The sequence below is a fragment of the Pleurodeles waltl genome, chromosome 7, assembly GCF_031143425.1.
Source record: "Pleurodeles waltl isolate 20211129_DDA chromosome 7, aPleWal1.hap1.20221129, whole genome shotgun sequence".
NCBI lineage: Eukaryota > Metazoa > Chordata > Amphibia > Caudata > Salamandridae > Pleurodeles > Pleurodeles waltl.
The window spans coordinates 1,547,341,489-1,547,629,846 of record NC_090446.1 but is presented as its reverse complement, the minus strand read 5'-3'; the positions used below and the strand labels follow the sequence as shown (position 1 = coordinate 1,547,629,846).

General features: G+C 50.2%; 1 protein-coding gene across 3 annotated transcripts; it reads right to left on the bottom strand.

The window, feature by feature from the left end:
* Positions 1–83,373: 83,373 nt before the first annotated feature.
* CBLC (Cbl proto-oncogene C) lies at positions 83,374–278,709 on the bottom strand. 3 transcript variants are annotated; one of them, XM_069201446.1, is made up of 13 exons: positions 278,263–278,709; positions 211,360–211,506; positions 207,805–207,961; positions 202,892–203,013; positions 199,000–199,137; positions 189,580–189,667; positions 173,128–173,259; positions 168,428–168,646; positions 152,151–152,264; positions 147,051–147,341; positions 140,806–140,879; positions 125,804–125,871; positions 83,374–89,934 (listed from the first exon to the last, which is right to left on the bottom strand). In XM_069201446.1, the coding sequence occupies exons 1-13, from the start codon at positions 278,601–278,603 to the stop codon at positions 89,756–89,758; spliced, it is 2,070 nt and encodes a 689-aa protein (XP_069057547.1). In that variant the 5' UTR covers positions 278,604–278,709; the 3' UTR covers positions 83,374–89,755. The 3 variants fall into 3 exon arrangements, with proteins under 3 accessions (XP_069057547.1, XP_069057549.1, XP_069057548.1); XM_069201448.1 differs by lacking the exon at positions 125,804–125,871; XM_069201447.1 differs by lacking the exon at positions 211,360–211,506.
* Positions 278,710–288,358: the final 9,649 nt, after the last annotated feature.

Below are 288,358 nucleotides of genomic sequence, written 5' to 3'. Positions count from 1 at the left end.
TGTGGCCGAGCAGTAGGTTTATCAGAAGGTAGTGTTAAGCATTTGTTGTACACACACACAGGCAATAAATGAGGAACACACACTCAAAGACTTAACTCCAGGCCGATCTCTTTTTATATAGAAAAATATTTTTTCAGAACCACAAGATTCAGAATTTAAGTAAGTACATACATTGTAAGGTACTTCACACAGGTAAGTATGGAACTTTGAATTAAAACAGTAATTGTAAGGAAATGCCTCCTTGGCATGGTTACCCCCTGACTTTTTGCCTTTGCTGGTGCCAAGTTATGATTTGAAAGTGTGCTGAGGCCTGCTAACCAGGCCCCAGCACCAGTGTTCTTTCCCTAAACTGTACCTTTGTCTCCACAATTGGCACAACCCTGGTACCCAGGTAAGTCCCTTGTAACTGGTACCCCTGGTACCAAGGGCCCTGATGCCAGGGAAGGTCTCTAAGGGCTGCAGCATATCTTATGCCACCCTAGGGACCCCTCAATCCGCACAAATACAATGCTTGCCAGCTTGTGTGTGCTGGAGGGGAGAAAATGACTAAGTCGACATGGCACTCCCCTCAGGGTGCCATGCCAACCTCACACTGCCTATGGCATAGATAAGTCACCCCTCTAGCAGGCCTTACAGCCCTAAGGCAGGGTGCACTATACCACAGGTGAGGGCATAGGTGCATGAGCACTATGCCCCTACAGTGTCTAAGCAAAACCTTAGACATTGTAAGTGCAGGGTAGCCTTAAGAGTATATGGTCTGGGAGTCTGTCAAACACGAACTCCACAGCACCATAATGGCTACACTGAAAACTGGAAGTTTGGTGTCAAACTTCTCAGCACAATAAATGCACGCTTATGCCAGTGTGCACTTTATTGTAAAAATACAACCAGAGGGCATCTTAGAGATGCCCCCTGAAAACATACCCGACTTCCAGTGTGGGCTGACTAGTTTTGCCAGCATGCCACACACCAGACATGTTGCTGGCCACATGGGGAGAGTGCCTTTGTCACTCTGTACCAGTAACAAAGCATGTACTGGGTGGAGGTGCTTCTCACCTCCCCCTGCAGGAACTGTAACACCTGGCAGTGAGCCTCAAAGGCTCACCCCCTTTGATACAGCGCCACAGGGCATCCCAGCTAGTGGAGATGCCCGCCCCTCCGGCCACTGCCCCCACTTTTGGCGGCAAGGCTGGAGGAGATAATGAGAAAAACAAGGAGGAATCACTGGCCAGTCAGGACAACCCCTAAGGTATCCTGAGCTGAGGTGACTCTGACTATAAGAAATCCTCCATCTTGCAGATGGAGGATTCCCCCAATAGGTTTAAGGATGTGCCCCCCTCCCCACAGGCAGGAGGCACAAAGAGGGTGTAGCCACCCTCAGGGCTAGTAGCCATTGGCTACTATCCTCCCAGACCTAAACACACCCCTAAATCGAGTATTTAGGGGCTCCCAGAACCGAGGAACACAGATTCCTGCAACCTGAAGACGAAGAAGGACTGTTGACCTGAAGCCCTGCAGAGAAGATGGAGACACCAACTGCTTTGGCCCCAGCCCTACCGGCCTGTCTCCCCACTTCAAGAAAAACTGCAACAGCGACGCGTCCCCCAGGGTCCAGTGACCTCTGAAGCCTCAGAGGACTACCCTGCATCTAAAAGGACCAAGAAGTTTCCAGAGACAGTGGCCCTGTTCAATCAAACTGCAACTTTGCAACAAAGAAGCAACTTTTAAAGACCACACGTTTCCCACCGGAAGCGTGAGACTTTCTACTCTGCACCCGATGCCCCCGGCTCGACCTGCAGCAAAACTAACTCTACAGGGAGGACTCCCCGGCGACTGCGAGCCCGTGAGTTGCCAGAGTTGACCCCCCTCTGCCCCCACAGCGACGCCTGCAGAGGGAATCCAGAGGCTCCCCCTGACCGCGACTGCCTGCTTCAAGGAACCTGACGCCTGGAAAACATACTGCACCCGCAGCCCCCAGTACCTGAAGGAACCAGACTCCAGTGCAGGAGCGACCCCCAGGCGACCCTCTTCCTAGCCCAGGTGGTGGCTACCCCGAGGAGCCCCCTCTGTGCCTGCCTGCATCGCTGAAGAGACCCCCGGGTCTCCCCATTGAAACCTATTGAAAACACGATGCCTGTTTGCACTCTGCACCCAGCCGCCCCTGTGCCTCTGAGGGTGTACTTTCTGTGCCTGCTTATATCCCCCCCGGTGCCCTACAAAACCCCCCCTGGTCTGCCCTCCGAAGTCGCGGGTACTTACCTGCTGGCAGACTGGAACCGGGGCACCCCTATTTCCATTGAAGCCTATGTGTTTTGGCCACCGCTTTGACCTCTGCACCTGACCGGCCCTGAGCTGCTGGTGTGGTAACTTTGAGGTTGCCTTGAACCCCCAACGGTGGGCTACCTTGGACACAACTGTGAACCCTGTAAGTGTTTTACTTACCTGTGAACTTAACATTTACTTACCTCCCCCAGGAGCTGTTGATTTTTGCAGTGTCCACTTTTAAAATAGTTTATTGCCATTTTTGCCAAAACTGTACATGCTATTGTGATTATTCAAAGTTCCTAATATACCTGAGTGAAATACTTTTCATTTAAAGTCTTGTTTGAAAATCTTGAACCTGTGGTTCTTAAAATAAACTAAGAAAATATATGTTTCTATATAAAAACCTTTTGGCCTGGAATTGTCTTTGAGTGTGTGTTCCTCATTTATTGCCTGTGTGTGTACAACAAATACTTAACACTACCCTCTGATAAGCCTACTGCTCGACCACACTACCACAAAATAGAGCATTCAAATTATCTCTTTTTGCCACTATCCTACCTCTAAGGGGAACCCTTGGACTGTGTGCACACTATTTCTTACTTTGAAATAGTATATACAGAACCAACTTCCTACAGTAATGTACACAGTTTTGGCAAAAATAGCAATAAGCTATTGTTGGAGGCTGGCCTGGCTTATAGTGGGTACCTGATGGTACTTACACCTTGTGCCAGGTCCAGTTATCCCTTATTAGTAGATTAGAGGTGTTCTAGCAGCTTAGGCTGATAGAGGTAGCTATAGCAAAGCAGCTTAGGCTGAACTAGGAGACATGCAAAGCTCCTACTATACCACTTATATCATATAGAACTATATCATAAGAAAACACAATACTAAGAGTTACTAAAAAAATAATGGTACTTTATTTTATTGACAATGTGCCAAAAGTATCTCAGAGGATATACTCCCTTAGGAGGTAAGTAAAATACACAAAATATACACACAAACCAAAATCAGTTAAGTAAACAGAAAAGTATTGCAAACACTGTAGAATACAATAGGATGCAATAGGACGCATTAGGCCTAGGGGCAACACAAACCATATACTCCAAAAGTGGAATGCAAACCACAAATGGACCCCAGGCCTAGTGTAGTGTGTAGAGGGTCACTGGGAGTGTACGAAAGCACTAAGGGTGTCCAAGATACCCCACCCCAAGACCCTGAAAAGTAGGAGTAAAGTTACCCTACTTCCCCAGAAACACACTAAAGTCGTGACAGGAGATTCTGCAAAGACCACAACTGACTACAAAGCACTGAAGACGGATTCCTGGACCTGAGGACCTGCAAAGGAAGTGGACCAAGTCCAAGAGTCACGCAAGTGTCCAGGGGGGGCAGGAGCCCACTAAACCCCGGATGAAGGTGCAAAAGGGCTGCCTCCGGGTGGAAGAAGCCAAAGATTCTGCAACAACAGAAGGAGCCAGAAACTTTTCCTTTGGTCAGAAGATGTCCCATTGTGTGCTGGAGGATGCAGAGTTGTTTCCACGCAGAAAGACTACAAACAAGCCTTGCTAGCTGCAAGAGTTGCAGTTAAAGATAATGAGTGCTCCCTGGGCCCAGGAAAGACCAGGAGGTGGCCCCTTGGAGGAGGAGACAGAGCGGGCGCCCAGCAACAGAGAGAGTCCATGCAGAAGCAGGCATCACCCACAGAAGCACTTGAACAGGTATTCAAGAAATCTGAGCACGGCAGTTGTCTCAACACAACAAAAGAGGGTCCCACGAAGCCGGTGGTCAACTCAGCGAGTTGAGCAATGGAGGATGGAGTGCTGGGGACCTGGGCTGTGCTGTGCACGAAGGAATCCTTGCAAAAGAGCACAGAAGCCCTAGCAGCTGCAGATCACGCAGTACATAGGATTACTGTCTGGCATAGGAAGGCAAGGACTTACCTCCACCAAATTTGGACAAAAGGACCACTGAACTGTCAGGGTCACTTGGATCCAGCTCCTGTGTTCCAGGGACCCTGCTCGTCAAGATGAGAGGGGACCCAGAGGACCGGTGATGCAGAAGTTTGGTGCCTGCGTTAGCAGGGGGAAGATTCCGTCAACCCACTGGAGATTTCTTCTTGGTTTTCAGTGCAGGGTGAAGGCAGACAGCCCTCAGAGCATGCACCACCAGGAAACAGTCAAGAAAGCCAGCAGGATTCGGTGCTACAATGTTACTGGTAATCGTCTTGCTACTTTGTTGCAGTTTTGCAGGCGTCCTGGAGCAGTCAGCAGTCGATCCTTGGCAGAAGTTGAAGAGGGAGATGCAGAGGAACTCTGGAGAGCTCTTGCATTCGTTATCTGAAGAGAAACGCACAGGAGAGACTCTAAATAGCCCTCAGAGGAGGATTGGCCACCTAACCAGGTAAGCACCTATCAGGAGGGGTCTCTGACGTCACCTGTTGGCACTGACCACTCAGAGGCCTCCACTGTGCCCTCACACCTCTGCATTCAAGATGGCAGAGGTCTGGGACACACTGGAGGAGCTCTTGGCACCACCCCTGTGGTGGTGAAGGACAGGGGAGTGGTCACTCCCCTTTCCTTTGTCCCGTTTCACACCAGAGCAGGGGCTGGGGGATCCCTGAACTGGTGTTGACTGGCTTATGCAAGGAGGGCACCATCTGTGCCCTTCAAAACATTTCCGGAGGCCAGGAGAGGCTACTCCTCTCAGGCACTTAACACCTAGAGTGTGAAGACTCACGCTTCGAGAGTGAGGCTGGAGTCTTCTTTAAAGATGGTTTCTTGGTTGTAGTTTTGGACAGAGCCACTGTCCTCTGGAGTTTCTTGGTCCTTTAGGTGCAGGGCAGTCCTCTGAGTCCTCAGAGGTCACTGGTCCCGCTGGATGTGTCGCTGTGCAGGTTGAGTCTGGAGACAGGCCGGTTACGCTGATGCCAAGTCAGTTGTTGTCTCCGTCATCTCCGAGGGGTTTTCAGGTCAGAAGTCCTTCTTCTTTCTTCAGGTTGCAGGAATCTGATTTCCTGGGTTCAGGGTTGCCCCTAAATACTAAATTTAGGGGTGTGTTTAGGTCTGGGGGCAGTAGCCAACGGCTACTGTCCAGGAGTGTGGCTACACCCTCTTTGTGCCTCCTCCCTGTGGGGAGGGGGGCACATCCCTAATCCTATTGGGGGAATCCTCCAAAACAAGATGGAGGATTTCCTAAGGCAGGGGTCATCTCAGCTCAGGGCACCTTAGGGGCTGTGCTGACTGGTGGGTGATTCCTCCTTGTTTTTCTCATTATCTCCTATGGACTTGCCACCAAAAGTGGGGGCTGTGTCCGGAGGGGCGGGCATCTCCACTGGCTGGAGTGCCCTGGGGCACTGTAACACCAGGCTTGAGCCTTTGAGGCTCACCTCTAGGTGTTACAGTTCCTGCAGGGGAGGAGAGAAGCACCTCCACCCAGTACAGGCCGCAGAGTGACAAAGGCACTCACCCCATGTGGCCAGAAACCCATCTGGATGTGGCAGGCTGGAAGAAACTGGTCAGCCTAACACTAGTATTTGGACTGTAATACAGGGGACTACTCTAAGATGCCCTCTGTGTGCATTTTTCAATAAATCCCACACTGGCAGTAACATGGATTTATTGTGCTTAGAAGTATGATACCAAACTTCCCAGAATTCAGTGTAGCCATTATGGAACTGTGGAGTTCGTGTTTGACAAACTCCCAGACCATATACTCTTTATGGCTACCCTGCACTTACAATGTCTACGATTTGGCTTAGACACTGTAGGGGCATAGTGCTCATGCAACTATTCCCTCACCTGTGGCATAGTGCACCCTGCCTTAGGGCTGTAAGGCCTGCTAGAGGGGTGACTTACCTATGCCACAGGCAGTGGGTTGTGGGCATGGGCATCATCCTGGACCCCACCCTCTCCATGACCCAGCAAATCAACGCCGTCACCTCCTCCTGTTTCAACACACTCCGCATGCTGCGAACAACCTTCAAATGGATTCCCATAGAGACCAGAAAGACGGTCACCCACGCACTCATCAGCAGCAGGCTGGACTACGGAAACGCCCTCTACGCAGGCACCACACTCAAACTCAAATGCAAACTCCAGAGAATCCAGAACACAGCCGCCCGCCTCATCCTGGACGTCCCTCGCCATGAACACATCTCGTCACACCTCAAATCCCTTCACTGGCTCCCCATCGACAAGAGGATCACCTTCAAAATCCTCATCCACACACACAAATGGAGGGCCACAACACCGGCCCAACCTACCTCAATGAGACAGTGAACTTCTACACTCCCAATCGCCACCTCCGCTCCGCCGACCTCGCTCTCGCCACAGTCCCCAGCATCCAACACGCCACCACAGGAGGGAGATTCTTCTCCTACCTCGCCCCCAAGGCCTGGAACTCCCTCCCCACCAACCTCCGCAAGACCTAGGACCTCCTGCTCTTCACAAAAAACCTCAAGACGTGGATGTTTGAACAGTGACCTTCCTTCTCCCCCTCCCCCCCAGCGCCTTGAGACCCTCACGGGTGAGTAGCGTGCACTATACAGTTTTGGATTGATTGATTGATTGATTGGCACTCTGAGGGGAGTGCCATGTTGACTTAGACATTTTCTCCCCACCAGCACACACAAGCTGTGAGGCAGTGTGCATGTGCTGAGTGAGGGGTCCCCAGGGTGGCATAATACATGCTGCAGCCCTTAGAGACCTTCCCTGGCCACAGGGCCCTTGGTACCAGGGGTACCAGTTACAAGGGACTTATCTGTGTGCCAGAGCTGTGCCAGTTGTGGAGACAAAGGTACAGTTTAGGGAAAGAACACTGGTGCAGGGGCCTAGTTAACAGGGTCCCAGCACACTTTCAATCATGACCTGCATCAACCAAAGACAAAAAGTCAGGGGGTAACCATGCCATGAGAGGCATTTTCCTACAATAAGTATCCCAACCACCGCTGTAGCTGTAACGCAGGGTTCATGATCGTGCCAAGGCCCCTGTAGCCAGTGAGTAATAGTAATTGTAATTAAGCAAGCAACGTGACTTATCATCACCTGTCCCTGCCGCTGTTTTTCCCCCTGCCCCACCTGCTCTTGCAGTGGTGGAACTTGAGCCACCACCCGACCCTGCTGCCGCTGCTTCTCCCTTGGCTCCATCTGCTCTTGCAGCGGAACTTGAGCCAGCGCCTGACCATGCTGCTGCCACTTCTCCCTCTGCTCCATCTGCTCTTGTATTGGTGGAACTTGAGCCACCGCCCGACCCTGCTGCTGCTGCTTCTCCTCCTGCTCCATCTGCTCTTGCAGTGGTGGAACTTGAGCCACAGCCCGACCCTGCCGCCGCTTCTCCCCCTGCTCCATCTGCTCTTGTAGCAGAACTTGAGCTACCCCCGTCCCTGCCGCTGCTTCTCCCCGTGCTCCATCTGGTGTTGTAGCAGCCCAACTTGAGCCACTGCCTGACCATGCTGCCTCATCTCCCACTTCTACATCTGCTCTTGCAGTGGCGGAACTTGAGCCACCACCCGACCCTGCTGCCGCTGCTTCTTCCCCTGCTCCATCTGCTCCTACAGCGGAACTTGAGCCACCACCCAACCCTGCCATCATTTCTCCCCCTGCTCCATCTGCTCCTACAACGGAACTTGAGCCACCACCCGACCCTGCCACCGCTTCTCCCCCTGCTCCATCCGCTCCTACAGCGGAACTTTAGCCACCGCTCAACCCTGCTGCCGACGCTTCTCTCCCTGCTCTATCTGCCCTTGTAGTGGTGGAACTTGAGCCACCACCCGACCCTGCTGCCGCTTCTCTCCCTGCTCCATCTGCTCCTAAAGCGGAACTTGAGCCACCACCCGAACCTGCCGCTGCTTATCCCCCTGCTCCATCTGCTGTTGTAGTGGCGGAGCTTGAGTCACCGCCTGACCATGCTGCTTCTTCTCCCCTTCTACATCTGCTCTTGCAGTGGCAGAACTTGAGCCACCACCCGACTCTGCCGCTGCTTCTTCTCCTTCTCCATTTGCTCTTGTAGCGGTGGAACTTGAGCCACCGCTCGACCCTGCTGCCGCTTCTCCACCTGCTCCATCTGCTCTTGTAGCCAAGGAACTTGAGCCACGGCCCGAACCTTCTGCTGCTTCTCTTCCTGCTCCATCTGCTCTTGTAGCAGTGAAACTTGAGCCACCACCCGACCCTGCCGCCGCTTCTCCCCCTGATCCATCCGGTCCTGCAGAGGAACTTGAGCCACTGCCCGACCATGACACCACTTCTCCCCCTGCTCCATCTGCTTTTGCAGTGGCGGAACATGAGCCACCGCCCGACCCGGCCTCCACTTCTTTCCCTGATCCATCTGGTCCTGCAGCGGAACTTGAGCCACTGCCCGACCATGACACCGCTTCTCCCCCTGCTCCATCTTCTCTTGTAGCAGTGAAACTTGAGCCACCACCCGACCATGACACCGCTTCTCGCCCTGCTCCATCTGCTCTTGCAGTGGCGGAACATGAGCCACCGCCCATCACTGCCACCGCTTTTCCTCCTGTTCCCTCTGGTCCTGAGGCGAAACTTGAGCCACCGCCCGACCCTGCCGCCGCTTCTCCCCCTCCTCCATCTGCTCTTGTACCGGTGGAACTTGAGCCACCGCCCGACCCTGCTGCCACTTCTCCTCCTGCTCCATCTGCTCTTGTAGTGGTGGAACTTGAACCACCACCCAATCCTGCTGCCGCTGCTTCTCCCCCTGCTCCATCTGCTGTTGTAGCGGTGGAACTTGAACCACTGCCTGACCATGCTGCTGGTTCTCCTCCTGCTCCATCTGCTCTTATAGTGGTGGAACTTGAGCCACCACTGACCCTGCCGCCACTTCTCCTCCTGCTTCTCTTGTAGAGGTGGAACTTGAGCCACCACCTGACCCTGCTGCCACATCTCCCCCTGCTCCACCTGCTCTTGTAGCGGTGGAACTTGCACCACCGCCCGACCCTGCCACTGTTCCCCCCTCTCTACTCCATCTGCTCTTGTAGCGGTGGAACTTGGGCCACCACCCGACCCTGCTGCCGCTGCTTCTCCCCCTGCTCCATCTGCTCCTATAGCGGAACTTGAGCCACCGCCCGACCCTGCTGCCGCTGCTTCTCCCCCTGCTCCATCTGCTCCTGTAGCGGAACTTGAGCCACCGCCCGACCCTGCTGCCGCGTCTCTGTAGGAAAGTAGCCTCTTTCTAGCCTTGTTACCCCCACTTTTGTCCTGTTTGTGAGTATATGTCAGGGTGTTTTCACTGTCTCACTGGAATCCTGCTAACCAGGGCCTAGTGCTCATAGTGAAAACCCTATGTTGTCAGTGTGTTTGTATTGTGTCACTGGGATCCTGCTAGCCAGGACCCCAGTGCTCATAAGTTTGTGGCCTATATGTGTTCCCTGTGTGATGCCTAACTGTATCACTGAGGCTCTGCTAACCAGAACCTCAGTGTTCATGCTCTCACTGCCTTTAAAATTGTCACTGCAGGCTAGTGACTAATTTTACCAATTCACATTGGCATACTGGTACACCTATATAATTCCCTTGTATATGGTACTGTGGTACCCAGGGTATTGGGGTTCCAGGAGATCCCTATGGGCTGCAGCATTTCTTTTGCCACCCATAGAGAGCTCTGACAATTCTTACACAGGCCTGCCACTGCAGCCTACGTGAAATAACGTCCACGTTATTTCACAGCCATTTACCACTGCACATAAGTAATTTATAAGTCACCTATATGTCTAACCTTCACCTGGTGAAGGTTGGGTGCCAAGTTACTTAGTGTGTGGGTATCCAGGCACTAGCCAACGTGCCCCCACATCGTTCAGGGCAAATTCCCCGGACTTTGTGAGTGCGGGGACACCATTACAAGTGTGCACTATACAAAGGTCACTACCTATGTATAGCGTCACAATGGTAACTCTGAACATGGCCATGTAACATGTCTAAGATCATGGAATTGTCACCCCAATACCATTGGTATTGGGGGGACAATTCCATGATCCCCCCAGGTACTGCCAAACTGCCTTTTCAGGGTTTGCACTGCAGCTGCTGCTGCTGCCAACCCCTCAGACAGGTTTCTGCCCCCCTGGGGCAACCCACAAGAAAGCCACCCGCAAGCACCACCAACTTATCTGACTCGCCAAACGCTCCCACTTCACAGAACGCCTAAACAACAACGCACACGACAGCAAGGAGCTCTTCTGCATCGTGAAGGAGCTCTCCAACCCCAGCGCCAACGTCAACGACGTCCCACCATCCCAGAAACTCTGCGACGCACTCTCCACCTTCTTTTACCAGAAAATCGCCGCCATCCACAACAGCCTCAACACCACACCTCCGCCAGACCCCACCCCCGACAACTCCTACGCCGACCGCCTCACCACCTGGACCCACGTAGATGACGCCGAAACCCAAAAGACCATGAACTCCATCCACTCAGGATCCTCCTCAGACCCCTGCCCACACCACGTCTACAACAAAGCCGACTCCACCATCGACCCCCAACTTCGTAAGATCATCAACCTATCCTTCGATACTGCGACCTTCCCGGACAGCTGGAAGCATGCCGACATCCAAGCCCTCCTCAAGAAACCCAAGGCTGACCTCAAAGACCTCAAAAACTTCCACCCGATCTCCCTCCTCCCCTTCCCAGCGAAGGTCATCGAGAAGATCATCAACGCCCAGCTCACCCACTACCTCGAGGACAACTCCATCCTAGACCCCTCCCAATCCGGATTCAGACGCAATCACAGCACTAAGACTGCACTCCTCGCCGCCACAGATGACATCAGACAGCAAATGGACAACGGCGAAACTTCAGCCCTCATCCTCCTAGACCTCTCCGCTGCCTTCGATACGGTCTGCCACCTCACCCTACTAACTCGTCTCCACGAAGCCGGAATACAAGACAAAGCCCTCAACTGGATCTCCTCATTCCTCTCCAGCAGAACTCAGAGAGTCCGACTCTCACCCTTCCACTCTGAAGCCACCAACCTCATCTGCGGCATCCTCCAAGGTTCCTCGCTAAGCCCAACGCTGTTCAACGTCTACATGGCACCCCTCGCACAACTGGCCCGTCAGCACAACCTCAGCATCCTCTCCTACGCCGACGACACCCAGCTCATCCTCTCCCTCACCAATGACCCACACACCGCCAAAGCCAACCTCCATGAGGGATTGAAATCCATCGCCGAGTGGATGAGAAACAGCCGCCTGAAATTAAACTCCGACAAGACGGAAGTCCTAATCCTCGGACGCACCCCATTGGCCTGGGACGACTCCTGGTGGCCCACCGTGCTGGGACCCCCCCTACTCCAGCCAACCACACACGCAACCTCGGCTTCATCCTCGACTCCGCCCTCAACATGTCCAAACAGGTCAACGCAATCTCCTCCTCCTGCTTCAACACTCTTCGCATGCTCCGTAGAATCTACAAGTGGATCCCGACGGAAACCAGAAAAACAGTGACCCAGGCCCTCATCAGTAGCAGACTTGACTACGGCAAATCACTCTACACAGGCATCCCAGCAAAAGACATCCAACGACTCCAACGCATCTAGAACGCATCCGCCCGCCTGATCCTCGACATACCCTGCCGATGCCACATCTCCCACCACCTGAAGGACCTCCACTGGCTCCCCGTGGACAAGAGGATCACCTTTAAACTCCTCACCCACGCGCACAAAGCACTACACAACGCCGGACCCGCCTACCTGAACAACAGACTAAACTTCTATGTCCCCTCCCGCCAACTCCGCTCTGCCAACCTCGCCCTCGCCATCGTTCCCCGATTCCAACGCAAGACCTCCGGCGGCAGATCCTTCTCCTACCTCGCCGCCAAGACCTGGAACTCCCTCCCAACCCCCCTGCGCCAGACCCAGGACCTCCTCACCTTCAGGAGACTCCTCAAGACCTGGCTCTTCGACCAATAGCAGCTGCCCCCCCCCCCCCTCAGCGCCTTGAAACCCTAACGGGTACATACCGCGCTTTATAAATTTAATGATTGATTGATTGATTGATGGGGTCTGGGCAGCCCCAGTCCAGGAAGGCAAAACAAAGGATTTCCTCTGAGAGAGGGTGTGACACCCTCTCTGTAGGAGGCTGGACTGGCTTGTAGTGAGTACCAAGGGGTACTTACACCTTGCACCAGGCCCAGGTATCCCTTATTAGTGTAGAGGGGTGTCTAGCAGCTTAGGCTGATAGAGAAGGTAGCTTAGCAGAGCAGCTTAGGCTGAACTAGGAGACGAGTGAAGCTCCTACAGTACCACTAGTGTCACCTCCATTTTGTGTTCCTCTGTGCATTCTCTCCTGTGTCCTGATACAGCCCAGTGTTCAAGGATTGCAAAGAGACCTAGGTAAGGAGCCCAAAGATATTTTCTAGTCAAATAGTATTAATTGTTTCAAAAAGTGTTTGTATTACTGTGGACTCTCTGTGTTTTCAGGCAGCCTGGCCTCTTTTAAAGTGGTGTTTGTTTCAAAATCGTTTTTGCTGTGACTGTGTGAATTTCCTTGCTAGTTTGTGGCTCCCCCCCCCCATTTCCCCCCCCCTCCCCTGCCCCCCTTTTTTCACCCCTATTCTTAGTAAAAAGACTACATAAATCTTTCAGAGTGTGGTTTTTAGGAGACTGTTTTTTAAATCTGTTTGTGTGATTTAAATTGTGCTTAAAAGCTGTCTGCCCCCCTGTATTTTTTGCCTTAAAAAAGCCCGATTTTTAGAGTGTGCGCCCAGAACTATTGCAGTGTTTGTCTCTTAAACAATCTCCCCCTTACCTGAAAAGTAGACTCTGCTAGCTTGAAAGTGTGGATTCAGCCTGTCTGTATCCAAGGAGATACTGAATAGAGCACCAGTAACCTCCCCCCAGGCCCCAGGGACTGGACTTTAGTTAACTTGCTCCCTTTTATAGGTTCCTCGTGGTTGTTGCATATGCTGTTATGATAGTTTTTTTTTTGGGGAGATGGTGTTTCATTGGTTGCTAGCTCCAGGGATGCATTTATGATTGGTGGATAGGGCTGGGATTCTGATTGGCTGTTGGTTCTAGGGCTGTGATTGGTGGATAGGGCTGGGACTCTGATTGGCTGTTGGTTCTAGGGCTGTGATTGGTGGATAGGGCTGGGACTCTGATTGGCTGTTGGTTCTAGGGCTGTGATTGGTGGATAGGGCTGGGACTCTGATTGGCTGTTGGTTCTAGGGCTGTGATTGGTGGATAGGGCTGGGATTCTGATTGGCTGTTGGTTCTAGGGCTGGGGCTGTGATTGGGGGTCAGGAAATAGGGCTGTGACTGGTGATTAGGGCTGGGTCCCATTAATTGGCTAAATCAGGGTTTAAAAAAATCGGATTGGCTAGGGTTAGGACCAGCCTCTTATTGACCAGTAGGGCTATAAAAGGCTAGGATTCAGGGCGTCTCAGCCCGGGCGTCGAGGCAAAGGGCGGAGAGGACAAGGGCAGCTGTCTGTTTGGGTCTGTTCGGGACAGGTAGGGACTAGGGACTAGGGCCAGAAATGCTGCCCAATTCATATTTCACCAGGAATGGTTTCTACCCCAACACATCCCTCAACATGCAAACACATTATCTGCAAAGACATCCAACTCATGCATCACAAACTGACCACAGACATATTGCATTGCCCCACCACCCAACACAATACCCTACATACAACACATATACACATACACCCCATAACTACTACAGTCAAACACCTTCATACTCACAGCAAACACTCCTCTGTCCCCTCCCACTAACACTACCTGCCACCGCCCACACAATACTAAACTACAACATACAATTCTCTCAGTCTCCCAGATACACACTCTCTACACATACAAACCAAAAACACTATCCGCTGTTCGCTTCACACACACCGCCTGAACTCATAGCAATGCCAAAACCCTGCCTTCAAACACATCATCTACACACACTCTTCCCCTCTGCTCACAAATTACACACAACCATACAATCCCCACATTTCACTCCACCACACATATTACCTCTTCCAGTCATCTCAACTAATACTTATCTCCCTGACACACATCCATCACCCCATATACACCTCATACATTCATCTCCAAAACACATCAACACCCCATCTAACACTCAAATTACACTTAACAGCACTAACTCACATACAAGTCCCTCACCAAAAACAACTACACCAATAGCCCCTCTCATTATTCCACAAAAACAATACCAACCACAAACATCAGCACATCAAAGCAACACAAACTTACATTACACTCATCATCATACCCACTCTCACCCCCAAGACTACACAAAGGATACAAATTCCACCCTATCTCCACCCCTACCCCCCCACTCTTCACAAACACCTACCACTAGCACCCCATCCCAGCAACCTTCATTCACTCGCCTCTCCTCCATTGCACAATTTAAAGCCTTACATCATGATCCACATGCTCCTCCACCACCCCTAACCCATACTCCATCCACACTAAACAAACGCAAACAAAATAAAAAACATGCCACTCATAGCAACCTCGCATCCCATTGTTTGTTTCATAATAAAACTACCCTACAAAAAACACTACACTCCTCATGGCTCTCTCAGCCACCAAGTTCACCACCCACACACACAGACCCAACAAAATGCCTCCTTAACCTGCTGGAAGAGGAACACTATGTTGAAAAGCAAGACTATTGTGAGCCTCAAACAGTTAACACAACTAGCAACACTCCTGCTTCAAGCTCACATTATATTACTTACCCTTCTACTAAACAAAACAACACTACCACTAACACACCCTATCTAAACTGCCAGCTCATAAATGCTCGATCACTCTCAAAAAACAAGCACCACATCTACGACCTGCTCACAGACACACAACCTGACTTACTATTCATTACGGAAACCTGGTTGGGAGATGACATGGCACCAGTATTGCACGAAGCCCTTCCTCCAGGCTATCAAACCATCACACAAAACCGTATAGGCAAGAGGGGAGGTGGACTAGCTATTATATTCAAACAGGCAATAAACCTCAGTAAAACAGACAACATCTCCATACAAGGTTGTGAAGCCCTCCTTACCAGATGCCACCCTACTCCAACTTCTACCTGTAACTTTCTCCTCCTTTACAGACCCCCACCTAACAACTCCACTTTCCCAGATGCCTTTCTTGACACAGTCTCAAACCTTATTACACTATACTCCAATCTATGCATTCTTGGGGATCTAAACATTTGGTTTGACAAACCCAATATGCCCCATCCAAAAGCTATCACCACTGGCCTACTCGCATTGAATCTACATCAGATTGTACACAATCCCACACACATCGCTGGTCACATCCTAGATGTAATTTTTGCTAAGCCTGAACTTGTTACTATTCATAGCATCACACCAACCACCTGGTCAGACCACCATCTGATAACTTTCCGACAGACAACTCCACAAATCAACACACCCCACAACCACTTACATACATACACCTATCGACCATGGAGAAAACTCAATTTGGATCACTTAGAAACACAACTAACAGCAAACACAGATCTAGATACAATCAATTCTGTACCTAAACTTTATGAGTGGCTACAGGAAGCTTTTGATGTCCTAATACCACTCAGAAAAACTAAACATGACAAAAGAAAAACAACACCTTGGAGAAACACAGAACTTAAAAAGATTAAAAAACAAATCAGAAAGTTGCAGCGGACCTGGATCAAAACAAACAACAGTCAAGACAAACTGCAGCTACACAAACTTAACAGGATATACAAATCATCAATCAAAAAAGCTAAAAAAAGATACTACTCAGACAGAATTCTAAATGCTCAATCTACAACCAAGGAATTTTACAAAATCCTCAATGAATTTCGAAAACCCACATGCATGGAAGGAAGTCATCCCACCACTCAAGATTTCACAAACAAATTGGCAACTCACTACACAACCAAGGCAGACACATTGGACTCCTATTTAAAACAGAAGAAAACCATCAGCACCAACCCCTTTACTAAAATACCCTTAAAGAATAAACCATCCCAACCTCTACAGTCCTTCAAACAAATATCCCAGGATGAATTTATGGATTTGGTCAAAGCAAGCAGACCTTCTGGTTGCCCTTCTGACCCTTGCCCACCACAGATCTTCAAGAACATCCTGCTATCTACTTCCGCTGCCACACCTGTAAGAAGAATCATCAACAACTCTTTAACTTCAGGAACTTTTCCTACAGACCTGAAAAAGGCATACATACGACCAATATTAAAGAAAACAAATCTAGACCCGCAAGACCCCAACAACTACAGACCTATCACAAATGGACCTTTCCTGGGCAAATTGATAGAAAGAGCAGCATTCGCCCAGATGTCACAATTCATTGAAGACAATTCTATACTTTCAGACTTCCAAACTGGATTCCGCCCAGGAAGAAGCACTGAATCGGCACTCATGGCAATCTGGGACGATCTTAAAAACACAGTTGACCGAAATGGAGTTGCTGCACTACTTCTCTTGGACCTCTCAGCTGCCTTTGATACGGTTGACCATGACACCCTAACTCAAAGACTCCACGAAGCCGGCATACAAGGGATTGCGCTCGACTGGATTACTTCCTATCTCCAAAAAAGAGCAAATATCATCCACTCACCCCCCTTCTCATCCGAACCCTACCTCACAAAAACAGGGGTCCCCCAAGGGTCAATCATCTCACCTTTGCTTTTTAACATCTACATGATATCTTTACCAGAACTGATCAATGATTTCCATCTCACATGCTACAACTATGCAGATGACACACAAATACTACTTCAATTAGAAGACCCCAAAAACATTGAAAACTCACAAATCTTCAGTTGCCTCAGAGCCGTTGATCAGTGGATGACCTGGAGCCATCTCAAACTAAATACCTCCAAAACTGAAATACTCACATGTGGTGACTGGAAACATTATGACCCTCTGTGCGTCTGGCCTGACGATCTCGGACCACCTCCTCAATTATCCAAGGAAGTGAAAAACCTAGGAATCACCATGGATTCCAAACTAACTATGAATACCCAAGTAGACAAATTAGCACGCACAAGCTTCATCACCTTAAAGACTTTACGACGCATTTTCCCTCACCTCGGATTTCCACACAAGGTGCAAGCTACTATCTCACTTGTATTATCCAAACTGGATTATGCCAATAGCCTCTACCATGGATCATCTCTATCTGTTATGAAAAAACTACAACGTATCCAGAATTCCGCAGCCAGGCTACTACTACATATAAAGCCGCAAGCCCACATCTCCCCTGCCTTGAGAGCACTACACTGGTTACCCGTTGCCAGAAGATGCACTTTCAAACTGCTTTGTATCACCCACAAAGCTATACATGGAACAGGACCGCTTTTCATCAGAATTTTTTTTACCAAATACATCCAACAAAGAACCATCCGCTCAAGACTGGCACCCCGCCTTAGAACACCACCATACAAGAAAAAGACCGTAGGTGGTACATCCTTCTCCGTCCAAGCAGCCAAACTATGGAATTCATTACCCCCAACTATAAGAGCCACAGATAACTTTCTTGTTTTCAGGAAACTACTCAAGAGTTGGCTCTTTCCTTCATAACCACCTTTTTCAAACAACTATGAACTGCATATGCCTATGTGGATAATTATTTTTTCAGATTATATGTATATTTCTATTTATTTATAGTTTCTTTGGAAACTAAAGCAAGGCTGTGCGCTCAGAGATCCCATATCAGAATAGATCTAGAATCCTTCCTGGAGGTGAACTGATGATGTACTGGAGCGTAAGCTGTATCTGACTGTGACGCGCGGTTTCTATCCTCCTCTCCTGGAGACACAGAGTAGAAGGTTCTCCCTTTATAAAGCACCTGTAAGCTCCGCCCGCTGAGCCACGCCTGTCCACCCTCGAAGTAGGTAAAGGAATTCCCGCCTTTTACCAGGATGATGGACAGCCTTCCAAAAACGACCCCAATGCGTTTTACCGCCGATTCAGGTGGTGCGTTGTTGATGCTCTGAAGCACGAGGACATCTCCACAAAGACGCACTAGTAACAATCACATTGCCAAAGGAACACAAGGTTGCTGGAGACGTTTACCCCGTGACCCATCACGTACCCTTAGGGTACAATATAAACGGGGCGTATATAAAACATGCTAGGTTACGCTTACTGACATACTCGTAGAAATACTCCAGTTGGGTAGGCCACGATGCTCATTTTTCAGAAACTAAACCTCAAAGGAAGCACTTCCAAATATAAACGTAGCAGGTGCCGCAGTTGAAGCTCAGCTTCTGGAAAGGACAAGCCACCCTAACTCTTGGGCTTGGCAAAGATAAAGCAAGGCTATGCGCTCAGAGATCCCATAGCAGAAATGATCTAGAATCCTTCCTGGAGGTGAACTGATGATGTACTGGAGCGTAATCTGTTTCTGACTGTGACGCGCGAGTTCTATCTTCCTCTCCTGGAGATACAGAGTAGAAGGTTCTCCCTTCATAAAGCACCTGTAAGCTCCGCCCGCTGAGCCACGCCCGTCCACCCTCGAAGTAGGTAAAGGAATCCCCGCCTCTTACCAGGATGATGGACAGCTCTCCAAAACGACCCCACTGCGTTTACCGCCGATTCCGGTGGTGCGTTGTTGATGCTCAGAAGCACGAGGACATCTCCACAAAGACGCACTAGTAACAAGCACATTGCCAAAGGCACACAAGGTTGCTGGAGACGTTTACCCCGTAGCCCATCACGTACCCTTAGTGTACAATATAAACGGGGCGTATAAAACATGCTAGGTAACGCTTACTGACATACTCGTAGAAAATACCCCGGTTGGGTAGGCCACGATGCTCTTTTTACAGAAACTAAACCTCAAAGGAAGCACTTCCAAATATAAACGTAGCAGGTGCCGCAGTTGAAGCTCAGTTTCCGGAGAGGACAAGCCACCGTAACTCTTAGGCTTGGCAAAGATAAAGCAAGCCTGTGCGCTCAGAGATCCCATAGCAGGAAAAGATCTAGAATCCTTCCTGGAGGTGAACTGATGATGTACTGGAGCATAAGCTGTATCTGACTATGATGCGCGGTTTCTATCTTCCTCTCCTGGAGACACAGAGTAGAAGGTTCTCCCTTCATAAAGCACCCGTAAGCTCCGCCCGCTGAGCAACGTCCCGTCCACCCTCGAAGTAAGTAAAGGAATTCCGCCTCTTACCAGGATGATGGACAGCTTTCCAAAACGACCCCACTCTGTTTACCACCGATTCCGGTGGTGCGTTGTTGATGCTCAGAAGCACGAAGACATCTCCACAAAGACGCACTAGTAAAAATCGCATTGCCAAAGGAAAACAAGGTTTCTGGAGATGTTTTTACCCCGTGACCCATCACGTACCCTTAGTATACAATATAAACGGGGCGTATAAAACATGCTAGGTAACGCTTACTGACATACTCGTAGAAAATACTCCGGTTGGGTAGGCCACGATGCTCATTTTACAGAAACTAAACCTCAAAGGAAGCACTTACAATTATAATCGTAGCAGGTGCCGCAGTTAAAGCTCAGCTTCTGGAGGTGAACTGATGATGTACTGGAGCGTAATCTATATCTGACTGTGACGCGCGGGTTCTATCTTCCTCTCCTGGAGACACAGATACAATAGTATACAATATAAACGGGGCGTATAAAACATGCTAGGTAATGCTTACTGACATACTCGTAGAAAATACTCCGGTTGGGTAGGCCACGATGCTCATTTTACAGAAACTAAACCTCAAAGGATGCACTTACAATTATAATCGTAGCAGGTGCCGCAGTCGAAGCTAAATTTCTGGAGGTGAACTGATGATGTACTGAAGCGTAATCCGTATCTGACTGTGACGCGCGGTTTCTATCTTCCTCTCCGGGAGACACAGAGTAGAAGGTTCCCCCTTTATAAAGCACCTGTAAGCTCCGCCCGCTGAGCCACGCCCGTCCACCCTCGAAGTAGGTAAAGGAATTCCCACCTCTTACCAGGATGATGGACAGCTTTCCAAAACGACCCCACTGCGTTTACTGCCGATTCCGGTGGTACGTTGTTAATGCTCAGAAGCACGAGGACATCTCCACAAAGACGCACTAGTAACTATCACATTGCCAAAGGCACACAAGGTTGCTGGAGACGTTTTACACCATGGCCCATCACGTACCCTTAGTGTACAATATAAACGGGGCGTATAAAACATGCTAGGTAACGCTTACTGGCATACTCATAGAAAATACCCCGGTTTTTGGTAGGCCACGATGCTCTTTTTACAGAAACTAAACCTCAAAGGAAGCACTTCCAAATATAAACGTAGCAGGTGCCGCAGTCGAAGCTCAGCTTCTGGAAAGGACAAGCCACCCTAACTCTTGAGCTTGGCAAAGATAAAGCAAGGCTATGTGCTCAGAGATCCCATAGGAGGAAAAGATCTACAATCCTTCCTTGAGGTGAACTGATGATGTACTGAAGCGTAGGCTGTACCTGACTGTGACGCGCGGGTTCTGTCTTCCTCTGCTGGAGACAGAGAGTAGAAGGTTCACCCTTTATAAAGCACCTGTAAGCTCCGCCCGCTGAGCCACGCCCCGTCCACCCTCGAAGTAGGTAAAGGAATTCCCGCCTCTTACCAGGATGATGGACAGCTTTCCAAAACGACCCCACCGCGTTTTCCGCCGATTCCGATGGTGCGTTGTTCGTGCTCAGAAGCACGGGGACATCTCCACAAAGACGTACTAGTAACAATCACATTGCCAAGGCCACAAGGTTGCTGGAGACGTTTTTACCCCGTGGCCCATCACGTACCCTTAGTGTACAATATAAACGGGGCGTATAAAACATGCTAGGTAACGCCTACTGACATACTCGTAGAAAATACCCCGGTTGGGTAGGCCACGATGCTCATTTTACAGAAACTAAACCTCAAAGGAAGCACTTCCAAATATAAACGTAGCAGGTGCCGCAGTTGAAGCTCAGCTTCTGGAAAGGACAAGCCACCATAACTCTTGGGCTTGGCAAAGATAAAGCAAGGCTGTGCGCTCAGAGATCCCATAGCAAAAAAAGATCTAGAATCCTTCCTGGAGGTTGATTTGATGATGTACTGGAGCGTAATCTGTATCTGACTGTGACGCGCGGTTTCTATCTTCCTCTCCTGGAGACACAGAGTAGAAGGTTTCTCCCTTCATAAAGCACCTGTAAGCTCCGCCCGCTGAGCCACTCCCGTCCACCCTCGAAGTAGGTAAAGGAATTCCCGCCTTTTACCAGGATGATGGACAGCTTTCCAAAACGACCCAATGCGTTTTTAACGCCGATTCCGGTGGTGCGTTGTTGATGCTCAGAAGAACGAAGACATCTCCACAAAGACGCACTAGTAACAATCGCATTGCCAAAGGAAAACAAGGTTTCTGGAGACGTTTACCCCGTGGCCCATCACGTACCCTTAGTGTACAATACAAACGGGGCGTATGAAACATGCTAGGTAACGCTTACTGACATACTCGTAGAAAATACTCCGGTTGAGTAGGCCACGATGCTCATTTTACAGAAACTAATCCTCAAAGGAAGTACTTACAATTATAATCGTAGCAGGTGCTGCAGTTGAAGCTTAGCTTCTGGAGGTGAACTGATGATGTACTGGAGCGTAATCTGTATCTGACTGTGACGCGCGGGTTCTATCTTCCTCTCCGGAGACACAGAGTAGAAGGTTCTCCCTTCATAAAGCACCTGTAAGCTCCGCCCGCTGAGCCACGCCCCGTCCACCCTCGAAGTAGGTAAAGGAATTCCCGCCTCTTACCAGGATGATGGTCATCTTTCCAAACGACCCCACTGCATTTACCGCCGATTCACGTGGTGCGTTATTGATGCTCAGAAGCACGAGGACATCTCCACAAAGACGCACTAGTAACAATAACATTGCCAAAGGCACACAAGGTTGCTGGAGACGTTTACCCCATGGCCCATCACGTACCCCTAGTGTACAATATAAACGCAGCAGATGCCGCAGTTGAAGCTCACCTTCTGGAAAGGACAAGCCACCCTAACTCTTGGACTTGGCAAAGATAAAGCAAGGCTGTGCACTCAGAGATCCCATAGCAGAAAAGATCTAGAATCCTTCCTGGAGGTGAACTGAGGATGTACTGGAGAGTAATCTGTATATGACTGAGACGCGCAGGTTCTATCTTCCTCTGCTGGAGACACAGAGTAGAAGGCTCTCCCTTTATAAAGCACCTATAAGCTCCGCCCGCTGAGCGACACCCCGTCCACCCTCGAAGTAGGTAAAGGAATTCCCACCTTTTACCAGGATGATGGATGGATGACTAAGTATTTTTTACCCATGATTCTAATTATGTATTATATGTGCATATGTGTGTTGTATTCATATGTGTGTGTGTATAAATATATATATATATGTATATGAAAGAAAAGATGTCCTGATCTGCGTGTTACGGCGCACTTAATTCTCCGGTGGTGCTGGTTTGAGGCAGGACAACCATATTTTCGAGGAACGGGATTCTCTTTCTGTTTTGGCGGGAGGGGGCCGCACTCTGTCGTTGTGCCACGGCGGCGGAGTGCGGTTTTCTCTTGCTGGGGCAGGGGGAGAGTCTTGTTTTTTGAATATATATATATATATGTGTATGTATGTGTATATGTTGTTTCTGTGCCTGGCATGTTTGTGGATCTTTGCGTGGCTCCTGGTTTTTTGGGTTGTTATACTAGATATCTATGAATTTCTGCTCTCTTTTATCACACTTATCTACTCATCACTCTTACGTCATGTCTCTATCAAACTATCCTCCATTCTCACTCGGACTCATCCCAAATCCCTTCGACCACTCTCATCTCCTAAAAATCTCTGCCTAAGCTCTTCCCTCCACCTCCACATCTAACTCACCAAACCTCACTGTACCTCTGTGACCTCCCACACAACCCTACTAAATTCTCCTGCATTCATCTCACCCTCCTACTATGCTCTCCCGAACCCTTCCACATCCTCCTTCCCCTCCGCTCCCCCTTTTATTCATCTCAAGCCTTTGGATTGAGTAAATGAAGGATAAACTCCCAATTAACACTTCTGGATTTCTTTCCTCCTCCACCCCTCCATTACTCCAGTCAACCTAACTAACAAACTCTCATATCCGCAACTCAAATTAACTCATAATAATACTAAAACCGTACTCCTTATTAAATTATACTAATCCATCACTAAGGTGGTCATTCTGACCTCGGCGGTAAAAGGCGCCTACCGCCGGTCAGAAATCCTCCATAATCCCGCCGCGGTCGCTGAAACCCGCCACGGTCATTCTGACCCGCAGAAGGCAAACCTCCGAAAATCCGACAGCCACAACAGACCGCCAGACCAGCGGTCGGCGGAAAAGTGGAGGTGACAAAACCTCCACCGTCACGCCAACAGAAATACGCCCATGCCATTACGACCCACGAATCCACGCGGCGGTCATTCAAACGCGGTATTCCATTGGCGGGACACACCGCCGCGGTCAGAATACACACAAACGAACAAAACTCAGCCACATTGGACGATTTGAATCCCACACACCTGATACACATACACACACCACTCCCACACACACAATACAATATAAAACACACACCCACATCACCCACAAACCCCTACGCCAAAAAATTCGGAAAGAAGGCCAGAGCGAGACACCACCATCCACAAACTAGCAGCCACAGCCACTCCACACCATCACCCACACACTATCCACACACAAAACAACACACACCACCACACTCAACACACTTAACTACACATACTCCACCCCACACATCATACACACCACCCCATGGCACCCCAAAGACACCCCCGCTTCTCAGACGAAGAACTCAGGGTCATGGTGGAGGAAATCGTTCGGGTAGAGCCCCAGCTGTTCGGCACACAGATACAATACACCAGCATTGCCCGGAGGACGGAGCTATGGCAGAGGATTGTCGACAGGGTCAACGCTGTGGGACAGCACCCCAGAAATCGGGAAGACATCAGGAAGCGATGGAACGACCTACGGGGGAAGGTGCGTTCCATGGTATCCAGGCACAACATCGCCGTGCAGAAGACTGGCGGAGGACCCCCACCTCAACCCCCACAATTTACATCATGGGAGGAGGAAGTCTTGAACATCCTGCATCCTGACGGCCTCGCAGGAGTCGGCGGAGGAATGGATACTGGTAAATTGAAGCTTCACTACTGCTTCCCCCCCACCTGCATGCCAAATCATACCCCAACCCTCACCCCCATCCTCGAACCCCACCCTCACCCCCACCCCCATCCTCACCCCCACCCTCACCCCCACCACCATCCTCACCCCCACCACCATCCTCACCCCCACCCTCACCCCCACCACCATCCTCACCCCCACCACCATCCTCACCCCCACCCCCAGCACACCTATTCCCTGCCAATGTCTCACCATCACAACCCACACATCCCAAAACCTAGGCCTGCATGCGTCCACTAAGCATGGACACCCATCACCAAAGCATGCCCAATGCATATACACATCCCCCCCACAAGCCACCCTCACCAAAGCCCCCACACACGAATGCCAGCACTTGGGGACACGGGAACCCACAGATACACCCATATGCCACACATTGAAACTATAACCATACCTCTATACCCCTGCAGGACCCGACCGTCAACACACCGCCGCGGAGGGCCCAGAATTCTCCACACCCCCCACCCAAGAGGCCGTCAGCGATGACAGCAGCTCTGTCGACCTGGACACCGATGACCAGCCCAGACCATCGGGGACCTCTGGACAGTCGGTTCCCCTCACACAGGCCCAGGCCACTACAGACCCCAACCCCTCTGGGAACACCAGCACAGCTCCCACCCAGCGGGCCCATGCCTCTGTCTCCAGGGCGCGTCAATCTGCGGTGTGTCTACCACTACAGGGCACCCAGGATAACCCACCACCCCAACAACAACAGGGACCTGGGGGCAGTGGTAGTGGGCACACCGGCCAGGGGGCAGAGGCCCAGGGAAACAGGGCAACTCGGAGGGCAGCTGTGCGACAGGGGGGGGACGGGCCCAGGGAACCCACTCTCCACGAGGCCCTCACCACCATCATGGGAGCATACAACCGCTCCCAGGAGACGATGGCGACGGTACTGGCCCGGTTCCAGGAGATCCAGGTACTGCAGGAGGAACACTATCGGGGGTACAGGGAGGACATCAGAGCCCTCACCTCCACCCTGGTTACCATGGTAGGGCTGCTGCAGGACCTCGTCAACACCAGGACGGACACTCAACAACACCCAAGGGCCCCTGCCACTAGCCTGGACCAAGAACAGCCAACCACCTCCGCCGGCGCTAGTGGACAGGAGGCCCCCGCACAGCAGCAGCCCACCAGACCCCCACCTCCTGCAGGAGAAGAACCACCCCGCAAGAGGGCCCTGAGATCTCGCAAGAAGACAGAGTAGGATGTCAAGACCCCCGCCAGCAATGGATACCACCTGATGTCATCCCACTGTCCCACATTGTCACCCTGTCCATCTTTGAACTGCCCATGCTCCATCTCTCCACAGGCCTCTGGACAATGCACCTGTGTGACTGTTACTCTGGACTCTGCCATGGACATTCCTTCACCATAGCCCCCACCCACTTGAAACCACCCATCCCATTTTGAGCACTTAAATAAACACCTATTTTGCACAAAACTATCTGGAGTCTGGCTGTGATTTCAATATATTGTAATTGACATGACAGTGCAAATATGTCCTTGTACATGGTGAAGTCAACAAACAGCTGCCACAAAGCTGTAGTCCATGGGGAAACGAAGCACAGGACTCGTAGTGGGGACCCCAGATCTGAAATAGGGAGGGAAAAGCCACAACTCAGTCATCATACACTGGGGCAAATAGACAGGCAGCAGAGATGCAGGAGAGTAGTTCACATTTACAAAATTATCTTTGAATTGTTACCTGTGTCCTATTGGAAGTACTGTTCAATGATTCTGTCCCTGTTGTCTGTTTCAGCCCCGTCGTCTTCCTCCTCGTCACTCTCCTCAGGTTCCACCGCTGCCACAACACCACCGTCTCGACCATCCTCCTGCAGGAAAGGCACCTGGCGGCGCAAAGCCAGGTTGTGAAGCATGCAGCAGGCCACGATGATGTGACACACCTTATAAGGTGAGTCCATTAGGGACCCACCTGTCATATGCAGGCACCGAAACCTGGCCTTTAGGAGGCCAAAGGTGCGTTCGATCACCCTCCTAGTACGCCCATGGGCCTCATTGTACCGTTCCTCTGCCCTGGTCCGGGGATTCCTTACTGGGGTCAGTAGCCACGACAGGTTGGGGTACCCAGAGTCCCCCACTAGCCATACACGGTGTCTCTCTAGCTGTTCCATCACGTAAGGGATGCTGCTATTCCTCAGGATGTAGGCGTCATGCACTGACCCAGGGAATTTGGCATTTACATGCGAGATGTACTGGTCAGCCAAACACACCACCTGGATGTTCATTGAATGGTAACTTTTTCTGTTCCTGTACACCTGCTCCCTGTCTCTTGGGGGAACCAAAGCCACATGGGTCCCATCAATGGCACCAATGACGTTGGGAATATGTCCAAGGGCATAGAAATCACCCTTCACTGTAGCCAATTCGCCCACCTCAGGGAAAATGATGTAGCTCCTCACGTATTTCATCAGGGCAGACAACACTCTGGATAACACCTTCGAAAACATGGGCTGAGACATCCCAGAAGCAATTCCCACTGTTGTCTGAAATGAACCACTTGCCAAGAAATGGAGTACTGACATGACCTGCACCAGAGGGGGAATCCCTGTGGGTTGGCGGATGGGGGACATCAGGTCGGGCTCCAGCTGGGCACACAGTTCATGGATAGTGGCACGGTTAAGACGGTAGGTCAGGATAATGTGGCGTTCTTCCATTGTCGACAGGTCCACCAGCGGTCGGTACACGGGAGGATTCATCCGTCTCCTCGCCAAACCCAGCGGACGGTGCCTAGGAAGGACAACATGGAGCACACAGTCAAGCAACCCACAGGTACGTACTCACAGCTAGCACAGTAAACGATTCTCTATGCAGTGAATGGCGTGTCTGAGTGGCTATGCAAGGCCTAGGCCTGTGTGACGCAGTTGAAATTGAGCCATGTGGGCCCTGGAAATGGCGGCTGCCTGACCTGTGAAGTGTGACAATGGGATGTGAGGTCAATGCGCTGGCGTGGCACACCGCGGCGGGCGGCGGGCGAAGACCGCGGCGCGAAGCCGCATTGGTTAACATTGAAGCCTATGGGTTTCAGGAGCCAATGGCGAAGGGCGCCGGCGGTGGCGGGACGCACCGCCGCGGTACGCACCGCCGCGGACGTGACCGCCATTTTCTATCTACTTATCCACTTGCGACTTGAACTTTCACAGGAGAGGACCTATACTGCAAGTGTTGCTGTGACCTCGGTCTGGAAGGGACAATGGCTGCTGCGACTGGGGAAAGGGCCCCTGCCTTCACTGGAGAGGAGTTGGAGAAACTTGTGGATGGGGTCCTCCCCCAGTATGCGCTACTCTACGGTCCTCCAGACCAACAAGTGAGTTTAATTCAATATGGATTTGGGGCCACTGGCTGGCTTGGGGGCCTGGCGGGGGGCCTGGCGGGGATGGGGGGCATGTTGGGCCTGGCGGGGGGCATGGCGGGGGGCATGGCGGGGATGGGGGGGGCATGTTGGGGCTGGCGGGGGGCCTGGCGGGGATGGGGGGGCATGTTGGGGCTGGCGGGGGGCCTGGCGGGGATGGGGGGGCATGTTGGGGCTGGTGGGGGGGCCTGGCGGGGGGCCTGGCGGGGATGGGGGGCATGTTGGGCCTGGCGGGGGGCCTGGCGGGGATGGGGGGCATGTTGGGCCTGGCGGGGGCATGGCGGGGGGCATGGCGGGGATGGGGGGGCATGTTGGGGCTGGCGGGGGGCCTGGCGGGGATGGGGGGGCATGTTGGGGCTGGCGGGGGGCCTGGCGGGGATGGGGGGGCATGTTGGGGCTGGCGGGGGGCCTGGCGAGGGGCCTGGCGGGGATGGGGGGCATGTTGGGCCTGGCGGGGGGCATGGCGGGGGGCATGGCGGGGGGCCTGGCGGGGATGGGGGGCATGTTGGGCCTGGCGGGGGGCATGGCGGGGGGCATGGCGGGGGGCCTGGTGGGGATGGGGGGGCATGTTGGGCCTGGCGGGGGGCATGGCGGGGGGCCTGGCGGGGATGGGGGGGCGTTGGGCCTGGCGGGGGGCCTGGCGGGGATGGGGGGCATGTTGGGCCTGGCGGGGGGCATGGCGGGGGGCATGGCGGGGGGCCTGGCGGGGATGGGGGGCATGTTGGGCCTGGCGGGGGGCATGGCGGGGGGCATGGCGGGGGGCCTGGCGGGGATGGGGGGCATGTTGGGCCTGGCGGGGGGCATGGCGGGGGGCCTGGCGGGGATGGGGGGCGTTGGGCCACTGGCAACGAAAATGCAGACAAACTTGAACGTGGTATTTCTCCCTCCCTGTACGTGTCACATAGGTCCGCGCCCATGAGAAGATCAGGATTTGGCGTGCCATCGCCAAGGAAGTCCGGACCCTGGGGGTCCACCATCGACGGGGCACCCACTGCCGCAAGAGGTGGGAGGACATCCGCCGCGGGACCAAGAAGACCGCCGAGTCTCTGCTGGGGATGGCCTCCCAACGTAGGCAGGGTGCCTGCCGTCAACTGACCCCCCTGATGTTCCGGATCCTGGCGGTGGCCTACCCTGATTTGGATGGGCGCGTGAGGGCAGCACAGCAGACACAAGGGGGTGAGTACAAGCATTATCTACTCTGTTGTCGCGCAGTGGAGGTGTCTGGGTGGGGGAGGAGGGCTGTGGGTCCCCCTAGGCCAGGGCGATATCTGTAGGCTGGGCACCCCCGTAAGCCCCTGTGTCCCCAGCCACCACCCTCAGTAGTTTGTCAGTACAGCCATCCCTGGGCCGTGTCATCCATGGGTGCAGTTGTCAACTCTAGGCGTGTAGGGCATGTTCCACGGAATGCGTAGCGGACCCCAAGTGCGCAACTTAGTGCAGGGGGCATCTGTGTCTGTCATGTCCGCTAACTGTACCGGAGATCCATGTACTCAATATCCCTTTATTTCTCTCTCCCCCCCCCTTTTTGTTTGTCTTTCTGTGCTTGTGTGTATCAGCATCATCAGGCGGAGGAGAAGTGGCATCGGGGCAGGAGGGACCTGCATCTCACATGGCCCAGGAGGGCCATGCCACAGAGTCAGACTGGACCAGTGAGACGGAGGGCGAGGGGAGCTCCACGACGGGGACGACTGGAGCCTGCAGCGACACGGACACGTCCTCGGAAGGGAGCTCCCTTGCGGGGGTGGCACCATCCGTGCCCCCCGCCATTACAGGTACAGCCGCCACCCAGCGCACCATCTCCGCCCTCCCAGCAGCCCCTCAGCGTTCGCCCCGTGCCCGCTCTGCCAGGAAGCCGGGCATCTCCTTCGCACCAGGCACCTCAGGCCCTGCCCCTGTTACCCCCGCTGCCCTCAGTGAGGAGGTCATTGACCTCCTCCGAACGCTCATTGTTGGGCAGACTACCCTTTTGAATGCCATCCAGGGGGTGGAGAGGGAGGTTCATCGCAGCAATGCGTACCTGGAGGGCATTCATTCGGGTCAGGCTGCCCATCAGCGATCGTTCCAGGCTCTGGCCTCAGCACTGACGGCAGCCATTGTCCCTGTCTCCTGCCTCCCTCTACTAACTCCCTCCTCCCAGTCTCCTGTTCCTCTGCCTGTCCCACCCACACCATCAGACCAGCCTGCACACACCTCAACACCCAAGAGAAGCTCATCCAAACATAAGCACCACAGATCACGCAGACATTCACACACGCAACATTCCGATGCAGACATGCCAACAGTCACTACCACCTCTGTGACCCCCACCTCCTCGTCTCCCTCCTCCCTCCCTGTGACGTCTACACTCACACCTCCATTCACCTCACCATCAGCCAGTGTTTCCATCACCAGCACACCCTCCACTCCAGTCCGCACACGTGCAGTCACCACCCCCACTGCCATTTACACGTCCCCTGTGTCCTCTCCCACTGTGTCTGTCACCCCCTCTTCCACACCACACAAACGCAGCCACCCACCCACCCAACAGCCATCCACCTCACGACAGCCTATCCCTCCTGCACCTGCACCCAAAGACAGCAAACGTGACTCACCTACAACCACATCCTCTCCCTCCACTCCCATTCCCACTGTACCTACCACTCTCCATTGTCCCAAGAAACTCTTCCTCGCCACTGCTAACTTCTTTCCTGACCCTGAGCCCCCCCCTCCTTCTCGTCGGGGTAAGAAGAGCACCTCAGCCACCACCAGCCCTGCAGCCCCCTTGACAAGGGTGCAGGGGTATTGGAGCCCACCAGCCCGCATGTCTGGATCTTCGCCCAGCAGCAAGGGGACAGCCAGCCCACCCCCTGGGAAGAGGAGCAGAAGGCGGAAGGGGCGCCGCAGGAGCCCGGCTTCTACATCCCCCCCGGACACCACCCAGAGACAGTCACCAGCCACAGCTCCAAAGGGAGGAAAGGGCCACAGACTCCCGACTAAGGAGGGCAAGGGCAGCAAGTCGGAGAGGTCAGGCAGCAGGCCTGCTGCCCAGGAGGAGCCCACCACCCCCATAGCCGCTGCCCAGGGAGGACCCAGCCCAGCTGGCCAGGAGGGCCCCACCACCCACAGCCCAGGTGGGCATTGAAGGAGCACCATCCCCGCTGCCCAGGAGGGCACCACCAGGCAATGAGCAGTTGGCCATAGACCGGCCGCCGTCTCAAGAACCGCTGAACTGGGCCCCGCCGTCTCAAGCACCGCTCCGCTGGGCCCCGCCGTCTCAAGAACCGCTGAACTGGGCCCCGCCGTCTCAAGAACCGCTGAACTGGGCCCCGCCGTCTCAAGAACCGCTGAACTGGGCCCCGCCATCTCAAGCACCGCTCCCCTGGGCCCCGCCGTCTCAAGAACCGCTGAACTGGGCCCCGCCGTCTCAAGAACCGCTGAACTGGGCCCCGCCGTCTCAAGCACCGCTCCGCTGGGCCCCGCCGTCTCAAGCACCGCTCCGCTGGGCCCCGCCGTCTCAAGAACCGCTCCGCTGGGCCCCGCCGTCTCAAGCACCGCTCCGCTGGGCCCCGCCGTCTCAAGAACCGCTGAACTGGGCCCTTCAAGGCAAGACCCGCTGAACTGGGCCCTTCAAGGCAAGAGGCGCTGAACTGGGCCCTTCCAGGCAAGAACCGCTGGCCCTTTGGCAGACGTGGCAGGGCAGGATCTATCTCGGGCAGGGCTGCAGGATGTCCTCTGGCCAACATGCCTCCTCCAGTGGCAGTGGGGTCTGTTATGGACTGTTTGGACTGTGGCTTTGCACTCCCCAGGATGGGCCAGTGGGCAGGCCACCCACTGTATGGACTGTATGGACTGTGGCTTTGCACTCCCCAGGATGGCCCAGTGGGCAGGCCACCCACTGTATGGACTGTATGGACTGTGGCTTTGCACTCCCCAGGATAGCCCAGTGGGCAGGCCACCCACTGTATGGACTGTATGGACTGTGGCTTTGCACTCCCCAGGATGGCCCAGTGGTCATGGAGTCCCCTCGTGGATCTGGCGTCGTGTACTCAAGTGGCTGAGGTGCCCCCCCTTCCCTTCCCCCTGAGGTGCCTGTCCTATTTTCTTTCTGATGCCCCTGCAGTGTTCTCTCCGTGGAGTTCTTGTCCTGGGACTGGGCCTTGCCCCTTTGCACAGGACCCCTGTGGTCCACGGACAGTGGTTGGACTACATTTAGTAGCTGTATATATTTTGTACATAGTTTATTTATTTATTGGGATTACTGGTGTCCATATTTCAATATATCTGCCCGTTTATGATCTCTTCTTTTGGTCTTTGCATTATTTCGGGGGGGGGGGGTTTGTGGGTTGTGACAGTGATCTGTGGGAATGCATTGATGTGTGTGTTGTAGTGGGTGTGGGTGGGTGGGTGTGTGCCGGTAATCTTTTCCCTCCCCTGTGTCGTAGGTGCAGTACTCACCGATGTCTTCCGCGCCGCCGGGCGTGCTCCTGGTATATGAGCAGGTATAGGAGTGCGGGGATGACCTGCAGCTCGGGTTCCATACTGCCGGAATCTCGCGTGGAGTGCGTAGAGGTGAGCGTTTTCCCGTTCGTAGTCTGTTTCCGCCGTGTTTTTATCGGCGGTGCTCCCGCCCCGGAAAAGGTGGCGGATTGGTGGGTCGTGATAGGGTGGGCGGTACATTGTCTGCCGCCTGGCTGTTGGCGGGGACCGCCGCGCTGTTTGTTTGTTCCGCCGTGGCGGGCGGAGTGTTAATGCGGCGGGCTGTGTTGGCGGTTCCCGCCAGGGTCAGAATTGCATATTTTGGACCGCCGGCCTGTTGGCGGCTTGGCCGCCGCATTATCACCGACCGCCAGGGTCAGAATGAGGGCCTAAGTCTTTTGGGTACCGGAGTAGCGTGCTACTCATCGAAAAAAGCGCTTCGACGCCTCGTCAGGGGTAGTAAGCGCTATATAAATACGATTACAATACAATACAATACAATATGCACAATATCATAAGAAAACACAATACACAGATATACTAAAAATAAAGGTACTTTATTTTTATGACAATATGCCAAAAGTATCTCAGTGAGTACCCTCAGTATGAGGATAGCAAATATACACAAGGTATATGTACACAATACCAAAATATGCAGTAATAGCAATAGAAAACAGTGCAAACAATGTATAGTCACAATAGAATGCAATGGGAGCACATAGGGATAGGGGCAACACAAACCATATACTCTAGAAGTGGAATGCAAACCACGAATGGACGCCAAACCTATGTGACCTTGTAGAGGGTCGTTGGGAATGTAAGAAAACAGTGAGGGTTAGAAAAATAGCCGACCCCAAGACCCTGAAAAGTGGGTGCCAAGTACACCTAAGTTCCCCAAAGAGCACAGAAGTTGTGATAGGGGAATTCTGCAGGAAAGACCAACACCAGCAATGCAACAACGATGGATTTCCAGACGAGAGTACCTGTGGAACAAGGGGACCAAGTCCAAAAGTCACGATCAAGTCGGGAGTGGGCAGATGCCCAGGAAATGCCAGCTGTGGATGCAAAGAAGCTGCCACCGGATGGTGGAAGCTGAGGATTCTGCATGAACGACAAGGGCTAGAAGCTTCCGCTTTGGAGGATGGATGTCCCATGTCGTGAAGAGTCGTACAGAAGTGTTTTCCCGCAGAAAGACCGCAAACAAGCCTTGCTAGCTGCAAGGGTTGCAGTTAGGGTTTTTGGATGCTGCTGTGGCCCAGGAGGGACCAGAATGTCGCCAATTGCATGAGGAGACAGAGGGGGCGCCCAGCAAGAGAAGGAGCCCAATCAGAAGCAAGCAGCACCCGCAGAAGTGCCAGAACAGGCACTACAAAGTGGAGTGAATTGGTGCTCACCCAAAGTTGCACAAGAGAGTCCCACGCCGCCGGAGGACAACTCAGGAGGTCGTGCAATACAGGTTAGAGTGCCGGCGACCCAGGCTTGGCTGTGCACGAAGGAAATCCTCGGTGAGTGCACAGGATCTGGAGTAACTGCAAAACATGCAGTTCCCAGCAATGCAGTCTGGCGTGGGGAGGCAAGGACTTACCTCCACCAAACTTGGACTGAAGAGTCACTGGACTGTGGGAGTCACTTGGACAGAGTTGCTGAGTTCAAGGGACCTCGCTCGTCGTGCTGAGAAGAGACCCAGAGGACCGGTGATGCAGTTCTTTGGTGCCTGCGGTTGCAGGGGGAAGATTCCGTCGACCCACAGGAGATTTCTTCGGAGCTTCTAGTGCAGAAAGGAGGCAGACTACCCCCACAGCATGCACCACCAGGAAAACAGTCGAGAAGGCGGCAGGATCAGCGTTACAAGGTCGCAGTAGTCGTCTTTGCTACTTTGTTGCAGTTTTGCAGGCTTCCAGCGCGGTCAGCAGTCGATTCCTTGGCAGAAGGTGAAGAGAGAGGTGCAGAGGAACTCTGATGAGCTCTTGCATTCGTTATCTAAGGAATTCCCCAAAGCAGAGACCCTAAATAGCCAGAAAAGAGGGTTTGGCTACTTAGGAGAGAGGATAGGCTAGCAACACCTGAAGGAGCCTATCAGAACGAGTCTCTGACGTCACCTGCTGGCCCTGGCCACTCAGAGCAGTCCAGTGTGCCAGCAGCACCTCTGTTTCTAAGATGGCAGAGGTCTGGAGCACACTGGAGGAGCTCTGGGCACCTCCCCTGTGACCTCTGCCATCTTGAAAACATAGGTGTTGGGGGCACACTGGACTGCTCTGAGTGGCCAGTGCCAGCAGGTGACGTCAGAGGCTCCTTCTGATAGGCTCTTACCTCTCTTGGTAGCCAGTCCTCCTAACTTGGTAGCTAAACCTCCTTTTCTGGATATTTAGGGTCTCTGGTTTGGGGAATTCTTCAGATAACGAGTGCAAGAGCTCACCAGAGTTCCTCTGCATCTCCCTCTTCACCTTCTACCAAAGGATTGACCGCTGACTGCTCCAGGACGCCTGCAAAATCGCAACAAAGTAGCAAGACGACTAGCAGCAACATTGTAGCGCCTAATCCTGCCAGCTTTCTCGACTGTTTCCAGGTGGTGCATGCTCTGGGGGTAGCCTGCCTTTACCCTGCACCAGAAGCTCCGAAGAAATCTCCCGTGGGTCGACGGAATCTTCCCCCTGCTAGCGCAGTCACTAAAAGTCTGCAACACTGGTCCTCTGGGTCCCCTCTCATCCTGACAAGCGTGGTCCCTGGAACACAGCAACTCTTTGCGGCGCCGTCAACATAACGAAGTGAGAAACGCGTGGAGACATTTGAGGCTTACCATGGTCCTCATGCTTTTCCTTTCTCGACTGCTATTTCAAATTTTAAGACATTAATATGTCTCTGGCACTTTGGAACATCGAGTGAATATCTTTACTATAGCCTTGATAAAGCCTACCCAGACGAAACACGTGTCGGCTGTTGCTTATTTGGGCTGCTGTCCATTTGAAAAAGTAATTCTGTTGTCATCATTTGATTCTGGCTCCAAGATGTCAGCTTGGGCCATATGCCATTGTTTCATCTAAAGACATTACGAGGAATAAACTGGAACATTACAACTTTCTGGGATGTGCCGTGGTTTTCCTTCTTTGCATATCATAACTGTAACCCTTTTTGGGGTGATAGTTTACGCACTCTGTGGCTGGGTGCATACCATTTCGAGCACTCCCCCTATCGTTTTACGTCATCATGGATTTTGCAAAAAAGCAATAGCTTATATTTGGAAAGTGCGCTCTCTCCTTTACACAGCCACCTTTTTGCTTGTATGTATTTATATACCAGCAACATTGTAGTGCCTAATCCTGCCGGCTTTCTCGACTGTTTCCAGGTGGTGCATGCTCTGGGGGTAGCCTGCCTTTACCCTGCACCAGAAGCTCTGAAGAAATTTCCCGTGGGTCGACGGAATCTTCCCCCTGCTAGCGCAGTCACTAAAAGACTGCAACACTGGTCCTCTGGGTCCCCTCTCATCCTGACGAGCGTGGTCCCTGGAACACAGCAACTCTGTCCAAGTGACTCCCATAGGCCAGTGACTCTTCAGTCCAAGTTTGGTGGAGGTAAGTGCTTGCCTCCCCACGCTAGACTGCAAAGCTGTGTACTGCGTGATTTGCAGCTGCTCCGGCTCCTGTGCACTCTTCCAGGATTTCCTTCGTGCACAACCAAGCCTGGGTCACCAGCACTCCATCCTGCAGGGCACAACCTTCTGAGTTGTCCTCCCTTTTGTGACTTTGTGTGGACTCCGATTCACTTTTCTTCCAAGTGCCTGTTGGGGTACTTCTGCGGGTCCTGCCTACTTCTGTGAGGGCTCTTGAGTTGCTGAGCGCCCCCTCGGTCTTCTCCTCCAAGTGGCGACATCCTGGTCCCTCCTGGGTCACAGCAGCACCCAAAGACCTCTACCACGACCCTTGCAGCTAGCAAGGCTTGTTTGTGGTCTTTCTGCATGGGATCACCTCTGCAAGCTTCATCGTGACGTGTGACATCCCTCTTCCAAAGAAGAAGTTCCTAGTCCTCTTCTTTCTTGCGGAACACCAAGCTTCTTCCATCAGTGGCAGCTTCCTTGCACCCTCAGCTGGCATTTCCTGGGCTCCTGCCCCCCCGACACTCTCGCGACTATTGGACTTGGTCCCGTTGTCTTACATGTACTCAGGTCCGGAAATCCACTGTTGTTGCACTGCTGGTGTTTGTTCTTCCTGCAGAATCCCCCTATTACGACTTCTGTGCTCTCTGGCTGTAGTAGGTGCACTTTACACCTACTTCTCAGGGTCTTGGGGTGGGCTATTTTTCTAACCCTCACTGTTTTCTTACAGTCCCAGCGACCCTCTACAACCTCACATAGGTTTGGGGTCCATTCGTGGTTCGCATTCCACTTTTGGAGTATATGGTTTGTGTTGCCCCTATACCTATGTGCTCTCATTGCAATCTATTGTGACTGTACATTGCTTGCATTACTTCCTTTTGCTATTACTGCATATTTTTGGTATTGTGTACATATATCTTGTGTATATTTGCTATCCTCATACTGAGGGTACTCACTGAGATACTTTTGGCATATTGTCATAAAAATAAAGTACGTTTATTTTTAGTATATCTGTGTATTGTGTTTTCTTATGAGATTGTGCATATGATATAAGTGGTATAGTAGGAGCTTTGCATGTCTCCTAGTTCAGCCTAAGCTGCTTTGCCATAGCTACCTTCTATCAGCCTAAGCTGCTAGAAACACCTCTTCCACACTAATAAGGGATAACTGGACCTGGAACAAGGTGTAAGTACCTCTGGTACCCACTATAAGCCAGGCCAGCCTCCTACAGTCTCCCCCTGCTCCATCTGCTCTTGTAGCGGAACTTGAGTCACCTTCACGTGCCACTCAAGGCTGCTATAAATCACTCAACATATGATGCCACACACCCTACTTCACTTTTTATTAGTTGTACCGCACATCGGCATACCTTGTGCCTCACCTGTAGTACCTTTTGCTGCTACACCTCACTACTTACATGTGATACCTCCCACTCCCACATCTCACTCACTTACATGTGGTATCTCATGCACCTACACCTCTCTCACTTACATGTGATACCTCATGCACCTACACCTCACTCACTTACATGTCGTACATCACACCCCTACACCTCACTCACTTACATATGGTACCTTATGCCCCCACACCTCACTCACTTACATGTGATACCTCATGCACCTACACCTCACTTACGTGGTAGTTCATGCCCCCACACCTCACTCACTTACATGTGATACCTCACGCAACTACACATCACTCACTTACGTGATACCTCAAGCACCTACAACTTACTCACTTACATTTGGTACCTCACGCACCTATACCTCACTCACTTACATGCGATACCTCACACACGTATACCTCATTCACTTACATGTGGTACCTCATGCCCCTACACCTCACTTACGTGTAGTACATCACACCCATACACCTCACTCACTTACATGTGATACTTCACGCCCCGATCTCACTCACTTACATGTGATATGTCATGCTCCTACACTTCACTCACTTACATGTGGTACCTCACGCACTTATACCTTACTCACTTACATGATACCTCACGCACCTATACATCACTCACTTACATGTGATACCTCATGCACCTAAACTTCACTCACTTAAATGTGATACCTCACGCACCTACACCTCACTCACATGTCGTACATCACACCCCTATACCTCACTCGCACGTGATACTTCACACTCCAACATCTCACTCACTTACATGTGATACCTCATGCACCTATTCTTCACCCACTCACATGTGGTACCTCATGCACTTACATCTCACTCAGTTACATGTGATACGTCATGCACCTACACCTCACTCACTTTCATGTGATACCTCACGCACCTGCACCTCACTCAGTTACATGTGTACCTCATGCCCCCACACCTCACTTAGGCCCTCATCATGACATTGGCGGTAACTGCCGCCTACCGCCACGGCAACGGCTGCCAACATACAGCCGCCGTGGGTACCAGCCGCCCACGCGTATTATGACTGTCGATGGTATTCCGGCAGAAGGCTGGCGGAATACTGCCGACGGTCATGGCGGCAGACGGTGGTATGGTGGCGCTGCTGACAGCAGCACGGCCACGGCAGCAAAACACCACCAACCGTATCAGGAGTAATGATGCGGCCTTGCGGTGTTTTGCTGACGGACGCTGCTGCTGCTGACAGCAGTGCCACGTCCCGTCTCCTGCCGGAGGACCCCCTCCATGTAGGTAAGTTGGGTTGTCTGACAGGAGAGGGGGTGGGAGGTGTTGTGTGCATGTGTGGGGGTGTTGTGTGTGGGGGTGTGTGAGAAAGTAGCCTCTTTCTAGCCTTGTTACTCCCACTTTTGGCCTGTTTGTGAGTGTATGTCAGGGTGTTTTCACTGTCTCACTGGGATCCTGCTAGCCAGGGCCCAGTGCTCATAGTGAAAACCCTATGTTTTCAGTATGTTTGTTATGTGTCACTGGGACCCTGCTAGTCAGGACCCCAGTGCTCATAAGTTTGTGTCCTATATGTATGTGTTCCCTGTGTGGTGCCTAACTGTCTCACTGAGGCTCTGCTAATCAGAACCTCAGTGGTTATGCTCTCTCATTTTCTTTCCAAATTGTCACTAACAGGCTAGTGACCAATTTCACCAATTCATATTGGCATACTGGAACACCCTTATAATTCCCTAGGATATGGTACTGAGGTACCCAGGGTATTGGGGTTCCAGGAGATCCCTATGGGCTGCAGCATTTCTTGTGCCACCCATAGGAAGATCTGACAATTCTTATACAGGCCTGCCAGTGCAGCATGAGTGAAATAACGTACACGTTATTTCACAGCCATTTACCACTGCACTTAAGTAACTTATAAGTCACCTATATGTCTAACCTTTACCTAGTAAAGGTTGGGTGCTAAGTTACTTAGTGTGTGGGCACCCTGGCACTAGCCAAGGTGCTCCCACATTGTTCAGGGCAAATTCCCCGGACTTTGTGAGTGCGGGGACACCATTACACGCGTGCACTATACATATGTCACGACATATGTATAGCGTCACAATGGTAACTCCGAACATGGCCATGTAACATGTCTAGGATCATGGGATTGTCACCCCAATGCCATTCTGGCATTGGGGATACAATTCCATGATCCCCCGAGTCTCTAGCTCAGACCCGGGTACTGCCAAACTACCTTTCCGGGGGTTTCACTGCAGCTGCTGCTGCTGCCAACCCCTCAGACAGGTTTCTGCCCTCCTGGGGTCCAGCCAGGCTTGGCCCAGGAAGGCAGAACAAAGGACTTCCTCAGAGAGAGGGTGTTACACCCTCTCCCTTTGGAATAAGGTGTCAGGGCTGGGGAGGAGTAGCCTCCCCCAGCCTCTGGAAATGCTTTGATGGGCACAGATGGTGCCCATCTCTGCATAAGCCAGTCTGCACCGGTTCAGGGATCCCTCAGCCCTGCTCTGGTGCGAAACTGGACAAAGGAAAGGGGAGTGACCACTCCCCTGACCTGCACCTCCCCTGGGAGGTGCCCAGAGCTCCTCCAGTGTGCTCCAGACCTCTGCCATCTTGGAAACAGAGGTGCTGCTGGCACACTGGACTGCTCTGAGTGGCCAGTGCCAGCAGGTGACATCAGACACTCCTTCTGATAGGCTCCTTCAGGTGTTGCTAGCCTATCCTCTCTCCTAAGTAGCCAAACCTCCTTTTCTGGCTATTTAGGGACTCTGCTTTGGGGAATTCCTTAGATAATGAATGCAAGAGCTCATCAGAGTTCCTCTGCATCTCTCTCTTCACCTTCTGCCAAGGAATCGACTGCTGACCGCGCTGGAAGCCTGCAAAACTGCAACAAAGTAGCAAAGACGACTACTGAGACCTTGTAACGCTGATCCTGCCGCCTTCTCAACTGTTTTCCTGGTAGTGCATGCTGTGGGGGTAGTCTGCCTCCTCTCTGCACTAGAAGCTCCGAAGAAATCTCCCGTGGGTCGACGGAATCTTCCCCCTGCAGCCGTAGGCAACAAAGAACTGCTTCACCGGTCCTCTGGGCCTCCTCTCAGCACGACGAGCGAGGTCCCTTGAACTCAGCAACTCTGTCCAAGTGACTCCCACAGTCCAGTGACTCTTCAGTCCAAGTTTGGTGGAGGTAAGTCCTTGCCTCCCCACGCTAGACTGCATTGTTGGGAACCACGTGTTTTGCAGCTACTCCGGCTCCTGTGCACTCTTCCAGGATTTCCTTTGTGCACAGCCAAGCCTGGGTCCCCGGCACTCTAACCTGCAGTGCACGACCTCCTGAGTTGTCCTCCGGCATCGTGGGACCCTCTTTCGTGACTTCGGGTGAGCTTCGGTTCACTCCACTTCGTAGTGCCTATTCTGGCACTTCTGCAGGTGCTGCTTGCTTCTGAGTGGGCTCCTTGTCTTGCAGGATGCCCCCTCTGTCTCCTCACGCAATTGGCGACATCCTGGTCCATCCTGGGCTACAGCAGCATCCAAAAACCCTATCCGCGACCCTTGCAGCTAGCAAGGCTTGTTTGCGGTCTTTCTGCACAGAAACACTTCTGCACGACTCTTCACGACGTGGGACATCCATCCTCCAAAGGGAAAGTTTCTAGCCCTTGTCGTTCTTGCAGAATCCACAGCTTCTACCATCCGGTGGCAGCTTCTTTGCACCCATAGCTGGCATTTCCTGGGCATCTGCCCACTCCCGACTTGATCATGACTCTTGGACTTGGTCCCCTTGTTCCACAGGTACCCTCGTCAGGAAATCTATCGTTGTTGCATTGCTGGTGTTGCTGTTTCTTGCAGAATTCCCCTATCACGACTTCTGTGCTCTTTGGGGAACTTAGGTGCACTTTGCACTCACTTTTCAGGGTCTGGGGGTGGGCTATTTTTCTAACCCTCACTGTTTTCTTACAGTCCCAGCGACCCTCTACAAGGTCACATAGGTTTGGGGTCCATTCGTGGTTCGCATTCCACTTCTAGAGTATATGGTTTGTGTTGCCCCTATCCCTATGTGCCCCCATTGCATCCTATTGTAACTATACATTGTTTGCACTGTTTCTATTGCTATTACTGCATATTTTGGTATTGTGTACATATATCTTGTGTATATTTGCTATCCTCATACTGAGGGTACTCACTGAGATACTTTGGCATATTGTCATAAAAATAAAGTACCTTTATTTTTAGTATATCTGTGTATTGTGTTTTATTATGATATTGTGCATATGACACTAGTAGTACTGTAGGAGCTTCACTCGTCTCCTAGTTCAGCCTAAGCTGCTCTGCTAAGCTACCATTATCTATCAGCCTAAGCTGCTAGACACCCTATACACTAATAAGGGATAACTGGGCCTGGTGCAAGGTGTAAGTACCCCTTGGTACTCACTACAAGCCAGTCCAGCCTCCTACAGGGTGTGTGTGTGTATGTTTTGGTATGCGAGCATGCAGGTGTGAGTTGCATTAAATGCGTTTGTGAATGACTGAATGTGAGGGTCTGTGTATGTTGTGTGTTGTGAATGCATGTGTCCAACAAAGTATGTTGGTGTGTGTTGCGGTGTGTGGGTATGTATGTGTGCATCCGTGTGTGGATGTGTGTATATGGGTGCAAGTGTGGGTGTGTAAATGTGCGGGGGCAGGAGAGGGAGGAAGAGGGTGGGGAAGGAGTCTGGGGAGGGGGGCGGGGGAGACCCCTATCAGTGCCAGGGAAGGGATTCCCTGGCACTGATAGTGCCTACCACCATGGTTTTCGTGGCGGTAAGATTGGCACGAAAACCATGGTGGTAGGCCGGGTCGTAATCCCGAGGGTGGGATTGTGACGGCCGCCAGGCTGGAGACTGAAGTCTCCAGCCCAGCGGCGTTACCACCCTTGCAGTCGGTGTGTTAAAGTGGCTGTTTGCGTTGGCGGTTATGGCCAGGGTCATACTCTCTTTTTTTTTACCGCCGGCCTGTGGGCGGTATTAACGCCGCTTTAACACCGACCGCCAGGGTCGTAATGAGGGCCTTAGTTAGATGTGGCACCTCACATACCCACACCTCACTCACTTAAATGTGATACGTCACTCCCCTACACCTCACTCAGTTACATGTTGTATTTCATGCACCTACAGCTCACTTTCATGTGTAATTCTTGCCTCTTAAGTCACTATAACTCACTCCTTCCATGTACTCACGCCATTCACCTCACTACTAACATGTAGTACCCTCTTGCCTCTTTAATTCATTATAACTCTCCCGTCCTCACCTCGCCTCGCCCCTCTTTTCCACTGCACTCCTCTCCCCATCTCTTCACCCCTTCCCCTCAGCTCCTTACCTCTCCTCTCCTCTTTCCTCCTCTCCTCATCTCTTCACCCCTTCCCCTCACCTCCTTACCTCTCCTCTCCTCTTTCCTCCTCTCCTCATCTCTTCACCCCTTCCCCTCAGCTCCTTACCTCTCCTCTCCTCTTTCCTCCTCTCCTCATCTCTTCACCCCTTCCCCTCAGCTCCTTACCTCTCCTCTCCTCTTTCCTCCTCTCCCCATCTCTTCACCCCTTCCCCTCAGCTCCTTACCTCTCCTCTCCTCTTTCCTCCTCTCCCCATCTCTTCACCCCTTCCCCTCAGCTCCTTACCTCTCCTCTCCTCTTTCCTCCTCTCCTCATCTCTTCACCCCTTCCCCTCACCTCCTTACCTCTCCTCTCCTCTTTCCTCCTCTCCTCATCTCTTCACCCCTTCCCCTCAGCTCCTTACCTCTCCTCTCCTCTTTCCTCCTCTCCCCATCTCTTCACCCCTTCCCCTCAGCTCCTTACCTCTCCTCTCCTCTTTCCTCCTCTCCTCATCTCTTCACCCCTTCCCCTCACCTCCTTACCTCTCCTCTCCTCTTTCCTCCTCTCCTCATCTCTTCACCCCTTCCCCTCAGCTCCTTACCTCTCCTCTCCTCTTTCCTCCTCTCCTCATCTCTTCACCCCTTCCCCTCAGCTCCTTACCTCTCCTCTCCTCTTTCCTCCTCTCCCCATCTCTTCACCCCTTCCCCTCAGCTCCTTACCTCTCCTCTCCTCTTTCCTCCTCTCCCCATCTCTTCACCCCTTCCCCTCAGCTCCTTACCTCTCCTCTCCTCTTTCCTCCTCTCCCCATCTCTTCACCCCTTCCCCTCAGCTCCTTACCTCTCCTCTCCTCTTTCCTCCTCTCCCCATCTCTTCACCCCTTCCCCTCACCTCCTTACCTCTCCTCTCCTCTTTCCTCCTCTCCTCATCTCTTCACCCCTTCCCCTCAGCTCCTTACCTCTCCTCTCCTCTTTCCTCCTCTCCCCATCTCTTCACCCCTTCCCCTCACCTCCTTACCTCTCCTCTCCTCTTTCCTCCTCTCCTCATCTCTTCACCCCTTCCCCTCACCTCCTTACCTCTCCTCTCCTCTTTCCTCCTCTCCTCATCTCTTCACCCCTTCCCCTCAGCTCCTTACCTCTCCTCTCCTCTTTCCTCCTCTCCCCATCTCTTCACCCCTTCCCCTCAGCTCCTTACCTCTCCTCTCCTCTTTCCTCCTCTCCTCATCTCTTCACCCCTTCCCCTCAGCTCCTTACCTCTCCTCTCCTCTTTCCTCCTCTCCCCATCTCTTCACCCCTTCCCCTCACCTCCTTACCTCTCCTCTCCTCTTTCCTCCTCTCCTCATCTCTTCACCCCTTCCCCTCAGCTCCTTACCTCTCCTCTCCTCTTTCCTCCTCTCCTCATCTCTTCACCCCTTCCCCTCAGCTCCTTACCTCTCCTCTCCTCTTTCCTCCTCTCCCCATCTCTTCACCCCTTCCCCTCAGCTCCTTACCTCTCCTCTCCTCTTTCCTCCTCTCCTCATCTCTTCACCCCTTCCCCTCACCTCCTTACCTCTCCTCTCCTCTTTCCTCCTCTCCTCATCTCTTCACCCCTTCCCCTCAGCTCCTTACCTCTCCTCTCCTCTTTCCTCCTCTCCTCATCTCTTCACCCCTTCCCCTCAGCTCCTTACCTCTCCTCTCCTCTTTCCTCCTCTCCTCATCTCTTCACCCCTTCCCCTCACCTCCTTACCGCTCCTTTCCCCTCCCTTTCACCTCCTCACCTCTCCTCTCCTCTCCCGTTACCTCCTTACCTCTCCTCTCCCCTCACCTTGTTACTCCTCCCTTCACATTGTTAGCCCTCCCCCCTTCCCTCTCCTCACCCCTCACCTCCACACCTGTTCGTCTCCTGATTTAGTGTGCCTCCTCCCTCCTCGCCGCCCTCCACCCTCTGCTGTCCTGCCCCCTCCCACCCCCCCGCCCTCACTTCCCCCGAGAGCATTAGCAGATAGCATTCCTCCGGTGCCTGGCCCGGCCTCCAGGCTGGGTGCTGCCCCCCCGCATGCTGTCCGCAGCTGGCAGGACGACAACGGGGGGCCTGTGCCGGCCTTAATCCTGCACAGCCGCCCGGGCGGAGCCCGCAGCTGCCCCTGGTGCCCGCGGCAGCTGTGCTTGTGGCATCAGGGGCAGCAGGCCTGGCTTGGCACGTGTCTGGGGGTCCTCCCATCTCTCCCCCCCTCTCCCCCCGAGGCATGGCTTGGCACGTGTCTGGGGGTCCTCCCCAACCCCCCCAGGCCTGGCTTGGCACGTGTCTGGGGGTCCTCCCCAACCCCCCCAGGCCTGGCTTGGCACGTGTCTGGGGGTCCTCCCCAACCCCCCCAGGCATGGCTTGGCACGTGTCTGGGGGTCCTCCCCCTCCCCCCCCCAGGCCTGGCTTGTCACGTGTCTGCACTCTGACGACCCCTTTATCGTCCCTGGCTCCCACTCTGGGGGTTCTGAGGTCCCCTTTATCATCCCTGGCTCGCGCTCTGGGGGTCCCTCCCCCCAGGCCTGAGTGGGCAAGTGTCTGGGGGTCCTCCCCCCCCCCCCCCAGGCCTGGCTTGGCACGGGTCTGCACTCTGACGACCCCTTTATCGTCCCTGGCTCCCACTCTGGGGGTTCTGAGGTCCCCTTTGTCATCCCTGGCTCGCGCTCTGGGGGTCCCCGCCCCCCACTGTGCTCTCTCATTCCTGTGACTATCGTCCCGGAGCTGCCGCGGCTCCGATTGCTCGTGTGTGACATTCTCATCCTTTCCCTGCACTTCTGAGCCACATTCAAGGCCAAGCGCGTGGCACTCAAGGGCGGGTTTAAGAAAGTGCTGAGACGTCCAGTGTAGCGCCACTTTCCTAGCCCCCCCTCCCAGCGCCACCATGTGTGCGCCGTGTGTAACATACGTGGTGCAGGGTAGGGGCAATAGCGTCAACACTTTTGGTGTTATAGAACTAGTTGCAGATCTAGCGCCACGAATGTTGGCACTAGTCTTGCAAAGCACACAGAGGCCCATTTTATGTGCCGCTCAGAGCAGGCATTAAAAAATGTTGTAAAACTATCCCCAAGAAATCTTTCAGACCCCATTGCGCCCGTGTTTTGGCCCCCTTAATGGGGGAACGCCCTCCTTGCATACACCATGCCTGGCGCAGGCATAATGTGGTGCACAGGGTTACAAGGTGGCGCAATGCATGCATTGTAAATATGGCACTGCGATTTCTGAAGCCTAACGCCGCATTAGCGTGAAAAGAAAATTACGCTAATGTGGCGCTAGAGCTTCTTAAATCTGGGCCTAAGAGTGACGCTTTCCCGAGAGCAGTCAAGCAATGAAGTCTAAGGACGGATAAACATCACATAGGATCCATGTTTAGGCTCCATTGAGTGTCATTTTCATGTTTATAGGGTGCTGGCGTGTGACATTTCCATACCTTCTGTGGTACACATTATCCCGGGCAGTGACGTCCACGCAATGTGGCAAATTTCAGCTGTTGTTACTCAAAATGTAATCTTGTGCTTTAGATTTGGCCCTGGAAGGGCCCAAGGCTCTGGAACTAGTTACAGGGGGTCACTTACTCAAGTCCCTTCTCTAACGTAAACAAGCATTTACCCTCAAAGATGTGCCCAGTCCCTGGCATAAAAAAATGCAACATACAGGTTTTTATGTTTACTTAAAATATCCCAACCAACGCTTGCACCTGCAGACAACACGCGTCATGCCCCTCATTTCAAAGCTGTTTTCTGCTGTTAGCTTGACTGAACCCACAAAGAGGACATGTGGGGCTCACCTCAGCTGCTAGGAGCTGGCAGTGCCGCGGGTGGTTGGAGAGCACCATCAGGTCATGCCAAGACAGGTGAACGGCCTTCCAACACTAGCCCGATATTGGGTGAGACTTTCAGCAAGTTGTGACATTTATCATCCAGAAAGGTGCATTCTGGGACTTGTAGTTTACCTGAACTGTGATGTGTACAGTTGACCAAAAAGTCAGAACTCCCTCAGGAAGTCAGAGAGGACAGATGAGACAAGAAGACACGAAATGCACTCTGTTATTGCAACAATCAGTCACTCAATCAGTCAGGTTCTTGTAAAGGGTGGCTAATCACCCGTAAGGGTCTCAAGGGTCGGGGGGGGTAGCAGCAGTTCAGTCGAAGAGCCAGGTCTCGAGGATGCTCCCCACGTTGTGCACTCACTCATCTGGGACCCCACTTGTGCATTCTACAGTATGTTTTCAGGCCTACCGACAGTCTCCAGTTAATGAGTCCATATTTGTAGTACACCTGAAGGGCAGGAGCACACGTGCACAGCTGTGCCACAAAGCCCAGCAGGTTATGCCCTCTGCTGAGATCACCCTAAGGCTCAGTGCCAGGCTGTCTCTTTGTAGTAAACGGAATAAACAAGCAACATCCTGCTAATGTCTGCTCCAGGGACAAAAACACACAATTACATGAAGTTTTGGATTAATTGCATGTCCTTTTATTAATGAGTTATAAAGAAAATGGCAGTATTGGCCACCACAAATCTCAAGGGGAGGGGTGGAGGAAGGGGGCACTGGCGGGTGGGGAATAAAATACTATATTATAAAAAGTTACCTGCTGCCGCCATCGCCCACCTCGATCCTCTTCCTGTGATTGTGCTGTGTCCCAGCAGTCCCTGTGACACCTGTAATCCTGGCACTGCTGTCAAGCTATACCTAGCATGAGAGCAGCATCATGATTGGTCTGAGGGCTTGTTCTGCCGTTCACAGAGTGCCCTGGGGTCTGTGCAGTTTCGCCAACCCAGTTTCTAAAAGAGCCGGTTTGGATAAACCTAAGTACGCATGTCAGTTGACCGGCCAAACTGACATGCGCACTTAGTGCACACTGACTCCAGTCCCCCAGCCCCGCTCCTCCCTGCACCTGCTGGCTGAGCCAGCAGCTGAAAATAATAAAATATTAGAATATTCTTTAAAGTTTCAGCTGCTGGCTCTGCCAGTGGTGCGACGCTCCTTCTCCATTGCAAAGGATCCGCTGCTGGAAATTGGCATATAAGACTGGAGCACTCTGGAGCTCTGTTGTCACAGTGATATCAAAGTACCGCGTGTGTTTCCATGAGTGTCGGGAACAGTAAAGTGATGACAATACAAGGAAGGTATATGGATTGGCTCTCTGGTGATGCTTTGTCAGCAGAGCTCAGGGTGCTTCAGTGTTACATCTCATTGAGCAGAACTGACCATGAGGTCTGGGGTGAGAGGTCGGGCTCTGTAGTCGCACACATACCTGGCAGCAAGGACACAAGACTTCACTGTCTCCAAATGTCCCGGCAGCAGCTGAATGCAAGTCAAGTTCAGCAGAGGATTAAGTTAACCCTTGTTAACACTCAGACATGCGTGACAATCCAGGCAAGTGCGGGAATGCAGGAAAGTTCCTAAATTTGCGTTAGTCTAACACCTGATGAGTGGCACTTGGCAGGACTGTTGGTTCTCACTCCTGCCGTGAGAGGCACATTGTAGGCTGCAGGACCTCAGGAGCACAGAAGCACAGGAGCACAAGACCTCCAGGCATCAACACCTCAGGGGCACAAGACCTCACTCAGGATCTCAAGTATCTCCAGACTTCGGACTTCAGGAGCACAGGTGCGCTGACCCTCTGGACCTCAGGGCCTCAGAGAACTCAAGACCACACGACCTCCAGGCCTCAACACCTCAGGACCTCAAGAGCACATGACCTCCAGGTCTCAACACCTCAGGACCTCAAGAGCACACGACCTCCAGGCCTCAACACCTCAGGAGCACAAGAGCACATGACCTCCAGGTCTCAACACCTCAGGACCTCAAGAGCACACGACCTCCAGGCCTCAACACCTCAGGAGCACAAGACCTCCAGGCCTCAACACTTCAGGAGCACAAGACCTCCAGGCCTCAACACTTCAGGAGCACAAGACCTCCAGGACTCAACACCTCAGGAGCACAAGACCTCCAGACCTCAACACCTCAGGAGCACAGGTGCGCTGACCCTCTGGACCTCAGGGCCTCAGAGAACTCAAGACCACACGACCTCCAGGCCTCAACACCTCAGGACCTCAAGAGCACATGACCTCTAGGCCTCAACACCTCAGGACCTCAAGAGCACATGACCTCCAGGCCTCAACACCTCAGGACCTCAAGAGCACACGACCTCCAGGCCTCAACACCTCAGGACCTCAAGAGCACACGACCTCCAGTCCTCAACACCTCAGGAGCACAAGACCTCCAGGCCTCAACACCTCAGGAGCACAGGTGCGCTGACCCTCTGGACCTCAGGGCCTCAGAGAACTCTAGACCACACGACCTCCAGGCCTCAACACCTCAGGACCTCAAGAGCACTTGACCTCCAGGCCTCAACACCTCAGGACCTCAAGAGCACATGACCTCCAGGCCTCAACACCTCAGGACCTCAAGAGCACACGACCTCCAGGCCTCAACACCTCAGGAGCACAAGACCTCCAGGCCTCAACACCCCAGGAGCACAAGACCTCCAGGCCTCAACACCTCAGGAGCACAAGACCTCCAGGCCTCAACACCTCAGGAGCACAGGTGCGCTGACCCTCAGGACCTCAGGGCCTCAGAGAACTCAAGACCACACGACCTCCAGGCCTCAACACATCAGGACCTCAAGAGCACATGACCTCCAGGCCTCAACACCTCAGGACCTCAAGAGCACATGACCTCCAGGCCTCAACACCTCAGGACCTCAAGAGCACACGACCTCCAGGCCTCAACACCTCAGGACCTCAAGAGCACACGACCTCCAGGCCTCAACACCTCAGGAGCACAGGTGCGCTGACCCTCTGGACCTCAGGGCCTCAGAGAACTCAAGACCACACGACCTCCAGGCCTCAACACCTCAGGACCTCAAGAGCACATGACCTCCAGGCCTCAACACCTCAGGACCTCAAGAGCACATGACCTCCAGGCCTCAACACCTCAGGACCTCAAGAGCACACGACCTCCAGGCCTCAACACCTCAGGAGCACAAGACCGCCAGGCCTCAACACCTCAGGAGCACAAGACCTCCAGGCCTCAACACCTCAGGAGCACAGGTGCGCTGACCCTCTGGACCTCAGGGCCTCAGAGAACTCAAGACCACACGACCTCCAGGCCTCAACACCTCAGCACCTCAAGAGCACATGACCTCCAGGCCTCAATACCTCAGGACCTCAAGAGCACATGACCTCCAGGCCTCAACACCTCAGGACCTCAAGAGCACACGACCTCCAGGCCTCAACACCTCAGGACCTCAAGAGCACATGACCTCCAGGCCTCAACACCTCAGGACCTCAAGAGCACATGACCTCCAGGCCTCAACACCTCAGGACCTCAAGAGCACAAGACCTCCAGGCCTCAACACCTCAGGAGCACAAGACCTCCAGGCCTCAACACCTCAGGAGCACAGGTGCGCTGACCCTCTGGACCTCAGGGCCTCAGAGAACTCAAGACCACACGACCTCCAGGCCTCAACACCTCAGGACCTCAAGAGCACATGACCTCCAGGCCTCAATACCTCAGGACCTCAAGAGCACATGACCTCCAGGCCTCAATACCTCAGGACCTCAAGAGCACATGACCTCCAGGCCTCAACACCTCAGGACCTCAAGAGCACACGACCTCCAGGCCTCAACACCTCAGGACCTCAAGAGCACATGACCTCCAGGCCTCAACACCTCAGGAGCACAAGACCTCCAGGCCTCAACACCTCAGGAGCACAGGTGCGCTGACCCTCTGGACCTCAGGGCCTCAGAGAACTCAAGACCACACAACCTCCAGGCCTCAACACCTCAGGAACTCAAGAGCACATGACCTCCAGGCCTCAACACCTCAGGACCTCAAGAGCACACGACCTCCAGGCCTCAACACCTCAGGACCTCAAGAGCACACGACCTCCAGGCCTCAACACCTCAGGAGCACAGGTGCGCTGACCCTCTGGACCTCAGGGACTCAGAGAACTCAAGACCACACGACCTCCAGGCCTCAACACCTCAGGACCTCAAGAGCACATGACCTCCAGGCCTCAACACCTCAGGACCTCAAGAGCACATGACCTCCAGGCCTCAACACCTCAGGACCTCAAGAGCACACGACCTCCAGGCCTCAACACCTCAGGAGCACAAGACCTCCAGGCCTCAACACCTCAGGAGCACAAGACCTCCAGGCCTCAACACCTCAGGAGCACAGGTGCGCTGACCCTCTGGACCTCAGGGCCTCAGAGAACTCAAGACCACACGGCCTCCAGGCCTCAACACCTCAGGACCTCAAGAGCACATGACCTCCAGGCCTCAACACCTCAGGACGTCAAGAGCACACGACCTCCAGGCCTCAACACCTCAGGAGCACAGGTGCGCTGACCCTCTGGACCTCAGGGCCTCAGAGAACTCAAGACCACACGACCTCCAGGCCTCAACACCTCAGGACCTCAAGAGCACATGACCTCCAGGCCTCAACACCTCAGGACCTCAAGAGCACATGACCTCCAGGCCTCAACACCTCAGGACCTCAAGAGCACACGACCTCCAGGCCTCAACACCTCAGGAGCACAAGACCTCCAGGCCTCAACACCTCAGGAGCACAAGACCTCCAGGCCTCAACACCTCAGGAGCACAGGTGCACTGACCCTCTGGACCTCAGGGCCTCAGAGAACTCAAGACCACACGACCTCCAGGCCTCAACACCTCAGGACCTCAAGAGCACATGACCTCCAGGCCTCAGTACCTCAGGACCTCAAGAGCACATGACCTCCAGGCCTCAACACCTCAGGACCTCAAGAGCACACGACCTCCAGGCCTCAACACCTCAGGACCTCAAGAGCACATGACCTCCAGGCCTCAACACCTCAGGACCTCAAGAGCACATGACCTCCAGGCCTCAATACCTCAGGACCTCAAGAGCACATGACCTCCAGGCCTCAACACCTCAGGACCTCAAGAGCACACGACCTCCAGGCCTCAACACCTCAGGACCTCAAGAGCACATGACCTCCAGGCCTCAATACCTCAGGACCTCAAGAGCACATGACCTCCAGGCCTCAACACCTCAGGACCTCAAGAGCACACGACCTCCAGGCCTCAACACCTCAGGACCTCAAGAGCACATGACCTCCAGGCCTCAACACCTCAGGAGCACAAGACCTCCAGGCCTCAACACCTCAGGAGCACAGGTGCGCTGACCCTCTGGACCTCAGGGCCTCAGAGAACTCAAGACCACACAACCTCCAGGCCTCAACACCTCAGGAACTCAAGAGCACATGACCTCCAGGCCTCAACACCTCAGGACCTCAAGAGCACACGACCTCCAGGCCTCAACACCTCAGGACCTCAAGAGCACACGACCTCCAGGCCTCAACACCTCAGGAGCACAGGTGCGCTGACCCTCTGGACCTCAGGGCCTCAGAGAACTCAAGACCACACGACCTCCAGGCCTCAACACCTCAGGACCTCAAGAGCACATGACCTCCAGGCCTCAACACCTCAGGACCTCAAGAGCACATGACCTCCAGGCCTCAACACCTCAGGACCTCAAGAGCACACGACCTCCAGGCCTCAACACCTCAGGAGCACAAGACCTCCAGGCCTCAACACCTCAGGAGCACAAGACCTCCAGGCCTCAACACCTCAGGAGCACAGGTGCGCTGACCCTCTGGACCTCAGGGCCTCAGAGAACTCAAGACCACACGGCCTCCAGGCCTCAACACCTCAGGACCTCAAGAGCACATGACCTCCAGGCCTCAACACCTCAGGACCTCAAGAGCACACGACCTCCAGGCCTCAACACCTCAGGAGCACAGGTGCGCTGACCCTCTGGACCTCAGGGCCTCAGAGAACTCAAGACCACACGACCTCCAGGCCTCAACACCTCAGGACCTCAAGAGCACATGACCTCCAGGCCTCAACACCTCAGGACCTCAAGAGCACATGACCTCCAGGCCTCAACACCTCAGGACCTCAAGAGCACACGACCTCCAGGCCTCAACACCTCAGGAGCACAAGACCTCCAGGCCTCAACACCTCAGGAGCACAAGACCTCCAGGCCTCAACACCTCAGGAGCACAGGTGCGCTGACCCTCTGGACCTCAGGGCCTCAGAGAACTCAAGACCACACGACCTCCAGGCCTCAACACCTCAGGACCTCAAGAGCACATGACCTCCAGGCCTCAGTACCTCAGGACCTCAAGAGCACATGACCTCCAGGCCTCAACACCTCAGGACCTCAAGAGCACACGACCTCCAGGCCTCAACACCTCAGGACCTCAAGAGCACATGACCTCCAGGCCTCAACACCTCAGGACCTCAAGAGCACATGACCTCCAGGCCTCAACACCTCAGGACCTCAAGAGCACAAGACCTCCAGGCCTCAACACCTCAGGAGCACAAGACCTCCAGGCCTCAACACCTCAGGAGCACAGGTGCGCTGACCCTCTGGACCTCAGGGCCTCAGAGAACTCAAGACCACACGACCTCCAGGCCTCAACACCTCAGGACCTCAAGAGCACATGACCTCCAGGCCTCAATACCTCAGGACCTCAAGAGCACATGACCTCCAGGCCTCAATACCTCAGGACCTCAAGAGCACATGACCTCCAGGCCTCAACACCTCAGGACCTCAAGAGCACACGACCTCCAGGCCTCAACACCTCAGGACCTCAAGAGCACATGACCTCCAGGCCTCAACACCTCAGGAGCACAAGACCTCCAGGCCTCAACACCTCAGGAGCACAGGTGCGCTGACCCTCTGGACCTCAGGGCCTCAGAGAACTCAAGACCACACGACCTCCAGGCCTCAACACCTCAGGACCTCAAGAGCACATGACCTCCAGGCCTCAACACCTCAGGACCTCAAGAGCACACGACCTCCAGGCCTCAACACCTCAGGACCTGAAGAGCACACAACCTCCAGGCCTCAACACCTCAGGAGCACAGGTGAGCTGACCCTCTGGACCTCAGGGCCTCAGAGAACTCAAGACCACACGACCTCCAGGCCTCAACACCTCAGGACCTCAAGAGCACATGACCTCCAGGCCTCAACACCTCAGGACCTCAAGAGCACATGACCTCCAGGCCTCAACACCTCAGGACCTCAAGAGCACACGACCTCCAGGCCTCAACTCCTCAGGAGCACAAGACCTCCAGGCCTCAACACCTCAGGAGCACAAGACCTCCAGGCCTCAACACCTCAGGAGCACAGGTGCGCTGACCCTCTGGACCTCAGGGCCTCAGAGAACTCAAGACCACACGACCTCCAGGCCTCAACACCTCAGGACCTCAAGAGCACATGACCTCCAGGCCTCAATACCTCAGGACCTCAAGAGCACATGACCTCCAGGCCTCAACACCTCAGGACCTCAAGAGCACACGACCTCCAGGCCTCAACACCTCAGGACCTCAAGAGCACATGACTTCCAGGCCTCAACACCTCAGGACCTCAAGAGCACATGACCTCCAGGCCTCAACACCTCAGGACCTCAAGAGCACACGACCTCCAGGCCTCAACACCTCAGGAGCACAAGACCTCCAGGCCTCAACACCTCAGGAGCACAGGTGCGCTGACCCTCTGGACCTCAGGGCCTCAGAGAACTCAAGACCACACGACCTCCAGGCCTCAACACCTCAGGACCTCAAGAGCACATGACCTCCAGGCCTCAACACCTCAGGACCTCAAGAGCACACGACCTCCAGGCCCCAACACCTCAGGACCTCAAGAGCACACGACCTCCAGGCCTCAACACCTCAGGACCTCAAGAGCACATGACCTCCAGGCCTCAACACCTCAGGACCTCAAGAGCACACGACCTCCAGGCCTCAACACCTCAGGACCTCAAGAGCACATGACCTCCAGGCCTCAACACCTCAGGACCTCAAGAGCACACGACCTCCAGGCCTCAACACCTCAGGAGCACAAGACCTCCAGGCCTCAACACCTCAGGAGCACAGGTGCGCTGACCCTCTGGACCTCAGGGCCTCAGAGAACTCAAGACCACACGACCTCCGGGCCTCAACACCTCAGGACCTCAAGAGCACATGACCTCCAGGCCTCAACACCTCAGGACCTCAAGAGCACACGACCTCCAGGCCTCAACACCTCAGGAGCACAGGTGTGCTGACCCTCTGGACCTCAGGGCCTCAGAGAACTCAAGACCACACGACCTCCAGGCCTCAACACCTGAGGACCTCAAGAAGACATGACCTCACTCAGTGCCTCAGGGACCTCCAGGCCTCAGCACCACAAGACCTCAGGAGCACTGATGCACTGAGCCCCTGTGCCTCAGTACCCCGAGGCTCAGCACTTCAGACCTCAGGACCATAAGACTTCAAGGCATCAACACCTCAAGACCTTAGGAGCTCTGCTCCTCAGGACCACACAACCTCAATCAGGGCCGCAGGGGACTACCAAGTGTCAACACCTCAAGACCTCAGGAGCACAGGTGCTTACAACCTCTAGTTCTAAAGAGCACATGACCTCAATCAGGGCCTGAGAAAACCAATAGGCGTCAACACCTCAGGACTAGGGGGGGCGGAACTCACAGAGTTTTACTCCACAGAATTCTCCGGAGTTACCTAAGAACTCTACGAAAGTCCACCGAGTTCCACCAGCGTCGAATTCTGATTTGTCACGCTCCTCGCGCTGATTTTTGGTGCTTGGAGCTTGTCCTACCCTGTAAAATCAGTGTGGATGGCACCACGCAGTGTGCCAGGGGGCATTCCTTCTTGCTGCTGCTCGAGTAGAACTTCTATTCGAGCCGCAGGTTTCACAATGCGCACAGCAAATTTCTCAACGCAAGCAGTAGCGACCTACCGTCGACGTTGAGAAATCTCGCTCAGAGAGGGACTGCCCCTCACTTTTTCTCACTCACCAACTTAACATTGGTGATTCACACATGGGAAAAACTCCACCGTGCAGTGTTCGGTGGAGTTTTTGCTGAACTCCGCACTCCGGAATGAGCAAAACGCTACAAACTCTTCCAGCGGAGCAAAGTTTACCACCCAGTCCTACTCTGGATCTAAGGGACCTCATGGGACCTCCGATCCTCAGCGCCTCCGATACGTAGAACTCTGGACCTCAGGGCCTCTGGATCCCAAGGGACCTCTGGGACCCAACATCTGAGGGCGTCAGGAGCACAAGTGCTCAGGGCCTCAGGATCTCAGCACCTTAGGCCTCAGGGCCTCAGGACCTCATAACCTTCAGACCATAGGAGCACATGACCTCTAGGCCTCAATGCCTCGGGACCTTATGGCCATTGTCCACAGGGCCTCAGGTTCCAGTAATCTGGGGCCTTTAGACCTGTAAGCTGCCATAAACTCAAGACCCCAGGGCCTCCAGACCACATGACCTCAGAACCTCTGGGCCCCAGAGCCTCAAGGTCTCTGAGCAAGTGCTTAATTTGAGATGGTGATTCCTGTGCTGGTCACCATCACTTTAATTGGCAATACCGGCACTTATGAGATTCTGCCACAAGGCGGCGGTGTTGTCTACTACAGAGAGGAGTACGATAACAGTTGTTTATTAATTTAATGTACAACAAAAATGGCTGCCGCCCAATCCACTCTCAGAGGTCTGGGGCCTGAAATGGTATGAATTGTCACGCTTGTGATAGTGTGAGGCAAGTGGTTGTGTCGGTGCCGCCACTGGAAGCGGTGGGAGCCTCGGTGGCCTCTTGATGAGGGTCCTGTCACTGACTCTTTTTACAAAATAACCACTGCTCTGAACCCTGGGGCTCCAGGACCCCAAGACCTCAGGGCCACTGAGGCCCTATCACCTCTGGCCCAAGCTTCCTGCACCGGGGAGGCCTACCTCCTAGGAGGGCTGCTCAGGTCTGATGTGTACAAATGACCTCGTGGGAAACGAGTCCTGTGCCCCTATGGTGGTAAATAGGACCCTCAAACCTCAGAGCCTTGGACTTTAAGTCCCTCCCCCCACACACCACACCATGCCCCAGGCCTCTTGTCACGCTTCAGCTGCGTGTGTGTGTCTGTCTCTCTCTGTCTCACATGTGCACACACACACACCCACATATGCACTCTCTCACACATGCACACACACACACACACACACACACACACATATGCACTCTCTCACATACACGCACTCACACACACACACACATATGCACTATCTCACATGCACACACACACAAACATACACATACACATATGCACTCACACACACGTGCACTCTCTCACACACACACACACACACACACACACATACACATATGCACTCTCACGCACACACACACATACACATATGCACTCTCACACACACACACACACACACACACATATGCACTCTCTCACACACACACACATATACACATATGCACTCTCTCACACATGCACACACACACACATATGCACTCTCTCACACATGCACACACACACATATGCACTCTCTCACATACACGCACACACACAATTGCACTCTCTCGCACACACGCACACACACACATACACATATGCACTCTCTCACACACACACACACACATACACATATGCACTCTCACACACACACATACACATATGCACTCTCTCATACCCACACACACACACACACACACATACACATATGCATTCTCTCACACACACGCACTCACACACACACACACATACACATATGCACTCTCACACACACACATACACATATCCACTCTCACACACACACACACATATGCACTCTCTCACACACACCCGCACACATACACACACACACATGCACTCTTTCACACACAAAACACACACACACATGCATACACAAATGCACTCTCTCACACACCCACACACACATACATATACGCACCCTCACACACACGCACACACACATACACATATGCACTCTCTCACACACACACACATATGCACTCTCTCACACACACACACATACACATATGCACTCTCTCACACACACACACATATGCACTCTCTCTCTCACACACACACACACACATATGCACTCTCGCTCTTTAACACACACACACATGCACCCTCTCACACACAACACAAACACACACCCACTCACACACATCCTCTCACACACACACACTGTCTCTCACACACACACACACACACACACACACACTGTCTCTCTCACACACACACACACACACACACACATACACCCTCTCTCACACACACACATACTCTCTCTCACACACACACGCTCTCTATATCTCTCTCTCTCACACACACATTCTCTCTTTCTCTGTCACACACTCACACATTCTCTCTCTCAGACATACATACTGTACACATTCTCCCTCCCTCACATACACACATGCACCCTCTCACACACACACATATTCTCTCTCACACACACACATGCAGTCTACCTCTCTCACTCTCTCACACACGCTCTTTCTCTCTCCCACACACACGCACTCTATATCTCTCTCACTCACACACACACACACACATTCTCTCTTTCTCTGTCCCACACCCACACAAACACACACACATTCTCTCTCCCTCACACATGCACAAACATTTGCTCTCTCCCCCACACATTCACATACACACAAGCACACGCATTCTCTCTCTCACACACACATACACACACACATACACATATGCACTCTCACACACACACATACACATATGCACTCTCTCACGCACTCACACACACACACACATACACATATGCACTCTCACAAACACACACACATACACATATGCACTCTCTCACACACACCCGCACACACACACACACACACACACACACATATGCACTCTCTCACACACAAAACACACACACACACGCATACACATATGCACTCTCTGACACACCCACACACACATACACATATGCACCCTCACACACACGCACACACATACACATATGCACTCTCTCACACACACACACATATGCACTCTCACACACACACACACATATGCACTCTCGCTCTTTAACACACACACATGCACCCTCTCACACACAACACAAACACACATCCTCTCACATACACACACTGTCTCACACACACACACACACACACACACACACACACATACACCCTTTCTCTCACACACACACATACTCTCTCTCACACAGACATGCACTCTATATCTCTCTCTCACACACACATTCTCTCTTTCTCTGTCACACACTCACACATTCTCTCTCTCACACATACATTCACATTCTCCCTCCCTCACATACACACATGCACCCTCTCACACACACACATATTCTCTCTCACACACACACATGCAGTCTACCTCTCTCACTCTCTCACACACGCTCTTTCTCTCTCCCACACACACGCACTCTATATCTCTCTCACTCACACACACACACACACACACACATTCTCTCTTTCTCTGTCCCACACCCACACAAACACACACACATTCTCTCTCCCTCACACATACACACACATTTGCTCTCTCCCACACATTCACATACACACAAGCACACGCATTCTCTCTCTCACACACACATACACACACACATTCTCTCTGTATCTCTGTCTCCCCCTCTTCATCACCCCCCCCCACCTCTTGTGCCTACTTGCTTGGAACTTTTCCAGCTGAACTGGTGAAGGTCGTCCTGACTATGCCTGAGGCTGCGTCGCCATCTGGTGGTTTTAGTGGGAACTCACTCCACTCCCGTTCACCGAAGGACGTCCGAATTCAACTTTAATAAATTATTACAGTCGAGGTCTAACATCCCAATGCCTGCTGCCAGAGCCAACTTCAGAGGAGAATGCCAGGTCACGGAGGAGAAAAGAAAACACAACTTTTTTGTCTTCTGCTTTGCGTTTTCAAAGCACTGCGCCATTTTTCTTTTTTTACAAAAACTGACTTTTATTAAACTGATGCTAATACCTTCCTGCAGCATATATGTCTCAGATTTTTGGATGTATTTAATTTTGCACCAGAAATTCTATTTGTATTTTTCATATTTGCAAACATGCTTTCTCTTTCATATAAAAAAACTATGCACCAAGGATTTAAGTGGTGTGTGAGAGGGGTGATAGTGTGACCATGTATTATAATGGATAAAATACTGCTGTACAAGATACAGGTGCAAGTCACCTTGGAGTTCCATAACCTTATGAGGGAACTTGGACTTCTGCCTTCTGCTCTATATGGTTATGAAAATCCTTGATGAATTGCAATATTCTCATAATGTACTGCGCAGTGGTACATTATCCTATATTTATTTTAATTTCCAGATTAAAACTCCTCCACTTTAGTTTAAGCACAGAAATAGGCCTGCAAGGCATAGTGAAAAGTGACATCATAGGACATTATCAAATTACTTGCTTTCCAAAATTTGAATATTTTTACCAACACAGATTGCAACAAATTGTTTTGTGTTTTTAAATGTAAAAATCAGTAAATGGAAAACGGGGAGCCTTCATTTTAAATAATTCAACATGCTTAATTGACCCAACAACTCACATGACTGTTGCAAAAGTAGCCGGAAAATAAAAAGTGAAAAGTTATCATTTTGCAGGTAGGTTCTTGTGAAATGTTGATTTTCTTTTCTTGGTTTTGTTTCTTTGGCAGACAACCAGAAACATAGGGTGCTGTCTTCTCTAAAGTGTCAGACCAAGAAGAGGAACTGATTCTAAAGAAACAAACATTTGCAAAGTCAGTATGTCTGGCCTTCTTGTTAACCTCTTAGGTGCTGCCCCCCGTGCTGAGCCCTTTTTTGGCTATTTGGGGTAGTTCCCACTTAGGCCTTCATACCTTTTTGTCCACATAAGCTATCCATGCCAAATTTGCGTCCTTTTTTTTCCAACGTCCAAGGGATTCTAAAGGTACCCAGAGTTTCTGGGTTCTCCTGGAGGAGACCAAGAAATTAGCCAAAATACACATAATTTTTATTTTATTTTTTTAAATGGGAAAAAAGGGCTGCCGAAGAAGGCTTGTGGTTTTTTCCCTGAAAATGGCATCAACAAAAGGTTTGTGGTGCTAAAATCACCATCTTCCCAGCTTTCAGGAACAGGTAGACTTGAATCAGAAAACCACATTTTCAACACAATTTTGGCATTTTACTGGGATATACCCCATTTTTACAATTTTTGGTGCTTTCAGCCTTCTTCCAGTTAGTGACAGGAATGGGTGTGAAACCAATACTGGATCCCAGAAGCATTTCTGAAAAGTAGACAAAATTCTGAATTCAGCAAGGGGTCATTTGTATAGATCCTAAAAGGTTTTCCTACAGAAAATAACAGCTGAAAAAAACAATATTGAAACTGAGCTGAAAAAAACAGCCATTTTTCTCAGCATTTTACTCTGTAACTTTTTCCTGCAATGTCAGATTTTTTAAAGCAATATACCATTACGTGTGCTGGACTCCTCAGGTTGCAGGGATATATATGGCTTGTAGGTTCATCAAGATCCCTAGGTACCCAGAGAACAATAAATGAGCTGCACCTTGCAATGGGTTTTCATTCTATATCGGGTATACAGCAATTAATTTGCTGAAATATAAAGAGTGAAAAATAGGTATCAAGAAAACATTTGTATTTCCAAATGGGCACGAGATAAGGTTTTGAGGAGCAGTGGTTATTTGCACATCTCTGAATTCCGGGGTGACCATACTAGCATGAGAATTACAGGGCATTTCTCAAATAGACGTCTTTTTTACACACTGTCTTACATTTGGAAGGGAAAAATGTAGAGAAAGACAAGGGGCAATAACACTTGTTCTGCTATTCTGTGTTCCCACAAGTCTCCCGATAAAAATGGTACCTCACTTGCGTGGGTAGGCCTAGCGCCCGCGACAGAAAATGCCCCAAAACACAACGTGGACGCATCACAATTTGACAAAGAAAACAGAGGTGTTTTTTGCAAAGTGCCTACCTGTGGATTTTGGCCTCTAGCTCAGCCGGCACCTGGGGAAACCGACCAAACTTGTGCATTTTTTAAAACTAGAGACCTAGGGGAATCCAAGAAGGGGTGACTTGAGGGGTTCTAACCAGGTTCTGTTACCCAGAATCCTTTGCAAACCTCAAAATGTGGCCAAAAAACACTTTTTCCTCACATTTCGGTGACAGAATGTTCTGGAATCTGAGAGGAGCCACAAATTTCCTTCCGCCCAGCGTTCCCCCAAGTCTCCCGATAAACATGATACCTCACTTGTGGGGTTAGGCCTAGCGCCCGCGACAGGAAATGGCCCAAAACACAACGTGGACACATCACATTTTGACAAAGAAAACAGAGCTGTTTTTTGGAAAGGGCCCCAACATCAAAATTTAGAAATATGGCCCCACAGGGGGTCGCCCTGCCTATGGGCGACCCCCTGTCAATGTCCTTATTTTTTTATTTTTTTTATTAGCCCCTGGGGGTGGCGCGATCCCCCTGGAGCCCCAACATTAAATTTTTTAAATATGGCCCCCGGGTGGGGGGGGCGTTATCCTAGGGGGCCGACCCCCCCAAGTGAAATCCCTGGCATCTAGTGGCGTTTCCTGGCCCCCAATCGCAGCTGTGCTGCGATCGGGGGTCAGGAAACACTTTCAGAAAGGCCTCGTATGAAAGGGGAGAGTCTCCCCTTTCATACGAGCCCTTCCCGAACGTGGGGAAGGCCGTTTGGGGGCGTTTTCCCCATCGGAGGAGGAAGCGGCCCTATGGCCGCTTCCTGCTCCGATGGGGAAAACTACAGTGTGACGTCAGCGCGCCTCGTGGTGCGCTGACGTCACAAAGGGGCAGGTGGGGAGCGGGGGGAGACACAGAAGCTCTTCGTGTCTCCCAGAAAAAAAAAAAAAAAGAAAATCAACGGGTGCAACGCTGTGAGAAAGTAGCCTCTTTCTAGCCTTGTTTCCCCCACTGTTTGTCCTGTTTGTGAGTATATGTCAGGGTGTTTTCACTGTCTCACTGGGATCCTGCTAGCCAGGGCCCAGTGCTCATAGTGAAAACCCTATGTTGTTAGTATGTATGTTATGTGTCACTGGAACCCTGCTAGCCAGGACCCCAGTGCTCATAAGTTTGTGGCCTATATGTGTTCCCTGTGTGATGCCTAACTGTCTCACTGAGGCTCTGCTAACCAGAACCTCAGTGGTTATGCTCTCTCTGCTTTCCAAATTTGTCACTAACAGGCTAGTGACTAAATTTACCAGTTCACATTGGCATACTGGTACACCCATATAATTCCCTAGTATATGGTACTGAGGTACCCAGGGTATTGGGGTTCCAGGAGATCCCTATGGGCTGCAGCATTTCTTTTTCCACCCATAGGGAGCTCTGACACTTCTTACACAGGCCTGCCACTGCAGCCTGAGTGAATTAACGTGCACGTTATTTCACAGCCATTTACCACTGCACTTAAGTAACTTATAAGTCACCTATATGTCTAACCTTCACTTGGTGAAGGTTGGGTGCAAAGTTACTTAGTGTGTGGGCACCCTGGCACTAGCCAAGGTGCCCCCACATCGTTCAGGGCAAATTCCCCAGACCTTGTGAGTGCGGGGACACCATTACACACGTGCACTATACATAGGTCACTACCTATGTATGGCGTCACAATGGTAACTCCGAACATGGCCATGTAACATGGCTAAGATCATGGAATTGTCACCCCAATGCCATTCTGGGTACTGCCCAACTGCCTTTCCGGGGTCTCCAATGCAGCTGCTGCTGCTGCCAACCCCTCAGACAGGTTTCTGTCCTCCTGGGGTCCAGGCAGCCCTGGCCCAGGAAGGCAGGACAAAGGATTTCCTCTGAGAGAGGGTGTCACACCCTCTCCCTTTGGAAATAGGTGTGAAGGCTGGGGAGGAGTAGCCTCCCCCAGCCTCTAGAAATGCTTTGATGGGCACAGATGGTGCCCATCTCTGCATAAGCCAGTCTACACCGGTTCAGGGATCCCCAGCCCTGCTGTGGCGTGAAACTGGACAAAGGAAAGGGGAGTGACCACTCCCCTGACCTGCACCTCCAAGGGGAGTGTGACGGGGTAAACCCGATCACCGCGAGACGGGAGGCCGGAGATGACGTATCGGACTCCTCTAACACGTCATCTCCGCGTCTCCCTGTTACCGGGGAGACGCGTCCCGATGGAGGCCGGCGTCAGGACGTTGCCAGGGAAACCTGGATAGGTTTACCAGCCACGGATTGGCCACGGAAAGACGTCGCCCATGAAAAGCCGGTGGAGCCGGCAAGAAGGGAGAGGAAGGAGGAGGAGGAAGGAAACGGAGACAAGGAGGAAGAAGACGGAGACGACGAAGAACGGAGGGAGACCGAGACAAGGGATCCGACGGCAAGCGCGACGAGAGACCAAGAGAGGGAACACCACCTGGAGGACGGAGAACTGGAGCCAGGAAGCCGTGTTGAAACCTACCTCAGGGAGGACCACCTCAACGCCCGCCACGGCCCCGGAGGGTCGTGGCTTACGAAGGTACGGTCCTTCTGGGCCAATAAAGGGTGCACGGCAGGGAAGGGGACTGGGGAAGGAAACTAGGGAAGGGGTAGAGGGTGAATGGGGAAAAGAGGTGGGAGGGCACAAAGAAGCACTAGGGACACAATAACACGCTAGTAAATTAGTAATAAGCACTTCCCTCTGTTCCACACAGACACCACCCCCTCCCCTTTGTTGTCTACCCCAGTCTGATAAATTTAATAAGAAAGACGTATCTCTTAACGTCCCACTTACCCTCGTTTTCCTTATTTCCTTTTCCGATATCCACATGGGACGTCCGAGAGACTGACAGTGCCTCCACCTAAAGAGAAGAAAAGGGAAAGACACATCATTTCCAAGAAGAACTTCACGAGAGATTAAGAGTAACAGCAGAACGAACTCACACTTGATTTATCCTTTTGTTTAGAGAACAATAAAACACTTACCTGAGCACCACAACTTCTTGTTTCAGTTGTCCTCATCTTGTTCGGTCTGTCACAGTGGTGTCAGAAGTGGGGTCCTTAGGGGCCCTACGACAACCGAACAGGGTACACAATGAGTGACAACCCTTCCCTCGAGGATATGATCAAACAGCTAGCAGAAGGACAAAGACATTTGCAGCTGGTATGGGAGGCTCACCAACGGGAAGCAAAAGAGGACAGAGAGGCTTTACAATCGGCCTTGAAAAGCCAGGCCACCATTCTTGCAAATAACCAGCTGGTACACGAAACGGCCATGACAAAATTAACCGAGACCATTGCCGCTAGTAAAGTCCACCCGAACGTTCCCAGCTCAGTATTGCAGAAATATCAAGAGGGAGAAGACCCGGAGTCTTTCTTTACTAACTTTGAAAGGGTGGCGTCGTCAGCTCAATGGCCTGAAGAACGCTGGGGACAATATGTTGCTCCGTTACTAACTGGCCTCTTACAAGCAGCCTATCAGGCTGCTAATCCCGGAGGTCTCACACCCTACAAGGATATAAAATCCAGTATTTTGGAACGTGTCGGGCATGATACTGAATACTACCGGATGAAATTCCGCAAGGTCAAGTGGGGACCAAATGAGGACCCCCGGACATTTTATTTCCGGGTCAAAGATTTGGCCTTAAAATGGTTGGGGCCTATTGGCGATAGCCGTGAAGAAGTGATACAAATAATTATACTGGAACAATACTTGGATGCTCTACCCTTAGCCACAAAACACTGGATACGACAGCATCCAAAAGTAGACACTAACACAGCAATTGATTTGGCCTGCGCGTATCATCGCTCCACCGACATAAGAAATATACCACCACGGCCCAACATAAAACCTGTCTTGCCACCTGTAAAACCCCTCCCAAAGAATCCACTGGACAATACCGTTTCCCGTAGAATACCGGAAGGCCCCCCTGTACAGGGACCCCAATGTTACCACTGCGGGGAATGGGGACATATCGCCCGTATGTGTCCTCAGAAACACGAAGGAGGTGAGCCGATGGAAATAGGGGTTACAAGGCGTAGGGTCCTATGTACAGGGAAAGGTAACCACAAGTTCAAGCAGACTGTAAAAATCAATGGACGTTATGTGTGTGCCCTCGTCGACTCCGGGTGCAGCCAGTCCGTAATAAGAGAAGACCTGATAACCACTTTGGGTTCAGAGACAAGACAGTGGGTACATATTTGTTGTATTCACGGGGACAAGGAGCAATACCCGTTAAAAATACTACAGATAGAATGGGGGCCCTACCGGGATAGTCTCCCGATGGGGATAATGCCAAAATTGATCGAGGATTGTATCGTGGGAACAGATTACCTTCATTTTCAAGAACTATTGGATCAGGTTAGAGACTCTAAAATCTCACAGGACTGGTGGGGTGAAGCCCCGTTTTCAGGAAGTCCAATTGAATGTCCAATAACCCGTAGAAAACTGACCCGAAGGGACAAAAGAATAGAAAGAGAACAGTTCCGAAATAGTACTAGTCAGAACACCATAAGAGGATTGGTAGCAGAAATCCACGAAGCACCTGTCAGTTTTGCTCAACAACAGAGAGAAGATCCCTCCCTGTCTCACGCCTGGAGAGCTGCAGTGTCAGAGGAAATGGATGAGGTGGGTCCCTACTTTCTAATCCAAAATAATCTCCTATATCGGGTAAACACCACACGTACAGGGGAAAAAAGAAAACAACTCATAGTACCTGAATACTATAGGGATCACATCCTTACGCTCGCTCATAATCATCCGGGAGGGGGACACTTTGGGAGGGACAAAACTGAAGAATATCTCCTCAGGCGATTTTATTGGCCCGGTGTTTTTGCCAACATAAGAAAATATTGTGCCCAATGTCCCAGGTGTCAACTGACTGAACCAGGTAAACCAAAAAAAGCACCACTCATACCCCTCCCCATTATAGATATTCCGTTTAGACGGATAGGCATGGATTTGGTTGGACCCTTGGTTCCTTCTTCAAAAGGACACACCTACATACTGGTCATAGTTGATTATGCTACCCGATACCCCGAGGCTATTCCCCTGACCAGTATGACAACAAAGACCGTAGCCCAGGCGATGATAACGGTGTTTTCGCGTCTTGGATTCCCTCAGGAAATACTCACCGATCAGGGCACTCCCTTTACGTCCACCTTGATGAAACAAGTGTGTAAAACTTTAGGCATATCTCAGATCAATACATCCGTTTACCATCCTCAAACGGATGGTTTGGTCGAACGATATAATCGTACTATCAAAACGTTACTTCGAAAAATTGTGCACGACACAGGGAGAGACTGGGATCAGAAATTACCATTGGTGTTATACGCGATCCGAACGCACGAACAGGCTTCCACGGGGCATAGTCCATTCGAGCTAGTGTTCGGGCGACAACCGCGTTCCCTTCTGGACATGGCGGTGGAGGCCTGGGAGGAAGAAGCCATGGAGGGAGGGACTCCATTGTTGGAATATGCTCATAACTTGAGAACGCATTTACAGGGATTATGGGACGAAGTACGAGACAATATGGAACAGGCTCAAAGAACCCAAAAGCATTATTATGATAAGGGGAGTAAGTTAAGAGTTTTCCAACCCGATGAACAGGTCTTAATCATGCGACCCACATCCGAACATAAATTGCTTGCGAAATGGCAAGGCCCCCATAGAATCATCCGAGCCGTCTCCCCTGTAACTTACCTAGTGGAAATAACGACCAACCCCAGGAAAACCCAAATATATCATGTAAATCTTTTAAAGAAGTGGGAGACACCCGAGACACCCAACACTGCCCCAAGAATGGTTAGCCTTCTGTGCCCGAGTAAGGAATTGAAAATTGAATTTTGCCCTACCACACTAGCCAAGGGGACAACCCTACCCACTATAGACGAAGCATTAACGGAAGCGGAAAAGAGGCAGGTATACCGCTTGTTGCAGCAATACCACCAATTGTTTTCAGAAGACCCCGGTAGAACCACACTAATCCGTCATAAAATACGAACAAAACCCGACACAGTAGTCCGGGTCAGACCCTATCGCATCCCAGCAGCAAGGAAGCAGGTTATAGAAGATGAAATACAGAAAATGTTGACCCTAGGAGTAATAGAGCCCTCTACCAGTCCCTGGTGTTCGCCCGTAGTTCTTGTACCAAAACCTGACGGTACGGTCAGGTTTTGCATAGACTTCCGAAAACTTAATGAGAATTCGTTATTTGACACGTATCCAATCCCTAGGGTGGACGATGTCCTAGAGAAACTAGGAAAGGCGAAATATATGTCCACAATAGATTTAACCAAAGGATATTGGCAGATACCCTTAGCCCCCGAAGATGAAGAAAAAACAGCATTTTCTACCCAGTCCGGGCTGTATCATTTTACTGTATTACCTTTTGGACTACATGGTGCAGCAGCCACTTTCCAAAGGTTAATGGATAGTATATTAAAACCATACCCTGCTTTTTCAGCAGCATACTTAGATGATGTAGTTGTTTTTAGCGATACCTGGGTAAACCATTTAGACCATCTAAGCCAAGTTTTTAATGCACTCACCGAGGCTGGTTTGACAGCCAATCCCAAGAAATGCGTTATCGGGAAAACCGACATTTCATATCTGGGATACAGAATCAGTCAGGGAACACTTCAACCCCAAGCTCAGAAGGTGGACGCGATCTTACATGCCCCTCTCCCGAAAACTAAAAAAGACTTGCGCTCTTTCTTGGGCCTAGTAGGATATTATCGGCGTTTCATACCTCACTATTCCACTCTAGCAGCTCCCCTTACGGACCTCCTGTCCAAATCACATCCAAATCAGCTATTACCTTTCTCTGCTATTCAAACTTCTAGTTTTGAACGCTTGAGGAACTCTTTAACCAAAGAACCCATATTGTTATGCCCGGATTTTTCGAAACCCTTTCACCTTTACACTGATGCCTCCGATGTGGGGCTCGGGGGGGTTCTGACGCAGCCTGGAGCAGAGGGACTCGATCATCCCGTTGTGTATATCAGCCGCAAACTGGGCCTTCGGGAACGTCGTTTCCCCATAATAGAAAGGGAGTGTTTGGCCATTAAATGGGCCGTGGATTGTCTACAGTATTACCTGTTGGGCCGGCCTTTTGTACTTTTTACGGATCACGCCCCCCTCACTTGGCTTGCCGCTCATAAAGATACGAATGCCCGGATTCTCAGATGGTTCCTTGAACTTCAACCATTCTCCTATCAGGTCCGACATGTTCCTGGGAGTTTGCAAGTCCCTGCTGATTATCTCTCTCGCTTCCCTGTTTCCGATTCGGTCCTGGAGCAGGACCTGTCTTGGGAAGGGGTATGTGACGGGGTAAACCCGATCACCGCGAGACGGGAGGCCGGAGATGACGTATCGGACTCCTCTAACACGTCATCTCCGCGTCTCCCTGTTACCGGGGAGACGCGTCCCGATGGAGGCCGGCGTCAGGACGTTGCCAGGGAAACCTGGATAGGTTTCCCGGCCACGGATTGGCCACGGAAAGACGTCGCCCATGAAAAGCCGGTGGAGCCGGCAAGAAGGGAGAGGAAGGAGGAGGAGGAAGGAAACGGAGACAAGGAGGAAGAAGACGGAGACGACGAAGAACGGAGGGAGACCGAGACAAGGGATCCGACGGCAAGCGCGACGAGAGACCAAGAGAGGGAACACCACCTGGAGGACGGAGAACTGGAGCCAGGAAGCCGTGTTGAAACCTACCTCAGGGAGGACCACCTCAACGCCCGCCACGGCCCCGGAGGGTCGTGGCTTACGAAGGTACGGTCCTTCTGGGCCAATAAAGGGTGCACGGCAGGGAAGGGGACTGGGGAAGGAAACTAGGGAAGGGGTAGAGGGTGAATGGGGAAAAGAGGTGGGAGGGCACAAAGAAGCACTAGGGACACAATAACACGCTAGTAAATTAGTAATAAGCACTTCCCTCTGTTCCACACAGACACCACCCCCTCCCCTTTGTTGTCTACCCCAGTCTGATAAATTTAATAAGAAAGACGTATCTCTTAACGTCCCACTTACCCTCGTTTTCCTTATTTCCTTTTCCGATATCCACATGGGACGTCCGAGAGACTGACAGTGCCTCCACCTAAAGAGAAGAAAAGGGAAAGACACATCATTTCCAAGAAGAACTTCACGAGAGATTAAGAGTAACAGCAGAACGAACTCACACTTGATTTATCCTTTTGTTTAGAGAACAATAAAACACTTACCTGAGCACCACAACTTCTTGTTTCAGTTGTCCTCATCTTGTTCGGTCTGTCACAGGGAGGTGCCCAGAGCTCCTCCAGTGTGTCCCAGACCTCTGCCATCTTGGATTTAGAGGTGCTGGGGGCACACTGGACTGCTCTGAGTGGCCAGTGCCCGCAGGTGACCTCAGAGGCTCCTTCTGATAGGCTCTTACCTCTCTTGGTAGCCAAACCCCCTTCCTTGGTAGCCAAACCTCCTTTTCTGGCTATTTAGGGTCTCTGCTTTGGGGAATTCTTCAGATAATGAATGCAAGAGCTCACCAGAGTTCCTCTGCATCTCACTCTTCACCTTCTACCAAAGAATCGACCGCTGACTGCTCAGGACGCCTGCAAAACCGCAACAAAGTAGCAAGACGACTACTAGCAACTTTGTATCGCCTCATCCTGCCAGTTTTCTTGACTGTTTCCAGGTGGTGCATGCTCTGGGGGTAGCCTGCCTCCTCCCTGCACCAGGAGCTGTGAAGAAATCTCCCGTGGGTCAACAGAATCTTCCCCCTGCAACTGCAGGCACCAAAAGACTGCATCACTGGTCCTCTGGGTCCCCTCTCAGCCCAACGAGGGTGGTCCCTGGAACTCAGCAACTCTGTCCAAGTGACTCCCACAGTCCAGTGACTCTTCAGTCCAAGTTTGGTAGAGGTAAGTCCTTGCCTCCCCACGCTAGACTGCATTGTTGGGTACCGCGTGATTTGCAGTTGCTCCGGCTCCTGTGCACTTCGTGCACAGCTCAGCCTGGGTCCCCGCCACTCTATCCTGCAGTGCACAACCTTCTGAGTTGTTCTCCGGTGTCGTGGGACTCCCTTTTGTGACTTCACATGGATTCTGGTTCACTTTCATTCCAAGTGCCTGTTCAGGTACTTCTGAGGGTGCTGCCTGCTTCTGTGAGGGCTCCCTGAGTTGCTGGGCGCCCCCTCTGTCTCTTCCTCCATGTGGCGACATCCTGATCCTTCCTGGGCTACAGCATCACCCAAAAACCTCTAACGCAACCCTTGCAGTTAGCAAGGCTTGTTTGCGGTCTTTCTGCATGGGAATACCTCTGCAAGCTTCATCGCAACGTGGGACATCCGTCTTCTAAAGGAGAAGTCCCTAGCTCTCTTCTTTCTTGCAAAACTCTAAGCTTCTTCTATCAAGTGGCAGCTTTCTTGCACCCTCAGCTGGCATTTCCTGGGCTCCTGCCCACTCTCGACACTGTCGCGACTATTGGACTTGGTCCCGTTGTCTTACATGTACTCAGGTCCGGAAATCCACTGTTGTTGCATTGCTGGTGTTTGCTCTTCCTGCAGAATCCCCCTATCACGACTTCTTTGCTCTCTGGGGGTAGTAGGTGCACTTTACACCTACTTTTCAGGGTCTTGGGGTGGGCTATTTTTCTAACTCTCACTATTTTCTAATAGTCCCAGCGACCCTCTACAACCTCACATAGGTTTGGGGTCCATTCGTGGATCGCATTCCACTTTTGGAGTATATGGTTTGTGTTGTCCCTATACCTATGTGCTTCTATTGCAATATATTGTAATTCTACACTGTTTGCATTACTTTTCTTGCTATTATTGACCTAATTTTGGTTTGTGTACATATATCTTGTGTATATAACTTATTCTCATACTGAGGGTACTCACTGAGATACTTTTGGCATATTGTCATAAAAATAAAGTACCTTTATTTTTAGTACTTCTGTGTATTGTGTTTTTATTAATGATATTGTGCATATAACACCAGTGATATAGTAGGAGCTTTACATGTCTCCTAGTTCAGCCTAAGCTGCTCTGCTATAGCTACCTTCTATCAGCCTAAGCTGCTAGAAACACCTCTTCTACACTAATAAGGGATAACTGGACCTGGCACAAGGTGTAACTACCTCTGGTACCCACTACAAGCCAGGCCAGCCTCCTACAGACGCACCCGAGGATTTTCAAACCCCCTCCCCAGTGTCGGCCAGTGGTCGTGAACCGCACCAGGGAGGTAGTGTAGGCGTCGGCCAGTGGACGACGCCCGCACTTTAGGGGTTAAGCCGTGACTAAAACATTATAAAAAGCCTTCAGCAGTGAAAAAACAACAGCGCCTATCTTGAAGTGAGAATTAAGGGGCAGATTTTCTAACATTTTCCTCTGGCTTCTGCACCCTGATAAAAAATATTTATTTAGAATTTACTTTCCAGGGATGGAAACTTGCCTAAAAGCTATGCAGAGCATCAATGGGGCATTCCATGGGTGGCACATGGGTGTTCTGATACAATCTGCCTGTGGTGTATGGTGCAAAGTCCTATCTAATAACAAGAGTAGACTTGGTTTTGTGCCAAAAAATAACAATGATTTGCGATTAACATTTGTAGGAAAGTACCGTCTTTCAGGCATGGTTACCCCCACCTTTTGCCTGCTGCCAGTGTGTTTTGACTGTGTTCACTGGGATCCTGCTAACCAGGACCCCAGTGACTGTGCTCTCTCCCTCTGAATGTGGTTGTCCCTGGCTTTGTACAGCCCCCAATTGGCATACTGGTATCCCCATGGAAGTCCCTAGTATATGGTACATAGGCAACAAGGGCTTTGGGGCACCAGGGGTTCCTGATGGGCTGCAGCATGTATTATGCCACCCATGGGAGCCCATACAAACTGTGTCTGCAGGCCTACCATTGCAGCCGGCATGAAAAGGTGCAAGCATGCTTTCACTACAGGTCACTGCACCAGGTCACTGTAAGTCACCCCTATGGTAGGCCCTCCTAGCCCAGAGGGCAGGGTGCAGGTACCTGTGTGGACTTCTTAAGTGCAGGGAAGCCATTTTAGCAGTTTACTGGACATAGATCAGTACCTATGTCCAGCTACATAATGGTAACTCTGAACCTGGGCATGTTTGGGATTCATGTCAGAATCAAACCCCATTATTGTTGTCCGTATTGGTTGTAGATTCCATGCACTCTAGGGGCTCCTTAGAGGACCCCCAGCTTTGCTCCTACCAGTTTGCAGGGTTTTCCTAGGCAGTCTGCGCTGCTGCCATCCTACAGACGGGTTCCTGCCCTCCTGCTGCTTGAGCAGCTCAGGCCCAGGAAGACAGAATAAAGGATTTCCTTTGGGAGAGGGAGACAATACCCTCTACCTTTGGAAATAAGTGTTACATGGCTTGGGAGGGTAGCCTCCCCAAGCTATTGGTATGCTTTGAAGGGCACATTTGGTGCCCTCCTTGCAAAAAAACTGGTTTGCACCAGTCCAGGGACCCCCGGTCCCTGCTCTGGCACAAAACTGGACAATGGAAAGGGGAGTTACCACTCCCCTGTCCCTCACCTCCCCAGGGACAGTGCCCAGAGCTCCTCCAGGTGGCCACTTGATTCTGCCATCATGGATCCAAGATGGGCAGAGACCTCTGGGAGCATCTGAGTGGCCAGGCCAGGCAGGTGACATCACAGCCCCCTCCTGATAGGTGGTCACCCTGATAGGTGACCAATCCCCCTTTTAGGGCTCTATAGGGTCTTCCTCTTGGGTGGGTCCTCAGATTCGACATGCAAGATTCCAGCAGGATTCCTCTGCAATGTTTACTTTGACTTCTGGCCATTGGAACCACATCTGGACTTCACAGGAACCTACAATCTGCAGCTCCAGGGACAACTTCGCTCTGCAACGTTGTTTCTCTGGCCCCTTCCAAAAACTGCAACATTTCCCCATCTGTGCATCCTCTGAGGGTGGCAAGTCTTCAGTCTGCACCAGAAAGCAAGAAGGACTCTCCCTTGGAGTAAAGGAGTGACTCCCTGCATTCCCAGGCACTAACTGCAGCGATGGCCGGCTGCATGGGTCCTCTTTCCTACAACTCTACTTGGATCCTGCAACACCGATGGCAGTCTTGAGTGGTCTCCTCGGTCCCCTCTACTAGCTGTCCAACTTTGGAGGTGGTGAGATTTTGCCTCTCCTTGCAGGACAGTACCCTTGTGCACCGCTACTCTTGCAGCTACCAAGGCTTGTTGGCTTGTCTTCCAAGGGATTTTCAGGCTTCGTGTAGCCCTGGTCTCCAGCACTCTTCCCTGCTACTTGTAGTCTCCTTCCTGCTGCTCCAGCGGCGTGGGACTCCCTTCCATGTGTGCTGAGTGGGCCTCAATGTGACTGCTGTGCCTGCTGCCTGTGAGTTTCCTGCGGAGACTGAATCCTCGACGTCTGGCTCATCTCACTGCGGAGAGTCGTCTGGGATTTCCCTCCATGAGTTGAGTCCCCTCGAACCTTCCGGGCCCCAGCAACTCTGCAATTTCTCTTCTGTGACTCTTGCCTTTGCCAAGGCTTTTTGGTGGTTTTTCTACACCACTGACATACTATAACTCTTCTTCCGACGTGGGACATCGACTGCGTCACTGCGGGAACTCTTCCTCTGCTCCTGTGCTGCATAGCTGACTCCTGCTCTCCACCGTCGACCTGGTCCTGCATCTCCAGAAGGCTGGGTAGTGGCTCCTGCCCCAACCGGACACTCAAACTAGAACTGGACTTGGTCCCTTTCATTTTCAGGTCCTCTTCTGTCTGGATCCATCTTCCGTTTCTTCCAGTCTTGCTTGGGTCATGCACAGCCCTTTTACAAAGTTTCTCTATGGGTTTGGGAAAAACAGGTACTTATCTCTTCTCTCCTGGTCGCTGGAGGGCACTCTAGTACTTGCCTTTTGTGGTTCCTCGTTCCTCCAGCTCCCCTCTACAGATTCCACTTACCTCAGTTAGCGTCTGACTTTCACATTCCATGTTTTTGGTATATGGTTTGGGCTCCCCCTAGGGTCTCTTTTGATTACTGTTATTTCCCCGTTTTCTATTGCTTTCTATGCCCATTCCTGATTTCTAGGGTGTATAGTGTGTTTACTCACTTGCTATAAGAGTATTGTCTATATAGTATTTGAGTATTTGTGTCACTAAAATAAAGTACCTTTATTTTTGTAACACTGAGTGTTTTCTTTCATGTGTGTGAGTACTGTGGTATTGCATGAGCTTTGCATGTCTCCTATATAAGCCTTGGCTGCTCGTCCACAGCTACCTCTAGAGAGCCTGGCTTCTAGGCACTGACTACACCTCACTAATAGGGGATACCTGGACCTGATATAGGGTGGTGACACAATAGCTGCTCACCCCACACCAGGCCAGCTTCCTACAACATTAACTTGCTTTTATTTCTGCAAACTGTACAGCACACATCCAAAATGAGAAACGTTTTAACAGTATATAGTCTAGGTATAGTATTGAGTAATGAAAGCTACACTTCCAGTACGCAATCTTTGCTAAGCATGATGCGGAAACATTTGCAAAAGTGATTGCGTGGGCACTAGGCACACCGAATGTGCTAGGAAAAGGGCTTGGAGGAGCCTAATCCCATTATGTGTACATTTTAAAGAATCAGGAACAATAGTTCTGATGGAGAGCTGGACTGTCAAGCCAGACCTAAGCGTTTAAACATAACGTTTATGAAACATAGCATGTCATAATTCATTGTTTGTGTACTATGCAGTGGGAGCAGAGGGTAACCGCATGCCCGCAGGAGTACACAGCATGACTTAGGGTATGCAGGTGTAAGGGACCAGAGAGTAAATGTGGCACAGCATGAGAATTACTTCTCACAATCAGACGTGGATGAGCGTCATGTACTTGTGCTGCACAAGGCTCGTTTCTCAGAGAGAACAGGTGAAAGGGCGAGGGTGGCAGCTGGCGCTTCTTGCATATAAAGGATGAAGGTAAACATTGGCAGATTTCACGTCTATTTGAGAACCAGAGTAAGAGAACGGTCCAAAGTGATGACCTGGAGCCTGAATACTGAGGGTTGTAGAGATGTCTTGGTTTCACTGTTTATCCTAGTTTTATGTGTAGTATATTTCTCTGATGTGTATTAAAGTACTGTTCTTTTTAAAAAGTAAAGCACTGACTGGAGATTGATCTCATTAGCAGGTAGTATGGTGTGCACTGCATTCTGAATGTCTAAGCCCAGCTCACCTCCTCGAGTAAGCCTTGGGCTACTTTGTCTTGCTACCCTGAGAGAGTCAAGTGCTGGAGAGGAGTACTCGGTTATCTGGTTTTGGGTCCACTAGTACTGAGGCCCCAGGACACCAGTGGTGGACACTGGAGTTGGTGCAATTGGAGCGGGGTAGCCCCTGTGTGCCCTGGCCCCCAGAAACCGGGTCTAACATTGATGGAAGTGGTGGGATCACTAGGCTTCAGGCTCAGTGGACACTTATGCCAGATGATAAGTACAGCAGATACTCATAAGCTATATGTAAAATGGCAGGTACCATTGGAGAGAAATTTGAACTGCAGAACTTGACCATAGAGGAATTAGACAAATGTGTAATGACAGAGGGTGGAAGGTCTCAAGCTCTAAGGCCAGGGAACACATGATTAACCACGTGAGGAAAAGCTTTGAGGAAGCGGTCACTGAGGGCAGGAAGTGGAGAGCCCTGTTGTCACAAGCCTTCCAAGTTCATCAGGGCAGGCTTCCCCCTACATTGTCCCTAGGCTTTCCCGTAGGTTTCCCCTACACCTGCCCTTAGACTTTCACCTCCCCCTATCTCCAGAGATAACCTTTCCCTGCCCCAGGATTCACCTCCCTAGGAGGGACTGACTCACGGCCAAATGACGTTATCTTTCATTAAGACAGATACTACAAAAATATAAAGTACAAGAGGCACTCATTATAACATGAAAAATAATAGTACTCATGAGTGAGTATACATACGTAATGTTTTGTCATATATTTCTGAAAATTAATAGGATTCTTTCCAACATAATCCCCAATTACAGTATCACTGTCCAAATCCAAATAGTAGAATTAATTGATCTGCTGTTCCAAGATTGCTATGATCCAAAGTCCACGTCCAGATTTCTCTAATCAAAGTTCAATCATATTCTTCAAAAGATGATATAGCTTATTATTTAAACTTTAGCAGCCGCATCCAAATTGATAGCCAACACGTGTTTCGTCCGGGAGTTTCCCAATGACTTCATCAGGGCTAAACATATATGTAGATGCGTTCTATATCATAAGTATTCCTTACAAGCAAATCCCAGAATAATTCCGTTAAGCAACTTATCTGCTGATATCAGTTATATCAATCCACCTTCCAATGAGTCAAAACGTGAAGCGCGAGTACGCGTGTGTATCGATGAAGTATCAAAACTCCAAAAGTTGGCGATACTTCTCCGCTTAACTTCATTTAGAAGGGTGTCCGATGTAACAGCGTTGGAACTATGTAACAGATTTTATTCTTTAGATGGTGCACATTTTGATATTTGGAAAAGAACAAAAAATATGTCTAATCATGTTTTTTTACCTTTTATTTAAGGATTGCCCAAAATTATGCTTGGTAAGTTGTATGAAAACATATGAGCAAAAGATGTTAGAATTAAGCCATCATGGTGAAGAACTACTTCTGATATCCTAAGTTAAACCACATGAAGCAGTATCTACCACCACTATAGCTGGATGGATTAGAGCAACAGTGAACGAAGCAGGTGTTGACCTGTCGCATTTTGGTGCCCAACCGGCAAGCGGTGCCAGTAAAGTGTTCTGGGCTGGTGGTACTCTTTCAGAAATTTTAAAAGTAGCGGATGGGTCAAACGCTAATACCTTTGCCAGTTTTTATCTAAAACCACTTAAGCATGTAAGTAGCTTGATTGTGGATAGCATCAAACATGCAAAGTCATAGCCTCTGGTCTTGTAATGAAATGGAGATTCTCCAATTAACATGACGAGAGAATCTAGATTTCATTAAAGACGTCGGAGGCTATCATTATGCCACCCACCTCACCCTGTTTATGGTATAAGATGTACAAGGTGGGGTGTGGTAAAAAGTAAATAAATGATTAAATAATAAATAATGTAAATGATAAATAATAAATATAGTGTTCTTCAATTTTATATTTCTAGAGTCAGATTTTGTCTGTAATATTTTCTCAAACTGATTTTTTTTCTTTGTAGGAAACATATCCTAATTGGACGACGAGAACACGTATCACGAGAAATTGTGTTTTTTCTATGTCACAGACTAAAAGAGGAAGACGGTCGTTGCTATGATGAGATATGCTATAGCAGGATTCCAGTGTGGAATATGCTCACCTTATGATGTATGTTTATTCTTTCAGGGGCTGCATGTTGGGGCAGCAATAAAGGACTTATGTATAATGATAGCCTCCCATGTCTTTAATGGAATCAAGATTCTCTCATCATGTTAATTGGAGAATCCCCATTCCATAATCAAGGCAAACATGGCAAGGTCGTAGTGACGTCAGCAGCCGAAGAAAATGGATTGGTATTGCATAATATACTTAGCATAGTTCCTGTTTCATTGTTGTGTATCTGTACCTGAAATGAAAATAAACTATTTGAAAAAGGTCGCTGGCGGCTGCGGAGGTGGTCGTGGGGCCCGTTCTCTTTGCCGGGTGTCAGGAGTGAGACGGGGCTGTGGATGGGAAGCGCGGTTGTGTCACTGGATGCTTCCTTGCGCAGGGCCCTGGCGGTGGCTGCTGAGGTGGTCGTGGGGCCCGTTCTCTTTGCCGGGTGTCAGGAGTGAGACGGGGCTGTGGTGGTCGTGGGGCCCGTTCTCTTTGCCGGGGGTGTCAGGAGTGAGACGTGGCTGTGGTGGTCGTGGGGCCCGTTCTCTTTGCCGGGGGTGTCAGGAGTGAGACGGGGCTGTGGATGGGAAGCGCGGTTGTGTCACTGGATGCTTCCTTGCGCAGGGCCCTGGCGGTGGCTGCTGAGGTGGTCGGTGGGGCCCGTTCTCTTGGCCGGGGGTGTCAGGAGTGAGACGGGGCTGTGGATGGGAAGCGCGGTTGTGTCACTGGATGCTTCCTTGCGCAGGGCCCTGGCGGTGGCTGCTGAGGTGGTCGTGGGGCCCGTTCTCTTTGCCGGGGGTGTCAGGAGTGAGATGGGGCTGTGGTTGGGAAGGGCGGTTGTGTCACTGGATGCTTCCTTGCGCAGGGCCCTGGCGGTGGCTGCGGAGGTGGTCGTGGGGCCCGTTCTCTTTGCCGGGGGTGTCAGGAGTGAGACGGGGCTGTGGATGGGAAGCGCGGTTGTGTCTCTGGATGCTTCCTTGCGCAGGGCCCTGGCGGTGGCTGCTGAGGTGGTCGTGGGGCCCGTTCTCTTTGCCGGGTGTCAGGAGTGAGACGGGGCTGTGGATGGGAAGCGCGGTTGTGTCTCTGGATGCTTCCTTGCGCAGGGCCCTGGCGGTGGCTGCGGAGGTGGTCGTGGGGCCCGTTCTCTTTGCCGGGTGTGTCAGGAGTGAGACGGGGCTGTGGATGGGAAGCGCGGTTGTGTCACTGGATGCTTCCTTGCGCAGGGCCCTGGCGGTGGCTGCTGAGGTGGTCGGTGGGGCCCGTTCTCTTGGCCGGGGGTGTCAGGAGTGAGACGGGGCTGTGGATGGGAAGCGCGGTTGTGTCACTGGATGCTTCCTTGCGCAGGGCCCTGGCGGTGGCTGCTGAGGTGGTCGTGGGGCCCGTTCTCTTTGCCGGGGGTGTCAGGAGTGAGATGGGGCTGTGGTTGGGAAGGGCGGTTGTGTCACTGGATGCTTCCTTGCGCAGGGCCCTGGCGGTGGCTGCGGAGGTGGTCGTGGGGCCCGTTCTCTTTGCCGGGGGTGTCAGGAGTGAGACGGGGCTGTGGATGGGAAGCGCGGTTGTGTCTCTGGATGCTTCCTTGCGCAGGGCCCTGGCGGTGGCTGCTGAGGTGGTCGTGGGGCCCGTTCTCTTTGCCGGGTGTCAGGAGTGAGACGGGGCTGTGGATGGGAAGCGCGGTTGTGTCTCTGGATGCTTCCTTGCGCAGGGCCCTGGCGGTGGCTGCGGAGGTGGTCGTGGGGCCCGTTCTCTTTGCCGGGTGTGTCAGGAGTGAGACGGGGCTGTGGATGGGAAGCGCGGTTGTGTCACTGGATGCTTCCTTGCGCAGGGCCCTGGCGGTGGCTGCTGAGGTGGTCGTGGGGCCCGTTCTCTTTGCCGGGTGTCAGGAGTGAGACGGGGCTGTGGATGGGAAGCGCGGTTGTGTCACTGGATGCTTCCTTGCGCAGGGCCCTGGCGGTGGCTGCTGAGGTGGTCATGGGGGCCGTTCTCTTTGCCGGGTGTCAGGAGTGAGACGGGGCTGTGGATGGGAAGCGCGGTTGTGTCTCTGGATGCTTCCTTGCGCAGGGGTCTGGCGGTGGCTGCTGAGGTGGTCGTGGGGCCCGTTCTCTTTACCGGGGGTGTCAGGAGTGAGACGGGGCTGTGGATGGGAAGCGCGGTTGTGTCACTGGATGCTTCCTTGCGCAGGGCCCTGGCGGTGGCTGCGGAGGTGGTCGGTGGGGCCCGTTCTCTTTGCCGGGGGTGTCAGGAGTGAGACGGGGCTGTGGATGGGAAGCGCGGTTGTGTCACTGGATGCTTCCTTGCGCAGGGCCCTGGCAGTGGCTGCTGAGGTGGTCGTGGGGCCCGTTCTCTTTGCCGGGGGTGTCAGGAGTGAGACGGGGCTGTGGATGGGAAGCGCGGTTGTGTCACTGGATGCTTCCTTGCGCAGGGCCCTGGCGGTGGCTGCGGAGGTGGTCGTGGGGCCCGTTCTCTTTGCCGGGGGTGTCAGGAGTGAGACAGGGCTGTGGATGGGAAGCGCAGTTGTGTCACTGGATGCTTCCTTGCGCAGGGCCCTGGCGGTGGCTGCGGAGGTGGTCGTGGGGCCCGTTCTCTTTGCCGGGGGTGTCAGGAGTGAGACGGGGCTGTGGATGGGAAGCGCGGTTGTGTCACTGGATGCTTCCTTGCGCAGGGCCCTGGCGGTGGCTGCTGAGGTGGTCGGTGGGGCCCGTTCTCTTTGCCGGGGGTGTCAGGAGTGAGACGTGGCTGTGGTGGTCGGTGGGGCCCGTTCTCTTTGCCGGGGGTGTCAGGAGTGAGACGGGGCTGTGGTTGGGAAGCGCGGTTGTGTCACTGGATGCTTCCTTGCGCAGGGCCCTGGCGGTGGCTGCGGAGGTGGTCGTGGGGCCCGTTCTCTTTGCCGGGTGTCAGGAGTGAGACGGGGCTGTGGATGGGAAGCGCGGTTGTGTCACTGGATGCTTCCTTGCGCAGGGCCCTGGCGGTGGCTGCGGAGGTGGTCGTGGGGCCCGTTCTCTTTGCCGGGTGTCAGGAGTGAGACGGGGCTGTGGATGGGAAGCGCGGTTGTGTCACTGGATGCTTCCTTGCGCAGGGCCCTGGCGGTGGCTGCGGAGGTGGTCGTGGGGCCCGTTCTCTTTGCCGGGTGTCAGGAGTGAGACGGGGCTGTGGATGGGAAGCGCGGTTGTGTCACTGGATGCTTCCTTGCGCAGGGCCCTGGCGGTGGCTGCGGAGGTGGTCGTGGGGCCCGTTCTCTTTGCCGGGGGTGTCAGGAGTGAGACGGGGCTGTGGATGGGAAGCGCGGTTGTGTCACTGGATGCTTCCTTGCGCAGGGCCCTGGCGGTGGCTGCGGAGGTGGTCGTGGGGCCCGTTCTCTTTGCCGGGGGTGTCAGGAGTGAGACGGGGCTGTGGATGGGAAGCGCGGTTGTGTCACTGGATGCTTCCTTGCGCAGGGCCCTGGCGGTGGCTGCGGAGGTGGTCGTGGGGCCCGTTCTCTTTGCCGGGGGTGTCAGGAGTGAGACGGGGCTGTGGATGGGAAGCGCGGTTGTGTCACTGGATGCTTCCTTGCGCAGGGCCCTGGCGGTGGCTGCTGAGGTGGTCGTGGGGCCCGTTCTCTTTGCCGGGTGTCAGGAGTGAGACGGGGCTGTGGATGGGAAGCGCGGTTGTGTCACTGGATGCTTCCTTGCGCAGGGCCCTGGCGGTGGCTGCGGAGGTGGTCGTGGGGCCCGTTCTCTTTGCCGGGGGTGTCAGGAGTGAGACGGGGCTGTGGTTGGGAAGCGCGGTTGTGTCACTGGATGCTTCCTTGCGCAGGGCCCTGGCGGTGGCTGCGGAGGTGGTCGTGGGGCCCGTTCTCTTTGCCGGGGGTGTCAGGAGTGAGACGGGGCTGTGGTTGGGAAGCGTGGTTGTGTCACTGGATGCTTCCTTGCGCAGGGCCCTGGCGGTGGCTGCTGAGGTGGTCGTGAGGCCCGTTCTCTTTGCCGGGTGTCAGGAGTGAGATGGGGCTGTGGTTGGGAAGCGCGGTTGTGTCACTGGATGCTTCCTTGCGCAGGGCCCTGGCGGTGGCTGCTGAGGTGGTCGTGGGGCCCGTTCTCTTTGCCGGGTGTCAGGAGTGAGACGGGGCTGTGGATGGGAAGCGCGGTTGTGTCACTGGATGCTTCCTTGCGCAGGGCCCTGGCGGTGGCTGTGGAGGTAGTCGTGGGGCCCGTTCTCTTTGCCGGGGGTGTCAGGAGTGAGACGGGGCTGTGGTTGGGAAGCGCGGTTGTGTCACTGGATGCTTCCTTGCGCAGGGGTCTGACGGTGGCTGCGGAGGTGGTCGTGGGGCCCGTTCTCTTTGCCGGGTGTCAGGAGTGAGACGGGGCTGTGGATGGGAAGCGCGGTTGTGTCTCTGGATGCTTCCTTGCGCAGGGCCCTGACGGTGGCTGCGGAGGTGGTCGTGGGGCCCGTTCTCTTTGCCGGGTGTCAGGAGTGAGACGGGGCTGTGGTTGGGAAGCGCGGTTGTGTCACTGGATGCTTCCTTGCGCAGGGCCCTGGCGGTGGCTGCTGAGGTGGTCGGTGGGGCCCGTTCTCTTGGCCGGGGGTGTCAGGAGTGAGACGGGGCTGTGGATGGGAAGCGCGGTTGTGTCACTGGATGCTTCCTTGCGCAGGGCCCTGACGGTGGCTGCGGAGGTGGTCGTGGGGGCCGTTCTCTTTGCCGGGTGTCAGGAGTGAGACGGGGCTGTGGTTGGGAAGCGTGGTTGTGTCACTGGATGCTTCCTTGCGCAGGGCCCTGGCGGTGGCTGCTGAGGTGGTCGGTGGGGCCCGTTCTCTTTGCCGGGTGTCAGGAGTGAGACGGGGCTGTGGATGGGAAGCGCGGTTGTGTCTCTGGATGCTTCCTTGCGCAGGGCCCTGGCGGTGGCTGAATGACTGGAAGCGTCGAGGATGGGTGTCAGTGCTTTGCTGATCGCTATGAGTCCTCTGGTGACGGTGTGGCGGGGACAAGTGTCAGGGGGGGCACAAGTGTCAGGGGGGGCACAAGTGAACTCTCTTCTTGCTTGCAGCAGTTTTTCTATGGTGAGGACATGCCACAAAGTCTGGGCCGTTCCTGGACCGTGATGTGAGGTCGAGTTGTCATGGTGACGGCCTGTGATGGAGATGGGTCCGGCTGGGGTGGGAGCTGCCGTCTGTGGAGGTGATTTTCTTGCAGAGTTCTCAGTGTATTGCAGGGTCCTGTGAGGGAGGGTGTCCAGCAGGCGGCAGGGCGCTCCCTGGTATCCTTGATGATGGGTCGGTTTCCTCGCTGCTGCTGGTGATCTGACTGAGCTGTGCCCGACGGTGGTCGATTCCGAGCTTCAGAAGTGGGGGAGGTGGGGTGTGGGGTGTGAAAGAACGGAGGCCCTGCCATGTCTGGCAAGGGGACGCACTTTTAAATAACTAATGACGGCTATAAAGGGAACTTCCGGACACAAGAGTTTAATGTGAGCAAAGGCGGGAACAGTCGATGGGGTAAACGATCTCATTGCAGTATAAAGTGGGGGCACCAAGGCGGGGCTCGCTCGGTGCAGGTATCCCCCACCTGCCCCACCCTGCACCCCTGCCATCCATCACTGGAGCTACGGATTCACGCAAAGCGAGGCACTGACACTGAGTGAGTGATGGAGGGGGAGCTGTCCCAGGAGGACGCGGTGGAGACGGTGGGAGGGGAGACGAGACACGAGAGAGAGAGAGGAAAGACACAGAGAGACCGGCTTCAGTTTTAATAACAATTATTTATTTACTGAAAACCCCAGAAAAATAAATCAACTTTACATAGTGAAAAATATATTATCTTTAAATGGAACAGGTAATCACAGGCTTGTTCTGCTGGGGCACGGCAGGTGCTTGAGGTATGAGGCTGTGGGGTGAGGCCAGCTCACCCCTGAACCCGGGCTCCTTGCGGAGAGCTTCAGAGGGCGGGGGCCCAGGGCGCGGGCGGGAGGGGCCCTCTCCGCACCCTGCACCCCTCCCCTCTGCCCACACACACCCCAACACCTGTTGCCCCGAACTGCAGGGCTGATGGGTGTAGTACAAAGAGACAACAGCTATAAAGTGTGGAATTATTGCACAAGTCAAAAGTAGGGCCCTGGACTCTACAGCATCCTGACATCACTAAGCGCTGTGCGCAGCCTGCGCGTAGCGCCCCGAAGCCAGCACGCTACCATGAAGATTGCCAGCACTTAACATGGACTCCACCTGGCACTTTACTCTCACTGCCCTCCTGCGGGAGCGGCCTGAGGCACACCAGGAGGTAGAAAGGTCGTGGGTGCAGGCGGGGCAAGTCGTGCCACGTGCAACCGAAGGCCAGTGAGTGCCTCGAAGCCTCTGGCTCCAAGGATCTTTAGCTGTTTCTGACGGTTTATTAATGAGGCCTTTCACAGGAAGTGCACAGTGTCACGTGACAGGAAGCAGGGAGTGTTCCTCTAGAGCACTCCTTCTTGTTTGTTTGTCCGCATAGATTAAGAACATGGTGCAACCAGTATAGTGCTTAATAAGTGTGTCTGCCTGCAGCAGACGTGTGGTGCAAACAGTGCCGTTAAACTTATCGTCTGCCTAAAGCTTCCGGCAGCAGATAGACCTACCCTCGCCTTTCTTTGGTAGATAGACCTACCTCGCCTTTCTTTGGTAGATAGACCTACCTCGCCTTCCTTTGGTAGATAGACCTACCTCGCCTTTCTTTGGTAGATAGACCTACCTTGCCTTCCTTTGGTAGATAGACCTACCTTGCCTTCCTTTGGTAGATAGACCTACCTTGCCTTCCTTTGGTAGATAGACCTACCTCGCCTTCCTTTGGTAGATAGACCTACCTCGCCTTTCTTTGGTAGATAGACCTACCCTCGCCTTTCTTTGGTAGATAGACCTACCTCGCCTTTCTTTGGTAGATAGACCTACCTCGCCTCCCTTTGGTAGATAGACCTACCCTCGCCTTTCTTTGGTAGATAGACCTACCCTCGCCTTTCTTTGGTAGATAGACCTACCTCGCCTTTCTTTGGTAGATAGACCTACCTTGCCTTCCTTTGGTAGATAGACCTACCTTGCCTTTCTTTGGTAGATAGACCTACCTCGCCTTCCTTTGGTAGATAGACCTACATCGCCTTCCTTTGGTAGATTGACCTACCTCGCCTTTCTTTGGTTGATAGACCTACTCTTCGCTTTCTTTGGTAGATAGACCTACCTCGCCTTTCTTTGGTAGATAGACCTACCTTGCCTTCCTTTGGTAGATAGACCTACCCTCGCCTTTCTTTGGTAGATAGACCTACCCTCGCCTTTCTTTGGTAGATAGACCTACCTCGCCTTTCTTTGGTAGATAGACCTACCTCGCCTTTCTTTGGTAGATAGACCTACCTTGCCTTCCTTTGGTAGATAGACCTACCTTGCCTTCCTTTGGTAGATTGACCTACTCTTCGCTTTCTTTGGTAGATAGACCTACCTTGCCTTCCTTTGGTAGATAGACCTACATCGCCTTCCTTTGGTAGATTGACCTACCTCGCCTTTCTTTGGTTGATAGACCTACTCTTCGCTTTCTTTGGTAGATAGACCTACCTCGCCTTTCTTTGGTAGATAGACCTACCTCGCCTTCCTTTGGTAGATAGACCTACATCGCCTTTCTTTGGTAGATAGACCTACCTCGCCTTTCTTTGGTAGATAGACCTACCCTCGCCTTCCTTTGGTAGATAGAACTACCTCGCCTTTCTTTCGTTGATAGACCTACTCTTCCCTTTCTTTGGTAGATAGACCTACCTCGCCTTCCTTTGGTAGATAGAACTACCCTTGCCTTTCTTTGGTTGATAGACCTACTCTTGCCTTTCTTTGGTTGATAGACCTACTCTTGCCTTTCTTTGGTAGATAGACCTACCTCGCCTTTTTTTTGGTAGATAGACCTACCTCGCCTTTCTTTGGTAGATAGATCTATCCTCGCCTTTCTTTGGTAGATAGATCTATCCTCGCCTTTCTTTAGTTGATAGACTTACCCTCACCCTTCTTTGGTTGTGTTGTGAAGTTAATATTCACCCTTTACTCTTCTGCTCGGTGAAAGGTATTAAGAAGACAGAAATCTTCGAGGATAGTGATGGGGAATGGTGTAAGAGCCTGATTTGGATATTGGTGGATACTTTACTCCATCACAATGGTGACGGATATCCTCTCCACCGAATTCCACAGGATATAATGGGATTGATATTTTGGTGGATGGGAAATCTATCACTGTTATGATAGAGTAACCCCTTCGCCAAGGTCATAATCAGGCCCTAAATCAGGGCTGTCTTTGAGTCCCTCGTTGTTTTTATTATAAGTGCAAGATTTGCAACAAGCATTGGCACATTTTCACAGTTTTCCTCACTACATGGGTTCCGACATCTTCATATTTGAATGGATGCAGATGACATGATCCTTTTCGACCGTACTCCAATAGTCCTCCGATGTAGTTTGGAAGAAATGTATCACTATACGATTGAACAATTTGTGAAGGTTAATGTTTTAAAAAGTAAGGTTGTAGTTTATAAAGGGAGGAGGAAGTTTATTCTCTTTTCATGACTTTTGGGTCATGAAAGACCAGAAAGTGTTAAAACTTAGAGCTGTTTACAGTTTGGCTGACATGTTCTCCATAAAGCATTGTAGAGTACTGTGCCTCCTAATCTGATGGTCTCCCTGCTCTTTTAGAGTGAGGGTAGGAGGTGTGGGAAGTCCACCTGCTCTATTTAGAGCAGGGCGGACCACTATGTTTCTGGTGGCAATCAGGCTGTCTGTCTAAGCACCTCCAGCATATTTAGAGCAGATAGTTCAATGTTCATTTCTTCCTGTTTGGAACCAGCAGAAAAGCCTGGCTCTACCGAACCCTGGGACAAAATTCCCTTGGTGTCTGCACCATTATTTTATTTATATTTCACAAAGTAACTCTTGATTCAGGAGCTTGTTTTTGAAAAAACAAAAAAGTTTGCCTTGAGCCACATGAAAGATGGCGGCCTGCATCAAACTCACAGTCACTTTAGAGACTCCTCCATGATGGTTCATCTGACGGCGCAGAGATCTTGACCAGGCAGACAGAGAACTCCACACCAAGGCACATGCCACCACAGCGCTGGTGCAACGAAGTGCAGCCCACAGAAATCTATCGGGAAGATTTACAAACATTTTGTGCTGGTTACAAAAGTGATGCTAACCAGCCCAAAAATATTTTTTTCCTAATTTACTTTCCAGTGTAAAACTTGTTTTGCTCTGGAAAGTACCCTAAAAGTAATGCAAAGCAGCACAAAGCACTGCTTTGCGTTACTTAGCTCCAAGGGGATGTTACGTGGGTGGTGCATGGGCGTTCCCCTAATGCACACAGTGTAGTACGTCACAGTGGACCCTGGATGCAGTTCACGCACGGACCAGTGCAGATATACTATCCTTTGGCGGGACTTTGGCATGTTAGTAGCACACCCTCTACAAGCGTCCACTCCACATCTGTGTTGCACCTGCCATTATATAGGTCCTAGGAGGAGGGAGAAGTGCTGAGTGCGGTGATGTCATTTCTGGTGCTGATGGGTGATGGGAAATGAAGTCCTCTTGCTTGGCTTCTTCTTTTAAAGATAGTGTTTGCGGGAAAACAAGTAATGTCACTTCCCGTCCAGGTGGATGATGGAAATTCAGCAATGTCACTTCCTGTGCAGGTGGACAAGGCTGAAGGCACCTTCAAGGGAATAGCAGAGTCTACAGACACCTCCAATGGAATGAATGAGTCAACAGACACCTGGCATGGAATGGACAACTCTACAGACACCTCCCATGGAAAGGATGAATCTACAGACACGTTCCAGGGAATGGTGGAATCTACATGTACCTCTGAGGGAATGGAAGAGTCTTCGTGAATGACCGAGCCTACAGACACCTCCTATGGAATGGACAAATCTACAGACATCTTTCAGAGAATGGCAGAGTCTACATGTATGTCACCCAAATTGGACGAGTCTGCAGACACCTTCCAAGGAATGCACAACTCTATAGACACCTTCTAGGGAATGGACGAGCCTACAGACACCTTTCATGGAATAGATCAGTCTACAGACACCTTCCAAGGAATAGATGATTCTACAGACACGCCCCATGTAATGGACAAGTCTAAAACACTTCCAGGGGACTAGTTGAGCCTACAGACACCTCTTATGAACTGGGTAAATCTACAGACACCTTCCAGGGGATGGCAGAGCATACAGACTAAATCCAAGGAATAGAATAGTGTGGTATGGTCTAAAAACACTTTCCAGTGGTTGGCTTAACGTAAAGACTGTTCTCAAGAATAGGCATCATCTACAAACCTTGTGCAGAATTCCCATGGAACAGGAGGATCTACGGAACACTGTTGGGGATAGTTCAGCGTATGGTTGCATCTCTGGGATATGATACTATACAGACACACCAGAGAACATAGCAGTTCCTAGCTAAGCTGCATTTGCAATGGGTGGTCAACCACAGACGCTCTGTGGCTGCTTCATGTTGTGCGTCCCGCAACCATTTCCCATGAGAGAGCTCCTCACTGATTTGTCTTCTAGGTGATAAAGTCTTCCTTCACTACTGCGTGCACTGCGGGTGCTAAGCTGTGAAGGAGTGTGGGGCTCCAGTTATCCTTACAAGCAATGGCCTCCAAACACACAGGAGAACAGCTCTTCCCCAAGAGATGAGGACATGATGGAAAGGTGTCAAATCTAGCACTTCATCTTAATGTCACAGCGAAAGAACATCCTTTTCAGCATGTGGTGCCACCACTAACACCAATCCTCAGATGTACTATGTTTTTTTACGTGAAGCAGAGCATCATCGGCATTTGCTGCATTGTGTTCTGCAAGAAGGAAAACACAGCAGAGAGCAATACCTACAGGATGTGCCTGCAGCTTGTGTCATCTTTTACAAAGCCACGCAAACAACGGCGCAGTGCGTGATGCGCTCCCTCGCACCACGGTGTCTGCTATTGGTTTGTCATTCACCCCTACCCTACCAGTACAAACTCCTGTGCACAGACAAACTTAGAAAGTTCCCTTGCACCCAATGTGTCCTGCACCTGCTTCAAGGAGACATTAGACTCTGATGCAAAACCAAGCCTAATTGCCTTAGTAGATCTGGATTTGTCTGAAAACCTACAGTTGTTTGTGCCGATCTGGCCCTGGCGGTAAGTGGCACACAGTGTTTTTCGTGATGTGAGAAGTGGACCTTTCCTAGTTAATAGCAAGTGACACTTTGCTTCTCTTTGCGTCAAGCTGGCACCGGCACAAAGCATTAGTATCTCTGGGCCTAAATTACAATGGGTCCTAGTGGACAAAATAATTACAGTTTAGGGGAAATTACAGCACAGATGCAAAAAAGAGGAAAATACAACTATGAATGATGAACACAACAGTAAGATCTTGAAAGGATATGTCTCACCCATTTTGTGTTCTGGCCCATAAATTCCTCCAATCATTGGTGACGTTCTAAACATCCAGCTGTTAAAACTGCACCAATATGGTCAGTCTTCAAGTGGGTGCCTATATGTCTAAGACCTCAGACATCAACTGTCTAAGCTTGATGTGGCTAGAAATGTCCCTAATCCCAACTCTTAGACTGAGAGGACATTGATAACAAGTTTTACAATCTTCTCAGAGGAATACAACTCCCACAAACTCCATGATATGGTTAACAGGTCACCTGTTGATTGATTCTAGAAAGAGTGAGCTGTCTAGATCATGCACCAGTCTCTTCCGCTTTGTATCTCCATTCAGATTTCCAGAGGAAGCACTCAACCAAGACTTAAGCATCCTTATGCGGGGAATGAGGGAAGGGGTGGACTCAGGGGGGAGGCTTCGCCTCAGATGGCGCTATGTGGTCACCAAAATGCAGTCCAGTCAATGACCCAATTTTGGAGTCTTTGTGGACAGTAATTCTCTTCAAGGGCTAGGTAATACTCCAAAGCGAAAGGTGGAAAGTGAAGCCCAACCTCCAATGAATGTTGGTCAAGTCACAGGGGTGGAGTCTGGGTCTAGAAAGACCTTGGTCCTTCAGATGCATGACTGTCTGTGGACTGGGTGGACCAGAATTCCTGAGATGAAAGATGGCTTCTGAGTCAAACTCTGCAGGAGGCGATCTATGAGCGCTGAAAGGAATCCAGGATTTCATGAACCAGGTCGATGTCATCCGGTGCAATGGTGAGGGCTCTGGAGATGTGCTCCTGGGGGTATCCTTCAAAGCAGAGCTGGTGAAACAGCAGATTAGTGAAGAGTTCTGGGGAAGGCCAGCTCTCCGTCTGACCCAGGACGCCTTGATCTAAAACATAATGACACAGGATTTAGCTGAAGCTTTTCACAATAAAAAGAACTTCTGAGTGTTGTGTTTGCAGAGTCTAAAATCTGAAACTGATGCAATATGACCATTAAGCAACATTGATATATGGATCGTAACAAGGACAGTGACTCACCTGTAATCTCTTATTTTATGCAACATAAATACATGTCTTAAGTACACAACTGCAAAGCTTCTTGGAGCTATGAAAGCTACACTGAACCAAGAGCTAAAATGCAAACTTGGAATATCACTTCTGAGAGTTAGTTGCAGTAGTAACTCCGACTGTCTCTTTTAGTGGGTTTTAGGAACATCCACCACCTAGACCCTTATTATGCACGACCCAGCAGATACCATTCTAAGACATTACAACTTACCTGGTAGCTCTGGACATGGAATTATTGGATCTGCAAAGTCCAGGCCCAGTAATTTGAGGACCGGTGATACTGGACTTGTTTATGGTCCTGCAGGAACTACAGGCAGCTTCAGTGTCCAGCCTCCATCTTTCCTGTACCTTCTCAATAATGAGGGGAGCTCCACACTTTCACCCCAGCTCTCACCTCACCTGCTCTGACCTTCACCTGCACCTCTACCCCCGCTATGTAGGGCTCAAACAGGCTCTACGTCCAGTTACTGTCTTCTCCAAGCAGATGGTAAGTGTATATGGAATCTGGCCTATTATTTTCCTCAGACTGTGGAAAAGCACATGGAATTACAAGCAGTATTCCTTGTAGTTTATGTGATTCCACTCTTCAGGAAAAATAACTTGCCTGTGGCCAATATCCGGGAAACCAGCCATCAGAATTCCAGCAGAAAGATATGGAAAACTATGACTAAAGCTCCTGGTGGAAGGTCAGGAAAAACATCTGAGAGGCCTCTGGATGCACAGCAGGTCATACCTTGCGCTTCTCTAGTCCATTAGTTTCATTTCTTGCACATACACTTGTGTCACACCTCTTGTGGGAGGCCGCTGGGCACCAGGGCTACTAGACCTCAGAGCCAACGGGCCTCAGGGCCTACTAAGGATATTGGACCTCCGGAGCTCCTGAGGCTACTAGTCCTCAGGGGCTACCAAGACTACTGGGCCTCAGAGTCCTAGTGAATGGGGTAGGAGCCAGCCTGAGCCACCACCACCTGCCAGGGCTCTCTCCAATAGATGCAGTCATAAAGAGAGATGCAGTTGCCAGCCTGAGCTACCACCGCCTGCCAGGGCTCTCTTGAGTAGACAGAGTCCTAGTGAATGGGGAAAGAGCCAGCCTGAGCTACCACCACCTGCCAGGGCTCTCTTGAGTAGACAGAGTCCCAGTGAATGGGGTAGGAGCCAGCCTGAGCTACCACCACCTGCCAGGGCTCTCTCCAATAGATGCAGTCCTAAAGAGAGATGCAGTTGCCAGCCTGAGCTACCACCGAATGCCAGGGCTCTCTCCAATAGATGCAGTCCTAAAGAGAGATGCAGTTGCCAGCCTGAGCTACCACCGCCTGCCAGGGCTCTCTCCAATAGATGCAGTCCTAAAGAGAGATGCAGATGCCAGCCTGAGCTACCACCGCCTGCCAGGGCTCTCTCCAATAGATGCAGTCCTAAAGAGAGATGCAGTTGCCAGCCTGAGCTACCATCGCCTGCCAAGGCTCTCTCTAGGAGATACAGGCCTAGTGAATGGGGTAGGAGCAAGCCTGAGCTACCACCACCTGCCAGGGCTCTCTCCGATAGATGCAGTCCTAAAGAGAGATGCAGTTGACAGCCCGAGCTACCATCGCCTGCCAAGGCTCTCTTGAGTAGACAGAGTCCTAGTGAATGGGGTAGGAGCCAGCCTGAGCAATCATTGCCTTCCAGGGCTCTCTCCAGTAGAAACAGTCCTAGTGAGTCTCTCTCTAGGAGATACAGGCCTAGTGAATGGAGGAACAGCCAGCCTGGCTATCATCACTGTAGGAGGGTGGCCTGGTTTGTAGTGGGTACCTTGGGTACTTACACCTTATACCAGGTCCAGTTATCCCTTGTTAGTGAATGTAGTAGTGTTCTTGCAGCTTAGGCTGATAGAGGTAGCTGTAGCAGAACAGTGTAGGCTGAACTAGGAGACATGCAAAGCTCATGCAATACCACTTATAGTTACACAGTACTTATACACAAGTAAAGACAATACTCATTGTTACCAAACATAAAGGTAGTTTATTTGGGTGACACAAGGCCAAAAATATCTTATAGGCAATACTCCTTCTGGAGGTAAGTATTATACACAATATATACACTAGACACCAAAATAAGGTTAGTAATTAGTCATAGGATAGTGCAAACAATAGAAAATACCATAGAATGCATAAGGAGAAAATAGATCTAGGGGGCAACACAAACCATATACTAAGAAAGTGGAATGCGAATCACAAATTCTGCCCTAGACAACTGTAATGTGTAGAGAATTGCTGGGAGAGTAAGAATACCACAAAGGTGAGTAAAATACACCACCCCAGAGCCCAGGAAGGGAGGAGTCCCACGGCGTGCTGGAGGATGCAGAGTTGTTTCCACGCAGAAAGACTGCAAATAAGCCTTGCTAGCTGCAAGAGTCTCAGTTGAAGATAATGGGTGCTGCCAGGGTCCAGGAAGGACCAGGAGGTCGCCCCTTGGAGTAGGAGACAGAGGGGGCACTCAGCAATAAAGAGAGCCCACGCAGAAGCAGGCAGCACCCGCAGAAGCACTTGAACAGGCGTTAGAGAAATCTGAGCACGACGGTCGTCTCAGCACAACAAAAGAGGGTCCCACGAAGCCGGTGATCAACTCAGCGAGTTCAGCAATGCAGGACGGAGTGCTCGGGACCTAGGCTATGCTGTGCACGAAGGTGTGAAAGTGCACAGAAGCCCTAACAGCTGCACTTCACGCAGTACACAGGATTACTGTCTGGCGTGGGGAGGTAAGGATTTACCTCCACCAAATGTGGACAGGAGGACCACTGGACTGTCGGGGTCACTTGAATCCAGATCCTGTGTTCTAGGGACCACGCTTGTCAAGATGAGAGGGGACTCAGAGGACCGGTGATGCAGAAGTTTGGTGCCTGCGTTAGCAGGGGGAAGATTCCGTCGACCCACGGGAGATTTCTTCTTGGCTTCCAATGCAGGGTGAAGGCAGACAGCTCTCAGAGCATGCACCACCAGGAAACAGTAGAGAAAGCCGGCAGGATTAGGCGCTATAATGTCGCTGGTAGTCTTCTTGCTTCTTTATTGCAGTTTTGCAGGCATCCTGGAGTAGTCAGCGGTCGATCCTTGGCAGAAGTCGAAGAGGGAGATGCAGAAGAATTCCGGTGAATTCTTGCATGTCGTTATCTGAGGAAAAGCCCAGTGGAGAGAACCTAAATAGCCCTCAGAGGAGGATTGGCCACCTAGTCAGGTAAGCACCTATGAGGAGGGGTCTCTGGCGTCACCTGCTGGCACTGGCCACTCAGAGGCCTCCATTGTGCCCTCACACCTCTGCATTCAAGATGGCAGAGGTCTAGGACACAATGGAGGACCTCTGGGCACCACCCCTGGGGTGGTGATGGACAGGGGAGTGGTCACTCCCCTTTCCTTTGTCCAGTTTCGCTCCAGAGCAGGGGCTGGGGGATCCCTGAACCGGTGTAGACTGGTTCATGCAAGTAGGGCACCATCTGTGCCCTTCAAAGCATTCCCAGAGGCCAGGAGAGGCTGCTCCTCTCAGGCCCTTAACACCTGTTTCCAAAGGGAGAGGGTGTAACACCCTCTCTCAGAGGAAATCCTTTGTTCTGCCTTCCTGGGACTGGGCTGCCCAGACCCCAGGAGGGCAGAAGCCTGTCTGAGGGTTGGCAGCAGCGGTAGCTGCAGAGAAAACCCCAGAGAGTTAGTTTGGCAGTACCCGGGGTCCATGCTGGAGCCCCTGGCATGCATGTGATTGGCACCCCAATACCAGATTTGGCTTGGGGGGCAATTCCATGATCTTAGACATGTTACATGGCCATTTTCGGATTTACCACTGTGAAGCTACATTTAGGTATTGACCTATATGTAGTGCATACGTGTAATTGTGTTCCTGCACTCACAAAGTCCAGGGAAACTGCCCTGAACAATGTGGGGGCACCTTGGCTAGTGCTAGGGTGCCCTCACACTTAGTAACTTTGCACCTAACCTTCACTAAGTGAGGGTTAGACATATAGGTGACTTATAAGTTACTTAAGTGCAGTGTAAAATGGCCGTAAAATAACGTGGACATTATTTCACTCAGGCTGCAGTGGCAGGCCTGTGTAAGAATTGTCTGAGCTCCCTATGGGTGGCAAAAGAAATGCTGCAGCCCATAGGGATCTCCTGGAACCCCAATAGCCTGGTACCTAGGTACCATATACTAGGGAATTATAAGGGTGTTCCAGTGTGCATATCAGAATTGGTGAAAATGGTCACTAGCCTGCAGTGACAATTTTAAAAGCAGAGAGAGCATAAACAGGAAGGTTCTGGTTAGCAGAGCCTCAGTGATACAGTTAGGCACCACATGAGGAACACATATAGGCCACAAACTATGAGCACTGGGGTCCTGAGTAGCAGGATCACAGTGACACAGGCAAAAACAAACTGACACATAAGTAAAAATGGGGGTAACATGCCAGGCAAGATGGTACTTTCCTACACCCCCTGGACACTTAAGTGATTCTTGGACTTGGTCCCCTTCCTTTACAGGTCCTCAGGTCCAGGAATCCGTCTTCAGTGCTTTGCAGTCTGTTGTGGTCTTTGCAGAATCTACTCTCATGACTTTAGTGTGTTTCTGCGAAAGTAGTATGTAGGAAGTTGGCTCTGTATGCACTATTTCAAAGTAAGGAATAGTATGCACTGAGTCCAAGGGTTCCCCTTAGAGGTAAGGTAGTGGCAAAAAGAGATAATTCTAATGCTCTATTTTGTGGTAGTGTGGTCGAGCAGTAGGGTTATCAAAGGAGTAGTGTTAAGCATTTGTTGTACACACAAAAGCAATAAATGAGGAACACACACTCAGAGACAATTCCAGGCCAATAGGTTTTTGTATAGAAAAATATATTTTCTTAGTTTATTTTAAGAACCACTGGTTCAAGATTTACATGTAATACTTCAAATGAAAGGTATTGCAGGTAGGTACTCTAGGAACTTTGAATTAGCAAAATAGCATATACAGTTTTCACATAAATGACATATAGCTCTTTTAAAACTAGACACTGCAATTTTCAACAGTTCCTGGGGAAGGTAAGTGTTTGTTAGTTTTTGCAGGTAAGTAAACCACCTACCGGGTTCAAGTTTGGGTCCAAGGTAGCCCACCGTTGGGGGTTCAGAGCAACCCCAAAGTTACCACACCAGCAGCTCAGGGCCGGTCAGGTGCAGAGGTCAAAGTGGTGCCCAAAACGCATAGGCTTCAATGGAGAAGGGGGTGCCCCGGTTCCAGTCTGCCAGCAGGTAAGTACCCGCGTCTTCAGAGGGCAGACCAAGGGGGTTTTGTATGGCACCGGGAGGAACACAAGTTAGCACAGAAGGTACACCCTCAGCGGTACGGGGGCGGCCGGGTGCAGTGGGCAAACAAGCGTCGGGTTCTCAATAGAAATCAATAGGAGACCAAGGGGTCTCTTCAGCGATGCAGGCTGGCAAGGGGGGGGGCTCCTCGGGGTAGCCCCCACCTGGGCAAGGAAGAGGGCCACCTGGGGGTCGCTCCTGCACTGGAGGTCGGATCCTTCAGGTCCTGGGGGCTGCGGATGCAGTGCCTTTCCCAGGTGTCGGGTCTTTGAAGCAGGCAGTCGCGGTCAGGGGGAGCCTCGGGATTCCCTCTGCAGGCGTTGCTGTGGGGGCTCAGGGGGGTCAACTCTGGCTACTCACGGTCTCACAGTCGCCGGGGAGTCCTCCCTGAAGTGACTGTTCTCCACAAGTCGAGCCGGGGGCGTCGGGTGCAGAGTGCCAAGTCTCAGGCTTCGGTGGGAAACGTGTGTTGTTTCAAAGTTGCTTCTTTGTTGCAAAGTTGCAGTCTTGGTGAACAGAGCCGCTGTCCTCGATAGTTCTTGTTCCTTCTAGATGCAGGGCAGTCCTCTGAGGCTTCAGAGGTCGCTGGTCCCTGTGGAAAGCGTAGCTGGAGCAGTGTCTTTAGAAGTGGGGAGACAGGCCGGTAGAGCTGGGGCCAAAGCAGTTGGTGTCTCCGTCTTCTCTGCAGGGTTTTCAGCTCAGAAGTCCTCTTCTTTTTAGGTTGCAGGAATCTGAGTTCCTAGGTTCTGGGGAGCCCCTAAATACTGAATTTAGGGGTGTGTTTAGGTCTGGGGGGTTAGTAGCCAATGGCTACTAGCCCTGAGGGTGGCTACACCCTCTTTGTGCCTCACCTTCCCTGAGGGGAGAGGGCACATCCCTAATCCTATTGGGGGAATCCTCCATCTGCAAGATGGAGGATTTCTAAAAGTCAGAGTCACCTCAGCTCAGGACACCTCAGGGGCTGTCCTGACTGGCCAGTGACTCCTCCTTGTTTTTCTCATTATCTCCTCTGGCCTTGCCGCCAAAAGTGGGGTCGTGGCCGGAGGGGGCGGGCAACTCCACTAGCTGGAGTGCCCTGGGGTGCTGTAACAAAGGGGGTGAGCCTTTGAGGCTCACCGCCAGGTGTTACAGTTCCTGCAGGGGGAGGTGTGATGCACCTCCACCCAGTACAGGCTTTGTTACTAGCCACAGAGTGACAAAGTGTAGGAAGTTGGCTCTGTATGTGCTATCTCAAAGTAAGGAATAGCATGCACAGAGTCCAAGGGTTCCCCTTAGAGGTAAAATAGTGGTAAAAAATAGATAATACTAATGCTCTATTTTGTGGTAGTGTGGTCGAGCAGTAGGCTTATCCAAGGAGTAGTGTTAAGCATTTGTTGTACATACACATAGACAATAAATGAGGTACACACACTCAGAGACAAATCCAGCCAATAGGTTTTTATATAGAAAAATATATTTTCTTAGTTTATTTTAAGAACCACAGGTTCAAATTCTACATGTAATATCTCATTCGAAAGGTATTGCAGGTAAGTACTTTAGGAACTTCAAATCATCAAAATTGCATGTATACTTTTCAAGTTATTGGCAAATAGCTGTTTTAAAAGTGGACACACTGCAATTTTCACAGTTCCTAGGGGAGGTAAGTATTTGTTAGGTTAACCAGGTAAGTAAGGCACTTACAGGGCTTAGTTCTTGGTCCAAGGTAGCCCACCGTTGGGGGTTCAGAGCAACCCCAAAGTCACCACACCAGCAGCTCAGGGCCGGTCAGGTGCAGAGTTCAAAGTGGTGCCCAAAACACATAGGCTAGAATGGAGAGAAGGGGGTGCCCCGGTTCCGGTCTGCTTGCAGGTAAGTACCCGCGTCTTCGGAGGGCAGACCAGGGGGGTTTTGTAGGGCACCGGGGGGGACACAAGCCCACACAGAAATTTCACCCTCAGCAGCGCGGGGGCGGCCGGGTGCAGTGTAGAAACAAGCGTCGGGTTTTCAATGTTAGTCTATGAGAGATCTCGGGATCTCTTCAGCGCTGCAGGCAGGCAAGGGGGGGATTCCTCGGGGAAACCTCCACTTGGGCAAGGGAGAGGGACTCCTGGGGGTCACTTCTCCAGTGAAAGTCCGGTCCTTCAGGTCCTGGGGGCTGCGGGTGCAGGGTCTCTCCCAGGCGTCGGGACTTTAGGTTCAAAGAGTCGCGGTCAGGGGAAGCCTCGGGATTCCCTCTGCAGGCGGCGCTGTGGGGGCTCAGGGGGGACAGGTTTTGGTACTCACAGTATCGGAGTAGTCCTGGGGTCCCTCCTGAGGTGTCGGATCTCCACCAGCCGAGTCGGGGTCGCCGGGTGCAGTGTTGCAAGTCTCACGCTTCTTGCGGGGAGCTTGCAGGGTTCTTTAAAGCTGCTGGAAACAAAGTTGCAGCTTTTCTTGGAGCAGGTCCGCTGTCCTCGGGAGTTTCTTGTCTTTTCGAAGCAGGGGCAGTCCTCAGAGGATGTCGAGGTCGCTGGTCCCTTTGGAAGGCGTCGTTGGAGCAGGATCTTTGGAAGGCAGGAGACAGGCCGGTGAGTTTCTGGAGCCAAGGCAGTTGTCGTCTTCTGGTCTTCCTCTGCAGGGGTTTTCAGCTAGGCAGTCCTTCTTCTTGTAGTTGCAGGAATCTAATTTTCTAGGGTTCAGGGTAGCCCTTAAATACTAAATTTAAGGGCGTGTTTAGGTCTGGGGGGTTAGTAGCCAATGGCTACTAGCCCTGAGGGTGGGTACACCCTCTTTGTGCCTCCTCCCAAGGGGAGGGGGTCACAATCCTAACCCTATTGGGGGAATCCTCCATCTGCAAGATGGAGGATTTCTAAAAGTTAGAGTCACCTCAGCTCAGGACACCTTAGGGGCTGTCCTTACTGGCCAGTGACTCCTCCTTGTTTTTCTCATTATTTTCTCCGGCCTTGCCGCCAAAAGTGGGGCCTGGCCGGAGGGGGCGGGCAACTCCACTAGCTGGAGTGTCCTGCTGGGTTGGCACAAAGGAGGTGAGCCTTTGAGGCTCACCGCCAGGTGTGACAATTCCTGCCTGGGGGAGGTGTTAGCATCTCCACCCAGTGCAGGCTTTGTTACTGGCCTCAGAGTGACAAAGGCACTCTCCCCATGGGGCCAGCAACATGTCTCGGTTTGTGGCAGGCTGCTAAAACTAGTCAGCCTACACAGATAGTCGGTTAAGTTTCAGGGGGCACCTCTAAGGTGCCCTCTGGGGTGTATTTTACAATAAAATGTACACTGGCATCAGTGTGCATTTATTGTGCTGAGAAGTCTGATACCAAACTTCCCAGTTTTCAGTGTAGCCATTATGGTGCTGTGGAGTTCGTGTTTGACAGACTCCCAGACCCATATACTCTTATGGCTACCCTGCACTTACAATGTCTAAGGTTTTGTTTAGACACTGTAGGGGTACCATGCTCATGCACTGGTACCCTCACCTATGGTATAGTGCACCCTGCCTTAGGGCTGTAAGGCCTGCTAGAGGGGTGTCTTACCTATACTGCATAGGCAGTGAGAGGCTGGCATGGCACCCTGAGGGGAGTGCCATGTCGACTTACTCGTTTTGTCCTCACTAGCACACACAAGCTGGCAAGCAGTGTGTCTGTGCTGAGTGAGAGGTCTCCAGGGTGGCATAAGACATGCTGCAGCCCTTAGAGACCTTCCTTGGCATCAGGGCCCTTGGTACTAGAAGTACCAGTTACAAGGGACTTATCTGGATGCCAGGGTCTGCCAATTGTGGATACAAAAGTACAGGTTAGGGAAAGAACACTGGTGCTGGGGCCTGGTTAGCAGGCCTCAGCACACTTTCAATTGTAAACATAGCATCAGCAAAGGCAAAAAGTCAGGGGGCAACCATGCCAAGGAGGCATTTCCTTACACAACCCCCCCCCAAACGAAAGAGGATGAGACTAACCTTTCCCAAGAGTGTCTTCATTTTCTAAGTGGAAGAACCTGGAAAGGCCATCTGCATTGGCAGTCCCAGGTCTGTGTTCCACTATAAAGTCCATTCCCTGTAGGGAGATGGACCACCTCAACAGTTTAGGATTTTCACCTTTCATTTGCATCAGCCATTTGAGAGGTCTGTGGTCAGTTTGAACTAGGAAGTGAGTCCCAAAGAGGTATGGTCTCAGCTTCTTCAGGGACCAAACCACAGCAAAGGCCTCCCTCTCAATGGCACTCCAACGCTGCTCCCTGGGGAGTAACCTCCTGCTAATGAAAGCAACAGGCTGGTCAAGGCCATCATCATTTGTTTGGGACAAAACTGCCCCTATCCCATGTTCAGAGGCATCAGTCTGCACAATGAACTGCTTAGAATAATCTGGAGCTTTTAGAACTGGTGCTGAGCACATTGCCTGTTTCAGGGTGTCAAAGGCCTGTTGGCATTCTACAGTCCAGTTCACTTTCTTGGGCATTTTCTTGGAGGTGAGTTCAGTGAGGGCTGTCACAATGGATCCATATCCCTTCACAAACCTCCTGTAATACCCAGTCAAGCCAAGGAATGCCCTGACTTGAGTCTGGGTTTTTGGAGCTACCCAGTCCAGAATAGTCTGGATCTTGGGTTGGAGTGGCTGAACTTGGCCTCCACCTACAAGGTGGCCCAAGTAAACCACAGTTCCCTGCCCTATCTGGCATTTGGATGCCTTGATAGAGAGGCCTGCAGATTGCAGAGCCTTCAAAACCTTCCTCAGGTGGACCAGGTGATCCTGCCAGGTGGAGCTAAAGACAGCAATATCATCAAGATAAGCTGTGCTAAAGGACTCCAAGCCAGCAAGGACTTGATTCACCAACCTTTGGAAGGTGGCAGGGGCATTCTTTAAACCAAAGGGCATAACAGTAAACTGATAATGCCCATCAGGTGTGGAGAATGCTGTCTTTTCTTTTGCTCCAGGTGCCATTTTTATTTGCCAGTACCCTGCTGTCAAGTCAAAGGTACTTAGAAATTTGGCAGCACCTAATTTATCAATGAGCTCATCAGCTCTTGGAATTGGATGGGCATCTGTCTTGGTGACAGAATTGAGCCCTCTGTAGTCCACACAAAACCTCATCTCTTTCTTTCCATCTTTGGTGTGAGGTTTGGGGACTAAGACCACTGGGCTAGCCCAGGGGCTGTCAGAGCGCTCAATCACTCCCAATTCCAGCATCTTGTGGACTTCCACCTTGATGCTTTCCTTAACATGGTCAGACTGTCTGAAGATTTTGTTCTTGACAGGCATGCTGTCTCCTGTGTCCACATCATGGGTACACAGGTGTGTCTGACCAGGGGTTAGGGAGAAAAGCTCAGGAAACTGTTGTAGGACTCTCCTACAATCAGCCTGCTGTTGGCCAGAGAGGGTGTCTGAGTAGATCACTCCATCTACTGTGCCATCTTTTGGGTCTGATGACAGAAGATCAGGGAGAGGTTCACTCTCTGCCTCCTGATCCTCATCTGTTACCATCAACAGATTCACATCAGCCCTGTCATGGAAGAGCTTAAGGCGGTTCACATGGATCACCCTCTTGGGGCTCCTGCTTGTGCCCAGGTCCACCAGGTAGGTGACCTGACTCTTCCTTTCTAGTACTGGGTAAGGGCCACTCCATTTGTCCTGGAGTGCCCTGGGAGCCACAGGCTCCAGAACCCAGACTTTCTGCCCTGGTTGGAACTCCACCAGTGCAGCCTTTTGGTCATACCAAAACTTCTGGAGCTGTTGGCTGGCCTCAAGGTTTTTGGTTGCCTTTTCCATGTACTCTGCCATTCTAGAGCGAAGGCCAAGTACATAGTCCACTATGTCCTGTTTAGGCTCATGGAGAGGTCTCTCCCAGCCTTCTTTAACAAGGGCAAGTGGTCCCCTTACAGGATGACCAAACAGAAGTTCAAAGGGTGAGAACCCTACTCCCTTCTGTGGTACCTCCCTGTAAGCGAAAAGCAGACATGGCAGGAGGACATCCCATCTCCTTTTGAGTTTTTCTGGGAGCCCCATGATCATGCCCTTTAATGTCTTGTTGAATCTCTCAACTAAGCCATTAGTTTGTGGATGGTAAGGTGTAGTGAATTTATAAGTCACTCCACACTCATTCCACATGTGCTTTAGGTATGCTGACATGAAGTTGGTACCTCTGTCAGACACCACCTCCTTAGGGAAACCCACTCTGGTAAAGATACCAATGAGGGCCTTGGCTACTGCAGGGGCAGTAGTCGACCTAAGGGGAATAGCTTCAGGATACCTGGTAGCATGATCCACTACTACCAGGATATACATATTTCCTGAGGCTGTGGGAGGTTCTAGTGGACCAACTATGTCCACACCCACTCTTTCAAAGGGCACCCCCACCACTGGAAGTGGAATGAGGGGGGCCTTTGGATGCCCACCTGTCTTACCACTGGCTTGACAGGTGGGGCAGGAGAGGCAAAACTCCTTAACCATGTTGGACATATTGGGCCAGTAGAAGTGGTTGACTAACCTCTCCCACGTCTTGGTTTGTCCCAAATGTCCAGCAAGGGGAATGTCATGGGCCAATGTTAGGATGAACTCTCTGAACAGCTGAGGCACTACCACTCTCCTAGTGGCACCAGGTTTGGGGTCTCTGGCCTCAGTGTACAGGAGTCCATCTTCCCAATAGACCGTATGCGTTCCATTTTTCTTGCCTTTGGACTCTTCAGCAGCTTGCTGCCTAAGGCCTTCAAGAGAGGGACAGGTTTCTTGTCCCTTACACAGCTCCTCCCTTGAGGGTCCCCCTGGGCCTAAGAGCTCAACCTGATAAGGTTCAAGCTCCAAAGGCTCAGTTCCCTCAGAGGGCAGAACTTCTTCCTGAGAAGAGAGGTTCCCTTTCTTTTGCTGTGTTGCAGTTGGTTTCCCAACTGACTTTCCTTTCCTCTTGGTAGGCTGGGCCATTCTTCCAGACTCCAGCTCTACTTGTTCACCCTGTGCCTTGCATTGTGCTCTTGTTTTCACACACACCAGTTCAGGGATACCCAGCATTGCTGCATGGGTTTTTAGTTCTACCTCAGCCCATGCTGAGGACTCCAGGTCATTTCCAAGCAGACAGTCCACTGGGATATTTGAGGAGACCACCACCTGTTTCAGGCCATTGACCCCTCCCCATTCTAAAGTAACCATTGCCATGGGATGTACTTTTCTCTGATTGTCAGCGTTGGTGACTGTGTAAGTTTTTCCAGTCAGGTATTGGCCAGGGGAAACCAGTTTTTCTGTCACCATGGTGACACTGGCACCTGTATCCCTCAGGCCCTCTATTCTAGTCCCATTAATCAAGAGTTGCTGTCTGTATTTTTGCATGTTAGGCGGCCAGACAGCTAGTGTGGCTAAATCCACCCCACCCTCAGAAACTAGAGTAGCTTCAGTGTGGATCCTGATTTGCTCTGGGCACACTGTTGATCCCACTTGGAGACTAGCCATACCAGTGTTACCTGGATGGGAGTTTGGAGTGGAACCTTTCTTGGGACAGGCCTTGTCTCCAGTTTGGTGTCCATGCTGTTTACAGCTATGACACCAGGCCTTTTTGGGATCAAAGTTTTTACCCTTGTACCCATTGTTTTGTGAAGAGGCTCTGGGCCCACCCTCCTGTGCAGGTTTTTGGGGGCCTGTAGAAGACTCTTTACTATTTTTAGTTTTGGTTGTCTCATCACCCTTCCCCTGGGGAGTCTTTGTGACCCCTTTCTTTTGGTCACCCCCTGTTGAAGTCTTGGACACCCTTGTCTTGACCCAATGGTCCGCCTTCTTTCCCAATTCTTGGGGAGAAATTGGTCCTAGGTCTACCAGATGCTGATGCAGTTTATCATTGAAACAATTACTTAACAGGTGTTCTTTCACAAATAAATTGTACAGCCCATCATAATTACTTACACCACTGCCTTGAATCCAACCATCTAGTGTTTTCACTGAGTAGTCTACAAAGTCAACCCAGGTCTGGCTCGAGGATTTTTGAGCCCCCCTGAATCTAATCCTATACTCCTCAGTGGAGAATCCAAAGCCCTCAATCAGGGTACCCTTCATGAGGTCATAAGATTCTGCATCTTGTCCAGAGAGTGTGAGGAGTCTATCCCTACACTTTCCTGTGAACATTTCCCAAAGGAGAGCACCCCAGTGAGATCTGTTCACTTTTCTGGTTACACAAGCCCTCTCAAAAGCTGTGAACCATTTGGTGATGTCATCACCATCTTCATATTTAGTTACAATCCCTTTAGGGATTTTCAACATGTCAGGAGAATCTCTGACCCTATTTATGTTGCTGCCACCATTGATGGGTCCTAGGCCCATCTCTTGTCTTTCCCTCTCTATGGCTAGGATCTGTCTTTCCAAAGCCAATCTTTTGGCCATCCTGGCTAACTGGATGTCCTCTTCACTGGAGTTATCCTCAGTGATTTCAGAGGTGTTGGTCTCTCCTGTGAGGGACCCAGCATCTCTGACTATTATTTTTGGAGTCAGGGTTTGAGAGACCCTGTTCTCCCTAGATAGGACTGGTAGGGGGGAATTGTCCTCCAAGTCACTATCCTCTTCCTCTGAGTTGCCACCCTCAGAGGGGTTGGCCTTTTCAAACTCTGCCAAAAGCTCCTGGAGCTGTATTTTGGTAGGTTTGGGGCCCATTGTTATTTTCTTTATCTTACAGAGTGACCTTAGCTCCCTCATCTTAAGATGGAGGTAAGGTGTGGTGTCGAGTTCCACCACAGTCACATCTGTGCTAGACATTTTGCTTCTAAAAGTTGGAATACTTTTTAAGAATCTACAACTGGTTCTAGAATCTAATTCAAACTTTTACAAACTTTTAAACTCTAAAAGAAATGCTAAACAGGATCTAACACAAGGCCCTAGCAGGTCTTTTAAGAATTTAGAAAACTTTTCAAATTGCAAAAAATCAATCTCTAATGACAATTTTGGAATTTGTCGTGTGATCAGGTATTGGCTGAGTAGTCCAGCAAATGCAAAGTCTTGTACCCCACCGCTGATCCACCAATGTAGGAAGTTGGCTCTGTATGTGCTATCTCAAAGTAAGGAATAGCATGCACAGAGTCCAAGGGTTCCCCTTAGAGGTAAAATAGTGGTAAAAAATAGATAATACTAATGCTCTATTTTGTGGTAGTGTGGTCGAGCAGTAGGCTTATCCAAGGAGTAGTGTTAAGCATTTGTTGTACATACACATAGACAATAAATGAGGTACACACACTCAGAGACAAATCCAGCCAATAGGTTTTTATATAGAAAAATATCTTTTCTTAGTTTATTTTAAGAACCACAGGTTCAAATTCTACATGTAATATCTCATTCGAAAGGTATTGCAGGTAAGTACTTTAGGAACTTCAAATCATCAAAATTGCATGTATACTTTTCAAGTTATTGGCAAATAGCTGTTTTAAAAGTGGACACAGTGCAATTTTCACAGTTCCTAGGGGAGGTAAGTATTTGTTAGGTTAACCAGGTAAGTAAGGCACTTACAGGGCTTAGTTCTTGGTCCAAGGTAGCCCACCGTTGGGGGTTCAGAGCAACCCCAAAGTCACCACACCAGCAGCTCAGGGCCGGTCAGGTGCAGAGTTCAAAGTGGTGCCCAAAACACATAGGCTAGAATGGAGAGAAGGGGGTGCCCCGGTTCCGGTCTGCTTGCAGGTAAGTACCCGCGTCTTCGGAGGGCAGACCAGGGGGGTTTTGTAGGGCACCGGGGGGGACACAAGCCCACACAGAAATTTCACCCTCAGCAGCGCGGGGGCGGCCGGGTGCAGTGTAGAAACAAGCGTCGGGTTTTCAATGTTAGTCTATGAGAGATCTCGGGATCTCTTCAGCGCTGCAGGCAGGCAAGGGGGGGATTCCTCGGGGAAACCTCCACTTGGGCAAGGGAGAGGGACTCCTGGGGGTCACTTCTCCAGTGAAAGTCCGGTCCTTCAGGTCCTGGGGGCTGCGGGTGCAGGGTCTCTCCCAGGCGTCGGGACTTTAGGTTCAAAGAGTCGCGGTCAGGGGAAGCCTCGGGATTCCCTCTGCAGGCGGCGCTGTGGGGGCTCAGGGGGGACAGGTTTTGGTACTCACAGTATCGGAGTAGTCCTGGGGTCCCTCCTGAGGTGTCGGATCTCCACCAGCCGAGTCGGGGTCGCCGGGTGCAGTGTTGCAAGTCTCACGCTTCTTGCGGGGAGCTTGCAGGGTTCTTTAAAGCTGCTGGAAACAAAGTTGCAGCTTTTCTTGGAGCAGGTCCGCTGTCCTCGGGAGTTTCTTGTCTTTTCGAAGCAGGGGCAGTCCTCAGAGGATGTCGAGGTCGCTGGTCCCTTTGGAAGGCGTCGTTGGAGCAGGATCTTTGGAAGGCAGGAGACAGGCCGGTGAGTTTCTGGAGCCAAGGCAGTTGTCGTCTTCTGGTCTTCCTCTGCAGGGGTTTTCAGCTAGGCAGTCCTTCTTCTTGTAGTTGCAGGAATCTAATTTTCTAGGGTTCAGGGTAGCCCTTAAATACTAAATTTAAGGGCGTGTTTAGGTCTGGGGGGTTAGTAGCCAATGGCTACTAGCCCTGAGGGTGGGTACACCCTCTTTGTGCCTCCTCCCAAGGGGAGGGGGTCACAATCCTAACCCTATTGGGGGAATCCTCCATCTGCAAGATGGAGGATTTCTAAAAGTTAGAGTCACTTCAGCTCAGGACACCTTAGGGGCTGTCCTGACTGGCCAGTGACTCCTCCTTGTTTTTCTCATTATTTTCTCCGGCCTTGCCGCCAAAAGTGGGGCCTGGCCGGAGGGGGCGGGCAACTCCACTAGCTGGAGTGTCCTGCTGGGTTGGCACAAAGGAGGTGAGCCTTTGAGGCTCACCGCCAGGTGTGACAATTCCTGCCTGGGGGAGGTGTTAGCATCTCCACCCAGTGCAGGCTTTGTTACTGGCCTCAGAGTGACAAAGGCACTCTCCCCATGGGGCCAGCAACATGTCTCGGTTTGTGGCAGGCTGCTAAAACTAGTCAGCCTACACAGATAGTCGGTTAAGTTTCAGGGGGCACCTCTAAGGTGCCCTCTGGGGTGTATTTTACAATAAAATGTACACTGGCATCAGTGTGCATTTATTGTGCTGAGAAGTCTGATACCAAACTTCCCAGTTTTCAGTGTAGCCATTATGGTGCTGTGGAGTTCGTGTTTGACAGACTCCCAGACCATATACTCTTATGGCTACCCTGCACTTACAATGTCTAAGGTTTTGTTTAGACACTGTAGGGGTACCATGCTCATGCACTGGTACCCTCACCTATGGTATAGTGCACCCTGCCTTAGGGCTGTAAGGCCTGCTAGAGGGGTGTCTTACCTATACTGCATAGGCAGTGAGAGGCTGGCATGGCACCCTGAGGGGAGTGCCATGTCGACTTACTCGTTTTGTCCTCACTAGCACACACAAGCTGGCAAGCAGTGTGTCTGTGCTGAGTGAGAGGTCTCCAGGGTGGCATAAGACATGCTGCAGCCCTTAGAGACCTTCCTTGGCATCAGGGCCCTTGGTACTAGAAGTACCAGTTACAAGGGACTTATCTGGATGCCAGGGTCTGCCAATTGTGGATACAAAAGTACAGGTTAGGGAAAGAACACTGGTGCTGGGGCCTGGTTAGCAGGCCTCAGCACACTTTCAATTGTAAACATAGCATCAGCAAAGGCAAAAAGTCAGGGGGCAACCATGCCAAGGAGGCATTTCCTTACACAAAGGCACTCTCCCCATGTGGCCAGCAACATATCTGGTGTGTGGCAGGCTGCTAAAACTAGTCAGCCTACACGGATAGTCGGTTAAGGGGTCAGGGGGCACCTCTAAGGTGCCCTCTGGGGTGTATGTTACAATAAAATGTACACTGGCATCAGTGTGCATTTATTGTGCTGAGAAGTTTGACACCAAACTTCACAGTTTTCAGTGTAGCCATTATGCTGCTGTGGAGTTCGTGCATGACAGACTCCCAGACCATATACTCTTATTGCTACCCTGCACTTACAATGTCTAAGGTTTTTCTTAGACACTGTAGGGGCATAGTGCTCATGCACTTATGCCTTCACCTATGGTATAGTGCACCCTGCCTTAGGGATGTAAGGCCTGCTAGAGGGGTGACTTATCTATACCTGTAGGCAGTGTGAGGTTGGCATGGCACCCTGAGGGAAGTGCCATGTCGACTTACTCTTTTTATCCCCACTAGCACACACAAGCTGGCAAGCAGTGTGTCTGTGCTGAGTGAGGGGTCCCCAGGGTGGCATAAGATATGCTGCAGCCCTTAGAGACCTTCCCTGGCATCAGGGCCCTTGGTACCAGGGGTACCAGTTACAAGGGACTTACCTGTATGCCAGGGTGTGCCAATTGTGGAAACAAAAGTACAGGTTAGGGAAAGAACACTGGTGCTGGGGCCTGATTAGCAGGCCTCAGCACACTTTCAAATCAAAACTTAGCATCAGCAAAGGCAAAAAGTCAGGGGGTAACCATGCCAAGGAGGCATTTCCTTACATAGTATCACTTTACTCCTACTTTTCAGGGTCTTGGGGTGGGGTATCTTGGACACCCTTCTTGTTTTCTTACACTCCCAGCGACCCTCTACACACTACACTAGACCAGAGGTCCCTAAGTGGTTCGCATTCCACTTTCTTAGTATATGGTTTGTGTTGCCCCTAGGCCTTTTGCATCCTATTGTATTCTACAGTGTTTGAACTAATTTCTGACTGTTCACATACCTGAGTTTGGTTTGTGTGTATATTTTGTGTATTTTACTTACCTCCTAAGGGAGTATATCCTCTGAGATATTTTTGGCACATTGTCACTAAAATAAAGTACCTTTATTTTTAGTAACTCTGAGTATTGTGTTTCTTATGATATAGTACCTATATGATATAAGTGGTATAGTAGGAGCTTCGCAGGTCTCCTAGTTCAGCCTAAGCTGCTCTGCTATAGCTACCTCTATCAGCCTAAGCTGCTAGAACACTACTAATCTACTAATAAGGGATAACTGGACCTGGCACAAGGTGTAAGTACCAACAGGTACCCACTATAAGCCAGGCCAGCCTCCTACATTGGTGGTGCAGCGGTGGGATAAGTACTTGTAACTGCTTTACCACTTTGTCATTGGTGCTTTTCACAAGAAAAACATATTCCAAATACTTAAAAATATACACAGTTAACCTAAACAGTTTAACTCTCTTTCTAAAAACCTTCTAAAAATGTTCTAAAAAGTTTTGAAAAGTTTGAAAAGTTTTCTCTTTTCTTTAAAATTTTCTAAGACTTTTTTTTCTCTCTGTCCTAGACTCTTTCTTGCAACTATGTCAGTAGTAGAGGCCACTCCCAGAGTTGTTCAGGCAACCTATGGTAGTTTAAACGTTAACCGTTTGAGGGGTCTCTGCATAGAAAGAAGTTTAAGCATTGGTAAGAACCCTACCAAAGATCTTCTCCTTAGCCTTCTCCTAGAAAGTGACCAGAACCAGTCTGGCCCATCCCAGGATCAGGAGGTAGAGGAGGAGGGTACCCAGGAAGAATCAGGGGAGGGCCCTAAGAACTCTGGGGAGGGTGTAGGAGGCTGGAATGGCTTGTAGTGAGTACCAAGGGGTACTTGCACCTTGCACCAGGCCCAGTTATCCCTTATTAGTGTATAGGGTATCTAGCAGCTTAGGCTGATAGATAATGGTAGCTTAGCAGAGCAGCTTAGGCTGAACTAGGAGACGTGTGAAGCTACTACAGTACCACTTAGTGTCATATGCACAATATCATAAGAAAACACAATACACAGTTATACTAAAAATAAAGGTACTTTATTTTTATGACAATATGCCAAAGTATCTTAGAGTGTACCCTCAGTGAGAGGATAGGAAATATACACAAGATATATATACACAATAGCAAAAATATGCAGTATAGTCTTAGAAAACAGTGCAAACAATGTATAGTTACAATAGGATGCAATGGGGAAACATAGGGATGGGGCAACACAAACCATATACTCCAAAAGTGGAATGCGAACCACGAATGGACCCCAAACCTATGTGACCTTGTAGAGGGTCGCTGGGACTATTAGAAAATAGTGAGAGTTAGAAAAATAACCCTCCCCAAGACCCTGAAAAGTGAGTGCAAAGTGCACTAAAGTTCCCCTAAGGACAAAGAAGTCGTGTTAGAGGAATAATGCAGGAAAGACACAAACCAGCAATGCAACAACTGTGGATTTCCAATCTAGGGTACCTGTGGAACAAGGGGACCAAGTCCAAAAGTCACAAGCAAGTCGGAGATGCGCAGATGCCCAGGAAATGCCAGCTGCGGGTGCAAAGAAGCTTCTACTGGACAGAAGAAGCTGAGGTTTCTGCAGGAACGAAAAGGGCTAGAGACCTCCCCTTTGGTGGACGGATCCCTCTCGCCTTGGAGAGTTGTGCAGAAGTGTTTTTCCGCCGAAAGGACGCCAACAAGCCTTGCTAGTCGCAAATCGTGCGTTTGGTGTTTTTGGACGCTGCTGGGGCCCAGGAGGGACCAGGAGGTCGCAAATTGGACCTGAAGAGAGAAGGGACGTCGAGCAAGACAAAGAGCCCTCACTGAAGCAGGTAGCACCCGTAGAAGTGCCAGAAACAGGCACTACGAGGATGTGTGAAACGGTGCTCGCCGAAGTTGCACAAAGGAGTCCCACGTCGCCGGAGACCAACTTAGAAAGTCGTGCAATGCAGGTTAGAGTGCCGTGGACCCAGGCTTGGCTGTGCACAAAGGATTTCCGCCGGAAGTGCACAGGGGCCGGAGTAGCTGTAAAGTCGCGGTTCCCAGCAATGCAGCCCAGCGAGGTGAGGCAAGGACTTACCTCCACCAAACTTGGACTGAAGAGTCACTGGACTGTGGGGGTCACTTGGACAGAGTTGCTGGATTCGAGGGACCTCGCTCGTCGTGCTGAGAGGAGGCCCAAGGGACCGGTAATGCAGCTTTTTGGTGCCTGCGGTTGCAGGGGGAAGATTCCGTCGACCCACGGGAGATTTCTTCGGAGCTTCTGGTGCAGAGAGGAGGCAGGCTACCCCCACAGCATGCACAAGCAGGAAAACAGTCGAGAAGGCGGCAGGATCAGCGTTACAGAGTTGCAGTAGTCGTCTTTGCTACTATGTTGCAGGTTTGCAGGCTTCCAGCGCGGTCAGCAGTCGATTCCTTATCAGAAGGTGAAGAGAGAGATGCAGAGGAACTCAGATGAGCTCTTGCATTCGTTATCTAAAGTTTCCCCAGAGGCAGAGACCCTAAATAGCCAGAAAAGAGGGTTTGGCTACCTAGGAGAGAGGATAGGCTAGCAACACCTGAAGGAGCCTATCACAAGGAGTCTCTGACGTCACCTGGTGGCACTGGCCACTCAGAGCAGTCCAGTGTGTCAGCAGCACCTCTGTTTCCAAGATGGCAGAGGTCTGGAGCACACTGGAGGAGCTCTGGACACCTCCCAGGGGAGGTGCAGGTCAGGGGAGTGGTCACTCCCCTTTCCTTTGTCCAGTTTCGCGCCAGAGCAGGGGCTAAGGGGTCCCTGAACCGGTGTAGACTGGCTTATGCAGAATTGGGCACATCTGTGCCCAACATAGCATTTCCAGAGGCTGGGGGAGGCTACTCCTCCCCTGCCTTCACACCATTATCCAAAGGGAGAGGGTGTCACACCCTCTCTCAGAGGAAGTTCTTTGTTCTGCCATCCTGGGCCAGGCCTGGCTGGACCCCAGGAGGGCAGATGCCTGTCTGAGGGGTTGGCAGCAGCAGCAGCTGCAGTGAAACCCCAGGAAGGGCAGTTTGGCAGTACCAGGGTCTGTGCTACAGACCACTGGGATCATGGAATTGTACCAACAATGCCAGGATGGCATAGAGGGGGCAATTCCATGATCTTAGACATGCTACATGGCCATATTCGGAGTTACCATTGTGAAGCTACATATAGGTAGTGACCTATATGTAGTGCACGCGTGTAATGGTGTCCCCGCACTCACAAAGTTCAGGGAATTGGCTCTGAACAATGTGGGGGCACCTTGGCTAGTGCCAGGGTGCCCTCACACTAAGTAACTTTGCACCTAACCTTTACCAGGTAAAGGTTAGACATATAGGTGACTTATAAGTTACTTAAGTGCAGTGTAAAATGGCTGTGAAATAACGTGGACGTTATTTCACTCAGGCTGCAGTGGCAGGCCTGTGTAAGAATTGTCAGAGCTCCCTATGGGTGGCAAAAGAAATGCTGCAGCCCATAGGGATCTCCTGGAACCCCAATACCCTGGGTACCTCAGTACCATATACTAGGGAATTATAAGGGTGTTCCAGTAAGCCAATGTAAATTGGTAAAAATGGTCACTAGCCTGTTAGTGACAATTTGGAAAGAAATGAGAGAGCATAACCACTGAGGTTCTGGTTAGCAGAGCCTCAGTGAGACAGTTAGGCACTACACAGGGAACACACACATATAGGCCACAAACTTATGAGCACTGGGGTCCTGACTAGCAGGGTCCCAGTGACACATAACAAACATACTGAAAACATAGGGTTTTCACTATGAGCACTGGGCCCTGGCTAGCAGGATCCCAGTGAGACAGTGAAAACACCCTGGCATACACTCACAAAACAGGCCAAAAGTGGGGGTAACAAGGCTAGAAAGAGGCTACTTTCTCACAGAGGGTTCCTCCAAAGACCTGTCAGCTATCAGGCCACCTAGTGAAACTGGTAGTGGGAGGGGGTCACACACTAGTAGGGCACATTTCCCTCCAAAAGGCCAGGTAACTAGAGTCCAGCCAGTTAGAGCCAGGTCCACTTCTGCCAATTCCCACATTACTTCTGTGTCTCAGAATTCCCAAGCCTCCCACCCTGAGGATAACACCCTAGACAGGGAAGTCAGAAAGTTGAGGTTGGAAGAGGCCAGACTCAAGCTGAGACAGCAGCAGTTGGCCTTAGACAGGGAATCTCTAAATGTAGAGAGGGAGAGAAAGAAGTTGGGATTAGTTCCCCATAGTGGCAGCAGCAGTGTTCTTGATAGTAATCCTGTAAGATAACAAGATTCAAGAAACCTGCACAAGATTGCCCCCCTTACAAGGAGGGGGATGACATAAACAAGTGGTTTGCTGCACTTGAGAGGGCCTGTATGGTACAGATGGTCCCTCAAAGGCAGTGGGCTGCTATCTTGTGCCTATCTTTCACTGGAAAGGGTAGCAATAGGCTCCTTACTGTCAGAGAAAATGATGCCAACAACTACAAAGTTTTGAAAGATGCACTCTTGGGTGGATTTGGCTTAACCACTGAACAATACAGGGTAAAGTTCAGAGATACCAGAAAAGAGTCCTCTCAAGACTGGACAGACTTTGTAGACTGTTCAGTGAAGGCCTTGGAGGGATGGTTATATGGCAGTAAAGTGAATGAATATGAAAGCCTATTCTGAGAAAGCATATTTTGAATAATTGTGTGTCTGACTTGTTACATCTGTATGTGGTAGACTCAGATCCAACCTCTCCCCAAGAATTGTGAAAGAAGGCAGTCAAATGGGTCAGAACAAGAGTGAACAGAAAAGTTCCTACAGGTGGTGACAAGGGTGGCAAGAAGAAGGATGGTAACTCTTCTGACAAGGGTGGGGACAAAGATAAAAAGCATTCTGAGTCTTCATCAGGCCCACAAAAATCCTCTGGGGGAGGGGGGTCCAAATCCTCTTCTAACAATCAAAAGAAGCCATGGTGTTATTTATGTAAGAGTAAAGGCCATTGGGCAAATGATTCCACTTGTCCAAATAAAAACACCAAGGCTCCCACTACCACAAACCCAACTGAGTCCTCTAGTTCCCCAAGTAATAGCAGTGGTGGTGGGAAGTCTACTACAAATAGCCAATCAAATGGTGTAGCTGGGCTCACCATTGGTAATGTGGTTTTGGTTGGTCTTGTTAGGGAGACCACAGAGGCTGTTTTAGTCTCTAATGTTGGTATTGACTTTGCCACCTTGGTTGCTTGTCCCCTTGATATGGGTAAGTACAAGCAACGTCCCCTAATAAATGGTGTTGAGGTTGAGGCCTACAGGGATACAGGAGCCAGTGTCACTATGGTGATTGAGAAACTGGTTCACCCTGATCAACACCTACTTGGTCAGCAGTACCAAGTGACTGATGCTCATAACAACACTCTTAGCCACCCCATGGCTGTTGTGAATCTCAACTGGGGGGAGTGTTAGTGGTCCAACGAAAGTTGTGGTAGCCACTGATGTACCTGTAGACTGCTTACTAGGCAAGGATTTGGAGACATCAGCTTGGGATGAAGTGGAGTTGGAGGCTCATGCAGCAATGCTGGGCATTCCAGGGCATATCTTTGCTCTCACAATGGCTCACAATGGCTCAGGCCCACAAGCAAAGAGGACAGGGAAGCTTGGGTCCTCGAACAATGGACCAAGTGCTCCCAAAAGCTAGGGGTAGAAAGGGTAAATCCTTGCCCACTATCCCTCCCTCTCCAGAAGATTCCCCTTTTGAGGAAGAGGAATCCTCATCCTGTGAAGAACCTACACCAGATGAGCTAGCAGCAGACACTGCTGAACTTTTGGGTGAATGGGGGCCTGCTAGGGAAGAGCTGAGTGTGGCACAGCAGACCTGTCCCACACTAGAGGGTTTAAGACAGCAAGCTATCAAACAGCAGAATGGGGATATCACTGATAGCCATGAGTTCTATTGGGAAGATAAGCTCCTCTATACTGAGTCAAGGGACCCTAAACCTGGAACAGCCAGGAGATTGGTCATCTCTTTGCAGTATAGGGATTTTCTTCTGACCTTGGCACATGATATTCCTTTGGCTGGGCATTTAGGCCAGAGTAAAACTTGAGACAGACTTGCTCCATTGCTTCACTGGCCTCACATGCCAGAGGACACCAAGGGGCAGATGTAGCAAACGGTTTGCGAGTCGCAAACTGCGAAAATCGCCGTTTGTGAGTCGCAAACCTGAGTTTGCTATGCAGAAATGCATTTTGCGAGTCGGGACCGACTCGCAAAATGCATTTCAGAGTCGCAAATAGGAAGGGGTGTTCCCTTCCTATTTGCGAGTCGGAGTGGTATGCAACTCCATTTGCGACCGCGTACGCGGTCGCAAATGGAGTCGCAGTTACCATCCACTTGAAGTGGATGGTAACCCACTCGCAAACGGTAGGTGGTCCACTACCTGCCCTGAAAAAATTCCGAAACAAAAGGTTTCGTTTTTTTTTTTAAGTGCAGCTCGTTTTCCTTTAAGGAAAACGGGCTACACTTGGAAAAAAAAAACTGCTTCATTTAAAAGCATTCACGGACATGGAGGTCTGCTGGCTACAGCAGGCCTCTATATCCGTGAGTGCCCATAGTCGCTATGGGGCCGCAATTTGCGACCCACCTCATTAATATTAATGAGGTGGGTCTTTGCGACCCCATAGCGACTATGGGCACTCACGGATATGGAGGCCTGCTATAGTCAGCAGACCTCCATGTCCGTGAATGCTTTTAAATTTGCAAAGTTGCTACATCTGGCCCCAAGAGTTTTGTCGTTCCTGTGTGACCTGCCAAGCCAGTAGCAAGAGTGGTGGCACACCAAAGGCCCCCTTAATTCCACTCCCAGTGGTTGGGGCACCCTTTGAAAGGGTAGGTGTTGACATAGTTGGACCCTTGACCCTCCAACAGCTTCAGTCAATAGGTTTATCCTTGTGGTAGTGGACCATGCCACTAGGTATCCTGAAGCTATACCCTTAAGGACCACTACAGCTCCTGCAGTGGCAAAAGCCCTTCTGGGAATCTTTTCCAGAGTGGGTTTCCCTAAGGAAGTGGTGTCAGGCAGAGGTAGTAACTTCATGTCTGCATACCTCAAAGCTATGTGGGAGGATGTGGTGTAACTTACAAGTTCACTACTCCTTATCATCCACAGACAAATGGACTGGTTGAGAGGTTTAATAAAACTCTCAAAGGTATGATCAAGGGACTCCCTGAAAAACTCAGGAGGAGATGGGATGTCCTGTTGCCATGCCTCATTTTTGCTTACAGGGAGGTACCCCAAAAAGGAGTGAGCTTTAGCTCTTTTGAACTTCTTTTTGGGCACCCTGTAAGAGGTCTCCTTGCTCTTGTGAAGGAGGGTTGGGAACAACCTTTAAAAGCTCCCAAGCAAGACATTGTGGATTATGTACTTGGCCTGAGATCTAGGATGGCTGAGTACATGAAAAAGGCCAGTAAAAACCTTCAGGCCAGCCAAGAGCTGCAAAAGCAATGGCATGACTAGAAGGCTGTCCTGGCCCACTACCACCCAGGACAGAAGATGTGGGTATTGGAGCCTGTGGCCCCCAGAGCACTCAAGGACAAATGCAGTGGACCCCATCTCATTGTTGAAAAGAAAGGAGAGGTCACCTACTTGGTAGACCTTGGGCACTGCCAGGAGTCCCCTTAGGGTACTCCATATCAATCGCCTGAAACCTTACTATGACAGGGCTGACTTAACCCTGCTCATGGCAACTGATGAGGGGCAGGAGAAAGAGAGTGACCCTCTCCCTGATCTCTTCTCCACCACTGAAGCTGATGGCTTAGTGGAGGGAGTGGTGCTTGCAGATTGCCTTACTGCTGAGCAGAAGGACAACTGTATAAATCTCCAAGGCCAGTTCTCTGACTTCTTCTCACTGATCCCAGGTACAACTACCTGGTGTGTGCACACAATCAACACTGGAGACAGTTTGCCTGTCAAAAGAAAGATTTATAGGCAGCCTGACCATGTCAGGGATTGCATAAAAAAAAGAGGTTCAGAAAATGTTGGATCTAGGAGTGATTGAGCCTTCTGAAAGGACATGGGCTAGCCCAGTGGGGCTTGTCCCAAAACTTCAAAGTAAAGATGGTAAAAAGGAAATGAGGTTATGTGTTGACTACAGAGGGCTCAATCAAGTAACCAAAACTGATGCTCACCCTATACCCAGGGCAGATGAGCTAATAGATACACTGGCTTCTGCCAAGTATTTAAGCACCTTTGACTTAACTGCAGGGTATTGGCAGATTAAGTTGTCAGAAGATGCTAAACCTAAAACAGCATTTTCAACCATTGGAGGGCACTTTCAGTTCACTGTTATGCCCTTTAGTTTGAGTAATGCACCTGACACTTTTCAGAGGTTGGTGAACACAGTCCTGCAAGGGTTGGACGCCTTTAGTGCAACATATCTAGATTATATAGCTGTCTTTAGCTCCACCTGGGATGATCACCTGGTCCACCTATGGAAAGTTTTAGAGGCCCTGCAAAAGGCAGGCCTCACTATCAAGGCTTCAAAGTGCCAGATAGGGCAGGGGAAGGTGGTTTATCTGGGACACCTTGTTGGTGGGGAACAGATTGCACCACTACAGGGGAAAATCCAAACAATTGTAGATTGGGTTCCCCCTACCACTCAGACTCAGGTGAGAGCCTTCCTAGGCCTCACTGGGTATTACAGGAGGTTCATTAAGAACTATGGCTCCATTGCAGCCCCTCTTAATGACCTCACATCCAAAAAGATGCCTACAAAGGTATTGTGGACAGCTAGCTGTCAGAAAGCTTTTGAGGAGCTGAAGCAGGCCATGTGCTCTGCACCTGTTCTGAAAAGCCCTTGTTACTCTAAAAAATTCTATGTCCAAACTGATGCATCTGAATTAGGAGTAGGGGAAGTCCTATCACAACTTAATTCTGAGGGCCAGGATCAACCTGTTGCTTTTAATAGTAGGAGGTTGACCCCTAGAGAAAAGCGTTGGTCTGCTATTGAGAGGGAGGCCTTTGCTGTGGTCTGGGCTCTGAAGAAGTTGAGGCCATACCTGTTTGGCACTCACTTCATTGTTCAGACAGACCACAAACCTCTACTTTGGCTAAAACAAATGAAAGGTGAAAATCCTAAATTGTTGAGGTGGTCCATATCCCTACAGGGAATGGACTATACAGTGGAACATAGACCTGGGAGTAGCCACTCCAATGCAGATGGACTCTCCAGATATTTCCACTTAGACAATGAAGACTCATCAGGTCATGGCTAGTCTTATTGTCCTTCGTTTGGGGGGGGGTTGTGTAGGAAAGTACCATCTTGCCTGGCATGTTACCCCCATTTTTCACTGTATATATGTTGTTTTAGTTGTATGTGTCACTGGGACCCTGCTAGTCAGGGCCCCAGTGCTCATAAGTGTGCCTGAAATGTGTTACCTGTGTTATGACTAACTGTCTCACTGAGGCTCTGCTAATCAGAACCTCAGTGGTTATGCTCTCTCATTACTTTCAAATTGTCACTAACAGGCTAGTGACCAATTTTACCAATTTACATTGGCTTACTGGAACACCCTTATAATTCCCTAGTATATGGTACTGAGGTACCCAGGGTATTGGGGTTCCAGGAGATCCCTATGGGCTGCAGCATTTCTTTTGCCACCCATAGGGAGCTCTGACAAATCTTACACAGGCCTGCCACTGCAGCCTGAGTGAAATAACGTCCACGTTATTTCACAGCCATTTTACACTGCACTTAAGTAACTTATAAGTCACCTATATGTCTAACCTTTACCTGGTAAAGGTTGGGTGCTAAGTTACTTAGTGTGAGGGCACCCTGGCACTAGCCAAGGTGCCCCCACATTGTTCAGGGCCAATTCCCCGGACTTTGTGAGTGCGGGGACACCATTACACGTGTGCACTACATATAGGTCACTACCTATATGTAGCTTCACAATGGTAACTCCGAATATGGCCATGTAATATGTCTATGATCATGGAATTGCCCCCTCTATGCCATCCTGGCATAGTTGGCACAATCCCATGATCCCAGGGGTCTGTAGCACAGACCCTGGTACTGCCAAACTGCCTTTCCCGGGGTTTCACTGCAGCTGCTGCTGCTGCCAACCCCTCAGACAGGCATCTGCCCTCCTGGGGTCCAGCCAGGCCTGGCCCAGGATGGCAGAACAAAGGACTTCCTCTGAGAGAGGGTGTTACACCCTCTCCCTTTGGAAAATGGTGTGAAGGCAGGGGAGGAGTAGCCTCCCCCAGCCTCTGGAAATGCTTTCATGGGCACATTTGGTGCCCATTTCTGCATAAGCCAGTCTACACCGGTTCAGGGACCCCTTAGCCCTGCTCTGGCACGAAACTGGACAAAGGAAAGGGGAGTGACCACTCCCCTGACCTGTACCTCCCCTGGGAGGTGCCCAGAGCTCCTCCAGTGTGCTCCAGACCTCTGCCATCTTGGAAACAGAGGTGCTGCTGGCACACTGGACTGCTCTGAGTGGCCAGTGCCACCAGGTGACGTCAGAGACTCCTTGTGATAGGCTCCTTCAGGTGTTGCTAGCCTATCCTCTCTCCTAGGTAGCCAAACCCTCTTCTCTGGCTATTTAGGGTCTCTGTCTCTTGGGATTCTTTAGATAACGAATGCAAGAGCTCATCCGAGTTCCTCTGCATCTCTCTCTTCACCTTCTGCCAAGGAATCGACTGCTGACCGCGCTGGAAGCCTGCAAAACTGCAACATAGTAGCAAAGACGACTACTGCAACTCTGTAACGCTGATCCTGCCGCCTTCTCGACTGTTTTCCTGGTGGTGCATGCTGTGGGGGTAGTCTGCCTCCTCTCTGCACTAGAAGCTCCGAAGAAATCTCCAGTGGGTCGACGGAATCTTCCCCCTGCAACCGCAGGCACCAAAAAGCTGCATTACCGGTCCCTTGGGTCTCCTCTCAGCACGACGAGCGAGGTCCCTTGAATCCAGCAACTCTGTCCAAGTGACTCCCACAGTCCAGTGACTCTTCAGTCCAAGTTTGGTGGAGGTAAGTCCTTGCCTTCCCACGCCAGACTGCATTGTTGGAAACCGCAACTTTTGCAGGTACTCCGGCCTCCGTGCACTTCCGGCGGAAATCCGTTGTGCACAGTCCAGCCTGGGTCCACGGCACTCTAACCTGCATTGCACGACCCCCTAAGTTGTTCTCCGGTGACGTGGGACTCCTTTGTGCGACTTCGGGTGAGCACCGTTTCACGCATCCTCGTAGTGCCTGTTTCTGGCACTTCTCCGGGTGCTGCCTGCTACTGAGAGGGCTCCTTGTCTTGCTCTACGTCCCCTCTGTCCCCTGACGCAATTTGCGACATCCTGGTCCACAGCAGCATCCAAAAACCCTTACCGCATGATTTGCAGCTAGCAAGGCTTGTTGGCGGTCTTTTGGCAGGAAAAAACTTCTGCACAACTCTCCACGGCGTGAGGGATCCGTCCTCCAAAGGGGAAGTCTCTAGCCCTTGTTGTTCTTGCAGACACCTACGCTTCTACTGTCCAGTAGCAGCATCTTTGCACCCACAGCTGGCATTTCCTGGGCACCTGCCCATCTCCGACTTGCTTGTGACTTTTGGACTCTGTCCCCTTGTTCCACAGTTACCCTCGACTGGAAATCCATCGTTGTTGCATTGTTGGTTTGTGTCTTTCCTGCAGAATTCCCCTATCACGACTTCTATGTCCTTTGGGGAACTTTAGTGCACTTTGCACTCACTTTTCAGGGTCTTGGGGTGGGCTATTTTTCTAACCCTTACTATTTTCTAATAGTCCCAGCGACCCTCTACAAGGTCACATAGGTTTGGGGTCCATTCGTGGTTCGCATTCCACTTTTGGAGTATATGGTTTGTGTTGCCCCTATCCCTATGTGTCTCCATTGCATCCTATTGTAACTATACATTGTTTGCACTGTTTTCTAATACTATTACTGCATATTTTGGTATTGTGTACATATATCTTGTGTATATTTGCTATCCTCATACTGAGGGTACTCACTGAGATACTTTTGGCATATTGTCATAAAAATAAAGTACCTTTATTTTTAGTATATCTGTGTATTGTGTTTTCTTATGATATTGTGCATATGACACTAAGTGGTACTGTAGGAGCTTCACTCGTCTCCTAGTTCAGCCTAAGCTGCTCTGCTAAGCTACCATTATCTATCAGCCTATGCTGCTAGACACCCTATACACGAATAAGGGATAACTGGGCATGGTGCAAGGTGCAAGTACCCCTAGGTACTCACTACAAGCCAGTCCAGCCTCCTACACCGCCATGCTGAGTTTTCTTGAACCCATGTTCAAGTACTTCTGCGGGTGCTGACTTCTTGTGCGTGGGCTCTCTGTGTCGCTGAGGGCCCCCTCTGTCTCCTCGTCCAAGTGGCGACCTCCTGGTCCCTCCTGGGGCCGGCCAGCACCCTTTTTTTTAACCGCGACCTTTGCATATAGCAAGGCTTGTTTGTGGTCTTTGTCCAAAGAAACAGCTCTGCATCCTCCAGCATTCCGTGGGACATCTTCTGCACAAAGGAGAAGTTCCTGGCACCTTTCGTTGTTGCAGAATCTTCAGTTTCTTCCATCTGGAGGCAGCCATTTTGCACCTTCATCCGGGGTTTAGTGGGCTCCTGCCCCCCCTGGACAGTTTCGTGACTCTTGGACTTGGTCCCATTCCTTTACAGGTCCTCGGGTCCAGGAATCGGTCTTCAGTGCTTTGCAGTCAGTTGTTGTCCTTGCAGAATCTCCTATCACAACTTTAGCGTGCTTCTGGGAAAGTAGTACCACTTTACTCCTACTTTTCAGGGTCTTGGGGTGGGGTATCTTGGACACCCTTAGTGTTTTCTTACACTCCCAGCGACCCTCTACACACTACACTAGGCCAGGGGTCCCTAAGTGGTTCACATTCCACTTTCTTAGTATATGGTTTGTGTTGCCCCTAGGCCTATTGCATCATATTGTATTCTACTGTGTTTGCACTGCTTTCTGACTGTTTTACTTCCTGATTTTGGTTAGTTGTGTATATTTTGTGTATGTTACTTACCTCCTAAGGGAGTATATCCCCTGAGATATTTTTGGCACATTGTCACTAAAATAAAGTACCTTTATTTTTAGTAACTATGAGTATTGTGTTTCTTATGATCTAGTACCTATATGATATAAGTGGTATTGCATGAGCTTTGCATGTCTCCTAGTTCAGCCTTGGCTGCTCGGCTATAGCTACCTCTATCAGCCTAAGCTGCTAGAACACTACTACACTCTACTAATAAGGGATAACTGGACCTGGCATAAGGTATAATGACCATTGGTACCCACTACAAGCCAGGCCAGCCTCCTACAGTGAGAGATGCAAGAGAGAGTCTGAGATATCATAGCCTGCCAGGGCTCTGTCCTGGAGCCTGAAGACAGTGGAGGGAAGAGGCTCTGACAGGGCCCCAGGGCTCACCTTTGTGTGCATGTTTCTGGTGACTAAACACTCTTCTTTTGGAAGAAATATGTTGGTGAATCAGGCTTCAACTGATACAGAGTGGAATCAGTAATATCAGTGCAGCTCTGAACCACTGGGAGTGACATCAGTGGGAATAATCCAAGCAATGCATCACTTTTAAGTTACTTTACAAATGTAATACTTTAAAGCTCTTGCCCTACCACCTAAACCCATAACTTGTCAGAGCCAAGTCACTAGAGGACTGCATCAAATATTTCAGAAAGATCCCAAATAGTGCCACTGGAGAACTCGGCTTCAGCCCCAACCCGATGCTCTGGGGCATTCCTGAAAGATTGAATCCGACCCCATTACATTTTCAGTATCGACATACAACCCCTAGTCAGGGCACTGGCCTAGAGGAGCATCCCTCACCTCTGTGCCAATGTCGCACAGCTGATTATCAGTGTGAAAGAGAAACCCCCAGAATGAGAGACCCTCATCAGAGCTGCCATGTGAACTACCACCAGAGGGAAGAGGAGAACCTACCTTCACCTGAGCTCACTGGCTCCTGGTCCATAAAGGGGCCATGGTTAAAACTGACTGCATCATGTATAAGGTGTGCCAGGGTCTCACCCCTGGTAGTCTGACTCCAATACTCATAGAAGTACAACCCTGCTAATAGGGTACTGAAAGGGGTAGGTGAGCTTTCAGGGTGCCATCCTCTGGTACAAGATTCCCGCAGAGACATGCACCATACCCCAGCTGCTGTTCCCGAAAGCTCCAACAAGATGGCTGTTTCGACAGTGAGTTTCAGCATTCCAAGGCCTTCTTCAGGGTCTCTCAGGTGCCAGTGCCAAGAGGACCCACAGAAGTAACAGAGCGCTGTATGCACATTCCCACAAGACCTATTATTTGAGAATCAGAGTCTGCTCTACTCAAGAGCCACTGGTCTCCAGAAATGTTACATTTTCTGCCTTACAAACATGTGCAGACATGTGCAAGTCATCACTGGTGATGCAGCCATCTTAACCCGAACCCGAGCTCCAGTGGAAAGCCACTGTACTGGTAAAAGTGCAGAGGTAATTGTAGTTCAAGGGCCGTGTCTTTACACAAGATTCCACAGCCACTCAGGAAGGAGAAAGCCCTTTACTTCATGTTGGGATCCTTGGGGTACAGCCAAAGTCTGATAGCTGCTGTTTAGGGGTCCATCCACCCTCCAGCTGTGTTGACCTGTCGGCCATCACCCCTGGACACAGACCCCATCATTCCATGCACTATGGCTCTCACACAGCATCCACAAGCAACACTCTAAAGCGAGCACACTCAGCCTATGTACACACAAGCACTTCATGTCTCTACAACATCCCCTTTCCTAACACACAGGGCACGGCAGACGTGCCACGTCACTACATCACCCACTTATAACACCCCTTTCCTAACACACAGGGCACAGCAGACTTGCCACGTCACTACATCACCCCTTTCCTAACACACAGGGCACAGCAGACTTGCCACGTCACTACATCACCCCTTTCCTAACACACAGGGCACAGCAGACTTGCCACGTCACTACATCACCCCTTTCCTAACACACAGGGTGCAGCAGACGTGCCACGTCACTACATCACCCACTTATATCACCCCTTTCCTAACACACAGGACACAGCAGACGTGCCATGTCACTACATTACCCCCTTTCCTAGCACACAGGGCACAGCAGACGTGCCACGTCACTACATCACCCACTTATTTCACCCTTTCCTAACACACAGGGCGCAGCAGTCGTGCCACATCACTACATCACCCACTTATATCACCCCTTTCCTAACACACAGGGCGCAGCAGACGTGCCACGTCACTACATCACCCACTCATATCACCCCTTTCCTAACACACAGGGCGCAGCGGACGTGCCAAGTCACTACATCACCCACTTACATCACCCCTTTCCTAACACACAGGGCACGGCAGACGTGCCATGTCACTACATCACCCACTTACATCACCCCTTTCCTAACACACAGGGCACGGCAGACGTGCCATGTCACTACATCACCCACTTATATCACCCCTTTCCTAACACACAGGGCACAGCAGACGTGCCATGTCACTACATCACCCCCTTTCCTAACACACAGGGCACAGCAGACGTGCCACGTCACTACATCACCCCTTTCCTAACACACAGGGCACAGCAGACTTGCCACGTCACTACATCACCCCTTTCCTAACACACAGGGTGCAGCAGACGTGCCACGTCACTACATCACCCACTTATATCACCCCTTTCCTAACACACAGGGCACAACAGACGTGCCACGTCACTACATCACCCCTTTCCTAACACACAGGGTGCAGCAGACGTGCCACGTCACTACATCACCCACTTATATCACCCCTTTCCTAACACACAGGGCACAACAGACGTGCCACGTCACTACATCACCCACTTACATCACCTCTTTCCTAACACACAGGGCACAGCAGACGTGCCACGTCACTACATCACCCACTTATATCACCCCTTTCCTAACACACAGGGCGCAGCAGACGTGCCACGTCACTACATCACCCACTTATATCACCCCTTTCCTAACACACAGGGCACAACAGACGTGCCACGTCACTACATCACCCCTTTCCTAACACACAGGGTGAAGCAGACGTGCCACGTCACTACATCACCCACTTATATCACCCCTTTCCTAACACACAGGGTGCAGCAGACGTGCCACGTCACTACATCACCCACTTATATCACCCCTTTCCGAACACACAGGGCACAGCAGACGTGCCACGTCACTACATCACCCCCTTTCCTAACACACAGGGCACAGCAGACGTGCCATGTCACTACATCACCCTCTTTCCTAACACACAGGGCACAGCAGACGTGCCACGTCACTACATCACCCCTTTCCTAACACACAGGGCACAGCAGACTTGCCACGTCACTACATCACCCCTTTCCTAACACACAGGGCGCAGCAGACGTGCCACGTCACTACATCACCCCTTTCCTAACACACAGGGTGCAGCAGACGTACAACGTCACTACATCACCCACTTATATCACCCCTTTCCTAACACACTGGGCACAACAGACGTGCCACGTCACTACATCACCCACTTACATCACCTCTTTCCTAACACACAGGGCACAGCAGACGTGCACGTCACTACATCACCCACTTATATCACCCCTTTCCTAACACACAGGGCGCAGCAGACGTGCCACGTCACTACATCACCCACTTATATCACCCCTTTCCTAACACACAGGGCACAACAGACGTGCCACGTCACTACATCACCCCTTTCCTAACCCACAGGGTGCAGCAGACGTGCCACGTCACTACATCACCCACTTATATCACCCCTTTCCTAACACACAGGGTGCAGCAGACGTGCCACGTCACTACATCACCCACTTATATCACCCCTTTCCGAACACACAGGGCACAGCAGACGTGCCACGTCACTACATCACCCCCTTTCCTAACACACAGGGCACAGCAGATGTGCCATGTCACTACATCACCCCCTTTCCTAACACACAGGGCACAGCAGACGTGCCACGTCACTACATCACCCCTTTCCTAACACACAGGGCACAGCAGACTTGCCACGTCACTACATCACCCCTTTCCTAACACACAGGGCGCAGCAGATGTGCCACGTCACTACATCACCCCTTTCCTAACACACAGGGTGCAGCAGACGTGCCACGTCACTACATCACCCACTTATATCACCCCTTTCCTAACACACAGGGCACAACAGACGTGCCACGTCACTACATCACCCACTTACATCACCTCTTTCCTAACACACAGGGCACAGCAGACGTGCCACGTCACTACATCACCCACTTATATCACCCCTTTCCTAACACACAGGGCGCAGCAGACATGCCACGTCACTGCATCACCCCCTTTCCTAACACACAGGGCACAGCAGACGTGCCACATCACTACATCCTTCAGGTGTGATAAAAGCCGTGAGTGCCATGGAGACAGGTGCTATGGGGGTCTGCTGATATGCAGATGATAAATCAATCTTCAGAAACAACTTAGCCCCCTAGGAAAGTTGACCATTTCATTACTTGTAGACAAAGGAAATCTTTCAGTTTTGATGTTGTTACTTAAATTACGAAAACCAACACAAATCTTCGGTTTTCTGTTACTCCGTCGCACTACGACCAATAGAGAAACTCACTAGACAACAGCACTCGTATAATGAATGATACAATCCCCTGTGGGTTCCTTGGTGACGAACCATTCACGTAAACTGTGATGATGATGTCACTTCCTTTCAATATTAGCTCCACCCACCTGATGTAGAGTCTGGTGTGGTTTCTGATAAGTACGGCTCCGCTGGCTCTGTGTGACTCTGGCTGTGCCTGAAAGAGAGTCAAACGTTCAAGGAGAGGTCACTCTATGACAAGTCCACCATCAAAGACCAGCTGTGGAACCCGCCCACTGTAGACCACTCACAGGAAGCCGCTGACCCAACACAGACACGTGAACTTGCTTCCACTCTGGCCACTCTCGACAGAATGTGGAGTAGGTGGTTGTAGGAAGCAGCCGCCCTAATCCAAAGGCACTTACATGAACCTCCACACACTGATCAGACATCATGAGGGACGTTTAAAGCAAGTGGGCAGTTTGCCAAGCCACCAGGCGAGCAGAAGTCATGGCCTCCACCTTGCCCTTGGAAGGCTCTTGCCTTATTCAGAGACCCTACCAGGCAAGAGGGATCTCCAGGCTTTAATGGAGGGCCAACACTGATGGCAGGGAACCCGAGTCATCAAGTGAACAAATGAACTGATGAAAGCAACCACAAGCTCCCTCCCCTTACCTATAGTGGATTGACTGGATAGTACACAGAGCCCCTTCCCTACCAATGACATATGTAGAAACCCTCCTCCAGCCACGACATCTAAAAACAGCCTTTGCTTTGTCCCTGATTCCCCTGTGGAGGATGCTACTGAGCGATGAACAAGGGCGCCCATGTACTTCCCTCTAGCGAACAGCAGAGTTCTCAATGATTCAATTCTTTCACCTATGTTCTACCCCACAATGCCCTGTAAATTACCTCACCTTGGTTTCCTGGAACATTGAAGGACTGGGAAGCCAGTGCACTCAAGAAGACTGGGGGGCATTTGTTGAAAAGGCTGATATAATTATTCAGGGACCTTGGGAAATTGTCCCTTCTTCCAGGCAAGGTTTTAACTCATTTTATGTGCCAGCCGGTAAGCCCAAGTCAGATAGACCCAGGTTAAGATTTCTTTCGGTCGCCATGTTAGTCAGTTACCCATCGACTCGCCAGACCTGTTAGGCCTAGATATTTCCCCATCGAAAAAGGTGAAAGTATTTATTTTTAATGTGTATAGCAGGAGTGTCCCTAAACCAGCTGAGCTCCCTGTTCTCCACCTGCTGAGGGATTTCATTAGTGCTAAGATTAAGGGAGAGGATGCTGTGATTGTGGCAAGGGATTTTAATGTCTGCTTCAAACCTTCTGCATTCCTAAGGGAAATAACAGGTGATGAAGATCCATTTTGGGGTAATCCCCAAATTTCAGGCCCTTGCTTAAAGCTTCTTCTGAAGGTAGCTCTGCAAATGCCAAATCTCTGTGTGTGCTGCCACTTGAGAGCATGTAATGGGAGAACAAGATCAGATGAAGGCAGATGCCACACTTTCAAAAGGAATTGCTATCAGAGGCATATGGGTTATTGTCTTATGACCTTCGTTCCTGCGTAACCTGAGCTGACATGTAAGTCCTTATGGTGACCGGGAGGGACCATGTTACCTGTCCTCCAAGGCTCTACAGATAGAGTGAGCGGGGTTTCTTGGTTGCCTGGTGGTGACATGTCTCTTAGGTGGGAAGGAAGCTCAGGTGGGAGTGTGTAGTGACAATACACATAACCACCTGTATCAGGGACTGGTGTCTATCCTGTCCCTAATAGCCAACTTTAGAGTCATCACTTGATAAGGTTATGGATGTGCATAACAAACGGTTTGAGCAAATGAAAATAAGGATTTCTTCTAAACCCCAGTCTAAAAAGAACTCTATTCCCCTAGCAGACCCCACCTGGTACTATAAAGATTGTAAAGTAGCTCAGAGAGATCTCCTTAGTGCCCTTGGGGGGGGCGGCTCACGCAAGACACCCAGATCGCCAGAGCAAGTTATAAAGCAGCTTTTTGGCACATAGCTCCAGACGATGCCAAGACTGGAGGAATGAGGCCTGCATCACATATCCTCCGTAGGATTGGGTGAACCATTTTAAATCCCTCCACAGTTCTACTCCCTCGTACCACCCTTCTACGATTCCTGCTAACCTAAGCCCGAGCTGGACCAATACACCCGCTGCCCTAAGTCCTGAGGGTTTCTTGCCCTGGCAGAAATGACCTCTCTTATTAGATCACACAAGCCTGGGAAGGCCCCTGGGCTTGACTGAATACCAGAGGATCTTTTTGAATCCAGGCACACTATTTGGTACCCTACCTTACCTGCGTTGCAAGTTCCATCGCGGCAGGTGCAGAGATCCCCCCTTCATAGAAGGGTGTAGGGATAATTATACCCACATACAAGAAAGGTTCTCAGTCAGATACATCTGATTAACGGACAATCAGTCTCATCGATTCCAGCCCAAAAAAATGTTGCAAGCTAATTCTTAATCAGCTACTTTCCTGGATCGATGAAAATAACATTGTGACACAATTCCAGGAAGGTTTTAATTCTAAAACCATTACAAATGATCAGGTTTTTAGATTTCAATTATTATTACGATGGACAGAGGTGACCTTAATAGGGGTAGTTTATATGTCCCCTTTGTTGTCCTAAAGGTGGCATTTGATATGGTTCCCAGAGATGAATGACTGTGGTGTACAGCTAGGGAATGAGGACTTCCAGGTGCCCTTTTTGATGTCATCATTGGGCTCTAGGGCGATAACTTCACACAAATCCGCTGGAGGGTAAATGACAGAGGCCCTAAGGGTTGATAAAGGAATAAGACAGGGTTGTGGAGCCTCCACAGAAGTGCAGGTCTGGGTTTATGTACTAATCCTTGTAGCAAAACCACATTCAATCCCTACAACAAATGAAAGGTGGGTTGCATTGAGGGTCCCCTTACCTTAAATAAAGGATTGCTTTAATCTCAAATTCAAGTAAACGAAGGCAGGCGAGGGAGCCCTTATCAAAGCATTTTTTGTTTCTATGAAATGGAAAGAAAGGAAGGACTATGTAGGAGGCTGACCTGGTTTGTAGTGGGTAACCTAGGTAATTACATCTTATACCAGGTCCAGTTATCCCTTATTAGTTAAATGTAGCAGTGTTTTAGCAGCTTAGGCTGATAGAGGTAGCTGTAGCAGAGCAGCTTAGGCTGAACTAGGAGACACGCAATGCTCCTGCAATACCACTATAATTACTCAGTACTTATACACAATAAAAGACAATGCTCAGTGTTACCAAAAATAAATGTATTTTATTTTGGTGACTGTAAGGAAATGCCTCCTTGGCATGGTTACCCCCTGACTTTTTGCATTTGCTGATGCTAAGTTTTGATTTGAAAGTGTGCTGAGGCCTGCTAACCAGGCCCCAGCACCAGTGTTCTTTCCCTAACCTGTACTTTTGTTTTCACAATTGGCACACCCTGGCATCCAGGTAAGTCCCTTGTAACTGGTACCCCTGGTACCAAGGGCCCTGATGCCAGGGAAGGTCTCTAAGGGCTGCAGCATATCTTATGCCACCCTGGGGACCCCTCACTCAGCACAGACCCACTGCTTGCCAGCTTGTGTGTGCTAGTGGGGATAAAACAACTAAGTCGACATGGCACTCCCCTCAGGGTGCCATGCCAACCTCACACTGCCTACAGGTATAGATAAGTCACCCCTCTAGCAGGCCTTACAGCCATAAGGCAGGGTGCACTATACCATAGGTGAGGGCATTAGTGCATGAGCACTATGCCCCTACAGTGTCTAAGCAAAACCTTAGACATTGTAAGTGCAGGGTAGCCATAAGAGTATATGGTCTGGGAGTCTGTCATGCATGAACTCCACAGCACCATAATGGCTAACCTGAAAACCGTGAAGTTTGGTATCAAACCTCTCAGCACAATAAATGCACACCGATGCCAGTGTACATTTTATTGTAACATACACCCCAGAGGGCACCTTAGAGGTGCCCCCTGAAACCGACTATCCGTGTAGGCTGACTAGTTTTTGTAGCCTGCCACACACCAGAAATGTCGCTGGCCACATGGGGGGAGTGCCTTTGTCACTCTGTGGCTAGTAACAAAGCCTGTACTGGGTGGAGGTGCTTCACACCTCCCCCTGCAGGAACTGTAACACCTGGCGGTGAGCCTCAAAGGCTCACCCCCTTTGTTACAGCACCCTAGGGCACTCCAGCTAGTGGAGTTGCCCGCCCCCTACGGCCACGCCCCACTTTTGGCAGCAAGGCTGGAGGAGATAATGAGAAAAACAAGGAGGAGTCACTGGCCAGTCAGGACAGCCCCTAAGGTGTCCTGAGCTGAGGTGACTCTGACTTTTAGAAATCCTCCATCTTGCAGATGGAGGATTCCTCCAACAGGGATAGGAATGTGCCCCCCTCCCCTCAGGGAGGAGGCACAAAGAGGGTGTAGTCACCCTCAGGGCTAGTAGCCATTGGCTACTAACCCCCCAGACCTAAACACACCCCTAAATTCAGTATTTAGGGGCTCCCCAGGACCTAGGAACTCAGATTCCTGCAACCTAAGAAGAAGAGGACTTCTGAACTGAAACACCTGCAGAGAAGACGGAGACACCAACTGCTTTGGTCCCAGCTCTACCGGACTGTCTCCCCACTTCTAAAGACACTGCGCCAGCGACGTGTTCCCAGGGTCCAGCAACCTCTGAAGCCTCAGAGGACTACCCTGCATCTAGAAGGACCAAGAACTCCTGAGAACAGCGGCTCTGTTCACCAAAGACTGCAACTTTGCAACAAAGAAGCAACTTTGAAACAACACTCGTTTCCCGCCGGAAGCGTGAGACTTTGCACTGTGCACCCGACGCCCCCGGCTCGACTTGTGGAGAACAAACACCACAGGGAGGACTCCCCGGCGACTACAAGACCGTGAGTAGCCAGAGTTGACCCCCCTGAGGCCACACAGCGACACCTGCAGAGGGAATCCCGAGGCTCCCCCTGACCGCGACTGCCTGCTTCAAAGACCCGACGCCTGGTAAAGACTCTGCACCCGCAGCCCCCAGGACCTGAAGGATCCGACCTCCAGTGCAGGTGCGACCCCCAGGTGGTCCTCTCCCTTGCCCAGGTGGTGGCTACCCCGAGGAGCCCCTCCCCTTGCCTGCCTGCATCGCTGAAGAGACCCCTTGGTCTCCCATTGATTTCTATTGCGAACCCGACGCTTGTTGGCACACTGCACCCGGCCGCCCCTGTGCTGCTGAGGGTGCACTTTCTGTGCTGACTTGTGTCCCCCCCCCAGTGCCCTACAAAAGCCCCCCTGGTCTGCCCTCCGAAGACGCGGGTACTTACCTGCTGGCAGACTGGAACCGGGGCACCCCCTTCTCCATTGAAGCCTATGCGTTTTGGGCACCACTTTGACCTCTGCACCTGACCGGCCCTGAGCTGCTGGTGTGGTAACTTTGGGGTTGCTCTGAACCCCCAACGGTGGGCTACCTTGGACCCAAGTTTGAACCCTGTAGGTGGTTTACTTACCTGCAAAAACTAACAAACACTTACCTCCCCCAGGAACTGTTGACAATTACACTGTGTCTAGTTTTAAAATAGCTATATGTCATTTATGTGAAAACTGTATATGCTATTTTGCTAATTCAAAGTTCCTAAAGTACCTACCACAAAATAGAGCATTAGAATTATCTCTTTTTGCCACTATCTTACCTCTAAGGGGAACCCTTGGACTCTGTGCATACTATTCCTTACTTTGAAATAGTGCATACAGAGCCAACTTCCTACAGTGACACAGGGCTAAAAATATCTTAGAGGAAATACTCCTTCTGGAGGTAAGTATTATACACAATATATACACCAGACACCAAAATCAGGAAATTAAAAAGTCACTGAATAGTGCAAACAATAGAAAATACAATAAAACGCAATAGGATGCAATAGGCCTAGGGGCAACACAAACAATATACTAAGAAAGTGGAATGCGAACCACAAATGCACCCCTCGGCACGTGTAGTGTGTAGAGGGGCACTGGGAATGTAAGCAAACCGCAAAGGTGAATAAAATACCCCACCCCAGAGCCCAGGAAAGTATGAGTAAAGTACTGCAAGTTTCCTCAGGACACACTACAAGTCGTGATAAGAGTTATTGCAAGAACCAAGCAAGAGTGCAAGCAACAAATGGTGGATTCCTGGACCTGAAGACCTGTGAAGAGAGGAGGACAAGTCCAGAAGTCACAAAAGATTCCAGGAAGTACAGGAGCCCCTGCCAACCTAGAAGATGGTGCAAAAGTGGATTCTCCGGTTAGAAGAAGTCTGCAGAAGAGCACCAAAGAAGATGGCTGCGGGTTCCTGCATGGTGCAGGAGATGTCCCACGTCGAGATGTTGGATGCAGGCAAGTTGCAGCGCTGGATTCGACCAACCCTTGGTTCAAGCAAGGTCATGTTTTGCATCAAAATGGTGCTTCCCACGCCCAGGAGGGACCTGGGGGTCTCAACTTGGACTGAGGAAGCAAAGGGGGCACCCACCACTGGAGAGAGCCCACATATGACCAGGCAGCACCCACGGGAATCCCAGGACACGGGGACAAACAAGGTGCAAATTGCGGTTGGTGCAGCAAAACAAAAGAAGGTCCCACACCGCCGGAGAACAACTCAGCGAGTTGTGCATCGCAGGAGGGAGTGCTGGGGACCTGGGCCACACTGTGCATGAAGGATTCTTGCAAAAAGTGCACAGATGCCCAAAGAGCTAGAGATGACGCGGTGCACAGTAGTACTGTTGCAAACCAGGAAGGCAAGCTCTTACCTCTACCAAATTTGGACAGCTGGATCTAAGGACAGTCTAGGTCAAAGGGGTCCCCCGCCTGTGTTCCAGGGAGCATGCTCGTCACCAGGAGAGGAGTCCCAGAGAACTGGTTGTCGTCTTGGAAGGTGCCTGCTGGAGCAGGGAAGTGACTCCGTCACTCCACGGGAGATTCCTTTGGTTCTTCTGGTGTAGGGTGAAGGCAGGAAGTCCTCAGAGCATGCACACCATGGAAACTGTTGCAGTTGCTGGCTGGAGCTGAAGTTGCAGGGTCACAGTTCTGGATACTATGTTGCAGTTACAGTGGTTCCTGGAGCAGTTGCGGTTGATCCGACAGTCAGAAGCTGATGCAGAGGTTGCAGAGGATTCCTGGAGGAGTCTTGCAAGCTGAATCTGAAGAGGAACCCACAGGAGAGACCCTAAATAGCCCTGAGAGGGGGTTTGGCTACCTACCAGGTATGCACCTATCAGGAGGGGTCTCTGGCGTCACCTGCTGGCACTGGCCACTCAGAGATCTCCAGAGTGTCCCCACACCTTGGAAAACAAGATGGCTAACGCCAGGGACACACTGGAAGAGGTCTGGGCACCACCCTGGAGTGGTGATGGACAGGGGAGTGGTCACTCCCCTTTCCTTTGTTCAGTTTCGCACCAGAGCAGGGACTGAGGGTCCCTTAACCGGTGTAGACTGGCTTATGCGAGAAGGGCACCATCTGTGCCCTTCAAAGCATTTCTAGAGGCTCTGGGAGGCTACCCCTCCCAAGCCTGTAACACCTATTTCTTAAGGGGGAGGGTGTAACACCCTCCTCCCAAAAGAAATGCTTTGTTCTGCCTTCCTGGGACTGAGCTGCTCAGACCCCAGGAGAGCAGAACTCTGTCTGTGAGGTGGCAGCAGCTGTAGCTGCAGTGCAAGCCTCAGAGAGTTGGTTTGGCAGCACTGGGGGTCCATGGTGGAGCCCCCAGAATGCATGGGATTCGCCCCCCAATGCCAGATTTGGAATGGGGGGACAATTCCATGATCTTAGACACCTTACATGGCCACATTCGGAGTTACCATTGTGAAGCTACATTTAGGTATTGACCAATATGTAGTGCACGCGTGTAATGGTATCCCCAAACTCACAAAGTCAGGGGAATTGGCCCTGGACAGCGTGGGGACACCTTTGCTAATCTAAGGGTGCCCTCACACTCAGTAACTTTGCACCTAGCCTTCAGTAAATGAAGGTTAGACATATAAGTGACTTATAAGTTACTTAAGTGCAGTGAAAATGGCTGTGAAATAGTGTGTGCACTATTTCACGCAGGCTGCAGTGGCAGTCCTGAAGAAAGGTTTGTCTGAGCTCCTTATGGGTTGCAAAAGAAATGCTGCGGCCCACGGGGACCTCCTGGAACCCTAATGCCCTGGGTACCTAAATACCATATACTAGGGACTTATAACGGGGTCCAGTGTGCCAATTAGGATTGGAATATGAAGTTAATAATTTGGAAGCAGAGAGGGCATAAGCAGTGAGGTTCTGATTCGCAGAGTCTCAGTGACACAGTTAGGCACACCACAGGCATATATATTTAGGCCACAAACTATGCGCACTGGTGTCCTGGCTAGCAGGATCCCAGTGAGACAGTAAAAACACACTGACAAACACTCACAAACAGGCCAAAAGTGGGGGTACTTTCTCACATCTACACACAGGGTTATAGCTGTAAAGTAGTTCCTTATTCAGTTCAATGCAGTCGTTTGAGTGGATGCGGAATGATACACACAATAGCCATTAGTATAAATAGAGATGAGTACTCCCCTTTTCAAAGCAAAGTTGTAATTAACACAATCTCAATCCAGTGGTTGAAACTGGATGGTTGAAAGGTCGGACCCAAGGAATACTCTACCTATACTTAAAAACTACATCTGTTTTACAACCCAGACATAAAACACACACTCTACCAGCCAAGCCCTTGAAACTACTTTGTGCATTATCAGGGGTAGGAAAATATAAATTCCAAAAGTGAGGAATGTGGTGTATTATATGGTTTGGTTGTGAGACTTCACCGTGTGATACATGTCCAACTCTTCTTAGGGCGAGTCAGGCTTTGTTTGTCAAACCTTAGCTCAACCCTGGGTAGCTGCCGCTTCAAGTAGTCAGGCTTCAACAAAGGAACAAGTTTGAAGGATTTAAACAACACCAAAACAACTGAAGAAGAAAGAAACATGACCCTCAAGAAATCCAACACCAATTTATAAAAATAGATTATATATTTTTATGAATTTATGGGCACCAAAATGAAAAAGATCAATAGAAGGGTTGTGGAGTTATCGATTTTTAAAGAAACAATAATTTAATACTCTTCACTCACCCATGAACAAACATTGGCAAATTCAACAAATTTGATACTTAGAAAACCTTTCAGCAAAAACGATACATCCAGGTTGAATGCAGTCACTTTGGATTACTTCAGGTGAGGTACTCTGGAGGGGAGCTAGTCAGACTGACCAACAAGGTCTCAAGAAATAGTTATCTTCACAAGAAAAGCAGTTCCCAGTCCAGTTCCAGCATTAATGACTCTTTTGGAGTGGCCCTGATGCCAGGGATGTAGGATACTGAAGATGCTGAAGGGCGATGAAGATGCTGTGTGGCTGACTGGGGTCTTCCCGAGGCTACTCATCATGCCACTGTTTGGGGGGGGGGTGACTTTGGTCACAGGGGTCAACATCCCTCAAAGCTTTCTTTGGTCCAGCAAACATTCAGTCACCACTGGACTATTAGTTGCTGAGCACAACAAAACCAGTGGTTCCCTTCTTTTTGCAATAACTCTCCTTGTGGGTCGCCAAACTGCACTCTGATGGCTCTCCTGGGTCCAATGAACTCAGGTCGAACTTTTAGGCATCAGATCTCAGCCTCCCAGGCTGTAGTGCGAGAAAGAGCGACGGTCTGGTGATATGGGACACCAGCTCGCCCAAGCAAACTTTTTTTTTGCTTTTGTAGCCCTTTGCTGTGAAGAGGGAGAGGCCAACTGCCTCTTGGAGTTTCTGCTTCTGTCTGGGCTCAGGGTACAATTTCTCCACGAGCAGCACACCACAGACTCAAGTCCTATCTAGGTTAACCCAAGAAGAAGCAGGTGTAATCCAACTTTTGTGCAGCCTCTCTTTGCCAGGTGCCTGGGCAAAAGAGCAAACCATCTTCGGTCCTCTTCTCCAGTCCGAGTGGGATCTACGTTCTGGGGGCCAGGGTTGCCCCTTTTATGGCCAGAAGGTGCCCTTAATGGAGGACATGGTTACTGGCCAATGGGCTACTTGGTTCCCTCCCGCCTGATGTCAAGTTCCTGTGAAGTGTGGCATCCCGCTTTCCCAGAATGCTCTAATCTGCCCACTCACAAGATGGCTGAACACTTCTCTTGCTGTATGTCGCATGGTAACACGCACTACAACTGTTGTTACCTGGGGGCTATGTGCCCATGGAAATAATGGTTCGACCAGTCTTTCTCCCACTCTGTCCCTGACACCATCCTGGCTATCTAGACAAAAAAGCAGCCCCTCTCGTTGATGTTCACCATTTGCCCTTTTAAGGTGGATTTTCCTTTGAAGCTTGCTTTTTGGGCCAACTCCCCAGGTGTCTTCCTGCCAGGAGGAGGAAACACCTCCTTCAGCGGTTGACCTCTACTGTGTACCTGTCCTGGGAGTCATTTGCACATCTCCCCACATAGGCAGAAGACTGACTTTTCGTCAGCATCAGTAAACGGCCACCAGGAAACTTGGCCAACAGAATGGTAACATTCCAAAAGTTTAATGTAGCAAAAAGTTACATTAATTTTGACTTGGTTATCAAGTCAGGTTTAATGCAATTATTTGTTTGGTGACTTGTATGTACCAGCTTTAATAGTCCTATTCAGAATTTAGCACAGCTGTGTTGTCAGCGTTTAACCCTGTAGTCACCAATGGGACTACTAGCCTCTCTCACAGGAAAAATGACAATTTCTAGTTTATACTGTTAGAACATGGAAAGCACTTGTTCTGCTCTTTAACATGCTGCACACAGCCTTAGGATTCTTTAGGCCTGCTGTAGGGGTGATTTATACACACTAAAAAGGATGGTTTGGACTTTGCCAGTTTTTAAATAGCAAAGTTGATTTAGCATTTTTAAACTGCTCTAGCACCCTGCAGTGGCAGGCTGGGAGTAATCTTTTACCAACTTAGTGGGGCACAACAAGCGCTGCAGCCTCTGGGGGGCAGTTTAACTTACAGAATCTGAGTACTCCTAGTATCTTATACTAGGGCCTTATGAGTAAGTTAGCTCATTCCAGTTAGGTATAAACTAATGAAACATACATGTCTAAGGGTTAGTGCACAGGCACAGAGGTCTGGGTATCAGTCCTCAGTGTACTCGCTGAGTTAAAAAACCAGCAACATCAGTCCAAAACATTAGGGTTAAAAATGCAAAAAGACACATTGCTTTACATGGCTCCCCTCCAGACAAAAGGTGATAACCAACTAACCTACACCCTGCTAGTTCTCGTCATCTAAAGGAACCTGGAAAGGCCGTCTGCACTGGCCTGGTCAGTCCCAGGTCTGTGTTCCAATGAAAAGTCCATATCCTGTAAGGGAATGGACCTCCTTAACAGTTTGGGTTCTCTCCTCCAATCTGCATTAGCCACCTGAGAGGTCTGTGGTCAATTTGATCTGTGAAGTGAGTCTCAAACAGGCAGGGTCTCAGCTTCTTAAGGGACCAGATCACATCAAAGGCTTCCCTCTCGACGGGACTCCAGTGCTGCTGTCTGGGGAAGAATCGCCTACTGATGAAGGCAACTGGTTGACTCTGGCCCAAATCATTCACTTGTGACAACACTGCCCAATCCAATGTCTGGACAGTGAACTATTTGCTGAAACCAGGTGCCTTTAGGCGCTGATCACAAAGCACAAAGGAGAGGTTGCACATGACCTTGGTGTCCCAAATACACAACGGAACCTTGCCCTGTCTGGCCCTTACCTGCCATAATAGTCAGCCCTATCTGCTGCAAGCCTAAAGGACCTCCTTGAGGTGGACAAGGTGATCCTCCCGGGTGGAATGAATGAGACAATATCATCCAGATATGCTGCACTGATTCTTTCCGAGGTTGAAAGCACTCTGAAGATGAACCTCTGGAAGATGGCAGGTGCATTCTTCAAACCAAATGGCACCACTTTAAATTGGAAGTGGCTTTCTGGTGTAGAAAAAAACATCTCCTTGGCTCCTAGTGTGCGAACTATCTGCCAACAACCTGACATCAGGTCAAAGGTGCTCAGATATTTTGCAGCCTCCAACTTATAAATGAGCTCATCAGCTCATCTCAGGTTTCCATCCTTTTGGGTTTGATGTGGGCACCAGTATCACTGGGCTGGGCCCAGGATTATTAAAGGGCTCTATGACCCCCACCTCTAGCATCTTACCTAACGTTAGCCTTGACCTGTCTGACAGTGTGCAAATTATACTCTTAGCAGGCAAGCTGTCACCTGTGTCCACATTACAGGTACACTATGTTGTTAGACCTGAGATCTGAGAAAACAGCCAAGCAAACTGCTTCAAGAACCGATAGCAGGCACTCTCTTGCTGGTCCGTTAGGGTGGAGGAAAGAACTACTTCTCCCAACGTACCACATTTGGAGGTGCCATGCAAAAAGAGATATTTCCTTACACCAATACATAACAATGGACCTGCTGGGAACCCGGTGGGTGGATTCAGCCAGGCTCAGTAGAATCCATGATCATTAATTATTGCACCCACCTGGGTTTACTTTCCAGCTACAGGAGGCAAATGAGCAGCCCTGATCCCAAGATGCACAGGAAGCTGAGCGGTGGTTTTGGGACTTTCTAGTACATCCCTTATGAGACTCCTGGATTGAAGCTGCAAGAGCGATGGAGAGTCCTAACTGATGCAGCTGCCTTCACTCAACCTGAAAGCATACAGGCAAAACCTTTTGCAGGACACTATAGACAGAAGTGAGTTTACCAAAGGGCAGGGGTTGAATTGCGAAATCAACTCTAAAACTACAGCTTTGAGCGGAAGAAGAGAATCCTCCCATCCAGGACCAGAAAGGAGCCTCAGCCTCAGCTTCAATAAGAGGAGAGAAGGAATGAAGGGAGAAAGCAAATGAAGAGGCCACATGGAGGAAATCACATCTGTCCCACAATCCTGGGAGAAGAAGCAGAAAAGAGCATAGCTGAACCTTGCAAATGAATCCAACTCAGGCACATCGAATCAGCTGTACACTCCTATAAAGGTCGAAAGAAACAGCATGTAGATATTTAAGAGAGGGAACACGTGCTGAGATAGTCCGCCCTCACATCTAGCAGATGTGACTCCCCCCAACTTTAAATCTAAGAGCAAGGTGGCCATGACTTCTAAACCAGCTTCTGGCTGCCTATTAATACATGTCTTCATTATTGTGCTGTCAGTGCAGAGAAGGACAGGCTAGTATTGAAATAGGTGGGAAACAGCTACAGGCTCTCTCCAGATGAACTGCTGGAGTGGAATGAATCCTCAGGTTTCTGACAACCATAGTCAGAGGCACAGGGTCTGAGAGAGAATGGGGACCACCAGGGAGAGCCACTGCTTGCCATCTCGTAACCTGATAGAAACTGGGCCCAGAGCCTGCGGCCATGGAAAGACAGGAACAGATGAAGGAAATGTCTGACCAGGGGACCTGACACAGCAAGCTAAAGTCACCAGGACACACAGAGTGATGGAACGCAAGGAAACACATATCTGAGTGGGTGGCACTTGGGGCTAACTTATAAGACCTCTTTTGATCACACCACGTCTGGGACTAATCTCAACCCAACAGGCTAGGTGATTTCACATGGTAGATACCCACTGTTTCGAATGGCTACACCACCTTGAGATGTAGGAGAAACCCGATGCTGGCACTCCATGCTCACACGCCTTGTCCTCCTGGCCTCTAATGGTGAGTAAATCAGCCAGTCGTCTAGGTAAGACTGGATGACAATTGTACAGTTGTGAAGAATAGCCACCTGGGGCCACAACACCCCTATAGAAATATTCAGGTGCGATCTCGGGCAAAATGACAAAGCCCAGAAGTACCAATGACCCTCAAGCACATGGAAGAATGTGTAAAAAACAGTTCTGGGCCAAATAGACTGGACTTTGACAGCAGGGGTTAAGCAGGCAGACCTTCTGGGATGCTCTGCATGCTTTGACTGTCACTTGAGCGCCTGTGCATGTCTCTCCACTAGTCCTGGCCTGTTCATCCTCCACAGGCAGGTTGAACCTGGACCTCTGCTGTTCTTTGTACTTTCTTCCCAGTGGTTGTTGAGGTCAGACCCTTAATTCCTGAGGAGGGCAAACGAGTGAATGGCCACCATAGAGCCATTGATGAGAGTAGGGAGAGAGTCCCAGGAGGCTGAGAAGGGAAAGGACGGTTCACCAAGGAGGGAAATGAAAGACGGAAGACAACAGTGGGGGCGAAAAAGTCCTCCTTGTGGTTAGAGACTTGTACACTTGCCCTGAATGCTGATCTGTACTGTTGTCTAATGCAGATTTTTTTGTCCTAGGTGAACACAAATTATGTGTGTGCGCCATGACAGAGGCCTGTCTCATTGATTGTGGTCTCGTTTGGGCGCACAAAGCTCTGCCGTATAGTGGTGGAAGGCTATTGCCTTCACCGGGAGGTAATCAGCACAAGCGTGGTGGCGGCAGACTGGGAGTGAACATGTCCTTATCACCCTGTGCCACTGGAGTGAGGGCTAGTGGCTCACTCACCTTTTAAAGCTCAGCTGCTGTGGGCTTAACTCACCCCTTGGCCTACATCAGGCAGATGTGGGGTGCACTGCAGCGCGGGAGTAGTGCATCATTTACCCAGCATGCACTACCCTTCTGGTCCCCAAACACAGGCCGCGCCCCATAACAAGGCATGAACAATATGGCTGCACTGGAGGCTGTCACAATCCCTTGCAGCCCAGCAAGGATCCTGGAAACGGTGCCTGGCACTTTGCTGCCGGCCCCTCAGTGGTAAGGATACCCCATGGTGAAGGGTCTTTCTCCCACATCCTGTCCTGGTCCTCACGAAACAGACACCGCAATGTAGCAAAGACTGGGACAAGAATGGGTTGAGGGGGTGATGGCTCCAACCTCTCACACACGAGTGATGAGGCATGTGCGTGGTGCCAGAATATCATAGTCAAAATATTCTGACATAAATATTGTTTACTAAAATAAGACCTCTATGGCTTTAATAATTGACAAACTACACACAGTACCAGGATATTTTTGTAAATGGTATTTACAGCCCAAAATGTAAGTCATATCATACTGCTGTATACAATACTCTGACGTTCACCCGGGGCCCGAGGGCCCCCCTGACATCTACTCACCCTGACTCCCAAGAGCCATCTGTGGAGCGGCTGCTGCCATTCTGAAGATCACTGCTGTCCAGGGCCGAGGGATGCTGCGAACGCAAGTTAGAAAGACAGGTCTTACTTAAGTGGCCATCCTTACTCTACTGTTCAAGAAGAAATACTGAAAAAATACTTTAAAAATACTTTAAAGTAGCCTCCATATATTCTGAAGCTAGATGACAGATGGAGCATCTCTCCACCCCAACTAGACATGTGCCCACCCTCCCCCTCAAAAGAGTCAGAAGGAGGCCAGCAGGAGTGGCAGCTTCACTTGCCTCAGAGACAGAGGACAACAAAGCGAAACCATATTGTTTCCAGGGATTGGAGCTCACATCGTTTGGAGAACAGAGACAGGAACCCTTCAGCGGAGAGCTGAAGACATGAACATTCAGCGTAGACTGGGAGTAAATAATCCTGTAGTCTACTCTCAGCATTACCAGCAGGCACTTTTCTTCTAGTATCACCCCCTACAGACACTTCTAGCATCATACTCGGGGGGTTGGGGTGAGGTGGAAGGTGGAGCCTCATCCGAAAAGCCACGTCTTCAGCTTCTTTCTGAAGATGGTGAGCGATGGGCTTTGTCTGAGGTGCAGGGGGAGGTTGTTTCAGCTCTTTGCTGCGATGTAGGTGAAGGATTGTCCTCCGGCGGTGGTTTTCCGAATGCAAGGGATAGGTGCCAGTTGAGCTGAGTGGAGCGATCTGGCGGGGGTTTTGAAGGAGACATGGTGGTTCAGGTAGGCCAGTCCAACGTTATGTATGGCTTTGTCTGTGTGGGTGAGTAGCTTGAAGATGATTAGTTTTTCTATTTGGAGCCAGTGGAGGGTCCTCAGGTGCTGGGAGATATGTTCTTGGCGTGGAAGGTTAAGGACAAGTCTGGCAGACGCGTCCTGGATGAGTTAGAGCTTTTAGATGTTTCTCATCGTGGCGCTGGCATAGACAGCGTTGCCATAGTCAAGCTTGTTTGTGACTAAGACGTGGGTGACTGTCCTGTGGCAGTTCGCTGGGATCCATTTGAAAATTTTCGGGAGTTTGTGGAGGGTGTGCCAGCAAGAGGAGGTGACTGAGTTTACCTGTCGAGTCATAGTTAGGGAGGAGTTGAGGATGATGCCTATGTTTGCGAGCATGCTCAGTCAGTGAAAGCGGGGTGCTGAGAGATGTGGACCACCAGGAGTCGTCCCATGCTAAGGTGGCGCTTCCGAAAATGATGAGCTCTGTCTTGTCAGACTTGAGCTTAAGACAGCTTTCTTTCATCCAGGTGGCGATGGCTTCCATTCCCCAGTGGAAATTCCTTTTGGCCGTGTCCGGGTCTTTGGTGAAGGAAATGATGAGTTGTGTAACATTGACATATGACATGATGTCCATTCCATGGTTTCTGATGATGGCTGTGAGTGGGGTCACGTATATGTTGGAAGAGAGTCAGAGAGGATCCTTGGGGAACTCCCCAGCTGACTCCTGTGGGCTTAGATGTGTAGGGAGGGAGCCTGACCCTCTGAGTCCTTCTGGAGAGGAAGGAGTGGATCCATTTCAGGCCTGTTCCACGGATTCCTATGTTGCGGAGTCTGGTGCATAGTGTGCTGTGGGAGACCATGTTGAAGGCCGCTGAAAGGTCGAGGAGTATGAGTGCTGCAGTGTGGCCACAGTCTAGAAGTGATTGGATGTCGTCGGTGGCTGCAAGAAGAGCTGTCTCCATGCTGTGGAACCCGGACTGGGAGCTGTCCAAAGAGTTGTTGACTTTGATGAAATTTTGCAGTTGTGTTTTGATGGCTTTCTTCAGTACTTTGGCTGAGGTGTGGGTAGCAGCAAGATGGGTTGGAAGTTCTTTAGTTCTGATGGGTCGGCTGAGGGTTTCTTCAGGAAGGGGCATACTTCAGCGTGTTTCCAGTCCTCGGGGAAGGTACCAGTGTTGATGGAGCAGTTTATCGTGTTCCGGGGCTCGGGTGATGGATGTGCTGGCTCTGATGTAGATGTGGTGCAGGAAAGGGTCTGTGGGGGCTCCGGAGTGGGTGCTGTTCATGATTTTTTCTGTTTCTTCTGTGGTGAGCGTGGACCAGCTGTGGATGACCTGGGTGGGTTCTGTGGGGGTGGGTCAGTTGTAGATTCTGGTGCTGGGTTGGTTTTCTGGGACAAAGCTGTTGTAGATGTCTTGGATCGTGTGGTGGAAGAAGGTGGTGAGTTTGTCGCAGAGGTCTTGTGACGGGGGATACTGGTGGCTTCGAAGGTGGCATTTGTGAACTTGTTTATGACTGAGAAAAGTTACTTTGTGTTGTGTGTGGAGGAGTTGGTGCATTTCCAAAGTGCGTTCTTTCTTGCGTTCTTGATATGTTGGTGGTGGATGTCGGTTTCGGCTCTGAAGGAGGCAAGGTTTTTGCTGTTTTGGCTGTTCCTCCATTTTTTTTTAGATGCCTGGGGGTGCATTTGGATTCTTGGAGTTCAGTGGTGAACCAGCTGTTTTTCTTTGGTATGTGCTTGGCCGATGTCAGACGGAGGGGGGCTACAGTGTCGGAGTATTCGGTGAATTATGCATTGACATTGCGTGCTGAGGTGTTGGCGTCATCAGAGGGAGGTGGGAGGGATTTGGTGAGAATTGTGTTGAGTTGCTCGTTGGTTATATCATTCCATTTCCTGTGAGGGATCATGGGGGTGAGAATGCGGCTGCTGGGTGCAACAATGGTAAAGTGTAGACAACGGTGCTCGGTCCAGTCTGGGGTGGAGATGGTCTCAATGGTAATCAGTTTGCTTGAGGTGAAGATGGGGTCCAGTGTGTGTCCTGCGATGTGCGTGGGCGCGGTGATCAGCTGTCTAAGGCCGAGGGTGAAGAGGTTGCCAAGTAGAGCGGTGGTGTTTGGATCGTTGCATCCTCCAGGTGGAAATTCAGGTCGCCGAGGAGGAGGTAGTCGTTGGATTCCAGGGCCTGGGAGGTGGCGATGCCTACGATGTCATCGATGAATGCTGGGTATGGGGCTGGTGGCCTGTAGACCAGGGTGCCGTGGATGGAAGAGTTGTGATTGGTGTGGACCAGAAAGTGAAGGTGTTCCATGGTGGTGCGCTGTTCTTCTGAGTTGGCCTTGATACGTAGTGAAGACTTGTGTATGATGGCAAGTCCACCACCCAGGTGGGAGGGCTGTTCAATCCTTAGGATGCTGTATCCATCCAGGATGGCGATGTCTGGTCCCGAGGTGAGGTTGGTCCAGGTTTCGGTAAGGAAGTAGATGTCTGGTCGAGCGGTATCGTTTAAATCCCAGAGTTCTGTGGCATGCTTGTGGAGGGAGAGGATGTTCAGGAGGAGGCAGTTGATGGATTGTGGTGGGTGTTGTTATTTCCGGGTGTGGGGAGTACCTTCTGCTTGTTGTGGCCAGCAATTAAGTTGCAGTCCCTGCCCGAAAAAGGTCCGTGGGTGTCTTTGGGGGATGTGGTGCAGCAGTCCCTGAGGCATCCGTTGTTAAGGAGGTGGAGGGTCACTGCATCATAATGGATGCTGGCCAGGGGATGGCTTGTCAGAGATCCAGGGTTCCTGGCACTGGGCATGGTCCGGGCGTGGAAGGGCGCAGACAGCAGGCACTTCTAGCATCATCTGCAACAGGCACATTTAGCATCAACCCCCGCAGGCACTTCTAGCATCACCCCCAGCAGGAACTTTTAACATCATCCCCAGCAGCCACTTTTAGCATCACCCTAGCAGGCACTTTTAGCATCGCCCAAACAGGCACTTTTAGTATCATCACAGCAGACACTTTTAGCATCACCCCCAGCGGATACTCTTAGTATCACTTCCAGCAGACATGTTTAGCATGATCACAGCAGGCACTTTTAGCATCGCTCCAACGGACACTTTTGCCATCACGTCTGGCAGACACTCTTGGTATCACGTCCAGCAGACACGTTTACAATGACCCCAGCAGACACTTTTGGCATCATCCCAGCAAACACTCCTAGTATCACGTCCAGCAGGCATGTTTTGCATCACCCCAGCAGACACCCATGAAAAAGCAAGGTGAATAGAATTAGATGGAAGAACATGTAAACCTGACTGCACAGGGAGCTCGTGCCAAGGCACTGGTGGAGTGCAGTGCCCAGGACAAGGGCCTTCAACCCACTATCACCGTCGCTTGACACTGCACCTGGAGGCGTTCTCTAAAAGGACAAAGTCACACAAAGAGGAGGGAAGAATGCATCGCTGACCAAAGCTACGCTACACCTGGCTGACTATGGCGACCAAGGTTCATCCTTGAGAATTCTGGGTCCCTGGACCCACACAGGGGGTGAAAACCCTTGTGAACCCAAGATGGTTCTTGCAGGTGTCGGGGACACACACCACCGGAGGAAGATTGTGACTTCCTAGGAGAAGGCTGACTCAGGAGTTCTACTCTACCCCGACTGCCGCTCCCCCTTGGCAGAGGTCAGTGCTCGAACTGAGCATCCGATGACTGAAGTGAATATCTCCAGGACCCTTGAAAACATGGGGCCGGAATCAGCTCTGTCTTACCCATACACGGTCTCCCAGGACACCCTCAGAAATGTCCTAGCCACACAGGGGATCCCAGGAGACCCTCAGCACTGTCCTAGCCACACACGGGCTCCCAGGAGAGACCAGCACTGCCCTATCCACACACAGACTCCCAGAAGAGACTTAGCACTGTCCTAGCCACAGGCGGGCTCCCAGGAGAGACCAGCATTGTCCTAGCCACACACGGGCTCCCAGCAGAGACCAGCATTGTCCTAGCCACACGCGGGGTATCAGGAGAGACTCAGCACTGTCCTAGCCACCCTTGGGCTCCCAGGAGAGACCAGCACTGTCCCAGCCACACACGGGCTCCCAGGAGAGACAAGAACTGTTCTAGCCACACATACGCTCCCAGGAGAGACTCAGCACTGTCCTAGCCACACACGGGCTCCCAGGAGTGACCAGCACTGTTCTAGCAACCCTTGGGCTCCAACGAGAGACCAGCACTGTCCTAGCCACACAGGGGATCCCAGGAGACCCTCAGCACTGTCCTAGCCACACACATGCTCCCAGGAGAGACCAGCACTGTCCCAGCCACTCACGGGCTCCCAGGAGAGACAACACTGTCCCAGCCACACACGGGCTCCCAGGAGAGACAGCACTGTCCTAGCCACACATGGGCTTCCAGGAGAGACCAGCACTGTCCTAGCCACAGGAGGGCTCCCAGGAGAGACTTAGCACTGTCCTAGCCACCCTTGGGCTCCCAGGAGAGACCAGCACTGTCCTAGTCACACACAGCCTCCCAGGAGAGACTCAACATTGTCCTAGCCACACACAGGCCCCAGGAGACACCAGCACTCTCCTAGCCACCCTTGGGTTTACAGGAGAGGCCAGCACTGTCCTAGCCACACACAGGCTCTGAGGAGAGACTAGCACTGTCCTAGCCACCCTTGGGCTCTCAGGAGAGACCAGCACTGTCCTAGCCACACACAGGCGCCGAGGAGAGACTAGCACTGTCCTAGCCACCCTTGGGCTCTCAGGAGAGACCAGCACTGTCCTAGCCACACACAGGCTCCCAGGAGAGACTCAACATTGCCCTAGCCTCATGCAGGCTCTAAGGAGAGACTCAGCACTGTCCTAGCCACACACAGGCCCCAGGAGACACCAGTACTGTCCTAGCCACACACAGGCTCTGAGGAGAGACTAGCACTGTCCTAGCCACCCTTGGGCTCTCAGGAGAGACCAGCACTGTCCTAGGCACACACAGGCCCTGAGGAGAGACTCAGCACTGTCCTAGCCACCCTTGGGCTCCCAGGAGAGACCAGCACTGTCCTAGCCACCCACAGGCTCTGAGGAAAGACTAGCATTTTCCTAGCCACACACAGGCTCCTAGGAGAGACTCAGCACTGCCCTATCCACCCTTGGGCTCCCAGAAGAGACTCAGCACTGTCCTAGCCACTTGCGGGTTCCCAGGAGAGACCAGCACTGTCCTAGCCACCCTTGGGCTCTGAGGAGAGACCAGCTCTGCCCTAGCCACACACAGGCTCCCAAGAGAGACCAGCACTGTCCTAGCCACCCTCGGACTCCCAGGAGAGACCAACACTGTTGTAGCCACGGGACAAGTAATGGAAAGAGGTTCAACATGTCATGGAACTGCAAACATGCAGCTGCCTCTGTGCGCTGTGTGCGACAACTGTCCAGCCTCGCAGCCCTAGACACCTCTGTCTCCTCTGTCCCCCATCCCCCTTACAGGGCACTGAAGGCCTCACCCCAAACTCACCCTGGCACTGCTGGCTTGGGGCTCCGAGCTGTGGGGCGGATCAGCCACCCCCGGGGAGTGGCTCCTGGGGGCGGCCACATCCTGGTACATCGCCCCCTGCAGCAGGTCCATGGCCGTCAGCCTGGCCTTGGCACGGATCCTGGGTGGCCTGCTGGGGTCTGCGCCAGAAGAGGGGGTCGCTGTGGTGTCCCAGGTCGCAGAGGCCGGCACACTGGGCAGGGGGCGGCTTCGTAGCCAGAGGTCCATGTCCTGGCTCTGTGCTCTGTCTGAATCTGGAGGACCCTCCAGCGCCTGTGGGAGGAAGAAGAGAGGAGTCAGTGAGTCCCTGCTCCACACACAGGTGCAAGAGGAGGCGGTGAGTCCCTGATCCACACACAGGTGGAAGAGGTGGCGGTGAGTCCCTGCTCCACGCACAGGTGCAAGAGGAGGTGGTGAGTCCCTGCTCCACACACAGGTGGAAGAGGAGGCGGTGAGTCCCTGCTCCACGCACAGGTGCAAGAGGAGGCGGTGAGTCCCTGCTCCACACACAGGTGCAAGAGGAGGAAGTGATTCCAGATGCAAGAAGAGGCAGTGAGTCCCTGCTCCACACACAGGTCCAAGAGGAGGCAGTGAGTCACTGCTCCACACACAGGTGCAAGAGGAGGTGGTGATTCCAGGTGCAAGAAGAGGCAGTGAGTCCCTGCTCCACACACAGGTGCAAGAGGAGGTGGTGATTCCAGGTGCAAGAGGAGGCAGTGAGTCACTGCTCCACACACAGGTGCAAGAGGAGGTGGTGATTCCAGGTGCAAGAAGAGGCAGTGAGTTCCTGCTCCACACACAGGTGCAAGAGGAGGTGGTGATTCCAGGTGCAAGAGGAGGCAGTGAGTCACTGCTCCACACACAGGTGCAAGAGGAGGCAGTGAGTCACTGCTCCACACACAGGTGCAAGAGGAGGTTGTGATTCCAGGTGCAAGAAGAGGCGGTGAGTCCACACACAGGTGCAAGAGGAGGCGGTGAGTCCCTGCTCCACACACAGGTGCAAGAGGAGGCGGTGAGTCCCTGCTCCACACACAGGTGCACAACACACTGTGCCTCATCCACTGCAGATGCAGCAGTGCTCATAGATCCCAACTTCTGCAGACCCTCCAGCGTCCCCACCGTCCCTTGATCTTCTAGGGTCTGGATCCTGCTGTGTGCGTTCTGTCAGTGTTGTGTGTAGACAAGGGCCCTGCACCCCACTTGTGGGTTGTGGTGCTCTGAAGGAAGCGTTTGTGATGCAATCATACAAAGTTGTCATGGGTCACCTCCTCTGTGGTTTGCCCAGGCTTATGTATGTATGCAAGTATATATGCATGTATGTGTGTTAGTATGCACATGTGTATGTGTGTATGTATATATATGTGTGTGTTTATGTATGCACGTCTATATGTGTGTTTGTATACATTCATGTTCCATTTGTGTATGCATGTCAGTATGTATATAAGTATATATATGTATAGTTGAAAGGCAGTGGATCTATGTGCGGGGTCAAAGGCAAAAAAAAATAGTAAATGTGACTGAAGCGGGAGAAGAGGAGAGCAGAGGAGAGGAGAAGAGAAGAGATAAGAGAAGAGGGGAGAGGAGTGGAAAGGAGGGAAGGCAAGAGAAGAGAGGAGAGAATGGTAGAGGAGAGGAGGGAAGAGAAGAAAAGAGAGGAGAGGAGGAAAAGGACGAGGGCAAGAATGGGGAGGAAAGGGGGTGGAAGGAAAAAGGAGATGGAAGGGATGGGGAGGGAAGAGGGAGAGGGGAAGCGACGGGAGGGGGAGGAGAGGGGAAGAGAGGAGAGGAGAGGAGAGGAGGGGGAGGGGAGAGGAGTGGAGGGGAGAGGTCAGAGGGAGAAGAGAAGAGAAGAGAAGAGTAGAGAAGAGGGATGAGAGGGGAGGAAAGGGGAGGGCAAGGGAAGGGAGGAGAAGGGATGGGAGTGGGGAGGAGAGGGGAGGTAGTGGGGAGGCGGGGAGAGGAGAGGAGGGGAGAGGGGAGAGGAGGGGAGGGGAGAGGTCAGAGGGAGAAGAGAAGAGAAGAGAAGAGAAGAGAAGAGAAGAGAAGAGAAGAGAAGAGAAGAGAAGAGAAGAGAAGAGAAGAGAAGAGGAGAGGGGATGGGAAGGGAAGGGACGGGAGTGGGGAAGAGAGGTGAGGAGGGGAGAGGAGAGGAGGAGAGAGGGGAAAGGAGGAGAGGGGAGAGGTCAGCGGGAGAAGAGAAGAGAAGTGGGGAAGGGTGGGGTAGGGAGGGGAAGGGACGGGAGTGGGGAGGAGAGGGGAGGAGGGGAGAGGAGGAGAGAGGAGAAAGGAGGAGAGGTCAGAGGGAGAAGAGAAGAGAAGAGAAGAGGGGAAGGGAAGGGAGAGGAGAGGAGGAGAGGGGAGAGGAGATGAGAGGAGGGGAGGCACAAATACACTCCTGAGATGTTGTTCTTTCTATGTGTGCTGCACAATGTAGCAGACATAGAAAGAGAAAAAAAGAATGAGAAATAAGGATCTTTCTCCCGGTAGTGCGTCCCCTGGTGTAGCATTTTGCAGTATTCCCATATCTAGCAGAGTTAGTAAATCTGGGAATGCTTCAGAACCCATGGGTGGATCTATGGGTGGATCCCTGGGGACCCCTGCAGTCACCCATGGACGCCTCCCTGGGCAGAGTGGCGCAGCACAGAGATCTGTGCTCTCTTGCATTACTCTGGATTTACCAAGCCATGCAGAGGATCCCTTCTGATCTGCGTCAGTGCAGTGAGAGGCGGAGATCCCACATGTCACACTGTTCTGTGATCTCCACAGGGAGTGAGGATGAAACTAGTGTTATGTGTACCATAGAGGAGCAGGGTCCACGTGTCAGAGATGAGTCCGGCTTTATGTTCATGTGCAAGGCCGGATGGTCTCTTAGCAGGTCTCCACCAGCAGCTACCACTGAGCAGGTATCCCGCCAGGTGCCGGAGCTAACTGCAGCCTGCTGGAGATGGACCAAGTTCTTCCTTCCATGTTTGTCTTGCTTCATTCTTTGGGTCTGATTTAGAAGCCACTTTAACTATTGAACAGGCTTTTGTAATCTCAAAACCAGCACATCACAGCAATAGAACTATCATGTGCAGGGAGGGGCTCTGACTCAGCTTCCTGTGCAACTGATTGGTTGGAGAATGGAATAAATCTTGGGTCTGCCCATCCAACTATGGCCTGCTTGGGCCAGCGAGTGTCAGTCTTACAATGGATGACACCACGGGGCAGGGGTGTGTACATACACCAGCAGATATGTAGAGTGGTGGCCTGCTTCCTTTTCACAGGAGTCTGGGAGTTGTGTGCCAGCAAGAGTGTGAAAGCCTCCACAGTAGTGGGCGTTTTTCAGCATTTTCATTGAGGCATATTTAAACACAAAGTCACTGTGTGAACCGATGAGGGACGCTGCCATTTCAGATTTTGGGCAACGCTCTTCTTTGCAAAGCAAATGATCAGTGAGAGTGAACGTGTTGCAAGTAGTTCAATCATACATCCATGCATGCAGTAAGTAGCCCAAGGCTCAGCCACGCATGCAGTAACTACCCATGGCTCAGTGACACATGCAGTAACTACCCATGGCTCGGTGACACATGGAGTAAGTAGGCCATGGCTCAGTGACACATGGAGTAAGTAGGCCATGGCTCAGTGACACATGCAGTAACTACCCATGGCTCGGTGACACATGGAGTAAGTAGGCCATGGTTCAGTGACACATGCAGTAAGCAGCCCGTGGCTCGGTGACACATGCAGTAACTACCCATGGTTCGGTGACACATGGAGTAAGTAGGCCATGGCTCAGTGACACATGCAGTAAGCAGCCCATGGCTCGGTGGCACATGCAGTAAGCAGCCCATGGCTCAGTGACACATGCAGTAAGCAGCCCATGGCTCGGTGGCACATGCAGTAAGCAGCCCATGGCTCAGTGACACATGCAGTAAGTAGCCCATGGCTCAGTGACACATGCAGTAAGCAGCTCATGGCTCAGTGACACATACAGTAAGTAGCCCATTGCTCAGTCACGCATATAGTAAGTAGCTCATGGCGCAGTGACACATGCAAGTATGTAGCCCAAGGTTCAGTGGCACATGCAGTAAGTAGCCCATGGCTCAGTCACACAAAGAGTAAGTAGCTCATGGCTCGGTGGCACATGCAGTAAGTAGCCCATGGCTCAGTGGCACATGCAGTAGGCAGCTCATGGATCAGTGGCACATGCAGTAAGTAGCCCATGGCTCAGTGGCACATGCAGTAAGTAGCCCATGGCTCAGTGGCACATGCAGTAGGCAGCTCATGGCTCAGTGACACCTGCAGTAAGTAGCCCATGACTCAGTCACACATAGAGTAAGTAGCCCATGGCTCAGTGACACATGCAGTAAGTAGCCCATGGCTCAGTGACACATGCAGTAAGTAGCCCATTGCTCAGTCACGCATATAGTAAGTAGCTCATGGCTCAGTGACACCTGCAGTAAGTAGCCCATGACTCAGTCACACATAGAGTAAGTAGCCCATGGCTCAGTGGCACATGCAGTAAGTAGCCCATGGCTCAGTCACACATGCAGCAAGCAGCCCATGGCTCAGTGACACATGCAGTAACTATCCCATGGCGCAGTGACACCTGCAGTAAGTAGCCCATGACTCAGTCACACATAGAGTAAGTAGCCCATGGCTCAGTGACACATGCAGTAAGCAGCTCATGGCTCAGTGGCACATGCAGTAGGCAGCTCATGGCTCAGTGACACATGCAGTAAGTAGCCCATGACTCAGTCACACATAGAGTAAGTAGCCCATGGCTCAGTGACACATGCAGTAAGCAGCTCATGGCTCAGTGACACATGCAGTAGGCAGCTCATGGATCAGTGGCACATGCAGTAAGTAGCCCATGGCTCAGTGGCACATGCAGTAGGCAGCTCATGGCTCAGTGACACCTGCAGTAAGTAGCCCATGGCTCAGTGACACATGCAGTAAGCAGCTCATGGCTCAGTGACACATGCAGTAAGTAGCCCATTGCTCAGTCACGCATATAGTAAGTAGCTCATGGCTAGGTGACACATGCAGTGGGTAACCCATTGCTCAGGGACACGGGCAGCAAGTTCTTTATATACCTACCACAGAAGGGGCACTGGGGCGGGCTCCCAGCTGTGCACCCACAGTGCACCGGTTGAGTAGGTCCAGGCGACGAGGGATGGGTGGAAGCACTAGTGCAAGTGAAGGTCTGTCTGCCTATAGTGAGAAAGGGAGAAGAGGAGGGTGACATGGACAGTCAAAAACAGAGGACTGAGGGTCAAAAACAGAGGACTGAGGGTCACAAACAGAGGAATGAGCATTATAATCAAATTTAAGGAATCTCAACTGAGCTGTCCCAATCTGACTGTGAGGAGATTTTGGAGTGGAGGGACCGGGAGGATTGACTGATTGTCAGACTGTGGAAAGTAGAGCTCTCAGAGGACTCAGTGATTGTAGAGAGTTGTGTACATGGAGACTCATTGATTTCACTAAATGTGGAGAGAGAAGACCCCCTGACTGCGGAGAGTGCAGACTGTCACTGAGAGTTGAGAAGGTCGAGTATCAGAGAATTCCCTAACTGTAGAAGTCTGAAGACTCCGAGAGGACTCTGACTACAGCAGTCTACTAAGTAGGTATCAGCAGTGGAAATGTGGGTGATCTGAGACTGATCCTTCACACATTCAGTGACCAAAGATTGCAATCAGTTCCTTAGCTTGATCACTCGCTAGGATTCCAGTGACCCCCACACTGGTCACTCAAGGGATATCTCTAGCCTAGCACTGGTCTCCGCTCAGATACACCAGTCACCCAAACTGGTCACTTAGAGAAAATCTAACCTAGCACTGGTCACCACATAGATATACCAGTGATCCCCACACTGGTCACTTAGAGATATCTATGACCTATTAATGGTCACCACACAGACATACCAGTCACTCTTGGCCAGTCACTCAAGGGATATCTCTAACCTAGAACTGGTCACCTCACAGACATACTAGTGACCCCACACTGGCCACTTAGAGGTATAGATAACCTAACAATGGCCATCGCACAGATATACCAGTGACCCCACACTGCTCACTCAAGGGATATCTGTAACCTAAAACTGGTCACTATATAGATACACCAGTGACCCCACACTAGTCACTAATAGATATCTATAACCTAGCAATGGCAACCACTCAGATATACCTCTGACCCCACACTGGCCACTCAGAGATATCTATAACCTACCAGTGGTGACCACACAGATATACCAATGACCCCAACACTGGTCACTTAGCGATATCTCTAACCTAGCAATGGCCATCGCACAGATATACCAGTGACCGCACACTGCTCAATCAAGGGATATCTGTAACCTAGAACTGGTCACTAAACAGATATACCAGTTACCCCACACTGGTCACTTACAGATATATCTAACCTAGCACTGGTCACCGCACAGATATACCAGTGACCTCACACTGATAACTCAAGGGATATCTGTAACCTAGAACTGGTCTCTGCTCAGAAATGCCAGTGACTCCACACTGGTCACTTAGAGATATCTATAACCTAGCAATGGTCACCACACAGATATACCTCTGACCCCACACTGGTCACCTAGAGATGTCTATAACCTAGCAATGATAACCACACAGATATACCAGTGATCTCACACTGGTTACTTAGAGATATCTCAAAACTAGCACTGATCATCGTACAGATATACCAGTGGCCCCACCACTGGTCACTCAAGGGATATCTCTAATCTAGCACTGATCACTACACAGATATACCAGTGAGCTCAAACTGGTCACTTAGAGATATCACAAACCTAGCACTGATCACCGTACAGATATATCAGTGACCCCACACTGGTCACTCATTGGATATCTCTAACCTAGCACTGGTCTCTGCTCAGATATACCAGTCACCACACACTGGTCACTTAGAGAAAATCTAACCTGCCACTGGTCACCACACAGATATACCAGTGATCCCCACACTGGTCACTTAGAGGTATCTATGACCTATCAATGGGCACCACACAGAAATACCAGTCACCCTAGGCCAGTCGCTCAAGGGTTATCTCTAACCTAAAACTGGTCACTGCACAGATACACCAGTGACCCCACACTGGTCACGTAGAAATATCTCTAATTTAGAACTGGTCACCACACAGACATACTAGTGACCCCACACTGGCCATTTAGAGGTATATATATTACCTAGCAATGGCCATCGCACAGACATACCAGTGACCCCACACTGCTCACTCAAGGGATATCTGTAACCTAGACCTGGTCACTATACAGATATACCAGTTACCCCACACTGGTCACTTACAGATATCTCTAACCTAGCAATGGTAACCACACAGCTATACCAGTGATCTCACACTGGTTACTTAGAGATATCTCTAACCTAGAACTGATCATCGTACAGGTATACCAGTGAACCACCTCTGGTCACTCAAGGGATATCTCTAATCTAGCACTGGTCACTACACAGATATACCAGTGAGCTCAAACTGGTCACTTAGAGATGTCCTGGACCTAGCACTGATCACCGCAAAGATATACCAGTGACCCCACACTGGTCACTTAGACAAAATCTAACCTAGCACTGGTCACCACACAGGTTTACCAGTGATCCCCACACTGGCCACTTAGAGATATCTATGACCTATTAATGGTCGCCACACAGACATACCAGTCACCCTAGGCCAGTCACTCAAGGATTATCTCTAACATAAAACTGGTCACTACACAGATATACCAGTGACCTCAAACTGGTCACTTAAATATATCCCTAACCTAGAACTGGTCACCGAACAGATATATCAGTAACAACACACTGGTCACTCAGAGATGTCTCCAACCTAGCACTGGTCACCACACAGATATAGCAGTGATCCCATACTGGTTACTTAGAGATATCTGTAACCTACCACTGGTCACCGCACAGATATACCAGTGACCACACCATGGTCACTCAAGGAATATCTCTAACCTCGCACTGGTCACCAAACAGATATAACAGTGAACACATACTGGTCATGTAGAGATATCTATAACCTAGCACTGGTTATTACACTGGCCACTTAGAGGTATATATAACCTAGCAATGGCCATCGCACAGACATACCAGTGACCCCACACTACTCACTCAAGGGATATCTGTAACCTAGACCTGGTCACTATACAGATATACCAGTTACCCCACACTGGTCACTTACAGATATCTCTAACCTAGCAATGGTAACCACACAGCTATACCAGTGATCTCACACTGGTTACTTAGAGATATCTCTAACCTAGAACTGATCATCGTACAGGTATACCAGTGAACCACCACTGGTCACTCAAGGGATATCTCTAATCTAGCACTGGTCACTACACAGATATGCCAGTGAGCTCAAACTGGTCACTTAGAGATGTCTTGAACCTAGCACTGATCACCGCAAAGATATACCAGTGACCCCACACTGGTCACTCAAGGGATATCGCTAACCTAGCATTGGAATCTGCTCAGATATACCAGTCACCCCACACTGGTCACTTAGACAAACTCCAACCTAGCACTGGTCACCACACAGGTTTACCAGTGATCCCCACACTGGCAACTTAGAGATATCTATGACCTATTAATGGTCGCCACACAGACATACCTGTCACCCTAGGCCAGTCACTCAAGGATTATCTCTAACATAAAACTGGTCACTACAGAGATATACCAGTGACCTCAAACTGGTCACTTAAATATATCCCTAACCTAGAACTGGTCACCGAACAGATATATCAGTAACAACACACTGGTCACTCAGAGATGTCTCTAACCTAGCACTGGTCACCACACAGATATAGAGGTGACCCCATACTGGTCACTTAGAGATATCTCTAACCTAGCACTGGTCACCACACAGATATAGAAGTGACCCCATACTGATCAGTTAGAGATATCTGTAACCTAGCAGTGGTCACCACGCAGATATACCAGTGACCCCACCCTGGTCACTCAAGAAATATCCCTAACCTCGCATTGGTCAGCAAACAGATATACCAGTGAAACCACACTGCCCACTCAAGGGATATCTCTAACCTAGCACTGGTCACAGCACAGATATACCAGTGACCCCACACTGGTCACTTAGAGTTAACTATAACCTTCCAATGGTCACCACACAGATATACCAGTCACCCCAGACTGGTCACTTAAGGGATATCTCTAACCTAGCACTGGTCTCTGCTCAGATATACTAGTGACCCCACATTGGTCACTTAGAGAAATTTCTAACTTAGCACTGGACACAGCACACATATACCAGTGCCCCCACACTGGCCACTTAGAGATCTCTATAACCTAGCAATGGTCACCACACAGCTATATCGTGACCCCACACTGGTCACTCAAGAGATAGCTCTAAACTAGAACTAGTCACTACACAGATACACCTGTGATCTCACACTGGTCACTTAGAGATATCTCTAACCTTGAAGTGGTCACCCAACAGATATATCAGTGACCACATGCTGGTCACTTAGAGATATCTCTAACCTAGCACTGGTCACCACACAGATATAGAAGTGACCCCATACTGATCAGTTAGAGATATCTGTAACCTAGCAGTGGTCACCACGCAGATATACCAGTGACCCCACCCTGGTCACTCAAGAAATATCCCTAACCTCGCATTGGTCAGCAAACAGATATACCAGTGAAACCACACTGCCCACTCAAGGGATATCTCTAACCTAGCACTGGTCACAGCACAGATATACCAGTGACCCCACACTGGTCACACAGAGTTAACTATAACCTACCAATGGTCACCACACAGATATACCAGTCACTCCAGACTGGTCACTCAAGGGATATCTCTAATATATAACTGGTCACTACATAAATATACCAGTGACCCCACATTGGTCACTTAGAGGTCTCTCTAACCTAGAACTGGTCACTGCACAGATATACCAGTGACCCCACACTGGCCACTTAGAGGTATATGTAACCTAGCAATGGCCACCACACAGATACACCAGTGAACCCACACTGGTCAATCAGGGATATCTCTAACCTAGCACTGGTCTCTGCTCAGATATACTAGTGACCCCACATTGGTCACTTAGAGAAATTTCTAACTTAGCACTGGACACAGCACACATATACCAGTGCCCCCACACTGGCCACTTAGAGATCTCTATAACCTAGCATTGTTCACCACACAGCTATACCAGTGACCCCACACTGGTCACTCAAGAGATAGCTCTAAACTAGAACTAGTCACTACACAGATATACCAGTGATCTCACACTGGTCACTTAAAGATATCTCTAACCTTGAAGTGGTCACCGAACAGATTTATCAGTGACCACATGCTGGTCACTTAGAGAAATTCATAACCTAGCACTGGTCACCACACAGATATAGCAGTGACCCCATACTGGTCAGTTAGAGATATCTGTAACCTAGCAGTGGTCACCACGCAGATATACCAGTGACCTCACCCTTGTCACTCAAGAAATATCCCTAACCTCGCATTGGTCAGTACACAGATATAACAGCGACCCCATACTGGTCACGTAGAGATATCTCTAACCTAGTACTGGTCACCACACAGATATACCAGTGACCCCATATTAGTCACTTAGAGATATATATAACCTAGCACTGGTCTCTGCTCAGATATATAATTGATATCAAGATATCTCTAACCTAGCATTCGTCACCGCTCAGATATAACAGTGACCCCCACACTGGTAACTTAGAGATATCTGAAACCTAGCATTGGTCATGACGCAAATATACCAGTCAACACACTCTAGTCACTTACAGATATCTCTAATCTAGCACTGGTCACTGCACAGATATACCAGGGACCCTAAACTAGTCACCTAGAGATATCTCTAACCTAGCACTGGTCACGGCACAGATATAACAGTGCCCACACACTAGTCACTTAGAGATATTACTAACCTAGCACTGGGCACTGCACGGATATACCAGTGCCCCACACTGGTTAATTAGAAATATCTGTAACCTTGTGCTGGTCACCGCACAGATATCCCAGTAACCCCACACTGGTCCCTTAGAGATATCCCTAATCTAGCACTGGCCATTGGACAGATATGACAGTGACCATTCTGGTCATTTAGAGATATCTCTAACCTAGCACTGGTCAATGCACAGATAAACCAGTGTCCCCACACTGGTCACTTATAGATATCACTAACCTAGCACTGCTCACCGCACAGATATATCATTGACCCCACACTGATCACTTAGAGAATCTAACCTAGCACAAGTCACCGCACAGATATACCAGTGATCTCACACTGGTTACTTAGAGATATCTGTAACCTAGCACTGATCCCCGTACCCCCCACAGGTCACTCAAGGGATTTCTCTAATCTAGCACTGGTCACTACACAGATAAACCAGTGAGGTCAAAATGGTCACTTAGAGATTTCACAAACCTAGCACTGATCACCGAACAGATATAACAGTGACCCCCCACACTGCCCACTTAGAGATAGCTCTAATTCTAACCTAGCACTGGCAACACACAGATATACAAGGGACCCTCACACTGGTCACTTAGAGATAGCTCTAATTCTAACCTAGCACTGGCAACACACAGATATACAAGGGACCCTCACACTGGTCACTTAGAGATAGCTCTAATTCTAACCTAGCACTGGCAACACACAGATATACAAGGGACCCTCACACTGGTCACTTAGAGATAGCTCTAATTCTAACCTAGCACTGGCAACACACAGATATACCAGTGACCCTCACACTGGTCACTTAGAGATAGCTCTAATTCTAACCTAGCACTGGCAACACACAGATATACCAGTGACCCTCACACTGGTCACTTAGAGATAGCTCTAATTCTAACCTAGCACTGGCAACACACAGATATACAAGTGACCCTCACACTGGTCACTTAGAGCTATCTCCAACCTATCACTGGTCACCACACAGATATACAAGTGACCCTCACACTGGTCACTTAGAGATAGCTCTAATTCTAACCTAGCACTGGCAACACACAGATATACAAGGGACCCTCACACTGGTCACTTAGAGATAGCTCTAATTCTAACCTAGCACTGGCAACACACAGATATACAAGGGACCCCCACACTGCCCACTTAGAGATAGCTCTAATTCTAACCTAGCACTGGCAACACACAGATATACAAGTGACCCTCACACTGGTCACTTAGGGCTATCTCCAACCTATCACTGGTCACCACACAGATATACAAGTGACCCCACACTGGTCACTTAGAGATAGCTCTAATTCTAACCTAGCACTGGCAACACACAGATATACAAGGGACCCCCACACTGCCCACTTAGAGATAGCTCTAATTCTAACCTAGCACTGGCAACACACAGATATACAAGTGACCCTCACACTGGTCACTTAGAGATAGCTCTAATTCTAACCTAGCACTGGCAACACACAGATATACAAGTGACCCCCACACTGGTCACTTAGAGATAGCTCTAATTCTAACCTAGCACTGGCAACACACAGATATACAAGTGACCCCCACACTGGTCACTTAGAGATAGCTCTAATTCTAACCTAGCACTGGCAACACACAGATATACAAGTGACCCCCACACTGGTCACTTAGAGATAGCTCTAATTCTAACCTAGCACTGGCAACACACAGATATACAAGTGACCCTCACACTGGTCCCTTAGAGCTATCTCCAACCTATCACTGGTCACCACACAGATATACAAGTGACCCTCACACTGGTCACTTAGAGATAGCTCTAATTCTAACCTAGCACTGGTAACACACAGATATACAAGTGACCCCCACACTGGTCACTTAGAGATAGCTCTAATTCTAACCTAGCACTGGCAACACACAGATATACAAGTGACCCTCACACTGGTCACTTAGGGCTATCTCCAACCTATCACTGGTCACCACACAGATATACAAGTGACCCTCACACTGCTCACTTAGAGATAGCTATAATTCTAACCTAGCACTGGCAACACACAGATATACAAGTGACCCCCACACTGGTCACTTAGAGATAGCTCTAATTCTAACCTAGCACTGGCAACACACAGATATACAAGTGACCCCCACACTGGTCACTTAGAGATAGCTCTAATTCTAACCTAGCACTGGCAACACACAGATATACAAGTGACCCTCACACTGGTCACTTAGAGCTATCTCCAACCTATCACTGGTCACCACACAGATATACAAGTGACCCTCACACTGGTCACTTAGAGATAGCTCTAATTCTAACCTAGCACTGGCAACACACAGATATACAAGTGACCCCCACACTGGTCACTTAGAGATAGCTCTAATTCTAACCTAGCACTGGCAACACACAGATATACAAGTGACCCTCACACTGGTCACTTAGGGCTATCTCCAACCTATCACTGGTCACCACACAGATATACAAGTGACCCTCACACTGGTCACTTAGAGATAGCTCTAATTCTAACCTAGCACTGGCAACACACAGATATACAAGTGACCCTCACACTGGTCACTTAGAGCTATCTCCAACCTATCACTGGTCACCACACAGATATACAAGTGACCCTCACACTGGTCACTTAGAGATAGCTCTAATTCTAACCTAGCACTGGCAACACACAGATATACAAGTGACCCCCACACTGGTCACTTAGAGATAGCTCTAATTCTAACCTAGCACTGGCAACACACAGATATACAAGTGACCCTCACACTGGTCACTTAGGGCTATCCCCAACCTATCACTGGTCACCACACAGATATACAAGTGACCCTCACACTGGTCACTTAGAGATAGCTCTAATTCTAACCTAGCACTGGCAACACACAGATATACAAGTGACCCCCACACTGGTCACTTAGAGATAGCTCTAATTCTAACCTAGCACTGGCAACACACAGATATACAAGTGACCCCCACACTGGTCACTTAGAGATAGCTCTAATTCTAACCTAGCACTGGCAACACACAGATATACAAGTGACCCTCACACTGGTCACTTAGAGCTATCTCCAACCTATCACTGGTCACCACACAGATATACAAGTGACCCTCACACTGGTCACTTAGAGATAGCTCTAATTCTAACCTAGCACTGGCAACACACAGATATACAAGTGACCCCCACACTGGTCACTTAGAGATAGCTCTAATTCTAACCTAGCACTGGCAACACACAGATATACAAGTGACCCTCACACTGGTCACTTAGGGCTATCTCCAACCTATCACTGGTCACCACACAGATATACAAGTGACCCTCACACTGGTCACTTAGAGATAGCTCTAATTCTAACCTAGCACTGGCAACACACAGATATACAAGTGACCCTCACACTGGTCACTTAGAGCTATCTCCAACCTATCACTGGTCACCACACAGATATACAAGTGACCCTCACACTGGTCACTTAGAGATAGCTCTAATTCTAACCTAGCACTGGCAACACACAGATATACAAGTGACCCCCACACTGGTCACTTAGAGATAGCTCTAATTCTAACCTAGCACTGGCAACACACAGATATACAAGTGACCCTCACACTGGTCACTTAGGGCTATCTCCAACCTATCACTGGTCACCACACAGATATACAAGTGACCCTCACACTGGTCACTTAGAGATAGCTCTAATTCTAACCTAGCACTGGCAACACACAGATATACAAGTGACCCCCACACTGGTCACTTAGAGATAGCTCTAATTCTAACCTAGCACTGGCAACACACAGATATACAAGTGACCCCTACACTGGTCACTTAGAGATATCTGAAACCTAGCATTGGTCATGACGCAAATATACCAGTCAACACACTCTAGTCACTTACAGATATCTCTAATCTAGCACTGGTCACTGCACAGATATACCAGGGACCCTAAACTAGTCACCTAGAGATATCTCTAAGCTAGCACTGGTCACGGCACAGATATAACAGTGCCCACACACTAGTCACTTAGAGATATTACTAACCTAGCACTGGGCACTGCACGGATATACCAGTGCCCCACACTGGTTAATTAGAAATATCTGTAACCTTGTGCTGGTCACCGCACAGATATCCCAGTAACCCCACACTGGTCCCTTAGAGATATCCCTAATCTAGCACTGGCCATTGGACAGATATGACAGTGACCATTCTGGTCATTTAGAGATATCTCTAACCTAGCACTGGTCAATGCACAGATAAACCAGTGTCCCCACACTGGTCACTTATAGATATCACTAACCTAGCACTGCTCACCGCACAGATATATCATTGACCCCACACTGATCACTTAGAGAATCTAACCTAGCACAAGTCACCGCACAGATATACCAGTGATCTCACACTGGTTACTTAGAGATATCTGTAACCTAGCACTGATCCCCGTACCCCCCACAGGTCACTCAAGGGATTTCTCTAATCTAGCACTGGTCACTACACAGATAAACCAGTGAGGTCAAAATGGTCACTTAGAGATTTCACAAACCTAGCACTGATCACCGAACAGATATAACAGTGACCCCCCACACTGCCCACTTAGAGATAGCTCTAATTCTAACCTAGCACTGGCAACACACAGATATACAAGGGACCCTCACACTGGTCACTTAGAGATAGCTCTAATTCTAACCTAGCACTGGCAACACACAGATATACAAGGGACCCTCACACTGGTAACTTAGAGATAGCTCTAATTCTAACCTAGCACTGGCAACACACAGATATACAAGGGACCCTCACACTGGTCACTTAGAGATAGCTCTAATTCTAACCTAGCACTGGCAACACACAGATATACCAGTGACCCTCACACTGGTCACTTAGAGATAGCTCTAATTCTAACCTAGCACTGGCAACACACAGATATACCAGTGACCCTCACACTGGTCACTTAGAGATAGCTCTAATTCTAACCTAGCACTGGCAACACACAGATATACAAGTGACCCTCACACTGGTCACTTAGAGCTATCTCCAACCTATCACTGGTCACCACACAGATATACAAGTGACCCTCACACTGGTCACTTAGAGATAGCTCTAATTCTAACCTAGCACTGGCAACACACAGATATACAAGGGACCCTCACACTGGTCACTTAGAGATAGCTCTAATTCTAACCTAGCACTGGCAACACACAGATATACAAGGGACCCCCACACTGCCCACTTAGAGATAGCTCTAATTCTAACCTAGCACTGGCAACACACAGATATACAAGTGACCCTCACACTGGTCACTTAGGGCTATCTCCAACCTATCACTGGTCACCACACAGATATACAAGTGACCCCACACTGGTCACTTAGAGATAGCTCTAATTCTAACCTAGCACTGGCAACACACAGATATACAAGGGACCCCCACACTGCCCACTTAGAGATAGCTCTAATTCTAACCTAGCACTGGCAACACACAGATATACAAGTGACCCTCACACTGGTCACTTAGAGATAGCTCTAATTCTAACCTAGCACTGGCAACACACAGATATACAAGTGACCCCCACACTGGTCACTTAGAGATAGCTCTAATTCTAACCTAGCACTGGCAACACACAGATATACAAGTGACCCCCACACTGGTCACTTAGAGATAGCTCTAATTCTAACCTAGCACTGGCAACACACAGATATACAAGTGACCCCCACACTGGTCACTTAGAGATAGCTCTAATTCTAACCTAGCACTGGCAACACACAGATATACAAGTGACCCTCACACTGGTCCCTTAGAGCTATCTCCAACCTATCACTGGTCACCACACAGATATACAAGTGACCCTCACACTGGTCACTTAGAGATAGCTCTAATTCTAACCTAGCACTGGCAACACACAGATATACAAGTGACCCCCACACTGGTCACTTAGAGATAGCTCTAATTCTAACCTAGCACTGGCAACACACAGATATACAAGTGACCCTCACACTGGTCACTTAGGGCTATCTCCAACCTATCACTGGTCACCACACAGATATACAAGTGACCCTCACACTGCTCACTTAGAGATAGCTATAATTCTAACCTAGCACTGGCAACACACAGATATACAAGTGACCCCCACACTGGTCACTTAGAGATAGCTCTAATTCTAACCTAGCACTGGCAACACACAGATATACAAGTGACCCCCACACTGGTCACTTAGAGATAGCTCTAATTCTAACCTAGCACTGGCAACACACAGATATACAAGTGACCCTCACACTGGTCACTTAGAGCTATCTCCAACCTATCACTGGTCACCACACAGATATACAAGTGACCCTCACACTGGTCACTTAGAGATAGCTCTAATTCTAACCTAGCACTGGCAACACACAGATATACAAGTGACCCCCACACTGGTCACTTAGAGATAGCTCTAATTCTAACCTAGCACTGGCAACACACAGATATACAAGTGACCCTCACACTGGTCACTTAGGGCTATCTCCAACCTATCACTGGTCACCACACAGATATACAAGTGACCCTCACACTGGTCACTTAGAGATAGCTCTAATTCTAACCTAGCACTGGCAACACACAGATATACAAGTGACCCTCACACTGGTCACTTAGAGCTATCTCCAACCTATCACTGGTCACCACACAGATATACAAGTGACCCTCACACTGGTCACTTAGAGATAGCTCTAATTCTAACCTAGCACTGGCAACACACAGATATACAAGTGACCCCCACACTGGTCACTTAGAGATAGCTCTAATTCTAACCTAGCACTGGCAACACACAGATATACAAGTGACCCTCACACTGGTCACTTAGGGCTATCTCCAACCTATCACTGGTCACCACACAGATATACAAGTGACCCTCACACTGGTCACTTAGAGATAGCTCTAATTCTAACCTAGCACTGGCAACACACAGATATACAAGTGACCCCCACACTGGTCACTTAGAGATAGCTCTAATTCTAACCTAGCACTGGCAACACACAGATATACAAGTGACCCCCACACTGGTCACTTAGAGATAGCTCTAATTCTAACCTAGCACTGGCCACACACAGATATACAAGTGACCCTCACACTGGTCACTTAGAGCTATCTCCAACCTATCACTGGTCACCACACAGATATACAAGTGACCCTCACACTGGTCACTTAGAGATAGCTCTAATTCTAACCTAGCACTGGCAACACACAGATATACAAGTGACCCCCACACTGGTCACTTAGAGATAGCTCTAATTCTAACCTAGCACTGGCAACACACAGATATACAAGTGACCCTCACACTGGTCACTTAGGGCTATCTCCAACCTATCACTGGTCACCACACAGATATACAAGTGACCCTCACACTGGTCACTTAGAGATAGCTCTAATTCTAACCTAGCACTGGCAACACACAGATATACAAGTGACCCTCACACTGGTCACTTAGAGCTATCTCCAACCTATCACTGGTCACCACACAGATATACAAGTGACCCTCACACTGGTCACTTAGAGATAGCTCTAATTCTAACCTAGCACTGGCAACACACAGATATACAAGTGACCCCCACACTGGTCACTTAGAGATAGCTCTAATTCTAACCTAGCACTGGCAACACACAGATATACAAGTGACCCTCACACTGGTCACTTAGGGCTATCTCCAACCTATCACTGGTCACCACACAGATATACAAGTGACCCTCACACTGGTCACTTAGAGATAGCTCTAATTCTAACCTAGCACTGGCAACACACAGATATACAAGTGACCCCCACACTGGTCACTTAGAGATAGCTCTAATTCTAACCTAGCACTGGCAACACACAGATATACAAGTGACCCCTACACTGGTCACTTAGAGATAGCTCTAATTCTAACCTAGCACTGGCAACACACAGATATACAAGTGACACCCACACTGGTCACTTAGAGATAGCTCTAATTCTAACCTAGCACTGGCAACACAGAGATATACAAGTGACCCTCACACTGGTCACTTAGGGCTATCTCCAACCTATCACTGGTCACCACACAGATATACAAGTGACCCTCACACTGGTCACTTAGAGATAGCTCTAATTCTAACCTAGCACTGGCAACACACAGATATACAAGTGACCCTCACACTGGTCACTTAGAGATAGCTCTAATTCTAACCTAGCACTGGCAACACACAGATATACAAGTGACCCTCACACTGGTCACTTAGGGCTATCTCCAACCTATCACTGGTCACCACACAGATATACCAGTGACCCCACACTGGTCACTTAGAGCTATCTCCAACCTATCACTGGTCACCACACAGATATACAAGTGACCCTCACACTGGTCACTTAGGGCCAGATGTAGGTAGGTTTCATTTTGCGAGTTGCAAATTGCGAGTACTAGCGACTCGCAATTTGCAAAATGAAATGCAGAAAGGTGTCTCAGACACCTTCTGCGACTCGCTATGGGGTCGCAAAGACCCACCTCATGAATATTAATGAGGTGGGTCGCAGTTTGCGACCCCTTAGCGAGTCCATGCACTCACAGGGATGGTGGCCTGCTGGAGACAGCACACCACCATGTCCGTGACTGCTTTTTGAATAAAGCAGTTTCTTTTTTCTTTTTGCAGCCCGTTTTCCTTAAAGGAAAACGAGCTGCAAAAATAAAAAATTCCGAAACCATTTGGTTTCGTTTTTTTCAGAGTAGGCAGTGGTCCATAGGACCACTGCCTGCTCTGAAAAAATATTTTTATTGGCATTCACAAAGGGGAAGGGTCCCATGGGGACCCCTTCCCTTTTGCGGATGAGTTACCATCCACTTCAAGTGGATGGTAACTGCGAGTTGGTTTGCGACTGCTTTCGCGGTCACAAAGCAACTCAACATCGCGATGCGGTCGCAAATAGGAAGGGAACACCCCCTCCTATTTGCGAGTCGGAATCACATTTTGCAAGTCGGTACCGACTCGCAAAATGTGACTCTGCATCGCGTAAGGCCTTTGCGCCTCGCAAACTGCGTTTTTCGCCGTTTGAGAGGTGCAAAAGGCTTCCTACATCTGGCCCTTAGTGATATCTCCAACCTAGCACTGGTTTCCAAACAGACGTACCAGTGACCCCACACTCGACCCCTAGAGATATCTCTAATCTAGAACTGGTCAACGCACAGATATACCAGTGACACCACACTGGCCACTTAGAGATATCTCTAACCTAGCACTGGTCACCACACAGACATACAAGTGACCCCACACTGGAAACTCAAGGGGTATCTGTAACCTAGCACTGGTCACTACACAGATATTCCAGTGAGCTCACACTGATCACTTAGAGCTATCTCTAACCTATCACTGGCCACCACACAGATATACCAGTGACCCCACACTGGTCACTTAGAGATATCACTAATCTAGTGCTGGTCACTGCACAGATATATCAGTGACTCCACACTGGTCACTCAAAAGATATCTCTAATCTAGCACTGTTCTCTGCTCAGGAATACCAGTGACCCCAAACTTAGAGATATCTCCAATTTAGCACTGGTCATCGAACAGATATACCAGTGACCACACCCTGGTCACTTAGAGATATCTCTAACCTAGCACTAGTCACTGCACAGATATACCAGTGGGACCACACTGGTTAATTGGAGTTATCGCCAACCTAGCTCTGGTCATCTCACAGATATACCAGTGATCACACCCTGCTCACTCAGAGATGCCTCTAACCTAACACTAGTCCCTGCACAGATATACCAGTGACCCCACACTGGTCACTTAGAGATATCTCTAACATAGCACTGGTCACTCCTCAAATATATCAGTGATGCCACACTGGCCACTAAGAGATATTGTTAGGGGGACCGCAAAAATGGTGCTGTGGAATCTAAGAGTTTCCACTGCACCATTTTTAGCAGCTATTTATAACACCAACACAGAGCAGACGTTAAAAGGGGGCATACGATTGTTTTCAATAAACCCTACATACTCTGCAGGATAAAAATGTTGGTGCAAATCCTGCACAGGACGTCAATAGCGCTAAACATTTTGACGCAATTGCCCCTACCGTGCGCCATGGTTTGCCGTTTATTAAATACTGTGCACACATGGTAGCGGTAGGGGGCGCTAAGGGGCACAAGACAGGTGGTGCTGAATTGGATGCAGCTCCACTTATCTTAAATTCGGCCCATTATGCCTGGTGCAGGCATAATGTGTTGCAAAGGGTAACAAAGTGGCGCAATGCATGCATTGTGCCACTTTGTAAATATGGTGTGGTGAATTTGGCCTTGTTGGGTCAAATTAGCGTAATAAAATATGAAGCCAATGTGGCGCAAGGAGGCGCTAGGTCCTCCTAAATAAGGGCCTTAGAGACCAACAGAGAGTCATTCTGAGGCTGGAGCAGCATTGAGGTGCCGGTGAGCCCTACCTGTGGTGCTTTCTGTGGGTTCCTCGGTGATGCCACACTGCCAGTCGGTTCAGTGTTCTCATAGCCTTCTGGTTCCACCGCAGCCCACACCTCCTCACTCTCCACCTTAGAGGGTCTCGCCCTGGGAGGGGATCTACTGAAGGCCAAAGGGTCGATTTTGATGTCCTTGTGGCCTTTGATCTCACAGCGGCAGAAGGGGCAGGTCTGACCATCGGACTGCTGTGGGGGCAAAAGAGAAAAGGGTGAAACAAGTAAAGAGGGGTATAGACCATGCAGGACACTCCTGTTGCCCCAAGGATCATAGTCACCTGACAGCCTTTGGATAGCTGCTGCAGTAGCACTGACAGGGCACCACATGCGTGGCACCCTCTGGAAAGATGTTCCAGGTGCACTGACAGGGCTCAACATGCCTGGCACCCTTTGGATAGATGCTACATAGTCTGTTCAACAGCCGTAGAATGGAAAGACTCCCCATGAGGATGTACCATGCATAGTCTGTTCAACAGCCCTAGGATAGAGAGATCCCCCCTATGAGGATGTGCAATGCATAGTTTGTTCAACAGCCCTAGGATGGAGAGACCCCCCCCAATGAGGATGTACCATGCGTAGCCTGGTCAACAGCCCTAGGATGGAGAGATCTCCCCTGTGAGGATGTACCATGCATAGTCTTTTCAACAGCCCTATGATGGAGAGAACCCCCCATGAGGATGTGCCATGCATAGTCTGTTCAACAGCCCTAGGATGGAGAGACCCCCCTTTGAGGATGTGCCATGCATAGTCTGTTCAACAGCCCTAGGATGGAGAGACCCCCTATGAGGATGTGCCATGCATAGTCCGTTCCACACCGCCTAGGATGGCAAGACCCCCCCATGAGGATGTGCCAATGCTTAGTCTGTTCAACAGCCCTATGATGGAGAGGCCCCCCCTATGAGGATGTGCAATCGATAGTCTGTTAAACAGCCCTAGGATGGAGAGACCCCCCTATGAGGATGTGCCATGCATAGTCTGTTCAACAGCCCTAAGATGGAGAGACCTCCCTATGAGGATGTGCCATGCATAGTCCGTTCAACAGCCCTAGGATGGAGAGACCCCCTTATGAGGATGTGCCATACATAATCTGTTCAACAGCCCTAGGATGGAGAGACCCCCAGTGAGGGTGTACCATGCTTAGTCCGTTCAACAGCCCTAGAATGGAGAGACACCCCCCATGAGGATGTGTCATGCATAGTCCGTTCAACAGCCCTAGGGTAGATGGAACGCCCCAGGAGGATGTGCCATCCATAGTCTGTTCAACAGCCCTAGGATGGAGACCCCCCTATGAGGATGAGCCATGCATAGTCCGTTCAACAGCCCTAGGATGGAGAGACCTGCCCATCATTATGTGCCATGCATAATATGTTTAACAGCCCTAGGATGGAGAGACCCCCTTATGAGGATGTGCCATGCATAGTCCGTTCAACAGCCCTAGGATGGAGAGACACCCCCCATGAGGATGTGCCATGCATAGTCCGTTCGACAGCCCTAGGGTGGATGGAACACCCCAGGAGGATGTGCCATGCATAGTCTGCTCAACAGCCCTAGGATGGAGACCCCCTATGAGGATGAGCCATGCATAGTCCGTTCAGCAGCCCTAGGATGGAGAGACCTGCCCATCATTATGTGCCATGCATAATATGTTTAACAGCCCTAGGATGGAGAGACCCCCACATGAGGATGTGCCATGCATAGTCTGTTCAACAGCCCTAGGATGGAGAGCCCCCCCTATGAGAATGTGCCATGCATAGTTCGTTCAACAGCCCTAGGATGGAGAGACCCCCAATGAGGATGTGCCATACATAATCTGTTCAACAGCCCTAGGATAGAGACCCTCACCTCCTGGTGGAAGTGTCAGCCTTGTAAAGAGATTGCAATAGACTGCCTATATTGCAAATCAGGTGTGCCCCCTGAGTTGCTGCAGGAGTGTGACTGTTATTGGTTGTGTTGTTACTGTAAAAGGCCACACTGACCTGCAATAGGCGATGCAAGCCGAAGTAGCCTACTTACTAGGGCCCTGGCATTTACTTTTTTGTTTTTTACAAATTAAGCAGTGCTCTCTGTCTGTCTTAACAACTGCGCCTTGATGCACCAGAAGAGCGCTATGAATGTTCTGAAACTTTCCTCCTGGCAGGCCAATGAGCCACACCTGTGGTGTGCAGTCGTAGCCCAGGACAACCCTGACTAGGACTTGGGGCGACGTCTTCTTGGGCACATGCACAGAACTCTCAGTGATACTCTTCATGTCCTGTCTCCGGGTGTGTGCTCGACTTACTACATCAGTGCATTGTACCGGGTGGCATGTTATGTCCCTGCTAATCCCTTCCTCCCTTAGAAGAGTGTCACCTCGCTGCTCCTTTTGCACTGGCTCCATATGGTTGCTGAAGGGCGGGAGCTTGAGCTAGCCACTAAGTCCTAAAGCATGCTCCATTTATAAGCTCTTCCTGGCTGCTTTCTACCCCTGCCCCGGTGTGTACAAGGGTTGATGTGTGGATCCTTTTCAGCATTGACTCTTTCATGGTCATAGGTTTGTTCCCTCCCTGAGTAGTAAGCATTTTTACTTTCATGCCGCCGATTCTCTAGGTGGTGATCTCAGAGGGTAGTCGTTGCTCGCTCCGAGTGCCTGTCACACACCAGGATCAGATCACCTTTTTCATGAGGCTTGGTCCGGCTGTTCTAGCTCGACAGGCCTTATTACTATTGCTCGTTTTTTTCTTTCTGTGCCCGGGTTGAGGGGTTTTGTAGCCCATTGAGGGGCTGTCTGGATGCCATCTTCTATAGGCTTTCTGTATAACATCCTGGCGGGACACATTAGGTTGTATGGTGGTGTTGTGGGTCCACTTTAGTTAGTCATTTGGGCACAGTAATAGCTTAGCTTAGGCTTGCGGCCTGTGTCCTTTTACCAAGTGATCATGTTCTGTATTACATTTTCCTTCATTTTATTATTGCTTCTTTAGTGGCATTGTTTTAATTTCATTATCAGCTGCCATTCTACCAAAGCATCATTATCAGTGCTATGGATGGCATACTTTGCATCATGTTTCTTTCATGTGAATCACAAGAACAGCCGCCCTAACTCCAGCAGTCTCATCGGAGTACAAGAGTGCATATGACATTGGACGTGAGTGAATGTGTCCTTAGGAAATGGTGTATGCTCGATTCTAGATTGTTGTTTAGCCCCAGTCCAATGTGCACCACCTTTGTAAGCCTCTCCATTGGTTTGAGGATATTGTGGGGTAATCTTACACTGGGTGATGCCCAACTCCTTTAGGTCAATCCCTTGAAACAACTCAATCTTTACTAACTGCGGAATGACATTGAATGCGTACTGCCTCTAGCTTTGGCTACACACACTCAAATGTAATCTCAATAGTTTCTACTGCTCGGTACTTGGGCTGTAGCGGCTCACTTCAGTCGGAAGGGGTGGGGCGGGGCGGCTGTGGTGCATGGGGGTGAGGGGAACATGGGAGGTGGTAAAATGTATTTAAAAATATTTTAAAAAAATAAAAACTTACCTGCTCTGCTCCTGTGCCACACAGCTTCTATTGCTCCCATTGCTGCAGGCAGGCATAGGCTTCCAGACTGCCCTGCGGCCAATCCTGACACATTGGCTTGGAGTTCCCATCCAGGGCGCTCACAGGCAGACTGGAGCCTGTGCAGGCTCTCTCCAGCCTGGAAACTGTGTTGCTGGGCTGGAGAGAGCCTACTGCACATGTGTTTGGCCTGCCCGAGACGGCCGGCTAAACATACATGCCCAACAGCAGAGTGCACAAGGCACTCCCCTCCCTACTCATCATCCCTGTGGCCCTGCCCCTTTAACAAACATAACAATAATAAACATGGTTTATTATCGGTTTGTTTCTTAAATGTTTTGCAGCTTCTGCTGCTGGTGGCGGGGCGACGCTCGTCCGCCCTAACAGAGGGGCTGCCCCTGCACTTGGGGGCCAATTTATTGCCTCCATTGGGTGACTTTTGCACCAGGCAACATGGTGTTGCATGGTGCTACAGTGACGCAAGTCAGATTTTTGAAGGCATACAAGGCCATTTTGTGTGACCCTGCGTGGCTTCATAAATCTGGAGTAACGCAATGCAGCGCAAATCGATGCGTTGCATTACTTTGCCCTGCCAACTCCTATGGTTTTTGATGCATTCCTAGATTTACCAAACCTAGTAAACATGGAAATGCACCTAAATACTACACCTGCCCAGGGGAGGCATAACGAGGTAAACATCTCTGTTTCTCCTCGTTACTTCGTTTATCCGTATATGCTGCATTCTGCAGCACACACAGATGGAGGAATGTGCTTCCCAGGATTGTTTATGCGCAGGAAGGTGTCCCTTCCTGTACACAAACAATCCTGCATTCAACACAGGCACCCTATTGTTGGTGCTAGGCAACGCACTGCATGCCAGCGCAGGTGGAAAGGGCAGGAATGGGCCATATTCTGTAAATACGGCATGCTCTTGACCTTTGTCTTTGATGCAGGGCTGCTCAGCAAAGCAAATCAACTTTCTGCACTGCTCAGCCCAAAAAAACCTCTCAGAGATCAGCCCATTGGTGTGACTACCAGGTGCTACATCCTGTCAAGGAGGGTGTGGCAAGTGGCACTCAATGGCCCCCAAAGACCCCCAGGCCCTAACCTCCACACTGGGTCCACTTTCCTTACCTGCCAGGAAGTCAGGCAGGTGCTGCAGATCAGGTGTCCGCAGGGTTCGATCTTCACATTTTTGTCGTTCTCTGTGCAGATCTTACACAGCTGGAAGGTGGTCCCCATGTCACAGTAGAGCTGGTACTGCTCCTGCCGGGGACAATGTGGGGAAAGAGCAAGGTGAGGTGACTGCACGCAAAAACACAAACCAACACACACAACTATAAAACACATGGACCAGCATGAAAACTCACACGCATACAGAGAGACACTCCCTGGTTGGGATTGAAACATAGACCAGTTAGGAGCTCCGACCGGCTGCCCCAGCCCACACCACACCTCAGCAGAATCGTGGGGGGTGACTGGCTGAAAGGATGGATTGGACTCTGTGACTCTGCTGGGAGTCTCCAGACCCCAGTGGATAGGCAGAGTGTAGGACATCTCTTTTCTGCGTACGCTCACTGTATTTTGCACCTTTTGCTGGACTCTATATTTTTGCCGGCTTTAAAAGTCTACGCACTCCACCCCTGCTAACCAGTTGTAATGTTCCTGTGCTCTCTCTTTAAGTACGGCTGAATTGACAAACTTTTGACTGGTATATTCAACTTGCCTATAAGTCCCTGGTATATGTAACAAAGTGTACCCAGGGTTTAGAAGTTAAATGCCACTAGGGTACAAAATCACCAACTTTGCCATCCACGACAGTGACAGTGCAAGCATGGCTTCCGGCCAACCATTGTAGCCTGACTGTAGCATTATAAAAACCTCAGTTTGACCTGTTAACATAAAACCTTTTGATAGTTCAAAATCTGCATTTGAAATTTTAATATGTTACCCCTATGTAGGCCTTCTAGCCCTCAAGGGAGAGTGCATGATATTTCAAAGTAGGCCATATAGAAATGTAATGTTAACATGACCTTACAGTGACTAGTCTCATGTAGCTACTTTACTATAGAAAGCCTGGCTGCCCCATAGAGAAGCACTGGAAGCAACAATAAATACCAATACTGTATCTCAGGAATGGGACTAGGTAGAAAAAAAAATCTACTGTATTTTAATTGTTACTAAAATGCAATTTAATGATGAAGTTGGATTTTTAATAAATATCAGGAAAAGGTAACTTTTGAAATGTTATATTTTCTCTATCTGAAGTTCACGGAAGCTAGTTTGCATTATCTTGCTAGCTTATGCCTGCCGGTGATTAGTCTGGAGTAGATGTAAAATTCTTACCATGAGCAAATAATAGGTTGACTTGACTGGGCAACGACTCCTCTGAACTCCACATAATATGCAGGATGAGGGATTGTGGGCATCCTTTGTGACACTAGTGTGTCTACTCTTGCTTGAATGTCAAATCCGGCTTGACAGCTATGCTGGGTTCCCAGATGATACTTTAGACACACTTAAGACTGAGAGAACTGAGTGCCTAGATAAGGCACTGTCCACTGTCTGGTTTCTGAAGGACCCAGCGTTTGTCCTACAAGACGTCTGTCTCTGGGGTTGATACATAACAATTAGTGTGCACTTTGAAGGAAGAAAACACGATGCCAAGACAATCCTTCTGTATATACTATCTGGTTGGTGCAGAACCATGCTTTTATCCCACCAGAATTCTGTCACTGGGTTTGCAATGGGTACAGTAGCTTCTTCAAACTGGATTTTAGAGTTAGATATGGAAGGACACTAAAGTTACCATAGTAAACTCTCCACACACACCCCCAAGAGCCCAACTGAGTGTGGCCGACGGCTTTGAACATCTTGAAAATGCCCCGACACATTGCCTTACTGCAAGCAGGAAGTACTGAAAGACTGGGCAGGATGAAACCCTCTTTTGCAGACCACCTCAAATTGTGCTTAGGTCTAGGTCTATGGTGAATGTTGACTATCATTGAAGCTCTGTGCTTTTTGGGGAAATTTTACCTGAAATCTTTAAAAACTCATCTCTGGTTCCACTTATTGTTTTTTTTGTCATTTAGTGTAATTTTGTGTATTTAATTTTACTCTAGTTTTCTAAGTCTATTTGGGATTTTTTTTTTTTTTGCTTTTGACTTTATTACTGTTTTGGTACTGCACAAATATTTTACACATTGCCCCAAGTTAAGCCTGTCTGCTCTGGAGATGAGCTCAGGTTAATTTAGAGTGTTTGAAGGGTCACCCTGACAAGGGCTGTAAATATACTAAAAAGAGAAAACAACCCACCTCTAACTCAGGATCCAATACTGGAATCCTAAAAATGATTCTCTGGGCGTCAAGCTTAAACTTTATACATACAAAACGATACTAAACATGATTGTTTTTATTTATACACATACAAGTTATTATTCAATATCATTATATATCTTATTTCATAAATAGAAGGACCTTAATGTATACTTCCTATCGAAATCACTCATACCAACATACTCTCATCATGCTCACCGGTTAAAAAGCTGTAAAAATGCAGATGGCCTAACGGATTTTACTCACATGGTCCTCCACTAGTGAAGAAGAACAATAACATCAATTGTTAAATATGTTGCACAAACATAATTCTCTAAATTTGACTATTGACACTTTATGTTCATTCAAAGTCTTATTGTATTTCTGTGAATCGATCATAATATATTGATTCCATCCTTCAATGAATCGTCCTCCAAATGTCAAACTCTATTTCATGTATGCTGCAGGATCTGGAGAAAGAAACATCAGGTAGTTATATCCGGCCAAGAATCGTGCCGACACGCATTTTGGTGTCATGTGACCGGCCGGTCACACACCATCTTCAGGGCGCGTGAATATCCAGTCTCACTAACTAAAAGATGCACACAGGAAGCACGTTCCTATCTTTGACAAATCTATAAATCAATAAATCATAAAAAGCCAGGATAACTAATTGCAATCTAACCAGACCCTAAAAGGCTTGATTAGAGGACTCCCTGAAACACTCAGAAGGAGATGGGATGCCCTACTTCCTTGGCTGCTGTTTGCCTACAGGGAAGTGCCACAAAAGGGAGTAGGTTTCTCTACAGTTCAACTTTTCCTTGGCATCCTGTTAGGGGACCACTACGTATTGTTAGCGAAGGCTGGGAGAGACCTCGGAAAGAGCCCAAACAAGATATTGTGGACTACGTGCGTGGCCTACGTGCGTGGCCTACGTTCAAGAATGGCTGAGTACGTGGAGAAAGGCAAGAAAAATCTTCAGGCCAGCAAAAGCTCTGGTATGACCAGAAAGCTGCTACGCTTGAGTAGCAAAACCCTTTTATGATAGAGCTGATCTGACCATGCTCAGGGTTACAGATGAAGGGACAGGAGGATGAGAGTGAGCCACTCCTAGATCTCATCTCCAGCAACCCAGAAGATGGTTCTGTGGATGGAGCAGTTTTATCAGATACCCTCACAGAGCAACAGCAAACTTATTACAGGCAAGTCCTCAACCGGTATACTGAGCTATTCTCTCTGACCCCTGGTGTGTTAAACTGGCACTTTGTTACAGTACCCCCCCTCTTTTTGCCTGGTTTCTGGATGCAACTCGGACTGGGATCTTGCTGACAGGGTTCCCAGTGCCAGAGTTCTTCCACTAAAAATGGCAAAGATAATTGGCAACACTTTTAACTGCCTCTATAAGTCCCTAGTAAATGGCACTTAGGTACCCAGGGCATGGGGTGCTAAGGGTAGCCCATGAGGACAGCAGCATTGATTGTGCCACTCTCTAGAGCCATGCATCCAGATGCACCCAGGACTGCCACTGCACACTGAGGGGCTCATTCTGAGCCCGGCGGGCGGCGGGCGCCGCCCGCCTGGAGGGAGCCGCCAAATGACCGCACGGCGGTCATAAGACCGCGGCGGCCATTCAGACATTTCCTCTGGGCCGGCGGGCGCTCTCCAAAAGAGCGCCCGCCGGCCCAGAGGAAATGCCCCTGCAACGAGGACGCCGGCTCAGAATTGAGCCGGCGTAGTTGCAGGGGTGCGACGGCATTGCAGACACTGAAATACACAGTGGGGCCCTCTTACGGGGGCCCCTGCAGTGCCCATGCCATTGGCATGGGCACTGCAGGGGCCCCCAGGGGCCCCGCGGCACCCCCTACCGCCATCCTGTTCCTGGCGGGAGACCCGCCAGGAACAGGATGGCGGTAGGGGGTGTCAGAATCCCCATGGCTGCGGAGCGCGCTCCGCAGCCATGGAGGATTCCCCCGAGCAGCGGGAAGTCGGCGGGAGACCGCCGACTTTCCGCTTCTGACCGCGGCTGAACCGCCGCGGTCAGAATGCTCATGGGAGCACCGCCAGCCTGTTGGCGGTGCTCCCGTGGTCGGTGGCCCTGGCGGCCGCCAGGGTCAGAATGACCCCCTGAGTGTCCTAGTGCATTCCTAAAATGCAAACTCGACATGGCACACTGCCTGTGTGCCCTGTCCACTACACACTGTGTCCAATATAGATAGGTCACCCCTCTGACAGGCTTTCCAGCCCTGAGGCAGGGTGCACTAGACTGCATGTGAGGGCCTAGTTGCATGAGCAATATGCCCCACTGTGTCCTTGCCAAATCTGGGACATAGTGAGTGTAAATGTAAATGTAAATTAGCACTTGTATAGCGCACTACTCACCCGTTAGGGTCTCAAGGCGCTGTACTCATACCGCTATGGAACCCCTCCTGGCTTTTTCCCTGTGAGGTGCCCACTCCTGAGCACCCCCAGGGTGAAGCCAGGCATCCAAGCGCTGTTGGGGCCGTTGTGGAGATTAAGCAAGCTATTGCCCAGAGTTGCAGAGTGGGACCCATGAATTAGATTAGGCACCGAGGCAAGAATTATCTGGTCAAGGGGAATTGAGCCCAAGACCTGCCGAAGCAGGACTTGAACCCTGGTCTTGAGCCAGATCTCTGCTTCAGGGTCTGGCGCTCTAACCATTGAGCCACACTTCTCCAGAGCAGCCATTTTAAATGCATGTACTGAACACTGGTCAGTACACGTTTCACAGCTATATGATTTCCACTCTAAACCCTGTTTTTTTTGGTATCAAACAACTCAGAATGATAAATCCAAACTGGTACCAGTGATGGATTTATTATAAAATGTACCCAGAGGGCACCATAGAAGTATCACCTGCAAAAGCTAACTACCCTTCTATCCAGCCTGACATGACCAGACATTTAGGGGGTCATTTTGACCCTGGCGGTAAAATCCGCCAGGGCCAACGACCGCGGGAGCACCACCAACAGGCTGGCGGTGCTCCCATGGGCATTCTGACCGCGGCGGTACAGCCGTGGTCAGAAACGGAAAACCGGCGGTTTCCCGCTGCCCTGGGGAATCCTCCATGGTGGCGCAGCTTGCTGCGCCGCCATGGGGATTCCGACCCCCATACCGCCATCCTGTTCCTGGTGGTTTTGGCCGCCAGGAACAGGATGGCGGTAAGGGGTGTCGTGGGGCCCCTGGGGGCCCCTGCAGTGCCCATGCCAATGGCATGGGCACTGCAGGGGCCCCCGTAACAGGGCCCCACAAAGATTTTCAGTGTCTGCCATGCAGACACTGAAAATCGCGACGGGTGCAACTGCACCAGTCGCACCCCTTCCACTCTGCCGGCTCCATTCGGAGCCGGCATCCTCATGGAAGGGTGTTTCCCGCTGGGCTGGCGGGCGGCCTTCTGGCGGTCGCCCGCCAGCCCAGCGGGAAACCCAGAATACCCGCGGCGGTCTTTTGACCGCACAGCGGTATTCTGGCGGTTCCAGCCAGGCCGCCGGCTTCCGCCGCCGGCCGGGGTCAGAATGACCCCCTTAATCTACATCCTTGGGGAAGAAATCCTTCTCTCTGTATTGAAGAACAATGCCCTTCCTGGGTGGAGGTGCTGGCAGCCCCTCTTTCAGGAATGTGCACTGTCCTGGCGACGAGCTCACCGCCTTTGAAAATCGAACCCCAGGTCTGCTGCTAGCAGCAGATGGCTTCCCCCGTTGCAAACCTGCACTTTTAGCGGGAGCAACAGTGGGAAAATACACAAAGGGCCTCACTACGACCCTCTAAGGCTGGCGGTGTTCCACCAGCTATTATGACCGTGGCGCTGGCCCCTCCACTATACCTCCAGGAGTCCCCAAACGCCAGCCTGTCCACGGCGGTAAACACCGGCATGGAAAGGATGGTGGTAAGGGGGACTTGGGGTGCCCCTGGGGGATCCTGCACTGCCCATGCAGTTGGCATGGGCAGTGCAGGGGCCCCCAGGCACAGCCCCATCATGCATTTCACTGCCCAAATTTCGGGCAGTGAAATGCGCGACGGGTGCTACTGCACTCGATGCACATCAACATTGCTAGCGGCTCTATTACGAGCCGGCTGCAATGTTGATGGGACTTTCCCGCTGGGCCGGTGGAAAAGTCATAATAGGGAGCCAGATATACCGCCAGCACTGGCGGTATACTGGCGTCCGCAGGTTCGGCGTTGTTGGAGAAAGACCGCCGAAGTTGTAATGAGGGCCAAAGTGTTTTGGGAGTGGCCCCACCTGGTATGCACCACCCCTAAGGTGTTGCCTCCGAGGTGGACACTCCATCTCATTTTTCCTCCATCTTGAATGGAAGGAAAATAGCAAACCAGGTATAGGAAAGAGTCCCCTCCCCACAGGAAGAGGCCACTTAGTGGGTGTAGACACCCTAAGAAAGTTGATCCCTTGGTCACTACCAGGTTCCCCCGAAAATTCCCATCAAATACAGTATTTAGTGGACATTCCTAGACCAGGAAATCACATTTGATGGACAAAGAAGACCAGCACCAAGAAGATCCGAAGCACGAGAACTGTGGACTTGCTGCACCAAAGAAAAGGTGCCAAACCCTGCCTGCTGCACCCAGGACCCGACAATCACCGCTGAGGAGCGGCTGAACAACTAGACAACTCTATAAAACCCCCAGAGGACATCCAAGCTTCACAAATTACCAGAGAACTCCCTCCAGAGTGCAGGTACCACTCTACAACCCAAAGAAACCATCAAGCCAGTGAGGGTCACTTTACTGACCAGCTGCTGACTCCCAAACTGGATACTGCAGCTGTACCAAACTACATCCCAACGATCGCGATGACAAACCCTGCCAGTGTGCCAAGTTTGGGGGCACTGCACTCTCCGTCGGCGGAACCGTGCCAATACCCCTGGTATTGGTCAGCTAACATCGGGCATCAAGGAAAACAGCCCACTTGGGGCTTTAAAAGGATCAGGAGGAAGCCACAGTTGAGGGACTTCAAGAACACCATGGAATTCCTGCAAAAGTCCCCCCACTGTCCTGCAAACAACCTTTGAACCAACTTACCTCCTGAGGTCATCTTTGCGCACAGCTCTTGGCTCACCGATTCGCTCTGCACCTGGCCATCCTGTGCCCTGCACCTGGCCATCCTGTGCCTTGCACCGAAGAGCCTGCAGTGCCCTAAGGGTACCCCCCTTGCAAACTCGACACTCCAAGGGGACCCCAAGGAACCATCTTTAACATTACCTGTACAGCACTTTTCCAAGTGGCCCCCTGCAGTAGCCCTGCACCAGTGTTAGAGACTTTCTCCCGCTGCTCCTGCCGGAACCGGGAACCAGCTAACACAGTGTACCCACCCACAACATCGACCAACTTGCAAAAGAAGAATTTGGTAAACCAAATGTACGATTTTTTAATGTATTTTTAAAGGTGATCCTCCATTGATTCCTGTGGTGCTTACACAGAAAAATAATATTTTTATTAAACTTTAAAAATTCATATCTCGAAAAGTACTTACCCAATTCTGATGATCTTCGTCTTAATATTTATATAAAGACGTGAAGTATTTTTATAAATTGGTCTCAAGTTATTCTTGAGTGTGTGTGGTGCATGATTGAACGTGTGGTTGCCTGGACCCCCTGCACATTGTGCCTACTTTTGCACATTACATGGAGGGCCAGCCTCCTACACCTGGACAAACAAACTGGTGTACCCATGATGTGGACTGGTGACAGCTTGCCTGTCAAAAACAAGATTTATTGACAGTCAGACCATGTCAGGGAGAGCATCCAGATAGAAGTCAAAAACATGTTGAATTTGGGTGTCATTGAACCCCCTGATAGTCCCGGGGCTAGTCCAGTAGTTTTAGCCCCTAAGCCTCACTCCAAGAGAGAGAAAAAAGAAAAGAGGTTTTGTGTGGACTACAGAGGCCTCAATTCTGTCACAAAAACCGATGCTCACCCAGTTCCAAGAGCTGATAAGATCATAGACAGACTAGGGGCAGCCAAACATCTGAATACCTTTGATTTAACATCTGGGTACTGGCAGATTGACCTGATCCCAGAAGCAAAAGAGAGGTCAGCATTTTCTACTCATAGTGGGTATCATCAGTTCACTGTTATTCCCTTTGGATTGAATAATGCACCTGCCCCCTTCCAGAGGATGGTGAACCAAGTTCTTGCTGAACTGGAAACTTTCAGTGCAACTTATCTGGATGACATAGCTGTCTATAGTTCCACCTGGCAGGATCACCTGATCCACCTAGGGAAGTTTATTGAGGCTCTGCAGAAGCAGGCCTCACTATCAAGACCAGTAAGTGCCAGATAGAAAAGTTATTTACTTGGACCACCTGGTTGGTGGAGGCCAAGTACAACCCCTCCAGCCCAAGATTCAGACTATTCTGGCTTGAGAAGCTCCCACAACCCAGACACAGGTCACATCATTCCTTGACTTGACTGGGTACTATGAGAGATTTGTGAAGGATTATGGCCTCATAGTTGCCCCCTCACAGAACTAACCTCCAAGAAAATGCAATGTCAAATGGCCTTTGACACTGAAGAATAGTAAGTGCTCTGCTCCAGTCCTACAAGTACCAGACTACTCCAGGAAATTCATTGTCCAAACAGATGCTTCTGAAATGGGGATAGGAGCGGTCCTTTCCCAGAAAAATGATGATGGACATGACCAGCCAGTTGCTTTTATAGGCAAGAAACTACTCACTAAGGATCAACATTGGAATGCCATGGAAAGGGAAGCCTTTGCTGTGGTTTGGGCCCTGATTAAGCTGAGGCCATACCTTTTTGGCTCTCACTTCATAGTTCAGACTGACCACAGGCCTCTCAGATGGCCACAACAGATGAAGGGTGAAAAACACAAACTACTTAGGTGGTCCATCTTCCTACAAGGAATGGACTTTCAAGTGGAACACAGACCTGGGACTGCCCATGCCAATAAAGATGGCCTCTCCAGGTTCTTCCACTTAGATGATGAAGACTCACTAGGGAAAGGGTATACTCATCCTCTTTCATTTGGAGGGGAGAAGGTAGTCTGAGACAATACCTCTTTTTGACATTGCTAGCCCCCACTTTTTGCCTGGTGTATGATGTAGACTAGAAATTGTTGGTTCCCAGGGACCCTGCTAACCAGGTTCCCTGGGTCACAGCTTTTTCCTTAAAGGAGGGCACCCTTGCACACAGCTTCTGGCTCCCCGTGGACCTGGCCTCCCTGTGCCTTGCACTGAAGAACCTGCTGTGCCCTAAACGTCCCCCACCCCTTGCAACCTCGAAAATCCAAGGAAACCCCAAGGAACCATCTTTAAACTTACCTGTGCAGTGCTTTTCCAAGTGGTCCCCCGCAGTGGCCCCGCACCAGCTCCAGGGGCCTTCTCCCACTGTTCCCGCCGGAACCGGGAGCCACCCAAAGTTTTTTCGCTGCCGCAGTGTGCCCACTGATGACTTTGACCAACCTGCAAAAGAAGAACTTGGAAACGAACTGTAATATTTTATATGTATTTTTAAAGGTGATCCTCCATTGATTCCTGTAGGAGGCTGGCCTGGCTTGTAGTGGTTACCAGAGGTACTTACACTCTGTACCAGGTCCAGTTATCCCTTATTAGTGTAGAAGAGGTGTTTCTAGCAACTAAGGCTGATAGAAGGTAGCTATGGCAAAGCAGCTTAGGCTGAACTAGGAGACATGTAAAGCACCTACTATACCACTGGTGTCATATGCACAATATCATAAGAAAACACAATACACAGAAGTACTAAAAATAAAGGTACTTTATTTTTATGACAATATGCCAAAAGTATCTCAGTGAGTACCCTCAGTATGAGGATGAGAAATATACACAAGATATATATATTAATTTTGCAAGTAATAGCAAAAGGAAGTAATGAAAGCAATGTAAAGTTACAGTAGATTGCAATAGGAGCACATAGGTATAGGGGCAACACAAACCATATACTCCAAAAGTGGAATGCGAACCACAAATGGACCCCAAACCTATGTGAGCTTGTAGAGGGTCGCTGGGACTGTAAGAAAACAGTGAGGGTTAGAAAAATAGCCCACCCCAAGACCCTGTAAGGTAGGTGTAAAATGCACCTACAACCCGCAGAGAGCACAGAAGTCGTGATAGGGGGATTCTGCAAGGAAAACCAACACCAGCAATGCAACAACAGTGGATTTCCGGACCTGAGCACCTGTAAGACAAGGGGACCAAAGTCCAAGAGTCGCGACAGTGTCGAGAGTGGGCAGGAGCCCAGGAAATGCCAGCTGAGGGTGCAAGGAAGCTGCCACTGGATGGAAGAAGCTTGGTGTTTTGCAAGAACGCAGAGGACTAGGAACTTCCCCTTTGGAGGATGGATGTCCCACGTCGTGAAGAAGCTTTCAGAGGTGTTCCCACGCAGAAAGACCACAAATAAGCCTTGCTAGCTGCAAGGGTCACGGTTAGGGTTTTTGGATGCTGCTGTGGTCCAGGAGGGACCAGGATGTTGCCACTTGGATGAGAAGACAGAGGGGGCGCCCAGCAAGTCAGGGAGCCCTCACAGAAGCAGGCAGCACCCGCAGAAGTACCGGAACAGGCACTTAGAAGAGGAGTGAACCGGAGTCCACGCGAAGTCACAAAAGGGAGTCCCACGACGCCGGAGGACAACTCAGAAGGTTGTGCACTGCAGGTTAGAGTGTCGGGGACCCAGGCTTGACTGTGCATGAAGGAAATCCTGGAACAGTGCGCAGGAGCCGGAGCATCTGCAAATCACGTGGTACCCAGCAATGCAGTCTAGAGTGGGGAGGCAAGGACTTACCTCCGCCAAACTTGGACTGAAGAGTCACTGGACTGTGGGAGTCACTTGGACAGAGTTGCTGAGTTCCAGGGACCACACTCGTCGTGCTGAGAGGGGACCCAGAGGACCGGTGATGCAGTCTTTTGTTGCCTGCGGTTGCAGGGGGAAGATTCCATCGACCCACGGGAGATTTCTTCAGAGCTCCTGGTGCAGAAAGGAGGCAGGCTACCCCCAGAGCATGCACCACCAGGAAGCAGTCGAGAAAGCCGGCAGGATGAAGAGATACAAGGTTGCTAGTAGTCGTCTGGCTACTTTGTTGCGGTTTTGCAGGTGTCAGCGGTCGATCCTTTGGCAGAAGGTGAAGAGGGAGATGCAGAGGAACTCTGGTGAGCGCTTGCATTCGGTATCTGAAGAATTCCCCAAAGCAGAGACCCTAAATAGCCAGAAAAGGAGGTTTGGCTACCTAGGAAGGAGGATTGGCTACTAAGAGAGGTAAGAGCCTATCAGATGGAGTCTCTGACGTCACCTGCTGGCATTGGCAACTCAGAGCAGTCCAGTGTGCCAGCAACACCTCTGTTTCCAAGATGGCAGAGGTCTGGGGCGCACTGGAGGAGCTCTGGGCACCTCCCCTGGGAGGTGCAGGTCAGGGGAGTGGTCACTCCCCTTTCCTTTGTCCATTTTCGCGCCAGAGCAGGGCTGGGGGATCCCTAAACCTGTGTAGACTGGCTTATGCAGAGATGGGCAGCATCTGTGCCCATCAAAGCATTTCCAGAGGCTGGGGGAGGCTACTCCTCCACAGCCATCACACCTATTTCCAAAGGGAGAGGGTGTTACTTTCCTTTGTTCTGCCTTCCTGGGCCATGGCTGCCTGGACCCCAGCAGGGCAGAAACCTGTCTGAGGGGTTGGCAGCAGCAGCAGCTGCAGTGGAGACCCCGGAAAGGCAGTTTGGCAGTACCCGGGTTCTGTGCTAGAGATTGTGACACTATACATAGGTAGTGACCTATAGTGCACGCATGTAATGGTGTCCCGCACTCACAAAGTCCGGGAAATTTGCCCTGAACAATGTGGGGGCACCTTGGCTAGTGCACCCAACCTTCACCAGGTAAAGGTTTGACATATAGGGGACTTATAAGTTACTTAAGTGCAGTGGTAAATGGCTGTGAAATAACGTGGACATTATTTCACTCAGGCTGCACTGGCAGGCCTGTGTAAGAATTGTCAGATCTCCCTATGGGTGGCAAAAGAAATGCTGCAGCCCATAGGGATCTCCTGGAACCCCAATACCCTGGGTACCTCAGTACCATATACTAGGGAATTATATGGGTGTTCCAGTATGCCAATGTAAATTGGTGAAATTGGTCACTAGCCTGCTAGTGACAATTTGAAAGAAATGAGAGAGCATAACCACTGAGGTTCTGGTTAGCAGAGCCTCAGTGAGACAGTTAGGCATCACACAGGGAACACATACAGGGCACACTTATGAGCACTGGGGCCCTGGCTGGCAGGGTCCCAGTGACACATAGACTAAAACAACATATGTACAGTGAAATATGGGGGTAACATGCCAGGCAAGATGGTACTTTCCTACAATTCCTATGGTGCGTCATTACGCATAAAAAGATTATTTTTATTAAACTTCAAAAATTCATATCTGGAAAAGTACTTACCCAATTCTGATGATCTTGGTCTTCAAGCTTATATGCAGACATTAAGGCCCTGATTACAACTTCGGCGGTCTTTTGAAAATAAGCTGCTATACCGCCAGTGCTGGTGGAATATCTGGCTCCCTAATATGACTTTTCCGCTGTGCCAGACGACGGAAACACTGTTTCCGTCCGCTGGCCCAACGGAAAAGTCACATCAACATTGCCGCCGGCTCATAATAGAGCCGGCAGCAATGTTGATGTGCAGCGGGTGCAGTGCATGGGCAGTGCAGGTGCCCCTTTACCGCCAGCCTTTCCATGGCGGTGTGCCCTGGGGATTATGACTGCCATGCGGAAGGCTGGCGGTATGTTGGAGGGGCCGGCGGTATGGCCATGGCTAATGCGCTATGGACATAATAGCTGGCGGTACACTGCCAGCGTGTTGGGCGTGTTACCGCCGGCTTACCGCCTGGATGCCAGGGTCGTAATGAGGTCCTAAGTATTTTCATAACTTGGTATTGAGTTATTCCTTTGAGTGTGTGAGTTACAAGATTGATGCTCGGAGTACAACAAATGCTTTGTACTTCTCCAAGATTGGCCTATCTGCTCGACCAGACTACCTTAAAAATTAGACCAGTAGGTGATTTAGTTTTTACCTCTGTAACCCAACGTGTGGAGGTAAAGTTATCACAGGTATGGTGATGACAGGTAGTGTGATGGCAGGTAGGGTGATCACAGGTAAAGTGATGGCAGGTAGAGTTATCACAGGTATCATGATAACAGGTAGTGTGATGGCAGGGAGTGTGATCACAGGTAAGGTGATGGCAGGTAGAGTTATCACAGGTATAGTGATGACAGGTAGTGTGATAGCAGGTAGAGTCATCACAGGTAAAGTGATGGCAGGTAGAGTTATCACAGGTATCGTGATAACAGGTAGTGTGATGGCAGGTAGGGTGATCACAGGTAAGGTGATGGCAGGTAGAGTTATCATAGGTATGGTGATGACAGGTAGTGTGATGACAGGTAGGGTGATCACAGGTAAGGTGATGGCAGGTAGAGTTATCACAAGTATGATGATAACAGGTAGTGTGATGGCAGGTAGGGTGATCACAGGTATGGTAATGACAGGTAGTGTGATGGCAGGTAGGGTGATCACAGGTATGGTGATGACAGGTAGTGTGATGGCAGGTAGAGTTATCACAGGTATGGTGATGATAGGGATGGTAATGGCAGGTAAGGTAATGGCCGGTAGAGTGATTACAGGTATGGTGATGGCAGGTAGGGAGATACCAGGTCAGGTGATGGCAGGTCATGTTAAGCTAGGTAGGGTGATGTCAAGTAGGATGAGGACAGGTAGTGTGATGGCAGGTAGAGTGATGACAGGTAGGATGATGTCAGGTAAGGTGATGGCAGGTAGGGTTATCACAGGTATGGTGATGACAGGTAGGGTGATGACAGGTAGAGTAATACCAGGTAAGGTGATTAAGGGTACGGTGATGACAGGTATGGTGAGACAGGTAGTGTGATGGCAGGTATGATGATGACAGGTAAGGTGATGGCAGGTAGGGTTATCACAGGTAGGCCGATGACAGGTAGGGTTATCACAGGTATGGTGAAGACAGGTAGGGTGATGGCAGGTACAGTGATGGCAGGTCAGGTGATGATATGTACGGTGATGACAGGTATGGTGATGACAGTTAGGGTGATTACAGGTATGGTGATGGTAGAAAAGATGATGACAGTTATGATGATGACAGGTAAGGTGACGGTCGGTAATGATTACAGGTAGAGTAATGCTAGGTAAGGTGATGAAATGTACAGTGATGACAGGTATGGTGATGACAGTTAGGGTGATTACAGGTATGGTGATGGCAGAGAAGATGATGACAGTTATGGGGATGACAGGTAAGGTGACGGCCGGTAGTGATTACAGTTAGGGTGATGCCAGGAAAGGTGATGGCAGGCAAGATGATGATAGTTATGGTGATGACAGGTAGGGTGATGCCAGGTATGGTGATGCCAGGTAGAATGATGCCGGGTAGTGTGATGGCAGGTAGAGTGATGACAGGTAGGGTGAAGAGAGATGAGGTGATGACAGGTATGGTGATACCAGGTAGGGTGATGACAGGTATGGTGATGAGAGGTAGGGTGATAACAGGTAAGGCAATGACAGGTAAGGTGATGACAGGTAGCGTGATGCCAGGTCAGGGTGATATGAGGATAGGTGATGACAAGTATAGGTGATAATGACACTCAGGGTAATGCCAGTCAAGTTGAAGACAGCAGATAGGGTGTTGCCACATCAGGTGATGCCAGTATAGGTGATAATGGCACTTAGGTGAATGCCAGTCAAGGTGATGACAGCAGATAGAGTGATGCCTGATCAGGTGATGCCAGTATAGGTGATAATGGCACTTAGGGTAATGCCAGTCAAGGTGATGACAGCAGATAGGTTGATGCCAGTATAGGTGATAATGGCACTTAGGGTAATGCCAGTCAAGGTGATGACAGCAGATAGGGTGATGCCTGATCAGGTGATGCCAGGTCAGGTGATGCCAGTTAGGGTAATACCACCGAATAGTGAAGAAGGTCCATGGATTGGACCATGGTTCTTAAGTCTGCTACAGATGCAGGTATATATAGTCCATAGAAGTGATCATTGGTACCACAATGTCTGGGTTCTCTTACTGACATCTAGATATCCTTCCCACATCTGTAGAAAATTTGCTCAGACACAGTGCTGCGATGATATCACAAGGGTGGTTGGCGCAATACAAATACAACAGAACATAATATGTTCTGAAAGAGAAGATGAGGAGTTGGAACAATCCGAGAGTTGGAATTAAACATCCATATTTAACTGACCGAGAGACACTTTTTAAAACTGTGTAAACCGTTAACTGATATGAGTCATATAAAAGTGGACATTGTTGGTCTGTTGACTGACTTTGGCACTCGCCTTGACTATTGTTAACTGTGGAAAGAGGACACAGATGAGGGAAGAGGACTGATTCATGAGGTATGCGGCACTCTGAAGTCCTCAAGATCTGGACGTGATCTTGTGAGCAACTGCTGATGGTCTAAAGGGTGTTAGGTGGATGAATCAGGATCCCTGTATTTCATGAGGACCACCCATCGCTGCTCTAATTTAAGAAAGAGTTGAAGTTGCGCCTCTTTAGACAACATTACATCATGATGCAGTGTGGAGCACAGTTCAGCTGTAAGATCCCCTGCCTAAAATCACTCTCTGATTATATCTGCCTTCAGTTTTCAGGCTTGATTTGAATGCTCTGTTCTAACACTGGCTCTGGATCTCTCCATGCTCGATAGACATGATTGATCTTTCTGAGAGGAAAAATCTATGGAATTGCTTCTCTATATGCTGAATGCCTTCCAAGCCGCCTGTTGGCAGCCCAGAGGCTGTTACTACAATCCAGTCCGGAATGAATGCAGTCGGATACAACAGTGGCATGAAGTTCTCTTGGAATGAGGTGTGGCAGTGGCTGTCTTAACAGACATAAACTGTAGGAGATACTGCAGCACACTGAGTTGAGATGGCCATTGAAGGTAAGGTCTATCCAGTATGCAACCTAAGGAAGGGGGAGGGTCCTGAACCCACTCTCGCAGAAAGGGCTAATTGGAGTCATCCTAATGCTCTCTATTTTTTCCAATGATCATGTTTTCAATCCCATGTGCATTTGACTTTAGGTAGGTGGTGTGGATACACCACTCAACCTCATAGAGCAGGTATGAAGACTCAGCAGGGAGCCTGTTATCCAGTAACATCTGCTTTAGAGAGCATGTCACACTCACAACACATATTAGAGGCTGGACGATCCAAGACTGAGTGCTGACTAACCTTGGTAACCTCAATGCAGTTCTGGGGAGAAGGTTGAAGCAGGTGGGAGGGGTCAGGATTGATGCTCCTTCCATCCGGGTACAAGTAGCTGTTGAGAAGGAGACACAAAGAGAGCATATTAGGTTCAACTAGCTAAGCTGCTTAATAACACACTGTGCATCAGAACCCACCAATGACAGACACTGTATTGGTGCAACCACCCACTATTTAATAGGGAGCTACCAAACCACAGACCAGATATGAAGGAACCAACGAGGCAGTATAGCAAGACACACCGACCAATATGAAGATCTGTGCACTAGAGCCAACAGACAACAACAAATCAACCAATATTAGGATCTGTGCATTAGAGCCAACATACAACAACCCAACCAATATGAAGATCTGTATATTGGAGCCAACAGACAACACACTAACATAAGGATCTATATATTTAAGGCAACAGACCGCAAATCAACTAATATCAGGATCTGTGCATGAGAGCCAGCTAATAACAGCAAATCAACTAATATCAGGAACTATATATCAACGGCAACAGACACCAAATCAACTAAAATCAGGATCTGTACATTAGAATCAGCTGACAGCAACAAACCAAGCAATATCAGAATTCACATATTAGAACCAACAGACAACATACAAACTAACATCACCATCTGTAAAATAAAGCCAACAGACAACACACCAACAAATATCAGGATCAGTGCATTGTAGCCAGCTTAAAGCAAGAAACCAATTGTAGGAGCCTGGCTCTCTATGCAGTGTGCAAAGCTAGGCATACTTTGCAGGGGGGGGAGGGGTCCAGGCAACCACACATTGGTTTACAGGGGTAGAAACTAGAACACTTAATACTCTAATTTTTAAGGTAGCTTGGTCGAGCAGTTAGGCCAATCTTGAAGAAGAGCATATGTTCTACTCACAGTTTCAATCATGCAACTCACACACTCAAAGGAATAACTCGAGACCAATTTATAAAAATACTTCAGATTTTTATGTAATTTGTAAGACCAAGATTATCAAAATTGGTTAAGTACCTTTTGAGATATGAATTTTTGAAGTTTAATAAAAATAGCCTTTTTGTCTGCAATTATGAACCATAGGAATCAATGGACAGTCACATTTAACAATACATATAAAATCGTACATTTGAATTACGAAGTTCTTCTTTTGCAGGTTAGTCTAGGTCATCGGTGGGCATGCTGTGCCAGCTGGAGAAGTTCAAGCGGCTCCCGGTTTCCACAGGAGCAGCGATGAAAGGTCTCTGGAGTTAGTGCAGGGCCACTAAGCAGGACCACTTGGAAAAGCACTGCACAGGTAAGTTTACAGGGGGTTTCTTGTGGTTCCCTTGGAGTGTAGAGGACACAAGGGGTGGAGGAGCCTTATGGCACAGGAGACACTTTGGTGCAGGGCACAAGGCAGTCGGGTGCAGAACAAATCAGTGAGCCAGGAGAAGTGAGCAAGGTCGCCTTTTGGAGCTGGAGGTAAGTCAGTTCAAGAGTCATTTGCAGGTTCTCTGGCAGAAGGTCCAGGGTGCTCCTGAAGTCAACTGGGGCTTCCTGTTGGTCCTTTTTCAGTCCCGGGTGGGCTGGTTTTTCTGGTGTCCAAAGTTAGCAGATAAATACCCAGGGTATTGGTACGGTTTGACTGCTGGAGGGGGCTGTGCCACCAAACTTGGCACACTTGCAGGGTTTGCCCTCACAGTCGTCAGTGTGTTGTTAAGCCCAGCTGCAACTTCTGTATCAGGAGTTAGTGGCTGGTCGGTGAAGTAAACCTCACTGGTTTGCTGATTTCTTCTTGTTTCAGAGTGGTACTTTCACGCTGGAGTTCTTTGGTGATTTGTGAAGCCTGGAGGTCCTCTGGGGTTCTTTAGAGTTTTTCTAATGTCCAGCAGCTCCTCAGGAGCAATTGCTGGGTCCTGGGTGCCCCAGGCAGGGTTTGGTGCCTTTCCTTTGTTGCAGCAGGTCCACAGTTCTCGTGCCTTAGATCTTCTTGGTGCTGGTCTTCCTTTGTCTGTCAAATCTGATTACCTGGTCTAGGGCTGTCCACTAAATACTGAATTTAGTGGCCGTTTTAGGGGGAACCTGGTAGTGAACCATGGAACACCTACCTTTCGGTATCCAACCCCGACCTTGCTTAGTGCTTCTGAGATCTGGTGCATTCAGGACTCCGCGGCTCCAGGAACTCCACATCCACGGAATTCAAAGAGTTTTTAATCAACTCCATAAACTCTGTCCAGGCCGAGTATTAATGTAGCCTTTCACTGTAATAATCATTCAGTAAATGCTCTTTCATGAATAGGATATACTAACCATCATAATATTGTACCTTGCTACCAGCTAACCAACAACCCAGCATTTTTACTGAATAGACCACAAAGTCTACCCAGGATGGACTCTGGGTTTTTCGAGCCTCCCTAAGCTTTATGCCGTACTTTTCAGTTGTAAATCCAAAGCCTTCAATCAGGGTACCGTTCATAAGGTCATAGGATTTAGAATCTGCCACATTGAGTATCAGCAACCTATCCCTGCACTTTCCTCAGAATAACTCCCACAACAGTGTGTTCCAGTGTTTCTTTTCAATTTCCCACCCGCTGCAGGTTCTTTAAAAGGAAGAAAACCATTTCACTGTATCATCCCTTTCTGTGAAGGGAAGGGTAACTCCTTCTGGGAGTTTAAGATTGAAAGGGATCTCTTTCAATACCTGGATGCTGCCACCAGAGATGGGTCCTGGGGCCAACTCTTTTCTTTTTGTTTCAGTTTTCAAAAGGTGACTCTCTAAGGCCAGTCTTTTGGTCAACCTGGCTAAAACCAGATCTTCTTCTGTGGGCTCTAAGGGAACAAGTGCTACCTTCATCCCCATTGTCCACAGGGTTTTCCTCTCCATCAGAGACTTCACCATCTACTTCCTCTGTTGAGTGGGCTCTTTCATGCTGAGCTTCCAGGAATCTAGGCTGGTCAACTAAAGCATGGTTTCCAGTAGGATTTTTGTACTGTTTACAGATCTTCCTTAACGGGGCATTGGTATACGCCATGTAAGGGGCCAGGTCAAGCTCCTGGCTCTGGTTCTCTGAATCTGACATGCTTCCTTTACTAAAGTTGGGACCTTTTTAGAAATTTGGAACCCCTTTTAGATAAGGCAAAATAAAGTAAGGACTTTTAACTTTAACTACTGTTGTAGGGACCTAACCAGGGCCTGAGCAGTTAGTTGAAAGTTTTCCAAAAATTGTAGCCAATTGGAAAAATTGCAATTAAGCTAAAAACAATTTGAAGAGTTATTCATGTGGTCACAAATTGACAAAGTGGTATCAACAAATGCAAAGTTTTTAGCCCACCACCGATACACCAAATGTATGAGGCTGGCCCTCTACGTAGTGTGTAAAACATTGTACACTGTGCAGAGGGTCCGGGCAACCACATGTTGGGTTACAGAGCTAAAACCTAGATCACCTAATGCTCTAATCTTTAGGGTAGCTTGGTTGACCAGTTAGGCTAATCTTTCAGAAGTGCAAAGCATTAGTTGAACTCATAATATCAATAAAGCACAACACACACTCAAAAGAATACCTTGAGACCAATTTACAAAAATACTTCACATTTGTATATTTTTTTTAAGACCAAGATCATCAAAATGGGAGAAGTACTCTTTAAGTTATAATTTTTCAAAGTTTAGAAAATGTCTCATTTATCGGTGCAATTATGCACCTTAGGAATTAATGGAGAAATACTCTAAAATACAAGGTGACCCCTGGGTACAGTTTGTAATAAATCCAGTACTGCTACTAGTTTGGATTTATCATTCTGAGTTGTTTGATACCAAAGAAACAAGGGTTCAGAGTGACCATCATGTAGCTGTGAAACTCATACTGACCGGTGTCCAGCACATGCATTTAAAATGGCTGCTCTGTTCACTCACTATGTCCCAGGTTTGGCAAGGACACTGTGGGGGCATATTGCTCATGCAGCTATGCCGTCACATATAATATGGAGCACCCTGCCTTAGGGCTGAAAGGCCTGCCAGAGGGGTGACTTACGTATAGTGCATCCGGTGTATAGTGGACAGGGCACACAGGCTGTGTGCCATGTTGAGTTTGTCTTTTAGGACTGCATCAGGACACTCAGCCTGCTATGGCAGTGCTGGGTGCATCTGGATGCATGGTCCATGAGGGTGGCACACTCTGTGCTGCTGCCCTGAGGGTTCTACCCTTAGTACCCCATGCCCTGGGTACCTAAGTGCCATTTACTAGGGACTTGTAGTGGCAGCCAATGGTGTTACCAATAGTACCAATGCAGCACAACTGTTTTAGGTAAAAAGATCTGGCCCAGGGAACCTGGTTAGCAGGAGCACTGGGCACTTTACCAACTTTGAGACAACTTCAAATGCCAGGCAAAAGGAGGAGGCTAATCATGACAAAAGAGGCCTCCTCTCACAGGGGAAGATAGTCGGTAACTTGAGTACTGTTGACACAAGCACACCCAAAAACACTATGGCCATAGCCAGGGCTATATCCTAAACCTCAATGGGCCTTTATTAGCATGAAGGAAATCAGCAGACCCTACTACCTTCTGAGCTGCTGTCCTTCCCTGAACCTTACTAGCATTCTATTAGAATTAGGTGCTGTCCATCCCTGAACCTTACTAGCATTCTATTAGTATCAGCTGCTGTCCTTCCCTGAACCTTACTAGCATTCTATTAGAATCAGGTGCTGTCCATCCCTGAACCTTACTAGCATTCTATTAGTATCAGCTGCTGTCCATCCCTGAACCTTACTAGCATTCTATTAGTATCAGGTGCTGTCCATCCCTGAACCTTACTAGCATTCTATTAGTATCAGGTGCTGTCCATCCCTGAACCTTACTAGCATTCTATTAGTATCAGCTGCTGTCCATCCCTGAACCTTACTAGCATTCTATTAGAATCAGGTGCTGTCCTTCCCTGAACCTTACTAGCATTCTATTAGTATCAGCTGCTGTCCTTCCCTGAACCTTACTAGCATTCTATTAGTATCAGGTGCTATCCTTCCCTGAACCTTACTAGCATTCTATTAGTATCAGGTGCTGTCCATTCCTGAACCTTACTAGCATTCTATTAGTATCAGGTGCTATCCTTCCCTGAACCTTACTAGCATTCTATTAGTATCAGGTGCTGCCATCCCTGAACCTTACTAGCATTCTATTAGTATCAGGTGCTATCCTTCCCTGAACCTTACTAGCATTCTATTAGTATCAGCTGCTGTCCATCCCTGAACCTTACTAGCATTCTATTAGTATCAGCTGCTATCCTTCCCTGAACCTTACTAGCATTCTATTAGTATCAGCTGCTGTCCATCCCTGAACCTTACTAGCATTCTATTAGTATCAGGTACTGCCATCCCTGAACCTTACTAGCATTCTATTAGTATCAGGTACTGCCATCCCTGAACCTTACTAGCATTCTATTAGTATCAGGTGCTGTTCATTCCTGAACCTTACTAGCATTCTATTAGTATCAGGTGCTGTCCATTCCTGAACCTTACTAGCATTCTATTAGTATCAGCTGCTGTCCATCCCTGAACCTTACTAGCATTCTATTAGTATCAGGTGCGGTCCATTCCTGAACCTTACTAGCATTCTATTAGTATAAGCTGCTAGAGGCTTGCTTGGATTTCTCCACTCAGCTAATGGGGAAGATGTGGCACTGAGAAGAGTACAATGTACCAGCTTGTACATAATCTGTCTTTAGGACTAGCTTCTGAGAGGCCCTGAAGACAGAACAAGTTAGTTAACTAATATGAATACAACAAGCAGGTGTGCTTTAAAAAAAAAAGCAGTAAAACATAGCAGTAAAAAGTGAAAAAAGTAGAATCTAGACGTCTTAACTGCTCCTCTCACTGTCACCAAGTCAATGAGGGGATACTGTTGGGACAGGGCTGTGGAAATTTCAAGTTTATTTTAGAACTGGCCAGCCACTCTCAAGAGTTTCGGTGGTGAGGGACGCCCACTGAACTCCCACTGGACCTGAGGCCCATTTTAGATCCACACCTTCTACTGTCTAGGATTGGAAGAAAAAGTTTAGTGTTAGAGTCCAAGCAAAAATACAATGTATTTGGAGCCGTAGGAGCTAGAGACAAAATGCACATGGTTTTTAAATAAAGCCACCCAACGTGGTGAATTAAACATTCTGTGAATTAAATTCTTCACCTTTCTAGGGCTGGAAGACTCAGATATGGGCTTGATGTTCTTGGCACACAGAGGCGTTAGCTGCTTCTTGGGTCAGTTATAGCCAGCTGGGCCAGCAGAACCTCATGCCTTGTTGGATGCACCCCCTTCAAGGCACCCTCCATCATGGTGTCAGTTGTCTTAGGTGAATCTAAGGCGTGGTTCTGTCCTTGAGCAAAAAAACAACCAGCAAAGGCAAAGCCCTTTTTCAGTCATGTACCTCTATGAGGTGGTGTCAGGGCCTCCTTCTGAAGTCCTGAAGAAGAACATCTACTCGCCCGCTGGGCTGCTAGATCACCTTCCCTCGGTGCAAGTTTGGGTACCCACGGCCAAGTAACAGGCGAGTTACTCTAATGATATATATCCGTTCTGTGGTGGCAGCGTGGACCTTCAGGGTTTCTCCAGAAGTGGGTGGGCGCCAGTGGAACAGTAGCAGCAGGTCGGACATTTGATGCGACTATTATTGGAAGGTCTCAAACCAGGGCGCCAGAAGATGCACAGGACAGAGGCAAGCTTACCGCCGCCAGGGCTCAGACGTACGGCCAACAGGCACCTTCAGGGATACAGGATAGATCCCAGAGCAACGGGTATGCATACTTGCAAGCCTATATTTCAGGATAAAGTCAACCTGAAATCAAGCTGTTGTATAGTCCAGGCACTCATTGCGCCCATCCTGGACACACCTCACTCTGCACATGGCCTTTCAGTGATGCAACGCATATGAACCAGACAATGTGCCATAGATGGTATATCATAGAGGGATTATAATGATCCCAATGGAGGGAACTGTGAAGAAGCTGCCAGAAGGCTATCTTCCCTCCAGGATTACTATAAAACAGTGTAAGGTCACTGCCCCTGACCACAGTGCAGCTGCCCCCCTTGCACAGTCTGGGCTCACTGCAAATTATCTCCCAGTGCTCTGGGATGGACGATCATATCCCAGAGCAGCAAACTGCCCGCACTGGATGAATGAAATGTATAACAAAGACAAGGGTGAGGTACATGGGATGATGCCAGAGGGCCCATTGTTGAACATCAGTTCACATGACCGTCGCTGCATGCATGCTATTTTCACTGGCTGACGTACATCAGACGGAGTACACCATGGTTGCTGTGCTAATGATTTTTCAACGTGGGTACCAATTCCTCCAGACCCTTGGAGCTTGTTTCTCCTGCTTTTGAGACCTCATAACACCGCCCTAGGTCTGGACTCGGTCTTTGTAAGAATCTTATTAAGAATGACATGACTAGATGATGTGAGGATTGTACAACATAGGGCGAGATATGTTTCTTTGTAATACCCTCCCCTTTTTATCATTTCGGTGAAACAAGAGATTAATTCACCAAGAAGGGAATTGTGCTGGAACAACTACTTCTCCCGGCATCCTTTGCAACACACAATCAAGATAACCCCATCCTGACGTCATTAGAACACGTCCTTATTTTTCTTTTTAGCCAAGCAGGTCGAGGCAGTCCAGACTGGCTTGGCACTATAGAGGGTGAGAAGCCCAGCTGCCGCCTGATGTTTTACCTATTATGCCACATTTGTGTTTCTAATACATTGGGGTTCTACTGGGAATAATGGCCCGCTCTTGCTCAGACTTGATGCACGGACATGTAAGTCTAACTTTGAGCAAAACTCTAACTTTACTACTAGTGACCTTCAACTTTTGGGCTAAGTTCGACTTTTGGTATAACTTTACCTTTGTGGATACCGAGAAGTGGTAAAGTTCGACTTTTCGTCTTAGTAAGATTTTGGTCCAACTTTACCTTTGTTAAACGGGCCCCTGATTTTCAAATCGTATTGCACTTGTACATTAAGAGGCAGTACTTTAATAGTAATTTAATTATCCATAAACATATATTATTTTTTCTTTTTCGCAATATTTTCAGAACTTGTCGCACTTGAGTACCAGGAAGTTTTAGTTTAACTATCTAAATATAATTAAGTATTCTTGAATAAACGGTGCATTGCAATTAATTCCTGGGAAGATTGGAATTTGTATCAATCCATGAAGTCCCTTTAGTTACTGTGTTTAGGATTACTGTAGGAAGAAGCTTGAGTCTGCTCTGCTCAGAAATGGCCTTATGGAAGATCAGATCATCCTTTAAGTGCTCACCCCCACTAGCCTTTGAATCGAAGCAGCCTGCGAGGACTTGAGGGGTACATTCAAGCCCTGTGAACAACTGAATTGTAGGCAAAAAACATTCATAGATCATTCTGTCTGCTTAGGAAGCCCCATCACTGTGTTTTTCAAGTGAAGAACCCCTCTGAGTACCAATATCCCATGACCTGGCCAGGAACTCTCTGGGCCACAGAACCCCTGAGATAGGCAGCTAAGCAAGCTGTTCAGAATAGGATATGTCACTTGTTGGGTGCACATATGGGTAACCTCCCATTTGTAGGATCCCTTGAAGCAACGTGTGGTCAAGACTTGAACAAATGAAGCTGTGGAGTTACGCAGCTTGTGGTCAGGACATGCACATATGATGGTGTGGGCTTATACAGGTGTCACCTCCCAACTCCAAGACCCTTGAAGAAGCGTGTGGTCAGGACATGCTCATATGATGGTGTGGGCTTATACAGGTGTCACCTCCCAACTCCAAGACCCTTGAAGAAGCGTGTGGTCAGGACATGCGCATATGATGGTGTGGGCTTATACAGGTGTCACCTCCCAACTCCAAGACCCTTGAAGAAGCGTGTGGTCAGGACATGCACATATGATGGGATGGGCTTATACAGGTGTCACCTCCCAATTCCAAGACCCCTTGAAGAAGCGTGTGGTCAGGACATGCGCATATGATGGTGTGGGGCTATGCAGGGGTCACCTCCCAACTCCAAGACCCCTTGAAGCAGCGTGTGGTTGAGATATGGAGTTAGGATGACTTGAGTTTACACAGGGGACACCTTCCATCTATGAGGCATCGTGAGGTAAATAGGAAGGCCTGTGTAAGAGGCAATGGCATATCTGCTGTGATGGCACTGAGAGGTGACCTCCCCATTCCTAGGACCTATTGAGGTGGCCCGGTGCTTGTGGACGAGTCCAGCATTCTGTGCTGTCCTGGTACACAGGGCTGACCACAACATCCTCAGGGCTACTGGACGTAAATAAATGTGGCATGAGACAAGGCTCATATATATCATGTTGTGGTGGCACAGACAGGTCAGTTCCTCTCTCCAGGTCCCCATGAGATATACGGAAGCATCTTAAGATATTCTACTTACAATCCATCCCTCTCGCCATCCATCAAGGACTGGAAGAGGGGCTTGTTCTGTGGAATGGTCTGCAGGATGCTGCCATCTTGGTTGACGTAGCCGATGGCCCACTGTCCTAGCCGTGTGCAGCTCAGCCTGAAAATATAACTGTGACGAAAAAAAGAAATGTGAGAGAGGATGGAAGCAATGGAGAACAAATGGAAGAAGGGAGAAAGGGAAGAAGAAAAAATAAATGAGCTTTACTGGAAGGACAATAGAAGTTCAAAGGGAGATAGGAAGGAGGGAATAGTACATGTAGAGAGGACACAGAGAAAGACAAATCAAATAAATACATTGAGAATGTGAAGGAGACTGGCCTGGTTTGTAGTGGGTAGCTATGGTACTTACACCTTATACCTGGTCCAGTTATCCCTTATTAGTGAAGTGTAGTCAGTGCCTAGAAGCCAGGGCTCTCTAGAGGTAGCTGTGGATGAACAGCCAAGGCTTATCTAGGAAACATGCAAAGCTCATGCAATATCACTGTAGTCACACAGTAATCATACACATGCAAGAAAATACTCAGTGTTACAAAAATAAAGGTACTTTATTTTGGTGACACAAATGTCAAAAATACCATAGAACCATACTCTCTTAGGAGGTAAATAATACACAAATTATATGCAGTATTATGCAGAAATAGGCTTAAAAACAGTTAGAAACAGTGCAATTAGTGAAAATCACAATAGTTAGAAATGGGTCTAGTGGGAGCACAAACCACATACTAAGAAAGTGGAATGCGAAAGTCGGCCCCCACACCTAGGCAAGTGTAGTGTGTAGAGAGGAGCTGGGAGTACTAGAAAAGTCCAAAGCCAAGTACCACAACCCACCCCAGCGAGCAGGAAAACAAGAGTAAATCACAGTAACTTTCCCAGATCACACACAGAAACATTTAGAAGAATTATGCAAAACCCAGAAGAGACTGCAAGACACCAACAGTGGATCCCTGGACAAGAAGACCTGTGGAAGAAGGCACCCAAGTCCAAGAAGCACAGAAGAGTCCAGGAAGAGCAGGAACCCCTGCTAACCCGGGTAAACGTGCAAAAGGTGAACCATTGGTGAAGAAGAAAAGTCAGCACTGCACCCAAGAAGACGAAGTCAGGTTCCTGGAGGGTGCAGGTCATGTCCCATGCCGGATGGAGGATTGTAGTAAGATTTGCGTCCTCGAAGTCCGCCAACAAGCCTTGGCACACGCAAAGCTCATGTTTAGCAGAAAATGGTGCTGCCTGGAACCAGGAAGGACCAGGTGGACTCTACTCAGGGGAGAGTCAGAGGGGGCCTGCAGCAACACAGAGAGCCTGGTAGCGCATACGGGAGTCCCACAGGACGGGGACAAGAAAGTTGCAGAAGAGGCCCACACAGCACTATAACAAAGGCTACCACGCCGCTGGAGAACCACTCAGGAAGCTGTGCATCGCAGGATAGAGTGCTGGGGGCTGGAGCTTCAAGATGCGCGAAGATCTTGAAAGAAGAATGCCAACAAGGTTTGGCAGCTGCAAGAGGCGTGGTGCAAGGAGGTACTGTCGTGCATGGGGAGGCAAGGTCTTAAATCCGCCAAAGTCAGGCCATTGGAAGAGAGGACCATTGGGACCACTTCAGTCCACCACCTGTGATGCAGGATCCACGCAGCTCAGCAGGAGAGGTGATCCACGCAGCCAGTCGTCATTGCAGTTGGTGCCTGCAGAAGCAGTGGAGTGAATCCTTCACCCCAAGGGAGATTCCTTCTTCCTTCTGATGCAGGCTGAAGACGGGCTGTCCTCAGAGGATGCATGACCGGGAAATGTTTAGTTGCTGGAAGGAGCCAGAGATACAATATGTAGGTTCCTGAAGAGTCCAGATGCAGTTTCTTTGGTCAGAAGTCAAAGTGGATGGTGCAGAGGATACCTGCTGGAGTCTTGCAATCCGACTTTGAGGAACCACCCAAAGGAGAGACTCTAAATAGCCCTGAATTGCAGAGATAGGGGAAGGTAAGTCAGCCTATGACCTTCTTCACTCATTCCTGTTGGAAAGAGAGCAACTGGTTACATAAGGGGCTTCTGTCCGCAGCCCTTTCTCCCTGCGGTGCCCCACAAGGGTCTCTGCTCAGTCCCACTTCACTTAAAATCTGTGTGGCTCCTCTTGCAAAACTCCTAAGATCCTTTGGTTTTTCCAATAACATGGAGGAGGTAGTATAGAGGGTCAACACCTGCATGGGAGCAGTGATCACCTGGACGGGAAACCACTGTCTCAAGCTGAACTAAAAAAAAAATGGGGTACTCCTCTTTGGGAGGGACACCACCTTTTGGAGTGATACTTGGTGGCCGCAGACCTTAGGTCCTCTTCCCACCTCAGTTTCAAAGGTATGGAATCTTGGGGTAATACTTGATTCCAAACTCACCTTTTCTGGTCAAACAAATAACCTCATCTCTATCTGTTTCTACCAGCTAAAAACCCTAAATAAGATTCTGCTGTTTCTCCCAGAAGACTTCCAGAAAACAGCTTTAATCTCTCTGGTCTTATCAAGATTGGATTACTGCAATGAGCTTCACCTGGGCAGGCTGCAAGCCTCCCTCAAGAAATTGCAGAGAGTAAGGAATGCAGCAGCTCGCCTGGTTAAAAACATCAAGAAATTCAACTCAGTATTGAAAGCCCTTGCGGAGCTCCATTGGCTTCCAGTAAAAAAAGAGTGGCGTTCATGGCTCTGTGTCTAACGCATAAATCACTTCACCGCACAGGCCCAGGATACCTTATGAATAAGCTCTTCTGGTATGCCCCAGGAAGAAGCCTTCGATCAGCAACTTCTAGATCTGTCAAGATGCCTATAATTCAGACCATCTCATGAAGTGGCAGACGTTTTATATTCTCAACTAGCAAATTTTGGAATCAACTGCCTCCATACCTTAGAAATCGGTCAAATTTGTTTGATTTTTAGGAAAGTGCTCAAAACATGTTTTTTCCCACTCCCGATGAAGCCATGACACCTTTTCCTCACAGAATTCTTTCTCTTGTAGTAGCTAGCACCAAGACGCCCTATAGCATATGTTGCACCCTTGTTCCTCATGAGTAGCCTCTCGATCCCACCAGTGATCTCAACTTCCACACTAGTGACCTCTTCTTTGCACTAGTGGCCTTTTGTCCACCACCAGCGACCTTTACATCCCACCAATAGGCTCAGGTTCTCTACCCGTGACCTCATGTTCTCCACCAGTGACCTCTAGATGGCACTAGTGGCCTTTTGTCCACCACCAGCGACCTTTACATCCCACCAATAGGCTCAGGTTCTCTACCCGTGACCTCATGTTCTCCACCAGTGACCTCTAGATGGCACTAGTGGCCTTTTGTCCACCACCAGTGACCTTTACATCCCACCAATAGGCTCAGGTTCTCTACCCGTGACCTCATGTTCTCCACCAGTGACCTCTAGATGGCACTAGTGGCCTTTTGTCCACCACCAGCGACCTTTACATCCCACCAATAGGCTCAGGTTCTCTACCCGTGACCTCATGTTCTCCACCAGTGACCTCTAGATGGCACTAGTGGCCTTTTGTCCACCACCAGTGACCTTTACATCCCGCCAATAGGCTCAGGTTCTCCACCGGTGATCCCTTGTTTCCCACCAGTGACTTCATAGTCTCCACTGGTGACATCTGCACCCCATCAGAGACCTCTTGTTTTCTATTAGTGACCTCTCAATCCCACCAGTGACCTCACATTTATCACCAGTGACCTCTAGTTTACATCAGTGGCTTCTTGCTCTCTGCCCAGTGGCACCTAGTTTTCCACTAGTAACCCAGGTCACAGTGGATGACGAGTGAGGTAGGGTCGGTCACACACATCGCAGCCCCAGGGTCAAACCTTACAGTAGCGCCAGTTAGTGAGCCCTCACCTGCCAGGTTTGTTGCTGTAGCACTGGAGCCGTGCCTTCACCTCGTCATATGTCAGGAAGGCCATGTACCCGGGGTGTGTGACTGCCAGAGTAGTCCAGTTCTTGAGCAACGTCTCCCAGGGCTGATGGGAGAGAAGAGACAGAGAGAAAGAGTCAAATACTGAATTAATCACAGGTGTGCCTCTGTGTGTGTTTTAGTGTGTGTGTGTGTATGTGTATCTTTGTCTGTATGGCTGTAGGTGTACCTGCAGGTGGAAATTTGCAAATGTGTGTATGTGTCTGTGTTCATGTGTGTGGGTCTGTGGGTGCCTATATGTATATGCATGTCTATGTGTGTGTGTCTATTAATATGCCCATGTGTGCATTTGTATCCCTGTTCCAGTAGCTGTGTGTGTATTTGCGCATGGTTTGTGTGTGTATCTGTTGGTGCGTGTGTGTTTCTGCATATCTGTATGTCTGTGTGAGTGTGTCTATGCACATCTATACATATCTGTATGTCTATGTGTGTGTGTTTCCCTGTGAAGACAGTGAAGAGCTCTACAGCCCTACACCTTCACCACACCTCTCTTTTATTGGTCTGAAGAGTTGGATTGTGTTGGATCTCCAGAAACTTTCTTTTGCTAAATGTTACTGGGGGGATGGGCCACTTCTTGAGAGCCCTGGTTGCAAAAAGAGGAGATGGGTCACTCAGAGAGAATCAATCAATCGATCAGGGAATTTGTAAAGCTCACTATTCACTGTGAGGGTCTCAAGGCGCTGAGGGAGGAGGGGGCTGCTACTACTTGAACAGCCATGTCTTGAGATGTCTCCTGAAGGGAAGGAGGTCCTTGATCTGACGCAGGTGGATGGGAAGAGTGTTCCACGTCTTGGCGGCGAGGTGTGAGAATGATCTGCCACCAGTGGTTGTCCTGCAGATGCGTGGAACGATGGCGAGGGCAATGTCGGCGAAGCGAAGCTGTCGGGTCGGGGTGTAGAAGGAGAGCCACCTGTTGAGGTATTATGGTCCAGTGTTATGCAGTGCCTTGTGAGCATGGGTGAGGAGTTTGAAGGTGATTCTCTTGTTGACGGGGAGCCAATGCAGGTCTTTCAGGTGGGCTATGATGTGGCAGTGGCGGGGGATGTTCAGAATGAGGTGTGCAGAGGTGTTCTGGTTGGGATGCAGTCTTTTCTCAAGTTTGGCCATGGTTCCTGCGTAGAGGGCATTGCCGTAGTCGTTTGCTGCTTACGAGGGCTTGGGTTACTGTTCTTCTGGTTTCAGTGGAGATCCATTTGTAGATCTTCTGAAGCATGCAGAGGGTGTTGAAGCAGGAGGAGGAGATGGCATTGACTTACTGGGTCATAGCTAGTGAAGAGTCCAGGATGAATCCCAGGTAGCGTGCGTGGTCGGTGGGTGTCGGTGCGGTTCCCAGTGAGGCAGGCCATCAGGAGTCGTCCCATGCGGAGGGGGTGGAGCCGAAGATGAGGACCTCAGTCTTATTGGAATTCAGTTATAGGCAGCTGTTCTTCATCCATTTGGCGATGGCCTTCATTCCTTCATGGAGGTTGGTCTTGTGGTGTCCTTGGTGAGGGAGATGATCAGCTTGGTGTCATCGGTGTATGAGATGATAAGTCAGGCGAAGAAGGTGGCGGATGCCAGAGAGTGCTTGCACATCTGCAAAGCGAATGTCAATAGTGAAATCCGAGCAAAGTCATAAAATGTAAACAATATGGTGTTGGGTGGTTCGAGTCTTCTGCATGTTTGCTTAGATTCTTTGAGGTCGGGGGTGAACCAGAAGGCCTTTCTGTTGGTGCGTCTGTTGCAAGGATTTTTGATCGGGGCAAGAGTGTTGGCACAGTCGTCGATCCATTGCCTGAGGTTGCAGGCTGCTGTGTCAGTGTCAGTGGTGTCGATGGGTGGGTTCTGGTAGAGGGTAGTGATCAGTTGGTCTTCGGTGACCTTGTTCCATCTGCAGTAGGGAATGCGTTGTGGGTGATGGTGTGTTGTGGGTTTCTCGAAGGAGAAGTGGATGCAGCGGTGGTCGGTCCAGTGGAGTTCGGGGGTGTGGCAGAAAGAGACGTGTTTGCTGGCGGAGGAAATGGGGTTGAGTGTGTGTCCTGAAGAGTGGGTGGGTGTGGTGACGAGCTGTTTGAGTCCGAGGTTGGAGAGGTTGTCGAGCAGGGTGATAGAGGTGTTATTGTTGGTGTTCTCAAAGTGGAAGTTCAAGTCCCCAAGGAGTATGTAGTCTGTTGATGGGAGAGCGTGCATGCTGATGACGTTGGTGATAGAGTTGCTGAACTGCTGTCGGGGGCAGGGGAGTCTGTAAACTAGTGTCCCTCTGAGGGTGGTGAATGCAACAACAAATGAAGAATCCCTTGTCCTACCAGAGAAATTCCTATCCCACGTGGAAACCCGGTCAGAGTTTAATGAAGCAAGGGGAATCCATTTCTTTCTTTATGCTTAGACCTCACACATTCTGATAGTGTCACGCTTCAATGCTTAGACCTCACACATTCTGATAGTGTCACGCTTCAATGCCTAGACCTCACACACGCTGATAGTGTCACGCTTCAATGCTTAGTCCTCACACATTCTGATAGTGTCATGCTTCAATGCTTAGACCTCACAAATTCTGATAGTGTCCGCCTTCAATGCTTAGACCTCACACATTCTGATAGTCTTACGCTTCAATGCTTAGTCCTCACACATTCTGATAGTGTCACGCTTTACCATCGGGTCTGACTGGCACCTAAGATCCAGGGTGGGCTCAACCATATTTCAGGGAGCTTGTATGATATTGTTTCTACCAGGGAGCACAATATGTGTATGTGCAAATGTGTGTCTGTGTGTGTGGCCGCTTGAATGCATGTTTAAAATCCTGTGCATACTTACATGATAGTGTTAATTGGTAAAACCTGTGTGTGTCTAGGTATGTGTGAGAGAATCACCAGCCGTGAAACAATACAATGTATGCATGTATGTCCTGTTGCCTTACATTCTTTCCTCAGCAGCACCCGCTCTCCCTGGTGTCTCCCTTCTTTCCTCAGCAGAACCCGCTCTCCCTAGTGTCTCCCTTCTTTCCACATCAGCACCCACTTTTATAGGCTTCCCCTCTTTCCTATGCACAAGCAGCATGGGCTCCCATTATCTTCACTTCTTTCCTAGCAGTAGCAGCACCTGCTCCTGTTGTCTTTCCTTCTTTCATCAGAAGCACCGCTCTCCCTAACGTCTCCCTTTCTTTCATATGCAGCACCCACTACTGTTGGCTTCTCTTCTTCCCTAACCACTAGCAGCACCTGATTTCATAGTCTCCCTTTCTTTCCTAAGGACTAGCAGCACCCACCGTCGTTGTCTTCAGTTCTTTCCTCAGCAGCACCTTCTCTTCAGTTCCTGATCCTATTTCCATGGCAGCAACCACTTCACCTGTTGTCATCCTCTGTTTCCTCAGTAGCACCTGCCTTCCCCATCTGTTCTGAGCAGCACTTGGTTGCCTTGTGCCCCTTCGTTTACTGAGCAGCAAAAGCTTTCCTTATTAGTTGCCATTCTCCTCTCAGCAGCACCTGCTCTTCCCATTTGTTATGGTAAATAACATAACTGCAGTCCGGTAAATGTCAAGATGGTTAATTTAGGGATATAAGTGATGTCAAAGCCACTGCAGGTCATGTCAGTAACATGGACAAACTCCAACTGTCAGCCTGCAGACCCTTCAAAGACACCCCAAACTTAGAAGCATCATACATCAGAGGAGCACAATCTGTGAAAAGACACCATTGTACAACAACACATAACATTATCTCTTTTTTTATAACAACAAAAGAAAACATTTACTAACAGCATGGGAAAAACAATGCATAAAGAGAAAACAATAAAACATACTAAACATCAAATTGGAGAGCAAACAAGAAAAGCAAAAGGGAGCAAATAAAAGAAGACAAATAGAAACCACAGAAGTCGTCTAAGTTTCCATGGTGGAAGTTTAACTCTAGATGATTTACAAAGAGTGTGATCCGTGGAAGGGATGCTTTAAGCACTCTTGGAAGGGGTGCTTTGCATAGTGTCACCAGTCCAAGGACGAGCAAGTACCCTCCTTTCAACATTCCACCAGTGACTGGCTTGGACCCCAACCACATTACCACACATTTTCTCTACAATGACTTGGTCACCATAGCGTGCATCACCTTTATTTATGAAACCAGTAATCTTGATGCATAAACCACATAACACGAAAACTGTTCAACATCTTTCCTGCATTATGCTCAATCCTTTGTTTTCTTGAGATTCAACATCTTTTGCACAGACATTGTCATCCAAACTAGCTTCAACCATTCCTTTACAAATCCATGTGGACATCCAGGATGGAAACAAAAAAAAAGTTGCTTGGTGGTCCCTTAGTACCTTGAAACGAGAAACCTTAGTGACCAAATGAGGGGAAGTGTGGTAGAACCACAACAAGGACCTGACTGCCTCTTCTATCACACCACCATTGTTTTTGACCCATTTTATAGTCAGTTAAGACTCTATTCATTCTCTCTACAAGGCCATTGGATTGAGGGTGGTAAAGAAACCTTTAAGCTGTACACCAGACACTTTCTTGAACACGGACAAACTTCAACTAACAACATGCTTTACCTTCAAAGATACCTTCCAAACATACAACCATAATAATTCAGGGGAGCACGTTCTGTGAAAAGCACATAACACTATTGTCTATAATTTTTTTCTCAGCAGCACACAATCACCCTGATGTCTTCCCCTGTATCCTCTGCAGCACATGCCTTCCCTGTGATCTCCCCTCCTTTATTCAGCAGTACTTGATGCCTACCTTGTCTCCCTTTTCCCAGAAGTATCTATTGTTCCTATTTTCCCACAACCTCCAGAGATACATTCCTCTTATTGCCCCCCACACTTATCTCCCATGAACCCACCCTGTCCTCACCTGAAAGAGACGTGTGAAGATGTCATATTCAAATATGGAGATGTAATCATTGCAGGTCAGGTCGATGGTCGACTTCAGTGCTAAAGCCATTGGACCTTCCTCAACCATGTGCACTGTATCCAGCTTCTCTTTGAACTCCACCCAAGGGATGATGCTCCTGAGAAGTGCAGAAGGGTCAGAGGTCAGAAAAACGCAGAGCCATGTCCAGTATCATTGAGAAGAGACAGAGGAGTCAGGAAAATGTGGAGACATACATGTTTGTCATCAGAGGCAACAAGCCTGTGCAATCCACAAATGGAATGTAAAACATTATAGATAACAAAACCAATGTTGTCGCAAACCCATCCAAGAGGGAACAGGACAGAGGTCTGAAATACATGGAGCCATGTCCAGGATCTGAGGGGACAGGCATAGAGATTAGAGCGAACAGGACAGAGGCCTGAAACACATGGAGCAGTGTCCAGCATCAGACTGACCAGGCGGAGAGATTATAAGTTATAAGATAGATGGCGTTGCAACAACTGGTAGTGACGTTTTGAACCAGTGTTGCTTTTGAGGGCTTCAATGGGCCTGGGTGACTTATGAGAACACAACACACGCTTCAGTGTACCGCCTGCTTGGAACTCAGAGCATCAATATACAGCTTCAGCCCTGTATGCCAACCCCAGAGTCTGATTCCTGGGTACTGCCCTGGCACTGATCGTGCAATGTGTTAAGAACATCTTGAAATATCCTCAGCGATACATTGATTCTTTGCCACAACCATTCACTGCATTCAGTCAAAATCACACTCATCCACTTCCTCCCAGACTGTTTACTGAAGGAACTGTGCAGTGTAAGACTGCAGAGCAAGCCCAGTTCAGTGCGTCTCAGTATAAGGGGCAACCCTCCTTCGTAAAGGCACTCAGGACCTCATTACGACCCTGGCGGACGGGGGAGAAGAGGCGGTAAAACCGCCAACAGGCCGGCGGCAAAAAAAAATGAAATTATGACCATGGCGGTTACCGCAATGGTCATCCGCCACTTATCCATTCCGACCGCTGGGCTGGAGACTTCGGTCTCCAGCCCGGCAGCTGTCACCAGACCGCCAGCGGTATCAGGACCCTGCATACCACCATAGATTTCGAGTGGTTTGGAACCGTCACAAAATCCATGGCGGTAGGCACTATCAGTGCCAGGGAATTCCTTCCCTGGCACTGATAGGGGTCTACCCCAACCCACTCCCCACCCCCGAGTCCTCCCCTCACACCCCCACCCCCCTGTCACCCCCCAAAGGTGGCAGGACCCCCCTCCCCACCCCCAACATGCACATACACACAGCCCTACACGCACACATACACTACAACAACACATACCCGCACACATACAAACAGACTGACCTGCACACATTTCCCATACATGCAACACACCCCCTGCATGCATACACACACTCACACACCTCCTCTACATACTCACACCCCCATACACGCACACAGCACACAACACCCCCCCACCCCCCTCCCCTAACAGACAATCAACTTACATTGTCCGTTGATCCTCCGGGAGGGGACGGGATCCATGGTGGCTGCTCCGCCACCAGCTCCCCGTCACCAGAACACCGCCACACCGAATCTTGGGACGTGATTCGGTGGGCGGTGGTCTGACGATGGGGCGGTGGAGGTGGAGCAGCCTCCACTACACTGCCGACTGCCAGTATGGCTGCTGGCGGCTCTCCGTCCGAGAAAGGACGGAGGGCTGCCAGCAGTCATTATACGCTGTGCGGAAAACCGCCTGCACTGGCGGTCTTCAGCACAGCGGTACCTCAGCAGTCTTTCAAAAAGACCGCAGAGGTCAAAATGTGGGCCTAAAGCTGTTTTCTTCGGTTGATCCTGGAAGCGATGAGTCAAATATCTCTTATCTAATTTCATACTGAGAGGATAATACTGGGAAACCTTCTCATTCATAGACATCAGACTTAGGCCCTCATTACGACCTCGTCAGTCTTTTCGCAAGACCGTCGTGCTGAAGTCCGCCAGTAGTGGCGGTCTTCCGCGCCGCATATTATTACCGCTGGCAGTCCTCCATCCTTTTCCGTATGGAAAGCCGCCAGCAGCCATACTGGCGGTCGGCGGGAAAGTGGAGGCTGCTCAACCTCCACCGCCACGTCAACAGAACACCGCCCACAGAATCACGTCCCATGATTCGGTGTGGCAGTGTTTTGGTGACGGTGTGCTGGTGGCAGAGCTGCCCCCATGGATCCCATCCCCTCCCGGAGGGCCAACGGACAAGGTAAGTTGATTGTCTGTTAGGGGGGGGGGTTGGGGGGGTGATATGTGTTGTGTGTGTGCATGGGGGTATGCGTGTGAGTGTGAAGAGGGGGTGTGTGAGTGCGTGTATGCGTGCGGGGGGTGCTGTGTATATGGGAAATGTGTGCGGGTCGGTCGGTGTGCATGTCTGTTTGAATGTGTGCGGGTATGTGTTGTGATGTATGTGTGCGTGTAGGGGTGCATGTATGTGCATGTTGGGGGTGTGTGCGTGTAGGGGTGCGTGTATGTATATGTTGGGGGTGTGTGCGTGTAGGGGTGCGTATATGTGCATGTTGGGGATGTGTGCCTGTAGGGGTGTCTATATGTGTACGTTGGGAGTGTGTGCTTGTAGGGTGTGTGTATATGTGCATGTTGGGTGTGTGTGCGTGTAGGGGTGTGTGTATGTGCATGTTGGGGGTGTGTGCGTGTAGGGGTGCGTATATGTGCATGTTGGGGATGTGTGCCTGTAGGGGTGTGTATATGTGCATGTTGGGGGTGTGTGCGTGTAGGGGTGTGTATATGTGCATGTTGGGGTGGGGGTGGGGAGGGGGGTTGTGCCACCTTTGGGGGGTGGCAGAGGGGCGGGAGGTGTGGGGGGAGGACTCGTGGTGGGTAGCGGGGGTGGAGGAGACCCCTATCAGTGCCAGGGAAGGAATTCCCTGGCACTGATAGTACCTACCGCCATGGATCTCATGGCGGTTCCCAATCACCCGAAATCCATGGCGGTATACAGGGTCCTGATACCGCTGGCGGTCTAGTGACGGCCGCCGGACTGGAGACCGAAATCTCCAGCCCAGCGGTCATCACCGCCATGGCGGTCGGAATGGTGAAGTGGCGGATGACCGCGTCATAATTCCATTTTTTTTCGGCCATCCTGTTTGTGGTCTTACTGCCGCTTTACCAGCGACCGCCAGAGTCGTAATGAGGGCCTTAATTTGCTGAGTATATTTTGCTCCTGAAAGTTTTTCAACCTCAAGTTGAAAAGTTTCAGCATGACCAAACAGCATTTTCTTTTTGACACTGTTTACTCACCGGTTGCCTATAGAGTGTATTAATGTCCCAGTGGCCAGAACCGGACACATCTATTGGGATCCTGTGTTGCTGGACAGAGTTCCATAGATTTATATTCTGAAGGTGCATGTCTAGAAGCCTGCCTGAAGCCACACCCCCCACATGTCCAGCGAAGCGTGTAGAAGTCTCTACTAAGAGGTGCCTTTCATAGCTCCCTGAGGCTAAGGACTTAGTGCGCAGCACTCGTCTCACTCCTCACCTGTTGCCGAAGTACTGCCTCCAGAACTGTGCTGCTCCTTCTTTGGTGATGCAGTAGTTCTTCCCATAGGAAGACTCAGCACTGAATATTGCTCTCAGCTCTGCCAGCATGTGGCTGAAGATGAGGGACAGCTTCGTGAGATGTCTCCTGTGGAGGGAAAAGAAACACAGCTGTGATGGAATAACCAAATGACAAGAGAGAGAGCAAATCAAACACACTGTCGTGTCCTCAGCAGGCCACCGACTGGCTGACAACTCACTCCAACCCTCATCCATCCCACTACATCTACAGTCGAGGGGTCAGTCAAGGATGTTTTATGTGCTGTAGCTGAGCCCCCACAATCCCCTGGTCCGGGGCGGACACCCACACCAAACCCAAATATCCTCTACAACGACTCCCAGGAAAGGCTCATTTTGAGCCGGTGGTTTCCAGCACTTTCTTCTTAATACCGGCTCTGCTGACAATCCACCACATGGTGGCGCTGTTTATCACACTTTGAGATGATCAGACAGCCAGTGTCTAATAATTCAATACACATTAAAAATGAATAATATCTGCCGCCGATGCTGCTTCTGAGGCTTGGGGCCTGGAAGAGCCTGAATTATGACGCGTGCCATGGTCAGCACTTGTGTTGGTGACGTCACTGGCAGCACTGACAGGGGCGATGTGAGGTGTAGTCTTCAGGGGACCTCTGAGAGGGGCCCTGGCGTTTACATTTTTCAAACCAAGCCCTGCTGCTAGAATGCCCCAGCAGCTGAAGGGCTCTCAGACCCTCTTCTTCTTGTAGCCAGCCAATGGCCTCCATCTTTGCCGGGACTGGAGGGACAGTAGAATTATGCGGCAGGAGAGGGTTAAATTATGTGGCAGGGTTGAATAAATTATGTGGCATGAAATGTCAAATAATGTGCTGTGATGTGGCACATATTGTGGTAGCATTAGTTCAGTATTTTGTCATTTTTCCACTGGTTAATGCTGCATGGGCGTTGGTTGCAGCTCCTTTCTGCCAACTCAACACCCACATATCGGAATGAGAGAATGAAAGTTGAAGTCAGTCTTTGCAAAGCTCCCTCCTCTGCGCTCTAACACCCGCTGCTGCCTTTTTAATAACTTTTAAACCATTTGGCATAGAAAGAAAATGTATTTCTTGTTAAAACCTCAGATTATACAGCAAATGATGGATTATGGCAACTGCGGCGGAGTCTAGGGCAGCCCTTATATGTCATCAACCGGTCCAAGTCGATGTAACCTATAAAGTCTACGCCTTTATTTTACTGATAGAATCCAGTGTGAACCAGCTGAGAACGTGAATAATAATCGTTCCTTCTCTTTCGGGGTCCCAAAGGAAGGAGTCTCTGCCTTTCCCCTGAGAGGACACAGTGAGCGCCGGTAAGAATGCAATATTATTTTATAAAGGCTTTTGTTTTACTTCCACCATCATCTCCTCATGTGCTCCCGTAAATTCATGGGGTGCACAGGTGAGAATAAAGAAGAAAATTAAAAATGAATAGTCTGGTTCTCAAACTGTTCCTCCTCTTGATTTGGGGATTTGTGTCCCCCACGGGGCTCACCTGAGCCGCTGCGGCTGTGCCCTCCTCCCTGAGTGAGTTCCCTGCTACTGATGGTGCTGTGTGGCCGCACCTGCCACACCTGACTAAGCCACACCCCTCCTGCGGCACGGATGGGAGGTGCAGCTCTTTGGCGGGATGCCCCTCGGGCCATCTCCTGGTCGTCCTCGGGAGCTTTCCCTCTGTCGGGTCCCCTCTTGGGTCTCCCCGTCTTCAGGGCCCTCAGCGTGGCCCTCCGGTGCCCTCACCCGCCACACCTGACTGAGCCACGCCCCTCCCGCAGCACGGAAGGGAGGTGCAGCTCTTTGGCGGGATGTCCCTCGGGTCATCCCCTGGTCCTCCTGGGGAGCTCTCCCTCTGTCGGGTCCCCTCTCGGGTCGCTCCTGCTGCGCAGACCCACACTGAGCTCCTGTCCCTCCCTCCCCCGTCTTCAGCGCCCTCAGCGTGGCCCTCCGGTGGCTCCACCCCCCATTGCCACGACGACCCCAATACTGATTGCTCTTCTCCTTTTGATTCCGGAGTCCGTATCTGGAAGCGGTTCTCGGGTCCCGCCCCTCCTGCAGAAGAGACTTCCTCTCCCAACACCCCGTTATCTGTTAACAGCAGCAAATCTATAATTATGCAAAACACCCCACAGGAGCGCCATCGCATAATCCCAGTGGGCATGATCCTAGTCTACTGTTTCCAAAGTTACTACAGGATCGGGGTGGAACATGTTGGGGGGTCCCTTGGGCTCCTGGGTTGTCCTAAGACTCTTAGGTGAAGCTTTGCAGCTCCTCAGTGAGACTTGGGGCCGTATTTATACTCCGTTTGCGCCGAATTTGCGTCGTTTTTTTCGACGCAAATTCGACGCTAAACTAACGCCAACTAACGCCATATTTATACTATGGCGTTAGAGGCGTATAGCGCCAAAGTTCCCGGAATGTGCGTCATTTTTTAGCGTGAACCCCTTCCTTGCGTTAATGATATGCAAGGGAGGCGTTCCCGTCTAAAAAATGACTCCCAGGCCTTTATGTGGTATTTATACTCCCGCTTTTTAACGCCTGGGTCAGGCATGGCGTTAAGGGACAAGTGGGCTCAAAATGAGCCCAGAGTGCCCTCCCCTGCCCCCAGGGACCCCCCCTGCCACCCTTGCCCACCCCAGGAGGACACCCAAGGCTGGAGGGACCCACCCCAGGGACATTCAGGTAAGTTTAGGTAAGTATTTTTTTATTTTTTTTTAATAATTTTTTTTGGCATAGGGGGGCCTGATTTGTGCCCCCCTACATGCCACTATGCCCAATGACCATGCCCAGGGGACAGAAGTCCCCTGGGCATGGCCATTGGGCAAGGGGGCATGACTCCTATCTTTACAATGATAGGAGTCATGTTGATGGGGGATGGGCGTCGAAAATAAATGGCGCAAGTCGGGTTACGACGATTTTTTCGACGTAACCTGACTTGCCCCATTTTAAGACGCCCATACGCCATTTTCCCCCTACGCCGGCGCTGTCTGGTCTACGTGGTTTTTTCCCACGCAAACCAGGCAGCGCCGGTCTGATTGCGCCGTCTAACGCCATTCCATAAATACGGCGCCCGCATGGCGCTTCAGAATGGCGTTAGACGGCGCAAAACTTTTTGACGCTAAACTGCGTTAGCGCAGTTTAGCGTCAAAAAGTATAAATATGGGCCTTGGTGCCCAGTGACCAGGAATAAACAGACATCACCTGACGCCACCTGGGGGCACTGCTGGGCAGCAGGATATGTGGATCCCACCACAGGACTATCACCCTGTGTAGGTGGGCTGTGGTGGTCCCACAATTGCCACAGAAGATCCTTCAGGAGGTCAGAGACCCCTCCATTTGTAAACTGATGACCAGGATCAGATTAAAAAAAACCTCCCAAAATGAGATATTCTGCTGTAAGGGCTGTTAATAAAATTACAAATTATTTCAATAATGGATTTTTTGCATCCAAGGAAACCTCTTCAAAGCTGGCAGAGATGCTGCGCTTCATCCCTTGAATCCATATTTTTTATGCAAAGTTGCTGGATCTTTACTGAAGCCATTTTACTCCAGAAAGACTCGTGTTCTAAGCGTTGCAAACAGTAAAACCCTCACAACGACGGTGATATTGCTCATTTCTAGATGAATCCAGTCTCTGGATAGTGAGTGAGTTGAGAGACTGAGTGCAGAAAGTCACATCCAGCTCACCTCAAGAGATCTCTTGTAGATGTCCTACGCAATGACTTACTGGCCACTGTTGGACTCGGCATTGCCGGGCAGCACAGATGGGTTACAACAAAACCACAGCAGATCCTTCTTTTTGGGGAGTTCACCCCGCTCTTGGCCCACGGGCCTCGAAGGTGCTACTGGTAGCAGGAACTTCATCAGAGATCTTACTTTCAGTTCTGTATTGACCGTTCTGACCGGAATCCCATTGAACCAGTTTTCAGGTGTCAGTAAACTGTGAGATACCAGACACTCCAGTTTTGGCATCCAGTGACAAACTACAGAGCAGGTGAGACCGGAAAATCTACAATGTAAAATACCAAGCGGGCGTGCTTTGGCCCAACCGTAGAGGCTACACATAGCCCTTACTCAGAGAGCCCAACTGTGGAGGCTACACATGGCCCTTACCCAGACAGCCCAACCATGGAGACTGAACATAGTCCTTACTCAGAGAGCCCAACCGTAGAGGCTACACATGGCCTTTACCCAAAGTGCCCAACCATGTGTCCCTTTGATAGCCCTTACCCAGAGAGCCCAACTGTGGAGGCTACACATGGCCCTTACCCAGACAGCCCAACCATGGAGACTGAACATAGTCCTTACTCAGAGAGCCCAACCGTAGAGGCTACACATGGCCTTTACCCAAAGTGCCCAACCATGTGTCCCTTTGATAGCCCTTACCCAGAGAGCCCAACTGTGGAGGCTACACATGGCCCTTACCCAGACAGCCCAACCATGGAGAATGAACATAGCCCTTACTCAGAGAAACTAATAATAGGGAACCCAAATGGCCCTTACCCAGACAGCCCAACTACAGACCCACTGATAGCTCTTACCCAGATAGCCCCATCGTACTGCCACACATAGACGTTACGCTGAGAGCCCAATCACAGATTCTACCCATAAAACCTGACTATAGAGCACACACATTTCCCTTACCCAGCGAACCCATCCATAGAACCTACACATGGTCCTTATAAAGAGAACTCAATCAGGAAGACCACCCCTAAACGCCGACAATGGAACCCACACATAGTCCTTGCCCAGAGACCTTAACCATGGAGCCCACACATGACACTTACCCAGAGGTCCCAACGATGGAGCCCACACACCCAGAAAGAGATACAAAGACAGAAAGGGGAAATCAGCCACCATTCTGGTTTTCATGGGTGTGCAGCCTTCAGGTAGCCACAACTCTAGGATGTGCTCCCCAGCTCCACAGACCTACGGAGGGGTCCAACTTGGGAGTGGGCATAATAGCACATTCTGGGATAGCTAGATGCCACACACTGCAGGACGTCATCACCAGACAGGAACGGTCCTACCAGCTCATTGGCTACTAACCACTACCTACCACGAGGGCACTCTCTGGGCATAAATGTGTCACCCCTTCACTCAGAAATCAGATCACATCTGGCCTGGATAAAGGACCTAGGAAGGACTGCCCTTCTCTTCTCTGGACCTCGCAAAGAGGGTCTGCACCACGCACTAGACTGCACCTGCTGATCCTTAGGCTAGCAAAGCGAAGATTGTTCCTGAGGTGCCTGTCTCTGGAAGAGTGTCTCTGGAACCCCAGACAGAAGAGCGGAACTACAAGAGTCAGTTGCACGAAGGCTGACACTGAAAAACAACATGCTAGGAGTAGGCTGACACTGAGTGAGACCACATGCTAGGAGAAGACTGATACTGAGGAGACCACATGCTAGGAGAAGGCTGACACTGAGGAGACCGCATGCTAGGAGAAGACTGATACTGAGGAGACCGCATGCTAGGAGAAGACTGATACTGAGGAGACACATGCTAGGAGAAGGCTGACACTGAGTGAGACCACATGCTAGCAGAAGACTGATACTGAGGAGACGGCATGCTAGGAGAAGGCTGACACTGAGGAGACCGCATGCTAGGAGAAGACTGATACTGAGGAGTTCCACATGCTAGGAGAAGGCTGATACTGAGGAGACACATGCTAGGAGAAGGCTGACACTGAGGAGACTGCATGCTAGGAGAAGGCTGACACTGAGGAGACCGCATGCTAAGAGAAGGCTGACACTGAGGAGACCGCATGCTGGGGGAAGACTGATACTGAGGAGACCACATGCTAGGAGAAGGCTGACACTGAGGAGACCGCATGCTAGGAGAAGACTGATACTGAGGAGTTCTACATGCTAGGAGAAGGATGATACTGGGGAGACCGCATGCTAGGAGAAGACTGATACTGAGGAGACCGCATGCTAGGGGAAGACTGATACTGAGGAGACCGCATGCTAGGAGAAGGCTGATATTGAGGAGATCACATGCTAGGAGTAGGCTGAAACTGAGTGAGACCGCATGCTAGGAGAAGACTGATACTGAGGAGACCACATGCTAGGAGAAGGCTGACACTGAGGAGACCGCATGCTAGGAGAAGGTTGACACTGAGGAGACCGCATGCTAGGAGAAGGCTGACACTGAGGACACCGCATGCTAGGAGAAGGCTGACACTGAGGAGACCACATCCTAGGAGAAGGCTGACACTGAGGAGACACATGCTAGGAGAAGGCTGACACTGAGGAGACCACATGCTAGGAGAAGGCTGACACTGAGGAGACCGCATGCTAGGAGTAGGCTGACACTGAGTGAGACCACATGCTAGGAGAAGACTGATACTGAGGAGACCACATGCTAGGAGAAGACTGATACTGAGTGTAGGAGGCTGGACTGGCTTGTAGTGAGTACCTAGGGGTACTTGCACCTTGCACCAGGCCCAGTTATCCCTTATTAGTGTATAGGGTGTCTTGCAGCTTAGGCTGATAGATAATGGTAGCTTAGCAGAGCAGCTTAGGCTGAACTAGGAGACGTGTGAAGCTACTACAGTACCACTTAGTGTCATATGCACAATATCATAAGAAAACACAATACACAGTTATACTAAAAATAAAGGTACTTTATTTTCATGACAATATGCCAAAGTATCTCAGAGTGTACCCTCAGTGAGAGGATAGGAAATATACACAAGATATATATACACAATAGCAAAAATATGCAGTATAGTCTTAGAAAACAGTGCAAACAATGTATAGTTACAATAGGATGCAATGGGGACACATAGGGATAGGGGCAACACAAACCATATACTCCAAAAGTGGAATGCGAACCACGAATGGACCCCAAACCTATGTGACCTTGTAGAGGGTCGCTGGGACTATTAGAAAATAGTGAGGGTTAGAAAAATAGCCCTCCCCAAGACCCTGAAAAGTGAGTGCAAAGTGCACTAAAGTTCCCCAAAGGACAAAGAAGTCGTGATAGGGGAATAAGGCAGGAAAGACACAAACCAACAATGCAACAACGCTGGATTTTCAATCTGGGGTACCTGTTGAACAAGGGGACCAAGTCCAAAAGTCACAAGTAAGTCGGAGATGGGCAGATGCCCAGGAAATGCCAGCTGCGGGTGCAAAGAAGCTTCTACTGGACAGAAGAAGCTGTGGTTTCTGCAGGAACGCAAAGGGCTAGAGACTTTCCCTTTGGAGGACGGATTCCGCTCGCCTTGTAGAGTCGTGCAGAAGTGTTTTCACGCCGAAAGAACGCCAACAAGCCTTGCTAGCTGCAAATCGTGCGGTAAGAGTTTTTGGATGCTGCTGTGGCCCAGGAGGGACCAGGAGGTCGCAAATTGGACCAGGAGGTAGAGGGGATGTCGAGCAAGACAAGGAGCCCTCTTAGCAGCAGGTAGCACCCGGAGAAGTGCCAGAAACAGGCACTACGAGGATGCATGAAATGGTGCTCACCCGAAGTTACACAAAGGAGTCCCACGTCACCGGAGACCAACTTAGAAAGTCGTGCAATGCAGGTTAGAGTGGCGTGGACCCAGGCTTTGATGTGCACAAAGGATTTCCGCCCGAAGTGCACAGGGGCCGGAGTAGCTGCAAAAGTCGCGGTTCCCAGCAATGCAGTCTAGCGAGGTGAAGCAAGGACTTACCTCCACCAAACTTGGACTGAAGAGCCACTGTACTGTGGGAGTCACTTGGACAGAGTTGCTGGATTCAAGGCACCTCGCTCGTCGTGCTGAGAGGAGACCCAAGGGACAGGTAATGCAGCTTTTTGGTGCCTGCGGTTGCAGGGAGAAGATTCCGTCGACCCACGGGAGATTTCTTCGGAGCTTCTAGTGCAGAGAGGAGGCAGACTACCCCCACAGCATGCACCACCAGGAAAACAGTTGAGAAGGCGGCAGGATCAGCGTTACAGAGTTGCAGTAATCGTCTTTGCTACTATGTTGCAGGTTTGCAGGCTTCCAGCGCGGTCAGCAGTCGATTCCTTGGCAGAAGGTGAAGAGAGAGATGCAGAGGAACTCGGATGAGCTCTTGCATTCGTTATCTAAGGAATCCCAAGAGACAGAGACCCTAAATAGCCAGAAAAGAGGGTTTGGCTACCTAGGAGAGAGGATAGGCTAGCAACACCTGAAGGAGCCTATCACAAGGAGTCTCTGACGTCACCTGGTGGCACTGGCCACTCAGAGCAGTCCAGTGTGCCAGCAGCACCTCTGTTTCCAAGATGGCAGAGGTCTGGAGCACACTGGAGGAGCTCTGGGCACCTCCCAGGGGAGGTACAGGTCAGGGGAGTGGTCACTCCCCTTTCCTTTGTCCAGTTTCGCGCCAGAGCAGGGCTAAGGGGTCCTCTGAACCGGTGTAGACTGGCTTATGCAGAATTGGGCACATCTGTGCCCAAGAAAGCATTTCCAGAGGCTGGGGGAGGCTACTCCTCCCCTGCCTTCACACCATTTTCCAAAGGGAGAGGGTGTAACATCCTCTCTCAGAGGAAGTTCTTTGTTCTGCCATCCTGGGCCAGGCCTGGCTGGACCCCAGGAGGGCAGATGCCTGTCTGAGGGGTTGGCAGCAGCAGCAGCTGCAGTGAAACCCCGGGAAAGGCAGTTTGGCAGTACCAGGGTCTGTGCTACAGACCACTGGGATCATGGGATTGTGCCAACTATGCCAGTATGGTATAGAGGGGGCAATTCCATGATCATAGACATATTACATGGCCATATTCGGAGTTACCATTGTGAAGCTACATATAGGTAGTGACCTATATGTAGTGCACGCGTGTAATGGTGTCCCCGCACTCACAAAGTCCGGGGAATTGGCCCTGAACAATGTGGGGGCACCTTGGCTAGTGCCAGGGTGCCCACACACTAAGTAACTTAGCACCCAACCTTTACTAGGTAAAGGTTAGACATATAGGTGACTTATAAGTTACTTAAGTGCAGTGAAAAATGGCTGTGAAATAACGTGGACGTTATTTCACTCAGGCTGCAGTGGCAGGCCTGTGTAAGATTTGTCAGAGCTCCCTATGGGTGGCAAAAGAAATGCTGCAGCCCATAGGGATCTCCTGGAACCCCAATACCCTGGGTACCTCAGTACCATATACTAGGGAATTATAAGGGTGTTCCAGTAAGCCAATGTAAATTGGTAAAATTGGTCACTAGCCTGTCAGTGACAATTTGAAAGAAATGAGAGAGCATAACCACTGAGGTTCTGATTAGCAGAGCCTTAGTGAGACAGTTAGTCACTACACAGGTAACACATTCAGGCACACTTATGAGCACTGGGGCCCTGGAGAACAGGGTCCCAGTGACACATACAACTAAAACAACATATATACAGTGAAAAATGGGGGTAACATGCCAGGCAAGATGGTACTTTCCTACACAACCCCCCCCCCCAAACGAAGGACAATAAGACTAGCCATGACCTGATGAGTCTTCATTGTCTAAGTGGAAATATCTGGAGAGTCCATCTGCATTGGAGTGGCTACTCCCAGGTCTATGTTCCACTGTATAGTCCATTCCCTGTAGGGATATGGACCACCTCAACCATTTAGGATTTTCACCTTTCATTTGTTTTAGCCAAAGTAGAGGTTTGTGGTCTGTCTGAACAATGAAGTGAGTGCCAAACAGGTATGGCCTCAACTTCTTCAGAGCCCAGACCACAGCAAAGGCCTCCCTCTCTATGGTAGACCAACGCTTTTCTCTAGGGGTCAACCTCCTACTAATAAAAGCAACAGGTTGATCCTGGCCCTCAGAATTAAGTTGCGATAGGACTGCCCCTACTCCTAATTCAGATGCATCAGTTTGGACATAGAATTTTTTAGAGTAACAAGGGCTTTTCAGGACAGGTGCAGAGCACATGGCCTGCTTCAGCTCCTCAAAAGCTTTCTGACAGCTAGCTGTCCACAATACCTTTTTAGGCATCTTTTTGGATGTGAGGTAATTAGGAGGGGCTGCAATGGAGCCATAGTTCTTAATGAACCTCCTGTAATACCCAGTGAGGCCTAGGAAGGCTCTCACCTGAGTCTGAGTGGTAGGGGGAACCCAATCTATAATAGTTTGGATTTTCCCCTGTAGTGGTGCAATCTGTTCCCCACCAACAAGGTTTCCCAGATAAACCACCTTCCCCTGCCCTATCTGGCACTTTGAAGCCTTGATAGTGAGGCCTGCCTTTTGCAGGGCCTCCAAAACTTTCCATAGGTGAACCAGGTGATCATCCCAACTGGAGCTAAAGACAGCTATATCGTCAAAATATGCTGCACTAAAAGCTTCCAGCCCTTGCAGGACTGTGTTCACCAACCTCTGAAAAGTGGCAGGTGCATTTTTCAATCCAAAAGGCATTACAGTGAACTGGTAATGTCCTCCAATGGTTGAAAATGCAGTTTTAGGTTTAGCATCCTCAGCCAATTTGATCTGCCAATACCCTGCTGTCAAATCAAAGGTGCTTAGATACTTGGCAGATGCCAGTGTATCTATGAGCTCATCTGCCCTTGGTATAGGGTGAGCATCAGTTTTGGTTACAAGGTTGAGACCTCTATAGTCTACACAAAACCGCATTTCCTTCTTTCCATCTTTGGAATGGGGTTTTGGTACAAGTACCACAGGAGAAGCCCATGGACTTTAAGAGTGCTCAACCACTCCTAGTTCTAACATTTTCTGCACCTCTTGCTTTATGCAGTCCCTGACATGGTCAGGCTGCCTATAGATCTTACTTTTGACAGGTAAACTGTCTCCAGTATCTATAGTGTGCTCACACCAAGAAGTGGTACCTGGCACAGTAGAGAAGAGTTCAGAGAATTGATCTAGGAGGTTTATGCAATAGTCTTTCTGCTCAGCAGTAAGACAATCAGCCAAAACTACACCTTCCACAAGAGCATCTTCTTCTGTGGAAGAGAAGAGATCCGGTAGAGGATCACTGTCTTCTTCCTGTCCCTCATCAGTTGCCATGAGCAGGGTGAGATCAGCCCTGTCATAGTAGGGTTTTAGGCGGTTTACATGGAGTACCCTAAGGGGACTTCTTGCAGTGCCTAAGTCAACTAAATAGGTGACTTCACCCTTTTTCTCAACAATTGTGTGGGGTCCACTCCATTTATCTTGGAGTGCTCTTGGGGCCACAGGCTCCAAGACCCACACTTTCTGCCTTGGTTTGTCCTGAACCAAAACAGCCTTCTGATCATGCCATTGCTTCTGGAGCTCTTGGCTGGCCTGAAGGTTTTTACGGGCCTTTTTCATATACTCAGCCATCCTTGATCTGAGGCCAAGTACATAATCCACAATATCTTGTTTAGGAGCTTTTAAAGGTCGTTCCCAACCCTCCTTTACAAGTGTGAGTGGACCCCTAACAGGGTGTCCAAAAAGAAGTTCAAAGGGGCTGAAGCCCAGTCCTTTCTGGGGTACCTCCCTGTAGGCAAAAAGGAGGCATGGTAACAGAATATCCCATCTCCTGCAGAGTTTTTCAGGGAGACCCATAATCATGCCTTTGAGAGTTTTATTAAATCTCTCAACCAGTCCATTTGTTTGTGGATGATAGGGTGTAGTGAACTTGTAAGTCACACCACACTCCTTCCACATGGCCTTTAAGTATGCAGACATGAAATTGCTTCCCCTGTCTGATACTAATTCCTTTGGGAAGCCCACCCTAGAAAATATTCCCAGGAGGGCCTTTGCCACTGCAGGTGCTGTAGTGGTCCTTAAAGGAATTGCTTCAGGATATCTTGTGGCATGGTCCACTACCACCAAGATAAACCTATTGCCTTAAGCAGTAGGAGGGTCAAGGGGGCCAACTATGTCAACCCCTACCCTTTCAAAGGGTACCCCAACCACAGGCAGTGGAATAAGGGGTGCCTTTGGAGTGCCACCTGTCTTGCCACTGGCTTGACAGGTTTCACAGGACTTACAAAAATCTTTTGTGTCCTCAGACATCCTAGGCCAATGAAACAAGGGAACCAGTCTGTCCCAAGTTTTCCTTTGTCCCAGGTGCCCAGCTAGGGGAATGTCGTGTGCAAGAGTTAGGAGGAACTTTCTGTACTCCTGTGGGATCACTAATCTCCTGGCAGTTCCAGGTTTAGGATCCCTTGCCTCAGTGTACAAGAGGTTGTCCTCCCAGTAAACTCTGTGAGAGTCACTGACATCCCCATTAGCTTGTTTGACAGCTTGCTGTCTTAGACCCTCTAATGTGGGACAGGTTTGCTGTGCCACACTCAGCTCCTCCCTGGCAGGCCCCCCTTCACCCAAAAGCTCAGCAGTGTCTGCTTGAAGCTCCTCTGGTGTAGGTTCTGCACAGGGAGGGAATTCTTCTTCCTCAGAAGTAGAATCCACTGTAGAGGGAGGGATATTAGGAAGTGGTTTGCTTCTACTAGCCCTAGCTTTAGGGAGCACTTGGTCCATTGTTCCAGGATCCAAGCTTCCCTGTCCTTTTTGCTTTTTGGCCTGAGCCCTTGTCAAAGCAAAAATATGCCCTGGGATGCCCAGCATTGCTGCATGGGCCTCCAACTCCACATCTGACCAAGCTGATGTCTCCAAATCATTCCCTAATAGACAGTCTACAGGTAAATCTTAAGCTACCACAACTTTCTTTGGACCAGTAACCCCCCCCCCAGTTGAGATTAACAACAGCCATGGGGTGGCTAAGTGTGTTGTTGTGAGCATCGGTTACTTGGTACTGGTGACCAAGTAGGTGTTGTTCAGGGTGGACCAGTTTCTCTATGACCATAGTCACACTGGCTCCAGTGTCCCTGTAGGCCTGAACCTCAACACCATTTATTAGGGGTAGCTGCTTGTACTTATCCATATTAAGGGGACAAGCAACTAAGGTGGCTAAATCAATAGCCCCCTCAGAGACTAACACAGCCTCTGTGGTCTCCCTAACAAGACCAACCCCAACTAAGTTACCAATAGTGAGCCCAGCTACTCCCTTGGATTGGCTATTAGTAGGTTTGCTCCCACCACCACTGCTATTAGTAGGGACACTAGGTTTAGCAGTAGGGGTTGTAGTGGTAGGAGGCTTGGTGCATTTCTTTGGACAACTGGGATCTGTTGTCCAATGGCCTTTTATTTTACATAAATAGCACCATGGTTTCTTTTCCTTGTTTTGATTAGAAGAGGATTTCGGCCCACCAGAGTGTTTTTGTGGGCCTGATGAAGAATCATTTTTAGATTTGTCCCCACCCTTGTCAGAAGACTTACCATCCTTCTTCTTGTTGCCATCTTTGTCACCCCCTGTATGAACTTTTCTGTTCACCCTTGTTCTGACCCATTTGTCTGCCTTCTTTCCCAATTCTTGGGGAGAGGTCAGATCAGAGTCCACCAAGTACTGGTGCAACAAATCAGACACACAATTATTAAGAATATGCTCTCTCAGGATCAAGTTATACAGGCTATCATAATCAGTAACTTTACTGCCATGTAACCACCCCTCCAAGGCCTTCACTGAATGGTTAATGAAATCAACCCAGTCTTGTGAAGACTCCTTTTTGGTCTCTGAACTTTATCCTGTATTGTTCAGTGGTTAAGCCATAACCATCCAGGAGTGAATTCTTAAGAACTTTGTAATCATTAGCTTCATTTTCTTTTACAGTAAGGAGCCTATCCCTACCTTTTCCACTAAATGATAGCCATAGGATAGCAGCCCACTGCCTTTGAGGGACATCCTGTACAGCACAGGCCCTCTCAAGTGCAGCAAACCACTTGTTAATGTCATCCCCCTCCTTATAAGGGGGAACTATCTTATGCAGATTCCTGGAATCATGCTCTTTTGCAGGATGACTATGGGGAATACTGCTGCTGCCACCATGGGTTTCTAAACCCAGTTTCTGTCTCTCCTTCTATACTTCTAAAGTCTGTCTATCCAAATCCAGCTGTTGCTTCTTGAGCTTCAGTCTGGTTTGTTCCACTCTCAATCTATTGAGCTCCCTTTCTAACAATCTGTCATCAGGGTGGGTGGGAGGGACATTCCTAGACACAGAAGTATGATGAGAATGAACAGAAGGAGACCTGTCCCTTACAGAGGGCACCCTAACAGCTTGGCTAACAGAAACATCAGTACCACTGTGGTGAGAATAAATGCTTTTGCTATGATGTGAGACAACACTATTTGTATGGTGTGGCTCTTCATCATTACCAACTATGCTAGACTGTCTAGTAATGGGAAGGCTAGGAAGTTTCTTTCCTGAATCTTTTCCTGGGGGAGTCCCTGGATCAGATTGGGAACCATTAGCTACTTTTTCAACAGATGGGGCACTTCTTGCCTTATCTTGTTCTCTAAGCATGTTAAGTAACAATTCCAAGGAAGGATTCTTCCCTACACTCAAACCTCTCTCTACACAGAGACTCCTTGCTCCTTTCCAGCTAAGGTGGTCATATGCAAGTTTGGACAGATCAACATTTTGGCCTGTGCCAGACATTTTTAGAGAGAGTTAAAGTGATAGAACAAGAGAAAAAAGTTTGTCAGAGCTTTTAGAAAGACAGAGAAAAAAAACTTTAAAAACTTTTTGAACTTTTTAGAAAGTTAGAAGTACTTTTCAGCACTTAGAAAAGAGTGAAAAGAGGAAATGCAAAACTTTTTGGCAATGTGTATATACACTGAACTTGTTTTGTATATTTTTCTCTTATGAAAAGTACAATGACAAGAGTGGTAAGTAGTCTCAAAGCACTTATCCCACCGCTGCACAACCAATGTAGGAGGCTGGACTGGCTTGTAGTGAGTACCTAGGGGTACTTGCACCTTGCACCAGGCCCAGTTATCCCTTATTAGTGTATAGGGTGTCTAGCAGCTTAGGCTGATAGATCATGGTAGCTTAGCAGAGCAGCTTAGGCTGAACTAGGAGACGTGTGAAGCTACTACAGTACCACTTAGTGTCATATGCACAATATCATAAGAAAACACAATACACAGTTATACTAAAAATAAAGGTACTTTATTTTTATGACAATATGCCAAAGTATCTCAGAGTGTACCCTCAGTGAGAGGATAGGAAATATACACAAGATATATATACACAATAGCAAAAATATGCAGTATAGTCTTAGAAAACAGTGCAAACAATGTATAGTTACAATAGGATGCAATGGGGACACATAGGGATAGGGGCAACACAAACCATATACTCCAAAAGTGGAATGCGAACCACGAATGGACCCCAAACCTATGTGACCTTGTAGAGGGTCGCTGGGACTATTAGAAAATAGTGGGGGTTAGAAAAATAGCCCTCCCCAAGACCCTGAAAAGTGAGTGCAAAGTGCACTAAAGTTCCCCAAAGGACAAAGAAGTCGTGATAGGGGAATAAGGCAGGAAAGACACAAACCAACAATGCAACAACGCTGGATTTCCAATCTGGGGTACCTGTGGAACAAGGGGACCAAGTCCAAAAGTCACAAGCAAGTCGGAGATGGGCAGATACCCAGGAAATGCCAGCTGCGGGTGCAAAGAAGCTTCTACTGGACAGAAGAAGCTGCGGTTTCTGCAGGAACGCAAAGGGCTAGAGACTTCCTCTTTGAAGGACGGGTCCCACTCGCCTGGTAGAGTCGTGCAGAAGTGTTTTCCCGCCGAAAGAATGCCAACAAGCCTTGCTAGCTGCAAATCGTGCTGTAAGCATTTTTGGATGCTGCTGTGCCCCAGGAGGGACCAGGAGGTCGCAAATTGGACCAGGAGGTAAGAGGAGACGTCAAGCAAGACAAAGAGCCCTATTAGCAGCAGGTAGCACCCGGAGAAGTGCCAGAAACAGGCACTACAAGAATGCGTGAAACGGTGCTCACCCGAAGTTACACAAAGGAGTCCCACGTCGCCGGAGACCAACTTAGAAAGTTGTGCAATGCAGGTTAGAGTGCCGTGGACCCAGGCTTGGCTGTGCACAAAGGATTTCCGCCGGAAGTGCACAGGGGCCGGAGTAGCTGCAAAAGTCGCGGTTCCCAGCAATGCAGTCTAGCGAGGTGAGGCAAGGACTTACCTCCACCAAACTTGGACTGAAGAGTCACTGGACTGTGGGAGTCACTTGGACAGAGTTGCTGGATTCGAGGGACCTCGCTCGTCATGCTGAGAGGAGACCCAAGGGACCGGTAATGCAGCTTTTTGGTGCCTGCGGTTGCAGGGGAAAGATTCCGTCGACCCACTGGAGATTTCTTCAGAGCTTCTGGTGCAGAGAGGAGGCAGACTACCCCCACAGCATGCACCACCAGGAAAACAGTCGAGAAGGTGGCAGGATCAGCGTTACAGAGTTGCAGTAGTCGTCTTTGCTACTATGTTGCAGGTTTGCAGGCTTCCAGCGCGGTCAGCAGTCGATTCCTTGGCAGAAGGTGAAGAGAGAGATGCAGAGGAACTCGGATGAGCTCTTGCATTCGTTATCTAAGGAATCCCAAGAGACAGAGACCCTAAATAGCCAGAAAAGAGGGTTTGGCTACCTAGGAGAGAGGATAGGCTAGCATCACCTGAAGGAGCCTATCACAAGGAGTCTCTGACGTCACCTGGTGGCACTGGCCACTCAGAGCAGTCCAGTGTGCCAGCAGCACCTCTGTTTCCAAGATGGCAGAGGTCTGGAGCACACTGGAGGAGCTCTTTGTCCAGTTTCGCGCCAGAGCAGGGCTAAGGGGTCCCCTGAACCGGTGTAGACTGGCTTATGCAGAATTGGGCACATCTGTGCCCAAGAAAGCATTTCCAGAGGCTGGGGGAGGCTACTCCTCCCCTGCCTTCACACCATTTTCCAAAGGGAGAGGGTGTAACACCCTCTCTCAGAGGAAGTTCTTTGTTCTGCCATCCTGGGCCAGGCCTGGCTGGACCCCAGGAGGGCAGATGCCTGTCTGAGGGGTTGGCAGCAGCAGCAGCTGCAGTGAAACCCCGGGAAAGGCAGTTTGGCAGTACCAGGGTCTGTGCTACAGACCACTGGGATCATGGGATTGTGCCAACTATGCCAGGATGGTATAGAGGGGGCAATTCCATGATCATAGACATATTACATGGCCATATTCGGAGTTACCATTGTGAAGCTACATATAGGTAGTGACCTATATGAAGTGCACGCGTGTAATGGTGTCCCCGCACTCACAAAGTCCGGGGAATTGGCCCTGAACAATGTGGGGGCACCTTGGCTAGTGCCAGGGTGCCCACACACTAAGTAACTTAGCACCCAACCTTTACTAGGTAAAGGTTAGACATATAGGTGACTTATAAGTTACTTAAGTGCAGTGAAAAATGGCTGTGAAATAACGTGGACGTTATTTCACTCAGGCTGCAGTGGCAGGCCTGTGTAAGATTTGTCAGAGCTCCCTATGGGTGGCAAAAGAAATGCTGCAGCCCATAGGGATCTCCTGGAACCCCAATACCCTGGGTACCTCAGTACCATATACTAGGGAATTATAAGGGTGTTCCAGTAAGCCAATGTAAATTGGTAAAATTGGTCACTAGCCTGTCAGTGACAATTTGAAAGAAATGAGAGAGCATAACCACTGAGGTTCTGATTAGCAGAGCCTTAGTGAGACAGTTAGTCACTACACAGGTAACACATTCAGGCACACTTATGAGCACTGGGGCCCTGGAGAACAGGGTCCCAGTGACACATACAACTAAAACAACATATATACAGTGAAAAATGGGGGTAACATGCCAGGCAAGATGGTACTTGCCTACACTGAGGAGACCGCATGCTGGGGGAAGACTGATACTGAGGAGACCGCATGCTAGGAGAAGGCTGATACTGAGGAGACCACATGCTAGGAGTAGGCTGACACTGAGTGAGACCGCATGCTAGGAGAAGACTGATACTGAGGAGACCACATGCTAGGAGAAGGCTGACACTGAGGAGACCGCATGCTAGGAGAAGGTTGACACTGAGGAGACCGCATGCTAGGAGAAGGCTGACACTGAGGACACTGCATGCTAGGAGAAGGCTGACACTGAGGAGACCACATGCTAGGAGAAGGCTGACACTGAGGAGACACATGCTAGGAGAAGGCTGACACTGAGGAGACCACATGCTAGGAGTAGGCTGACACTGAGTGAGACCTCATGCTAGGAGAAGGCTAACACTGAGGAGACCGCATGCTAGGAGAAGGCTGACACTGAGGAGACCACATGCTAGGAGAAGGCTGACACTGAGGAGACCGCATGTTAGGAGAAGGCTGACACTGAGGAGACCGCATGCTAGGAGAAGGCTGACACTGAGGAGACCACATGCTAGGAGAAGACTGACACTGAGGAGACCGCATGCTAGGAGAAGGCTGACACTGAGGAGACCGCATGCTAGGAGAAGGCTGACACTGAGGAGACCACATGCTAGGAGAAGGCTGACATTGAGGAGACCTCATGCTAGGAGAAGGCTGATACTGAGGAGACCACATGCTGGGAGAAGGCTGACACTGAGGAGACACATGCTAGGAGAAGACTGATACTGAGGAGACCACATGCTAGGAGTAGGCTGACACTGAGTGAGACCACATGCTAGGAGAAGACTGATACTGAGGAGACCACATGCTAGGAGAAGGCTGACACTGAGGAGACACATGCTAGGAGAAGACTGATACTGAGGAGACCACATGCTAGGAGAAGGCTGACACTGAGGAGACCGCCTGCTAGGAGAAGGCTGACACTGAGGAGACCGCATGCTAGGAGAAGACTGACACTGAGGAGACCGCATGCTAGGAGAAGGCTGACACTGTTGAGACCGCATGCCAGGAGAAGGCTGACACTGAGGAGACCGCATGCTAGGAGAAGGCTGATACTGAGGAGACCGCATCCTGGGGGAAGACTGATACTGAGGAGACCGCATGCTAGGAGAAGGCTGATACTGAGGAGGGAAGGCTGACACTGAGGAGACCGCATGCTAGGAGAAGGCTGATACAGAGGAGACCGCATGCTAGGAGAAGACTGATACTGAGGAGACCGCATACTAGGAGAAGACTGATACTGAGGAGACCGCATGCTAGGAGAAGGCTGACACTGAGGAGACCGCATGCTAGGAGAAGGCTGACACCGAGGAGACCGCATGCTAGGAGAAGACTGATACCGAGGAGACCACATGCTAGGAGAAGGCTGACACTGAGGAGACCGCATGCCGGTGGAAGGCTGACACTGAGGATACCGCATGCCGGGAGAAGGCTGATACTGAGGAGACCGCATGCTAGGAGAAGGCTGACACTGAGGAGACCGCATGCTAGGAGAAGGCTGACACTGAGGAGACCACATGCTAGGAGTAGGTTGACACTGAGTGAGACCACATGCTAGGAGAAGACTGATACTGAGGAGACCACATGCTAGGAGAAGGCTGACACTGAGGAGACACATGCTAGGAGAAGACTGACACTGAGGAGACCACATGCTAGGAGAAGGCTGACACTGAGGAGACACATGCTAGGAGAAGACTGATACTGAGGAGACCACATGCTAGGAGAAGGCTGACACTGAGGAGACCGCATGCTAGGAGAAGGCTGACACTGAGGAGACCGCATGCTAGGAGAAGACTGACACTGAGGAGACCGCATGCTAGGAGAAGGCTGACACTGAGGAGACCGCATGCCAGGAGAAGGCTGACACTGAGGAGACCGTATGCTAGGAGAAGGCTGATACTGAGGAGACCGCATCCTGGGGGAAGACTGATACTGAGGAGACCGCATGCTAGGAGAAGGCTGATACTGAGGAGAGAAGACTGACACTGAGGACACCGCATGCTAGGAGAAGGCTGATACTGAGGAGACCGCATGCTAGGAGAAGACTGATACTGAGGAGACCGCATGCTAGGAGAAGACTGATACTGAGGAGACCGCATGCTAGGAGAAGACTGATACTGAGGAGACCGCATGCTAGGAGAAGACTGATACTGAGGAGACCGCATGCTAGGAGAAGACTGATACTGAGGAGACCGCATGCTAGGAGAAGGCTGACACTGAGGAGACCACATGCTAGGAGAAGGCTGATACTGAGGAGACCACATGCTAGAAGGCTGACACTGAGGAGACCACATGCTAGGAGAAGACTGATACTGAGGAGACCGCATGCTGGGGGAAGACTGATACTGAGGAGACCGCATGCTAGGAGAAGGCTGATACTGAGGAGTCCGCATGCTAGGAGAAGGCTGACACTAAGGAGACCGCATGCTAGGAGAAGCTGATACTGAAGAGACCGCATGCTAGGAGAAGGCTGATACTGAGGAGACCGCATGCTAGGAGAAGCTGATACTGAAGAGACCGCATGCTAGGAGAAGGCTGATACTGAGGAGTCCGCATGGTAGGAGAAGGCTGATACTGAGGAGTCCGCATGCTAGGAGAAGACTGACACTGAGGAGACCACATGCTAGGAGAAGCTGATACTGAGGAGACCGTATGCTAGGAGAAGGCTGACACTAAGGAGACCGCATGCTAGGAGAAGACTGATACTGAGGAGACCGCATACTAGGAGAAGACTGATACTGAGGAGACCGCATGCTAGGAGAAGCTGATACTGAAGAGACCGCATGCTAGGAGAAGGCTGATACTGAGGAGACCACATGCTAGGAGAAGACTGATACTGAGGAGACCACATGCTAGGAGAAGCTGATACTGAGGAGACCGCATGCTAGGAGAAGCTGATACTGAGGAGACCGCATGCTAGGAGAAGGCTGATACTGAGGAGACCGCATGCTAGGAGAAGCTGATACTGAAGAGACCGCATGCTAGGAGAAGGCTGATACTGAGGAGTCCGCATGGTAGGAGAAGGCTGATACCGAGGAGTCCGCATGCTAGGAGAAGACTGACACTGAGGAGACCACATGCTAGGAGAAGACTGATACTGAGGAGACCACATGCTAGGAGAAGCTGATACTGAGGAGACCGCATGCTAGGAGAAGCTGATACTGAGGAGACCGCATGCTAGGAGAAGGCTGATACTGAGGAGACCGCATGCTAGGAGAAGCTGATACTGAAGAGACCGCATGCTAGGAGAAGGCTGATACTGAGGAGTCCGCATGGTAGGAGAAGGCTGATACTGAGGAGTCCGCATGCTAGGAGAAGACTGACACTGAGGAGACCACATGCTAGGAGAAGCTGATACTGAGGAGACCGCATGCTAGGAGAAGGCTGACACTAAGGAGACCGCATGCTAGGAGAAGACTGATACTGAGGAGACCGCATGCTAGGAGAAGGCTGACACTGAGGAGACACATGCTAGGAGAAGACTGATACTGAGGAGACCACATGCTAGGAGAAGACTGACACTGAGGAGACCGCATGCTAGGAGAAGGCTGACACTAAGGAGACCGCATGCTAGGAGAAGACTGATACTGAGGAGACCGCATGCTAGGAGAAGGCTGACACTAAGGAGACCGCATGCTAGGAGAAGGCTGACACTGAGGAGACCGCATGCTAGGAGAAGGCTGACACTGAGGACACCGCATGCTAGGAGAAGGCTGACACTAAGGAGACCGCATGCTAGGAGAAGACTGATACTGAGGAGACCGCATGCTAGGAGAAGGCTGACACTAAGGAGACCGCATGCTAGGAGAAGGCTGACACTGAGGAGACCGCATGCTAGGAGAAGGCTGACACTGAGGACACCGCATGCTAGGAGAAGGCTGACACTAAGGATACCACATGCTAGGAGAAGACTGATACTGAGGAGACCGCATGCTAGGAGAAGACTGAAACTGAGAAGAGACCAGCTGCAGGAGACATTTGAGACTGAGGTGATCACATGCTAGGAGAAGGCCGATATGGAGGTGAGGCCACATGTTTGGAGTGATAGAGCTGAATTTGCCTCCATGAGGTATTACATTTCGAAAGAGTCTATTTACAGCTAGGGACTTCAGGTCACAGGATTAAATCACAACGTGGTCAATTCACCATTTCCTGAATTGAAAGTCTTTAGTTTGGGTAGGAGTAACATTCTCTATTTAAAGTGCTTAGAAGCAGCAAAGAGCCGTATGAAAGAAGTGCTGGGGTGAAAATAAGTTTATATTCATATATGTCAAGGCCACGGGGGACCCGGGATGCTCCTCTAGTTTCTGATATAAATATATTTTTTAAGGCTGTGATGTAAATGTGCCCTGCACAGTATCCTGAGAGCCTCTCCCGCCGTGGACCAGCGTGGATCGCACCTCCGGTGATATGTGGCACAAACCCTTCAGCTTGTCCTTCTGGGTGGGGGCTGGAGGGGTCTCTTCCTACAAGGCCTGAGGGGCTTCCTCTCTGCTGACCTGAGGTGATCTCCCGCCCGTGCTTGTGACTCTCCCTCCGCTCTCAGGACGCCCAAGAGCACTGGCTTGTGGCTGCAGCGCCGGCCTGGACTGGCCTGTCCTGTTTAGCAGCTCTGAGAGCCACGGGCAGGGTTAACGCTGGGCGGGCACTGGGCAAACACAGGCCTGCTGCCCAAGCTGGGTCATGCGGCTGGCGAGAGCCCTGCCTGGCACTCCTTCCCTGGCACACCGGTCCTGACACACCTGTCCTGGCACCCATGTCCGGCAAGACCTGGCCTGTCACCTTCCCTGGCACACCTGCCCTGGTACACCTGCCCTGGACACACCTGCCCTGGTACACCTGCCCTGGCACATCTGCCCTGGCACATCTGCCCTGGCACACCGGCCCTGGCACACCTGTCCTGGCACCCATGTCCGGCAAGACCTGCCCTGGCACACCTGGCCTGTCGCCTGCCCTGGCACACCTGCCCTTGCACAGCTGCCCTAGCACACCGGCACTGGCACACCTGTCCTGGCACCCATGTCCGGCAAGACCTGCCCTGGCACACCTGGCCTATCTCCTGCCCTGGCACACCTGCCCTGGTACACCTGCCCTGGCACATCTGCCCTGGCACACCGGCCCTGGCACACCTGTCCTGCACCCCTGTCCGACAGACCTGCCCTAGGACACCTGGACTGCCACCTGCCCTGGTACACCTATCCTGGTACAGATGCCTGGCAGACCTGCCCTGGCACACCTTCCCTGGTACACCAGCTCTGGCACACCTGCCCTGGCACAGCTGTCCTGGCACACTTGCCCGGCAGACCAGCCCTGGCACACCTGGCCTGGCACCTCTGCCTGGCACACCTGCCCTTGCACACCCACCCTGGCACACCTGCCCTGGCACACCTGAACAGAAGACCTGCACTGGCACACCTGCCCGGCAGACCTGCTCTGGAACACATGCCCTGGCACACCTCCCTGGCACACTTTCCCTTGCACACCTGCCCTGGCACACCTGTCCTGGCACACCTGCCCGGCAGACCTGCCCTGGCACACCTGGCCTGGCACCTGCCCTGGCACACCTTCCCTGGCAGACCTGCCCTGGCACACCTGTCCTGGCACACTTGCCCAGCAGACCTGCCCTGGCACACCTGGCCTGGCACCTCTGCCTGGCACACCTGCCCGGCATACCTGCACTGGCACACCTGCCCTGGCACACCGGTCCTGGCTTACCTGCCCGGCAGACCTGCTCTGGCACACCTGGCCTGGCACCTGCCCTGGCACACCTTCCTTGGCACTTGCCTGGTATAATCACAGCAAACATTGCACCTGATACTGCTCGTGGGGGGGGAGAAGAAATGTGGCGAGGGTGTGCAGTGGGAGGCACGTGCCAGGGGCCCACATCAAACATTGACTCAAATTTATACTTTTTGCCACAGAACTGACCAAACGCAGTTTAGCAGCAAAAAGTATAGCGCCGGCTTGTGTCATTCCAAAGCGCCAGCCGGGTGCCAAATTTATGAAATGCCGACAGCCTGCACTAAGCGTCAGTAAAAATCATGTTACCTAAGTAGGGGTGAAGAGGATGCAGATGCATGCATTGCGCCTCTTTGCGACACTTTGTGCCACATTATGCCTGCGCCATGGATAATGAATGTAGAGGGGGCATTCCAGCAAAAAGAGGCCGGCAAAAATGGTAAAATCAAATCTGCGAGCTTTCATTTCACCATGTTTGGCATCATTTTTAGAAGCATATTTATAGTCCCCCCGCGCCACATTAACGTCATTATTCCTGCGCCGTATTTACAGAGTGGTACAATGCATGCGTTGCACCACTCTGTAACCCTTTGCGCTACAATATGCCTGGCACAGGCATATTGTATGCAAGGGTGGCATTACCCCGTTAGGGGAGTTGGAAAAAAGGCGCAAGAAAATCAACGAGATTTCATTGCGTCATTTTTTACGGCACTTTTAACGCCTGCTCAGAGCAGGCGTTAAAAGGGGGTTCCTTCATAATGGCCCTGTATACTGGTGCTACTCTTGCAGAGTACATTAATAGTGTCATGGTGCGCAGTGTCTTAAATACGGAGCACGCATGGTGAATTCAGGGGGACAAGAAAAGTTGCGCATCACGCAATGAAGCGCCATTTTTCTTAAATCTGGGCTGTTTCTGAGAGCTATCCTAGTTATCCTAGTTTACTTCTGTAGGGCATGATAGAGAAGCTTCTTGGCGCTACAGAGACGGCTGTAACCAATGAAAAAACCAACCCTACAAATACGAGCAATAGGAAGACTGTCTGTAGACACAACGTATTTGAGGTGCATTATTTTCAATGCACAAAGGTGGGGCGGTGCAACCCTCAATCTGTCTCACTGTCACTGGAACCTGTGGCCTACAGGATACACCCAGGTCTGCAGCAGATGCATCAACCCGCTCAGCTGTCTCACTGTGACTGGAACCTATGGACTACAGGATACACCCAGGTCTGCAGCAGATGCATCAACACGCTCAGCTGTCTCACTGTGACTGGAACCTATGGACTACAGGATACACACATATCTGCAGCAGATGCATCAACCCCCTCACCTGTCTCACTGTGACTGGAAGCTTAGACCTATATCTTGCAGACAGGTCTCTTGGTTGATGCATTTCTTCAGTGAGCTCTTTGCATTGGATCTTAGAAAGCTCATGACCTGAAACAAAAAACCTTCTAGCACCAACCTGGCAGTCAGGTAATAACTAAGGGGTATATGTATGAGGGGTTTGCTCCATGTTTGCACAATGCAACATGATACATGTGCAGCGTAAACCTCTAAGCCTTATTTTTGAAGACATGCAAAGCCACTTTGCGTAGCTTTGGATGGCTTGAAAAATGTATAGAACGGCAAGGCAGCGCAAATCTCAAAATTGCCTTACTTTGCACTAGGGTGGCATTTCATGGGCATCACGTGTGTGTCCCCACACTACCCCCATAGGTCTGTGACGCAATGTCAGATTTACCAACCCTGGTAAACCTAGGAATGAGACAAAATCCAATGTCTCTGCAGGTGAGGCAGAATGAGGGGAAGTATCTTTATTCTGCAGCACACTTAGAAAGAAGCAAAACAAACTCTCAGAATTGTTTTTGTGCAAGAAGGTGCCCCTTTCCTCACAAATACAATTCTGCATGCAACACAGACACCCTTGCACCATGGTGCAAGGGTGCCTGCATTGGTGCTACACTGCCAAAAGGGCACCAATGCAGGAATGCTCCATATTGCATACATTCAGCTGATTCCTGCCCTTTCCTTGTAACACAGGGCAGCACAGCAAGGTGACTTCCTGCACTGCCCTGTGCCACAGAGCCCATCACCTTCCCATCTCTGGCTGAACATGGAAGACATGGTTACATTCACTACCCCAGATTCATTCACCACCCACCCTCACTTTCACCACCCCACACTCACCACCCACACTCACATTCACCACTCACACCCACGCTCACATTCACCACCCACACTCACATTCACTACCCCACATACATTCACCACCCACACTCACATTCACCACTCTACACTCACATTCACCACCCACACCCACACTCACATTCACCACCCCAGATACATTCAATATCCACACCCACACTCACATTCACCACCCCAGATACATTCAACACCCACACTCAACTCACATTCACCACCAACAACCACACTCACATTCATTACCCACATTCACCACCCCACCCTCACATTCACCACCCCACATGCTCCCATTCACCACCCCAGATACATTCACCACTCTCACTCACTCTCACATTCACTACCCCACACTCACATTCACCCCCCCACATTCACCACCCACACTCACATTCACCACCCCAGATACATTCACCACACACACCCACACTCACATTCACCGTCCCAGATATATCCACCTCCCACACCCACACTCACATTCACCACCCACGTCCACACCCACTTTCACCACCAAAGATACATTCATCACCCACACCCACACTCACATTCACCATCCACACCCACACTCACATTCACCACCCCACAGACATTCACCACCCACACTCACCACCCACACTCTCTTTCACCAACCCAGATACATTCACCATCCACACTCACATTCACCACCCACACCCAGACTCACATTTCCCACCCACACTCACATTCACCACCTCAGATACATTCACCACCAACAACACTCACATTCACCACCCACACTCACACAGACACTCACAATCACCTCCCACACTCACATTCACCACTCCACATACATTCACCACACACACCCACATTCACCACCCCACACTCACATTCAGCACCCCACATGCTCACATTCACCACCCACACTCACATTCACCACCCCAGATACATTCAGCACCCACACACACACTCATGTTCACTACCCCACACTCACATTCACCAACCCACACATTCACCACCCACAGTCACATTCACCACCCCACACACACATTCACTACCCCACATGCTCATATTCACCACCCACACTCACATACACCACCCACACTCACACTCACATTCACCACCCCACACTCACAATCACCCCCACATACAATTCACCACTGACACCCACACTCACATTCACCACTCCACATTCTCACATTCATCCCTCACACTCACATTCACCACCCTACAAGCTTACATTCACCACTCAAAACTCACATTCACCACCCACACTCACATTCACCACCCTACACTCACATTTACCACCCCACATGTTCATATTCAACACCCCACACCCACATTCACATTCACCACCCCACACTCACATTCACCACCCACACTCACACTCACCTTCAACACCCCACATGCTCACGTTCACTATCCCACACTCACATTTACCACCCCACACTCACATTCATGAATACACACACTTAGGTGACACACGTTCCCACTTCTGATTGGACAACAGGCCAGAGAAAACACCCACCATTATCTTGTGAATGGACCAGGGACACCTTAAGGATTTTGGGGGCCCTAGCTAGGTGCAAGCTGTCTCCAGCTGGACTGTGCCAGAAAAGCTGAAAGACTAGTGGCCCACAACGCCTACTGTCCACAAACTGTGGTGTAGATCACAGGTCTGTATTTTAGGTAGATAAGTGGCTTACTGCTTATGACACAATAATTATTTTGTTACTTCCAGTTCTTAAATTGCAATCCTTCTAATAACACACAGTGTGCTATTAAGTGGCATCAAGGAGCTGCATGCAGACTGTAAGTCATGGGCTTAGACCTTACTGTTTTTTTCACTCAATAGATAACCATTCTAAGTTTGCAAAGTAGGGCTCCTCTGGGTAGTAATAGCATATTATTAGTACAGAGAACCCCAAACTCTGTGTTATATTTAAATTAGTGGTCCCCAACTTGGGGTCCGGGGACCCCTGGGGGTCCACAAAGCCTCCTTAGGGGGTCCGCGACTGCTTAGAAAATGTAATAATATTAACTGATTAGGTCCCCAGATTTCAGTAATAACTCATTGGGGGTCCCCGGATTCCAATAATGATTCAGTGGGGGTCCCCGGGTTCCAATATTGATACAGTTGGGGTCCACAGAAGTCACAAGGTTGGGAACCACTGTTTTAAATCTTAACTTTGTGCTTCTCTCCGCCATGCACTCAACATATAATACCTACCCATATGGAAGATGTGTGATTCCTACACCTTATAACCCTCATTGTCTTCAGTACATTTCCTGTACATTGATTTACACGCTTGTGTGGGTTATTGTGTCTCTGTGTGTGAAGCAAAGCTCTCTGACAGCCTACAATGGAATGAGAATCACTGAAGAGAATTAAAGAACCAATTAGTAGGTGCAAGTTAGGTCATTACTCGAATAGATATTCAGACAGGCAGATAAATCTTGCATTCTTACAGTGTAATCACATCTCTTACATGGGGAGATGAACAAAGTTAAAAACCCGCCTCCAAATTGATAAATTAACAAACGGAGGGCTGACTACCCTTTAAGTGAGTCTTTGTTTTGTGCCTAGCTGTAAGGGAAAATAAGAAAGCCCTCACTGCCTGCAGGTTCCTGCCTAGAAAAGAGACAGCATAAAATGTGCGGGCGCTGCTGAAATGTGTGCAGATGTCCTCAAGTTACACCAGGGCAAATTTAACATATTCCATCGGGGCAGCTGAATCCCAGATCAGACCCAGAAATAGGAGCCGGACCCCAGATCTGGCATGACTCCCCCTCATTTCCTGCACCGGCAGGTGAGGAGGATGTATCGGAATTGCTCCAAGTTAATTCATTAATTTAGATTGAAAACAACAGCAATTGCCTTTGTTTGCTTTCTACTGTTCAGTCTAAATGTGATGCATTAATTCTATGAAAGTCTGAGTTATGGATAAAAACTGGTGCTCTGAACCAGAACAGCCAATCATGACATGGTCTCAGGTGCATAAAAACAGGTAGTCTGAGTCAGAGGAGCCCGTCATACTATGGTCTCAGGTGCATAAAAACAGGTAGTCTGAGTCAGAGGAGCCCGTCATACTATGGTCTCAGGGGCATAAAAACAGGTAGTCTGAGTCAGAGGAGCCCGTCATACTGTGGTCTCAGGGGCATAAAAACAGGAAGTCAGAGAAGCCCGTCATACTGTGGTCTCAGGGGCATAAGAACAGGTAGTCCGAGTCAGAGGAGCCCGTCATACTGTGGTCTCAGGGGCATAAAAACAGGTACTCTGAGTCAGAGGAGCCCGTCATACTATGGTCTCAGGGGCATAAAAACAGGTAGTCCGAGTCAGAGAAGCCCGTCATACTGTGGTCTCAGGGGCATAAAAACAGCTAGTCTGAGCCAGAGGAGCCCATCACACTGTGGTCTCAGGTGCATAAAAACAGGTAGTCCGAGCCAGAGGAGCCCGTCATACTGTGGTCTCAGGGGCATAAAAACAGGTAGTCCGAGTCAGAGGAGCCCGTCATACTGTGGTCTCAGGTGCATAAAAACAGGTAGTCCGAGTCAGAGGAGACCGTCATACTGTGGTCTCAGGGGCATAAAAACAGGTAGTCCGAGCCAGAGGAGCCCGTCATACTATGGTCTCAGATGCATAAAAACAGGTAGTCCGAGTCAGTGGAGCCCGTCATACTATGGTCTCAGGGGCATAAAAACAGGTAGTCTGAGTCAGAGGAGCCCATCATACTGTGGTCTAAGGGGCATAAAAACAGGTAGTCCGAGTCAGAGAAGCCCGTCATACTGTGGTCTCAGATGCATAAAAACAGGTAGTCCGAGTCAGAGGAGCCCGTCATACTATGGTCTCAGATGCATAAAAACAGGTAGTCCGAGTCAGAGGAGCCCGTCATACTATGGTCTCAGATGCATAAAAACAGGTAGTCCGAGTCAGAGGAGCCCATCATACTATGGTCTCAGGGCCATAAAAACAGGTAGTCCGAGTCAGAGGAGCCCATCATACTATGGTCTCAGGGGCATAAAAACAGGTAGTCCTAGTCAGAGGAGCCCGTCATACTATGGTCTCAGGTGCATAAAAACAGGTAGTCCGAGTCAGAGGAGCCCATCATACTATGGTGTCAGGGGCATAAAAACAGGTAGTGTGAGTCAGAGGAGCCCGTCATACTATGGTCTCAGGTGCATAGGAACAGGTAGTCTGAGTCAGAGGAGCCCGTCATACTATGGTCTCAGGGGCATAAAAACAGGTAGTCTGAGTCAGAGGAGCCCGTCATACTATGGTCTTAGGGGCATAAAAACAGGTAGTCTGAGTCAGAGGAGCCCGTCATACTATGGTCTCAGGTGCATAGGAACAGGTAGTCTGAGTCAGAGGAGCCCGTCATACTATGGTCTCAGGGGCATAAAAACAGGTAGTCTGAGTCAGAGGAGCCCGTCATACTATGGTCTCAGGGGCATAAAAACAGGTAGTCTGAGTCAGAGGAGCCCGTCATACTATGGTCTCAGGTGCATAAAAACAGGTAGTCTGAGTCAGAGGAGCCCGTCATACTATGGTCTCAGGTGCATAAAAACAGGTAGTCTGAGTCAGAGAAGCCCGTCATACTATGGTCTCAGGGGCATAAAAACAGGTAGTCTGATTCAGAGGAGCCCGTCATACTATGGTCTCAGGTGCATAAACACAGGTAGTCTGAGTCAGAGGAGCACGTCATACAATGGTCTCAGGGGCATAAAAACAGGTAGTCTGAGTCAGAGGAGCCCGTCATACTATGGTCTCAGGGGCATAAAAACAGGTAGTCTGAGTCAGAGGAGCCCGTCATACTATGGTCTCAGGGGCATAAAAACAGGTAGTCTGAGTCAGAGGAGACCGTCATACTATGGTCTCAGGGGCATAAAAACAGGAAGTCTGAGTCAGAGGAGCCCATCATACTATGGTCTCAGGGGCATAAGAACAGGTAGTCTGAGTCAGAGGAGCCCGTCATACTGTGGTCTCAGGGGCATAAAAACAGGTAGTCTGAGTCAGAGAAGCCCGTCATACTATGGTCTCAGGGGCATAAAAACAGGTAGTCTGAGCCAGAGGAGCCCATCATACTGTGGTCTCCGGAGCATAAAAACAGGTAGTCTGAGTAAGAGGAGCCCGTCATACGGTGGTCTCAGGGGCATAAAAACAGGTAGTCCGAGTCAGAGGAGCCCGTCATACTATGGTCTCAGGTGCATAAAAACAGGTAGTCCGAGTCAGAGGAGCCCGTCATACTGTGGTCTCAGGGGCATAAAAACAGGCAGTCCGAGCCAGAGGAGCCCGTCATACTATGGTCTCAGATGCATAAAAACAGGTAGTCTGAGTCAGTGGAGCCCGTCATACTATGGTCTCAGATGCATAAAAACAGGTAGTCTGAGTCAGTGGAGCCCGTCATACTATGGTCTCAGGGGCATAAAAACAGGTAGTCTGAGTCAGAGGAGCCCATCATACTGTGGTCTAAGGGGCATAACAACAGGTAGTCAGAGTCAGAGAAGCCCGTCATACTGTGGTCTCAGATGCATAAAAACAGGTAGTCCGAGTCAGAGGAGCCCGTCATACTATGGTCTCAGGGGCATAAAAACAGGTAGTCCGAGTCAGAGGAGCCCATCATACTATGGTCTCAGATGCATAAAAACAGGTAGTCCGAGTCAGAGGAGCCCATCATACTATGGTCTCAGGGCCATAAAAACAGGTAGTCCGAGTCAGAGGAGCCCATCATACTATGGTCTCAGGGGCATAAAAACAGGAAGTCTGAGTCAGAGGAGCCCGTCATACTATGGTCTCAGGTGCATAGGAACAGGTAGTCTGAGTCAGAGGAGCCCGTCATACTATGGTCTTAGGTGCATAAAAACAGGTAGTCTGAGTCAGAGGAGCCCATCATACTATGGTCTCAGGGGCATAAAAACAGATAGTCTGAGTCAGAGGAGCCCATCATACTATGGTCTCAGGGGCATAAAAACAGGTAGTCTGAGTCAGAGGAGCCCGTCATACTATGGTCTCAGGTGCATAGGAACAGGTAGTCTGAGTCAGAGGAGCCCATCATACTATGGTCTCAGGGGCATAAAAACAAGTAGTCTGAGTCAGAGGAGCCCGTCATACTATGGTCTCAGGGGCATAAAAACAGGTAGTCTGAGTCAGAGGAGCCCGTCATACTATGGTCTCAGGTGCATAAAAACAGGTAGTCTGAGTCAGAGGAGCCCGTCATACTATGGTCTCAGGTGCATAAAAACAGGTAGTCTGAGTCAGAGAAGCCCGTCATACTATGGTCTCAGATGCATAAAAACAGGTAGTCTGAGACAGTGGAGCCCGTCATACTATGGTCTCAGATGCATAAAAACAGGTAGTCTGAGTCAGAGGAGCCCGTCATACTATGGTCTCAGGGGCATAAAAACAGGTAGTCTGAGTCAGAGGAGCCCATCATACTGTGGTCTAAGGGGCATAACAACAGGTAGTCAGAGTCAGAGAAGCCCGTCATACTGTCGTCTCAGATGCATAAAAACAGGTAGTCCGAGTCAGAGGAGCCCGTCATACTATGGTCTCAGGGGCATAAAAACAGGTAGTCCGAGTCAGAGGAGCCCATCATACTATGGTCTCAGATGCATAAAAACAGGTAGTCCGAGTCAGAGGAGCCCATCATACTATGGTCTCAGGGCCATAAAAACAGGTAGTCCGAGTCAGAGGAGCCCACCATACTATGGTCTCAGGGGCATAAAAACAGGAAGTCTGAGTCAGAGGAGCCCGTCATACTATGGTCTCAGGTGCATAGGAACAGGTAGTCTGAGTCAGAGGAGCCCGTCATACTATGGTCTTAGGTGCATAAAAACAGGTAGTCTGAGTCAGAGGAGCCCATCATACTATGGTCTCAGGGGCATAAAAACAGGTAGTGTGAGTCAGAGGAGCCCGTCATACTATGGTCTCAGGTGCATAGGAACAGGTAGTCTGAGTCAGAGGAGCCCGTCATACTATGGTCTCAGGGGCATAAAAACAGGTAGTCTGAGTCAGAGGAGCCCATCATACTATGGTCTCAGGGGCATAAAAACAGGTAGTCTGAGTCAGAGGAGCCCGTCATACTATGGTCTCAGGTGCATAGGAACAGGTAGTCTGAGTCAGAGGAGCCCGTCATACTATGGTCTCAGGGGCATAAAAACAGGTAGTCTGAGTCAGAGGAGCCCGTCATACTATGGTCTCAGGTGCATAAAAACAGGTAGTCTGAGTCAGAGGAGCCCGTCATACTATGGTCTCAGGTGCATAAAAACAGGTAGTCTGAGTCAGAGACGCCCGTCATACTATGGTCTCAGGGGCATAAAAACAGATAGTCTGAGTCAGAGGAGCCCGTCATACTATGGTCTCAGGTGCATAAACACAGGTAGTCTGAGTCAGAGGAGCCCGTCATACTATGGTCTCAGGGGAATAAAAACAGGTAGTCTGAGTCAGAGGAGCCCGTCATACTATGGTCTCAGGTGCATAAAAACAGGTAGTCTGAGTCAGAGGAGACCGTCATACTATGGTCTCAGGTGCATAAAAACAGGTAGTCTGAGTCAGAGAAGCCCGTCATACTATGGTCTCAGGGGCATAAAAACAGGTAGTCTGATTCAGAGGAGCCCGTCATACTATGGTCTCAGGTGCATGAACACAGGTAGTCTGAGTCAGAGGAGCCCGTCATACAATGGTCTCAGGGGCATAAAAACAGGTAGTCTGAGTCAGAGGAGCCCGTCATACTATGGTCTCAGGGGCATAAAAACAGGTAGTCTGAGTCAGAGGAGCCCGTCATACTATGGTCTCAGGGGCATAAAAACAGGTAGTCTGAGTCAGAGGAGACCGTCATACTATGGTCTCAGGGGCATAAAAACAGGAAGTCTGAGTCAGAGGAGCCCATCATACTATGGTCTCAGGGGCATAAGAACAGGTAGTCCGAGTCAGAGGAGCCCGTCATACTATGGTCTCAGGGGCATAAAAACAGGTAGTCCGAGTCAGAGGAGCCCATCATACTATGGTCTCAGATGCATAAAAACAGGTAGTCCGAGTCAGAGGAGCCCATCATACTATGGTCTCAGGGCCATAAAAACAGGTAGTCCGAGTCAGAGGAGCCCATCATACTATGGTCTCAGGGGCATAAAAACAGGAAGTCTGAGTCAGAGGAGCCCGTCATACTATGGTCTCAGGTGCATAGGAACAGGTAGTCTGAGTCAGAGGAGCCCGTCATACTATGGTCTTAGGTGCATAAAAACAGGTAGTCTGAGTCAGAGGAGCCCATCATACTATGGTCTCAGGGGCATAAAAACAGGTAGTGTGAGTCAGAGGAGCCCGTCATACTATGGTCTCAGGTGCATAGGAACAGGTAGTCTGAGTCAGAGGAGCCCGTCATACTATGGTCTCAGGGGCATAAAAACAGGTAGTCTGAGTCAGAGGAGCCCATCATACTATGGTCTCAGGGGCATAAAAACAGGTAGTCTGAGTCAGAGGAGCCCGTCATACTATGGTCTCAGGTGCATAGGAACAGGTAGTCTGAGTCAGAGGAGCCCGTCATACTATGGTCTCAGGGGCATAAAAACAGGTAGTCTGAGTCAGAGGAGCCCGTCATACTATGGTCTCAGGTGCATAAAAACAGGTAGTCTGAGTCAGAGGAGCCCGTCATACTATGGTCTCAGGTGCATAAAAACAGGTAGTCTGAGTCAGAGACGCCCGTCATACTATGGTCTCAGGGGCATAAAAACAGATAGTCTGAGTCAGAGGAGCCCGTCATACTATGGTCTCAGGTGCATAAACACAGGTAGTCTGAGTCAGAGGAGCCCGTCATACTATGGTCTCAGGGGAATAAAAACAGGTAGTCTGAGTCAGAGGAGCCCGTCATACTATGGTCTCCGGGGCATAAAAACAGGAAGTCTGAGTCAGAGAAGCCCATCATACAATGGTCTCAGGGGCATAAAAACAGCTGTCTGAGTCAGAGGAGCCCGTCATACTATGGTCTCAGGGGCATAAAAACAGGTAGTCTGAGTCAGAGGAGCCCGTCATACTATGGTCTCAGGGGCATAAAAACAGGAAGTCTGAGTCAGAGAAGCCCGTCATACTATGGTCTCAGGGGCATAAGAACAGGTAGTCCGAGTCAGAGGAGCCCGTCATACTATGGTCTCAGGGGCATAAAAACAGGTAGTCCGAGTCAGAGAAGCCCGTCATACTATGGTCTCAGGGGCATAAAAACAGGTAGTCCGAGTCAGAGGAGCCCATCATACTATGGTCTCAGGGGCATAAAAACAGGTAGTCCGAGTCAGAGGAGCCCATCATACTATGGTCTCAGGGGCATAAAAACAAGTAGTCCGAGTCATTGAAGCCCATGATACTATGGTCTCAGGGGCATAAAAACAGGTAGTCTGAGTCAGAGAAGCCCATCATACTGTGGTCTCAGGGGCATAAAAAAAGGTAGTCTGAGTCAGAGGAGCCCGTCATACTGTGGTCTCAGATGCATAAAAACAGGTAGTCTGAGTCAGAGGAGCCCATCATACTGTGGTCTCAGGGGCATGAAAACAGGTAGTCTGAGTCAGAGGAGCCCGTCATACTGTGGTCTCAGGGGCATAAAAACAGGTAGTGTGAGTCAGAGGAGCCCGTCATACTGTGGTCTCAGATGCATAAAAACAGGTAGTCTGAGTCAGAGGAGCCCGTCATACTGTGGTCTCAGGTGCATAAAAACAGGTAGTCCGAGTCAGAGGAGCCCGTCATACTATGGTCTCAGAGGCATAAAACAGGTAGTCCGAGTCAGAGGAGCCCGTCATACTATGGTCTCAGGGGCATAAAAACAGGTAGTCCAAGTCAGAGGAGCCCGTCATACTATGGTCTCAGGGGCATAAAAAACAGGTAGTCTAAGTCAGAGGAGCCCGTCATACTATGGTCTCAGATGCATAAAAACAGGTACTCTGAGTCAGAGGCGCCCGTCATACTATGGTCTCAGATGCATAAAAACAGGTACTCTGAGTCAGAGGAGCCCGTCATACTATGGTCTCAGGGGCATAAAAACAGGTAGTCCGAGTCAGAGGAGCCCGTCATACTGTGGTCTCAGGTGCATAAAAACAGGTAGTGTGAGTCAGAAAAGCCGTCATACTGTGGTCTCAGGGCATAAAAACAGGTAGTCTGAGTCAGAGGAGCCCGTCACACTGTGGTCTCAGGGCATAAAAACATGTAGTCCGAGTCAGAGAAGCCCGTCATACTATGGTCTCAGGGGCATAAAAACAGGTAGTCCGAGTCAGAGAAGCCCGTCATACTGTGGTCTCAGGGGCATAAAAACAGGTAGTCCGAGTCAGAGGAGCCCATCATACTGTGTCTCAGGGGCATAAAAAAAGGTAGTCCGAGTCAGAGGAGCCCGTCACACTGTGGTCTCAGGGCATAAAAACAGGTAGTCCGAGTCAGAGGAGCCCGTCATACTGTGGTCTCAGGTGCATAAAAACAGGTAGTCCGAGTCAGAGGAGCCCGTCATACTGTGGTCTCAGGGGCATAAAAACAGGTAGTCCGAGTCAGAGGAGCCCGTCATACTGTGGTCTCAGGGCATAAAAACAGGTAGTCCGAGTCAGAGAAGCCCGTCATACTGTGGTCTCAGGGCATAAAAACAGGTAGTCCGAGTCAGAGGAGCCCGTCATACTGTGGTCTCAGGGGCATAAAAAAAGGTAGTCCGAGTCAGAGGAGCCCGTCATACTGTGGTCTCAGGGGCATAAAAACAGGTAGTCCGAGTCAGAGGAGCCCGTCATACTGTGGTCTCAGGTGCATAAAAACAGGTAGTCCGAGTCAGAGGAGCCCGTCATACTGTGGTCTCAGGGGCATAAAAACAGGTAGTCCGAGTCAGAGGAGCCCGTCATACTGTGGTCTCAGGGGCATAAAAACAGGTAGTCCGAGTCAGAGGAGCCCGTCATACTATGGTCTCAGGGGCATAAAAACAGGTAGTCCGAGTCAGAGGAGCCCGTCATACTATGGTCTCAGGGGCATAAAAACAGGTAGTCCGAGTCAGAGGAGCCCGTCATACTATGGTCTCAGGGGCATAAAAACAGGTAGTCCGAGTCAGAGGAGCCCTCATACTATGGTCTCAGGGGCATAAAAACAGGTAGTCCGAGTCAGAGGAGCCCGTCATACTATGGTCTCAGGTGCATAAAAACAGGTAGTCCGAGGAGCCCGTCATACTATGGTCTCAGGTGCATAAAAACAGGTAGTCTGAGTCAGAGGAGCCCGTCATACTATGGTCTCAGGGCATAAAAACAGGTAGTCCGAGCCAGAGGAGCCCGTCATACTGTGGTCTCAGGGGCATAAAAACAGGTAGTCCGAGTCAGAGGAGCCCGTCATACTATGGTCTCAGGGGCATAAAAACAGGTAGTCCGAGCCAGAGGAGCCCGTCATACTGTGGTCTCAGGGGCATAAAAACAGGTAGTCCGAGTCAGAGGAGCCCGTCATACTTTGGTCTCAGATGCATAAAAACAGGTAGTGTGAGTCAGAGGAGCCCGTCATACTGTGGTCTCAGGTGCATAAAAACAGGTAGTCCGAGTCAGAGGAGCCCGTCATACTGTGGTCTCAGATGCATAAAAACAGGTAGTCCGAGTCAGAGGAGCCCGTCATACTGTGGTCTCAGGGGCATAAAAACAGGTAGTCCGAGTCAGAGGAGCCCGTCATACTGTGGTCTCAGGGGCATAAAAACAGGTAGTCCGAGTCAGAGGAGCCCGTCATACTGTGGTCTCAGGGGCATAAAAACAGGTAGTCCGAGTCAGAGGAGCCCGTCATACTGTGGTCTCAGGGGCATAAAAACAGGTAGTCCGAGTCAGAGGAGCCCGTCATACTGTGGTCTCAGGGGCATAAAAACAGGTAGTCCGAGTCAGAGGAGCCCGTCATACTGTGGTCTCAGGGGCATAAAAACAGGTAGTCCGAGTCAGAGGAGCCCGTCATACTGTGGTCTCAGGGGCATAAAAACAGGTAGTCCGAGTCAGAGGAGCCCGTCATACTATGGTCTCAGGGGCATAAAACCAGTTATTCTGCTCTGCTCTAAGTCACAGCAGGCCTGTTAGAAATGGGGTCTCCAGTTGGCAGAGGTATCACCCCTGTCCACGTAGGGACCACAATCCTAGTCAGGGTAAGTCACACACAATCCAAATTATCCTGAGCCCACCCCCTCGTAGCTTGGCACTGAGCAGGCAGGCTTAACTTAGAAGATAATCTGTAAAGTATTTGTGCAATAACTCACGCAGTAAGACTGGGAAAAACACCACAAAAAGTACCCTGTACAGGTTTAGAACAATAGATAATATTTATATGAATAAAATAAGACCCAAACAACAAAAATCTAATATGCACAAGTCAAGATATCACTGTTTAGAGGTTTAGGTAAGGCGTAGTCCATAGGAATCAATGGGTGTATCTTTTAGCACAAAGTACCTGGGATGCGTCAAAAATTATGACACAGAGGACGGCAGAGGAGATGATGCATTGGAAAGTAAAATGATGTGTCGATTTTCCTGGCGCGGCAGAGGTGATGTGTTGATTGTTTCCTCACAGGCAGGTTGATGCGTCGATTTCATGGTGCGCAGCCTTGGCTCCTTACTGTGATATGGGGATATTTGACACCCAGGGACCATGCGTGGAAAATCCAAAATGTGCTGCAATGATAAAACAGCCATTGCGCTGATTGCAGCGACCTTTGAGCCACTAGGAAGGCGCTGTGTTGATTCTGCAGGTGATTTGGCGCTTTTGCAGCAGTTGCGTCGGTTTACTGGTGAAATAGATTTTCTCTCTCTTGTGAAGCCTTTGATGGCCCTGAGACCTCTTAACAGGAGGCAAGCTCAGTCCAAGCCCCTGGAGATCTCTTGTGGGGAAAGGCAAAGTTTCTCCAGCAGAGTAAGGGAGCAGCAATCAGCAGGGCATCAAGCAGGAGAGCAGTCCTTCCAGAAAAGCAGGCAGCATGAGTCCTTTGGGCAGCATGGAAGTACTTCTGACAGTCCAGTTGCAGGTCCAGAAGTGTCTGATTTCAGTGGGTCACAGACTCAGTATGTATTTGCTCACTGCACCACCGGATTCAAGCTAGTCTAGCTGATGAGGGGTGATACCCCGCAACCAGTCCCAGGATGGTTGTTTCTGGTCCATGAAGGACCTGGTTTGGTATTTTGGGCTGGACTGTTCCCATGGGGAGCAGGGGCCAGACTGATTTGCATTTGGCTGGGTCCAAACTGGGGTTGTGTGGTCAAAATAATTATGTATTAAACTCAGATCTTTGGGACTGGGGGTGAATGTTTGCCTTGTTCAACATTCCGTCCATCATCTGTTCTTTTTTCTAGTTTCTAAAAGTGGCATTTCTAAAAATAGTAGTGCTAAATCCAACTCCAACAGTAAGCAGGATTTCTCACTATCATCCTAACCATACCAAACATGTCAATGCCACTCCTTTCAGATCAGAAATGACCACTTAAAAGTATATAAGGGAATTTCCAATGCTGGCCTATGAGAAGAGCAGACTTCACAATAGTGAAAAACGACTTTGGGAGTTTTTCACTACCAGGACATGTACAACTTACAAGTACATGTGCTGCCTTTTACTTACATAGCACCCTGCTCAGTGGGTTACCTAGGGCCTACCATAGCGGTGACGTATAAGTTATAAAAGGGGAGTTTAAGATTTTGCAAGTAGTTTTAAATTCCAAGTAAATGTGGCAGTGAAACTGCACACTCAGGCCTTTCAATGGCAGGGCTGAGACATGATTTAGCAGATACTTATGTTGGCGGCACAGTCATTGCTGCAGACCTACAATTAGCATTTAATTTACAGACCCTGGACACACATAGTACACTTTACTAGGGACATATAAATAAATTAAATATGCCAATTGGGTATGAGACAATGTTACCACGTTTTAGGGAGAGAGCACGTGCACTTTTGGACTGGTTAGCAGTGGTAAAGTGCCCAAAGTCCTAAAGCCAACAAAAATGAGGTCAGACAAAGAGGAGAAGGAAGGCAAAAAGTTTGGGGTGACCCTTCAGAGAGGCCATTTTCCAACAAGGCCAATCATTATAAAATTTCAAGTGGATAAAAACAAGCACTCAGTTCTGCTCTGGGCAAGAGCAGTCCATCATGTTATGGTCCTAGGTACATAAAAAATTGTGTTTGGCTCTGCAGTGGTGTGGAGCAGTGCAGAGAAGAGTGGAGTGGTGCAGAGTGCAGTGAGGTGGAGTCGTGTAGAATGGAGTGGTGCAGAGTAGACTGCAGGGGTGTGGAGTACAATGGTGTAGAGTGGAGTGGTGCAGAGTGCAGTGAGGTGGAGTGGTGTAAAGTGGAGTGGTGCAGAGTAGACTGCAGTGGCATAGAGTAGATAGCTTTAGAGTAGAGTGAGGGGGGCGCAGAGTGGTGTAGAGTGGCGTAGAGTGCAGTGGCATAGAGTAGAATGCTTTAGAGTAGAGTGGAGTGGCGCAGAGTGGCGTAGAGTGGCGTAGACTGCAGTGGTATAGAGTAGAATGCTTTAGAGTAGAGTGGTGTGGTGCAGAGTGGAGTAGAGTGGCGTACGGTGCAGTGGCATAGAGTAGATTGCTTTAGAGTAGAGTGGAGTGGTGCAGAGTGCAGTAGAGTGGCGTAGAGTGCAGTGGCATAGAGTAGAATGCTTTAGAGTAGAGTAGAGTGGCGCAGAGTGGAGTAGAGTGGAGTAGAGTGCTGTGGCATAGAGTACAATGCTTTAGGGTAGAGTGGAGTGGCACAGAGTGGAGTAGAGTGGAGTGGAGTGCAGTGGCATAGAGTAGAATGCTTTAGAGTAGAGTGGAGTGGCGCAGAGTGGAGTAGAGTGGCGTAGACTGCAGTGGTATAGAGTAGATTGCTTTAGAGTAGAGTGGAGTGGCGCAGAGTGGAGTAGAGTGCAGTGGCATAGAGTAGATTGCTTTAGAGTAGAATGGAGTGGTGCAGAGTGGTGTAGAGGGGCGTAGAGTGCAGTGGAATAGAGTAGAATGCTTTAGAGTAGAGTGGAGTGGCGCAGAGTGGAGTAGAGTGGCGTAGAGTGCAGTGGCATAGAGTAGATTGCTTTAGAGTAGCGTGGAGTGGTGAAGAGTGTAGTAGAGGGGCGTAGAGTGCAGTGGAATAGAGTAGAATGCTTTAGAGTAGAGTGGAGTGGGGCAGAGTGGTGTATAGTGGCGTAGAGTGCAGTGGCATAGAGTAGATTGCTTTAGAGTAGAGTTGAGTGGCGCAGAGTAGAGTACAGTGATGTAGAGTGCAGTGGCATAGAGTAGAATGCTTTAGAGTAGAGTTGAGTGGCGCAGAGTAGAGTAGAGTGGTGTAGAGTGCAGTGGTATAGAGTACATTGCTTTAGAGTAGAGTGGAGTGGCGCAGAGTGGAGTACAGTGGCATAGAGTGCAGTGGCATAGAGTAGATTGCTTTAGAGTAGAGTGCATTGGCGCAGAGTGGCGTAGAGTGGCATAGAGTGCAGTGGTATAGAGTAGAATGCTTTAGAGTAGAGTGGAGTGGGGCAGAGTGGTGTACAGTGGCGTAGAGTGCAGTGGCATAGAGTAGATTGCTTTAGAGTAGTGTGGAGTGGTGCAGAGTGGAGTAGAGTGGCGTAGAGTGCAATGGCACAGAGTAGATTGCTTTAGAGTAGAGTGGAGTGGTGCAGAGTGGAGTAGAGTGGTGTAGAGTGCAGTGGCATAGAGTAGATTGCTTTAGAGTAGCGTGGAGTGGTGAAGAGTGTAGTAGAGGGGCGTAGAGTGCAGTGGCATAGAGTAGATTGCTTTAGAGTAGAATGGAGTGGTGCAGAGTGGTGTACAGTGGTGTAGAGTGCAGTGGCAGAGAGTAGATTGCTTTAGAGTAGTGTGGAGTGGTGCAGAGTGGAGTAGAGTGGTGTAGAGTGCAGTTGCGTAGAGTAGATTGCTTTAGAGTAGCGTGGAGTGGTGCAGAGTGGCGCAGAGTGGCGTAGAGTGCAGTGGCATATAGTAGATTGCTTTAGAGTAGAGTGTAGTGGTGCAGAGTGGAGTAGAGTGGTGTAGAGTGCAGTGGAATAGAGTAGATTGCTTTAGAGTAGTGTGGAGTGGTGCAGAGTGGAGTAGAGTGGAGTAAAGTGCAGTGGTATAGAGTAGATTGCTTAAGAGTAGAGTGGAGTGTTGCAGAATGTAGTAGAGTGGCATTCAGTACAGTGGTATAGAGTGCAGTGGCACAGAGTAGAGTGCCATAGAGTTAAGCAGAGTGGCAGTCGGCTGGTGTAGAGTACAGTGGCGTAGAGTGCAGTGGTATGGAGTAGATTTCTTTAGAGTAGAGTGGAGGGGTGCAGAGTGGAGCAGAGTGGCATAGAGTGCAGTGGCATAGAGTAGATTGCTTTGGAGTAGTTGGAGTAGAGTGGCATAGAGTGCAGTGGCATAGAGTAGATTGCTTTAGAGTAGAGTGGAGTGGCGCAGAGTGGCGTAGAGTGCAGTGGCATAGAGTAGATTGCTTTAGAGTAGAGTAGAGTGGCGCAGAGTGGGGTAGTGGCGTAGAGTGCAGTGGCATAGAGTACATTGCTTTAGATTAGAGTGGAGTGGTGCAGAGTGGAGTATAGTGGCGTAGAGTGCAGTGGAATAGAGTAGATTGCTTTAGAGTAGAGTGGAGTGACTCAGAGTGGCGTAGAGTGCAGTGGCATAGAGTAGATTGCTTTAGAGTAGAGTGGAGTAGTGCAGAGTGGAGTAGAGTGGCGTAGAGTGCAGTGGTATAAAGTAGATTGCTTTAGAGTAGAGTGGAGTGGCGCAGAGTGGCGTAGAGTGCAGTGGCATAGAGCAGATTGTTTCAGAGTACGGTAGACTGCTGTAGAGTACAGTGGTGTAGAGTGCAGTGGCATACAGTACATTGCTTTAGAGTAGGGTGGAGTGGCATAGAGTGGAGTAGAGTGGCGAAGAGTGCAGTGGTATTTTAGTAGACTGCTTTAGAGTAGAGTGCAGTGACACAGAGTAGAGTGGCATAGAGTGGAGCAGAATGGAGTGGCACAGAGGTCAGTGATGAGGAGGACAGTGGTGCACAGTAGAATTGAGTGGCATAGAGTGCAGTGGTGTAGAGTGCAGATTGGAGCTGAGTGGCATAGAGTGCAATAGTGTAGAGTGGTGCAGGGTATAGTAGCATAGAGTGGTGCAGAGTAGAGTATAGTGCTATAGAGTGCAGTGGCACAGAGTGCAGTGGTGAAGAGTGCAGTGGTGCAGAGTAGAGTCTCAGAGTGCTGTCGTGTAGAGTGGAATAGAGTGCTGTAGACAGCAGTGGCATAGAGTAGATTGATTTAGAGTAGAGTGCAGTGGCGCAGAGTGGCGTAGAGTGGCATAGAGTGCAGTGGTATAGAGTAGAATGCTTTAGAGTAGAATGGAGTGGGCAGAGTGCAGTGAGGTGGAGTGGTGTGGAGTGGTGCAGAGTAGAGTGCAGTGGTGTGGAGTACAATGGTGTGGAGTGGAGTGGTGCAGAGTACAGTGAGGTGCTGTGGTGTAAAGTGGAGTGGTGCAGAGTAGACTGCAGTGGTGTGGAGTAGAATGGTGTAGAGTGGAGTGGTGCAGAGTGCAGTGGCGTGGAGTGGTGTGGAGTGGAGTGGTGCAGAGTAGAGTGCAGTGGTGTGGAGTACAATGGTGTGGAGTGGTGCAGAGTGCAGTGAGGTGGAGTGGTGTAAAGTGGAGTGGTGCAGAGTAGAGTGCAGTGGTGTCGAGTACAATGGTGTAGAGTGGAGTGGTGCAGAGTACAGTGGTGTGGAGTAGAATGGTGTAGAATGGAGTGGTGCAGAGTGCAGTGGCGTGGAGTGGTGTAGAGTGGAGTGGTGCAGAACAGAGTGCAGTGGTGTGGAGCACAACGGTGTAGAGTGGAGTGGTGCAGAGTGCAGTGGCGTGGAGTGGTGTAGAGTGGAGTGGTGCAGAGTAGAGTGCAGTGGTGTGGAGTATAATAGTGTGGAGTGGAGTGGTGCAGAGTGCAGTGAGGTGGAGTGGTGTGAAGTGGAGTGGTGCAGAGTAGAGTGCAGTGGTGTGGAGTACAATGGTGTGGAGTGGAGTGGTGCAGAGTGCAGTGGTGTGGAGTGGTGTAAAGTGGAGTGGTGCAGAGTAGAGTGCAGTGGTGTGGAGTACAACGGTGTAGAGTGGAGTGGTGCAGAGTGCAGTGGAGTGGAGTGGTGTAGAGTGGACTGCAGTGGTGTGGAGTACAACGGTGTAGAGTGGAGGAGTGCAATGACTTGGAGTGGTGTAGAGTGGAGTGGTTCAGAGTAGAGTGCAGTGGTGTGGAGTACAATGGTGTGGAGTCGAGTGGTGCAGAGTGCAGTGACATGGAGTGGTGTAGAGTGGAGTGGTGCAGAGTAGAGTTCAGTGGTGTGGAGTACAACGGTGTGGAGTGGAGTGGTGCAGAGTGCAGTGGTATGGAGTGGTGTAAAGTGGAGTGGTGCAGAGTAGAGTGCAGTGGTGTGGAGTACAACGGTGTGGATTGGAGTGGTGCAGAGTGCAGTGACGTGGAGTGGTGTAGAGTGGAGTGGTGCAGAGTAGAGTGCAGTGGTGTGGAGTACAACGGTGTGGAGTGGAGTGGTGCAGAGTGCAGTGAGGTGGAGTGGTGTAGAGTGCAGTGACGTGGAGTGGTGTAGAGTGGAGTGGTGCAGAGTAGAGTGCAGTGGTGTGGAGTACAATGGTGTGGAGTGGAGTGGTGCAGAGTGCAGTGACGTGGAGTGGTGTAGAGTGGAGTGGTGCAGAGTGCAGTGGAGTGGAGTGGTGTAAAGTGGAGTGGTGCAGAGTAGAGTGCAGTGGTGTGGAGTACAACGGTGTAGAGTGGAGTGGTGCAGAGTGCAGTGACGTGGAGTGGTGTAAAGTGGAGTGGTGCAGAGTAGAGTGCAGTGGTGTGGAGTACAACGGTGTAGAGTGGAGTGGTGCAGAGTGCAGTGGAGTGGAGTGGTGTAGAGTGGAATGGTGCAGAGTAGACTGCAGTGGTGTGGAGTACAACGGTGTAGAGTGGAGTGGTGCAGAGTAGAGTGCAGTGGTGTGGAGTACAATGGTGTGGAGTGGAGTGGTGCAGAGTGCAGTGAGGTGGAGTGGTGTAGAGTGGAGTGGTGCAGAGTAGAGTTGAGTGGTGTAGAGCAGTGCAGAGAAGAGTGGAGTGGCATATAGTGGATTATGCATGGTGTGGTAACACACCGCCATTACAGACAACACATTTTCAATTGAAATGACCGTTACATTTGCACAGACATCCAGTTTTACTAATAAAACTATACAGTTCACAGACGAAATATGTGGAAATTGTTTCACCAAGTGTAATGATTTGTTCTGATTATATTAAAGTATTTGTTTCCAACACACTTCAGAAATAATAATAATATGGTTTATTTGTGCGTTCATAATTATGATAATTTCTGAAATACTTACACAGTTCATTTAAATGTTATGTGCTAGAAAAAACTCTTTGCTACCCGCATTATCCAGCAAGAGTGTCACATTAATCCTTTGAGTTTGAAGTCAGAGAAAGAAAAGTAAACAAGCGCCCTCACAAGACAGCGCCTGACATTTGTCTGCAGTCTTTGAATGCACAGCAAATGTGACAGATAAAAAGAAGATTTAAAGCCTGTTAACAGAAAGCGAGTTTATGGGAGAATACAGAACACACAGCTTAGTCAAGAAGAGGAAGTAAATGTGGAGAGCCTAAAGCAAATAAAGGCAGCAAATGGAAAGCCAGAAAGTGTGAGTAACAAACTACAAGGCCAATGATAATCAACGAGCAGAATACATTCCTAGGTCAGCAGTCCCCAAGATGTCTTTAGCAAACCACACAGGTGCATTGTCTGGAAGGCTGTGCCCTAAAAACAGGCACTGGTCTCTGCTCTGCGCCAGAGATGCCTGTCACGATACGGCCTCAGGTGCAAACTCAAGAAACAGGTGTACTTGTAGAGGACACATTAATCTCTAAACTGGGGGGTCATGGAACTATTTACAGATAACAGTTACTGTTGCTATCGACCTCAAAAGATGAAAGGCTAAGGAGACCCTCCTGCTGTAAAGCCTGTGATTGTGAGGTCATAAATAGATGCCTGCCGTGGCTGCTTCGGGGCACTGAACCTCCAAACGTGGCGAGCGTCTTGCAGGAGCCACCAGACCGGTTCCACAGCCCCAAGTATTCCAGGCTTGCTCATCAGATACTATGGGTGGAAATATGAGCCACCCAGGCTGAACACCCCCAGCTAGTGCCACGAAGTCACAGAAAGTCACCACCCCAAATGTTCACTGCCAGGACTGGCTTTAGGGCGGTGCGACCGGCGCAGCTGCACCTGGCACTGACTTTAGTGGGGGGCGCTGAACTTCCTAGTGTGCGAAGCAGTTTCTGGCAACAATAAAATGTTAAGATAACTGTGGTGATTAATGTTCCTGCTGGTGAGAGATGGATTTGTGTCCTGCCCAGTTCTGACTCATCAGAAAGCAGCGCAGAGGGTTAGTGTGCCTGTTGCAAAGAATGTGTACCCTGCAGATCACTGAACTGAGTGTGAGTGAACTATGGGTAGCGCTTTACAGAAATAAAACCTGCGTCTGAGGGGGACTGTGGAGAGAGGAGGGGCACTGTTGGCGAGTGGTACTGAGGAAATCCCAGGGCAACATGGGAAATGTTTCCTGTTAAGCAAAAGGCAAGTTCTGAAGTGACAGAAACGTGTTGATTATCACAGTGATATCAAGAATGTAATTTCAATCTGGTCACCATTTATAACAGGGGGAATGTGTTGTGAACTTACTTGAGGTGTTGTGGGTGACGTGAGGTGGCGCGCGTGATGGGGTGAGATGTGGTGCTGAGTGCTCTAGAAAGCGCCGCTGGTCCCCAAGAAGGGGATCCTTGCACTGAGGGCATCCTTAGGGTGAGCGGTAACTTGAAGGCACGCCAGGTCTGGGGGGGTCTCAGGAGAAGGGCCAGCTCCCTGGGGTGCCCTGCGGGGGCTGAGGAGGGGGCAGGCGGCCAGGAGCAGAGGCTGGGGTGGGCCTGAGATGGGGTGCAGGAAGTCAGTGCAGAGGAGGGGGGGGGCAGACGGGACCTCATCCGAATGTAACGGGCTCTCCATTCCCACCCCGGGGAGGGAAGGCTCAGAGGAGACACCCAGGGAGAGGGCAATGCCCTCGCAGGCACCCGGAGCCAACGGAACCAGGAAGGAGCTCCTTTACTCACTGGTTGCTAAATGACTGATAACAGCAGTGAGAAGCCAAGGTTCATTCACATAATCAGAATAGTCCTTCTGTGTGCACTTGTGCAACGTGCACGGCCCGCGCCACAAACACTCAGAATACAAACGCCTTTGTGGTGATGCCCACCTGGGGCCTGCACCCCCTGAAGTCCCTGGGACCCCAGCATCCCAAGGTCACGGCTGACACCTTCAGCCCTCGGCGCGTGGCACTCTGGGACTTGTAGTTCTGCTGAAACAATGTGAGCAGGACTCCACAACCCTCGCTGGTAAAGCGGCCTGCGGAAGAGGACAGACGGCTGCAGGTGTCACGCGCGCCGCGGGCCGCTATCTCTGTGCCTCAAGGTGGCGGTGTGTGCCAGGAAGCAGAAATGTTTATTGTCGGCTTTTCATTTGCATTCCTTCACCTTGCTGACAGGTGAGGGCGAGCCCGAGCCCGAAGAATGCCCCCCCGGCCTGGAGTGAAGCCTTTTATCAACAAGTCTGGCATCGTTCCCTTGAAGGCGGTGTAGATGTCACTGATCTCACTGCTGGGAAAGGACTGCTGGGAGGCCCAGAAACACTAGCAGGAAGGCCTGAGCTCGAGCTCAAGAGCTGCTGGGAGGCCCAGAAACACTAGCAGCAAGGCCTCCTATGACTGGACGCTCAAGGGCTGCTGTGAGGTCCAGAAACACTAGCAGCAAGGACTCCTGTGACTGGACTCTCAAGGGCTGCTGGGAGCTCCAGAAGCACTAGCAGCAAGGCCTCCTATGACTGGACGCTCAAGGGCTGCTGTGAGGTCCAGAAACACTAGCAGCAAGGACTCCTGTGACTGGACTCTCAAGGGCTGCTGGGAGCTCCAGAAGCACTAGCAGGAAGACCTGATCTTAAGCAAGGACTGCTGTGAGGTACAGAAAGACTGCAGCAAGGCCTCCTCTGACTGGACTCTCAAGGGCTGCTGGGAGGTCCAGAAACACAAGCAGTAAGGCCTGATCTCGAGCTCAAGGGCTGCTCTGAGGCCCAGAGTCACTAGCAGGAAGGCTGCTGCTGAGCAGTGCTGAAAGGTCCAGAGCACTTGCAGGAAGGCCTCCACTGACCAAGATCTTTACAGCTGCTGGGAGATCCTGAAGCACTAGCAGGTAGGCCTCTGCTGACCGCTGCTGGGAGGTCCTCAAGAACTAACAGGAAGGCCTCTGCTGACCGCTGCTGGGAGGTCCTCAAGAACTAGCAGGAAGGCCTCTGCTGACCGCTGCTGGGATATCCTGTAGAACTAGCAGGAAGGCCTCTGCTGACCGCTGCTGGGAGGTCCTGAAGCACTAGCAGGAAGGCCTCCGCTGACCATGATCTCAGGGGCTGAGTATCCGAGATGTGTTTAGAGCATTTATGTTTTTGTTCATGGTTCAAGTCTTGAGAGAAGCTGCAGGTGTGTCTGTCTTCTCCCTCGTCATCACTGGCAGGACCCTTCACCCCCCGCTTTGCTGCTGCAGTAGAGTGAGGTGTTGGTCTCCTTCCCACGGATGGAGACATCGGGGGAGAGGTGAGACACAGTAGCTCGATGTCTCATCGACAGGCTTCGCATTTCGGCTTTTCATTCGCTGATGCTTGAGTTGTGTTATTTGGTAACTGAAATCAAAAAACAAACTTGTGGATGGCTCCACCGTCCATGTTTACAGGTTCGTCAGCGACTAGTTGTCCGTTCGTGGCTATTCTGAGTTCTGGGGTCCTCAGCGGAGTGTATGAGACCCTGACAAACGCGCTTTGGTGGCGGACAGGTCCCCGTCCTGTGTGACTGAGACTAAGACCTGGACGAAGGAGAACTGGCTTAAAGTGAGCGCTGAAAGACTGAGATTGTGGTCCTTGGAGTGGATAACTCTGTGTGGACTGAGCCCTAGTGGCCTGAGACAGCCAGCCCTTTACTTGTGGCCGCCACTACAAATCTGGGAGTGGTTTTTGATCATCTCCTTACTTTTGGTTCTCAGGAACATTGAACTCCTGTTTCTTCATTATCAAGATCCGGTAGAAGATTGTTGCCTTTTCTCCCGGGGATTATGAGTTTCAGTGGTCACTGCTGTTTTCACATCTCGCCTTGGCTACTGCAACGCTTTCAATTTCAATGCCAACCGGCACTCTCACTCTCTGAGCGAGCTCAGCTCATTCAACATGTGGCTGCACCGCTGGCCTTGGGCGTTCCCAAGCATCTTTTGGTTCGGGAGGGATTGCGGTCGCCTCATTGGTTACCAGCAAGTTAACGGGTGGTTTTTAAAGCCCTCCGCTTGTTCTATAAGGCTCTTCACCTTCAAGTAGCGTTGTCCATGTAGATGGCTTGGATCTGCAGCCATCTGCATGAAACTCCATAAAACTAAATAGAAATACAAACATGTGTGTTGACCCAGGTGTCTGTGGAAGAGTGAGTGTTTGTGACACTGCACATCTGTCTAGCAGAGACAGCCTCATGGTCTGCAGGCAGTGAGCTGTGTGGGTCATTTACAAAGATGACCGGGCAGCTTCAAGTAATGAGAATTTCTGAGGAGTGTTTTAATGGCTTTATTGGGAGGGCTGGTGGCTATAACATGTGACCAGAGGGAATCAACCTTTGTGTTTTCAGAACACTGGAGATTCCTGTTCCAGGAAGATCTTGGATTTGTTGTCAGATTCTTTAGATATCTGACATTGAGGCTCCCGCTCTTTGTTTTACAGTGACCACTTCAGCTTCTGCGCCTCAGCTCTCTTCTTCATCTCGTTCCTCCTCTGCGAACACAGTCGGGCTCTGAGGTTCAGTCACGGTGGGTCATAGACCGCGCTTTGAGGTCCATCTTCGACTATGCTGGTCTTCCATCGAGATCATGTTCCATGAACATCTGATCTGGTGGTCCAGATGTCTCATGCAGAGACTCCCTGAGGTCTCAGCCTCTGTGTCAGTCAGAGCTTGTCCAGCCTGAGCTTGCCAGAGGTCCAGGGTCGGTGTCTTGGGTTCCTTCTGCTTGTGGACACTATCATCAGGTCCCCCTTCCTTGCTGCTGTTTGCATGATGGGGACAGCTGGGAAGGTCCATCACTTAGGGATAGAAGACAAAACCACCCACCAAGTCCTCCCTTTCAAAGAACGTACGAAGCTTCAACCTATGAGTGTTTCTGTGAGACTCATGACCAAATTGGGCAATCCACATTATTATTATGGGGGTTCAGTTGAGTTTGAGGGGTTGTCTTAACCTCCTCTGTTGAACAGCTTTGTCTTTCCATGTTCTCTTTATTAGGAGGGATTACACTTGGCCCTCTGCTCTCTCCCTCTCTCAGTCTCTCCTTCATCCCTCCGCTCTCTCCCTCTCTCGGTCATCCCTCCGCTCTCTCCCTCTCTCCCTCTCTCCCTCTCTCCTTCTCCCTCTGCTCTCTCCTTCATCCCTCCGCTCTCCCCCTCCTCCAGTCACGTTCTCTCTCTTCCTGTCTCGCTTCCTCCTCGCGGGCTCCAGTGGAGCTGCCGGACTTTGAACCTCCCTATCTGTCCATCTCTTCCGGGAGTCACACCGGCTGAACGTCGCTCGTCTCCCCTCCTGTGGATGTCACTTATAGCTCTGCCCTTCAGCAGCAATGATTCTCATGATCTGGGCTTCAAGAGACAGCCTTGGCGACAAACGTTCAAGGGTCTTATCCTTTTCAGAACTCATCAGTCTTTCTGCTGCTGGGAGTCTCTTCCCTGTAATCCCCCGGTGAGGTACCCTCTGGTGACCTTCGGAAGAGGGTGTGCCCCTGTAATCCCCTGCGAGGTCCTCTTTGGTGACCTCCAGAAGAGGTTGTACTCTTGTAATCCCCTGGTGAGGTCCCCTCTGGTGACCTTCAGAAGAGGGTGTCCCCCTGTAATCCCCGGTGAGGTCCTCTCAGGTGACCTCCAGAAGAGGGTGTCCCTCCATAATCCCCTGGGAATTCTTGAATCCCCTGTGTGTTCCTCTCTGGAGAACTTCAGCAGAGGTTGTCCCCCTGTAATCCCCTGCGAGGTCCTCTCTAGAGACCTTTAGAAGAGGCTGTGCCCCTGTAATCCCCTGTGAGGTCCCCTCTGGTGACCTTCAGAAAAGGTTGTCCCCCTGTAATCCCCTGTGAGGTCCCCTCTGGTGACCGTCAGAAAAGGGTGTCCCCTGTAATCCCCTGTGAGGTCCATCTGGTGACCTTCAGAAAAGGGTATCCCCCTGTAATCCCCAGAAAGGTCCTCCCTGGTGACCTTCAGAACAGGATGTCCCACTGTAATCCCCGGTGAGGTCCTCTCTGGTGACCTTTAGAAGAGGGTGTCCCACTGTAATCCCCTGGAAGTCCTTGATTCCCCTGTGTGTTCCTCTCTGGAGATTGTTCCCCTGTAATCCCCTGCGAGGTCCTCTCTGGTGACCTTCAGAACAGGGTGTCCTCCTGTAATCCCATGCGAGGTCCTCTTTGGTGAACTTCAGAAGAGGGTGTCCCCCTGTAATCCCCAGTAAAGTCCTCTCTGGTGACCTTCAGAAGAGGGTGTCTCACTGTAATCCCTGGTGAGCTCCTCTTTGGGGACCTTCAGAAGAGGGTGTCCCTCCATAATTCCCTGGGATTTCTTGAATCCCCAGTGTGTCCCTCTCTGGAGAGCTTCAGAAGAGTTTGTCCCCCTGTAATACCCTGTGAGGTCCTCTCTGGTGACCTTCAGAAGAGGTTGTCCCCTTGTAATCCCCTGTGAGGTCCCCTCTGGTGACCGTCAGAAAAGGGTGTCCCCTGTAATCCCCTGTGAGGTCCCTCTGGTGACCTTCAGAAGAGGGTATCCCCCTGTAATCCCCGGTGAGGTCCTCTCTGGTGACCTTCAGAACAGGGTGTCCCACTGTAATCCCCTGTGAGGTCCTCTCTGGTGACCTTCAGAAGAGGGTGTCCCACTGTAATCCCCTGGAAATCCTTGATTTCCCTGTGTGTTCCTCTCTGGAGATTGTCCCCCTGTAATCCCCTGTGAGGTCCTCTCTGGTGACCTTCAGAAGAGGGTGTCCTCCTGTAATCCCCTGCGAGGTCCTCTCTGGTGACCTTCAGAAGAGGGTGTGCCCCTGTAATCCCCAGTAAGGTCCTCTCTGGTGACCTTCAGAAGAGGGTGTCTCACTGTAATCCCCGGTGAGCTCCTCTCTGGGGACCTTCAGAGGAGGGTGTCCCTCCATAATCCCCTGGGAGTTCTTGAATCCCCTGTGTGTCCCTCTCTGGAGAACTTCAGAAGAGTTTGTCCCCCTGTAATCCCCTGTGAGGTCCTCTTTGGTGACCTTCAGAAGAGGTTGTCCCCCTGAAGCTCTTAAAAAACCTCTCCGGGGTCCCTTGTGGGAGGTTGTCCATCTTTAAAGTCCCTTGAGCTCATCTCTGTTGACCCTCACAGGAGGTTGTCCACCTGATCTCTACACGCTTACTCTTCTTTACAGTCCTTTGAGGTTCTCTCTGGTGACCTTCATAAGAGGTTATCCACCTGAGAGACCCATATTTAATTTTCTTTAAAGTACATTCATGCCCTCTCTGGTGACCCTCACAGGAGGTTGTCCACCTTAGATCTGCATATTTGCATTTCTTTAAAGTCCTTTGAGGTCCTCTCGGGTGACGAACGCAGGAGGTTGTCCACCAAGCCCTGCGTTTTTCCATTTCTTTACAGTCCCTTGTGGTGCTCTCTGGTGACCCTCACAGGAGGTTGTCCACCTGAGCTGCAGGTTTCCACCTTCTTAAAGTCCTTTGTGGTCCTCTCTGGTGACATTTTCTAGTGCTTCATATTTCTCTAAGTTCTTTAAGGAACCCTCTCTTGACCCTCACAGGAGTTTGTCCACCTGAAGCTCTTGATGTCTTCTCTGATGACTTTCGCTGGAGGTTGTCCAGCTTACATCTGCATGCTTCCATTTCTTTAAGGTCCTTTTGGGTCCGCTGCCCTTCCCTTCACTTGTAGTCTAGCGTCTAGTGACATAAGGATGAGTGCGGGTGCAGCGCTTCCTCCGTCTGTGCGATCTAGCGCCTCTAGGCTGAACCAGCCAATCAGCCTCTTGTCCATTCTCTGGGTGGTGGCAGGCTGCGGTGGGCCTCCCTCTCAGTCTGTGGTCACCGGCGGAATGCTGGGCCACGTTCAAGTGATGCAGTAGTGCAGCTCAGGCTATGTGGGCTCAGGCTTCTCTGCAGGGTCCTAAAGACAGGTGCAGATAGAGACTAGCTTCAGACTGTGGCCCTCTTCTGGGCTTTAATGATGTTGGCAGCAGGTGGGTCTCATGGTTGCAGTATGCCTTCATCCTCGGATCGAGTGAGTCTTGGTTGCAGTCGGGCTGGACCTCTCTAGGCTGTACAGGTGACGCAGTCCTCCTTCTAGGTGTAGGTCTCCAGGGGCACTGTAGGGGGTACAGTAGGATAGGTCCTATCTGCCACACAGACAATTAGAGACACACCTGCCAATCTGTACTTCTAAAGTATACAGAAAAGTGATGAATGGAGTGCTTGAAGTAATCTCAGCCACCGGCAATTACTCGGGCCACATCCTAATCCATTATTATTTTACACACCATGCCTCCTCCATTTGGACCCAGCTAGCTGGCTGTGTGGCTGGCACCCATAAGAATGTTGGTCGTTCCCAGCCTTTTATACTTACTAACATTCAACCCCACTCAACCTCTTTCATTTCCTTAAGTCAACCATGATTGAGCAGGAAACAGCCCAGACAGACTAAAAAAAGGCATTTTAAGGGGCCTTCTATCCCCCAACGTTGAACTATACTACTCTGTTCCCAGGCTCATCACTGGTACCACTCGACCCCCTTCCAGCCACAGATTACAGTTGAGGGTGACAACATATACCACCTTCCCCTACCCATGACTGGTTTCCAACCTTCCAACAGGAGTGATTCTGTGCACTTTACAGCATGGTCTTGGCGCAGGCTTCATGCTAAAACTAACCTAGGCATACTATATGTGCCAGGGTTCTCATTGGCATATAAGGCACACCTTGCACCGATGGAACAAAATGACCCCCTTGAATTAAAGAAAGCCATCGTCCTAACAGTGGGTAGGTGGATCCCGCAGGGCGGACTCTGCTCCATTGGACCCAACTTGAACCATGACTGACTGCACCCCTTGGACATGTTCTTGTACTGTGGGATCCAGCAGGCATGTGAGGCACCTATGCTACCTTCCCTACAGCCCACCCCCCCTCAGTGCTCTGATGAGAATAGAGGAAGCTCCTCTAGAGCGAGGTCTACAATGCAGACCCGAGAGCCCATCAGCACCTCTAGTGCCAAAAAGACAAGGTGAGCGGGATAGGATACCCTAATCACTCTGACCAAACAGGTACCATCTTCCAAAACTGAAACCTTAGGTTCATTCAGTTCACCTCTCTTCATAGATTATACCACACCCCTGATAGTGTCTCTGACGCTGCCGATGTGCGCCAAAAACATGTACATCTCCTACCATGTTGCAACCTCATGGCTGTCACTTACTTGTCCAACTTGACTGAGCATACGTGTACATCACATACACTTCATTATAATTTGTTTTTGTTTTACCTTCTTTAATCAGTGCAATACAAGTGATACACAGCATGTGACTTCACACTGCCACTGCTTAAGGGCATCCTACACATGGTGCACATCTCACCCAGGGTCTGAGGCGATATGATCAACTTATGAACAATATCCCGAATCCATGCCCCAATTTAGGAAACAGCCTAGAGAGCACAACATCACAATGTATTAAACACCTGTACCCAACTTCCTCTCCTAACTCTCCTTGACATTATACTTGTCTTTAGCCATGTGCAGCGCTCAGATGCCTCTTGGGTAGGCTTGCACTAGCGAAATGCCACATGCATACAGAATACATACATGGATAATGTAAACATGCACACTTTCCTTCATGTGCAAAAACAATGATCTGGTTAAATAGGAAATGCTCACTTTGTTAGTACACAACATTTACCAAGGGGATACTGTCAAATTCCTTTAGCACCATAAGATCAACATAAACATGTCTTTGTGGTTAACAAAGGATTGCTCCACATGTGCGTCCTTCCACCCAGGCCTCAAGTCCCTCCATTGAATCCTTGAGGCCCCATCCAACCCTTGTAGCCTTTCTTTGCATCCTTCCATCGGGTCCTTGTGTCCTTCCATCCAATACTTATGTCCTTCCATCCAATCCTTGTGTCCTTCCATCCAATCCTTGCGTCCTTCCATCAAATCCTTGTATCCTTCCATCCAATCCTTGCGTCCTTCCATCCAATCCTTGCGTCCTTCCATCCAATCCTTGTATCCTTCCATCCAATCCTTGCATCCTTCCATCAAATCCTTGCATCCTTCCATCAAATCCTTATGTCCTTCCATCCAATCCTTGTGTCCTTCCATCCAATCCTTGCGTCCTTCCATCCAATCCTTGTGTCCTTGCATCCAATCCTTGTATCCTTTCATCCAATCCTTGTGTCCTTCCATCCAATCCTTGCGTCCTTCCATCCAGACCTTGCATCCTTCCATCCAATCCTTGCGTCCTTCCATCCAATCATTGTATCCTTCCATCCAATCCTTTCGTCCTTCCATCCAATCCTTGTGCCCTTCCATCCAGTCCTTGTGTGCTTCCATCCAATCCTTGCATCCTTCCATCTAATCCTTGCGTCCTTCCATCCAGTCCTTGCGTCCTGCTATCCAGTCCTTGCGTCCTTCCATCCAATCCTTGTGTCTTTCCATCCAATCCTTGCATCCTTCCATCCAATCCTTTCATCCTTCCATCCAGTCCTCGTGTCCTTCCATCCAATCCTCGTGTCACTCCATCCAATCCCCATATCCTTCCATGCAATCCTTGTGTCCTTCCATCCAATCCTTGCGTTCTTCCATCCAATCCTTGCATCCTTCAATCCAATCCTTGCGTCCTTTCATCCTATCCTTGTATCCTTCCATCCAATCTTTTTGTCCTTCCATCCAATCCTTGCGTCCTTCCATCCAGACCTTGCATCCTTCCATCCAATCGTTGTATCCTTCCATCTAATCCTTGTACCCTTCCATCCAATCCTTGTATCCTTCCATCCAATCCTTGTGCCCTTCCATCCAGTCCTTGTGTCCTTCCATCCAATCCTTGTATCCTTCCATCTAATCCTTGCGTCCTTCCATTCAGTCCTTGCGTCCTTCCATACATTCCTTGTGGCTTTCCATCCAATCCCTATGTCCTTCCATCCAATCCTTGCATCTTTCTATCTAATCCTTGTGTCCTTCCATCCAATCTTTGCGTCCTTCCATTCAATCCTTGTGTCCTTCCATCCAATCCTTGTGTCCTTCCATTCAGTGCTTGCATCCTTCCATCCAATCCTTACGTCCTTCCATCCAATCCTTGTGTGCTTCCATCCAATCCTTGTGTCCTTCCATCCAGTCCTCGCATCCTTCCATCCAGTCCTCGCATCCTTCCATTCAGTCCTCGCATCCTTCCATCCAATCCTTGGGTCCTTCCATCCAATCCTTGCATCCCTCCATCCAATCCTTGCGTCCCTCCATCCAGTCCTTGCATCCCTCCATCCAATCCTTGTGTCCTTTCATCCAATCCTCGGGTCCTTCCATCCAATCCTTGCATCCTTCCATCCAATCCTTACATTATCCTATCCAATCCTTCAGTCCATTCTTTGCAAACTTCCACCCAATCCTTGCTATCTTTGGGAAGATCACCTGCAGGTAATGACGCAGTGCTCTCGAGACAGCAGACAGCAATGCAATGCAGCACCTTGATTGCTATAAAACTATTACATTCCATAATTTATCTTGCCAGATCACTTCATTTACACCAAACATTTAGGGCAGTGTGAAAGTGTCATTATGTAAAACCTGTAAATATGTTGCAGATCATTGAGGCTGGAATCCCAATCCAGCTGGGATAGTGAGCTCGCTTGCTGAACTTTCTGTCCTTAGAACATGCACGCACGTTGGTACGAGCCTTAAACACAATTAACAAGGGTATGTAGACTGATTCTGGGAGATCAGATTGAGGGTAGTATGATACCTAGAGCTTAGATTTAGGGTAGAAACCTAGACATTAGATTTAGAATAGAAACCTAGAGCTTAGATTTAGGGTAGACTTATAACTAGAGCTCAGATTTAGGACAGACTGATAACTAGACCTCAGAGTTAGGATCGACTGAGAGCTAGAGGTCAGATTTAGGGTAGACCGATAGCTAGAGCTCAGCTTTAGGATAGATTGATAGCCAGAACTCAGATTTAGGGTGGACTGATATCTAGAGCTCAGATTTAGGTAGACTGATACACAGAGTACAGATTTAGAGTGGAATGATGTTGAGAGCTCAGATTTAGGGAAGACTGATACCCAGAGCTCAGATTTAGGGTAGATGTTATGATTTACTTAAGCAGCTTCAGACGGCCTGCAGCTGTGCATGGCTTTATGACATATCTGCATTCCAAATGATGTGTGGGTTGCATGCTTTGAACCATGCAATTCAGTTGCAGGCTGTGCCTGGTGGGGTTTCTATTTTTGCTGAAATAAACAAGATTCAAGGAAATCCAGTGTCAAGGACATCCTTACTTACTGCAGTAGACTGATGCCAAAAGCTTAAATGTAGAGTAGACTAATAATGAGAGCTCAGATGTAGAGTAGACTGATAGCTCAGATGTAGAGTAGACTGATACAGATATCTCAGTTGTAGAGTAGACTGATAATGAGAGCTCAGATGTAGAGTAGACTGATACTGAGAGCTCAGATGTAGAGTAGACTGATAATGAGAGCTCAGATGTAGAGTAGACTGATTCTGAGAGCTCAGATGTAGACTAGACTGATACTGATAGCTCAGATGTAGAGTAGACTGATAATGAGAGCTCAGATGTAGAGTAGATTGATACTGAGAGCTCAGATGTACAGTAGAATGATAATGAGAGCTCAGATGTAGAGTAGACTGATAATGAGAGCTCAGATGTAGAACAGACTTATAATGAGAGCTCAGGTGTAGAGTAGACTGATACTGAGAGTTCAGATGTAGAGTAGACTGATACTGATAGCTCAGATGTAGAGTAGACTGATAATGAGAGCTCAGATGTAGAGCAGACTGATAATGAGAGCTCAGATGTAGAGTAGACTGATACTGAGAGCTCAGATGTGGACTAGACTGATACTGATAGCTCAGATGTAGAGTAGACTGATAATGAGAGCTTAGATGTAGAGCAGACTGATAATGAGAGGTCAGATGTAGAGTAGACTGATAATGAGAGCTCAGATGTAGACTAGACTGATACGGATAGCTCAGATGTAGAGTAGACTGATACGGATAGCTCAGATGTAGAGTAGACTGATACTGAGAGCTCAGATGTAGACTAGACTGATACTGATAGCTCAGATGTAGAGAAGACTGATAATGAGAGCTCAGATGTAGACTAGACTGATACCAATAACTCAGATGTAGACTGATAATGAGAGCTCAGATGTAGAGTAGACTGATACCAATAGCTCAGATGTAGCGTAGACTGATAGCTCAGATGTAGAGTAGACTGATACCGATAGCTGAGATGTAGAGTAGACTGATAGCTCAGAGGTGGAGTAGACTGATACCGATATCTCAGATGTAGAGTAGACTGATAGCTCAGATGTAGAGTAGACTGATACTGATAGCTCAGATGTAGAGTAGACTGATACTGAAAGCTCAGATGTAGAGTAGACTGATATTGAGGGCCCAGATGTGGACTGATAATGAGAGTTCAGGTAAACATACTCTCAGACCAGGTTCGGAAACTCTAAGGCCACTGCACCTCTTCATATAATGGGGGATTTTGAGGTCATATTGAGGACATTTTTAGTCCAATTTACCCTACCGTGGTGATTGATGGGCAAACCAAAGATCCTAAGAACATGTTCAATGTGATACCATTGATCTATCAAGCTTTCACAAGGGCTTAAAAGGAGAACAGGGACACAAAGTGCTCGACACACTGATCAACTTAGTCAATTCATGCAAAGAAATGATCCCCTTTAATCCACTGAGATCAATAAACTTTTTAACCTAAACTAAGCAAAGGTCAAACATGAATATTAAATGGATCTTCAACAACAATCTTCTCAAAACAAGCCCTTGTATGGTAAAGTTTCGGTCACAGGTCTTGGGTACTGTCCTTTCCCTCTTGTGCCCCAGGGACTTGCATACTGTGATGTCTTCTGGTGCCCCAGGGTCTTGGGTTCTGTGGTTTCCACTTGTGCCCCAGGGTCTTGCATCTTGAATACTGTGGTATCCTCTGGTGTCTCAGGGTCTTGGGTACTGTGGTTTCCATTGGTGCCCCAGGGTCTTGGATCTTGAATACTGTGGCATCCACTGATACCACAGGGTCTTGGGTACTGTAGTTTTCACAGGCACCCTAGAGTGATAAGTACTGTGGCCTCTACTGGTGCCATGGGGCCTTAGGTACTGTGGTTTCCACTTGTTCCTCAATGTCTTGGGTACTGCCGATCCCACTGGTGCCCCAGGGTCTTGAGTACTGTGGTTTCCACCGGTGCCTCAGGGTCTTGGGTACTGTGGTTTCTACTGGTGGCCCACGGTCTTGGGTACTGAAATGACCACTGGTACTGAAGGGCCTTGGGTACTGTGGTTTCCACTGGTGCCTCAGGGTCTTGGGTACTGAAATGACCACTGGTACCGTAGGGTCTTGGATACTGTGGTTTCCACTCGCTCCATTTGCAACTAGTGAGATCGCAATAAGTGAAGAAGTTAACAAAGGAATAACAATGAAGGACAGTTCTAGCTTTTCCCTAAAGGTGTCTATTGAACGCACAGTAATGACACACCTTGACATCTTTAAAAAAAAAAAACAGTTATCACGCGCGGAACATCGTGCCGGCTGTATGTCATGAAGTCTAAAGAAAACTGCCATTATATGGACTGCTGAGAGCATTTGTTTCTTGACGCACACAAGGGTAAAATACACAGAAAGCATGCAAGTGATTCCCTAAGGTTGCACAGAGTTAATACTATATTTCTAGAGTCCCAAACCTGAGGAATTTGGTGTGGCCCTGATGATGACCTCTTACCAAAATGTATGCCCTGGTTTTGATAGAAGTCGAAACGTGCTGGTTAATGTAATTTGAGGAAAACGCTTGAATGGCCCAGTGTGATCATCTGTTATAGAAGGAAGTGATTACCCTTCACGGAAATTGTTTATGGAACTAGAATTGAAGAGGCCAATTCCTCAAAATTCTAGTGGCCATTAGATGATGTTGGACCTGACAGCCTTTTGGTGGGCCTCCCCCAACATTTTGCCTACCTCCCTCCACTTTTCTGCCACTGTTTCTGCTGGTTTTAGGACTCAGCACACTTTATCACTGCTAACCAGTGCTAAAGTGCATATGCTGTCTCCCTTAAACATGGTAACATTGGTTCCTTCCCAATTGGGATATTTAATTTACTTGTAATTCCCTAGTAAAGTGCACTGCATGTGCCCAGCGCCTGTATGTCTGTAGGAGGCTGGCCTGGCTTGTAGTGGGTACCTTGTGGTCCTTACACCTTTTGCCAGGTCCAGTTATCCCTTATTAGTAGATTAGAGGTGTTCTAGCAGCTTAGGCTGATAGAGGTAGCTATAGCAGAGCAGCTTAGGCTGAACTAGGAGACATGCAAAGGTTCTACTATACCACTTATATCACTAAGCACTATATCATAAGAAAACACGATACTCAGAGTTACTAAAAATAAAGGTACTTTATTTTAGTGACAATATGCCAAAAGTATCTCAGAGGATATACTCCCTTAGGTCAGAAGATGTCCCACGGCGTTCTGGATGATGCAGAGTTGTTTCCACGCAGAAAGACTGCAATCAAGCCTTGCTAGCTGCAAGAGTCATGGTTAAGGATTTTGGGTGTTGCCAGGGCCCAGGAAGAACCAGAAGGTCGCCCCTTGGAGGAGGAGACAGAGGGGGCGCTTAGCAACACAGAGAGCCCACGCAGAAGCAGGCAGCACCTGCAGAAGCACCTGAGCAGGCACTTAGAAGATCTGAGGATGACGGTCGACTCAGAACAACAAAAGAGGGTCCCACGACGTCGGAGTCCAACTCAGCGAGTTGGGCAATGCAGGACGGAGTGCTGGGGGCCTGGGCTAGGCTGTGCACAAAGGAAGTCTTGCAAAAGTGCACATAACCCCAAACAGCTGCAGTTCACGCAGTACACAGGATTACGGTCTGGCGTGGGGAGGCAAGGACTTACCTCCAACAAATTTGGACAGAAGGGCCACTGGACTGTCGGGGAAACTTGGACCCAGCTCCTGTGTTCCAGGGACCATGCTCGGCAGGATGAGAGGGGACCCAGAGGACCAGTGATGCAGAAGTTTGGTGTCTGCGTTGGCAGGGGGAAGATTCCGTCGACCCACAGGAGATTTCTTCTTGGCTTCCAGTGCAGGGTGAAGGCAGACAGCCCTCAGAGCATGCACCACCAGGAAACAGTCGAGAAAGCCGGCAGGATGAGGTGCTACAATGTTGCTGGTAGTCTTCTTGCTACTTTGTTGCGATTATGCAGGTGTCCTGGAGCAGTCAGCTGTCGATCCTTGGCAGAAGTCGAAGAGGGAAGTGTAGAGGAACTCTGGTGAGTCCTTGCATTCGTTATCTGGTGAGATACCCACAGGAGAGACCCTAAATAGCCCACAGAGGAGGATTGGCTACAGAGAAAGCTAAGCACCTATCAGGAGGGGTCTCTGATGTCACCTGCTGGCACTGGCCACTCAGAGCTGTCCATTGTGCCCTCACACCTCTGCATCCACAATGGCAGAGGTCTGGGACACACTGGAGGAGCTCTGGGCACCTCCCCTGGGAGGTGCTGGTCAGGGGAGTGGTCACTCCCCTTTCCTTTGTCCAGTTTCACGCCAGAGCAGGGCTGGGGGGATCCCTGAACCGGTGTAGACTGGCTTATGCAAGGAGGGCACCATCTGTGCCCATCAAAGCATTTCCAGGGGCCAGGAGAGGCTAATCCTCCCAGGCCCTTCACACCTATTTCCAAAGGGAGCGGGTGTAACACCCTTTCTCAGAGGAAATCCTTTGTTCTGCCTACCTGGGACTGGGCTGCCCAGGCCCTAGGGGGGGCAGAAACCTGTCTGAGGGTTGGCAGCAGCGGTAGCTTGAGAGAAAACCCCGGGAAGTTAGTTTGGCAGTACCCAGGCTCTATGCTGGAGACCCGGGGATGCACGGAATTGTCCCCCCAACACCAGAATGGTATTGGGGTGACAATTCCATGATCCTAGACATGTTACATGGCGATGTTTAGAGTTACCATTGTGACGCTACATATTGGTATAGACCTATATGTAGTGCACGCGTGTAATGGTGTCCCCGCACTCACAAAGTCCGGGGAAATTGCCCTGAACATTGTGGGGGCACCTTGGCTAGTGCCAGGGTGCCCACACACTAAGTAACTTTGCACCTAACCTTCACTAAGTGAGGGTTAGTCATATAGATGAATTATAAGTTACTTAAGTGCAGTGTAAAATGGCTGTGAGATAACGTGGACGTTATTTTACTCAGGCTGCAGTGGAGGCCTGTGTAAGAATTGTCAGAGCTCCCTATGGGTGGCAAAAGAAATGCTACAACCCATAGGGGTTTCCTGGAACCCCAATACCCTGGGTACCTAGGTACCATATACTAGGGAACTATAAGGGTGTTCCAGTGTGCTAATCAGAATTGGGAAAATTAGTCACTAGCCTGCAGTGACAATTTTAAAAAGGAGAGATAGCATAAACACTGAGGTTCTGGTTAGCAGAGCCTCTGTGATACAGTTAGGCACCACACAGGGAACACATATAAGACACAAACATATGAGCACTGGGGTCCTGGCTAGCAGGATCCCAGTGATACATAACAAACATACTGACAACATAGGGTTTTCACTATGAGCACTGGGCCCTGGCTTGCAGGATCCCAGTGAGACAGTAAAAACACCCTGACATATACTGACAAACAGGCCAAAAAGTGGGGCTAACAAGGCTAGAAAGAGGCTACCTTGCTACAATATTAAATGCTTCTAGTGGGCATGCAGCACTGATTGTGCCACCTATATAAGTAGCCTCTTAGCCCCTTAACTATGTTTCAGGCCTTCCATTGCAAGGACTTTGTGTGCAGTTTCACTGCCACTTTGACTTGGCATTTAAAACTACTTGCCAAGCCTTAAACTCCCCTTTCTCTAGATATAAGCCACCCCTACCGAAGGCCCTAGGTAACCCATAGGGCGGGGTGCTATGTAAGTAAAAGTAGCACATGTACCTAAGTGTTTTACATATCCTGGTAGTGAAAAACTCATAAATTCATTTCCACTACTGTGAGGCCTGCTCCTCTCATAGACTAGCATTAGAATTGCCCTCATATACTTTTAAGTGGTAGATTCTGAATTGGAAGGAGTAGCCCTGTCATGTTTAGTATGGCCAGAATGGTAATAGAAAATCCTGTTTACTGGTGGAGTTGGATTTAATATTACTATTTTAGAAATACCACTTTTAGAAAGTGGGTATTTCTCTGCATGTACTGCCATCTGTGCCCTGCAGCCTGTCTCCAGTCCACTTCTGGTCTGTGCTGGTTGACAGCTCCCCTTCTGCATTCTACCTAGACAGCCATAAACGCAGGACACTCAATCACATCTGCATTCATTTTCATACTGAATCGGTCTCCCTGGACAGGAAGGGTGGAGGGTCTCTCTCTTACACTTCAAAGGAAAGTGGCCTGCCCTCACACAAAGGACTGATAACCCCACTCAGGGATCCTGACAGACAGGACTGGGTTGAAAGGGGAACGTTTGCACTTCAAAACCACACATCAACTGCATTTCTGGTTATATAAACTGGGTCTCTGACCCCTCCAAATCAGACACTTCTGGACCTACACCTGCACCCTGTCAGAAGGACTGCCTTGCTGCCCAAAGGACTCATCTAGACTGCTTTGCTGAGAAGGACTGCTACCCTGCTGGCCTCTGACCTTGCTTGAAGGACTCTGCCTTCCCTAAACGTGCTCTCCAACGGCTTGGATTGAGATTGCCTCCTGTTCTGAAGTCTCAGGGCCAACTAAGACTTCACCAGCTAGCTTTTATCTCATTCTCTGACTTTAGCAATACCAAGATGGACTTCAGCACTGCCAGCACCGTCGCCACAGCTTCTCCCACCTCATGGACCTCACTGCACGCGACGACCGTGGCCTGCAACGCAAATGCGACATTGCCACAACGCCTCCAACTTCACGCAATGTGATTGCAGAACTGGGAAGTCGACTCCTTACATCCTGACTGACTGGATTCATCGACAACGCCAGATCACAGGGAACCGACGGCTCGCCACCGATGCTGCACCAACTCCCTCTGCAACCGGACAGAACCGATGCCTCACCTCTCCGGATGCCGTAACAGACTGGCACTGCACCGGCTCCAGCGACGCTTCATCTCCACGACTCCGTGCAACATCTTTCTTTCTTCGTTTCCAAAGGTACTGTGCCTGGGGGCCCATGTGACTCTGTGACTGGCACCTGTGGTGTCAGATTGTTGGGAACGACTCTGTCAATGACGCCAAGACAGCCCCAGTTGGAGCTATTGTGCTTCTAAGCACTTTATTGGGATTTAGGGGGTCATTACGACCCCGGTGGCCGGCGGTATGTTGGCAGTAACACCACCAACAGGCTGGCGGTGTTCCGCCAGCAATTATGACCGTGGCGGAATTGCCACGGCCATACCGCCGGCCCCTTCATTTTCCCGCCAGGATTCCGCCTGGCAGTCATAATCCCCAGGGCAGCGGTGCAAGCACCGCTGCCCTGGGGATTATGAGTCCCCGACAGCCGGCCTGTCCGTGGCGGTACACACCGCCATGGAAAGGCCGGCGGTAAGGGGACTTGGGGTGCCCCTGGGGGCCCCTGCACTGCCCATGCACTTGGCATGGGCAGTGCAGGGGCCCCCAGGCATAGCCCGTCGCGCATTTCACTGCCCGAATTTCGGGCAGTGAAATGCGCGACAGGTGCTACTGCACCCGCTGCACATCACCATTGCCGACCGGCTCAATTACGAGCCGGCTGCAATGTTGATGTGACATTTCCGCTGGCCCAGCGGAAATGTCATAATAGGGAGACAGGAATACCGCCGGCAATGCGGTATTCTGTCTCCCGCGTCCTCGGCGGTCTTTTCAAAAGACCGCCAAGGTCGTAATGACCCCCTTAGTCTAGAAAATTCATAAATGTGCTTGTGTAGATTGGGCTTTTATCTTTTCAACAATATTTTATTCAGATAAATATTCTCTATTTTACTAAACCTGTGTGGTGTATTTTTGTGGTATTTTCACTGTTGTTGTATAAGTTCTGCACAAATACTTTACACATTGCCTTCCAAGTTAAGCCTGCCTGCTCAGTGCCAAGCTGCCAGCGGGTGGGCACAGGATAATTTGGATTGTGTGTGACTTACCCTGACTAAGATTGTGCTCCCTACTGGGACAAGGGTGTATACCTCTGCCAACTAGAGACCAGTTCTAACAGTTTCTAACAAATGAACTCTTGTGTTTGAAGCTATTCCAGAAGTAAGCTCCTATGGACAGAACAGGGACAGGACTCCCGGCAGTTAGTCCATGTATATGTTAGAGTCAGACGGATGTGATTAGTCTCTTTACTGTGTGTAACATCAGGCGATTTTAGTCGTGTGGTTTTCGTGTTTTTTGGTGACTTAGGGCCAGATGTAGCAAAGGTTTTTCCCCATTCTGTGTCTATGGGAAAAAGTGTTCGTACATATGGCCCTTATTCACTTATAACCATTTGATATGAGGTGATGGTATAAAACTGATACGGAAATGAAACAAAATGAAACAAGAAATATATTAATGTACAGACAAGATTGATGTACTGTAATGTATCAAATAGATTAATCAATATCCGGGGCGGGGGGGGTCTCCTTTTGCTGTTGTTTTACCAACTGATCTCTTCCCTTCTTTGGCCTAACAGGACCAAACCCCTTTGATTAAGAGTTACTTAGACCTGAAGGTCTTGGATCTTGAATACTGTGGTTTCCACTGGTGCCCCAGGGTCTTGAATACCACAGCAACCACTGGTACCACAGGATCTTGGGTCCTGTGGTTTCTCCCCACTCCCTAGTATCTAGGATTTAGAATTCCGTGGCATCCATTGATGCCTCCGGGTCTTGGGTGCTGTGGTTTCCGCTGGGGCCTGAGGGTCTTGGGTATTGGGGCATCCACTGGTGTGAAGTGGCATAGGCTTGGATCTCTGATACTGTCTGTTGTTTCTAAGGGCTGTAAGTAACATGTGTTACCATTTCCTGATTCTATCACACTGCTAACCTATTAAGGATTGAACGCTGAATTGGCCCTGCAGCCTTACATCTGGGTGGTGATCTTACTTGTCCCAGGCAGTCTCACTTGCCCTTGGTGGTCGTGTCTGTTGGTGGGGATCTCATCTGTCCGTGGCAGCCTCACCTATCCCTGGTAGTCTCACCTGCCTCTGGCGGTCTCATCAGTATGAGAAGGTCTCACCTGCCCCTGGCGGTCTCATCAGTAGCTGAAGGTCTTACCTATCAGTGGTAGTCTCATCTGCCCCTGGTGGTCTCATCAGTAGGTGAAGGTCTCACCTGTCCCTGGCGGCCTCGTCTATCCCTGGAGGTCTCATCTCTGCATGGAGGTCTCACCTGCCCCTGGTGGTCCCACCTGCCCCCGGCGGTCTCACCTGCTCCTGGTGGTCTCATCAGTAGGTGCAGGTCTCACCTGTCCCTGGTGGTCCCACCTGCCCCCGGCTGTCTCACCTGTCCATGGTGGTCTCACCTGTCCCTGGTGGTCCCACCTGCCCCCGAGTGTCTCATCAGTAGGTGGAGGTCTCACCTGCCCCTGGTGGCCTCACCTGCCCCCGGCGGTCTCACCTGTGGGTGGAGTCTCACCTGTCCCTGGTGGTCTCACCTGTGGGTGGAGGTCTCACCTGCCTCTGGTGGTCCCACCTGCCCCCGACTGTCTCATCAGTAGGTGGAGGTCTCACCTGCCCCTGGTGGCCTCACCTGCCCCCGGCGGTCTCACCTGTGGGTGGAGTCTCACCTGTCCCTGGTGGTCTCACCTGTGGGTGGAGGTCTCACCTGTCCCTGGTGGTCCCACCTGCCCCTGGCTGTCTCACCCGCCCCCGGCTGCCTCACCTGCCCCGGCGCTCTCACCTGTGGGTGGAGGTCTCACCTGCCCCTGGTGGTCCCACCTGCCCCCGGCTGCCTCACCTGCCCCGGCGCTCTCACCTGTGGATGGAGGTCTCCTCGTAGATCTTCTCCCCCGCCTCCTTGAAGAGCTGGATGGCCTGCTTGGTCTTGCTCAGCAGGTTGCCCAGGTAGACCCGGAAGTAGGTGTCGTCCGAGAAGAGGTTGAGGGAGACCTGCTGCTCCAGCGATCGAAGCACCTTGAAGATCTCGGGCAGGATCCCCAGCAGGTAGGGGGGGCTGTTCTTCAGCTTCAGCCGGGGGCTCTGGCACAGCTTGGTCAGCTTCTCCAGCTCCCGTAGCGCCTTGTGTAGCGTCTTACTGTCCACCCTCAGGACGGCGCCCCCCTTGGAGGCCCCGGGTTGCCCCCCTGCCGAGGCCATGCCAGCCCTGGGAGCCCGCACCCAGCGGGCACTTCCTGCTGTCAGAGTGAGAGCAGAGCAGGTGGGTGAGGCCAGGAGGGAGGGAGGAGTGAGGGCGGAGAGGGTGGGAGGGTAGAGGGACGGCACAGAAGAGAGAGGAGAGAGAGGGAGGGAGGAGAGAGAGGAAGGGAGAGAGGGAGGAGAGAGAGGAAGGGAGAGAGGAAGAGAGGCGAGAGAGGAGAGAGGGAGAGGAAGGAGGGAGAGGAAGGAAAGAGAGTAGGGAGGAGAGAGAGTAGGGAGGAGAGAGAGAGGAGAGAGAGGGAGGAGAGGTAGAGAGGAGAGAGGGAGGAGAGAGCGAGAGAGGGAGGAGAGGGTGTGAGGTAGAAGGACGGCACAGAAGAGAGAGAAGAGAGAGAGGGAGGGAGGAGAGGAAGGGAGTAGAGACGGAGGAGAGATGGGAGAGAGGAGAGAGAGGGAGAGAGGACAGAGAAAGAGGGAGGAGAAAGAGAGAGAGAGTAGGGAGGAGAAAGGGAGGAGAGAGAGGGAGGGAGGAGAGAGAGGGAGGGAGAGAGGGGGGAGAGAGAGGAAGGGAAGGGAGAGAGAGGCGAGAGTAAGAGGAAGGAGAGAGAGGGAGGAAAGAGAGTAGGGAGGAGCGAGAGAGAGGAAAGAGGGAGAGGAAGGAGAAAGAGGGAGGAGAAAGGGAGGAGAGAGAGTAGGGAGGGGAGAGAGAGAGAGGAGAGAGAGGGAGGGAGGAAAGAAAGGGAGGAGGGAGGGAGAGCGGGAGGAGAGAGAGGGAGGGAAGGGAGAGAGGGAGAGAGGAGAGAGGGAGAGAAAGAAGAGAGAGGGAGGAGAGAGAGTAGAGAGTAGAGAGAGGGAGAGAGGGAGAGGAAGGAGAGAGAGGGAGGAGAGAGAGTAGGGAGGGGAGAGAGAGAGAGAGGAGAGAGAGGGTTGGAGGAGAGAGGGGAGATAGGAGAGAGAGGGAGAAGAAGGAGACAGGGGGAGGAGAGAGGGAGAGAGAGAGTAGGGAGGAGAGAGAGAAGAGAGAGAGGGAGGGAGGAGAGGGAGGGAGGAGAGAGGGAAGAGAAAGGGAGGGGAGAGAGGGATGGAGGAGAGAGGGGAGAGAGAAGAGAGGAAGGAGAGAGAGTAGAGAGGAGAGATGGAGAGTAGGGAGGAGAGAGAGAGAGGAGAGGGAGGGAGGGAGGAGAGAGAGGGACAGAGGGAGGAGAGAAAGGGAGGAGAGAGCGAGAGAGGAGAGGGTGTGAGGTAGAAGGAAGGCACATAAGAGAGAGGAGAGAGAGAGGGAGGGAGGAGAGGGAGGGAGTAGAGACGGAGGAGAGATGGGAGAGAGGAGAGAGAGAGAGGGAGAGAGGACAGAGAAAGAGGGAGGAGAAAGGGAGAGAGAGTAGGGAGGAGAGGGAAGGAGGGAGGAGAGAGGGAGGAGAGGGTGGGAGGGAAGAGGGACGGCACAGAAGAGAGAGGAGAGAGAGGGAGGGAAGAGAGGGAGGGAGAGAGGGAGGAGAGAGGGAGGAAGGAGAGAGGAGAGAGGGAGAGGAAGTAGAAAGAGGGAGGAGAGGGAGAGAGAGAGAGAGAGGGAGGGAGGAGAGAGAGGGAGGAGAGAGAGGGACAGAGGGAGGAGAGAGAGGGAGGAGAGAGAAAGGGAGGGAGGAGAGGGAGGGACGGAGGGAGGTGAGGGAGGGAGGGAGTAGAGACGGAGGAGAGAGAGAGATGTAGGAGAGATGGGAGAGAGGAGACAGAGAGGACAGAGAAAGAGGGAGGAGAAAGGGAGAGAGAGAGTAGGGAAGAGAGAGGGAGGGGAGGGAGGGAGGAGAGAGAGGAAGGAGAGGGTGGGAGTGTAGAAAGGTAGTAGGAGGGCACAATTACAGAGGAGAGGGAGGGAGGAGAGAAGGAGGAAAGGGTAGGAGGGAGGGGAGAGAGAGGGAGTGAGGAGAGAGGGAGGAGAGGGAGGAGAGAGAGGGAGTGATGAGGGAGGAGAGGAAGGAGAGAGAGGGAGAGAGGAGAGAGGGAGGAGAGGAAGTGAGGGACAGAGGGGGAGCAGGAAGGAGACAGAGGGAGGACAGGAAGAGAGGAGAGAGGGAGGAGAGAGGGAGGAGAGAGAGGGAGGGAAGGGAGAGAGGGAGAGAGGAGTGAGATGGAGGAGAGGTAGGGAGGAGAGAGAGGGTTGGAGGAGAGAGGGGAGAGAGGAGAGAGAGGGAGAGGAAGGAGAAAGAGGGAGGAGTGAGGGAGAGAGAGAGTAGGGAGGAGAGAGAGAAGAGAGAGAGGGAGGAGAGGGAGGGAGGAGAGAGGGAGGAGAGAGGGGAGCGAGGGGAGAGAGAAGAGAGGAAGGAGAAAGAGGGAGGAGAGAGAGAGAGTAGGGAGGAGAGAGAGAGAGAGGAGAGAGAGAAGGAGGAGAGAGAGGGACAGAGGGAGGAGAGAGCAAGAGAGGGAGGAGAGGGTGTGAGGTAGAAGGAAGGCACAGAAGAGAGAGGAGAGAGAGAGGGAGGGGGGAGAGGGAGGGAGTAGAGACGGAGGAGAGATGGGAGAGAGGAGAGAGAGAGGGTGATAGGACAGAAAAAGAGGGAGGAGAAAGGGAGAAAGAGAGAGAGTAGGGAGGAGAGAGAGAGGAGAGGGAGGGAGGGAGGAGAGAGGGCGGAGAGGGTGGGAGGATAGAGGGACGGTACAGAAGAGAGAGGAGAGAGGGGGAGGGAAGAGAGAGAGGGAGGAGGGAGGGAGAGAGGGAGGAGGGAGAGGGAGGGAAGGGAGAGAGGAGAGAGGAGAGAGGGAGAGGAAGGGGAAAGAGGGAGGAGAGAGAGAGAGGAAGGGAGGAGAGAGAGGGAGGAGAGAGAGAGAGGGACAGAGGGAGGAGAGAGAGGGAGGGAGGAGAGGGAGTGAGTAGAGACAGAGGAGAGAGAGAGATGGAGAGATGGGAGAGAGAAGAGAGAGAGAGGACAGAGAAAGAGGGAGGAGAAAGGGAGAGAGAGAGAGTAGGGAGGAGAGAGGGAGGAGAGGGAGGGAGGGAGGAGAGAGAGGAAGGAGAGGGTGGGAGTGTAGAAAGGTAGTAGGAGGGCACCATTACAGAGGAGAGAGAGGAAAGAGAGAGGGAGGGAGGAGAGAGAGGGAGGAGAGATGGAGGAAAGAGTGGGAGGGAGGGGAGAGAGATGGAGTGAGGAGGGAGGAGAGAGAGGAGTGATGAGTGAGGGAGAAGCGGAAGGAGAGAGAGGGAGTGATGAGAGAGAGGGAGTGATGAGAGAGGGAGGAGAGGAAGAAGAGAGGGAGAGAGAGAGAGAGGAGAGGGAGGGAGGGACAGAGGGGGAGCAGGAAGGAGACAGAGGGAGGAGAGGAAGAGAGGAGAGAGGGAGGAAATGGTGGGAAGGTAGTAGGAAGGCACAGTACAGAGGAGAGAGAGGAAAGGGAGAGGGAGGGAAGAAAGGGAGGAGAGAAGGAGGGAGGGTAGAAGCAAGGCACAGGCACAGATGAGAGAGGAAAGAGAGAGAGAGTAGGGAGGAGGGAGGGGCGGGAGGGAGGAAGGAGAGAGAGGGAGGAGAGAGGGAGGAAAGGGTGGGAGGGAGGGGAGAGAGAGGGAGTGCTGAGAGAGGGAGGAGAGGGCGTGGGGAGAGAGGGAGGAGAGGAAGGAGAGAGAGGGAGGAGAGGGAGGGAGGGACAGAGGGGGAGCAGGAAGGAGACAGAAGGAGGAGAGGGAGAGAGGAGAGAGGGAGGAGAGAGGGAGGAGAGGTTGGGAGGTAGAAGGAGGCACAGAAGAGATATGAGAAGGAGGGAGGAGAGAGAGAGGGAGGGAGAGGGAGGAGGGAGAGACGAGAGAGAGGGAGGAGAGAGGGAGGCAAGGGTGGGAGGGTAGTATGAAGGCACCAGTACAGAGGAGAGAGAGGAAAGAGAGAGGAAGGGAGGAGAGAGAGGGAGGAGAGAGGGAGGGAAGGTAGAAGGAAGGCACAGACACAGATGAGAGAGGAGAGAGAGAGAGAGAGAGAGAGTAGGGAGGAGAGAGGGGCGGGAGGGAGGGAGGAGAGGGAGAGAAGGAGGAGAGTGAGGAGTGGAGGAGGGAGTGGAGAGAAGGAGGGAGAGAGGAGAGAGGAAGAAGAAAGAGGGAGGGGAGAGGGAGAGAGAGGAAAGAAAGAGAGGAGAGCAGGGAGAGAGAGGGAGGGAGAAGAGAGAGGGAGGGATGAGCGAAAGCGAGGGAGGGTAAAGGGAAGACAAAGGCAGAGAGGGAGAGGCTGAAGGAGGGCAGAACAAGGGAGGTGAAATGGGAGAGGGAAGGGAGAAGGAGAGCGCAGATAAAGAGGAAGAGAGAGGAATGTAAGGGAAGAAGCATTGTCAAAGCCGATAGGTCTCGCCTATCCTAAAACTATTGGCTTTGAGAACATGTTTTGCCTGGTTGCGCACAAGTGTGGCTGCTGTCCAGAGTGGCTAGACGTCAGCGGGGAGTGGAGCGGAGAGTAGAGTGCTGTAGATTGGATTTGTTGGAGTAGACTGTCCTAGAGTGGAGTCTGGGGAATAGAAAGTCTTAGAGTTGAGTAGAGGGGAGTCAAGATTAGTGGTTCAGCAGCAGAGAGTGCCCTAGAGTGAAGTGGAGTGAGGTGGAATAGGGTGGAGTGGGTTGGAGTGGATTGAGGTAGTGGGGGATTGGAGTGGATTGGATTGGAGAGGGGTGGAATGGATTAGCGTAGAGTGGGGTGGATGGAGTGGATTGGAGTAGGGTAGAATGGACTGGAGTGGGGTGGATTGGAAAGGGGTGAGGTGCTTTGATTTGGGGTGAAGTGGAGTGTTTTAGATTGGAATGGAGTAAACTGGAGTGGATTGTATGTGAGTGGGTTGGAGTATGGTGGATTGGATTGGAGTGGGGTGCATTGGATTGGAGTGGGGTGGATCAATGTGCTTTGGGGTGGGGTGGATTGTACTTGATTTAAGTGAATTATGTTGGATTGGACTGGAATGGAGTGGGGTAGATTAAGATGGATTGGATCAGAGTGTTATGGATTGGAGTGGGTGGATTTGGTTGGGGTGGATTGGGTTGAGGTATTGAGTGGGGTGGGATGTGTCATGGTAGATTAGACTGGAATGGGGTGGAATGAGTTTAAGTGGGTGGATTGAGTTGTATTGGACTGGAGTGGAGTAGGTTGGATCGGATTGGGGTAGATTACAATGGGATGGTGTAGATAGAACTAGGGTGGGGTGGACTGGGGTGAGGTGAGGCTGATTGGATACAAGAGAGGTAGATTGGATTGGGCTGGATTGGGGTAAATGGATTGATTGATGTTGGTTGGATTGGGGTGGGGTGAATTAGGATGGAGTGGGCAGATGGGAGTGGGGCAGATTGTTTTGAATTAAAGTGGGATAGATTTGAGTGGGTTAGATTGTTTTAGTCTGGAGTAGGGTGGATTGTGTTGGATTGGATTAGAGTGGGGTGTATTGGGGCACTGGGGTGGATTGGGGTGGCTTTTAATGGGCTGAATTGTGGTGCATTGGCTTGGTGTGGGATGGATTAGAAGTGGAATGGGGTGAATGCGGATGGAGGTGGTGGATTGGATTGGAGGGTGGGTATTGGAGTGGGGCAAATTGTTCTGAATTGGAGTGGGGCAGATTTGAGTGGGACTGATTGTTTTAGACTGGAGTGGGTAGGATAGAAGTGGGGCAGATTGGATTGGGGCAGATTGTTTTGGACTGAAGTGTGGCAAATGATTTTGGATCAGAGTGGGGCAAACTGGAGTGGAGAAGACTGTTTTAGAATGGAGTGGGGCAAATTGGAGAGGGTCAGATTGCAGGCTCAGACTGCAGCGCCTTGAGACCCTTACTGGTGAGTAGTGCGGTTTACAAATACTTTGAATGATTTTGGTGGATTGGATGGTGTGGGTAGGATTGGGCTGGGGTGGAGTAGATTGTTTTGGTTTGGAGTGGGGTAGATTGTTTTCGATTGAAGTGGGGCAGATTGTTTTGGATTGGAGTGAGGTGGAGTGTGGTAAATTGGATTGGGGTGGAGTGGAGTGAACTGGGGTGGATCGGGTTGGCGTGTGGTGGATTGGACTGGAGTGGGGCAGATTGTTTTGGATTGGAGTGGGGCAGATTGGATTAGGACAGAATGTTTTAGATTGGAGTGGGGTGGATTGTGGTGGATTGCCTTGGTGAGGGGGTGGATTTGATTGGAGTGGGGTGGATTGTGGTGAATTGTGTTGGTGGGGGTTTGGATCCAATCAGAGTGGGGTGAATTTGGATTTGCTGCACAAATATGTGTTAGAGCATAATTCATGAGATTACACATAAGAACAAAACTAAGTAGCTTTGCAATTTTTAGAACAAGATAATCATCATCTTCTGAGAACAGCACCCATGAGTGAAAACAAAAATAAAACACAAGAGCAAAGTGAGAAAAGATGACTCTGCAAACTGAAGGAAAGTTATCTATAGAAAATAAAACTTTGCAATTTTGTTTGTCCTACTGGGTTCCATTTTGCCACTCACATTCCTTCCGTTTGCAGGGAACTAGAAGGTAAAAAAACAAAATATTACCACAATCACATGGGGGAGTAGGGGACAGACACTGATTACGTTGAATTAACCACTGCTTGGACCCTGCTCCACAAAGAGATGCTGAGATGATGCTTGACCTGAAGTGACAAATTATGAGGCTGTATAGCCGAGTGCCATGCAAGCAAACCAATGGTGAGCGACAGGCGAGTTCCAAGCCCTTTACTGCACACAACAAAGTCTTGCGAGTCTCTTAAAAAGGAGAGATGGAGGGGAAAGAGTAGGAGGTAGGAAGGAGGAAAGACACAGAGGGAGAGATGTAGGACAGGAAGGGAGAGTAGGAAGGAGCTAGGGTGAAGATGGACGAGAGGAATTGAGAGTAGGAGGGAGGAGAGGGAAGAAGGAGGGGGGCAGGTGTAGGAGGCTGGCCATCCATGGAGTGTGCAAAGCTAGGCACACTGTGCAGGGGGTCCGGGCAACCAAACATTGGTTTCCAGAGGTAAAAAACTAGACCACCTAATGCTCTCATTTTTATGGTATCTGTTCGAGCAGTTAGGCTATTCTCGGAGAAGTGAAAAGCATTTGTTGTACTCAGTATCAATCATGCAACTCACACACTCAAAGGAATTTACAAAAATACTTCAGATTTTTATAGACATTTTAAGACCAAGATCATCAAAATTGGATAAGTACTTTGTAAGTTATGAATTTTAAAATATTAGAAAATGTATTGGTTCTGTGTGCAATTACGCACCATAGAAATCATTGGAGAAAATACTTTAATAATGCATAATAAATCAGGCAGTGCGTTTACCAATGTCTCCTTTTGCAAGTTTGTCATGGTCATCGGTGGGCCCTGTGGACCAGCTGGAGAAGTTTGGGCGGCTCCTTTAACTGGGGCTTCCTCCTGGTCATTTTTCAGTCCAGAGTGGACTAACCTTCTGGTTGTTTGATGTTAGGAGAGCGGTACCTGGGGCTATTGCACAGTTTGGACACTGGAGGTCACAGTGCCACCAAACTTGGCACACTTGCAGGGTTTGGGTGGCGTTTGGTCTGGTTGCGGTGTCCTGTGGACTTCACTGGTCTTCTGGTCTTTGTTGCAGGAAGGTGATGCCTTCACTCTGGAGGGAGATCTTCGGCAATTTTCAGAAGTGTTGATGTTCTTCTGGGGTTTGTAGAGGTCATCCAATGTCCAAGCAACCCCTCAGCAGTGATTGTCAAGTCCTGGGCGCAGCAGGCAGGATTTGGCGCCTTTTACTTGATGCAACAAGACTTTTCAGTTCTTGAGCCTTGGGTCTTCTTTGTTTCTGGTCTTCTTGTGTCCTTGGAATCTGAATCTCTGGTCTAGGGGGTGCCTATTAAATACTGTATTTTGTGGGCGTTTAGGGGAGTAACTGGTAGTAACCAATGGGTCATCTATCCTAGGGTGGCCACACCCACTAAGTGACACTTCCTGTGGGCAAAGGTTGCTTCCCTATCCCTGGCTGGCTATTTTCCTACTATGCAAGATGGAGGGAAATTAAATGGGTCACCTCACATGCAGCACCTTAGGGGTGGTGCAAGCTGCGCATGACCATTCCTCCTTTCCTTTGGGTGTTTTCCTAACGTTGCTCCCACCAAAACTGGGGGTCTGCAATGAGGGAGACCATCTGCTACTAGCAACAGGTTTGTGGGTCATGTTTCAAGGGTGACATGGTCTTTGAAGCTCGCTACCAGGGCGATGCACATTCCTTGGGGGAGTTGTGATAGCACCTCCACCCGTAAAGCGCTTTGTTCTGAGACCTAGAGAGCAGGATCTCCCACCCCAGTCTTGTCTGGTAGTGGCAGGCTGGTTCTGACAACCCAGCAACCATGCCAGGATAGTAAACTTTTGCAGGAGGCACCTCTAAGGTGACCCCTGGGTACATTTTAGGATAAATCCAATGCTGGCACCAGATTGGATTTATCATTCTGAGTTGTTTGATACCAAACAACCCAGAGTTCAGGGTGGCCATCCTGTAGCTGTGAAACTCGTACTGACTATTGTCCAGCACATGTATTAAAATGGCTGCTCTATTCACTTACTGTGTCCCAGGTTTGGCAAGGACACAGTAGGAGCATAAAAAAGAACACAGTAGGGGCATATTGCTCATACATCTATAATCATGAATACAGTACAGTGGACCCTGCCGTAGGGCTGGTAGGCCTGCCAGAGGGGTGACTTACCTGTATTGCATGTAGTGTATAGTAAACAGGGCACACAGGCAGTGTGCCATGTCAAGCTTATGTTTTAGGATTGTGTAGGAGGCTGGACTGGCTTGTAGTGAGTACCAAGGGGTACTTGCACCTTGCACCAGGCCCAGTTATCCCTTATTAGTGTATAGGGTGTCTAGCAGCTTAGGCTGATAGATAATGGTAGCTTAGCAGAGCAGCTTAGGCTGAACCAGGAGACGTGTGAAGCTACTACAGTACCACTTAGTGTCATATGCACAATATCATAAGAAAATACAATACACAGTTATACTAAAAATAAAGGTACTTTATTTTTATGACAATATGCCAAAGTATCTTAGAGTGTACCCTCAGTGAGAGGATAGAAAATATACACAAGATATATATACACAATAGCAAAAATATGCAGTATAGTCTTAGAAAACAGTGCAAACAATGTATAGTTACAATAGGATGCAATGGGGAAACATAGGGATAGGGGCAACACAAACCATATACTCCAAAAGGGGAATGCGAACCACGAATGGACCCCAAACCTATGTGACCTTGTAGAGGGTCGCTGGGACTATTAGAAAATAGTGAGAGTTAGAAAAATAACCCTCCCAAGACCCTGAAAAGTGAGTGCAAAGTGCACTAAAGTTACCCTAAGGACAAAGAAGTCGTGTTAGAGGAATAATGCAGGAAAGACACAAACCAACAATGCAACAACTGTGGATTTCCAATCTAGGGTACCTGTGGAACAAGGGGACCAAGTCCAAAAGTCACAAGCAAGTCGGAGATGGGCATATGCCCAGGAAATGCCAGCTGTGGATGCAAAGAAGCTTCTACTGGACAGAAGAAGCTGAGGTTTCTGCAGGAACGAAAAGGACTAGAGACTTTCCCTTTGGTGGACGGATCCCTCCCGCCGTGGAGAGTCGTGCAGAAGTGTTTTCCCGCCGAAAGAATGCCAACAAGCCTTGCTAGCTGCAAATCGTGAGGTTAGCGTTTTTGGACGCTGCTGTGGCCCAGGAGGGACCAGGAGGTCACAAATTGGACCAGGAGGTAGAGGGGACGTCGAGCAAGACAAGGAGCCCTCTCAGCAGCAGGTAGCA

Coding starts and splice junctions, on each gene's coding strand:
- CBLC (XM_069201446.1), bottom strand. CDS start 278,603: ATGGCCTCGGCAGGGGGGCAACCCGGGGCCTCCAAGGGGGGCGCCGTC. Junction 203,014..207,804: donor TCTTCACACGTCTCTTTCAG/GTGAGGACAGGG, acceptor CTCTCCCATCAG/CCCTGGGAGACGTTGCTCAA. Junction 140,880..147,050: donor CCCAAGCCAGCAGTGCCAGG/GTGAGTTTGGGG, acceptor TTGCGTTCGCAG/CATCCCTCGGCCCTGGACAG.